Here is a 274111-nt window from a genome sequence, read left to right on the forward strand (position 1 = left end):
TGACAGTTATTAGCAGTTTGTTGTACATGTAAATGCATATAATCTGACCCTCGCTGATGAAAGTGACATGCCCATTTCGAATGACACCAAGTAGGTATAGCTGCAGGGCGAAGATCTCCAAATGGGGGTGGAATCTCCAAGAGAGGGCGGGGTTAATCTAGAAATTGGCGAGGTTACTCCAAAAGGGGCCAACTCCAAAACCTGTACCCTGTACATACAAGTGCTCCACCAAAGATTGCATCCTAGTACTAGTCCTCATCAGCAGGCTGGTGGATTAAATGAATCTCTGGGGGTTAACATCCAGAGGTTAACAGTGCCCTCAGTCCCCTTCCACCCATAAACATCCTGCCAATGTTACCTTTGAACTCCAATTCATCTCCTCACATTAAAGGATTTGCCTTCTGTACCCTCCAATTGGTTTCAAACCAATCAAGGACTCTGAAACATTAATCCTATGGAATAGAGAGGAAATGCTGCAGACCTCCCTGTTCTCATCTGAAAAGAGTTGCATAAACAGCAGAGCACTACAAAATCAATCTTTGATTTCATTTTTAAATTTATAAGTTTTATGTGTTAACATTATTTAATGCATTGAGCAAACATGAATTAACAATACTTTATTTTCATAAATTATCATTAAATACGATCTATAAATAACATAAAAAATACATTGTTCATTGTTAGTTCATGATACCTAATGCATTTACTAATGTTAACAAATTGAACCTTATTGTAAAGTGTTACTTATTTTATTTATTGGATGTCATTAGCATGGCTCTTGCATCATAGCTTAGATGGATGATGGTGGGAATTGGTAAAGGTATGATTTGGACTCATGTTGTGAATAAAGCCTTGTTGCCACATATATGGCATTGCTAAGGCCACACTTTACCAGTTGAGCTACAGCTATATTTCTGCCTTTAAACCCTCAAAAAATCTTCCCCATTCACTTCCATTGTAAGTGCCTCACTGTAACCTCTATTTAGCTTTTTTTACAGAAAAGGAGGGACAAGTCAAAATTAATTTTTGTGGTAATCAACATTATGCCAAAAATAATGTCGATTGAATGTAACTTGTATTGAACCCCTAATATTCCTTTCAGTAAATGTAATATGTGTTTGACAAAGAGATCCAAAAGCCCCACCATGCTAATTCAGTTTGAAAATGCATCATCATAGGTTGCAGTGACCACTGGGAGCATGAAGGTCGCTGGTTTAGTTTTGGAACACACCGTTGAAAAATACTATTAAAGGTCTCGGTGACAATTGCCACAGGATTTTAGGTTTCCAGTTGGCTATCTAGAAGATCTGTACAATTTTGGGCAAGGAGAACCAAAACAATGTGTAGCTTATGATCATTACAAGAATTACAGTCAGTATGAAACTAAACTGAGCTCCATCATTCATTAGACATAATAATGACATGTTCATAAACTTTGCTATTATAATTACAGCCTGTCACAGTTTTAAATACTATATTATATAGTATATGTCTTTATGATCAGAGATGTGAAGAAATGCTTGATTCCTAATGTGGATCTCACTCATCAACAGTGCCCTCAGGATGTGTGTGCTGGTGAGGGCAGTTGTACTGTAAGTGCTGGCAGCGTAATGCACGTTCAGGCTCATCCCAATAGAAAGCTGCAGGTACCTCTGCTCTGGCAGAACATTTCTATTTCCCACCGCATGTGAAACAAATCTCAGAGGTCACCAGAAAGTGAGGTATGAAACAGCAAGGTGCTTCACTAGACTGCGCACAGCTCCATCAGAAGAAAACTTTTAAAGGCAATGCCAAATTATGTTACAAACTCTTCCTGTTGGAGAACACAAAGATGAGTGATATACTAACACAAACATCATACCAAAGGCCATGCCAAAACACATGACACATCTGTCTTCACTCTTGTATGCTACTTATTTGACATTCTTTAAATGTCACATTATATCCAAACATGTGACCCTAAGAGATTTACAATGGTTTATTATCCCTCTTGCTCACACTTGTAGTCACCTTGTCAGGTTATACCACCAGGAGAGTAGGATGCAAGTGCAGTTTGGAGTTTTAATGAAGGTTAGGCAACAGTACAGTTCAAACAACAAGCAAAAATCCAGCAATGAGTACAGGCAGAGGACAGATGATTGGCAGACAGGGATAATCAGGCTAGAAGCAAACTCGTGGTCAAAAACAGGCAAGGTACATCAACAAGGAATCAGGCAGAACTATGAAGGCTTGGTAACATCTTAGACACAAGGAATAAAGCATATACCTCACAGGGAATGAATGTGACAGAGTCTATTATAAAGGGTGCAGTGATAGCTGTGGTGATAATGTGCAGGTGAGGCTGATTAGAACTCTGGTGATTGGGATCGAGGTGGTGCATGGGAAATGGAGTCCGGGGTGGCCAAATTTGGATGCTGCTGTGACTGATGGGAATCGGAGTTCATGACACACCTCAGTCCTACTGAAAGTACCAAGCTTTGACAAACTCTGATAGTGGAGATCAGGATATTTTTACACTTTTTTTCTCCAGTGACTACTTCTCAGAGTAGGTTCCTATTTGAAAGTCAGTTGCTGTATAAACACATTCCTTAAAGTCTTGGTAAAAAAATAAATAAATAAAAAATAAAACATATACACCATTAATGGCCAGGAAAAAAGATACAGTTCATTGAACAAATGTTTACCTTTGGGGCATGTTGTCACAATGGAATCTGCAATTAATTTGTATTTATTTATTTATTTATTTTTGCCATTTCAACAGTGAAAATTATTCAAACACAACACAATTAATAAAACAAATTAAAAGATAACAAATAAGAATATCACAGCATTGTTTTGGCCAGCATATAATTAATATATTGCATAAATGTATCATATTTCAAACACATGTGACTTGCCCCAATAAGAATGTGACATTTTGCCCTGACCTGACATTTCTGAAAAGTACCCCTGTCCTGAGAACAGTTTAACCTTTGGAGGGATGACCCTCACCTTAATGTATGACAATGATGGTTTTATTGTACTTACTTGTTTACTCAATATATACAGCAAAACTATGATGATATTAGAATTTGAGTTGGAGGGTATAATTCATTACAATTATTATGACATTCTGGTTTAGGGTTTTACTGTAATTTCTAACTCAACCAACTTTCTATCAACCAAACTTGGAACAGTCCTTCGGACTGTTGTTACACTGTAATTCCAATAGACTTGCATTGGCAGAATGTTTAAATAAGCCAAGAGTCTGAAACGGAATGTTCGTTATTTCAGCTGTCAAAAAAATACAAAAACACATAAGGCAGTTTATCAATCTACAACCTTCAAAAAATAAAAAATATATTATAATTAATTAATTATATATATATATAGAGAGAGAGAGAGAGAGAGAGAGAGAGAGAGAGAGAGAGAGAGAGAGAGATAGATAGATAGATATAGATATAGATATATATTTATATTTATATATATATATATATATATATATATATATATATATATATTTTTTTTTTTTTTTTTTTTTTTTTTTTTCAGACAAGGCTTTGTCAAGCCAACATCCCACAGCTTGACAAACTTTACCTATCTAGTTTAATGTAAGAGGGTTTTGAACTAGGTGTTTGAAAACAACATACAAAACCATTACTTGAGAAAACACACATTTATGTAGGCTAATTGGACTTTTGTCTCAAAACTTTAGCTACTTAGACATAGCCTTTGTGACACCTTTCCTGTGTGACAACCAGCCCCTGTCTCCCCTATACTGTTGCTATATGTTTATCACTTCCTTTTGCAGGGTTTTGGGCTTTAATATCTTGCAAACATAGTTTCCAATACTCATTGTTTACTGAACAGGAAACTTTCATAACAGTCTTACACAAACATAATGTGGAAAACACATACAAATCTTGTGCACAGCCAAACACCACCATCTTTAGTCAAAACAATGCTTACATTGAAAGCAAAAGTTAGGATGAAAGACAGCAGCTAAAATGAGAATGCCTCCGGCAAATTTACAGGGCTTTGTTTCCGCTGTGTTGCAAATTGACAGGTAGAGCAATGTTTAATAGTCAAAGATGAAGTCACACTATTGATTACACTATTTGATAGATGGACAGAATTACTCAGGAATTAACCCTGTGTTGTTAAAATGTGTTTGTTATTTTCCATTGATATTACAGTACTTGATTTATCAGTTAAACATAATGCAGTAGCTAAAAAATACACTTCTTTAGATTCAACAGTGGGTTAGTAGGAGATAGTGTGATCATCAAGTGATTTGTTCAATTTATATAAAGTAGTTTAGTGTGTTTCAACGTGTAGTGTGTTGTGCCAGAATTAACTCTCAAAAATGCACCTGGTGTGGTGAGGCAGGTTGTCATGTAGTGGTAATGTTAGTTACTACTGAAACATTTTGAAGAAATTTAGTAGTTTCGAATCCTTAATTAAGATGTTTACTGTAATAGCAACTATTTAAGATGTATCTGTTTTTACAGAAATTTTGACTAATCTATGACACAAGTTGTCTGCTTGCAAAAGACAATAAAAGTGGGATTTTCCTCCCTGATTGCTCAAATGAATGAATAAATAAATAATATTAATATATATATATATAGAGAGAGAGAGAGAGAGAGAGAGAGAGAGAGAGAGAGAGAGAGAGAGAGAGAAAATAATAGTCTTTTTTTATTACAAACCTCTAAAATAGTGGGCTTTTTCTACTGCCATGTTTATACTTTGCTCAGTCACTGAACAAAAAGTAATTTTTTGCAATCTTTCTGGGTTTGTGAGAGCTAAAAGTGTATTATTATATGTTGAGAAACTAAGACATGGTATGGTGTAACATACTGTGTGTGTGTGTGTGTGTGTGTGTGTGTGTGTTTATACTATATTGTGAGGACCAAATGTCACCAAAAGGATAGTAAAACCTGAGATCACCTACATTGTGGGGACCAGCCAGCGGTCCCCATGAGGGAAATGGCTTATTAAACATACCAAATGATGTTTTTTTGAAAATGTAAAAATGCAGAAAGGTTTCTGTGAGGGTTAGGTTTAGGGGTAGGGTTAGGGGATAGAAATTATCGTTAAATCTGTATAAAATCCAAAAAATGCATGGAAGTCTATGGAGAGTCCCCACAATGATATAAAAACAGTGTGTGTGTGTGTGTGTGTGTGTGTGTGTGCGCGCGCACGTGCGCGTGTGTGCATGTGCGTGTGCCATCACAGTGAAAATGAGGTTTATAGCAATAGTAAAATTACATGAACAGCTTTAGATCATGAATAGCAGAATTGCTACATTTAGAGAAAACTAATAAACAGAAATTCAAATAATTCATAAGGACTCTGCGGACACCGCTGCATTGAAATAAGTTAAGTCTTTTATGCTGAGCATAAAAAATTAAAGGGTCTGGTCTGTGTATACTGGATTGTTAAACTGTGTTTAAATACAGTAATTATCTTATCTGAAATTCTTAATTATCTGAAATGCTCGTGACAACAGAGAAACATACTTGGTGTCATGCAGTAGGTGAGATCTGGAAGAATTTGCATGCTACTGAAGAACCTTTCATAAAGGTCAAGTGTTATAATCCGTCACTGCAAAAAGAGGAGCTGAACTAAACAGCTGTCATTAACTTGGTTCCATCACATGACAAAGTGCACTTAGCTGCACTACATTTAGGAATATTCATCTTTGTATCCCCCTTCTCTGTTTCTCTGCAACATTATCTCAAAGATAACATCAAAGGAGCTGAAAGTCCCACAGGAAAAAAATATGTGTGTGTGTGTGTGTGTGTGTGTGTGTGTGTGCGTGTGTGTGTATTTTCCTCATGACATTGTGACATAGATTTATACAACTTACATTGTAATGACTCAACACCATAGGATATTTCGAAACTGCTTTCTAAGTGTCATATACCTGGGGAACATATATATGTAGATAATACTTAACTGTAGTGTAACCTGTCATAAATTTACTTTCCATTTCACCTTTTTCACATCTTAAATAATAAGTCAAAGAAACGTTCCCAGCTTTAGACCTTCAAACAAAACATATTATATTGTTAAACATTTTATTAAACATATATTCTATCTTATTCAGTATAACTATTGCTTTATACAAATTCACTTCCATAAAACTTTACTCAGAATCAAAGGCACAAATAATTTACTTGCATATTCAGTTCAATACATACTTTAAATAAATAAATAATAGTCTGTATATCTGGTTATTATTTTAAGGTATTCTAGTCATTATAGTACATAGTGAATTACTTTGAAATTGGATTGCTTGAAGAGTAATTTATCTTTCTAAATTCCCATGAGCAGGTGTAATTGATATATCATATTCAGAATGCAGGAAAGAAATCCTATTTGAGAAGTTAAACCAGGTGCATTCCTCTTCAAATTGATTTCTGCTCAAAAGCTTTTTGAATCGCATTATTATTTTGAGACATGATCTTGTGTAAACATTACAAATGCAATGTTACCAGTCAAACATGTTTACCATTAGAGCGTAAAGTGCAGATCTATTTATTTCACTTGAAAAAATAAAATGTTAAATACTTTTTTTAATTCATGCAGTTGTTTATTCATTCATATACATTTCAATGCTTTGTCTTTCAAATGTTCAGAAGTGAAAGGCGTTTGGGTGTTTCTCAGTAACATAATATAATGACGCCAAATGAATATATACCAATTTTTAAAACCCCCATGCAGTTTCATAAGCGTTTCGACTGGAGGCGCCAACAACACACGTGCTTGCTCTTCTGTAAGACACGACGAGCGACTTCCGTAAGTCACATTCTGTCAGCTCAGCTGTTATCGGCGCTTTCTGTTTGGAATGTTCGATGGTGACAATTCTTCAGCGCAGAGCTTTATCGTGTGTGTAATTGAGTATTGGTACTCTCAAAAAGAGTTAAATCATGTCTGATTCTGACATCAGTGCTATTCTTGAAGAGGACTCTTCAGAGTCGGGTAACTGTAGCAAAGTTTGTTGTTGTTTTAGGGTGCCTGTGGGCGCCAAACCACCGCCGTGTTCATGTCCATTTTCCGTGACCGTGGAGCCCGTGATGTTCCTATCCACGTTCTCCATAGCTCTCCAAATGCCTCTGTACACGCAGTACCTGTGGGATCGTATCAGTGAAGATGTAGGTTACAATAGAACAAAGGGAGCAGGATGCAATGCATCGACTGCCTACGACCCTCTGCAGAAGGTAACATTCACTGTACTATCAAAAACCAATGAGCTGCCAGTCATGTTCGGAACGCGCCTGCGATGGCTACAAATGTTGCATTGGCTGGTATACCTAGATTTTGAGCTAGCCAAAGTGTTAATAAAGTAACACAAGTCATTTATGTTACGAAGCGGTGATTCTCACCAAACCTGTCAAGAAAATATTCTGGTCATATTTAATCTCAAATGTATACCAAAAAATTACATCATATTTTGCATTAAGAAAATAAAACCTACATTTAGGACAATTAAGATTATTTGCATTGCAATTCTTTTCTGGACACATTTTACCCCACCATTTCTCCTTAACCCTTGTGCTGTCTTTAAAATGTTTTACCTAATTTGGTGTTCCCAGTCAAAAATGACCAGCCTGTTAAAAATTGCTTATAAGTCTCTCATTATGCTATATTATCACCAAAAATTGGATTAGATCTTTTTGTCAACTTGTTTTCTTTCAATAAGGACAGGTTTTGTATTTCTTTTTGGAATTTACTGATCGTAGGCCTCATTGACCTGAGCTTATGCACGTAATTTCTGAGTGAAAAAAGCATTATTTGTGGATAACTTTGGCAATATTAAATAAAATATGAAAAATAAAATTGTTTTTTTAATTAACCAGGACAAGTGGTCTAGTGTCATGATCAAGGATGTGATCAAGAGCCTCATTCACAGAGAACCACTTAGCCTTTGTGCTGCCACAAAGTGAATGATGAGCAAGGCCCTATGAGGATTTATATACCTTAGTTGTGGGAAAGCTTTTGTATATTAATAAACATTAGCCGCGTTTCCACTATCGGGCCAAACGTGGAAGTGCTAGTGCGTGCCAGGTAGGGTTGCAACGGTATGAGATCTTCACGGTTTGATAACCGTCTCAGAAAATATCACGGTATCACGGTATACAGTATTACACAATTATTATTATCAGTTACAATGACCCTTAAAGGAGTGAAAACAGAAGGTTTTTTTTTTTTTTTTTTTGGTTGAACAAACGCTTTATTATAATTGAAACTTGAAACCAAAAAAAAGTCTCCCTTTTGAAAATAAATAGAATAAATAAGAAAGCAAACAGAATTATAATAATAAACTGAATTATAAACATGATAAAAAAATAGCATGTAATTATAACATGTTATATAACTAAAGCATGTTAGTTTACAGGTTAGCGTAGCATGTTTAATTAACTACTAAATGAAAAATAACATCAGCTGTGTGAGCTTTTACAGTAATGTCCTATGATTATTAACAATTAACATATACTGTAGGTGTGTGACAGCGCAGCCAGACTGCTCCTGTCTGTACCTTTAACTCAGTGGTTCTCAACTTGTTTTGCTTCAGGACCCAGATTTTACATTGGAAATCAAGTGGCGACCTACCATAGTAAAAACATAACCTGTATTTAATGTATCCTGGGTCGCATTTCCTTTTATGTTGCATAGTTTTTTCATGGTTTACAAGTACAAGGACATGCATCATGTGACATTATTTTTGTTGTTGACATCAACAACAAAAGCGACAGGAAGTTTTCTCTCCCCCCCTTTTAAAAATGAAGAGCATATTTACTTATATGAGCCCATTATTATCCCATTTGTTTCCTAATTTCAAACATAATTCAAACAGAATTACATATTACACAGGAGGAAAGGCTCCTCATTACCATGGTTAGGTCAGTGTAGCTAGTCTTAAATAATAGTAATAAAAATAACAAATGATAGTATTTAATAAATAGCGCCAGAGAGAAGCGCAGATCATGATCGCGAGCTGGTTCCGTTACACCCATGCGAAAGTGCAGATGAGAAGCCTTTAGCTGATTGCAAGATTATCATTAAATCTGCCTCTGGAGTCCTAAATAGGCTATCACTTGGGCAGCCTCCAAAATATCTTCAATGGGAGAACCATGGCATTGTTTTTTTCCCTGCAAAATCAAAAGTAACAGTCAGTATCTGGTGTGACCACCAGCTGCATTAAGTACTGCAGTGCATCTCCTCCTCATGGACTGCACCAGATTTGCCAGTTCTTGCTGTGAGATGTTACCCCACTATTCAACCAAGGCACTTGCAAGTTCCCAGACATTTCTGGGGAGAATGGCCCTAGCCCTCACCCTCCAATCCAACAGGTCCCAGACGTGCTCAATGGGATTGAGATCCGGGTTCTTCGCTGGCCATGGCAGAACAATGACATTCCTGTCTTGCAGGAAATCACGCACAGTACGAGTTGTATGGCTGGTGGCGTCGTGATGCTGGAGGGTCACGTCAGGATGAGCCTGCAGGAAGGGTACCACATGAGGGTGGAGGATGTCTTCCCTGTAATGCACAGCATTGAGATTACCTGCAGTGACAACAAGCTCAGTCCGATGATGCTGTGACACACCGCCCCAGACCATGATGGACCCTACATCTCCAAATCGATCCCACTCCAGAGTACAGGCCTCGGTGTAACGCTCATACCTTCGATGATAAACGCGAGTCTGACCATTACCCCTGGTGAGACAAAACCGCGACTCATCAGTGAAGAGCACTTTTTGCCAGTCCTGTCTGGTCCAGCGAAGGTGGGTTTGTGCCCATAGGTGACATTGTTGCCAGTGATGTCTGGTAAGGACCTGTCTTACAACAGGCCTACAAGCCCTCAGTCCAGCCTCTTTCAGCCTATTGCGGACAGTCTGAGCACTGATGGAGGGATTGTGCATTCCTGGTGTAACTCGGGCAGTTGTTGTTGCCATACTGTACCTGTCCCACAGGTGTGATATTCGGATGTACCAATCCTGTGCAGGTGTTGTTACATGTGGTCTGCCACTGCAAGGACGATCAGCTGTCCTTCCTGTCTCCCTGTCTTAGGGGTTTCACATTATGGATATTGCAATTTATTGCCCTGGCCACATCTGTAGTCCTCATGCCTCCATGCAGCATGCCTAAGGCACGTTCATGCAGATGAGCAGGGACCCTGGGCATCTTTCTTTTGATGTTCTTCAGAACAGTAGAAAGGTTTCTTTAGGTCTCTTTACCTTAATTGCCTACCATCTGTAAGCTGTTAGTGTCTTAATGACTGTTCCACAGGTGCATGTTCATTAATTATTTATGGTTCATTGAACAAGCATGGAAAACTTTGTTTAAATCCTTTACAATAAAGATCTGTAAAGTTATTTGGATTTTTACAAAATTATCTTTAAAATACAGTGCCCTGTAAAAGGGATGTTTCTTTTTTTTCTGAGTTTATGTGCTCATCTAATGGATGAACATGCTCCTGTACTCCTAAATTTTTCTCTTATTTTTGATCTCACCCATTCATTTTCAATGACCGGTCATTTTTGACCGGGAACACCACAAGTATGACTTTCTACCATTTTATACAAAATAAAAGCATTTTAAAACAAACTTCCTTGTTAACCATTAAAGCACACTAGTGTGATAAATACTACAGAATGTTTTCATATTTAATATTACCACAATTATCCACAAATAATGCTTTTTTTCACTCAAAAATTAGGTGCATAAGCTCCGGTCAATGAGGCCTACGATCAGTAAGTTCCAAATAGAAATACAAAACCTGTGCTAATTCAAAGGAAACAAGTTGACAAAAAGATCTAATCCAAGTCAGAAAGTTTTAGTCCAATAGGATAACATTAACTAGCATTTTCAGGCAAAAGAATATCCTCTTCAGGTCAAAATGACTGGAAGACAGCTTGAAGGTTAACGTAACGCGTCTGGACGTTTACTTTTACTATTCCCATTTTTTCAACTATGATTCTCATTACTGTAATGCACCCGGACGTTTTATTTTTACTATTCCCATTGTTTTCAGTAATGATTCTTATAACCGTAATGCATTGGACGTTTTATTTTTACTATTCCAATTGTTTTCAGTGATGATTCTCATTACCGTAAAGCGTCCAGACATTTGACTTCTACTGTTCCCATTATTTTAAGTGTTGATTCTTATTACCGTAGTGTGTCAAACGTTTTATTTTTACTTTTCCCATTGTTTTCAGTGATGATTCTTATTACCATAATGCATTGGACGTTTTACCTTTACTTTAATATATATATGCTAGAATCACAAATAACAGACATGCCTCTTACAAAATTGTCTCCATTTGCAATGCAGAAAGGCATTTCAGGCATAGCAGAAACAGTTAAAGATGTTAAAAAGCTAAGATCCGGACAAATCCTAGTAGAATGCGCCAAGAAAAGCCATGCTGAAAACATCATGCGTGCAAATATGCTGGCAAATGTACTGATAAAGGCATTTTATCACCCATCATTGAACAGCAGCAAAGGAGTTATATGCACCAGAGAGTTACATGACATGGACGAGGCTGAAATAGCATCAGAATTAACTCAACAATGTGTAACAAATGTCAGGAGTATCACAGTAAAAAAAGAAGAACAGATAATTAAGACAGGCACTTACATTATAACCTTTTTAATAAATCCCAACCTCCGGAGAGGATCCAAATTGGATATGTGAGTGTACCGGTCAATATTTTTATTCCAAACCCACTGAGATGCTACAACTTTCAAAAATTTGGCCACGGTTCTGCTTTCTGCAAAAGAAAAGCAATCTGCTGCAACTGTGGAGAAGGACATGAACCAGGGTGTTCAAGACTGCCAAAATGTTGCAACTGTTCAGCTAATCACCCAGCCTCAACAAAAGAATGTCCGATTTGGGTAAAGGAAAAAGAAATTCTAAGAATAAAATGTGATGAAAGGATCAGCTATGTTGAAGCACAAAGAAAGGTTGAGGAGACCCCATCCTTTAACCTGAGGAAAACATATGCTTCTGTGGTGAAACCATCCATGAGCACCACTGACTGCCAGACTGTTTTGACCTGGGTGAACAGTGTGAAACCACAAAATGTCAGCAACAGAACTTCCGACCCAATCAAAAAGAAGAATCAAGGAACACAAAGTCAAATAATGACAAATCAAACCCAAGCCAAGGGAAAGATCATCAAATGAGCACAACCAGTCCTCGAGAGGGAAAAAGATACAGCAAAATACAAAAACTCAGTCAACAAAAGCGAATCAAGAAAGAAAAACACAAACTGAATGTTTAAGTCGAAGCTTGTCTCCAAAATGCAAAGGTAAAGGGCAGATACTTGTCTTACCTACTTGAAAATGAGGAATCATATAATTCAGTGGAACTGTTGAGGATTTAAGGCAAACTTTTCAGAACTGCAGCAACTAGCAGCTATTTTGAATCCCATTGCCTTCTGCCTCCAGGAAACCCATCTAACAATAGATAGACAACTGACACTGAAAAAGTATAATATCTATAACACTTTTGGCAAAAATATACAACGTCCATCTGGTGGATCAGCTATATTAGTAAGACACGACATAATCCCCAGCCACATACCAGTAAATACAAACCTGCAAGCGGTAGCTGTATGTCTAACTCTTTATAAAACCATAACTATGTGCTCTATTTATATACCCTCTGATGCCTCAGTGACAACACAAGAACTAAAAAAAAATGGTAGAACAGTTACCATCACCATACATGTTAATGGGTGACTTTAATAGCCACAGCACATTATGGGGAGGTAAACATACAAATACCAAAGGCAGAAGAATAGAGGAGTTCATATACAATAATGATTTGTGCTTACTAAATGATGGTTCAAGCACATATTTGCATCCAGGATATGGAACATACTCCGCTATTGATTTAACTTTGTGTGAACCTGAAATAATAATTGACTTTTCATGGCAAGTATGGAAGGATCTTTGTGGAAGTGATCATTACCCACTGATTATAACATCTACTGAAGAAGATATACAACAAGACACTTCTAGATGGCAATCAAAAAAAGCCAGTTGGTATAATTTCCAAAAACTTTGTTATAAGAAGTTCAACATAGACTGGCAAGAATATCAAGATCCGATTTAAAAATAAAAAAAAAAAAAACAATTCACCGATATGCCAAAAACATCAACAAAGTCATGCCATCAGAGAAACCCATGGTTCAGTGAAGACTGTAAAAAGGCTATTGCTGATCGGAAGAAGGCAGAAAGAACCTTTAATAAACATCCAACAACCAAAAAACTCATCAGATTGAAAATTTATAGAGCACATGCACGAAGAATTATTAATGAAACAAAGAGGCAGAGTTGGAAAAAATACATATCAAGTTTAATGTCACAGACATCAACAAAGAAAGTATGGGATATGATATGAAAGATGAAAAATAAGGAAGGAGGACTACAAATACAACTTATAAAAAATCAGGATACTTTATTAACATCGAAACAGGATATTGCTAATAGATAAATTCATCACTAGAAAACGGCCTTCCCAGATTTAAGGAAATATAACTAAAACAGGAACAGGAAAAACGTAATTTCTCTTCGGATAACACAGAACTGTATAATCACCCTTTTACAATGGAAGAACTTCTGAAAGCAATTAAAAACTCTAACGACACTGCAGTTACACTTGATACAATTCACTATCAGTTCCTGAAACATCTACCCCAAAATATACTATTGATCCTACTGAACGTACTCAATAGCATTTGGAAATCAGGAAAAATACCAGCTAACTGGAAACAAGCAACCGTTATACCAATTCCTAAACAGGAAAAGACCATACTGACCCAAACAGTTATCGCCCAATAGCCTTAACCAGCTGCCTATGCAAAACCATGGAACGAATGATCAATGATCGGCTGGTGTGGATTTTGGAAAAAGACCAAAAGATCAGTAAATATCAATGTGGATTTAGACGAGGGAAAAGTACTCTTGATCACCTTATAAGATTAGAGTCTTTTGTACAAGATGGTTTTATTAAAAAAAGAACATGTTATAGCAGTATTTTTGGATTTAGAAAAAGCTTATGATATTACGTGGAGGTATGGCATTCTAAAAAATGTGTACAATATGGGTTTCAGGGGATGTCTACCCATTTTTATTTCCAATTTTTTTATCTAATAGAGTTTTTCGTGTTTGAGTAAGAAACGTGCTATCTGAATTGCATGTACAAGAATCAGGAGTGCCCCAAGGAAGTATACTTTCAGTAACTCTTTTTAGCATTAAAATTAACAGGATTGTAAGTGTTATGGGGCCAAATATATTTCGTAGCCTATATGTAGATGATGTGTGCATTTGTTATAAAGGCAAAAATATGAACATAATTGAGAGACAAATACAAATATGTATAAATAAAATGTATGACTGGTACAGTGCAGATTGTGAAGTACTCTTGAGACTCTATAGGACACTTGTTCGATCAAAAATGGAATATGGGAGTGCAGTTTATGGATCTGCCAGGAAGTCATATATTAAAATGTTGGATACAGGACATCATACAGGATTGAGACTTGCACTAGGAGCATTTAGGACCTCTCCAATCCAAAGCATGTGAGAACCATCAGTATATACCAGAAGGCTGAAACTGGCCCTTAACTATGCAGTTAAACTAAAAGCTAATGAAAGTAACCCAGCATATCCTTCAGTCTTTCATCCTCAACATTCACACCTGTATGAAGCCATACCCAGGTACATCAGTTCTTTTGGAATTCACACAAAACCACACTTGGAGAACATGGACATTAATCTGGATATCCTAACATCAACACATCTGTGCCCTATACCTCCCTGGAATATTAAAAAACCAACTATCATGATGAACCTGGCTCAGTATACTAAAAAGATAAATCATCCAAACGTCTACCAGGAGAAATTCCTGGACATAAGATGCAGCTTACCATCTCATGTACCAGTGTACACAGACGGATCAAAGTCAGACAATCATGTATCTGCAGCAGTAGTGATTGGCCTAAAATGTTTTGGCAAGTGTATTCCTATACAAAGTTCAATTTTCACAGCAGAAGCTTGTGCATTATTACTAGCTTTAGAACAAATAGAAAAGGAACAACAATGTCACTTTCTAATTTGTACAGATTCTAAATCCTGCCTGCAAGCACTCGAAGCTCTGAAAACAGAACACCCTACAATTATTAGCATAATAGGAAAAGTGGACTCTTTTAAAAAAAGAAAAAAAAAAAAAGATTTCAATATTGTCTTCTGTTGGATACCAGGCCTTTATGGGATTGGCTGGTAATGAACGGGCAGATAAAGCGGCTAAGGAAGCACTTCAGTTGGACATGACAGAATGTAATATACCAGCATCTGATGTTAAACCCATATTGAATCTGTACATTCACAACAAGTGGTGAATGGAATGAATGCATATATAACAAACTACATGAAGTGAACCCAGTACTAAATCAAGGAGGTTATTATTTCCTCTTTGAAAGTAGATATGACCAGGTTGTATATACGAGATGTCGAATTGGTCACTCAAGACTCACTCATTCAAACTTATTGAAAGGGGAAGAGAAACCGGTTTGTGATCTATTTCTTGAGTGTAAAACATATTTTGATAGAATGTCCATATCTAAATGAAATTAGACAACGCTTTTATTCAGAAAATATATTGATGGACCTTTTCAAAAAGGTCTCTCCGGGACAAATTTTAGAATTCCTATCACATACTAAACTGAAAAACTCTACATAATTGTTATTACTACTACTGTTATTATTGTTATATATGTGGATTTTTGTATCAGTCAAACTATTGTAAACATTGTTTAATTTGAACACTGTCGTCTTTGCCTTGAATATAGCCATTGCTGCTGATATGGCATCAAAAATATAAATAAATGAAACTTTTACTATTCCTATTGTTTTCAGTGATGATTATCTTTACCGTAAAGCATCCGGATATTTTACTTTTACTGTTCCTATTGTTTTCAGTGATGATTTTTTTACCATAATGCATTGAATGTTTTACTTTATTCTCATGGCCGTAACTCATCCAAAAGTTTTACTTTGACTATTCCCAATGTTTTTAATGATGATTTTCATTACCGTAAAACAGTAATTTCTTTACTGTATTACAGTAAAAAATATGCTTTTGTACTTTGATTTTCTAAATTAAAGGTGCACTCAGTAACTTTTTGTTTATGTCACCTTAGACTTACACAGACACCTGGTGGCGTGGATCATGTAAACGCAACAGTTTTCAGTTACCAATGACATTGTGGAAATTCACATTTCACAGTCAGCCATGATTAATGTAATCCATGAGCGAAAGTGTTCAATAACAGGGTGGTTACTGAGATTAAGCGAGTAGTATTTGGTTACTGTCTTCATCTCATATGAGTGCTCATGATTTTATACATGTTTCAAAATTACTATTCATTTCTTTAGGAGTAAAAATTTTTTAATGAGAAAAATAATTAAGCGAAAATGAAAGGCAGTACCAAGGGAGTTCTACTACGATGTATAAATACCTTAGAATTTAAATAATCGGGGGGGAAAAAAATTCACATTGCGGTAATGAGAATATCAAAATGACCTTTTTTTTCCACATTACGTTAATGAGAATTTGGGGAATGTGTATGTCATGATGATAATGTCACAATGTAAAAAATCATAATAGCCTATAAAATGAATGTATACATTTGTATATTCAAATTATAATTTCTTATTTGTTTCTTTTGATTTTGGAGTAAAATATGAAATTTTCTTGACAGGTTTCGTGAGAGTCACCAAAGTATGTACACTTTGAGCTCTGTAACTTTTACAAAATGAATAGGCTTATGTCTGTTGTTATTTAAGGAAATATTTCTATAAAAACCAGAACTTCTTTCAAAGCTCTGGCGTTTGCTGGTTCATTCTGTTGTTTGTCTTTGCTCTCTCCCTCGTGTGTCACAAGTGGAGTCGGTGAGCGTAATCGGCGTTTCCATGGAACGCTGATCACTCCCGAGGAGATGCCGATTACGGTAATGGTTTTCTCACGCTCCACCTGTCCTCCTCTTATTGCTCTCCCTATTTCAACTCTTGTGTTTTCCCTGTACGTTTGCTGGTTTATTGTTTGCTGTACCACTCTCATTTGTCTCTTGTCTAGTTGGTTGCACAGTTTTCGATGTGGTGTTTATCTCACAGATCGCCATCGCCCTGTTGGTTGCTCTCAAGGAGGATTCCTCAAATTATCTGCCCAAGTGTCGGGGAACTTGTGTGCCTGGGCATTGCTTCGCATCACACCAACCTGCTGCGGATTTTTGCGGACTTCCACGACACAACACGAACACGCTCTGCTCACCGTCTGTGGCTTCATTATTTGAGCTCAACCAAGCTGGCGCTAGAGCGCTTTTTCTGTTCGATTAATAAAGGACTTTGTCGGGGGCCTGGGTAGCTCAGTGGAAAAAGACACTGGCTACCACACCTGGAGTTCGCTAGCTCGCTCATTCGAATCCCAGGGTGTGCTGAGTGCCTCCAGCCAGGTCTCCTAAGCAACCAAATTGGCCCGGTTACTAGGGAGGGTAGAGTCACATGGGGTAACCTCTTCGTGGTCCCTATAATGTGGTTCGTTCTCGGTGGGGTGCGTGGTGAGTTGAGCGTGGATGCCACGGTGGATGGCATCCCTGTGCCCCTGACAGAATAAAGCAGCCAGCTATGGACCCAGCGGAGGAGACCGCTATTCGTTCCGCCCTGTCTCAGCAAGGGGCTCTGCTTGGTCGACACCAAGACTAGATATCCACATCTATCCATGCCATGGAGATGATGGCGTCGCAGCTCGCTGAGCTTACGGCGCTGGTCCAGCACCTCCGCCTCCCTCCTGATCCTAGTCCGGCGCAGGAATTACCTCCTGCCCCTTCAATTGTTTCCCACGCCTCTGCGAGCAGGTCTGACATGCAAATTCTTCCCCCAGCTCCATACTCGGGTGAGGGATCTGTAAGGGCTTTTCTCTCTCGATGTTCTCTGTTTTCCTCCATGCAGCCCTCTACTTCCACCATGAAGGCTGCCTGTGTTATCACGCTCCTTTCCGGGAAGGCTGGGGAATGGGGAACGGCTATGTGGGACAACTGTCATACATGCTGCTCATCCTATGAGGCTCTTTCTATGGAGCTTCGCCAGGTTTTCGACCACACCGCTCAAGGCCGGGAGGCAGGGAGAATTTTATCTGGACTTTCCCAGGGGAACCGATCTGTTGTGGATTTTGCGATTGAGTATCGCACCCTGGCTGCCTCCTGTGACTAGAACGACCACGCTATGTGAGATTGCTTCTTGTGGGGGTTATCTGACTCCATCCAAGACAAAATATATTCCTTGGACCTACTCCCCGATTTGATGACTTGGTGGACCTGGCCATTCGGGTTGATCAGCGCCTGGCTCAATGCCGAGAACATCGGCGATGCTGCTATCCGTCTGCCTGTGCCGCTGATTCTCATCCTTTGCCTACTCCTGCTCCCGTATTTCCTGATCCCCGTCCCTACTCAGAACCCATGCAGGTGGGCAGACTGTCGCGTAGGGAGAAGCAGCGACGGCTCCTCAAGTGTTTGTTTCACTTGTGGCCAAGCTGGCCATCTCTCTGCTACCTGTCCGTTAAAAGTCCCCGCTAGCGCAACTCCCCTGGACAAAGCCCCGGACTTCGCACTCTTCTCCCAGTCCGGTTACAGAGTGGTACTAGCAGTCATGTGATCTCAGCGCCGAGGGGAATTTTATCGACATGGATTTGGATTCAAGGTGGCAGCTTCCCAGATTCCGACTGGAGGAACCCATCACAGCACACACACTCAGTGGAATGCCCTTGTCAGTCAGCACACATGCCACTAGACCTGTCACCATGGTCTTCGGTAATCATTCTGAGCAGCTGTCCTTCCTTCTCACTCGGTCTCCAGCTACCCCGGTTGTGCTGGGGCACCCGTGGTTGGTAACACATAACCCTCACATAGATTTGGCAACCAACTCTGTTTTGTCTTGGAGCTCTGTCTGTTCTTCATTGTCTTAACTCTGCTGTCTCCCCTGTCCAGTCTTATTTTTTGTTGCAGGATGAGCGTGTGTCAGGGGTCCCTCTGGAATATCACGACTTGAGAACGGTGTTCAGCCGATCCCGCACCTCGACCCTCCTGCCTCATCGCCCATACGACTGCGCTATTAAATTGCTCCCTGACACTTCTCCGCCTTGAGGACGGTTGTATTCACTCTCGGCTCCTGAGAGGGAGGCCATGAACGGGTATATTAACGATTCTTTAGCAGCCGATCTCATCTGCTCTCCCTCTTTGCCCACAGGGGCGGGGTTCTTCTTAGTGGAGAAGAAGGACGACACGCTTAGACCCTGCATAGATCATCGAGGGCTAAATGACATCACGGTTAAGAACCGTTACCCTCTGCCGTTGATGTCCTCAGCTTTTGAACTCTTGTAGGGGGCGTCCGTCTTTACAAAGTTGGCCTTATGGAACACTTACCATCTGGTTCATATTAGGAAAGGGGATGAGTGGAAGATGGCATTTAACACCCATAGGGGGCACTTCAAATACTTGGCCATGCCTTTTGGATTGGTCAACGCCCCCGCCATCTTCCAGGGGCTCATGAATGACGTGCTTCGAGACATGGTCGATCGTTTTGTTTTCGTTTACCTTGACGATATTCTGATTTTCTCCCAGAATATGCAAGACCGTGTGCACGTCAGGCAGGTTCTTCAGCAACTGCTTGTGAATCGGCTGTTTGTCAAGGGGGAGAAGTGCGTATTTCATGCACTGTCGGTTCCGTTCTTGGGGTTCATGGGTATGGACCTGGCTAAGGTTAAGGCCGTCGCTGAGTGGCCAACCCCTGATTCTCGCAAGGCTTTGCAGAGGTTGCTGGGGTTCGCTAACTTTTACCGTAGATTTATAAGAAATTATAGTCAACTTGTCACACCCCTGACGGGTCTCACCTCCACACGCATTGAATTTTGTTGGCCTCCGCAGGCTGAATCCACATTTGCAAAACTCAGAGCGGTTTTCCACTGCACCCATTTTAATTTTCCCTGACACTGCTTTACAGTTCGTTGTGGAGGTGGATGCATTGGAGGTGGGGATTGGTGCTGTTCTCTCTCAGCGTTCCCCCTCGGATAGAAAGGTGCATCCTTGTGCGTTCTTTTCGCACTGCTTAACTCCCGCTGAACGGAATTACGACGTCGGTAGCTGGGAATTACTGGCTGTCCGGTTGGCCTTGGGCGAGTGGCATCATTGGTTAGAGGGTTCGAGAATACCTTTTATGGTTTGGACTGATCACAAGAACCTAGAGTACATCCGTAGCGCCAAACGTCTTAACTCTAGGTAGGATCGCTGGGCATTATTTTTCACGTGTTTTGAGTTCACGCTCTCGTATCGTCTGGGCTCAAAATACATCAAGCCCAATTCCCTTTCTCAGTGTTTCAAAATCAAGACCTCCACCGCCCCAGCGGATACCATCCTCACTGCTCCTCGAGTGGTGGGCATGGTGTCCTGGGAGGTGGAGGCTAAAATCTGCACCACGCTACGTAACACCGCGTCTCCCACCACATGCCCAGGGGGTAAGCTGTTTGTTCCCCAATCAGTTCGAATACACATCCTTCAGTGGGGTCACTCATCCAATGTCTCCTGTCACCTAGGGACTGCTTGTACTCGAGCGCTCATTAGACAGCGTTTTTGGTGGCCATCGATTGCGCGGGACGTTTGCCAGTTAGTTGCCGCTTGCCCAGTTTGTGCGACTAATAAGACCTCCTGTAACCCTCCGGCTGGGCTCCTCCAACCGCTGTCAGTCCCTTTGAGACCCTGGTTACACATAACCATGGATTTTGGACCACCCCCCAGCTAATTTCATTCCCCTCAGTGAGGGAGACAGTGGTAGCGGTCATTAATCATGTCTTCTGTATTCATGGCCTCCCAGTGGACGTGGATTCTGACAGAGTCCCCCAGTTTGTGTCACGTTTTTAGGCAGAGTTCTGCCGACAGCTGGGGGCTACAGTGAGTTTGTCCTCTGGGTTTCATCCCCAGACTAATGGGCAAATGGAACGAGCCAACCAACAACTGGAAAAAACCCTGCGAAGGATGGCCTCCCAAAACCCTTCTTCTTGTAGTGAAATTTAGTTTGGATCGAGTATGCTCACAACTCATTGCCGTCATCATCTACGGAGTTGTCACCCACCCAAGAGCCCGATACTCAGGTCCCATCCGCTTCTTTTTACAGAGGTGCCGATGCACCTGGAAAGCCGCCAGAGAAGGTGCTCGTATTAAGAGGTCAGCGGACTGACACCGGTCTAAACCCCTGAATTACGTGTGTGGGCAGAAGGTTTGGCTGTCCTCCCTGGACATTCCACTCCATCTCCCCTCACGTAAGCTGGGCCTAAAATTGATCGGACTATTTCCCATCACCAACGTTATTAGTCTGGTGCTGGTCCATCTCAAATTACCTCCTCACCTTTGTCGCATCCATCCCGTCTTTCACGTTTCCAAAATCAAACCCGTTTTTCGTTCTAATTTGTCAGAAGTGTGCAGTTCTCGAGGTGGTGTTTACCCCACAGACCACCATTGCCCTGTTGGTTGCTCTCGAGGAGGATTCCTCTAATGATCTGCCCACGTGTCGGAGAACTTGTGTGCCTGGGTGTTGCTTCGCATCACACCAACCTGCTGCGGATCTTTCCGGACTTCCACAACACAACATGAACTGACGAACACTCTCCTTGCCCTCTGTGGCTTAATTATTTATGCTCTACCGAGCTGGCTCTGGAGCACATTTTCTGTTCAATTAATAAAGGACTTTGTCATTTATTTCCTCTGCTCTTGGGTCTTTTGTCCTCGTGCACCTGACACCTTCATAAATATTCTTAAATCAAGCTCAGGTTATTTACTAACTTGATTATTTACACAATGGAAAGAAAATTAACAAGAAGCATAACAGGATGGAACCTAACAGGATTGATACTTAGAAGATTTGAATATATTTTATTTAATAATATAATTTATTTTTTACATTTTGATTAAATTTCTGTAATTGTTTTCAGTGGGATAGAATGTTTTAAAGTGTGACAAACCAGCTAATGCCACAAAACATAACAGAATTCACAAATTCCTTTGGTAATAATTGGAGTTTAGCAATATGAAGCAATATAAGCAATATTCAAATGGAAAAATCCATATAACCACTGAAATGACAGCGACTATTATTTAATATGTTGATTATATCCTTCATCTAGGAAGTGGAGACTCTGACTGCCCACTGGAACCTCTACATCAATTTGGGTGGATTTCTAGTTGGCCTGATTTTGGTCACCCTGCTGGGCTCATGGAGTGACCGTGCAGGTCGGCGTCTGGTTCTGATCATCCCATCCTTAGGTATGGCTGTTCAGGCAGCCATATATCTGATTGTAATGTATTTAAAGCTGCCTGTCTACTGGTTCCTCATTGGACGCATTTGCAGCGGCCTCTCTGGAGACTTCAATGCCATTTTAGCTGGTTGCTTTGCTTATGTGGCCGACATCAGTGGCAGGGGCTCTCGCACCTTTCGGGTGGCAATACTAGAGGCGTGTTTGGGATTGGCTGGCATGTTTGTGAGCATCATAGGAGGGCAGTGGCGACGGGCACAAGGGTATTCATGCACACTTTGTACATTATAGCTTTTTGCAGAAAAAGCATAGTTCACCCAAAACATTGAAATTCTGTCATCATTTACTCACCCTTGTGTTGTTTCAAACTGTATTACTTTTTTGTCTTTGGAACAAAAAAGTTTTCGTCTTTGTTAGCCTCAGTCACCATTCACTTTCATTGCAGATTTTTTTTTTCTGCTTACAATGCAAGTGAATATTGACTGAAGCTGTCAGTCCCTAAAATTTTCCCTAAAATTCAACATGAGGCTGAGTAAACAATGACAGCATTTCCATTTTTGGGTGTAATATTTCTTTAACATCTCTGACATTTAAAGATACAAAATAACCTTACTATAATTTTCTCTACAGGTATATCAACCCTTTCTGGCTTGTTCTGGCCACAAATCTTGCAGCAGCCCTCTACGCATACCTCTTTGTGCCTGAATCGGTCACGCCTGACCCCGAGGCAAAACTTCTATCCACTAGGCACCATCGGGCTGTCTACCGCCTCTATAAATCTGATGCACCGCAGGGACGCAGAACTAAACTCTGGCTCTATACTCTCTGCTTCTTTTTGGTGGTGTCTGTACATTTCGGCTGCAGAGACCTTTATGTGCTCTATGAGTTGAGCTCTCCACTATGCTGGGGTCCAGAGCTGGTTGGTTATGGTTCTGCAGCCCTTCATCTGGCATATGGGACCAGCCTTATCGGGCTGAGGTCCATGCAGTGCTGCATGGAGGACTCCTGGGTGGCTCTGGTGGGTCTTGCCTCCAATTTTGCCGGCTTGATTGCGATTTCAGTCGCTAACACCACAGCTCTGATGTTCACAGGTAAAGTCTCCAGTGGTCATTTATATACAGTATATACACTGTATTGCTGTGTTAGTGTGTGGGGTTATTACACTGATTGTGGCCTGGTTAATGTTGTATTTGTGAAGGTTGAGCCCATCGCAAATATTGTTAAAGGGATAGTTCACCCCAAAATGAAAATTGTCTTTGTTTTCTCACACTCTATTTGTTCCAAACCTGTATGACTTTCATTCTTCCAAAGAACACAAAATGAGATGTTTGGTAGAATGTTAGCCTCAGTCACCATTCACTTTCATTGCATCTTTGTGCCATACAATGAAAGTGAAAACTGAGGCTAACATTCTGCCTTTTGTTTTCTATAGAAGAAAGTCATACACGGTTGGAACGACACAAGTGAGTAAATTATGACAGAAATTTCATTTTTAAGTGAACTGTTCCTTTAATTTATGAGGGTTCAGTTATGTGCATTTAAAAAGGTACAGTGTGCATATAGTTTAGCTGACACTGACATAATTTAGTGTGACCATGAGATAATATGTTAATGTTCCACCATTTAGAGTAGCTCTATAGAACAGGATAAAGGTCAGGGCACTATGTTGAACCTTTATGAAAAAACATGCAGCAAGATTGCAACTCCACACTATCCTCTAGTGGTGGCAGTAGGTAAATATGCAATTTGGAGGTGAACTGACATAACTTGAAGTTGCTTGTGTATCCATATTTGCTAGAACATACCGGATACGGCGCGAGACCCACCTTTGTGGTGGTAGCTCGTGAAATGAACAGTGGCACGCTCCTTCCCTCCGTAGTGTTAGGGTCAACTCCTTGGGCAAGTGTGATAAACCCTTGAGCCCCCCATACTTGGGTCACAATTAATACTTTTTTTTTCCTTTTTTTTTCTCTTTTGTAATTGAGCATTTCCATCTTCATATATCAAAACTGCCTACTTCTCCATAAGGACCCTGAGTAAGTAAAATCCTAGCATCCCTCTGCTACTCGTGAGTTGCGACCCATGTTGGTGGAGGAAGAGATCCTGGTTCCTGAGAAATGTGGTTTGCTGTGGCATCCACTATTTCAGCACTGTGCTTCAGCTCCAACTTCATCTAGACGGGAGATTGGAAAGGCCCAAAACAATCAATCGGCTGGTCAAGACATGCCATGGTTATACTATGAGATGTTAACAGCAGCTATCATTTTAGTATCCCCAGAAGGCGTTGGCTAAGGGTCAGTCGAGTTGATGGAACATCACCTGTTCTTTGTGCTTGAGTATATCATCCCTATATCCCTGGTGCATAATCTGCAGGATTTCCATGGCTATATGCATGCCCCTGTTGGGCTCCAAGGAGGGTGGGGAGTAGAGATGATGAATCATAATACACTTACCATGGCTACCAAACATACATCCAAAAAAAATGACCTTTAGACTGTACTTCTGAGAATCAATGTGCTTCTACATCTAACAATGAAGATTGGCCAAAATGTATCATTATTGAATCAACACTGAATCGCCCTTTCACAAGGGCATTTCAGGAATAGCTGGTACCATCAAAGAAGTGAAGAAACTGCGATCTGGACAAATTCTTGTGTAATGTTGAAAGAAGGCTAATGCGGAAAATCTTCTTCATGCCAATTTGCTCGCTGGAGTTGAGATAAAGACTTCTCCACATCCAACACTCAACTGCAGTAAAGGAGTGATTCGCATGAGAGAATTGGATGAACATAAATCGCAAGGAGTGATGTTTGTGAAAAGCATAACAATCAAAAGAGAGGACCGAACTATCAAAACTGGCACTTACATTATTACCTTAAATAAACTTCAACCCCCAGAAAGAATCAAAATCAGATATATGAGTGCTCCAGTGGATCTTAAACTGTCAGTATCTGTAAAGAAATAAATCCTCAAAGATAAAAAAAAAAATATGCAGGAAATCAGAGTGAAACTATATCAACCCCTACCCAACCCAAACAAAACTTGCATACAGAAAATCAAATTATCAACAAGAACTCTAAAAAATATGGATGTTCAAAATCAAAAGTGTCTCAGGATGGAAGTCGAAAGCAATTAAAGATGTCGAAATGAAAGCGACTAGTCATCGCAGTAGAAGCCACTCACCAAAAGGCAGAAATAGAGGAAATGTCCCTATTCTCCCAACATAAATACGGATCACACTATTGTCCAATGGAACTGCTGTGGGCTCAGAGCTAACTTTGCAGAACTGCAACCATTAGCTACAACTAACAACCCACTTGCCTTTTGTTAACAAGAAACTCATTTGTCAAATGACTCTACCCTCTCTTTTTAAAACTTTAAAAATTTTTATTCTTTTGGTCCAAACAATAGACTTGCCTCTGGGAGAACAGCTATTTTAATTTGAAATTATGTGATACACATTTGCATCACACTAATTAGCAACCTACAAGTAACAGTAGTACATCTGACCCACCAGAAGAATATAACTATGTGCTCTATATACATTCCACCGGATATGATTTTTAAGCATCAAGATCTAGACAACCTTGTGGATCAGCTTCCTCCCCCCTTCATACTCATGGGGGATTTTAACAGCCACAATACCTTGTGGGGTAGTAATCAGTGTAACAAACAAGGTAAAATAATTGAGGACTTTATCAGCAACCATGCCCTATGCCTTTTAAATGATGGGTCTCAAACATATTTACTTCCTGGACATGGAACCTATTCTACAGTTGACCTAACTATTTGCCAGCCTGAGTTACTACTAGACCATTTATGGAAAGTGTGGAATGACCTCTGTGGAAGTGATCATTTTCCACTAATTTTGACCTTCAGTGGAAGAGGAGAAGCATCAAATGGACAGAGATGGCAACTTAAGCCAACTGGTACGATTTCCAAACTTTGTTATGAAAGGTTTAATGCAGTTTCTGAGAGTGATACAGATCCTATTAAAAATTTTACCAGAATTTTAATTTCCATTGCTAACGATACCATCCCACAAACATCAGCAAATACAAAATGCAAACAACTGCCATGGTTTAATGACAACTGCAGAAAGGCTATAAAAGAACAAAAGAAAGCTGAAAGAATATTCTCCAGAAGTCCATCAACCGAAAACCTCATTAAAGTCCAAATAATTAGAGCTAAAGCACGTAGAGTAATAAATGAGGCAAAGAAACAAAGTTGGAGACAATTTGTGTCTAGTTTAACATCAAATACTCCAGTGAAATAATTCGAAGAATGAAGGGTCGGAACAGTGGATTCAAATTCAACATATTAAATACCAAGGCTCAGTGTTAACAACAAAACAAGAAATTGCAAATATTCTAGCAGAAACTTTTGAAAAGAACTCATCTATTGAGAATTGTCTTCCTGCCTTTCAAACATATCAAGCTCGGGAAGAAAAGAAAGAGGTTAACTTTTCATCTAATAATATGGAACCTTAAAATCAACTTTTCACAATAGAAGAGCTGTTACGGGCCATAATCAGATCACATGATACTGCCACTGGACCAGACAATATTCACTATCAATTTTTAAAGAATTTACCTCATACTATCCTGTCCTACTATCTTGCAATCCTTTCACCCAAATATTCATGTCTGTATGAGAGTAAACCAAGGTATATTCGACCTCCTGGATTACAAATTAAACCCCACCTAGACAACCTAAAAGCTGATTTAAGTATACTGGAACTGACACACTCTTGCAGTATTCCTCCCTGGAACCTCAAAAAACTAAAAAGAATTCTGGATTTAACAAGAAACAAAAAATCCCAAACCCATCCAAATGAATATCTACAACAACTACTATTTTTCAGAGAGATTTTTCCATCACACACTCCTATATATACAGATGGATCAAACTCTGGAGATCATGTGTCGGCTGCTTTTGCGAACAATCGGCAAAAAATTGGAATGATGATCCCCAGTCAAAACTCAATTATTTTACAGCAGAGGCCAATGCTATTATCTTGGCTCTGGATTACATTAAGACCACACAACAAAGGCATTTCTTAATAACAACAGATTCAAAATCACGTCTTCAAGCTCTTGCATCACTCAAAAATGACCATCCAGCTCTTGTATCAAACTGTCAGCTCTGGAGGCTCAGAATTTTTATATATTTGTTGGGTACCTGACCATTGTGAAATCCCAAGAAATGAACAAACAGACTCTGTGCTAAAGAAGCACTCTTGACAGATCTTAAAAAATGCTCCATACCACCTTCAGACCTCAAACCAACCATAATCTCCTACATCATCAACTGAATGGGATCAATGCACAACAAACAGACTACATGAAATCAACCCTGTAGTGGGAAAAAGACAGATATTTTTCTTGAGGAATCGCTGGGACCAGATAATTTACACCCATTGCAGAATAGGACATTACAGACTCACACATATGTTTTTAATATCAGACGAAGATCCACCATTATGCACCTCATGCCAAAGTCCACCGTCTCTGAAGCATATTTTATTAGATTGTGCTGTTATATTTCTTTTAGGAAATTATTTTACACAGCAAACACTTTTGAAGAGATTTTTAACAAAATCAACCCTGAATCAGTTTTAGAATTTTTATCAAAAATACATTTTAAAAACCTTATATAGGTTTTTAATATTGTTCCCAGAAATGCATTTTAACTTGTTTTTCGCCAAAAAATTAGCCATGGAAGCTGGCATGGTGTTAAATTACAAATTCACTCACTCACTCACTCATTTGCTAGGATATGGCCTGTGTTTCCTCTTTATGGCCTCTACACCAGTCCTGAGATCTAAACTGTCCAAGTTGGTGGACCCTTCAGAACAAGGTAAATAAGAAAAAAAAGGACAGCATTAAGACATCAATAAGTAACAATATTAAAGGGATAGTTCACCCAAAAATGAAAATTGTGTCACCATTTACTCATCCTCATGTCGTTTAAAACCTAACACAAACGCAAAAGGAGATATTAGGCATAATGTTAGGGACTGACATCCTCAGTCAACATTCACTTTCATTGAATGGTGACTGAGACTGAACATTCTGTCGAACATCTTGTGTGTTCCATGGAAAAAAAACAATATACCGGTTTGGGACATCATGAGGGTGAGTAAATGAGGACAGTATTTTCATACTTGAAATGGCCATCTGTGTTTTGTAAATTTGTTTTCCTTTGCTTTGATTTAGGGGCTCTGTTTGCTTCAGTGGCGTGTGTGGAAGGTCTGTGCTCACTAGTATCTAGTGGGGTTTTTAACTCCCTGTACCCTGCCACCTTACTCTTCATGAAAGGTTTCCCCTTCCTTTTGGGGGCCATTATCCTCCTCATTCCAGCTGGAATTATTGGGTAAGTTCCTTAAAGGGATAGTTCACCCAAAACTTTCAGTTCTCATCATTTACTCACCCTCATACCATCCCAAATGTTTATGACTTTCTTTCTTCTGCAGAACATAAACAGATTTTTAGAAGAATATTCCAGATCTGTAGGTCCATACAATGCAAGTGAATGGTGACCAGACCTTTCAAGCTCCAAAAATGAAATAAAGGCAGCCTAAAAGTAATTCATACATCTCCAGTGGTATAATATGTCTTCTGAAGCGATGCAATCGCTTTGGGTTGAGAAGCAGATCAATATTTAAATTATTTTTTGCTATAAATCTCCACTTTTACTTTCAGAATGTGAAAGTGAAAGTGGAGATTTATAATAAAAAGGACTTAATTATTGATCTGTTTCTCACCCACACCTATCATATCACTTCTAAAGACAGATTTAACCACTGGAGTCATATGGATTACTTTTATGCTGCCTTTATGTGATTTTTGGAGCTTTAAAAGTTCTTGCATTGTATGGACCAACAGAGCTGAAATATTCTTCTAAAAATCTGTTTGTTCTGCAGAAGAAAAAAAGTCATAAACATTTGGGATGGCATGAGGGTGAGTTAATGATGAGAGAATTTTCATTTTTGTGTGAACTATCGCTTTAAAATGGTTGTTCGGACTCTCAATCTATGATTGAATTAATCAAATACATTATTTAAAGTTGTCAAATTTAGACATAGACAACTAAAACTTTTTTTATTTTATTTTTTTCTACAGAAACAAAACATTTTTATGTCATATTTTTGTCTTTTATCATATAATGTATACAGGGGCTTGGGTTGCCAGGAGATGAGGAACAAAGAAGGCTCAAGACAGTGATTCTGTTTGAGCTGTGCACAACAGCAAAGACCTAGTGTCTGAAAGTCCCAGACTATGGCAGGATTTTCAGCACAGCTGGGATTTTAATTGAACAAAGCTGACTGCCATTATAGAGTCTATGCGCAATCCGCGATACCGTGCGTGTGGAAAACATTTATGTTGAACTTTTTTTTTTTTTTTTTTAAGTCAAGTCAGTTTTTTTTTTTTTTTTTTTATATAATATTTTTCAAATTATGGTCTTATTTCTTTAAATCTTTTGTTAATGTTTTAATAAGTTTTAAATTAAATGTGAAAGTGGTAAGGCACATAAACATATGAATAGTGTTCAGTTAGAATTTCCTTATTTTGAAGGGCAGTTTAATCCACTTTTAGATTATAATGGTGATGAATTGATTTTTACCATGTCAAACTCATCAGATTCAAACATCAGCAGTATTGACTGAACAATTAAGAGGAATATGGTTCCCTGTGTCGACGTTCCTATGTGAAGACTGTTTACTTGACAGCCATATTGCAAGCTCAGGGAAATTGATCACAGCCTAACCCACATGTGTCACTGGTATACCAGAGACAGTCGGTCACAGTATTGTTGAATTTAAAGTCTTCCTCATATGAAATGTTTCAGAAATGTTAAAACTGCCAAGTAAGTGAGAATTATGTGGATGTGAGTGGAGACTTTGTATTCTATCAGTATTCTAATGAAAAGAGAAACTAAAATCTAATGCTTCCTCTTAGTCTAAAAGTGTTTTTAAACAAGAATATTTTCTTCCACTGCAACACACACATTTTTGTGAATCTAATTTGGAAAATAAAGGGATCTTTTCCAAAACACATTTTATTGCTTTTTATTTTTTTTTTAAAAAGGTCTTTATACAGATTTTGTACATAAGCACTTGATCAAGTCAGATTTATACCTCCTAAACGCATTGTATTTTACTTAAGAGACCCAGACAGACATCACAAGACAGTAGGGAGCCCAAAAGCAGGATAAAGCTGAGCACAACTTGAGGTGTTAATGTTCATTAGATCTTACCTTGTGTGATTTGGGTACACCTTATTCACAGTGAAAATATACCATTAACTTAATGCATATTATTCTAGCAAATCCTAAGTCCCTAAAGCCATATTTGAAATCATGATACTATCTAATGGGATATTTTCTAATACTGTTTTGAGGTGATTTATGACCATAATGATTTACACTTGATTTGAGTTTCATGAACCGGTGTGATAAATGGAATATCTGCAGATGTGAAAACTTAGTACTTGTAGAATATGCAAACCTAACTCATAATGTAGTAAATTACTTGTAACAACCTGTGTAATAAACTGCACATACCTGAAGCCAGTCACGTAAGATCAACAGTTCACTACAATATTCAGACCTCTATATTACTTACTGCAAATCAAATCCAAAAAGGTCAAAGTTCATGTATGTTCAATGTTTCATAAGGCTTTTTCATTAATGTACATAAATGTTGAATCAATAATGCAACAAAAGCAAAGATTATCTTATTTTGTCTTGTATATAAATATTAGAGAGCAACTATGCTTATCATTAATACTATTGATAATGCAGACATCTATTAAAATTCCTGAGTCATAGAAATGGCTCCGCCTCGACCGCCGGGGGATTTCCCTCTGGAGCAGACAAGAGACGAGTCTCTCAGGCACGACTTTGACCAAGTGAGAGTAACTGATGTTCAACAGCTTGAACCTGGCACTGCGCTCTCCTACCCCTACTTTTCAATTATTAAAGACCGGTTGTATCGGGTGACGCAGGACGGCCAAACAAAAGAAAATACAACACAGTTGTTAGTTCCGAAAAGCCTTTAAATAGTTTACCAGGCGGCTCATAATATCCGATGGTGGGACATTTTGGGCAAGATAAGACACTGTACCGTCTCATGGCCCATTTATATTGGCCGCGCATTCGCGGGGATGTACACAGGTGGTGTGCTGCATGTCGCGAATGTCAGTTGGTGAATCCACCGGCCACTCCCATTAGAAAGGACGGCATGAGGACATCTCTTTGTATTAGTCTTGGTGGATTATGCAATGCGATATCCTGAAGCAGTGCCTTTGCACAACATTTCAGCATGCAGTGTTGCGGAGGCACTCTTTAAAATTATCTCCTGAGTTGGGATCCCGAAAGAGATTCTAACTGATCAGGGCACCTTGTTTATGTCACGTACACTCCATGAACTTTATGAACTACTGGGGATTAAGTCGATCCGCACCAGTGTTTACCATCCTCAGACAGATGGCCTGGTCGAGCAATTTAATTTGACCCTTAAAAATATGGTTCGTAAGTTCGTACATGAAGATTTTCGAAATTTGGGATAAGTGGCTAGAACCCCTGTTATTTGCAGTACGAGAGGTCCCACAGGCCTCCACGGGGTTTTCCCCCTTTGAATTATTTTATGGCTGCAAGCCTCGGGGCATCCTAGATGTTCTGAGGATAAATTAGGAGGAGGGACCTTCAGAGAGTAAGAATGAAATTCGATACGTTCTGGACCTGAGAGCAAAACTCCAAACATTGGGGCAACTAACACAGGAGAGTTTGCTTCAGGCCCAGGAACAGCAGTCCCGGCTGTATAATAGGGGCACTCTGCTATGGGAATTCTCACAGGGAGATAAGGACCTCATGTTATTACCCACATCAAGTTCTAAATTATTAGCCAAGTGGCAAGGGCCTTTTGAGGTCACACGGCGAGTTGGGGAAGTCGACTATGAGGTAAAATGAATGGATAGAGGTGGAGCACGGCAAATTTACCACCTGAATCTCCTAAAACCCCGGAGAGAGGTGGTACCCGTGGCTTTTGCTACGGTCGTATCAGAGAGGGCGGAGATAGGTCCGGAGGTTGAATCAAAAATTGCCCATCAAACCACCCCAGTTACCTGTGGAGGCCACCTCTCACTGTCCCAAATCAGTAAGGTTGCCAGGTTGCCATAGGAGTTTTGAGAACGTGTTTTCAGCTCTACCCGGTCGTACGAATGTCATAGAACATCACATTGAGAGGACTCCAGGAGTGGTGGTCCGCACAAGAAAAAAGTGGTCTGGGAAGAACTCACGGCCAAGCTTGATATAGGTGTGATCGAGGAGTCCCACAGTGACTGCGCCAGCCCAGTGGTTTTGGTACCGAAGTCCGACGGGTCAGTCCAGTTTTTTGTGGATTATAGAAGAGTTAACACGATGTCTAAATTTGATGCCTTCCTAATGCCTCGCATTGACGAACTGCTCGATCGGTTAGGTGCGGCTCACTTTTATTCGACACTGGATTTAACGAAGGGTTATTGGCAGATCCCCTTCCCGAGAAAAAACTACATTTTCCACTCCGTTTGGCTTACACCAATTCATTACCCTTCCGTTCAGTTTGTTTGGGGCCCCGGCTACGTTTCAACGACTCATGGACAAAATTCTCCGCCCACACGCTGCATATGCAGCTGCCTACCTGGATGATATTATTTATAGCAATGATTGGCAGTGGCATATCCAGCATCTGAGGGCCGTCCTGAGATCACTGAGACGGGTGGGACTCACAACAAATCCGAGGATGTGTGCAATTGAATGGGTGAAAGTACGGTATCTGGGTTTCCACTTGGGTCATGGACAAATGCATCCCCAAATTGATAAAACAGCAACTATTGCGCCTTGTCCGAGACCCAAGACCAAAAAGGAGGTGAGACAATTCCTGGGGTTGACTGGCTATTACCGTAGGTTTGTACCTAAATATTCGGATGTCACCAGCCTGCTGACTGATCTCATTAAAAAGGGAACACCAGACCCGGTCCAGTGGATGGAGCCGTGAATATTTCAGGTTATTTACAATTTAATGTCTATGTATGGCTACACTGAGTTGTAAATAACCAGGAATATTCTGGAATATATGATGGAAAAGCCACTTGTGTCTTCAGACATGTTACGCTTATTTTTTTTCTCCAGCTACATGCATACTGGCAAAGGAAATACTGGCCTCTGAGTGGTAAACAGGAGTGTTCTTGTTTACATGGTGGTCATTATTTGGAAGGCCTATACATATCATGCATTATGATATAAGGTTTTATAAATGGACAGATGTCTTATTTCTTATGTGGATCTTTTTTGTCTGTTTTTGCTGTTTTTTCTGGGTTCTCTAGGCTGGGGCATCCTTGAAGGAAACGCAGAATCTTTTCAATAGTGGCTTCCTGATACTCATGGGACCACCTGTGTTATTGAAAGAAGAGATTTAGATCAGTTAAACATCAGTCAACATAGAAATTAAATTAAATTTGCATACAAATTGTGAAATACAAATTGACCCAATTTCCTTTCATGAAGCACATTGAAGTTCTTTTTGTGGCTCACATCTTTTATCAAAATATAATAACCTTTTTGGCAGACGTCACAAATTGCTCTTACTTAACCTCTTCAATCAAGTGGCTCAATTCTGGTATTTTACGCACACTTCTTATGATCCATTCCATTTCCAATCAATTAACTCAAGTTTTGTTGAATACAGTGGCAAGTAAAAGTATGTGAACCCTTTGGAATTGGCTAATTTTCTGCATTAATTCATAAAATGTGATCTCATTTCATCAAAGTCACAAGTATAGACAAAGCACAATGTGCTTAAGCTAACAATACACAAGCAATTATAATTTTCATATCTTTATTGAACACATCCCATTAAACATTCACAGTGCTGTGGAAAAAGTAAGTGAACCATAGGATTTAATATCTGGTCAATCCTCCTTTGGCAGCAATAATCTCAACCAAACATTTCCGGTAGTAGCGGATTAGACCTGCACAACATTCTTAAGGAATTTTGGACCATTCTTCCTTACAGAATTGCTTCAGCTCAGCCATATTCTAATGATATCTGGTGTAAACGGCTCTCTTTAGGTCATTCCACACTAAATTAATCTAGTTATGTTTATATGCTTATAATATAGCAGCCTAATATCTATTGCCCAATATTTGCAGCTTTAGTGCTGCTGACTGAAGTTTTCAGATAGTCCCTTACCACACCCTCCAGTTTTTGCACGTTTTAGCACAATGTGAGAACTTTTTAGACAGTCCCTTACCCATCATAGGCACAATTTCCAAGGAATATCAAGGTTAATTTAATGATCTTGAATGATTTTGAGGTGACGCCATTGGACCAGCATAAATACAGGACAAACCGCACCCCGTATTTATTCAATGCTTTCATGTTGGTATGTAGTGCCCTTTTTACGCCATAGTTCTGCGTGTTCTTCACAAACAATTCAACCTTTCTTTCATTAGTCCACAAAACCATTTACCAGTAGCATTGTGGAGTGTCAAGGTAGTCTTTGGCAAATTTCTGGCATGCAGCAATGTTTTTGTTGGAAAGGAGTCCTGCCATGGACACCACAAAGGAAGCCGCCTGTTTAACATTTTCTGTATAGTAGATTCATGAACAGAAATGTTAACCAGTTCCAATGATTCCTTCAATCTTTAGCTGTCACTCTAGGGTTCTTTGCATCTCATTGAACATTCTGCAATGTGCCCTTTGAGTCTTCTTGGCTGGACAGCCACTTCTAGGGAGAGTAGCCACAGTACTATATCATCTCCATTTATAGACTATTTGTCTAAATTGGACAGATGAATATCTAAGCTCTCCAAGATAACTTTATAACCCTTTCCAACTTTATGCAAAGCAACAATTCTTGATCGTAGGTCTTCTGAAATCTCTTTTTTGTAAGGCATGGTCCACATCAGCAGATGCTTCTTGTGAATAGCAAGCTCAAAATGTTTGAGTGCTTTTTATAAGTGAAAGTAGCTATAATCCACACCTTCAATCTCGTTTCATTAATTGGATTCCAAGTTTGCCATCTGACACTAATTAGCTTTTTCTTTTTTTTTTTCATTTTTAGCCTAGGGATTCACTTTCCACAGTACTTAATGGACGTGTTCAATAAAGACATGAAAGATTATAAGTTTTTGTGTGTTGTTAGCTTAAGCACATTGTGCTTTGTCTATACTTGTGACTTTAATGAAGATCACATTTTATGAGCAATAAATGCAGAAAACCAACTAATTCCAAAATGTTCACATACTTTTCCTTGCCACTGTGTCCTGTTTCACTTTGAAATATGTGCGATAATAGAAGTTAAACTATTGGATCAGATTCTGGTGAAGATGTACAGTTTTAAATAAAGCTGGTTCCTGAGAAAGCATAAACTAGATTAGAAACAAAATAGCTATATATTGTAAAGCATAGTGTTGCTGACTTGGCACCAACATGTTTAGTCAGGCAGAGTGTTGACTCACTTAATGCCATTAAATTTGAGAATGGTGCTCATATCCTCAGGCAGAGAGGCCGGATCGGGCCAAATGAAGTTATCAGTGACAGGGATGATGTTCTTCTTTCCATTTAAAGCAGTGACAATCTCCTGCAGATAGCACAAATTAAAATGTTTAGCTTTGCATGTCAAATTAACAGTATTAATACATATAATTACATTATTAAAGGTGTTGGCAGAAGGACGTTTTTGCTTGTTTTGAGAGAAAAAATTGGATTCTCTTGAAGAGATTCAGGTAATGAACTCCATGACAGTGAATTGTCCAATCAAATTGCAGCATTTGTACAATCACCTAAACATTGATCAGAATAAAGAGGCCATTTCTAAGTGCAGCTTGATTAAGGGGATTTATGTTTCTGACCTTATGTACCCAGTCCTTCATGGCAACATCCCCCATGCATTTGTCCAGTGCATTGGCTGAAAGCACTAAGATGAAGTTGCGTGCACGCTGCACGCTCGTGATCAGCTTCTCTTCAAACCTGCCAGCCTCTAGCTTCTCCACATCGATGAAGACACTGAAACCACGTAATTGTAGATGCACCTTTAGCAGGCTGCAGAGAAAGAGAACAGATAACACTGGGTCAGGAACTTTTGTTTTCTGCATGGGTTAATGGGTTCTGCATTGGTCCACACATGCCACTGAAGCATTCAAACTCACATCTTTCACTTTAATTTAGTAAGGAATAATGTACTTTCAGCCCAGTCATTATTGCAAAATAAACCCTGACAGATTATTCAGGTACCTGACAGGCAACAGAGAGCCAAATGTACATTATCCCGCTCATTACACGGCTACTCATGACATATGAACCTAAAATGGTACCACTTTACAATAAGGTTCTATTTGTTAGCAGTAGTTAACAACACTAGGTAACATGAACAAACAATGAACAATACTTTTACAGCATTTATAGAGAGATAGTTCAAGGAAAATTCTCTCATCATTTACTCACCCTCATGTCATCCCAGTTGTGTATGACTTTCTTTCTTCTGCTGAACACAAATTAAGATTTTTAGAAGAATACCTTTGCTCTGTAGGTCCTTTCAATGCAAGTGAATGGTGACCAGATCTTTAAAGCTCCAAAAATCACAAAGGCAGCATAAAAGTAATCCATAAGACCCAAGCGATACGATAGGTGCGGGTGAGAAAGTGAAAGTGTAGATTTATAGTAAAAAAGGATTGAAATATTGATCTGTTTCTCACCTTAAGTGACTGCATTGCTTCAGAAGACATACACTGGCAGCCAAAAGTTTGGAATAATGTACAGATTTTGCTCTTATGGAAAGAAATTGTTACTTTTATTCAGCAAAGTGGCATTCAACAGATCACAATGTATAATCAGGACATTAATAACATGAAAAATTACTATTATAATTTGAAAAAAATGCTCAGAACTTAAACTACTTCAAAGAGTTCTCATCAAAAAACATCCTCCATGTGCAGCAATGACAGCTTTGCAGATCCTTGGCATTCTAGCTGTCAGTTTGTCCAGATACTCAGGTGACATTTCACCCCACGCTTCCTGTAGCACTTGCCATAGATGTGGCTGTCTTGTCGGGCACTTCTCAGGCAACTTACAGTCTAGCTGATCCAACAAATGCTCAATGGGGTTAAGATCCATAACACTCTTTTCCAATTATCTGTTGTCCAGTGTCTGTGTTTCTTTGCCCACTCTAACCTTTTCTTTTTGTTTTTCTGTTTCAAAAGTGGCTTTTTCTTTGCAATTCTTCCCATAAGGCCTGTACCCCTGAGTCTTCTCTTTACTGTTGTACATGAAACTGGTGTTGAGGGGGTAGAATTCAATGAAGATGTCAGCTGAGGACATGTGAGGCATCTATTTCTCAAACTAGAGACACTGATGTAATTATCCTTTTGTTTAGTTGTACATCTGGCCTCCCACATCTCTTTCTGTCCTTGTTAGAGCCAGTTGTCCTTTGTCTTTGAAGACTGTAGTGTACACCTTTGTATGAAATCTTAAGTTTTTTGGAAATTTCAAGCATTGTATAGCCTTCATTCATCAAAACAATGATTGACTGACCAGTTTCTAGAGAAAGCTGTTTCTTGTTTGCCATTTTGGACCTAAAATTGACCTTAAGACATGCCAGTCTATTGCATACTGTGGCAACTCAAAAACAAAGACAATATTAAGCTTCATTTAATGAACCAAGTAGCTTTGGTTTTTGTTATAATGGCAAGTGATTTTCTAGTACCATATTACCAATTTAGCATGATTACTCAAGGATAAGGTGTTGGAGTGATGGCTGCTGGAAATGGGGCCTGTCTAGATTTGATCAAAAATGACTTTTTTCAAATAGTGATGGTGATGTTTTGTACATCAGTAATGTCCTGACTATACTTTATGATCAGCTGAATGTCACTTTGATGAATTAAAGTACCAATTTCCCTCCAAAACAGCAAAATCTGTAAATTATTCCAAACTATTAGCCGTCAGTGTATATTAAACCACTGGTGTCATATGCATTACTTTTATGCTGCCTTTATGTGATTTTTGAAGCTTAAAAGTTCTGGCCACCATTCACTTGCAGAGCTGAGATATTCTTCTAAAAATCTTTGTTTGTGTTCAGCAGATGAAAGAAAGTCATACACATCTGGGATGGCATGAGGAAGATTAAATGATGAGAGAATTTGAATTCTTGGGTTTACTATCCCTTTAATATAGTAATACACTTTTAAAATCGAATGTTGTATATGTTAACATTAGTTAATGCATTATGAACTAACAATGAATAACTGTGTTTTCATTATTAACTAGCATTAACAAAGATTAATAAATGCTGTAAAAAAAAATATCGCTCATTGTTAGTTCATGATACCTAATGCATTAACTAATGTTAACAAATGAAACCTTACTGTAAAGTGTTACCCCTAAAATTCAGATTTAAAATTTTATTATGTGAGAATTCGAGACAGCGGAGGGCTATGAGACACCAGCACAATATAGGAGATTGGTTGCAAGTCCAATAAACATTTTAGCGGCCATTATACAAAAATATTTTACCATAATTGACCAATCAGAATCAAATATTTCAGTGAGCCATGTAATGATGGTTGAATGTTAGAAAGGTTTCCTGTCTGCACACAGAAACAGTTGTAGACTTTAAAATACAGTCAAGTCAGACATTCGAGTACAAATCTTTACACTGACATTAAAGTAGGACATGGGCAACCCAGTACAGGAATTATTGTAAAGTTAATTATAATATCTGGATGAAAGCCATGCCATGTGTAGTCTAACCTGGCAAGCTGTGACCCAGTGGTGCGACGGTAGCTGATGAATACATCAGGACCAGCAGGCTGGGAGTCAGTTAAGCAGGGTTTAGCAGGATGGCAGGTGGCAGAGAGAATCTTGGCACGATGGATGCCATTCTCTATGTGGCAGTCCAACTGCAGCTGTTGGTCTGTAATATGGGCGATATTTTTCCGATCAACACCTGACTGAACCAGGCCATAGGTGTACTGAAGGAATCGTGGGTCTATGTCCGCCAGTAAGTCTGCCAAGTTATTAGGGTCACATGTGGAGTAGTTGGCGTAGGTCTTCAGTACACGCAGGTCTCTTAGAAACCTACACAGAATTGCTACAGTTTACAATAATATATTGCTTAGTGAAATTGGAAAACTGTTACAATAATGTAACAAAAATCACTTGGTAACACTTTAAGGTTCCATTTGCTAACAAAATTAGTTAACATGAACTAACAATGAATGTTAATTTCAACATTTACTAATACATTTTTTAAATCAAAAGTTGTATATGTTAACATTAGTTAATACATTAAGATTAATAAATGCTGTAAAATATATATTGTTCATTGTTTGTTCTTGATACCTAATGCATTAACTAATGTAAACAAATAGAACCTTATTGTAAAGTGCTACCAATCACTTTTATGTAAATGTGTTTAAATATTTTTTTTAAATTCTGTCATTTACTCACCCTCATGTTGTTCCAAACCTGTATGACTTCTTTGAAACACAAAAAGGAGATGTATCTCACTTTCTCTCACTTTTGCAACTCTTTATTCCATACAATGAAATTGAATGGTGGCTGAGGCTAACATTCTGCCTAACATCTCTATTTGTGTTCCACAGAACAAAAGAAAGACATACGAGTTTGGAATGACACAAGGGTCAGTAAATGGTGAACTATCCATTAAAACAAAGATTTTTTTTAAACAATTGATAATACTGACCTCTTGCGAGTGAGCCCAGAATTCATGCCCAGATCATGGATCAGATCTTGTTCTGTAATAGTAAGCAGTAGATCTCCATCCACCTGCAGCTCCTGAGACACACAGTGCACAAAAACATGATCAAGTCTGTACTCAACAGCTACACTAAAAACTACACATATGCCCACAAGACTACTACTGTCAACAAACAACAAACAAGACAGAATATAGGCCTTGCCTATAACTGTATCTAATAGACCTTAGTCATCTTAGTCACCATATTTAACTTAACCTGAACGAAAACAAGGCTGTGAGGGATAAACGTACAGTCTGTTTAATAGCTTATATTGTCTGAAAGGGATAGTTAACCAAAACATGAAAATTCTGTCATCACAGAAGACAGACATATGGGTTTGGAACAACATAAGGTTAAGTAAATGATGACAGAATGGTAAACTATCCCTTTTTTTTTTTTTTAATTTGGAATGCCCAATTCCCAATGTGCTATTAAGTCCTTGTGGTCGCGTAGTGATTCGCCTCAGTCTGGGTGGCAGAGGACAAATCCCGGTTGCCTCCGCGTCTGAGACCGTCAACCCACGCATCTTATCACGTGGCTTGTTGTTTCACAACCCATGTTTTCTGTCTACTGGAAATCTTTAGAAAGTCATTTTCGTAATAATACTGAAGTAGCAGACAGCGGCAGTGGGACTGAGTAAGGGAAATATGGTATTATACCCGGCACCTTTATCTTGTTCAGCAGGAAATGGGAGCTGTGTACAAACCTGAAACTGATCACTGAATGCACTGAAGCCAATCTGCTGCAGCCAGGTCTGTACCTCTCCACTCTTCCAGTTGGGTACAGATGAAAGGATACGACGCGGGACATCCTCGCCCATCATCGTGAGGGCCCGCTTAGCCAGAGAGCAAACTGTGCCATTACTGGAGTACATGACAATTCTCTTAAGACTCTGAACAGCCCCAATCTCCTGAAATATCTGAGTACAAAAATCCAGGAAAAAAATATACAGACTGAATATAAAATTGAAATTCGAGAGAAAGTTCACCCCAAAATTACAATTCTATAACTTTAACTCAACCTCATATCATTACAAACCCATTTGACTTTCTTTCTTCCATAGAACGCAAAAGGAGAAATGTTGAGGAAAGTACTGGCCACTCTTTTCCATATAAGGAAAGTGAATGGATACCTATGCCGTCGAGCACCAAAATGACAAAAATAGCACCAGAAAAGTTTCATAAAAGTAGTCCATGCGAATCATGCACTATATTCCAAGTGCTGAGGAGCTAAAATTGTATTCATCTGTAACATTTTACAATAAGGTTCCATTCATTAACATTAGTTAATGCATTAGGTATCATGAACTAACAGTTAACAATATATTTTTTACAGGCTTTATTTAATTTTTGTTAATGTTAGTTCATAAAAATTACAATTGTTTATTGTTAGTTCATGTTAGTTCATAGTGCATTAACTAATGTTAACATCTACAACTTTCGATTTAAACATGTGTTACTATAAACTGAAATTAACATGAACCAAGATTAATAAATGCTGTAAAAGTATTTTTCATTGTTAGTTCACATTAACAAATGTTAACTAATGTTAACAAATTAACCTTATTGTAAAGTGTTACCAATTTGTTCTTTCATTAAAAGTGACGAGTACTTTCTTTTACATTTCTCGTTTTGTGTTCCACAGAAGAAAGAAGGTCATACAGGTTTGGAACAACATGAAAGTGAGTAAATGATGAAAGAATTTTTTTTTTTTTTTTAATGAACTACTCCTGCAATTCATCTATATGGAACTAGATCTGTACAATTGCCATGTCCTTACATGCTGTCTTTGAAGTGAACTGAATATAGTGTTTGCCTGACCTTGGTATTACGTTGACGGGATTTTATACTAGTCTCCACGCACAGGTAGAATGCTGCAATGCATTTCCCCTCGAGCCGTGTGCCATCCAGCAGAGGCAGCAAGTGTTGCAGATCTGCAGCTGTGCGGCCCTGCATACTGTCTGCGCTATCCAAAAGGTTGCGTGCAAACTCATCAGGGTCTAACGAGGCGATGAAGGGCTCCACCAGCTCCAGCGTGCCAGACTTCACCACCTCTTTCTCAATCTCCCTGTTAGCTGCCAGCACAGCCACAGCCAGACAGGCATAGAAACGGATCAGTTCGTCCTCTTTGGAGAAAGCCAGAGGGAACAGCCAATCGGCCGCCTGTTTTTCGATCATCAGCCTTTGACACTGATGCCCACCATACATAGCGCAGTTAGCCAGTGCCACAGCGCAGTGGCGTAGTACAGTTGGGTCTGTTCCACGGCACCAATACAGCAGAGCATCCAGTGCTCCGTGAGTGATGAGCTGGGCAGATGTCTCCTCTGTGTGTTTAAACATGTGCTCGAGGATACCCGACACGCTTCGTGCCAGCTGGGCATCCTCCTGCTCACGGGTGAGGTTCAGTATGACACCGAGTCCCATGCGTGCCACATAGTCCCTGCAGAGAATTACAAAGAGAAGCATTTAAAATAGCAATTGGGATATGTGTAGATGCTTATAAAACAAACATAATACAGTAGCCCCAAAATTTATTTTGGACACTTAAGCCACATTTAAAATTGATGGATTTAATTTATATTAGACAGGAAAATGTCAAACCAAGGAGCATCTTACTGCTGAGCAACTGGTCCCATGGTCATTTTTAGTGGATGTATGAAGTCAGTGCCTAATTCATGCAGGTACCCCAGCAAAGTAAGCACAAGAGTGGTTCATAACATGTTCAAGTATTGTTTGACAACCAGAAAGTGTACTATTTCAAAACAAAACCAAACATTTATTTTGTGAAATATTTTCAAAATTGTGATTGTGCAGAATTTATTATAAATGCCAGTTTGTTTGATATTTTGTATTCTAATGCAATGCAGTTCAGATACATTTAAAGTGTCACTAAAGTGTTCTTTTTGGGACACTGTACATAAGGGTGTTTCTTCCATTTCTGCCAATTTCATGTCCCAGGGTTTATTTTTTTACTAAAACGAACCGATTTCTACTTTGTGTTATATGAAGGTCTCATTAAAACTGTCATTTGAAACTCTTTACCAGGCCATCATTTATTTTGTTACTTTTCAAACACTTTGTATGTACAGATTTAACTCTTTTAGCCTTGTCCCAGACCCAGACTTTCAATATTAGACTGAAAATCCATTATTTAAAAAAAAAAAAAAAAAAAAAATATATATATATATATATATATATATATATATATATATATATATATATATATATATATATATTACATGTTTAAAACTATGATAATCTAAACAAACCATTTAAATATTTACTGTGAGAAAATGATTTCTTAAAAAATCACTGGATTTCTTTCCAAAATTACGACAGTCCCACAGTTGTGGTGTCATTTCCACCCCACCAAACAATTTTGACCCTTTTTTTTTTTTAAGGTAGTGTACTAAAGTGCCAGTAAAATGAATGGTTGAAATTAAATATGAGACGAGTGATTTTAAGAAAACAAAGAAAATTCAAAGTAAATATCCCTTGTGAGCGGAGTATTATTATTATTTATAATACAAATATTATTTTATTGTCTGTATTCAGGAAACATAAAATGTTAGCTATGAAATTAGCCTTAGCAAGACTTTTACAAATTTCAAAAACGCTAAAAATGTAATTTCCAAACGCTTTCTAAAAGTCACAGTGCTAAAAGTGCACAAAGTTAAAGCTGAAGTATGCAATTTCTGCACTAGTGCCACCCAATGAAATTGCAAAAATAAACAATGTTTTCGAAACAGCTTTTTGAATACCTGCCGTTGGTCAAACAAAGAGATAGTCCCGCCTCCAACTCACGTCATTGGTTGAGTAATTTTTGGTGGGCGGAGTCTAAACAGGTCTCTCAAAACAAACAGGATTTTTCAAAGCGCAACAGGGACACTTTGTTTACAGGTTTTAAGAAAATTAACCTTAAAATGGCTTACTTCTAGTTGTCTCTGCATATTAAGCTGGGAAAGGATAACCACGTGAAAAGGTTACATACTTCAGCTTTAAATAGCGTACTTCATTACTAAGGACAAGCTGTTCCTTACCTGTTTTCTGAGACCAAAATCTGCTCAAGGAGCTTGGCAGACTCATAGGTAATTTCTACAGCAGGTGTCTGAAGCAACTGCAAGAGTAACTCTAGACCTCCATCCAACCGGATTCTGATGCAGATCTCCTCTGCGACCTGTCGGCCCACCGTGGGAAGCACCCAAGCCTCTTCAACCAGCTGGAAAGTTTCGGCAATGGCCCGGCGGGTCTCATCCAGATCTCCAGTATCTTTAGAAGACTTTAGTGTTTTGATTGCGGAGCGCAGCGCAGGGAGAGAGCCGTCCAACACGATCTGGACGTCGGTGCTGATGCCTGGAGAGACGGCCTTAGGGTCAGAGACCGTCCTCCGGGGGTGCAACCGACTGACATATTCAGGAACCGAGAGTCTTTCTGAGCTAAACATGGAGAAATAACGGCAGATCTTGCTGAGGTAAAAGACAATGGATAAAAACATCTACCAGCTGTTTCTTAAAGAAACAGGTGCTGCAGTGTCCTTGTGAGGATTATTTTATTGAGCACACAACAACAGTTCTGGCGTTTCTTTGTATTTTTTATTCCTTTGCTTCAAATATGACAAAGAAACAATTATAGGCCTGTTGTTTCCTTATATTTACGGTTAAACGACATTAACCGGTTGTGTTGCTGTGCACCGCCGTCAGCGAATTAGGTTTTGGCAGACAAAGACAAATATTTCCAGTTTCCTTTTGTCACCCTCGGAGAGATTTTGGGTGAAGCCCGCGAAAGCGTAGGTAAAGCGATGTTTGTTGAGCAATATGACGCCTTTATATTAGTAAATATTAGTAAATAAATGGCAAATTTCCTGATAAATGCATCGCATCCTCAAGCATCCTCGCCTTCTGATAGAAGACCCGCCCAGTGAATCACTGACTCACCCTCAGCATCACAGTGGTACTTGAGTTTACTGCTTAGCTCCCTCTGGTGGTGTAAGATGATAATGCAACATGTCACCTTGTATGAAAAATTTTAATCTGCAAAAATACAATTGACAGTAAAAAATAAAAATTAAGAGTTATAAATACTACAATATAAGTTATCTTAATTTGGTATTAGTCTCCAGTGACAAACTGTGATGTAATGTAATTAACATATTAGATTGCATAATATATATTAGGGTACAACAGGCCTAAAGGCACATCTTAAAGGAAAATTTGCTTTTTTTCTGGTTTGAAAGTATACACATTTATTTGTATTGAATTATTGAAGTTATGCAACATTATAAAAATTTTGTAAAAAGAAATAAAAATGGAAGGCTGTTTTGATTAAAATTCATTTTCTTACAAAAAGATGGCAAGGGAGCCTTTTTACCCACAACGCAGGGTAAAAGGGCCTCACATTTGGGGTAAAAGGTGCCCAGGGGGTTTACATTTACATTTACATTTATTCATTTGGCAGACGCTTTTATCCAAAGCAACTTACAAAAGAGGAATACATTTTAAGCGAATCATCTTAAGGAGACAGTGGTACGAAAAGTGCCATATTACAAAGTTTCACTAGCATCAGAATAGTAGTATTCAAGGATTTACAATTATCACAGTTAGTGATATTATGTAAATACAGTAACAATGGTTATAGGACAAAATTTGTCAACTTAGGCAAAAACATCTGAGACAGCAAGATGCTCTTTTGAGTAACAAATGAAGACAATGTGTATTTAAAACTAGAGGTAGACCAATATATTGATTAATCAGTGCCGATATTTTTATTTTATTTTTTTATTTTTATTTTTTTTACTATCAGTTATCTGCAAAAATCTATGTAGATAGTTGCCGATAGTTTTTTCAAAATATGAGTCCCCGGTGTGCTTCAGGCTTTATACTTAAAAGTCCCACGTTATGCACCAAATATTCATTTTTTTCTGGTTATTCTTGGATTTGGTTGAACAAAAAAAAAAAACTGCATCTGGGATTGTATTCATTTTGGACTCTTTGTATATAGTAAATACAATAACATACACTACCGGTCAAAAGTTTTGAAACACTTGACTGAAATGATTCTCATGATCTTAAAAATCTTTTGATCTGAAGGTGTATCCTTAAATGATTGAAATTAGTTTTGTAGACAAAAATATATTTGTGCCACCATATTAATTTATTTCATTATAAATCTAAAATGTAATTAAAAAAAAAAAAGTATTTGAAATGGGCCAATAAGTGCCCAACATAGATGGGAACTCCTTCAATACTGTTTAAAAAGCATCCCAGGGTGATACCTCAAGAATTTGGTTGAGAAAATGTCAAGAGTACATGTCTGAAAATTCTAGGTAAAGGGTGACTACTTTGAAGATGCTAAAATATAACACAGTTTTGATTTATTTTGGATTTTGTTTAGTCACAACATAATTCCCATAGTTCCATTTATCTTATTCCATAGTTTTAATGACTTTAATATTATTCTAAAATGTGGAAAAAATTATAATAAAGAATGAGTAAGTGTTTCAAAACTTTTGACCGGTAGTGTATAAAGATAGTAAATCCATAGAAAGAAAGAATATATATATATATATATATATATATATATATATATATATATATATATATATATTATATTTTTTTTTACATTTTATATATATATTTTTACATTTTATATATTGATTTAAAAAAATATCTGTCGATTAATGGTTTAGCTGCCTTTCCCACCACCTTAGTTATCAGTATCGGCAAAATCCACTATCGGTCAGCCTCTATTCAAAACAACCACTTCACAAAAGTGTTAACAATTTCCCGTTAATTTCAATCGCATTTGGCATTTCATAACATCTCAAGTGTCTATAAACAAATTAATCTCCATTGTGATTGGATCAGTCAATGTGAGCCCACTTTGTACATTTTTCATAACAAATCTATTCGCCCCACTTAAAAAAACAATGTGTTTTATGGGGGCCTTTAGCCCCTGCAACAGAGGGAGTTTTACCCCAAAGACCATCCTTTCACTTATTCACTTGGACATTTATTAAAAAACCTTTGATTTAATCACCTTAAACAAATCTGAAAATGACAAATAAGTATTTTGTCAAAAATAAATGTGATAATTTAAGGGATTTACATTAGCATCATACATTTTCAACATTATTAAATATTAGATCAAATGACCTCATAATCAAACTTTAGACATTGTACACAATGATCTCATGGATCAGGAATATTTTGCACTATATAGTGACAAACGGGTGTTAAGGAAAGTACTGTAGTAGTTTTTGTTGCTGCTTAGTGTTTTGTGAGAAAATAAAATCTAAAATTTAGCCCCGTTGTACCCTATGTATTTGAAATATTGCCTAAAACTGTTTGTTTAACAGTTTTAACAATAACTTTATTCATTGTATTTTGGCAAAGAAGTATGGTTACCATTGGTATATAATATTTGTAATGGAGGCAACACATTAGAAAAGGATGAAAAAACTTATAACAAATGTGAAACATTACCGCACTGTGTACAATAAGTAAGGAATAATATATATAATACAGGCAGCATACATAAATCAATTAAATAAGGACAGTGAGTGATAAAGAATGGTCACATTTGAGGGCAGGAAAGTTGTTTCAGTTGGTGTTCTTATCCTACGTGTTTATGAATCTGTTAATAATTAACTTTTCACAGAGGTCAACAGGATTATTTGTGACAAGAGCTCTTACGCAATGCACTTCCATATGAGCCTGAAAAAGAATGTCTTGTTGGACTTTGTATACAGAATACACTCACTGAGCACTCACTTATTCATGCGATAATCTAATCAGCCAATCATGTGGCAGCAGTGCAATGTATAAAATAATATACGGGTCAGGAGCTAATGAGTTAATGTTCACATCAACCATCAGAATGGGGGGGAAATTGTGATCGCAGTGATTTCGACCGTGGTGTGATTGTTAGTGCCAGATGGGCTAGTTTGAGTATTTCTGCGAATGGGCTACAACAGCAGAAGACCGTGTCAGGCACTTTATTAGGACCATAGTGTTGATAATAAAGAGTTTAGTGAGGGTATATCCTACACTTTGAAAGTTGTAAACAAGTGTTATTTGTTGTTTAATACTTTTACATTGATCACCCAGATGTGCAATACTACATTGGTGAAATTAGGGATTGCTATAACTTTACTGTCATTTAAATGTGTGGCATAGTATTTATTACCACAGAAAAATAATTTACACTCATCCCTCCTTTTCTTAAAAACAAAAAAAAAAAAAGCAAAAATAGAGGTTACAATGAGGCACTTACAATGGACATGAATGATGCCAAATTTTGGAGGGTTTAAAGGCAGAAATGTTAAACTTATCATTTTATAAAAGCACTTACATTAATTCTTCTATTAAAACTCATGTATTATTTGAGCTGTAGAGTTGTTTAAATCGTCGTTTTTACAGTCGTTTTCAGGTTTACAGTATTACGTGGTCATGGCAACCAAGATTTGATCACACTAAAATCATGTTAACACACATATTGTTTACGTCTTGTGGCTATACTTTTGAAACAGTGAGTATTAGCATTTACGGATTGGCCCCATCACTTCCACTGTAAGTGCCTCACTGGAACCTTGATTTTTTTAAAGAAAAGGAGGGACAAGTCAAAATACATTTTTTGTGGTAATCAACATTATGCCACAAATGCTGTTGATTGAGCTTACAGTTGAAGTCAGAAGTTTACATACACTTAGGTTGAAGTCATTAAAACTAATTTTTTAACAACTCTACAGATTTCATATTGGCAGACTATAGTTTTGGCAAGTCGGTTAGGACATCGACTTTGTGCATGACAAGAGTAATTGTTTACAGACAGATCGTTTCAATTTTAATTGACTATATCACAATTCAAGTGGGTCAGAAGTTTACATACACTAAGTTAACTGTGCCTTTAAGCAGCTTGGAAAATTCCAGAAAATTATGTCAAGCCTTTAGGCAATTAGCTTCTGATAGGCTAATTGGAGTCAACTGAAGGTGTACCTGTGGATATAGTTTAAGGCCTACCTTCAAACAGAGTGCCTCTTTGCTTGACATCATGGGGAAATCAAAAGAAATCAGCCAAGACCTCAGAAAACAAATAAAAAAAAATTAATAAATAAATTGTGGACTTCCACAATTCTGGTTCATCCTTGCGAGCAATTTCCAAACATCTAAAGGTACCACGTTCATCTGTACAAACAATAGTACGCAAGTATAAACACCATGGGACCACGCACGAAGGAGACGCATTCTGTCTCCTAGAGATGAACGTAGTTTGGTGTGAAAAGTGAAAATCAATCCCAGAACAACAGCAAAGTGCCTTGTGAAGATGCTGGAGGAAACAGGTAGACAAGTAACTATATCCACAAATAGCCACTGTTCCAAAACGGCCATAAAAAAGCCAGACTACAGTTTGCAAGTGCACATGGGGACAAAGATCTTACTTTTTGGAGAAATTTCCTCTGGTCTGATGAAACAAAATGGAACTTTTTGGCCATAATGACCATCGTTATGTTTGGAGAAAAAAGGGTGAGGCTTGCAAGCTGAAGAACACCATCCCAACCGTGAAGTATGGGGATGGCAGCAGCATGTTGTGGGGGTGCTTTGCTGCATGAGGGACTGGTGCACTTCACAAGATAGATGGCATCATGTGGAAGGAAAATTATGTGGATATATTGAAGCAACATCGCAAGACATAAGCCATGAAGTTAAAGCTCGGTCGAAAATGGGTCTCCCATGACCCCAAGCATACCTCCAAAGTTGTGGCAAAATGGCTTAAGGACAACAAAGTCAAGGTATTGGAGTGGCCATCACAAAGCCCTGACCTCAGTCAGATAGAAAATTGTGGGCAGAACTGAAAAAGCATGTTCGAGCAAGGAGGCCTACAAACTTGACTCAGTTACACCAGTTCTGTTTGGAGGAATGGGCCAATATTTCAGCAACTTATTTTGAGAAGCTTGTGGAAGGCTACCCAAAACGTTTGACCCAAGTTAAACAATTTAAAGGCAATGCTACCAAATACTAACAAAGTGTATGTAAACTTCTGACCCACTGGGAATGTGATGAAAGAAATAAAAGCTGAAATAAATCATTCTCTCTACTATTATTCTGATATTTCACATTCTTAAAATAAAGTAGTGATCCTAACTGCCCTAAGACAGGGAATGTTTCCTTCGATTGAAATACATTGAATTTACATTGAAAAACTGAGTTTAAATGTATTTGGCTAAAGTGTATGTAAACTTCTGTCTACAGCTGTAACTTGTATTGAACCCAGAATATTTCTTTAATATTTATTTTACCATTGCGCTGTATAATAATTCACCAGTCCTATTTTAAAAGACGAAAGACAGTTCACATTTTAACATTGCATACAAGTTAAAGTAAACAAGAGAGGGTGAGTGACCTCTGATTCTGTTGATCTACTGATCTCTCTGTGGGCTACCTCAGCCTGGTGGTCTCAGTTTTTCAGTCAGATTCTCTCAGACACACCAGGATGAGGCTTATTCTGCTGCTAGGACTTCTTACCTTCACATATGCGGCTGAAGGTAAGAATATACATCTTAACATTTCAGATTAATAATGCTTTCGATAATGTTTCCATGCTTAGCCTACAGTCAAACTGGTTTAATCTCAAGAATGTGGGATTAGAGGAAAATTTTGAAAGATATATATATATATATATATATATATATATATATATATATATATATATATATATATAATAACATATATTTCTGTATCCTCTTCCTTCTGTCAGAGTCTTGTATTGAGCGGTGTGAAAATGGTTTCGACGCCACCAAGAACTGTCAGTGTGACTCCATGTGTACTTACTACAAGAGCTGTTGCAAAGACTATGAGTCCACTTGTCATATTATAAGTAAGTTTATTTTACCCAGGTTTAAGATTTGTGCAGATTATAGTCTGATGTAGGATAAAGAGCCCATTTTCAAACAAACTTCAGTTATGAGGTGCTAGAAATCTGCTAGAAATGTCATAAAAGCCAGTAAAACCTGTCAAGAAAAACTTGTATTATTCAATGACCAAAACAGGTGATTGAGAAACTGTTCTTGTTATTGACTCACAGCTCGTGGAGACACCTTTCCCTTTTATCCTGAAGATGATGAAGAGGAATCAAACAGCACAGAGGAGTCAATCAGATCCAGATCACAGCACAACATGGTGACCCCATCTCCTGCAACCTTTGCAGAAATATTAAGCCTATTAACTACAACTACGCAAGTCTTGGACTCAAAGCCAGATGATAAGACAAAACCAGTGATTGCCACTGCTGCCACTCCAACTTCACCTTTTGGATTAACCTCCATTAAGACTTTAAGCCCAACCACAACTGAAAGCACAACCATAACTGAAGACCCCACACCAACAAAGGCTAAAGACCCTGATGCTGAAGTCTGCAGTGGTAGACCCTTTGACTCCTTCATGCAGCTTAAAAATGGCTCTATTTACGCCTTCAGGGGTAAGTGGGTTACAGCAAACAAATCTATAACAGTTAACAATTATTATTTATTATACAGAGTATACGTTGACTTTGGTTAATATAAAAGAATACAAATTTACAAAAGGCAGATAGAAGACTAAAGTAAAATCTGTGTATAATAACAGGCCAAAGATATTAAATAATAATGAAGACAATACAATAAAAAGTACAGCTACTAGAATCTTATGATGGTTTAATATTAACTCTTAACTACTGTTGCTGTACCTATATTGACTTAATTTGTTTGAATTTGATTCACCTGAATGTTGTGTGAATGTCTGTCCCCAGGAGAATATTTTTTTGAGCTTGATGAGAAATCAGTTTTGCCCGGGTACCCAAAGCTCATCCAAGACATCTGGGGAATTAAAGGTCCAATAGATGCTGCTTTCACTCGCATAAACTGCCAAGGAAAGACTTACATCTTTAAAGTATGGAAGACCTCACACTTAAAGGGATAGTTCACCCAAAAATGACAATTCTGTCATTATTTACTCACCCTCATGATGTTCCAAACCTGAATGTTAGGCAAATATCAGTCACCATTCACTTTCATTGGATTAAAAAAATAATAATAATTTTCATACAATGAATGTGAATGCTGACTAAGGTTGTCAGTCCCTAATCTTCTGCCTAACATCTTTTGTGTTCCATGGAAGAAATAAAGTAATATGGGGTTTGGAATGACATGAGAGTGAGTAAATGATGACAATTTTCTTTTTTGGGTGAACTAACTTTTTAAATTTAACAATTCAAACCACTGAGAATATAAAGTATTTGTTTATTTATGAAATTCAAGAAATGTATCTCTGTACTACAGGCAATGGAATAAACAGTTGCATCAGCAATCTGAAATAATGAGTTTACTATATTATATTATTGCCAGGGTAATAAATACTGGAGGTTTGATGATGGTGTACTAGATGAGGACTTCCCACGAAATATTTCTGTAGGATTTGAGAAGATACCAGACAATCTGGATGCTGCCTTTGCCATTCCTGCTCATAGCCACCATGGGAAAGAGAGGGTTTATTTTTTTAAAGGTCAGGCCTTACTTTAATTAATTAATTTAATTGAAATTTAAAGTAATTGCTTGTGTCACTCACTTTATTATTATTATTATTTTTAATAATAATAATTATTACTCTTATTCTTATTAAACACTATCTATATAATGTTTTAATGTATTCTTATTTTTTATCTTTATTATTATAACCTGTTTAATTTATTTAGTATTTATTATTTTTATTGATAGTTAATTCAATAAAAAAAAATATATATATATATATTATTTTTTTTTTTTTTTTTTTTTTTTTACTTGAAATTTTACTGTTTAACTGTTTCTAGGAGACCAATATTACCAGTATGAGTTCAGGCACCAGCCATCGCATAGGGAGTGCATTCAATTGTCATTGAGATCTCCTTCAGCACTCTTCAGAAGATACACTAACATTTATTATGACAGATGGTTTGAACACTTCAACCAGCTCTTCGGTGGAGGTAATTCTTTTTTAGAGCATGCTTTGAATACTATGTAACTAAGAAAGCTTTTGTAATACAACCTCAAATGCTTTTGTCCAGCCCTAAATCATCATGGTGACCATCGCTTCATCAACAAAGACTGGATTGGCATCAAATCTCCTGTGGATGCAGTGCTGGCTGGCAGACTTTACGTCACTCCAAGATCGCCCAGCAGGAGGCGCCAGGACAGGCGGGATTACCGGCGGGATTGGGACCAGCAGTGGGACCAACATCATAGGCAGCAATGGGATCAACAATGGGGCTCCAGACGCAGACAGAATAGATCTCCATACTGGGAGAGTATGGCTGAGAGGGGCATCAGTATTGGACAGGAGTTCAATCAGCGGTTTGACCAGGACAGGTGGAGAGACCAGGACAGACACAGAGACTATTATCTTAGGAGGAATGATGATGATTATGACTACAGGTACAACCCTTCCGAAGACATAGCCTATGACATACTGCGCAGGAGCCAGCCCTTACAAAGTGTCTACTTCTTCCAAGGAGGTACTTCACATATACTTTTCACAGCTCTAGAATTTTTGATTGCTATGTTATACTCAAATCTCAATCTTTCTTCTTGCAGATCATTATTATCGAGTAGATCTGCGAACCAAGCGAGTTGACTATGCAAACCCTCCATACCCGAGACCTATTGGCAAATACTGGCTTGGCTGCAAAGACACACCAGGGGCAGAAAAAAGATGAGTCTGACTGCAAAAGACTGGCATTTATTAGTATTTATCATGTGAGAAAAATAAGATGAGTGTTTGTGCGCTCTAAGAAAAGGCATTAGCATGATCACAGCCATGCTGATATTTTTTCATTTCTTTTTTTTTTTTTTCACTGTGCAGTTTATATTGAGTATGTTATCAGGAAATGAACACATATTTAATGGATGGACCAAAGAGATCCATTTGGATGGCCACATGATCTACACGGTCCAATTTGAAATCAAGGACTGTGTTTGTTTTTACCTCAGGACCAGGTCAATGTTACAGATAACCAGCACAATCAATGGGGACAAAGTTCAGCTTGTAACCTATATTCCTGATTGTTGCATTGATTAGTTCTCTGTGGTCACCATGTTATTCCATAAATACAGAATTTGAAATAGGCCTATACAGATGTAGGGACATTGAGAATTCATTTTTATTGAGAACTTGCCTGAAGCAACTGAATTGTGTTCTGTACTGAGGGTTACAAATGAAGGCAAACTGCACAGGCTACAGCCATAATTTTACATCTTTTACTGAGGAACAATAATGCATTTAATAATCAGTAATTCTTTTTCATGTGTTAATTCGTCTTTCCTTTTCAAAGCACATCATATAAAAGGTGCTTTAAAAATAACAATTCCCTTTAATTTATTTAACTTTTCGGGCTTGCGCACATCAAATTACATTAATGTTTACTTTATAATTCTCTCATCATTTGCCTCATGCATCCCAGATGTGTTTGATTTTCTTCTGTGGAACACGTTTTGGTTTTTAGAAGAATATTTAAGCTCTGTAGGTCCGTACAATGCAAATGAATGGGTGCCAAGATTTTGATGTTCCAAAAAGCAGCATAAAATTAATCCATAAGACTCCAGTGGTTAAATCCATATTTTCAGAAGCGATATAAGTGAGATATTATAACAGTTCAATATTTAAGTAAATTTTTGCTAGAAATTATTCTCCCTGCCCAATAGGGGGCATATGCATGAAGAATGTGAATCGCCAAAAACACAAGAAGAATGTGAAAGTTAAAGTTAATAGTAAAAATTGACTAAAACATTGATCTGTTTCTCACCCACACCTATCAAATCACTTCTGAAGACATTGATTTAACCACTGGAGTCATATGGATTACTTTTATGCTGACCTATGTGATTTTTGGAGCTTCAAAATGTTGGCACCCATTTCTCTTGCATTGTATGGACCAAAAGAGCTGTGAAATTCTTCTAAAATTCTTAATTTGTGTTCTGCTGAAGAAAGAAAGTCTAAACATCCAGGATGGCATGAGAGTAAATGATGTGAGAATATTCATTTTTGGGTGAACTATTCCTTTAAGTAGGTATAGCTGCAGGCCGGAAATCTCCAGAGGGGTTGTGGTTACTCCAAAAGGGGGTTGCGCCAACTCCAAAAGGGGGCGTCACTTCAACTGACGGTTGAGGTTAGGGGCTCCCTATATATTTAAAACCCCGCCCCTTTTTGGAGAACTGCCTGCAGCTATATCCTTCTCAAGTATCTTGCCCTGTGTGAGGGCGGGGTTTTGGAAAGAGTGTCTAATTCATTGGCTGGGATCCCTTGCACAGCATCCCTTGGTCCAGTACTTTGGCAGCAGAAATAACTGCCTTTACAGAAAACCTTTCTCACTCAAATTGAAACTCACTGATGTTGATTCAGCAACATGCCTTTATAACTTTATAATTTCTTTTGAAATTTATTAACAGAAATTTCTTGAAGTCGAAAGTGTTGGTTTTACCTCGCATCTTCAGCACAGTAAAATGGTGTTTCTTAACTGCTTTGCTGTCAACAATGTCCTAATACATTTCCTGTGTATGTTTTGGCATGATTCGTCTGTTCATTGTGGTTGATTGCTCTCTCCAAAGAAAATGTGGCACCTAATTGAATATATCCACATGACCCCATATTACAAGTAATCGCTGTCATGCTGCAAAGAACTGCACTGTACTGATGTATGTAAGAACTAATCCAAGAGAAAGAGATGGCAAATACCAAGAAATGCAATTACACAGGAACGCATTAGGAGAACCAGGAAGTACTGTATCTGTTCATCATGTTATTTTTAGGATATACACCGTAATAATTCCCTTCAATGCCATTTTAGGGCAAAATTTAGCTAGAATATTTAGAAGAAACTTTAAAATGTAATGCTTTTAAAGGAAAACGTTAAAGGAAATTTCTTTATCAAATTATAAAATAACAATTTAATGGGAACCATAATGGGAATATATAAACAAAATAATCCCTACAATGCTTGTCTCTGAGATTCAGGGACTATGTATGTATTATGAATGTTTTACATAAACGTTCTCATAATTTGGCTCAGTTTCTGCTTGTTCAACAACTGTCTCATTGATAATAATCTCTGAGGAGGTGGAAACACCATCTGACAGAGCCACGGTCTCATATGCATGCTCTGCTGGACTGTCTGGCTGACTAAAAGTTTCTGCATCTTGTTCCACCAATGATCTTTGCACATCGCTCTCTGGAACACTCTTTAAAATGAAGGACAGGGGCCTCTTGGGGGTGCTTTTCTCCTGGGGAATGTCTGTTGCCCCAACTGTACAGGGGGAGCTGAGGGAGTTGTGTTTCCTGCGACTAGGTTTTCTCATGATCACTTCCGCATGGCCTGACCCAGTAGCTTGCTCCCACGCACTGGCCCGTGCTCCCAGTTTTCTCCTTGGAGGCTTGACAATTGCCTGCCCCCTACCTTTGGGCTGGGCGGTCTCCTCTCTCTGTCTTTGGAGGCTGCTCAGTCTTCGCAGCATTGCCTGGACAGGTCCCTGAGAGCTGGACTCTTGTTTAGCCATCTTTGTGGTCTTACCCACAGTCACATATACAGTCATCAGTTTCTCTGCATCTAAATCCGTCTCTTGGCCCCCATCAGAGGAGCTCTGTAACTGTGTGTTCTTACTGGTGTTTGAAAGGGTGTGAAGTCTCCCACCTGGAACAGTGAGGTGAGTCCTTATTGGACCAGAACTATATTTTTCTGAGGCTTGAGGTGTTGCAGTGGTAGCTTCTTGATCCTCACAGGAGGCATTCTCCCCTTTGTTTTTCTCTTCCTTTTCAGCTTCTACCTCGCTATGGTTCCCCTGTCCTCCTTGCAAGGCGGAGAGCATCAGAATACCCCAGGTTTTGGGTTTCCGGATAGAGCCGGGCAGATCTTGGGTTGAGCTGTGGCGTTCTTTAGGGCTGAACTTTGTGCCCTCGGCAAAGGAGACAGAAGGGCGCTTGGATTTGGCAATGCTGGAGGTACGGGGGATGCCAAAAGCTTGTGACATGTCCTCACTGCTGAAGGTTGATGGGTCAGGGAAGAAGTTACACTTAGAGTTCAGCTCCTGGAGCTCTCCGCCAGTCACAGTGAGGACATCTGTGAGAGGAGAAGCAGAGAAGAACATTTTGGTTGATTTTTCGTAGTTTTATAGAGACTTAACACTTCTATTGTGTTCCGGTCAAAACTGACCGATTAACTTCTTCTTTTCTTTTTTCGGAAAACAAAATTTCAATTTCTAGTTGAAATAAAATTCCATTACTTTGTTCACACAGGGCATCTGAACACAACATTTTTTTAGATAATTTTAATAACATTTTAATGGTTTTATTTCACTTTGTTACACTTGTGTTCCCGGTCTAAAGTGACTGGCCATTGGGAATTAATGGATTAGAAATATTAAGTGTTCAGGAGCATCCCAATCATTTAGATGAGCACATACAGGATGTGGATGTGTGCTTGCACACACACAACACACATGTGTGTTGAGCACCCATTTGTGCATCTTCTTTCAATGTAGACTCAGAGGAATATTTCCAAATCTACTTATCATATTATGTTGTGTTTGGGATCGTTTGAATCTGGATTGTCAGCTGAAAGTTACCATATGTCATTATCTTTGTTATAGGTACGTTTCAGTAAAGTAATAAGGAAAAACTTGACAAAAATGCACTAATGTTTATATTTGTGTGTGTCAGTGGGAATTTCATACATTAAAACTCATTGCAGTTTGGCCTCTTAGTGAAACAAATTTGCTCATTGCATTTTACTAATTGAGACCTTCTTAATGATATATAAAACTCTCATCTTTTTATGTTTTTACCAACTCTGAATATAACTTATGATAGCAAATATGCTAATTAAGACAGTTTGTACACAAATTAAAAAGCATTATTTAAGAATATATAGGATCAGCTATATATGCATTGTAAAGTCCCGATTCTGAGCTTTAAAATTACACCTTAATTTATTTAGATCAAGCAAATTAATGACTTTGTCTCGGTAGTTTCTCCAGAAATTCCCAAGGAGAAACAAAAATAGAAACAAATAAAATAATTGTTTTTATATGAAGATGGGGCTATATAGAAAGCAGAGCTCTAAAACTACTTTATTATGGATAACATAGCACAGATAAGTTGGTCCTTGCAGAAATTGACAAGAAATGTTTGAGTTCATATTTAAATCTCTGACATTTGTTTGCAGACTTATGGTATCTTGGCAAATCTGAGCAAAGTTTTTGATATTGTTAAGATCTCTTCTCAAACTCTGGAAGAAACAGATGTGTGACTAGGGTCTTTTTCTCACAAGAAAAATCTCCATTTAATCTCATTGCTGTCTAGGAGAAACAATTAAGATGTTAAAGAGATCTCATTTGTGATTTGTGTTTACTTTGGGAACTTAACAAAGACAACCAAGTAGAATAACCAAGGCAAAAACCTAATTACAGCTGTGGCTCCACAAGATGGAACACAATAGTAAAAAGAGGAATGACAGAATGAGAAAGATAAAGAGGAAGGTGAAGTATAGATGTAAAGTATTTTACCTTCCCTAGGAGGTTCACAATAGACAGCCTCTCCTTCATCATCTGTTTCAAATGAATCAGTCACCCAGCAAGAGGAAGGCTGCTCAATGAAGCTGTGGTTAAATGTGAGCTCAGGATCATGATGAGAGACTGGAGACACAAAAGAGAACATTGTCACCCCATTTCTTTAAGTCCATTCAACAAAACACTATGTAACCTTTATATGTGTCTGAGTGACAGTTTCATTCAGTAGAGATGCTGAATGGTTATGCATACAGAACAAATAAACATGTCACCTGTAACTCTGGGTAGACCAGACGACCAAAGGGTATTACATGGCATGGCTGAACCCATGTTGGCCAGTACAGTATAAACATGATGCTTCATGCGTACTGCAGGGCTTCCATCTCCAACCACCACTCTGGAGGACAAGTTTTTGCTAAGGTGAGTTCATTTACTGTTTATTAAAGTCACAGGTCCAACAAAACATATAGAAATGTTTATTTCATCACCTCAGTGATACACAATGACACACACACACACACACACACAAATTGGGGTGGAATCTCCAAAAGAGGGCAGGGTTACTCCAAAAGGGGGTTGCACCAACTGCAAGGGGGCATCACTTCCACACATGGATAGGGTTGGTGAAAGAGTTAGGTTATAGGCTCCCTATATCTTTGCTGGCAGTTTGAAGCTCCTGTTCCTTCTCAGAGCTCTGCCTGCAGCTATATCCTTCTCGAAACTTTTGCTTTTACATGATGCTTCTTCCACACCACTAGGTGTCAGTGTAAGTCCCATACAACTGCCATATCTGATAGCACAACAAAAACAAAACAATACTGAGTGCACCTTTAAAATGAGGAACACATACCCTTCCTTTCTTTCAACTGGACCTCCGCAACAGTAGCAGCATAACAACAGGGCAAGAATTAAAATAAACAGGGGAACCAAAAGCCCTACTAAGAGACCTGCTCTACTACCTAGTAGACAAACACACATACAGAAAAATTATTATGGAGAATGAGGACAGCAGCTGTATTAACCACATGTAGTGTCTGCACACATACTGTTTGGGCAGGCCCCTGTTGTTGGATGGCAGGCGATATTCCCACAGTCACAAATGGAAGAGCAGTTAACACCATACAAGTGGCCAGGACATGTGCTGTTACAGCTACAACAGAGATTGAATTATAATTAACATTCTTTTAAATAAAAGGCTAGAAAGGCACTCATTTTAAACCCACACAAAATCACAAACAACCTATAAATAGCACTGTACCCTTACCTCTCACCCTGGAAGCCAGGGAGACAAATGCAACTTCCTGTCACATGATCACAGACGCCTTGATAGCATGTTTTACACAGGAAGTGACAGCCATCTCCGTAAGTGCCATCTGTACAAGTTATTTCACATCTGCAGGGAGGGAGAGGCCCAAAATAAAGTTGGATAAAAATAATGGGACGTCACTAGCACAAGCACATTTTTCAAGCAGAACATTTAAAAAAAATATGTTTGTTAGGTTCCAAATGATAAACCAATATAGCGTTCAAAAAGAGCTATATTTGGTTGTGAAACATAAGTGTATCATGTCCATAGTTAATGTGATGAACTACACCTGTGGTTACTCTGCCAGAGTATCTGTGTGAACTTTAGGGGAACTGACTTAAGCACATCCACTATTTAAATGATTCCAAAAATGGCTAGAAAAGTGAAGTTATGGTCTATTTTATAATCCAATGCAATGAAATTCATACATTTTTAAGTGTGGCTTAAGTGTCCAAACACTTTCTGGTTTCACTGTAGTTTGCCACAGTGTATAAGACAACAGGCTGATCCTTTCACGCAATTGACAACAACAACCACTAGCTGGATCCCAACAGATCTGTACCTTGGTCCAGTCCAGCCAGGGTCACAATGTAAGCACGCTCCAGTTTCCGGGTCACACAGGTCCTTGTTTCTGCAAAGTGGGCAAACCTCCTGGCAATGGTGGCCATAATAACCATCTGGACAGCGCTGATCACAATGAGTGCCATTCCACCCTGGTGCACAGGCATCACACAGGCCGTCCTGTATAGAGCAAGGTCTGCCTCCCTCACAGTGTCCACAGCTACAATTACACACACACGTACACATACATGTGTATTTGAAAACACAAAAATTAAGGATGGGCCAAAAAAGATGGAATACTCAGGTTCCATAATTAAAGCTCCACAAAAAAAATCAAGTACTGAATGTCAATAAAGTTGGAATTACACAAATCATAGTTTCCTAACACTTTCAAATCATTGTTTAAGTTGCACTAAGTCATAAGAAGGTTTTGCATATGAAGAAATAAGTAATACTTAAAAATGGTGTATTCTCAGATGAGCTAAAGATTCCAGTCATATAAGTGGCCTAAAAAAAAGCAATTTTATTGTACAGGAACGATTCTCAATCATCCAAATACTACTCACTTTATCCCAGTAACCCTCCTATTATCACATGCTTTCAGTTGTAAAATAAGTTAATCAATGGTGACAAATAGATCTTTCAGGAATTTCTACAATCGCATCAATAACCAAAAACGTTTGTGTGATGCCGCATCCACACCAACAGGTGTCAGTATATAATCCAAGACCACTGGTGTATTCCTGCTTAAAAATCAGCAAAACATCAACAAAAATGGCTTGGTGCACGTTAAAAACTGAACAAATATATTCAAATTAATGGTGCGTTCGCATCATGTTGAAATTACTATAATTATGTGATGACAACTCAGAGATTCTATTTGGAACTGGCATTGTTGTTAATGACAGTCAAATATTTCATCATTACATTATTCTCCACTACTGTATATGTTCTTCAATGTTGGGTAAGTTATTCAAAAAAGTAATCCACTACAAATTACTTTTGTAATAATTGCCATCAGATTACTTTACTAATCGCATTACTGATTACTTTTAAGAATTTAAGAAATAAGAATTTAAAATGTAATGTGTTACACTACTTTTTTACTTAAAAGTAATCAGATTACACCCAGCACTTAAGTTCTAACAACAATGTTTAAGAACAAAGAAAGTGCACCAGATAACACTATATATTATAAAATGTAATATCAAACAGAAATATGTGTAAACTACCTTTAAAGCTAGAGTATGCAGTATATACCAGAAGCATTTTTTGTTATACTGATTGAAAGTCTCTTTGCATCCTGACAGCAATTAATAAATCAAGTGCTCTGATACAAAAAAATAAATAAAATCCATTATATGTGGCAGTCACAGGCCTGTAAAAGGCCCGTCCAATCGTTACACTTGGCCCGAATGCAATGATTGGATGGCCTACCTGCCTGTCTAACTATGTACCTGCCTACCTCTGCGCACTCTGCCCATGCACTCAATGGTGTGAGTTGGGGGCGGGACTATCTGAACAACTGCAGGCAAGGGGTTTATTCAGAAAGCTGTTTTAAAAACAACGTTTATTTTTGCATATTCCAGCTTTAATTGTCGAGGCCACTGCCATTTTGAATCTTTTTACATGACGTCACAAATGTCAAGTTGGAGCTTTTGTAGAACTCAGAGGTCACAACTTGTAATTACAACTTTTACGAAGACATTAGCACTTTTTCCATGTTGGAATCTCGTAATTACGGTTAATCTGACATGACATAAACGGACCATCACATTGCCCTTCCTTGCACTTCCCTAATATTTACCTCTTCTTACAGCCACTCCCGTACTTCCCACTGCTGCATGGCTCGTTGCAGAAAGGGCCCTTGTAACCCGGGTGGCACAAACAGACTCCAGTTAGCGGGTCACATTCGGCATGTTTTAAATTACAATTGCAACGGCGGTCGCAGGTTGGACCCCACCAGCCAAGCAGACACTGACAGGCCCCTGTGTGCTGATGGCAAGGAGACAAATAGCAGTTGCAACGTAAGCTGCACTTTTGACCCCAGAAACCCTCATTACAAAAGCAGCGGCCTGTGGCTTGGTCACAGGTGGATGTGCCAGGATAGCACTGGCAGGCCTTGGAACAAGTGGACGTCCACCATCCCTCCTCACAAGTGCAGTTGCCAAAGACCGGGTCACATTTTCCATGGCGTCCACATTTGCAGCTGTTTTGGCAAAGGTTGCCCCAGTGGCTAGGCAGACATGAGCACTCACCTGTGGCTGGGTCACAAACACCACCAGGGTGGCAGGGGCAGAGCTCACGGCAATCAGGCCCCCAAAATTCAGGAGGGCAACCTGCAAAAAAAAAAAACAAACAAACAAAAAAAACAAACAAAAAAAAAATGTAATTTCATGCATTATAACCCAATGAACAAACTAAAATCACAACAATTGCAAACATTCCTGTGATGTAATGAATTTGAACACACAACTTTTTACAAAAGAAAAATGCATCCAGTTTTGTTTTAACAGATTTTGGGTGCATTTAAGTCTAGCCTAAAGATAAAACTGTAACACTTTACAATAAGGTTGTATTTGTTACCATCATTTAACGCAATGGTTCACATGAACTAAAAATTAACAATACTTTTACAACATTTATTAACTTGTTTATTGTTCATTTCTACATATACTAATAGTTTTTTTTTTTAAAGTGGTTTGCATTAGCATTAGTTACTGTAATATGAACAAACAGTGAACAATAGTATTTTGATAAATTAACCAAGATTAATGCTGTAAAAATTCACTGTTCATAGTTGGGTGTTTCTTCAACTTCCGGCACTTTCAGCACTGTGAACTTCTAGAACGTAAAATCTCGTCAAAATATTTTTCACACTCTCACTTTTTTATTTTTATTATTATTTGTAACAATGTCCAACAGTGTGTGTACATGCATCACAGGAGATTTATGTCATTTCTGAAAGTCATAAAAATGTCCACATCTCAAATTTTGTATTGTATTTAATAGAATTCCGTTGTGGAAAAGTATATTTAATATAATTTAAAGGGGACCTATTATGCAAAATTCACTTTTACATGGTGTTTGAACATAAATGTGAGTCGGCAGTGTGTGTAACCACAACCACCCTACAATGTTAAAAGTCCACCCACTCCTCTTTCTTATATGTCTATTAATCAAAAACAGTGTCTCAAAATGACTGGTTTTCGTATCCGCTCTATTCACGGAAACCAGAGCTATGTTGTTATAGCTTGGTTGCACATGACGTCACGTCACTGTGTTGCTATGACTTGAAATATAGATGGAGGGCAGGAAGTGATTTTCTACATAAGAAGCACTATCACAAACTCAAAATGCCTATGTTTTGCGTCGTTTACGGTTGCTCATACATATATGGCTGGACTCCGTTATTTACGGTGTCAGTCATATTGGTTCTGATTTGTTGTTGCTATAGTATCCGAAGCACGAGCTGTAAAGGCACAGCCCTCTTCCGGGAAGGGGGCGGGGAGCAGCAGCTCATTTGCATTTAAAGAGACACACACAACAGCGTGTTTTTGAGTCCTCCTAAAAAGAGGCATTTACAACATGGTATAATAAATGATACGTGGAGTATTTTGAGCTGAAACTTCACAGACATTCTGGGGACACTTGAGACTTATATTACATCTTGTAAAAAGGGGCATAATAGGTCTCCTTTAAAAATGGTTTTAAATAAAATATTTCCGACTCCTTTTTCTTGCTAAAGTTAATTTCATAGCTTACATTCTCTGTTTCCTAAATACACAGTTAAATCATATTTTCACACTTTTCACATAATTTGGTAAAATTACATCTTGATTGGAAATGATGCCTAATATGAAGTGATTTGTACTTTTTTTTTTTTTTTTTTCTCCAAACATCACTTGTCTCATATTTAATCTCAAGCATTCTCTTTACTGAAACTTTTGTCGACTTGTTAACAAGTAACTTTTGGCGGGGAGAAAAGAAGAAGAAGAAAAGAAAAAAAAACTTTATAAGGGGCAAAATTGTTTGGTGTGGTGGAAATGATGCCACAACTGTACATTACACACATTACATTTTGAAATAGCTTTGTTTAGATCATCATAGTTTTAAAAAAGAAAATAAATTGTATTTTATAAGGCTTTAACAATAACATCTTTGAAAAGTACCAAAATAAATGATGAAGGCCTGGTAAAATGTTTAAAAGTCTGTTTAATGTGTCCTTCAAATAAAAAAATTAAAAAAATAAAAAGTTGCAATATTTTAGTTTAAATTAAAAATCAACCCCTGGGAAACGAAATTGCCTTTTAAAATTGTTAGTTCATGATACCTAATGCATTAACTAATGCTATTGAATAGAACATATATTTTGAAGTCACAAGAGCACAAAATGGCTAAAGTAGAGGGCTTGAATCTAGAAACCTGTTTTCCCAGTGATATACTTACGGGTTTTGCACTGGTACCCATAAAATCCAGCTTTGCAACGACAAAGTCCTGGGTAAACACACACTTCATCCTGTAGACAGGCTCTGTCCCCCTCACAGAGTGCTGAGAAAACAGTCAAGAGACCACATCATAAATGATACCTGAAATCACAGATAAAATCATAGGAAAACCACACAAAACTGCTGACATCTACAGACTTATAGGAAACTGTGCCATCAATAAAACATTTGTATTAAACTACCTCTACAGCAATGACATCAATACTCACGAACAGTGCATTCATCACCGTGCAGTTCCCATCCAGAACAACATGTGGGAGAATTCCTGTTAAGGAAATACAGTATTCATTAAATACAGTGGGCTCCAAAAGTGTGAGACCACTAGTGAAAATGCTAATTTGTATTTTACAAAAAAAAAAAAAAAAAATAGCTAAACAATTTGACTGAACAGTTTAATTACAGACATATTATATATTTAACATAAACATATATTATATGTAATATGTACAAGTTATACACATATTACATTATGAGAACATTATATTAAAAACATACTGAATCTACAAAAAGAAATTAGATGTACTGAGAATATGACAGAAGACATAAACAAGCATTCTTAACATTAAAAGTACCTGGTATTGAGGCAGACGTTCTTCCCTGTTGGAGAGAGTTTCTGAGCTGAGCACAGACCACACATAAGCATCAGTCCAAATAAGGTCAGAAAGGTGTCCATACCCTTTAGTCTCAGTATCAAGGAAGGGAACCGGACCACCAACCAAAACCAGACCCCTTATCCCCACCACAGGACCAGTACAGTACTTCTGGAACAGAACAGACCCAGTTCTACTGTCTTTCTCTCTAGTCCCTATCTTAGGAAGTCTGTAGAAAATGGGCTTTCCAATTCCCTTTGTTTCCTCTGCAAGTTTCCTGAGGAAGAAAAGGCAGCTTCCTCTAATTCAATAAGCCACTGGTTGTTTAAAGACAAAAATCAAGGCCCAGAATTATAGGGGAGGAGTGGGGTATTTTCAATGGCGAGTGTGTGTTTGTGTGTCCATATCTCAACACCAATTACTTGCTCTCTCTGTCTCTCCTTCATACACAGACACACTAATATGAATTTTAAAAAATAGCATACATGTTATCTTTAAGTGGCCTTTTTTTAGAACACAAAGTAAAATCACAGGTCAAAAATTACTCTTGCAAACTGGACAATAACACCTCAAGTATTTATTTAGTCTTAAAGAACTTTTTGGTTACAAATGTTCTTACAAAAATAAAATGCACTATTAAAAATTCAATATGACAGTCATTCACTTTCAATTCAGCTATACAGGGCAGGTTGCAAAGGTCCAAAGATTAATATTATGGATGAGTCACAGACAGATAAGAAGTATGGAATTACTTTTCACTGACTTAAAAACATACGGGCACCCATTATCACTAATTTCCTCTGGAGGAAACACAGACTTCCTTTCTATCAGGGAACACCTAAAGACTCATACATGTACTCCAAGTGGACCTAAAGCATAAAGACACAGTAAATCCATCTCTCTGGACAACTCAAATCAGAATACTTAGTTTACAGTTACAGTAAGTGCACTGGCACCACAGCTGACAACCAGACAAATGGCTGAGGGGGGCAAAGTGCTGGCTCATTAAACAGATAGAGCAGATGATAAACACTTAATTTACTCTTAAAGCATTACATTCTTTTTCCAAAGTATTTATTACTTTTTAAAATCATGTCAACATGAGTTTGCATGAACAAGTGGAAACAGCACTCCGCAGCGCTGACATTGATTAATATATTCAAATGTTTGATACAAATAATTTAGTGACCAACTAAATAGTTAAAATCAGAATTATACACATGGGCATGCTCAATAAAAAATGTTAAAAAAAATACAATGTCGAAGTAGGGACAGCTGTTTTATAAGAAAAAAGTATTGGAGGAATACTAATACAAAATACTCCAATGCCCCCTTGTGACATAAAAGGGTCACTGTGATTATCGCTTTTATGACGGAAACGCATATCAGTATCTTTGGTTAAAATCCATATTAAATATACTCTCTATAAAAAAATAACAGCTTAAATTCTCTGTAGCTTAAGAGCAAATTATAAACAAGTGTACCTAGACATTTGTGGTCTATAATGTACTACTGCCAGGTGCATTACGATTATCAAAACACCGTAGATCACACCAATGTTTTTAAGTTCTAACAGTGTGCAGTCTTTCAAGGTGAAGTGTCATTTCAATGCCACTGGTTGCACGAATCAAAATAGCAAAAATAAGGATAGTTTCCAGACAGGTTTCTCAAACAATCCTACCACCTTTCCCCGTCTTCCGTTATTTAGAAAACTAGTCAATTCCCCACTAAACAGCTTATTACAGATAGTCCCGTCCCAAATGCACACCATTGGATAACCAGAAGTTGTTAGGACTGCTCAAAAAAACAGAGCAATGTTTTGAACGCAAACAAAAGCCACTCTTTGGGGCAGGCAACATACAAAAGGCTTACTTATTGTTGACTCTGCACATTAAACTGGTATAGTAGAAAATATTTAACACAAAAAATCCACACTTCACCATATATAAAAAGTAACATGTACTATGTGACTGACAGTCCAATATTAACTCAAAAAAGCCTAGTGCTAATTGATTTTTTAAGTGTGTAAAAATGACTGCACAGGAAACAACCATTACAACACTGTGTTTGTAAAACCCATTACACTAAGAAATGAAATTCTCTCAATACATTCTTCAGCCCATTCCCTAGTTTAAAACCTAAGACCCATTTACACCTGATACACCTGGTATATTAAGATGCATTTCGGGTGATCGGCTCACAAGTGGTCAGCGCTAAATACAGGTCTAAACGGGGTCGAAAACGTTTTGTGATTGGATCACAAAAACCACATACAAAGCTTGTCAAAAACACATGTGACCACATTGCATTTGTGGTGTAAACGCTAATCTGTCCAGAATGCAACCCGGACAGCAGCGAAGTGCCACCCCTCACCTGTCAATCAACCGCTGAGCTAAAACAAGAGTTTAAACTTTGCTGGTTACAAGTGGCTTTAAAAGGAAATAATCGTCTGATCAGAAAAATGTAAAAAGCGGATACATACACAATCACAAGAACTTTACGGATCTTCTTCAGTGTGTCTGATATCAACATGCAGTGACACAGATGACAAGCACACATTTGAAGATCAGGTTAATACAGGAAATCGTCTAAAATAATGTATAATTCCACTTGAAATGTTGCATTTGTGCTTAGATTAAATTTCAGATGCATCTGGGATTTATTATCATGCAGTTACACACCGGCATAGTGATTGATGTCGTCATGAAATCAGAGTCCCTCCCCCTTCGAATCCGAACACAAGCGGTCACTGGAGACGCATTTATGCGACCAGGTGTAAATAGCGATGTGTCTCGCCTGACCACGTGATCGGATCACCCGAGACGCATCTTAATACCAGGTCTAAATTAGGTCTAAATGTAAGATCCAGAACATATTTTAAAATCTCCATTCTTTTTTTCCAACCAGGGTCAAAAAATGAATCAGGACTCACAGCAAAAATGACCATGGTCATTTGGTAAAAACGCCCCTGAAAATCAACTCTAGGGGGCAAATGTTTCCCCATAATAAAAAGTTCATTTTTGATGCTGTCTCCAACAAAGACAAGCAGCCTCTGGTGAGTGAGAATGAGTGATAGGTGGGCTGGTTCTCATGAGGAGTGGAGGGTTTGTGTCTTCTCTTCTGGACTGATGATTTCCCATGTGGAGCTGGATGCGGGAAAGCCAGAGGCCTGGGAACCAGAGCTCTTAGTAATACTGGAGAGCGTCAGAAAGCCAAATCTAAAGGGTTGAGAAGAGGAGATACGACAGCTTTGAAATCTCTGATAGAAGAATGAAAGAGAGGGATTTCCTTTGAGCATAGAGTTTAGAGCTAGACAGTTTTTACTGTCAGCAGATTTAGTTATATGAAATGAGGTTATTCACTAAAAACAGTAAACAAACAAAGGGCAAGGTTACTAAGCTACAGTCCAGAGCTAAATGGAATTAAGAGGCTTAATGTTTTCCCAAGAACATGTAGTACCATTATACCGGTGTATCAGACTTGATGTTAAATAACATACATAATGTAGAGATTCTCTTTATAATAGTCTCTTTATTAAAAATGTGGGGTATTTCATGTTTTTCTTGCTAAGATTGTCAAATGCACATAAAAGGAATAATCCTCAGTATGTCTATTAACATACCATGTACAGGTGCAGTTTAAGGAGACTATACAGCACAACCTGCCCCCCAAGGAAAACTGCAAAAAATATTTTGTCAGATAACCTAAAAAATTTTTTTCATGTGGTAATGTTTAAATCGTTAACTGTTTTTTTCCAAGTCAAAACTATTATTTAATATCACAGAATCAAGCTGACTACATTAGGTTACTTAAAAGTAATTTTTCATATCAGGTAGAATTTGCTCTGTAAAGAAAGTGTGCAATTTTTGCATCATTAGCGACACCAAATGGAATTGCAAAAATTACTTTTTTCAAACAAGTTTCCCAAACACACCTGTCTGCAATTGGTTAGCAAACAGGTATACCCCCCCCAAACTCAAGCCATTGGCTAAGGCACTGTTGCTATGATGAGCTGCTCAACTAAACAGGAATGAGAAGCACCTCAGAACAACAGTGTTTACACTTTTCAGGATGGCTTACTTATAGTTGCTCAAAAACAACTTTCGCACAAAATCTTTTACACTCAATGTATTTATTGTACTTCGGATTGGTGGCTTAGCCTGTAGCCCTAATTCTGTTAAAATCCATTTTATTGAAGTAGGTTAGTTGTATTTAAGTAGGTAGCTGTACTAAAGTAAATTACTGCTGAAAGTCTGTACTGAAGTAGCATGAATGCAGCACTCACAGGTTTCTGATGCGGGACTCTTGGGGCCTGTTGTCAGTGCTGTCAGTGTCATTGTCTTCATTTACATTCCTTTCAAACAGTGGACCATCGGTCTCATCTCTGTAACACAATGAACACCCAGTTAAACACAAAGGTGATCACAAAGACAGTGAACTACCAAGACAGATAACTGCAACTCACGTGCTACATTCGCTAACAGGTATGCCAAGCATTTTAGACTTGATGACGGTCCTCTGTTTCTTTATTGCCGAGCGTACAGCATCGAGTAAGAAACCTGGGCATCTCTCGTCATTCAGGATTTCCCTACGGAACACACAGAAATGTGAAAAGTTAAGATTTCTGATATAAATGGTTAGAGTGCTTCATAAACATCTGTATAACCTGTCTCACCTTTGGTAATAGGCAAGCTCCTCTTTCACCAGAAACAGATTGGCCTTCAACTCATTCCTCTCAAAAATCATATCCCGTACTTCCTGCTTGGTAAAACACGGCCGATTTGGATCCTTCAAGTCAATGATCATCTTATCTGTGAGGTCAATGGCTGAACTAGTCTGAAGGAGGCAAAGGTGGAATTACATGAGTATGTGAGTCAAACACCATAAATGTCTGACACAGTTTTCTGAGCATAGTAGACGATCTGTTATTTCACAATCACATATGCAAAATTCCCCCATGGTTTCCCATTCCCCTCCATAGTGATTACATTGCATTTTATCATTTGAAAAATGAAAATATTTGAGAAGTGGTCTAGTTTAGTGCATTAAAAATACCCGTTTTGCACACTTAGGGTTGCTTTTTTGTGTCCGTCTAAGCTGTTTTTCCTACGTAAACCTGCACTAGACAGATATCTTTGACCGCTGTACCACTTCTCACTGTCTGTTTGCGCTTTGCACATCTAGATTATTTTAGCCCAAGAATGTGTTCAGCCTCAAAAGCCTCTTAAAGGGAAAGTTCACCCAAAAATGAAAATTCTCTCATCATTTACTCACCCTCATGCTATCCCAGATGTGTAAGACTTTCTTTTTTCTGCTGAAAACAAACAAAGATTTTTAGAATAATATCTCAGCTCTGCAGTCCTCACAATGCAACTGAATGGGTACCAAGCTCCAAAATGCACATAGAGGCAGCATAAAAGTAATCTGTACGACTCCAGTGGTTAAATCCATATCTTCAAAAGCGATATGATGGGTGTGGGTGAGAAACAGATCAATATTTATATTGATATAAGTCTTTTTTTCCTATAAATTCTCCTCCCAGCCCAGTAGGTGGCAATATGCACAAAGAATGTGAAAATGAAAGTAAAAGTGGAGACTGATGGTAAAAAAAAAAAGGACTTAAATATTGGAAATATGGATTTAATCACTGGAGTCATATGGATTACTTTTATGCTGCCTTGATGCCCTTTTGCTTAAAAATTTTAGTACCCATTCACTTGAATTGAGAGGACCTACGAAGCTGAAATATTCTTCTAAAAATCTTTGTTTGTGTTCAGCAGGAGAAAGAAAGTCACACACATGGGAGAGAACTTTCATTTTTGGGTGAACTATCCATTTAATCTTTTTATTCTTCATTACTAAAAGCTTATTTTATTAACTGCTGCATTCGAATAATTTTTCTTAATTAAGGTAATTGAAAATGAATATTCATCAAAAGTCAAATAGGTTCTAAAAGGTTTAAATGTCAGAATTTAATAAAAATAAAAAAAAAGCCCTAAATGTTTCCAACCTGAAAGGGAGCTGTGTACAGTCATTTCCTTTCCACTACAGTGAGGGCATACATGACCTATATATTCATCATCCAACCAAACAATGCAGAAGTTAGCCCCTGTGCTACATTCCAATACTTTAACCACCCAAGAGGAACATTCAAGCTTCTGTCTAATTATGCCTATGGGAAGTGCACATACACATGCAAATAGCATGACAACATAACCACAGATAGAGTTAATGTGACTAACCATGTTAGCAGAAGTGTGCATGTTGGCTTTCTCCAGCTGTGAGGTCAGGCACGCTATCTCCTTCTGTTTCTCACACAGGTCAGCCTCCAGGTCAGCCCTCCTTTCCACTGCGCTTTTCAGCTGAGTCTGTAAGATGTTCTGCTTGTGCCTGAGCTCTGTATTTATTTTCATCAGCCGGTCTTGCTGCTCTTGGAGCTGTAGAACAAAATGTAAACATAGCTCAAGGAATGACCTTTCACTTTCATTGTATTGCTGAAAACAGCGTTTGAAAAGGCATGAATATAAGTGACGACAGAATTTGAATTTTTACCTTTTAAGGTAAATGATGATTATTTTAAAAGGACCACTATGTGGTCTGACCAGTTTCATTATCAAGGCAAGGCAACCACAAAATATAAAAAGGGAAAGTATGTAGTACTACTGTCAGGTTTTAACGATGTAGTAGCTACAAACCACAGTGATATGCCTCGTGCACACTGCAATTCAAGAGCGATATACTGTTGGCTGCAACTGCTGACGTGTCTTTGTACTGCACTTGTTTGTTTTGCCCCAGGTGCAGTGTGTTTAAATTCAACAAAGAAAACCTTGATGTTGCAAAAAGTTAAATCTAGAAACTGATTGGAGTGAAGACTATAGATACAGTCTGCGATATATCATATACTGGGGCTGTAGTTTAGCACCGAGAAATATAAAAAAAAAAACAGGTAACCATGGTTACCTTCGGCATTTCTACAGGGAAAATTAAGAGAAATATTCAATAGATTTGCCTATTTTTAGAAAGAAAACACTTCTTAAAGTTTAGTGCGGCAAAACCTCTAAAACAGATTTTTGTATACAATCAATTCAGCGAAAAGATGATCAGAGAGGTCTGTTTAATTGTACAACTAAACATGTGTGAATGGATAACTATGGTAACCAGGATTTGTTTTCCACCAGAGGTGGGTGGAGCCTCCCTTTACCATCTATCTATAAGAAATAGACTGGTTTTTGCCCAGACATATTCTCTCTAAGGCATGGTGATTTTGGTCTTTGACTGCACTAATCCTTATCATTGAAATGTACTTGAGTCAAGTGTAAAACCACCAAGTAAGTTGTCACTCTCCACAATTAACTCCCGGGTTCAAACCAAAAAGAGGGTGACTCATGAACTGGAGAGGTCCTCGAAATGTTAAAGGGGTCATATGTCATGAGAAATAAATATGTTCTTGATATTTTGACATATACACCATTGAGCCAAAATATTATGACCACCTGCCTAATATGTTGTTGGTCCTCCACATGCCGCCAAAACAGTGCTGACTCACCAAGGCATAGACTCTACAAGTCCCCTGAAGGTGTCCTATGGTATCTGGCACCAAGACATTAGCATCAGATCCTTCAAGTCCTGTAAGTTGCAAGGTGGAGCTGCTGTGGATCGGACTTGTTGTTCTAGCACATCTTACAGATGCTCAGTCGGATTGAGATCTGGGGAATTTGGAGGCCAGGGCGAAACCTTCCCAAACAATGTGTGCAGTGTGACAGGGCACATTACCCTGCTGAAAGAGGCCACTGCCATCAGGGAATACCATTGCCATGAAGGGGTGTACCTGGTCTGCAACAATGTTTAGGTAAGTGGTACGTATCAAATTGACATCCACATGAATGGCCGGACACAGGGTTTCCCAGCAGAACATTGCCCAGAGCATCACACTCCCTCGTCTTCCCACAGTGCATCCTGGTGCCATCACCAGGTGATTACCTGCTTCCCCAGGTAAACGGCGCACACGTACACACCTGCCCACGTGATGTAAAAGAAAACAGGACTCATCGGACCAGACGACCTTCTTCCACTGATCCAAGGTCCAGTTCCGACGCTCGCGTGCCCATTGTAGGCGCTTTTGACGGTGGACAGGGGACATCATGGGCACTTTGAACGGTCTGCAGCTACATAGCCCCATATGCAGCAGGGCGCGATGCACTGTGAGTTGACACATTCCTCCCATAACAATCATTAAAATTTTCTGTGACTTGTGCCACAATAGACCTTCTGACGATTAAGACAAGATGGGATAGCCTTCATTGCCCTCGCGCATCGATGGGCCTTGGGCACCCAACATCCTGTCGCCGGTTTGTGGTTTGTCCCTCAACGGACCACTGTCGGTAGGTACTCACCACTGCTGACCGGGAGCACTCCACAAGCCTTGCCGTCTCAGAGATGCTCTGACCCAGTCGTCTGGCCATAACAATTTGTTCCTTGTCAAAGTCACTCAGGTCTTTACTCCTGCCCACTTCTCCTGAATTCAACACAACTACGAGAACCCTGCAAAAATGACTCATTTGGAAATTGGCCTCATAGTGACATAGGAAGGGGGTTCAATTGAACAGTCCCCGCCTCCACAACATATTTAATTGTCGCGTGGTTACCCAACACTGGAAGTGGTACTATTGTTACTGTAGTTTGCTTTTAACCAATGATAAGACTCAGATGTGGAGTAAGGTCCCCAGACATTGTTTTGTTCCTGGTTGTGGAAAAACTGCATCTATGCATAGCTTTCTGAAGGATCCAAACATTAGGAATGTGGACTAACCTTTGTTCGGTACATTTCTCTATGGATTCTATTGAGAACTATTATGATTCAGACTTTGGAAAATAAATTATACTGAAAGATGGAGCAGTGACAACTATATTCACATGGCAGTAATGCTGGTAAATAACAAATTTAATACTACTATTTTATATGTCTGTCTTTGATTGATATGCAAGGAATTGTATAGTCAGTCGTTTTTAATCGCAAATACCCAGTCAGTACTCCAATGTGGAGTGAATCGTGTTTATTATGGTTACTTACCAAAGAAACACATTATTGCTCACAAAATATTTATTTGACATTAAATGATTTGTATTATGTAAGAATGCAGAGCAAAACGAACGACAATGATGCAGTATGCGCTTGTAAGACTGCCAAGGCTTTGTGTTAGCCAAGACATCCTCTATTTTCACCGCAATTAATGCATTTGCATGCCCATTGTCCCGATTCGATCAAGGGAGATTCTCTCCACTGGTAGACCCGCGAATCGATCGAGGGGGAATTGACCCCACTGGATGAACAATCCTGTATTTGCCAACAGGGGAAGTGTATTGAAGTGGTGAGACGAGAAAGGAAAACCCGAGGGTCGACCGTCACATAACTCTATCTACAGCTGGATACAGATTTATTAACCCTTCACATTCACAGCATGTGTTAGTCTGGACTATTTTCATTGTTTATAAAGCATTCGTTTATCATCACCAAATCTGGTATGCCTAATAGTACAAGTATTGAGAAGCAACAGTGTGCCGACACTGTTTTCGACTATTTCAGTGGAACAACTGTTGTAATTTGATTGTGTGCTTCACATAAATTGGGACATATAGTGATCAACGACTGCCTGGACTGAGTGCTTTTAAGTGATTTTGTCAGACACCTGCACGTTTTTATTCTCACATTCTTGAAAAAAAAAAAAAACAGTTCCACACATGTAATGGCAGGGAGCGTTTGCTCTGCAAAGATGGTAGTTATAACAGTGGGCATGCCTTAAAGTAGAAGTACACAGAAACAAGAGTTTCAGGGTGTGTTCACACTTGTAGTTCGGTTCTCTTGGTCCGGACCAAAAAAGAAAATGTTACATTTAGTCCTGGTTCGCTTAGCGTTCACACTGGCATTTTTAACACCGAACCTAAAGATACAAAACAAAAGGCATCAAGAAAAAGTCACAACCTGATTGGACAGCTTTCATGACGTATATTTTGCGACAGAACTTGCCGAACATCCAAAACAATGCTGGCTGCTGGGCTAAATGCGCTCGTTGGATTTATATATATATTTATGGTGGTATTTTTACCAGCTGAGAACAAACGAAGAGCTAATAAAATGTGTAAAGGAGTCAAAACAGCACCAGGTATTACTCCGTTGCACACACAAACGAAGATATGCTGCAAGGACGGCTGACGGCGGTTCCGACGCCTGTTCCGAACTATAATGGGCAACATAGCTCCTATGATGAGAAGAACCAGGTATGCTTGAGGTCAGTATTAGGCAAATTACTTCCTGTTTTTGGTCCTTTTAGACGTCTTTGGTCCATGTTGCGTTCATATATCAATCGAACCGCACCAGAGTTCGTATGGAAGCGGACTGAGACCCACTATTCAGGCGGTCTCGGTCCACTTGTTTGGTGCGCACCAAGGTTCGGATGGCAGCGTTCACACTTGTTCAAATGAACCGCACTAACAGAGCAATCACACCAGAGTTCATTTTAATCGAACCAAACCTGCCAAGTATGAACACACCCTCAGATAGAGGGCCAAAGACAGGGTAGAAAAAGGTAATGTAATATTACATTATGACTGTTTTGTGCAAAAAAGTTGGCTAGTGAGCCTCAAGGAAGAAAAATAAAAAGCATGACATGACCCTTTTAAGCGAGATTCATACCGCTTCAACTTCTTTGGACATGGTAGAAATCTCCTGAACTTTCGCTCGCAACTCATCGCGCTGCTTATCCACCACTTCCTTCAACTTGAGCATCACCTCTCTTTCCTGACGCTGTGTGCGATCTAGTAAAGAGATTTAAAGAAAGATATGGGCACATTACAAAACACTGACAAAAAGTATATATATAAGTATGTGTACTAGGTCAAATTGAAATTAAATTGGAGGTGATCTGAATAGGGTTTAATAAACACATTCCTGCGATATAAAAACATTGAACCTGTTTAAAATATAAGCAATTCCCAGCAAAGATCTTTTCCTCTTTAATCTAAGGATAGTAATCACATATCTTTTCTGAGGTCTCATGACTAACTTTCTAAGGCGCAAGTAATTACATTTTGGACTTTTACTGTACACAACTTAGAAGTACATTAATTGACGCTACAAGGTAAGCCTGGTTCTAATATTTCTGATACTACATTTTTGTGTAACCTCAAACTATGTGATGAATAAACCAAGGTAGCTACCTCGTAGCTCTATTTTACATACAAACTGGGACTCTCCATTATTCTGTTTGGATTCAAATCAGTTCATGATACAAAAATAATACAGCAATCTGTTGTTTTGGTTTCTATTCCAAGAGTGTAATTACACTTTAATTAACGAGGCATTGCAATTCTACTATATTTAGGTGCTGCCAGTGTCATTTTACCTTCTTTGGAGTGTGTGCATTGCAGGCGGTCCAGAAGCTCCTGGTTCACTTCCTTGAGTTGAAGCACCTGAGCCTGCAACCCATCTACAGTCTCCTTTAATTTCTGCTCTTTCTGATACCAGTCCTGCAACAAAACAAAACAGAGTCACCACAACAATCCATTCAAACCACAAACAAACAGATGGAGTGACACTGACCACTGTCACCCTGACATTACACCAGCTTCAAAAGCAGATAATAACAATTCCCAAATCACAAAAGAACACAATAGCTCTGAAGTCATTTATACATTAACATCAACAGGCCCATACACGTTTTTACAAAACGGATAGTTCTGCTCCTGGATGCTGATTGGTCAACAGCTGTGCTTTATTCATGATTAAGCACAGCTCTGACTTCTTCACAGAATTTCTAGTTGTATCACTCCACAGCAACCATAGTGGACAGTTATTCTTGTTGCCTAGCAACATTTTGTTTACCGTTTACAGCCAGGGACTATATTTTCTGGCGGAAGGATGGCATTTAATGATTTTACTTGCAAAATACAATATTTTTATGAACACTTGTGTCCTTAAAAGTTTTATTATGTGGTGACCATTTTATTAAAGCAATAAGGCACTCAAGGCTGTGCCATATTGTGAATATAGTCTCGGTGGAAGGATGTAGTTAGGCACGAGTATATTCACAATGTCCATCTTTTTCCCTAAACACAGAAGTGTTCCACAATTCTCCTGTTTTCAATTTCCGGTCTCCAGTGTTTTAACCCGCATCTATATATATTCTTAGCAAGTAAAGTATAACATTTGTAGAAACTGTCAAAAAACACGTGGTTCTATAATGCTGATACTTCACAGAGTCGAGATGACTGTTTTCTTTACTTTTTTTTTTTTTTTTACAGCACCTCACCCGAGTATGTAGATGAACTGAACCAATGGTCCAAGGTTAGTTATGTTGATATCATTAACTACTTTGAGTTATGACAGCTAACAACTGCACAAGTTGAGCGTAAAATTCATTTCTACTTAAAATAGCACTTAAATGGTTGTTGTTCTCCCTCTGGATCACTCGTTTCGTTTAGTTTTACATTGCGTCTAGAGACCAGAAAAATAAAACAGGCAATAAGGCACAACAGTCTGTCTCCGGAAGTGAAAATCCCATTCATTTATCCCATAGACTAATTGATTTTCAAAAATAACTTATAAACCTTTAAAGGCAGACCTACCATGGGTTACGAGGTTGTTCAGCGATGGTATGCTTCTGTCGAAGATATCCGTCTGCGTTATTTCAACTTTCAACTCCCTTCACCCTTAAACTACTTATATATTTGTACATATCGAAATATTTTGCAATAAACAAAATATATTGTTTCTATACTTATAATAAACAACCTAAATTCAATCGTTTTATATATTCCCATCATTTTTTTATTCAATGACATCATTCACAACCCTTCATAGGATTGTAATCCTTGCCCTCATGAAAGACGTAAGCACCTTGTACCTTTGTCAGATTTTCAAATATCTTTTTACCCCAAAACAAAGTTTGTGATGTTGTGATTCACCTCGGAGCTGGTTGGTTTGGTTCATGGCTTACAACTTTATGAAGGATTTTATGAACCCAGATGGCTGAAAAAGTGGGCAGGCACTGTTGCATTATTACTTAATTTTAGAACAGATAGTTCCGATCCTGGATGCTGATTGGTTAACAGCTGTGCTTTATTCATGATAAAGCACAGCTCTGACCTCTTCACGGAACTTCTATTTGTATCACTCTGCAGCAACCATAGCTGACAGTTATTCTTGTTGCCTAACAATGCCCTTCAGCCGTGACTATATTCCCAATATAGCACGCCCTCTCATGCCTTATTGCTTAAATAAATGGATGGAACATGATGTTCTTTTAGCTTGACACCACGTCGCAGCTCACCTGCGTGACGCAACGGTCAAAAACGTATGTCTAGCTCATGGTTAACAATTGAAAAGCAGCGCGGACTGACTAAATAACGTGTTCGGTGTTAACGTCCCCTAACACGGCTGACATGTCAGTTTTCGTGCTCTTACCAGACTCTCTGCGCTGACGCTAGTCTCATCGCAATCCTTCACATGTCGTTTCTTCTGCTGTTGTACCTGTAGCGTCTCAAAGGCCTTCAATAGTTCCTCTTCTTTACATTTATGAGCTTGATTTCTCGCCGCGAAACTCTCCAAGAGCTCCAACACTTTCACTATGTGAGACACCAAACCCTCCACACTCGCCTTTCCGTAGCTGTCGATGAGTTTCTCCACTTCTGATCCCACCACTTTAGCGATTTCATACACATCGTCCACTGTCATAGATAAAAACGTCATTTGGAAACATGAATTTGTTTTGATTGTATCGTTTTGGTTTTGCTCGACGGCTATCTCGCAAGTCTCCATATTGCACTTAGAAATGGACTTGTAATAAAAAGCGACAATCGAAAGTCCTGTTGTCGGTTGTCTAGATTTGTTCAGTTGCAGTTCAGCATAAACGCGTATCTTTTTGAGTTTCGCTTTGAAACACATGCATTTTCGCTCCAGGTTGTTTTATAACTGCATTCAGAAAAGGGACGCGATAATTTTGTTGATACGCTCCAATAAACTAAGAGAGTTATAAAGGTGACACATCCATTCAGCGTTAAGAATTGCATGTCCTAACTTGAAGATAACACCCACAGAACCAACACGTGGAAGAATTATGCCCGGATATGTTTGCATAGTGTTCTTTTACACAAAATAGTGGTACATGAATTACAGCCCAGTGTATGTTTGCCATAGTTCCCTCCTCTTCTGGCTAATGCAACCCGAGAGCTTTAATGCAGCACGTGTTCAGAACTGACCTGCTCGGTGGACTGGAACATATGCATGCAGATTGGCTTTGCTCTGAAGGCATATGGTGTTCTTCGCTTTTAAATATAGCAGCTTCCTTAAGAGATGGTTCACACAAAAATGAACTGTCCCTATCACCATTTAATTTCGTTGTACAGAAAAGAATGACAATGAAACTGATTGATGAGCAGGGACTGCAGAATGAACATTCTGCTAAATATCTCCTTTTGTGTTCCATGCAAGAAACTAAGTCATTTGGGTTGGAACAACATTCTTGGCTGAACTATCCCTTTAAAAGGAATATTCCAGGTGCAATACAAATTAAGCTCAATCGACAGCTATGGTGGTATAATGTTGATTACCACAAAATTATTTTGGACTCCTCCCTGCTTTTCTTAAAAAAAAAAAAGAAAAGAAAAAGCAGCAGCAAAAATTTAGGTTACAGTGAGACACTTGCAATGGAAGTGAATGGGGCCAATTCTTGAAAGGGTTTTAAAAAGGCAGAGATGTGAAGCTTATAATTTTATAAAAGCACTTGCATTAATTCTTCTGTTAAAACTTGTACACTATTTGACCTCTAAAATTGTTTAAATCATAATTTCTGTGGGATTACAAGGTTTACCACGTTACATCATCATGGCAATGAAACTGCAAAATTGCATTGGATATAACTTCATACAGAAAAGGTTAGTATGCGATTCTATCACACTAAAATCATGCTAACACCCATATAGTTTGTCTTGTGGCTATACTTTTGAAACAGTATTTTAATGTTTACAGATTGGCCCCATTTACTTCCATTATCAGTGTCTCAAATGTAACCCAGATTTGTACTTTTTCTCTTTTTTTTTTTTTTTTAAAGGGGAGAGAATTTAATTTTGTGGTATTCAGCATTGTGCCACAAATGCTGTTGATTTAGCTTAACTTGTATTGAACTTGGAATACTCCTGTAAATTTGTCGCACCGGCAATTTAATTTTACAAAACCAAAAGAAATGACGATGAGATTAACCGTAAACTCTTATAAAAATGGTACACTTTATTTAAACCCAAACTACAGTGTGCATATCAGATGCACAACATAGCTACAGGGTACAGACAAATTACTTCAGATTTATTAAAAAACACAATGTACTACAAATGATGATTATGAAAAATGGAACATATATTTTTAAATGGTAATTCAGTTTCTCACATCTAGACAGAAAGCAGCACAAAATACGCTTTCAGCAATGTGCATAATCCAACTCAATACCAAGCAAGTACAATAAAGGTTTAACATGCTCAGAGTTTCTAAGAGTTTACATTACTGCAAACTGTATGAAAGAACACAGTACAAAAGCATCAAGCTTTAGCCTGTTAGGTGCTTATACAAATATCAATAGTCCCAGTCTGTGCTACTATGCGTACATATCCTCACGGTCAGCATTGTAGATTTCACCCTCCTGCAGAGAAGCAAAGTTGAGGAAGTGAGATGGTCTGTGGACTTCATGGTAGAACTCTTTCGGGTTGGCCAGCTGTAGGTCGTACTTCATGTTGGGATCATGACGGACACCTAGAATGATGAGGGAAGTGTAAGAAAAGCACATTTTGTCAAACACAAGAAATGTCAACTGATAGGGTCATTGCAACCAATTATGTATAATCATTTGAGGTGTATTATTAACTGGAAACATTAGGCTGTGCTCACCCATGAAGTTGTAGTTCCAGGAGACCTGGCCAGGCACCATGAAGAATCCCAAGAAACGGTCAGACAAGAGCATCTGGACTCTCTCGTAGTGAGAGGGCAAGTAACCCTTGGGGTTATTACCCTTATCTGTGTTTTGCCTTCCCCATTCGTATCCACTGGGTGTTAGCTTGTAAGCAGTCAGCGTGCAGGAACCAGGAGTGAAACTAGATAAGCAATCAAAACGTTTATAACAAATGACATTACTAAAGCCAGTCTTATAATGTGCATAACTCATAACTGGACAATTACATGGATGTTTAAGTGAGCAAATAACAAAAGCAAAGATAAACATGTTTGTGTTCGATTTGTACCTGCAAGTGATGATGATAGTCTTCTCGCCATCCCAGGATGGGTTGTCTGCCATGACCTTAGCGTGGGTGGTGACATCCTGCGGAGACAGCTGGGGTGATTCATTAGGCTGTGTATGGATCCATCCAAGTGGCTCCATTTCCTAAACAAGATAGGAGATGGGATACAAACTGTTTACAGTTGGGAAGATGGAGACTGCTGACAAAAAAAAAAAAAAAAAAAAGTATATAACAAGGGCTATCATATCGATTACAAATTTTCACTGAATAAGATGACATGCCAATAAATTAAACAAATTAATTTCAATTAACTGCATATCAATATTCAATATTAAACTCCTAAAAATATAACACCTTTGCGATGTCATGAATCATGAATACGGCTTCATGATTGCTGTAGCAAAGTGGATAGCCAGTCTACCGGCATATTAATATTGTGTAGGATGAGAGTTTCAAATATTTAATGTGCATTGCAATAGATACACAAGCTATGTGGATAATAGTTCTTCAAATAGTCAAACTCTCACTTACACGTTGAGAAACATTTAATGTTACTTGAATCAATGATATTTCAGTGCATTTCTATCTTTATACTGTGGAAGGCTGTGTTTGTAAAATGTTAATAAAGCATTTTTGTTACATATTGTTTTGTTTTCTTCCCTCAAAGCATGCATTTTGACAGGAATAAAAGTACATATAAAATTTCAGCACTTTCAAAATTAATTTTAAATCGCAATTAACTATGAAAAAGTATTCGATTAATCGTGATTAAAAAAAATTATCCACTGACAGCACTACTAAATAGTTATAAATAATTTAAATATTCATATTGAAATATATTGCATTATTGTGTCAGATGAGTAAAGCATGTGAACTTTTAGGGTGCCCTGACTGCCCCCTGCTGACGAGGCTTGTAAAAACATGAAGTTAGATATACTTCAAACTTGTATTGCTCCGATGGTAGGAAAAGATGTACTTTTATTACAGAATTTATGTACAGGTCAAGGAGCATGATTAATTGCGTTACATTTTTAAACGCATAATTTTTTTTAGAATTAATGGCACTACATTAACACGTTGACAGGTCCATGGGGGGGCACTATATTGCGAAATAACTTTGTTAAAGTACCCCGAATACATAAGTCAGGTATATATGGTATCACATGAAAGCTTAGAATCTGAACTTTAAATGGGATGCCAGCAATTTTGCATTAATGTTACATAAAATAACAAAATAAGGGCTGAAATCATTGTCGCAAATAAGCGCCATCTAGAGGAAATATGGTAGAAATGAATATGAATGTAAAAGTACTTCACATAGCACTTAAATCAACCCTATATAAAACAAGCCCTCATTGTATATTGTATAGGAATGAATGCATATAAAATTGTTATAAAATACAGACCTTCAAGTACTCGTGTTGAGGCAGCTGGTTGGGCAGGTGAACAGTCTGATGTGTACCCCACTGTGGCACCATCACTATGCAGCGAATCTCCTTTACCTGAGGGTTATCTGGAGGGCTGGTTCCATATAGATACCCTGCAATCTACAGTAATGAAAAAATATAGATGTAAACAAAACATGCAATCAGAAATACGAGGGGAAAAAAAGTCCATAAGCTAACATTCATTAATCAAGTTAAAATGTCACCTGGGCACGCAGATCTGAGATGCAGATGAACTTCTTCAGAACGTTCTTGGGAAGGATGTAAGTATAGCCAGTTTCTTTGATGTCATCCGATGACACATAGATGTGGTTGGTACGCAAGTGCAAGTTGGCAGCAGAGATTGCCCTGTGAGATCATGATAAGTTAAACCAGTCTATCTGTTTAACTAAAAAGATTAGAAACATGGAAGGTATTCGTGAGAAAATCTTGGATAGTGTTCCATACCTAACTCTCCATTCAGTTTTGGAGGAGAAGGTCTGTGTCTCGTAATTGCTGGTGGTCGAGGTGATAATCTCATCTCCATGCTTGTTGACCGTGCGAGTCTGTGTGGCTGTTAATTGAGACTGTTCCTTGGTCTGCTTCTCAATCTCAGCGATCTGCTGCCTCTGCTGGGACGGAGCAGAGATCTCCATACCCAGAATGATGTCCCTGATCTCAGACTGGGTCAAAGATGCAACATTCACACTGAGGAGGGAGGGAAAAAGTCATGATCCAATGTGTTAGCACAAATATAACACCAATATATTTGTTTTATGTGCAGTTGAAGTCAGCATTTGTTCAGCACTCACTTGTTCTTCTTGCCATAGTCAGCGAGGATAAGATCTTTGAGCTGCACCTCTACTTTGATCCACTCCTCGTCGGTCAGAGTGGGCCAGATGTGGTGGGGCTCGGTGATAGTGGTCTTGTCAGGCTTCAGGATAACTTTGGCACGGTCATTGTTGACATGAAGTGCTCGCAGGATTAGGATCAAACGAGAGAACGCCTAGGCAACAAAAATACATACTACTATGAGAATTCCTAGTAATGAATAGTATGACCTTCAGAAACTTCTACTGGTTTAACTGTAATTGTTGATCAAAATCATGGAATAAGAGCTATATTTACAGTGTAAGAAGAGATTGTCTTCAGCCAGTCATCATACAGATTGAACAGGACCATCTGAGGCTCTGTGGCTTTCAGAATGAGGTCCCCAAACTTCTCCACCTTTAGACATGCCTGGAAGGGCAGCTGTAGCTCAGAGCCCTTGATGACAATGTTGGGGAAGTCCAACAAGTGCACCTGAGAAAATAGGGGAACTATTGGTCAACACACCCTTGATTTAAAGGTGAAGTATGTAACTTTATGTCAAAATACGTTCTACTATCCCAGTTTATTGTTAATTGAAAACTAAAAGCAAGCATTCATGGGTTCACCTCCCTCAAAACTTTAAACACTAAGCCTCCCAGGCACTATCAAAACTTTTTTGAAAATGTATTTTTATATTTTGAGCAGCCTTCACGGCTCCACCCATCCCTTTCTAGCGGAGTTTGGGGTGTAACTACTGGGAAATGAAAAATCATGGCAGACTTATACAGAGGAAAATAAATTTTGCATCGTCAACTGATGTTAAAGCCAAAATTCAAGACTTGCTAAAAGACAGAGAACACAAACACCACCAGTGATGAGATCGCTCTGGCAAACGGGAGCACCAAGAACAAACTCGCACAATAGATATTAGTGTTACTCCACACTGTATTTGCCTTTCACAGTGTTAGTTTGTGTTTCTAACCTCAAGAGGATCCAACATGCCCTTCCTGGTCACAATAATCTGCTTGGGCTGCTCTTCAACAGGCAGTGATCGGATAAGGGCAGCCACTTCTTCAGCAGTCTTCCACTTGGCCAGCTACAAAAACAAAGAAAATGAGCAACTCAGGAAAACAAAACAAAAAAAAAGTCACATGTGTGCTTCATGCAGACCACTGACTAAAGCAAAAAGGAAATGCACTGAGAGAAATACAATACAGAGTGACAGACTGACCTGTCCGAGACGCTTCTGTCCTGCCCATACAGATGTGTGAATGATCTTAAGGAAAAGCTGTCCAGTTCTGGGGTTGAAAATGAAAATGGCTCCGTTGATTGGTTTGGTCGTCAAGTTCCCTTCAAAGGTCTAAAACAGGGACAAGATTAACCAATAAAAAAATTATTACACTGTTTCATATCAAATCCTTTGAAGATTGTGATATGAAGTCCCAGAGGGTCATGTGGATGATGTTGCATTCACTTGCCTTGTGGATGGTGACTCTGTACACATTGGTGTCATCCACAAACCAGATGATTTGGTTAGAGAAAAGCTCTCCATAGTTCTGAGAAGATAGGTAAGGCTCAGTGGGCTCTGAAGAGTAGAGCTGCAGACCCTTGCGGATTCGCTCTCTCAGCACATACAGAGCAGGGTTGGCCTTCATTATCTTCGCCATAGCCTGCTGGATCAAGGGCTTGGCTCCAGGGAACCAGTTGCCATAGGCACTACAAAGAAGGAACAGACAAAATCAATTAGATGACCATATCAATGTGCAGAGCAAAGATCTCACCTGTTTTTGGATGTGTAACCAATGCTGTGCTTATCTCTGTAATGTTTACAAAGTAAACAAAAGATTTATGAGTAATAGTCACTTACATAACATGATATAAAACACTGACCTGTGCAGGTTGTATGCCAGATCAATAGCAATCAGGACCCCAGTGGGTGATGGGTAAATACTCATGTTGTCAGTGGTGTAGTCCAAGAACTTGGCCCTGGCATATCTCTCAATGTCATGGGAGTCATAGTCACCCCATCTGAGCTGAATATCAATCCAGTACTTCTGTGTTGTGGTGCTGTCCATAACATCCCTGTAGAAGGCAGCCAAAGAAAGAAATATTTAAAATACAATATACATTAACCATTTGAGACATTTTAATTTTCCATTTGTGTCAGGAGTAATTAAGTCATGTGAATAAACATTATATAAATCAAGAGAATTTAGTTTCTTGATATTGTAAGGACTGATGTGCTTGTTAAGCTTAGTCACACTTACTTGGAGTCTGCTAGAAGCGAGGGACGCGAGACGTTCCACTTGTAGGAGGCAAACAACAGAATGTCAGCACAGGAGGAATTCATCTTGTATGACTTCCTGGGATGGATTGTCTCTTTCTGGACAGTTTCGATCTCCAGAGCATCCAGCTCTTGGTCAAACACCTACATAGAGCAAACAGAAGCTTCCTGATTAGTCTAATGAGTAACAAAAACAGTAATGCTTTAGTGTGGAATAGTCTGTTAAATATCAGGCATGTACAACTTAAGCCATTAAAAGGACATATTCTTACCTGACAGAGATCCATGACGATGCTCTCATGAATCTTTTGCCACAAGTGAGCTCTGAAGATCTGGATCAAAGAGATCTTGAGGGTTGGAATTTTACCATGCATGAAGATTCCAGTGAGGTCCAACTGCACTTGGAAACCCACATAGACCTAAAAGGTCAAAAACAAGAGAGTGAGTTTTAAGAAATCACTGAATTTATATATTCAGTCTAAAACACTAGCTGGGTGTCCATCCAAATTTTTGGCTTTAAGTGCATTTTTAAAAATTAGACAAAAGTAAATGTGAATCATCTACTAGGTTATGTAAATTATCTTGACGGAGCCTGCTTTGTCATAATGGAGCAGCTGCATGATCTCCTTGCTTTGGGGAGAGTTGCATTTGCGGTATTGGAGCAAATGACCATTGTTTTATTAAATGCAGCAGAATTAGTTTAGATCTCATATGAGTGCTGAAATGGCTGCTATGCCCAAAAACCACCAGCCTCCATATATCTGTGAGTGCCCGCACTCAAAACTGTCCTGATGGATTGCGAGGACCTACTTTAACCTTTTTGCACGTTTGTTTCTCCTGTACTGATGGATCCTCCAACATGAGTTATTTAATGCGTGCTGTAATTAAAAAAAAATCTTCTTACACTTCACAGCAGATGCACTGGAGGACAGATTATATCAAAGCAGGAGAAACTGAAGGTCATATTATATATTATCAAATATATAATGTGTTCTTTAGATGTTTGTAATGAATAATTATGATAGATAAGATGCGATCGTGAACGCGCTTGCCGGCTATGTGTGCGCCATATTGTTTACATGCCATGCGTGATGGGATTGTGAGTCATCATAGAAGAATAGAAGGTTCTAAAAACCTAACCTTTTCACTTTCCCAGCACCGGAAGTGGTTAGAATGAGTGACGGATGGAATAGGAGACGGCTTGAATGGATTGACTAGTTTGTATATTCTTTGTTTTACGTCAGAAAACATGGCTGCAACGCTGCATTAACAGTGCGCTCCGACGGTAACAGATTTAAACTTTTATTTAGTGATTGTTTGAATGTTTGTAACATAAAAAAATAAAGATATTGTGATTTTGAAAAGACTATTTAAGCAGCTGATTCATTATGACAACTGCTTTAGTCCCCCTTTTGCGTTTCCATTCAGGTGTTCTTGAGCACAAATTTAAAATTCCCATAAAAATAGTTGGATGGAAACCCAGTAAATGGCTTCAGGGATTCAGACGAACATTGGCTCTGTTGATAGTAGGAGACCACCACAAAGTGAATCGTCGGTTAGGAATCTGGTTCAGACCAGATCTCTGAGCATTGGTGAGTTTCTTCCATTTCATGGACTCCTCGAAACCACTGGCCTTCTCCCTATGGAAGACAAAAACATTGAGAACCCAAATCCAGTGAATCACCATAGTATGAAGATAAAAGAACAAAGCTTAACTGAACTGAATTTACATGCTATACAATTCTCAAGTTTATTAAGACTGCATTCAAAATGTAGGTTTAACTTCACTACACTGATGAGCACTGAAAGGGATTACCAGAAAAGACCTTCCCAGGTGGGGAAGTAGGTTCCCTTGAACAATGTATGCTCAAGAATGCCCTCCACTCCTCCAAGTGCCTGGATCATGTCTGTACGATAATTGTTCAGATTCCACAGTTTTCCATCATGCCTTTGGTGGGTCCACCAGAATGGATTTTGCTTCAGCACCTGAAAACACACTCCAAAGCTTTAAACACAACACACAGATGCATCTGAAAAATCCCTAGCATTGCTTTAACACTCATTCTTGTACCAGAGGAAAACATTCTTCTTTACCTGGTACTGCTTGAAGTCTGTTCTGACTCTCCAGCCTTTGTCATAGGCAAGAGTGTGTCTGTCCTTCTGAAAGAGTGTGTTTATACGTGGAATACCTCTGTCCCAGGAGTCTTCCAGATCCTCCAGTGTCAAACGCCTAAATATGATCACAACTTCATTTATTAGACTGAACGTATCAACACCTGCAAGATTTAGGTTTGGCTGAGAGAACAGTACCTGTTCTGGGCAATGGCCTCTTGTCTCTTGAGTGCATATTCGGCCCAAACTCTCTGGGAATCAATGAACTCACTCTCCCAAGGCTGGATGTAACGGTACAGATTAGGAATGAGCTGATCCTCCTCATGACTCATACCAGAACGGAAATGAGTGATGCCCACATCAGTCTGTTTCGACCATCTTAAGTAGACACAGAAAAACTTTGAGGCATCCACAACATCATCTTAATTTCATGCAGTTTTGTAAAGTTGGGTTGGAACTGACAAATACGGTAGTGAACATTCCAAAAGTAATTTACCTCAGGTCAGACTGTGGGATCAGTACATGTCCCATGGAAAGCATCCCCAGTCCTCCTAGCTCCTTTGGGGTGTAAAATACCACAGGAGGGAAACGGCTGGGCATTTTGGAGTTCAGCCCAATCTTGATACGGGTTTGGATCTTATTCTCACACTTCACCAACAGATCCAGGAGCTCCTGCGTGTTGACCACAGCTTCACGGAAGTAGGTCATCAGACCAATCAGAGCAGTGTTCCACTTGTTCACAATCTGAGGAAGTTTGAACACACAAATATAGGTAATGAGGTAGACAAATAACAGAGATAAAGGTATTACCTGACAGTACTACCGTTTATTATTATTATTACTACTGCTTATTATTATTTTAAGTTTGTTCTGGAAGTGCTGAGATTCATGGTGCATACCTTGGTGAAGGTGGTGGAGCCAGAGGCCATCAAAATCTGTCGTACTCTGTTGTGGAACCTCTGCATAGATTCATCATCTACACGAAGGAAACACTGTGCTGTTCTTTCCTTTGTTACCTGATAATCAATATACATATACAATTATCCACTGGCCATCCCTAACCCAGATTTGCAAACAGTATCATTCACCATTATTTCATACACTTGTTTACCTCATTCTGCAAATTCCAGACGCCATCTTTGTGAGTAAACTCCTCATAGCTGGTGCGGCACTTGGGCAGGATGCGACACTCAAAGCCGCACATGTTGAAAAGCAGATTGGGGTTGTCCTTGCTGTAGACTGACACAAAGCTGTTCTCCCACTGAACTGTGGTTACAGAACGAGGGAGGCGATTCTTGATGTCCCAGAACACAGCACGGCCCCTGGGAGATTTAAAAGAAACTCAGTTAGACAATGTAAATTTCAGTCTATGATCCATTAAGGGGTTCAAGAAGAGTAAATGCCAAGAAGGCTTACAAGTTCACATCATGTTTCATCAGTCTCATCCTAGCATCTCTGGGCCAGCATTTTTTATTGTTGTAGCCCACAATGTTCTCGTTGTTGGGGTCCGGGTGCTCAGTCAGATACCTCTGGATCAGATCTCTAGCCTCATCAGCCGAGAACCTGTAGTTAAAGAGGAACCATAAGATAAAACTTCTGCTAGTGTAGCCTTTAGTCAGAACATTTAAATAATCTCTGTCATCTCATCTGACCTGAAGAAAATGTGAATACGGTCTATGTATCTGCAGTACAGGCGGATGGGATGGGCACTCTCAGTGACTGTGTCCTGGAAGCTGAGGAAGTCATTGGGCATCTGAGGAGGTCCAGCCATTTCACTGGCTCTTTGCAGACCCAGCACCAGCAAGTCCATCACCAGCCCATAGTACTGCACGACGAAAGAAGCAAACTGCAGCCCCCGGATAATACCGTACGAGTTGGTGTGGTTCATGTCCTATTAGGAGAATACAAAGAAAGCTAAAATCAAACAGAGAAATTACAGAAGATTTCAAATAAATAAGACTACTTTGACATTTTCAAATCCTTAGAGAGGGAAAAAGTTTGCAATGGACTCTTTATGTGTGCAGGAAACAGACCTTATAGTTGATGACAACGTTGTTTTTGGCTGTCATGTAATCAGCAATATTGTGATCCACTATGAGACGCAGAAGTCTGTTCAGTAGTGTCAAGTCTATCTTCTCGTACATCTTCTCATAGCGAGACTCCAGCATGACGTTACACTCGCCTTCTGCTGTCTCCCACACATCCTGCAGGTTGTTGATACCTGGATGGAACAATTAAATGCTTGTAAAAAAAGACAACTGAAGATGTATTTATACTAAGCAATGAACACGAACCACTAAACCGAAATGGCGATCCCTTCATTAACTGTTTTTAGAAAACAATAATTATATTACAGTTTAAAGCCCTTATCAAGCCAACCAATAGAAGGCAGTACGAGTTCCCATCTCACCTTGGCACCATTTGTACACCAGCAGAGGTGGAGGCTCTGTGTCAGCTGGTTTGATCCATGGTGGGAAAAGTCTGCGCTTGTCTGCCTCATACCACAGGTACTGATCCAGGTAGGCATCTGTGATCTTCTCCAGAGGTTCAACATCATAAACCGGCACCAGGTGACTGTAAAGGTCCATGAACTCAATACCCACCTACAGAGGAAAGCACATCTTTAGATGCAAGCTAGGACTAGCAACAGGCTAAGAAGGACTTTGTGGTTATATGAAGTGCACTGAAATGGTACATGTGCGCTAACCTCTTTGAAGGCTCTCTGAGTGAGGAGGTGACGTTTGATTCTAGACAAAGCCTCGTGAGGGTTATCATAGGCCTGCTCAATCAGACCCAACTCCTCACGCTGTGACTGGTTCAGCCTTGACTTCACACTAGATACAGCAGAAAGGAAAGCAAGATGACAATTTATATAAATGTAATCAAACTCAGTACTTTACAATCTGCTTTATAGTGATATAATAATGATGTCAGAAGCAGGAAGTTCTGGTCTAACCTGTAAGCCTCCTTGAGTCTCTCCAGAGCCAAGATGAGCAGTTTAGTGTCATGTTTGTATGAGAGAGGAGGGAATGGAATTGGAGAGAACCGACGACTCTCCAGCCAGTGCACTGTGGTGGTGTAGATGGCCACGGCCTCTTCAGCAGTGATGTAAGGCCCATCCTACAAGATAAAAGCGAACATCACCCTTCACTGTGTTCTTTCACGGAAACATTAACGTGTTCAAAGCCATTAATGACTTCTTGTTATTATGTTCCCCAAGAAATGTACCTTCAGGTAATTGTGCTGCCTCTCCTGCTCTGCCTTCAGGTAGAGTCGAGTGAGACGTCCAAGGTTCTTCTTGCACACAGTCTTATCCACAGTGGCTCCTCGCCTGATTCTCTCACGGTTGTAGTGAGCTGTGTTGGTCCACCAGTCAGCTTTGGCCTTCACATAGCGAAGGATCATGTTCTCAATAGGGGTTGGGAGTCCTGGAACCTGCAAAGACAAAAAAAAAAATTATACCTTAATAAAATTGTATCTTTTTTCTTTTTCTCAGCGCATGCTAACTAGAAGTAACTGTAATATAAAATAAATGGGCAGCATGCATGCAAGAAAGTTGTACCTTCCAAGGGATGTTGGCCTTCCAGCACCTCCATGACTCGCTGAGGTGCTGCAGGATTGTTCTGGCCTTGTTCTGCTTAATACCCTCAGGCATCATATCCAGGATGTCGTGCATCACAGCAGCTCTCAGCTCCAGATCAAAGTGAGATTCCACACGCTGTTTGGTCACAGTCTTGGCAACACCCTTAGAGTGTCGACCTAAAGGGTATCAAGCACTGATTTTACTACATTGCTCTTTTAACATTCTTCTACATATTTTTAAAAATAAACCAAAAACCAATATTTTACCCTCAAACTGCCTAGCCAGAAGGTTGCCGAGCCACCGCTCCAGAAGAGGGGTGATGCCTCTCATGAAGAACAGCCAGACTCTCCATCCAGGAGCCCAGAACCCACAGCCTGGACCTTTTCCAACTGGGCCCTATAAAAATACCAGCCATCTTAGATGCAAGGGATAGCACCAATCCTAACAAAGTTACAGACAATACCAATTCACTTGGAGTGACATAATTGGTGCCACTGAGTAAAGGCATTTTTGACAGTATTCGGTAAAACGGTATATCACGGTAATTAACATGCATGATATTGTTATCGTGGGCACTTAAAATACTGTTAATAATTCTAGATAACCTTTTAGTCAAATTGTTTAGAAGTTTCTGATCGCACATAAGTTTTTTCCACATTAACGTATCAAGATTCACAACACTGCGTGCGTGTATGCGGTACAAATGAAACATGCGGACTGTGATGTAAACAAAAGCAACGTGGACGAGAAACCTGACTGGAGGAGGAACGCAGCCGAACCTTTATCCATCTTCTAAATGTGTCAAGTCCAGGGTTTGAAATTAACACCTGCCAAATGCAGGTAAAATAAAATTGCAGTGGCGGGTAGCTCCATCATTCTTAGCAGCCAGGGTTTTTCCTGCATTGAAAATTAATGAATGTTGGGCGACTCTAAGCCACTGCTGAAGCAAATTTAATGGTATTGATGCCTCTCATAACTTATATCTATGCGGGACGAATGAAATGTGCTTTTGCGTGAACCGCTGCAATGCACATCATGCCGAGTGTCCACTGGCGAAGCAAGCATTTTCAATTCATTCCGATGGGAGCCGAGCGTCAAGCTCGTGAGGTGGATTTTCATCAGAATGAACAGTAGACACGTACAGTCAGTGTGCTCCAGGGATAAGATAGCCAGAGCTCTGGGACAACGCAGAGCGAAACTTGCATGATTCATTTGGGCTTTACGTACACATATCATGGTGGCTGACAGAGACCATAAAACTTAAGTGACCCATTTTAATTTTACAGAGAACACTTTAGTATAAAGCTTTATATGAAGGAAGTCGAACCCCTCAAACTGCTAGACAGCCCTTTTATTATAAACAGCACTGATAAGGTAAAAAGGAAACAAATAATACACATGATCAGTTTTTAAAATACAAATCATCATCCTTACTAAAAAATTTTTTTTTGCTACTGCAGTAGCACTAACAGGTAACTTGTATAGGTTCATATTTAATCTTTTCGTTAATCTATTAGACTTTACAACTTTTACAGTTGTAATAAAAGGTTTCTAAATGTGTTTAGGCCATTAGGTTTTTAAAGAAAACAAAAACAAAAATACTATAATTTTTTTTTTTTTTTTTTTTTAGAAAAGACTATCAGCATAACCTAACCACAGTAATGTGGAGTCATCCATGGTGTATGTGGTAATGGCCTTATTACAAATGCAACTGATAAACAAATGGCAGAACATTGGTAAACTCTTTATGGACAAAACATTGACAGATTTTTTCTCCTGTTCTAATGGTCCATGACATAGATATTCTAAAGGTGACTTAAATCATTAGGCTTGTGTCCTGCTAAACTAATATCGTTCTCGTTCAAATAGGTCCAAAAAATGCAAGCAGTTACAGTCTCCAGTTACCTTTATCACTTTTTGTGAGGTGGGGGATTTTGGCTAGAGAAAATGTTGAGTGGCTAGTGACATTGGAAATTACTAGCCACAGTGGTCAGTGAGCCAAAAAGTTAATTTCAAACCCAGGTCAAGTCAGAAGTGTGGAAGTATTTGGGTTACATAAAAATGCAGAGGTATTATTGTTTGGAGATGGCTTCCATTCGTGCAAAACATGCGGCAGAAAAGGGGCAGCAAAACACAGCAACACCTTCAACATGTTCACTCATCTGCGAGACAGGCAAGTTGTGACAGTTCTGCTAGTTTTTTAAACGTTCAGGGTTCTTTTCAAAGTTATTTGTTATCTGTTAATTTAAAAGGTCAGGTTGGTTTTGAAAAAGTAATTAAACTTGTTATTAAGAGAACAACAATAAAGTTTATCGTTCAACCCATTTTTGTAATGTAATTCAATACCATAATAATAATGTATACCAGGGTTGCTGCAGAGTTTTTAAAATCAAATTTAAGACTTTAAGACCTTTTTCAAGACCTGAACAAATAAAATTAATACAGCATCCCAATACCAAAACAAACCCACATAATCTGAAAATAAATCATGTATCACAGACTTTTACTTAAACAGGCAGGGACACACATTCAACATGGCCTTAACATTACTTATCAGTAAAACAGGGTAGGATATATGCAAGTTTAAAATACTCAAGACATGTTTTCCACATATATATCACATTAAAATTGGTTTATGTACCATTATATAAATAGATACAAATTAGAGGTCGACCGATATTGATTTTGCTGATTGTATAATGTGTTAAAAGAAAGCCAGTTAATATGCCAATAGTTTTTTTTTTAAATTGGCAGCGTATATGAAATGTTCTTAGTCTTTTCTTCCAGTGATGTGGAGGGCCAGACAGAGGCTACAAGTGTCCAAATTTAATTAAATTCCAGATGCACTTTATGGTTGGGGGGGGGGGGGCAGATTTGATTCATAGCATGGAGCTTTTAACTTTAAAAGGCACTTTAACTTTGAAATACACCGGAGACTCTTATTTTGAAATGTTTGCTCTTCACTGCTTCCAGCTGCTCATTCAAACAAATAAAGGATATGAAATGTGCACTCTTACAATAATCTACAATGTATTACAGTATAAACAATTAAAAGTAAACATTGACATATTTCATCAACACTATATTATCATCATCAACAGCTGATCTTTAGTGATAGTTTGTCAAATTTCCGATATGGCCCAACGATTGCTGGAAACACTCACAAGCTCCCACGTGTTCAGAGAAAATACAACAGTGCCACATTTTCACTTTGAAGATTGCAGCGCATGCATTTATTTAATTAAATCTTATTCTTTAAAAGTTTGATAATCACATTAGGTCATATCACGATTCCTGTCTATCCGCCCCCACATTTAAGACATCTTTAAATAAAAATTAAGACTTTTATTGTATCATTTAAGATATGCAAGACTTTATGACACAAAATTTTGGAAAACTGAATTTAAGACATTTTAAGACTTAAGAATCCACGGGAACCCTGTATACCAGTGATTCTCATATGGTTTTGCTTCGGGACCCAGATTTTACATTGGAAGTCAAGTGGCGACCCACTATAGTAAAAACGTAACCTGTATTTAATGTATCCTGGGTCACATTTCCTTTTATGTTGCATAGTTTTGTTCATGGTTTTCAAGTACAAGGGCATGCATCAAGAGGCATTATTTTTCATGTAAACAACAAAAGCGACAGGAAGTTTTCTTCCCCCCTTTTAAAAAATGAGCATATTTATTTATAGGCCATGAGCCCATTATAATCCCGTTTGTTTCCTAATTTCAACCAACATTCAAACAGAACATACATATTACACAAGAGGAAAGGCTCCTCATTACCATGGTTAGGTCTATGTACCTAGTCTTAAATAATATTAATAATAATAATAATAATAACAATAACAACAACATATTGATGAAAAAAATACAAGCTGAAACACATTTTGAAACTAACTACAACTGCAAATGTTGATATAAAAATGAGGTCTAATAGATTCTAAATATAGCTTATTTCATATGAAACTATAATAAAAAAAAATCAAAATAGAACAGTTACTTTTACTCTTGTAAAATCGTGAAAATTAGTAAAGGTGATGTGTAATGATTTTTTTTTTTTTTTTTTTTTAGCGCATAGCAGTGTTGCTCTTTTCCTCAGTGCTGTTTGGCATGTTAGGGCTGCCTGTTTGATGGGTTTGACTTGATTTTCTCGGTAACACTTTAAACTAGAAAAGTCTCACTAAAATTAAAATGGGTCACAGCAGTTTTGATGTCTGCGCAGCACAATACTGAGGGAAGCCCGGTTGTTGCGCATGCACATCAGAGAGCAGAGTAGATCATTAGCACGAGCTGGTACCGTTACACTCGCGCGAAAGCTTTAATCGCACCGCGAAAATATCGCAGTGCAGATGAGAAGCCTTTAACTGAATGCGAGATTATCATTAAATCACTTCAGTAAACATTATCATTAAATAATCTCTATCACTTGGGCGGCCACCAAAAAATCTTCAGTGGGAGAACCATGGCATTGTTCTTTCCCTGCTGTCCGCAACCCAGTCCGAATAGACCTGCGACCCACCAGTTGAGAAACACTGCTGTATACTGTGATGAAAGCTTCAGCAATTATCGTGATGTGAAAATTTTATACCATCATTTTATACCATCACATGCTTAATTGAATACTCACTGTGTTGAAGCGGTAGTAAATGAGATGCTTTAGGTCTTTGCACATTCTGATCTGCCTCATGAGCTTGTACTTGTAGCGGTACATGCCAGTCAGTTGACCCACATGGGCGAAGATGTACTGCAACCCATCTGACAGCTACAGTACAGAGACAAAAGAAGTCAAGCTTTAGGCAAAGGGCAATATATGCAGAATTAAGTTAATATGTGCTAGACTTATGTATATATTGTACCTGGAAAGCATCAACATTTCCAAGCCTGTACTGCACATGACTGTCCACCACAAGCTTGCTCAAACGCAGAACCTCACGACACAAGTGGAACGCATTCCCGAATCTGGACTTTTTACGCTCTTTAGTTGTGAGTGTCTTGACAGGCTTCAAATTGAAATTGTAGTCCAAGTGGAGATAGTTGAGGTTCTTTCTGTGAATCAGCAGATTCAGCATGTTGTAGCCCTGCCGGCACACCTGAAGGCCAACCTCCACCCAGTCCAGCTTTGTAGATTGGAAGAATTTGGTGGCCTTGAAGGAGCGGAACAGGTATCTAAAGATGATAGGAAAAATACAAAATACACCCATTGTTAGACGCATCAACACTAGGTATAGACCGATATATCGGCCAGGCTGATTAATCGGCCGATATTTGGCCATTTTATGATTCTCAGCATAGGCCGACAACAGCGTTCGCATGGCCTTTTAACAGAAGTGTTAAATTCCCATTGTATCAGTTACAAAATCTATCAATAGATTTGTCAATGGATAGTCAACACTTTGTTTTCAAATTTAAGCAAATTTGAGTAAATAATGCTTAAGTGTTTGCTTCACTTTAGAAATTGTGTACATCTGATTTGCTGTTGGCAAATCAGTTTATAACTGTAGTAGGTCTATCTGCATTTTTATCGGCCATTCTGCTCTCTAGATATCGGTATCGGCCATTGAAAAACCATATCGGTCGACTACTAATCAACATTTTTCTGAGACAAAGAATTTGTGTAGAACATGTTCTAGAATAAGTCATTTATGCTTACCTCTTTTTCTGTGCTTTAGGAGGTCTGTGTTTCAGAGCGTTTAGCACATAGTACTTCAGAAGCTTCTGGTATGACACTCGCACCTTCACAGGCTGGCCTGCAGGACAGTGCTCACGGTACCTAAGGACATTATAAATATATAAATAAAAGGATCCCACATGAGTGACGTAGTCAAATGGCATGTATACTGTTCTATGCTAACCAGTTTTTGATGAGAGGGACATCAATGGCTCGTCTGGTCCTTCCTGAACGGAGATTAAATGGACGAGGTGCCCACAACAATGCAATTCCATTAGCTGTGTTGTCAGTGTAGAGGGGCGTCTCCTTTAAGAATGGCTCTACGTATTCAGGCAGTTCAAATTCTTCATCATCATCTGGCAATGGCTCTTGGCTCTGTGAAGAAAAACTCAGAATTAACATGTGTGGGAAGAAATTTGTGAGATGGAAAATAAAGCAGTTTACACAGTTACTGACTTTAACAGAGTGCCTGTGAGAGATGGGATTGATCAGTGGGTCGAAGTAAAAGGCAGGCAGATCAGGATCCTCAGTCTTGATGAACACCACGTTGGGTGTGTGGTACCTGTACAGGAGTCAAAAATGACTGGCTTAACAAAAGAAGTACTTCTGCACAATTATATACACTAAGGCATAACGTCCTGTACCAGTTGAGGTGCACATGATGTGGCAGGTTATTGTACAGGTAAGGGAATGCAATTTTGTATTCTGTCCTGATTGGCTGTCTGATGATGATCTTGTTGATGTCATTGAACTCATTCCAGTCTTCATCCCTGTAAATAAAAGTTACATATGTTATACTTCTGCAGTAAAGAAAAAGTAATGACTGATTAAGCAACAGGCTGAACTACTGAAATGAGGGAGATGGCACATACTGAAGGTTAATGTCTCTGACAAGGGGCTCAAATTTGGGACCCCCGGGAATGGCCATGTTCAAAGCCTTGGAGGTGAAGAAAGCCTTCAAGTCAAACAAGTAAAAGTAGTTGCCATCCACCAAATCGGTCAGCAGCTGGTTGGCCAATCGATACAGTGTGGACATCATTGGCAATGTGAACTGCCAGCGTCTGTATGTGGTCCCATTCACATATCTGTGGAAGAAAAAAAACATAATCATGAGCAATCGGATGGACATGGATTGAACATTTTCATAAACTTCATCAGCACTCACTTGGTGGTGTCCTTCAGGGGCTGATGCTCATAGAACCAGTCTGCCACAGAGGAGTCTTCCTCTGGATCCAGCTCCATCTGGATTGCCTCCAGGGGCTCCACATCCAGAATGTTGTCTGCATAATCCAGTGGAGGCTCTTCATCATCAAATGGAGGGAAACGCATGCGTTTGAAGTGCCGTCTGTCTCTCTTCTCACGACGCATCATGATCCACATTGCACTGGTCAAAACAGAAAGACTTGTTTAATCTCTGCTCTAAATGCACAAAGGACATCAGATAACATTATCATACTTGTAATTTTCAGGGCCTAGCGATGTGAGCAAATATCACAACTTACCCCCACTGTGCAATGTATACTGGCTCAATAACCCATGGGATTTCGTTTACGAAAGAAATGGCGCCTGTGATGTGGTAGAGTACAGGAACGTCTCTGATCTGCTCCCAGGGCATGGGCATGTTCTCCAGCAGTTTGAGCACTGCATGTGGCATATATTTCAGGGCTCTGCAGACAGGGAGCAACAGATACAGATTCTACTCACATAACTTACATATAACAATCAATTGCAATAGCACAAAACTAATGAATAGACTGCCAAGGTAATGTGATTGAAAATGTGCTTACCCAAGGTAGACCCTCTTGTCATGACGAAATTTCCTGTTGGTCATGTCACCATGATCTCTGATGATTTTGCGAACATGCTCAGGCGGCATGTCCTCTTTCTGGGCATCCACAAAGCCAAATTTCCTCTTCTCCGAGTAGCGTTTTGCCTGCAGTTGCTGCCATTTCCGAGCTGCAAGAGAGGCAATGTTACCCAAGCAAAAGCAAAACATTATATGCACAATGCAACATTGAAAAGTCATATGAACACACCTTTCTCTTGAAGCTTTTCCTCTGTCATGTAATCTGGTATCTGAGTAGCAACAGGAGGTGGTGGAGGAACACCTGGAGGCATTGTCCCAGGAACACCTCTGTAGGTGAATGCAGCTGCCATGGCAGCGTCTACAGGGCAGGAATGACAATGGAAAACACAAAATTACACAAGGCAAATTATAAACAAAAATACCTGTAGATGATCAATACACCAACCTGATTAATACATGGAACTAATAAGAACCACAACAGCTACTAAGTTGAAATCAGATTTGAAATTTGTGGCTATTAAAAAAAAAATCAACATATCTAAAATGCAAACGGTCTGGACAACAAATTCAATGTCTAAATCTCATGAAGACAATTTACTGGCTCTAACTTGGCTATGGCGTCTGAATGATTTTTATCATCGCACGTAAATGATCCATACGCTTTTTATTTCGAAAAAGAAATAAACAAACCTTAAACTCCCGCCAGGTACGTTTTTAGATATTCCGCAGCTTATGCAAGCAAATAATCACGAATCTCAGCTTTGAAGTTATCATCTTGATTCTTCAGATTCAACACAGCAGTACGTATCACTTTAGCTTAGCTTACCTCATTTAATACAACTAGCTAACTCTTTCCGTAAACAAACATTACCAGAGATAAAATTGTGACTTTTATAAAGAGAAAATGAAACCTGCAATGGCTAGCATGACAGAAATACATCTTACTGTGTTTTAAAGCAGCTTCTCTTCAGTGAATGTTGTTCTTTGTTGGTTTTTTGCTCTGCAGAATGTCGCACCGTGCACGTTGTGCGTAGAGTCTTTCTATTCACGGATAAGTTTTACGTATCTTCCGGATACTTTCTCAACGGAAGTGAGATATAGTTACGACACCTAGCGTAAGAAAATGCGTAGGGCCAAGCTTCCGGAAATGACACCGGATTTGAAAAGCATTCTTCGTTTTATCCTTTTCCAATTTTTTTTTAATTTTTATTAAATGTTCATAACAACAATACAACAGGCCAGGGTCCTTTATAAATATTTCAGTCCAAGTTGAGTACCAAGTTTTCTGAAAGTTCAATAGACTCAAAATATATTTTCATTTCATGTTTGAATCTCAAAAGGAGCAGTTTGCTTTTGGATGATTTGCTTTTATGGATATGGTATTTTTCTCACAGAAAAATAAGGTTTATGATAAATGCATTATTTTTTTTTTTTTTTTTTTCCACATTCGTGAAAAGCAAATATGACAACGTATATACAAAATTGGGATTGACGTAACACTGAATGAAATCAAGAATGTCCTATCAAAATGTCACTGTAGAGGTAAATGGAAGGACGTTTCAGGCTTCTTTAAGAGAAAATATCAATTTGAGTTAATATTATTTTTAAGTCTTTTGAGGGAGCACTTATCTGGGTAGAATCTGTGAGTTAAATGTTATTTCTTACACTTTGTTAGTTACAAAATATTTGTGAGGTAAAGATAGGGTTGCCACCCGTCCCGTTTTTAAAGATGAAAAGATACGGGATTTGTCCCGTAATTTAAGTTGGTGAGATGGCGTCACGGCGAAATCGTTCAAGATCGTTAATTTAATCTTTATATTTGTTATAAATGATGCCTTATACTGGTAAGGGACCGTCTAAAAAGTCCACACATTGTGCTAAAACGTTCTAATACTTTCGCGGGTGTAGCTCTGATTTTCTTATTATTTTTTGAATTAGAAGAAAAGCTCTGTTTACCTGCAAATGTTTTACAAAACCCTTTGAAAAGCATAAGTACTCCTTAAGTACTTTTTTCAACTTCTGTTGTGTTTTAAACTATTCCATGACCATGGCTGTAGAATTGAACGTTATAAAATGCAATAATATATATTTTTATGCTTTTAGGTTAGTTTTTTCAGTTACTTTTTATCTATTTCCTTTTATTATTATTATTATTATTATTATTATTATTAATTAAAATGGTAAAATAGTTTGAATGTGTTGCAGTTTTGTTTATTAAAAAAAGATTTATGTTATTTAAAATCATATTAATCTATATTGTAACATGCATACAAATATTGACTAAATATAGTTCAAAATTCATGACAAAGAACAAGTACTAAGGATTAATCTGAAATTACTTCAAGTAATTCAGATCTGTAAAAGCCTAATATGCATAAACTATCAAGTAAAAAAGATCAACAAATAGATTAATGTAATGAGAAAAAAGATAAATGTAATGCCATAGAATGCGACATTCCTATAGCTATGAGATCAATGAGGCCGAACAATTTGATTAATTTTACTTATAGTATTATACATTCATTTAGCAATAAATTATTATTATTGTTATTATTATTATTATTGCATATCAGCACTAGATGCATAAAACAATCCGTCCAGCAGGTGGTACAGTAGGCGAATACGTTGAGAGATAATCCTGAATGAGGCTGCTATGAAAGCGCCTTTGTACAGTATGTATTATGTGTATTATACGACAATATAAATAGTCCAAAAATCCCATCATAAAAGCTCAATCCTTATTACCATACAACACATCTATGTGTGAGTTTAAAGGCCCAAATGGATGTTCCAATTGTCCTTTAAACTTTAACAAGGCCATTTGAGGGGAAAAATGGAGAGGACAAAAAATAAAAAATAAAAAGCATTCATATTTATTCATTGTACGGAGAGATTCATTTGTGTGAATACTACAGTACAGAAGAAGCAGGTAAGAATGCACAGTAAAGCAGAGGAAATAGTATGTCACTGAAATATTTGATGCTTCCTCTTTTAAGCTAAATTAGTCGTTGCCACTTATGATATATCAAGACAACCATTCTAAACTGGCCTCATACATAAGTACTGCAGTACTGTTTACCATATCATGAACGCTTATGGTTTATCCCATCATCTTTGCTCTACCCTTCACCCAGTCTCACCTACCACACCCCAAAGCCCACCAAATCCATGATTTCCCTCCCTCACAAACAGGATGCCATTACTCCACTGTTCAAAGCATTACAATCCAACCATAAAGTTTATCAACAAACCTGTCTGGTACTGCAGTTTATATATATATATATATATATATATATATATATATATATATATATATATATATATATATATATATATATATATATATATCGCCTTATATCTTTGATTGTGAACAAATTTTCAAGATATATATACTTGTATCCCTTAGGTTGAAAGTACTGTATATTCTTATATATAGGATATGCTATTCAGAGAAACTTCTATAAGCAAGAAACAGGGAGGAAATACACCCAGCATTACACATCTTGTAAAGATACACTATCTTTGTTTGATAGGTGATTTTTCATCCAGTTTGTCTTTCCTGTTTGCTTTTCTACTAACCATCTGTTGTTTATTATGATCACAGCATACTTTATGCAAGCAAGACAAAGTACAATATGCTGACAGACAGTCATGTCCAGTTTTGGGTAAATTACTCAAAATAATCCACTACAAATGACTAATTACTTCTCTAAAAATGTAATCAGATTACTGATTACTTAATCTAAAAGAAATCACATTACAAATTATTTTACTTTTAAAGGTGCACTCAGTAATTTTTTCCTCTTTAAAAAAGTTTAACTCCTTAAGACATGATAATAATGATTTTTATTTTATTTTAAAATGTATATAGTTATATTTCTTACCACTATTGTTGTCAGTGACGCTTATGATTATTATTTATGATAATATTTATGACTTCTGAAATTGAATGTTAACTGTTATATTGCATTTTTAAGCATATTATTTTCATGTTTAATAAAGTATATGTTATCCCTCATTACTGAATCCTCGCTTTATGTTTTTAGTTTACCATGTTATTGTGTGCATACATAGACATACTATTTTAGTATTGCGGTTCATTTGCATTATCAGCTGAGGCTGTACAATATAAAATACAAACAATAGTCTATTGTACTACACTAAGTAGTACAATACAAATATTAATAGTAGATAAAACACTTGAAAAATTATATTAAAATATACTGGTAGTGATTGAGTCCCCGGTTCTTTATGTAAAAGCGCTTTGAGTGTAGTGTCAGAAAAGCACTATAAGTGTAAAATTCATTCATTCAAAATATGTGAATAGGAGTGTTGTATATCCTCATCAAAGCAAGTAATATTTCAGTTTTGAATGTTTAATCATGTAACAACATATCAACATCAAAATAGCACGTTATGGCTCAGACTCTGAATATCTCCAGTCATGATCACACACAGACGATGTCCAGGTAAGCTCAAATCATGAGATTCATCCACCAGAAGAGAAGTGCCGAAACACGAATCACTTTAAGAGTTCTTCCGCAAATTGCTTGCAATTTTAAATCTCAACCACAGATGTCGCTAGAGAGCACAAAGTTACGTAGTGCAGCTTTAGGGGCCATTTACACAACAACGTTTTCAACTAAAAACGGAAAACTGTTTATGCTTTTTGGCTGTTCGTTTACACCACAACGGCGTTTTGGGGCCTGAAAACACAAACTTTTGAAAACGGGTATATTTTCCAGATAATTCAGAGTATCTTTTAAGGAATTTATGACTGTGATTGATGCTATACCTTTTGAACTTATTGAATTATTAAAATATAACATTGTTTCAAGACCAAATATTGACTTTACTGTTAAGTTGGAAGGTATAAGTATTACAGATATAAAACAACAACAACAACAACAACAAAAACTATCTTAGGAAAATCTATCAAAATTGTGCAGCTCAGCCAAAAGTTTTTGGAATGCACAATTTCAAAATATTAATTAGGAAGAAACCTTTAAAATTACAAGACGATATTGTGTGACCAGTAAGATTCGTGAGGTCTCGTTTAAGATTATTCACAGAATTTACCCTGTTAAACAAGTTATTGCAAGATTTAGGGAAGATATTGATTTAAAATGTGCTTTTTGTAACATTGAAATTGAAAGCATTGTACACCTCTTTTTTGACGGTATCTATACAAAAATGGTCTGGTGTGATTTAGAATATTTTATTAAGATGAATACGGGTATTGATATGCATTTAAGGAAAGAGGATGTTTTGTTTTGATAGTAAAATTGAAGATAAAGCATGGTATATTATAAATGTATTGTTGATTTATGGAAAAAAAATATATATATTCATAAATGTAAATGGTCGTCACAGAAATAAAATTTCACACACTTCAAAATAGAAGTATTACTTTAATATGTTAACAGGAGTTAAAAAAAAACAGTAAAGCGCTAAAGAGTATTAACTTTTATAAAGCCTTGAATATTCCCTTTTGAATCTTAATATTATATGCAATGTATATTGTATAATATATAGCTTTTGAATTCTTTATATCGTCGATATACCTTTTTGTAAGTTTTTTCTTCTTTTAGTTTATTTCTTATGCTTTCAGTTGGTTTGACTGTCATGTTATATTGATTAAAGCAATAAAAATATAAATAAAAAAAAAGCTTATGTGCGCAGTTGCATAGTGTTTCTTTACAAAGTGACATCGCCAACTACTGGCCTGACATGTATAATACAGCATTTTTAGTCGTTTTCGCAGATCCGTGTGAACGGGGATCATTTTGACAACGTTGTCATCTGTACGCGAAACTTTTCAAAAACGCAAAGGAAAACTTTTCCATTTTTATTACATTGTTGTCGTGTAAACATGCCCTTAATCTCAATAACCATCCTGTTATTTGACACTTTCATCCATTGATTACAGCAATCATTGGCTGGCTGTGAATACTAAATTTCTTCAATGGCATCTGAAACTGAAAACTATTGATTTTAAATGATGCTGCATCCAAGCCGCTAGGTGTCAGTGTAAGTCCAAGATTGCACAAAGACAAAAGTTACTGAGTGCACCTTTAAGTTACTTTCTGAAAAACATTTCTTAGAAAAGTTTTTGGTTTTCCTCAGATTCAAAATGTCTATATTTCCTCTTCATTTATTGTTGCACACCCTTCGGCTGTCACAGAAACGCTAACAGACATACATATGAATTCATATTTGAAAGGTATTATACAGTACATATTACTTTAGCACAAGCAATGTACTTAAAAGTAAATACTTTAATTGAAAGTCAGTAACTGTAATCTGATTATGAATATTTAAAATGTAATGCATTGCATTACCTTTTTGACTAAAAAGTCATTAGATTACAATAATGAATTTGTTATCGGATACACCCAACAGTGGTCAACCCAAATTTAGACCATGTTGTGCCATGGGATGCCAGTACCACTCTTTCCTGCTGATGCCCAGAATTTATGAATGTCTCAGTTAATGTCTAATATCAGGGGATGTTTTGCTGTGTCATTTCCCCTCAAACAAGCTATACTTTTCAGACACATCCAGCACTGACAATCACATATTGCTATTTCAAAGCACTGGCAATGCCCAGTATTAGACACACAATGCCTTATGTGTAATTGTGCATACAGATTTATTCATAAAAGGAGCACACACCAATTAAACAGTGTCTCAGTGGTACTGGGCGACCTCAAAGGTGTGGCAGTACGTCAAAAATCCATAAAGACACCATGTAATAATACCATTTAATATTTAATGTTTTCTTCTTTTTCACAGTTATTAAAACTTAATTTAACAAAAGTAAGAAGAGGTAACCTATAAGTATCACGACTCTTAAACACAACCATTGTATGCTCTATGCCCACCTAACCTAACAAAAGAATTATTCCTTCCTTTAAAGGGATAGTTCACACCAAAATTAAAATTCTGTCATCATTTACTCACCCTCATGCCATCCCAGATGTGTATGACTTTCTTTCTTCTGCAGAACACAAACAAAGATTTTTAGAAGAATATCTCAGCTCTGTAGGTCCAATGCAATTGAATGGTGACCAGATCTTTGAAGCTCCAAAAATCACATAAAGGCCACATAAAAGTAATCCATAAGACTCTTGTGAAGTGATATGATCATTGTTGGTGAGAAATAGATTAATATTTAAGTCCTTTTTTTATATATACCATAAATCTCCACTTTTACTTTCAAAATGTGAAAGAATGTGAAGGTGAAAGTACAGATTTGTAGTAAAAAAAGACTTAAATATTGATCTGTTTCTCACCCACAACTATCATATCGCTTATGAAGATATTAATTTAACCACTAGAGTCGTATGGATTACTTTTATGCTGTCTTTATGTGCATTTTGGTACTTCAAAGTTTTAGTTACCATTCACTTGCATTGTATGGACCTACAGAGCTGAAATATTCTTCAAAAAATCTTTGTTTGTGTTCTGCAGAAGAGAGAAAGTCATACACATCTGGGATGGCATGAAGGTGAGTAAATGATGACAGAATTTTCATTTTTGGATAATCTATCCCTTGCCATTAGCAAAGGAAAAGTCACTCTTTTTTTAGACATGTGAGAGTATGTGGCAAAAATGTGCATCTGCTTCTTGTATGTACAGGGGAAATGGAGCGGGCTCCTCCGGTATTTACCCTGGGAATGTCGAAGACAGGATGCTAGAAGCCTGAAGGAAGCCCTGACGGCAAACTCTCTCAGACCTTTGAGCAGCTCAGCAACTGGGAACATCAATTATAGTGCATGTCTGGCTGTTGGAAGAGACTTGGACATCTCTCACATATCTATATAAACTCGCATTGACTCTCTGTCCTGCAACAGGTAATTCTAAAACACTCTGCCTGTTTTGCATTGGCTTTCTCTATTTACATCTAGCTGTGTATGAATTTTTTCTTATCCCTCTTTCTCTTCAATCCAAAAGGGCAGAAGCACCGGTGAGGGTTGAAGCAACCCTCATGCAGAGTGGCTGTTTGTGAGGAAGGGCACTATACACAGTCAAAGAGACGTTGGGACACACAGGCAACATGATGGAGCTGAAGATCCAGCTGATACCTACTGGAGAAATCATACTGTCTCCGGGGAAAAATGGAGAGTTTTACTGCCAAAGCTGCAACAAGGTAAGAACAGACCCTGTTTTGAATATCTGCTACTTCTTCAGAGTATCAGTAGTGTATAAAAACTAACTAGCACTCAGCTGCACCAATTGGCCTTGTCTTAACAAATTTCTTATTGTGATAGTCACGATATGTTGTGCTTAACAGAGTATGATGAAGTTTTGCATGCCCTTTAACTAAGGTTCATTAGAATTTTCCATGCTGTAAGCAAGATCTTGATTGTAAGCACATGGTAGCATATAATAAAAATAAAAGCAACCATTGCAAGTTATAGTGTAATGAAGGGTTCTTTAAGGATTATTTAATGACAGCAAGATTCTGCCTGATGAATGAATATCAGAACTCAGAAATGAACGAGAAAGCGGTCATAATACATATTTATTGCGATGGAATACATAGTCAATCTAAAAATATTTAACATTTCATTGTTACAGCTTGTGATCTGATTTTGAGGGATGGGTCTGTGTAATAATAATGATATAATCCAAGGAATGTGGGGTGTTCACTAAAACATGTCCAAGTATAGGTCAAATTGCCATTTTCTTTGATTGTAGTTTGAATGTTTCTTATTGGTGGCATAAATGTTTTATAGCCTTGTTGGTGAAAAGGAAAACAGTTGGCAGACTATCAGTCACAACTCTTTAATTCAGCTATGCTCTATGCTGCTGTCTTTCTTTCTTTTTGTGTTTGAAAACAGTTGTCCATGATTTGTCTTGTTTTGTTTGAAGAACTCTGCCACTTCATGGTTCAAGTAATCTTAACAAGTGTAATGCTGGAATCTAGCCGATAAGAATCTGTTTTGCGTATACTTTGTTAACCAAAGAACACATTTTAAAGACAGGGAATAATTACATTAATGCCTCATTTAAGGGTTAGTTCACCAATAATAATAATAATATTAATACAAATAAATGAATAAATTCTGTTGTCATGTTTCAAACCCAGTGCAATGAAAGTGAATGGTAGCTGAGGTTTTCAGACCCTAACATTCTGCCTTAAATTTCCTCATGGTAAACTATCCCTTGATTTTGCATATAGTCATGTAAATCAATCAATAGTTTGACTGGTTGCTGGACTTGAAATAGAGCATATGTATAATCACGCATTCATTTAGGATGCTAGTTCGAGAACCTCAGATGGAATGGAATGCTGCTTGGATGAGGAAATGACACAAAATTCCGGAACAGCACACTTTTCCTACTTTTCTGCCAAGGTCATGTCACCCTTGATGAGTGTGTGTGTATATGTGTGTGCGTGAGAGGGAAAGTGAGGGGGAGGAATGTTAATAAGAAAGAGTAAGCGCTGTACTACACTTAAATCACTGATAAAACCATAAACAATAGCCGTAATGCCCATTTCCACCCAACCGGTGACAGAAGATAATAGACACACCCATTAGAACAGCCTGTCTGTCCAACATGGCCTTGTCAACAGGATACAACCTTTCCTCCCTTTTATGCTGAAAGGTACAAATATGTTTAATGTTGGTTGGGGCTTTGCTGGTCCAAAGCATACAAGAGCACAAGAGTAGAATCGATCACTCCACCCTCTGGCTACAGTGCTACACTGCACTTTAATGGATTATCAAGGGCTGAGGTCACCTTGACAGGGGGGATTTAGTTTCAGCAGTGTTTATTGATACAATGGAATGTTTAGGCATGGGTGTCTTTTCACAGGGCATGCCTTACAAAGTGTGTGGACTGAAATAATGTTCAGAATAAGTAACTCTCCCTCAAATCAAATGGACACATTTAACTGTCTACTAAAGTGATAGTTCACATAAATATGAAAAATCAGTCATCATATACCAACCCTCATGTTGTTCCAAACCCCTATGACTTGCTTCCAAGTATGATTTTGCTTAAGGCCCCCATATGCTCAGAAAACGCCCTATGAATCAGGGACTAAAAATGGTTCAAGGAACGAAAACAATGCATTTTTAGCAGAATGTAACTGAAACAAAGTGATTTTCAATTGTTCTGGAGTGAAAACGTTATTTTTAAATGCTGGAATCCGGATATAACTGGTTAATTTTGTTCTGATAATTTTTTAATGAAACTAAATGCCAAAGGGTTTATCAAAGTATACTGTATTTTTGGAACTACTCTCCATGTTGCCTGAAAAAATTAAACGTGCTTTGAACCTGAAGGAAACTGCTGTATCACACATTTCTTTGAATAATTGTCCGTTGTGGATGTCGTATTCTGTAAATGAAGACCTTTTTAACAACTATGTTTTAACGGGTGGGCAAGGAGGAGGCGTGAACTGGCAGAACAGTCAACATAACTTTAATCAAACAGAACATCAAACTGAAAACACAGCAACATATACACACACACAGAACGGCCGCGTGTGTCTCTCCCTCTCGAACTGGCACCCCCGGCTCACTTTATCCCCCATTCGGCTGATTAGGTGACTCAGTGCCGGCTGTGCACCCTCACGGCCCGGCCACACCCTCTTCCTCGTCACACTCCTCCACCACCCGATTCAGGCCAGGGAAACCTCTGGTATGATGTACTCCTCTCCCCTCCCTTCCTGGAGGGGAAATGTTGCCCTTTTGGCCATCCTTCTGCCGACATGTCTTCCCTGCTGGAGCCCTGGGAGAGACAAGGGGAAGGAAAGAGGAGAGGGAAAGAGCAAGGGAGAGAGAGAGAGAGAGAGAGAGAGAGAGAGAGAGAGAGAAAAAACCTTGCTCGCCGATCCCTGAACACACTGTCGCTAGTCCTCAGCTACTCCTCCGCACTCTGGCGGACGACAGCTGCTCCTCCCCTGGCAGATGGCAGCGAGTCCTCCGACCTCTGGCAGACGGAACGGCTCCTCCCCTTCCTTGCGGATGGCAGCGGTTCCTTTGACTTCTGGCGGCCGGCAGCGACTCCTCCCCTGGCGGACAGCATTAGCCATTAAAGTTATTTTGACTGTTCTGCCGGTTCCCGCCTTCTCCTTGCCCATCCTTTACCTGTTACATTGGTGCCGAAACGCAGGAAGGAGGAGGGATGCACTGTCGTGGAGTCCTCGCTACTGCCATCTGCCCAAAGGGGCAGCCGCGGCCGTCTGCCGGAGGATGGAGGAGTCGCTGCCGTCTGCCAGGGGTTGAGGGGCTCCCTACTGGCTGCTAAAACACGGAGGGGCATTCCATCCACCAGGGGTCGGAGGACTTGCTCCGGTCCGCCCAGGGAGTAGCAGCTCTCATCCGCCAGAGGGTGGAGGAGTGATCGAGGACCAGGCGACGGCATGTTTGGGAACCGGCGAGCAAATTTTTTTCTCTCTCCTCTCTCTCTCTCACATTAGCTTTGCCTTGCCCTTTCCCTCTCTTTTTTGTTTTTGTTTTTCCCTCCCCTTGCCCCCCTCCCCAGCTCTAGAGAGGTGGGGAAAAAGAAAGGTGGGGGGGGGGGATATACATCATGCCGGGGGTTCCCCGGCCTGAGACAAAGGAGGGAGGAGTGTGACGAGGAGGAGGGCGGGACCAGGCCATGACTACGCACGCCTGGCCCCCAATCGGGCTAATCAGCCGAGGAGTGGGATAAGTGCAGCGGTATGCGACAGTTGAGAGAGAGAGAGCCACACTCAGCTGTGGTGTGTGTGTTTGTGTTGTGTGTCTTTTTAAGTTTACATTAAATATTACTTTGACTGTTCAACTGGTTCCCGCCTCCTCCTTTCCCATTTTAACCCTGTTACAGGTGCCAACGGAGAAATCCGTACCGAAAATGGTTTGTAATCATGCCATGCCGAACCGTGCTCAATAGGAAATGCTACTGGAACCATTGCTCACCGTGCTCAGAACCATTTGACCCGATGATGAAAAAGTGACTTTAGTCAAAGTAACTATTCACTTTTTTCCATACAATGAAAGTGAATAGTGACTGAGGCTAATATTTTGCCTGACATCTCCTTTTGTGTTTCACGTAAGAAAAAAGCCATACATTGGTAACACTTTAAGGTTCAAATAGTTAATGCATTTGGTATCATGAAGTAACAATGAACAATATTTTTTTCCAACATTTATTTATCTTAGTCAATGTTCATTTAAAATGTAAAGCTGTTCATTGTTAGTTCATGTTGGTTCATAATGCACTGACTAATGTTAACATATACAACATTTAATTTAAAAAAATTATTAGTGCATACAGAAGATTAAAAAGTGCTGTGAAAGTGTTGTCCATAATGTAGTTAACTAATGTTAATGGATACAACCTTTTTGTAAAGTGTTTCCCATACAGTCTTGCACCAAAACAAGTTTGAGTAAATGATGACAGAATTAAATTTTGGGGTGAACCATCCCTTTAATGACAATCAAATTAGGATCAGAGAAGTAAAATTTGAGAGAATGGTTAATTTGGCCAAAATGATGCCAGCTGTAAACCTTTAAAGTTGATCATAGCAGATTTACATTAAATACTGCAATGATTTATAAATTTGCATGTCGTTGGACTACATTCATTCATGGTGCTGCTGTCTCCTGAGAGGATTAGGGCTGAAGTGTAATACCTACTTAACTGTCAGTAGAGAGCGATGTAACGTCGACATACTTTCGAGAAACGCCTACTTTATTTAAAACACCACAGGCAAGATTATTAATTTTCAAAATTCAAAATCTTGAAATTATACTTAAATTACACACACACACACACACACACATAATCGAATTTGTTTTTGTTTTGAATAAGCACTTGCTTCTTTCTGTGGGGACGGTAAGCTGTACTTTGTGCTTTTAGAAAGTAAACATTACTGAATTAAAAAATATAGGATACTGTTTAGCAAAATGACCGTTTTATTTGCAAAAAACTCTCATATTTTCATTGTAACAATGAAGCCAAAGTTCAAGAAATACATGTTGTTTTATTGGTCGTGGGATGGGAACTTCCTGGTACAATCTTTCTGTCGTGAGAGTGAGAAGAGAGAGGGAGGTAATATTTCTAACATTTGCCTCAACCCATTACTAAGTACATGTCTCATGGTACTCATCCTAGATTAGAGCATTACTATTTTTTTATTTGAGACCTACAGTACTAATACTTTCATTGTGTCCACTTAGAATTTAGTGGGTGAGCGACTGTAATTGTGAACACTTTCAGATTTTTCAGTGTTATACGGTGTTAAGGGGCGGTGTGGTCAAGACGGGAGATAAAGATCCAGATTACAGCTCGAGACAGACGTTTAAGAACTGCTACAGAGCTTCTCTTGAATGCATGCAGTATTACAGTGAGCGACCGGCGAGAATTCACTTTTACTTTTTGGACGTAGCGGGATTTGTAGTCGGCTTGCTTTAATCAAGGTAAGTGTTTGTCTTATCGCGTCATTCATTCAGTTTTAGAACTAAAGCACATCAACGCCAGTTTACTCTTTATGACGCACGAGTTTAGAACTCACACGTGTGAGTATCAACGTACTGACTGTCTGTTCGGAAATGTTTCTTTAAGATTGTTTTTTCTTTCACGTCAGTTGAGGATATATTGTTCTTGGAACAGCGGCGGTGTCTCAGAACTTTGTGAGCTGCCGACCTAGACAGCATTTTGGGCATTAGGCACGTTTCGGCTCACTCGTTTTTAATACAGTAACTGACTGTCCTGTATATTTGATAAACTACTTTTCACTTGCACTCAAAGATATCACCTCTATTATTTTACTCCTTGTTATTCACAGATAAAACTGCCCTGACTGTTACAGAGCTTCACTCAAATGCATGAGGGTTATACAAACCCCCATCTCCAAAGCTTATAGAACTGCATTGAGCTCCATTTGTTAGGGAGTAATTTGAGTGACATTTTTTTTTCAAGTCCACTCAAATAGAATGGCAGGGGGAGATGAAGGAGACCAGCTGTTAATTATTATCTGTCATACAAAACTAACCTCCCTATTATCTACTTTAACAGAGATTCCACATCACATGCTGAGCATTTACCATTTAGAAAATATGTATGTTTTAACCATTTGTAAGAGGATGTTGCTTTCACCTGTATTTGTTTGAACTGAACAGCACTGCTGACATCTTATGGTCGTTGGCAGGTCATGTCCTCAATTGTCCTTCCTCACATTCCTTTTATGTGTATGTGACATACCTGTCATGTTTCCATGTGTTGCAAAACTTAACGAAGGTGCGCCTGTCAAATGAAATGGATTGCTGGCAAGTGGAGGCTGCAAATCTATTTAATTGTGCATCAGTGCATGGAGTTGTGGTTTAACCACTGTAACAATTAAGCTGAAAGTTGATTAGGATTCTACACAAAGGCAGATCTCCCTCTGTGAATGATGCTATAAACAGCCAAGAGTTATTTGTGCAGTATGTTTTAAAATGCTGTTGCCATTCCATATTACAAAGTTCTTTCTTGTTTAGAAATAAATTCCTGTGAAACTGATTAACTCAGGCTTGTAATTGAGACATGGTGACAGTCTGACAGAGCTTTAGCTGTGTCAAAGGGAAATACTTGGGATAGAGCTTTGGAAAGAGTGTATTTTGAGAGCAATGGGAAGCTGGTTTTTGGTTTGAAGCAGAGAGACTTTGGACTTTAACTATTTTCCAGCTGTCCCAGGACAGTTAAGTTTCAGCTGAACCCTACATCTGTCAGCAGTGAGCCTTGAAAGTGTATGTGTGTGCAGTTTCGATCTAGTAAGGAAATATACACACTTAGCTTTAGACAAAAGAAACCATTGCAGTATCAACTGTTGTGACTTCTTGTTTAGTCTGTTTCTTTATTTTCCAATTACTCTCTGTTCGTCATCTGTTTATGGTGATAAGATATGAGATTGCTGCTGAATATTTGGTTTTAGGGTTCAGAGTAGGAGGGCTGCTGGCATTTGTGGCTGTGTAAACCCAGCCCTTCCCTCAATGGTGGTCTGTCAACCAGCCAGCTGTCAACGGGTCCCAGAGAGATGTCAGAGGGGATACACCTGTGTCTGTAAAGTTCAGAACAGGAAGTTCTCATGGCCAGCCAACCACTTAGGTAAATGAGCCTCTATGTTGCTTTTGAATCAGAATGAGCTTTATTGCCAAGTATGCTTACACATACAAGAAATTTGTCTTGGTGACAGGAGCTTCCAGTACACAAAAATACAAAAACAGCAACAAGACTTTTAAAAAATTATTACAACTGAATAACATATAGATAAATATTGAAAAGAAAAAAGTATATATAGAATACACAATAGACAATATATACATACATATATATATATATACACACACACACAAACATACACATATACATACATATACATATATACACACATATATACACACACACATACGTAGTGCATGGCATAGTTTTGGCATAGAAATGAACTATGGATACATTTTATGTTAATGAACTAACATTAATTTAATGCCAACATGAAATTTACACTATTTACACATCTTACTTATCTTGATACACTTTCCTGGTCTTATTGTGAATGATTCACAACTTTATTTTTCAGCTGATTTTACCAGCCACTCTTATTCTTCAACCCCCACCCTTCAAAGCATCTGTCATATACAGACCACATTTCAAAATCCAATCAGTTCTCTTTTGAATTGGTTGATGAAATTTATAAAAGTTGATAAAAATCAATTTTAGCATTTATTTTTTATAATTGAATATCCAGTTTCACGCGGATAAAGCCCACATCATATTACGTCTTCAACTCAACATCATACATCACTTAATTTAATTCTGTGGTTTGGAATGTTTGCGTACAGAGGAACAGATAGATCAGTGGGGTGTACGAGTTGTGTTAGCCTTTATATTGTTTACAGTACGAACAGCAAAACATCTTTTAAGTGTGAGAAAGAGGTAAGTTGAAGGTGGAAGGGCACATAGGCTAAAAAAGAGATTCTCAGAATGTGTAAGTAAATGTCTTTATGCCCTGTGGTTAGTCATGAGCTCATTGTAGGATCTGCAGTTTTTCTTAATTTAGCTGTGGCTTTTCCACTTCAAATTTCCCATAGAGGGCCCTGCCCTTGGACTCCATTCTGCTCCATATCAGGGAAAAACTGCAAAGCCAGGCTGACGAATTTTAGCTATACAGCTCTTAAACTTTATTGCCTGGATTTAATGGTATTTATAATCTCCCTTACAAAGAGTGCTGTGGCAGTGCCAGTGATGGTAACAGACGGTAAAACCATTGTTTTTTGTCGGCACTAGAATGGAAAAGTGACATGTTTGTTTATCAGCGTTAGGGCTTTCACGGTTGTGAAATTTGGCTGACGATTAATTGTCAAACAAATAATTCTGATTATGATGATTCATTTTCTGTTTTAGGGCTCTCATTATTATGAAGATTATTATGATTAATTGTCCATTTTAGAGCTTTCACAATTATGATGATTAATTGTCATACAGATTGTCATGCTTTTGTAACAGGTGTGTGCTTCATAAACCTTAAGAAGTCATTTATTCATATTTAACTTTTACGTGATTTCCTTTAAGGCTTTAAAAACTTATGAATGGCATTAAAAATAATATTTAAAATATCCAGCCAACCTGAACAGCTATTATATTATATTTTAGTGATGCACCGAAATGCATTTTTTACCGAAACACCAAAACCGAAATTAAAGTTTTCATTTAGCCGAAAACCAAAAATAAAGTTTGGGTAATTACTGATTGATCATTTATGTGGCAATGTGTTTAAATTAATTTAGTCAATGAATTTTGCTTCTGAGCTTATCAATGAGAAAATTACAAAAAGAAAAATACAGTACAATGGTGAAAAGTGGAGTTTTATTTCTGAACACTGTGCACTTCATAACAGTTTTAATTATTTAGGCCTCAAATATCAAATAAAACTCAGTACATAAAAAATAGATATACAGTACTGTGCAAAAGTCTTAGGCACATAAGATGTTTCACAAAAACTTTTATCTTAAGATAGTTATGTATATCTTCAGTTTTAGTGTGTCAATAGGAAATATACATTTTGGACTCCCAAACATTAATTTTGGAAATAGAATAGATTAGAATAGAACAACAGGGAGCCCTATAACAGATAGCATGGCCCCCACAGACCCCTTACTGAACATCGAGTCAGTCTGGGATTAAATGAAGATATAGAAGCAATTGAGAGAGCCTAAATAGATAGAACTGTTGCGAATTCTCCAAGAAGCTAAGAACCTCCTATCTGCCAACAACCAAGAAAAACTGTGTCCAGGAGTACCTAGGAGAATTGGTGCTGAAGGCAAAGGTTGTCACACCAAATATTGATTTAGCTTTTTTTTATGTTTATTGGACTTTGCATTACATTAATTGATGAATGAAAACTATTTGTGGCTATGCAACATTTTTCACCAGTGCCTAAAACTTTTGCACAGTACTGCGTTTCTCTATTTTAAAACAAATTTAATTTGATAAAATAAATTTGCCTTTCTTTTTATGTTCTATGAATGTCTTTCCACTTCCTTGTGAAAAAAGAATACATTGATAATATTTGAAGGCCTTACAAAACAAAACAAAAAGCTCAGTTGGTAAACTCATAGGTATCACTGGCCTTTTAGGTAGCCTAATAACTCAATGTACTACTTCTTCAGGAAAAGTGGCAGGTTCTTCTTCAGAAACATTAACTTCTCTGCTTTCTCACAGGAGAGGCGGTTCCTTTTCTCATCAATGACATGAGATGCTGCACTAAACAGTCTCTCACTGACTACGCTTGTGCTGGGGGCAGACAAATATCTGCATGCCATCCGTGCCAAGTGTGGGAAGCAGCCTTGATTTGCACTCCAAAACGCAAGAGCGCTATCGCTTCTGGGGATGGGGGGGGTTCTGCAATATAACAATCAAATTGTTGCGCGGTAGCACTCGGAGTCAGTCTGGTATTTGGGTTGCTCTCTTTTATGATCTCGTAGAACATGTCGTACAGCATTGGTGGTGTGCGCACCTCATCCATTGTATGGGCCTTTTTGAACATTGGAGAAGTCTCTGTGTTGTGTGCACCGTATCCATTATCCTCAGCCGGCAGTCCACTGAGTCCCATGTCTTTGGTCTCCATCAAATCAATTTCAGATTTGATCATTTTGTGTGCCCGCTGCTTTATACCAGAATCAAAGTAATGATCTTTGTATTGCGGATCAAGTAAGGGTAGTGATACAGTACAAGGGTTCGGATTCTGACTGATTAAATCGCCTGCTGACAGCCTCCAAGAGTTGTTTTGGTCGTTTGGCAACGAGCCGCCTCTCGATATTTAGCCAAACAATTTTTACATATTGCTACTTTAGCATCCTTTTTGCTCCCGGTGTAGTACATCAACACTGCAGACATGTTTACCTGTTGTAGCTTAACCACGTTGTGTGCACGAAATGGGAGGAGACGCTGACACTGTCAAAATGTGTCATCGGAGAAGCGCTAATTAAACGTCACAGTTTCGGTCAATGGTTTCGGCCCTCCAAAACTATTTCGGCCGAAACTTTTTTATTTTTTATTTTTTTTTTTTTTTTTTGCAGTTTCGGCCGAATATTCTCAGTTGCTGAAATTTCGGTGCAACCCTATTATATTTATTTGGGCAATAGATAAGTATTTATATCCAAAATTCTTCACTTTCATACATTACTTTAAGGCTGTCCGATTAAAACCACAAGCCCTAATTTCACATGAGCTTCTGTGTTTCTTCATTCTTTCATCCTGTCTATCATTCTATCAGTGCTCCTCTGTCACTTCGTGTCATTAACACTGCATGTATGAACCCACAATGACAAATAACATTTGCCATTACATGATTGTTAAATTAAAGTAAAACCAGAGCATTTCGCATTCAATAAAATGCTCGTTTGTACTTTGCTGGAGTTTGGCGCGAATCTCTGCAGATGGCGCGTGCATCACAACACTTCAAGTCCGGTTCTGAAGTGGTTAATCTTCATGCAATCTTCAGGAGCTGCACTCAGTGCTGTCCGTGGTGTGGCTCAATGTGATGGTCAAAGTTCAATTGAATGAGACACTCAAACGTGCTGTTCATTCCCTTATTTGGACAGTTAAACGTGATTGGAATTTAAAGTGCATAATTGTTTTGATCAAATAACCATGATCAGATGATTATTTAATAATCGCGACAGGCCTAATCAAACATTTACTCTCATTCTCATAGATTGCATTTGACATTGCCAATCCTGTTTTCCAGCTCATAGGGTTGTCACGATACTGAAATCTCTGTATTCGGTACCAATATCAGTAAAATTTCACAATTCTCAATACCAATTTCAATACAACAAAAAAATAGGTAATATGAATGTGGTGAGCAGGGCGGAGCCGAGCCTGGAAGATAAGTGCAGAGCAAGGCCTGGAAGATAAGTGGCGGATGACTTTCGCCTGCGTGCCGCACCGGTCTCGCGTTCCAGCGAGTGGTGGCGGGAGTACTTAGGGAGAGGAGAAAGCGGCAGATGGGAGAGAGAGAGATGTGTGAAGCTGTTTGTGTTTTTGTGTTTAAGTTTATTAAAAACATTACTTTGATGCTTCGTCCGATGCCCACCTCCTCCTTTCCATTGAACCCTGTTACAGTGGTATTGAACACAATCCTTTAAAAGTGTGGGGCGCACCTCCCCAGGGGGTGCTAGAGCATGTCAGGGGAGGCTCGGAGAGTGGCAAAAAGTTTTATTAAATAATTAATGTGTAAATGTGTAATCTTTGTTTAAAATCTGTGAAGATTCTCTGATATTTTTCAAGCCCGCCAATAGAGCAGACGTGATGTATTATTCTGTAATTATAATGGAGCGGTTTCTGAGACCACCAAATTCGAATCCTTCAGTTTCATGGACAAACCCAAAAGACGACGATACAATGAGCAGTATTTAAGTTCTGGACAGGATCCCTACCAGCTCGCACTTGTTTGTGCTGACTGTGTTGTTTGGGTGTTTAATATCCCCAGTTTGCTCACTGACACACAAGCATACACAGACTACTGATTAACCTGATGGTGTTAGATATTTTTTAATCCATCTGGAATCCTTTCACTCAGACTCATTCTTTGTCCTGATTGACAAGGGCATACACTGGGGCTGGAGTTGAGGGATTAAAATTTGAGGCTGTGCTTTCATGCCTTTTTCCAGAGGTTCCCTTTGGAAAAGTGCACAGAGATTAGATTACAGTGGTGATTTTATCTCTGTTCTGGCTTCCTGGAGTCATTGGAAGATCTGATAATGGCTTCACATTTAATGGAATTGTGTATGTATGTAATGGTTTGGATATGTGTTTTAGTTGACCAGTTTGGGATTTTCAATGGCTGATGGTGATACCGATATATTGACCAGTTTCACGTGACTTCACTGTATGAACGTGCTGCCTTGTTTGTGACCAAAACTTCATATACCTTCACTGTGCTGTGGGATGTGACAAAAGTTGGCAAAATTTGTTTCTATTTACAAATCTTGAAAAGATGATACTGCTGTTTACTTACCATAGCCAAAATGTAATGTTTCTTTCAATAAAGCTTTATCTCTTAAGTGACACTGCTTTATTTTGCCACAGTCAAGCAGTGATGAAGGGGGAAAGCAGGGATATAAAGACACTTTTGGGTCTTTGCTCATAAAATCAGACATGTCTGTTATCTGTACACATGTCAGTTATATTTATAACATCATCAATTTGGATACAAAAAAAAAATAAATGGAAATGCACATAGGATGATGCTAATTCATAACACCAAGAATGTATAAAAGGTATACCATAATTGTAACACATTGTAATAAATAAAAAAGCACTATAATGTGAATATATACAGTTGAAGTCAGATTTTACATACACTTAGGTTGAAGTCTTTAAAATGCCACTCCACAGATTTAATATAAGCAAACTATAGTTTGGCAAGTTGTTTAGGACATCTACTTTGTTTATGACATGAGTAACTTGTAAGTAATAATTGTTTACAGACAAATTGTTTCACTTTTAATTGACTATACCACAATTCCAGTGGGTCAGAAGTTTACATACACTAAGTTAACTGTGCCTTTAAGCAGCTTGGAAAATTCCAGAAAATTATGTCAAGCCTTTAGGCAATTAGCCAATTAGCTTCTGATAGGCTAATCAGAGTCAATTGGAGGTGTACCTGTGGATGTATTTTAAGGCCTACCTTCAAACTCAGTGCCTCTTTGCTTGACATCATGAGAAAATCAAAAGAAATCAGCCAAGACCTCAGAAAAATCATTGTGGACCTCCACAAGTCTGGTTCATCCTTAGGAGCAATTTCCAAATGCCTAAAGGTACCAAGTTTATATGTACAAACAATAGTACGCAAGTATAAACACCATAAGACCACATAGCCATCATACCGCTCAGGAAGGAGACATATTCTGTCTCCTAGAGATGAACGTAGTTTAGTGCGAAAAGTGCAAATCAATCCCAGAACAACAGCAAAGGACCTTATGAAGATGCTGGAGGAAACAGGTAAACAAGTATCTATATCCACAGTAAAATGAGTCTTATATCGACATAACCTGAAAGGCTGCTCACCAAGGAAGAATCCACTGCTCCAAAACCACCATAAAAAAGCCAGACTGCAGTTTGCAAGTGCACATGAGGACAAAAATTTAACTTTTTGTAGAAATGTCCACTGGTCTAATGAAACAAAAATTTAACTGTTTGTCCATAATGACCATCGTAATGTTTGGAGGAAAAAGGGTGAGGCTTGCAAGCCGAAGAACACCATCCCAACCGTGAAGCATGGGGGTGGCAGCATCATGTTGTGGGGGTGCTTTGCTGCAGGAGGGACTGATGCACTTCACAAAATAGATGGCATCATGAGGAAGGAAAATTATATGGATATATTGAAGCAATATCTCAAGACATCAGCCAGGAAGTTAAAGGTCGGTCACAAATGGGTCTTCCAAATAGACAATGACCCCAAGCATACCTCCAAAGTTGTGGCAAAATGGCTTAAGGACAGCAAAGTCAATGTATTGGAGTGGCCATCGCTAAGCCCTGAGCTCAATCCGATAGAAAATTTGTGGGCAGAACTGAAAAAAAATGTGCAAGCAAGGAAACCAACAAACCTGACTCAGTTACACCAGTTCTGTCTGGACGAATGGGGCAGAATTCCAGCAACTTATTTTGAGAAGCTTGTGGAAGGCTACCCAAAACGTTTGACCCAAGTTAAACAATTTAAAAGCAATTCTACCAAATACTAACAAAGTGTATGTAAACTTCTGACCCACTGCGAATGTGATGAAAGAAATAAAAGCTGAAATAAATCATTCTCTCTACTATTATTCTGATATTTCACATTCTTAAAATGAAGTAGTGATCCTAACTGACCTAAGACAGGGAATGTTTACTATGATTAAATATCAGGAATTGTGAAAAACAGAGTTTAAATGTATTTGGCTAAGGTGTATGTAATTTTCTGACTTCAACTGTGTATATATATCACAAAATTTAATTCAACACAAAATGTTTTCAAATATTGATAAGGCTGTCTGTACATTTTGAAACTGGCAATTAAGCAGAATGACTTCTGTTAGTTGGCCAAGCAGGCTGTTATCGACTGATGGCTCTCAAAATTGCCAAATGTTGACATATTAGCCACTAAATAAGACATCCATAACTAGTTATACTTGTAAGTGCAGAAAAGTGGTTTATTATTCATTCTGATTTATTATATTCCAGCTCACCTGCTCCACAGTCATGAACAAGGTGCGTGCTACGTAGAGTCACATTACCTCCCAGTGTTCCTTTCTAAACCCTGGTGACCTATGTGGCCTTTGCACACCATAGACAGAACCATAATGCCCTTAAAGCATGAGAACGAAAACCAGTCTTGGTGCTACCCTTGTTCTGAACCCATGTATGCTGCAGATCTGTACCCATATGGTCATGGTACCATCCTTCACAAGTACACAACCTGTTAGCTGCTCGGGATAAATCAAAACTGAGTTCAGTGGTCTTTATCAAAGACCTTTGAAGTGAGCTGACTTTTACAGACTCTCCCTTCACTTCTTACAATCACTTATTGAGAACTTGAAGGCATGGGTTAACCTTTAACCAGTGAGATTAGTCATGCAATCCAGGCCAGGTGTGGCCTTGCACCCAGACCACAGAAATGAAACAGAGGGAGGAATATACATATTCTGCCTGAATATGAAGAGTCGTTGACCATTGTTGATTAATGTATTGTCTATAGTGGAGGTGAATGGAAAATCAATGTTTGTGGATACATAAAGAAGTATAGAGTTCACCAATGTTAACACGATTATAAAGGAATAGATGGCAGCATCTATCCAGTTTTGCTGCTTACAACTAGTAGTTGACCTTACTCTTGTTATCTTGGCTCAAGCATTGGGCAGTCTCTGCTAAAATGCCACTTTACCTCAGATATACTGCTGTGTAATGCTTGGCCCTGTGTTATGATGTAGTATTGTGACAATAATCTCAAATACCAAAAACCTGATCTTTTGACTTACATCAGTGTCCTTTGTGGAAAGTACTACATGGCCCATATGGAAGCAACTCTATGAAAAGACAACTATGTGCATTAGTTCCTCAACTTATTATTATTTCCTTAAACTACTGTGAATTAGCTATAGGTCTTAAGTTTTTGACTTGAATTCATTCATGTATAACAACTGCACAAGAAACCATATATTCTGGTAGATGGATTTTACTTGGTTAAGAAAAAGAGCGAGTTGTTATTTCCAGTCATTGTAGATGTATGCTCACAGTATTTGCTGTGGCATAGAATTAGTATCATAAAAGGTAGAGGTCGACCGATATATCGGATTTATCGATTAATCGGGGCCGATAGTTGCATTTTTTAATTATTGTCTATCTGAAAAAATCAGCTCCGATAGTATCCGATAGTTATTTTTGGTTTCATTTCTCTGTGGCCGGCACTGGAGGATTCTACAGTCTGAACTCCTTGGTTCAACAATGTAATGGCGCCACGCGGAGTTTGTTGTGCAATGTGGCTAGGCTATTTATAGAGATGGATGCTTCAAAAGCGGGTTTGAAACATCAACAGAGAAAATCCAAGGTATGTATACAATACACATTATTATTATTATTATTGTCATGGTACAATAAATCAGTCATTTAAGACAACTAAATTTGGTTTGATAATTAATTTGTTTATAACTAATCGCTTCACGGGAGAACTGCATTGCTGACAAGGTGGAGAGGACGCAAACATTAGAGCTTACTTTAGCTGTTTGAATGGTTAGAACAAAGTCAGAGATTGAAACTGCTTAACTTAATATGCTATTTTGAATGAAAAAGTCACTTATGAATTTGTGCAGATCTGTTGAGTTTTTTTTTGTTTTTTTTTCTCGGGGTTTAGAGGCGTCCTATATTTTCTAGTCAGGTTATAAACATGAGCGCTCCAAAGTGAATTTATAAGTTAATCATCAGTAGTAAATCAACCATTAATGCCAACCTTATATGAATATACTGCCTGAGTTTTTGCTTTTGCTCGGCCGTTTGCTTGCGTCAGAAGACCAAGTGCTAGCGAATTGTGTTGCATGAATGTGATGCGCACAGGCACAGTTAGTATAGTTTATTTATAGTTTAATATATACCATACCATTCTAAACTTATATTTAAAAAGACAAGACTTGAGTTGATTTTATTTCTATTCCTTTTTCTCTCTCCCTTTCTTGTATTGTATCATTCATATATTTAATATGACAATAAAATAAAAAATGATAAATATTGTCTGTTGTGATGAAGCATACATGTACTGTAATATTTTAATTAATATTTCCATTAATTTCAGATGACAAAGTCTCTGAAGAAGGTACCAGTGTGGGAGAAGTGTATACAGTACTGCCACTGAAAGTGATACTTACTGAAGTTCAGCATTATTTTACATTGAGTGTAATGTTTTTATTCATATTTTACATTTTAAAAACTATCAGCCGATTAATCCGCTATCGGCCTGCTTTCCCACCTTAGTTACCTGTATCGGCAAAACCCACTATCAGTTGACCTCTGAAATAAGGTATCATAATAGTGTCATAATTGTATCATAGAATTTGCTTTAAAAAAAAATAATAATAAAAAAATCTTTATTAACATTGTCCACTTTGCACATTTCCTTTTTTCTTGACACTAAATGTCAGCCAAAATGGCCATAGAAGTTCTTATGTTCAAGTGAAAGCATACTGGCATAGTAAACCTTCACACAGGTCAAAAGAATGTCTTTTTGTGAAATAACATGGGGGGAAAACATGTTTAGGAAGGTCATTTGATGTGGGTGATAGAAGCAGAGATAAGGAAAGAGTGTGCAAAACTGAGTCCTGGCATGTTTCAGTACGATTAGATTTAACACCTCATACCTTTACTACACCTCATTAAAACAAGTCATTTCCTAGCTCGCAGTTGTTTTCAGGCTTGGAGTGACTCTGTTATTAAAAGACATTCAGTCATAAGCTCCCCCTGACAATGAAGAGTCTTTATGTATTTTATTTCAGTGGAGGAGATTGGATGATCTGTATGATGCCATTACAACTTGATTTGATGAAATAGATATTAGTCTAAAGAATTGAGCAGTTGCAATTGTTCTGCCACTCACTATGTTCTGTTGAGTGTCTATGCATGTTCTTATTGAGTCAGCATTAATACGGCTGAAGGGCTTTGTCCTTTTGCCCTTTCCTAAGGGTATCTCACAATTATGGCTGCTATGTGTGGAATGAATGGGTGTGGTGGCTTTCTGGTCCCTGTGCATGACATTGTTATGGTTGCTACAGCATTTGGTCAAGCCAAATTGTCTGTTTGTGTGCAGTGTTAATGATGTCCACACTGATACATTGTTTACCTCACCCCATGACTTGCATTTGAGCCATGCAGGATAATGAAATGATGGTGTCATGCTCAGTCAAAGCTGAGATGCTGCAATAGGATGTTGTTAAAATACTGTCTTGGCCATAGACAGTGTTGTCCTTAGGGAGAGAAAGATTTTCACAATTAATTTCCAAGCAGTTTGCTTCATCGTGTGACTTTGGTTCCCTTCAACAAAATGTGGATTTCAAGAAGCATTTTATCCCACAGCTTCATAGAGCTGCATCACAGTACAGCATTACAACATTTAGCTGCAATTGTGGCTCTGCCTCTGAATCTCAGCATTTCATTACATCTTTCTAACAGTGGATTTAATCTTTGTTCTCCTCTCACTGGTAAACAATCTGTTGGTCTCCAAAGGCTTGTGATGGTCTTTGGCTCCAACAATGTAAGCAGAGTGGGGTTGAGAGATCTGTTCCACTTATAATGACTGACTGTTTAAGACACGTTGCTGTTCCTTAGAGTGGGACAATTCGAGGTGAGAGGGGCAAATGTAGGCCGTCGGCCTCTGAAATCTTCTACTGTTCTTTGTGTTTTGAGAAACTGTCCAATTGTTGCTGATCCCAGACCCCTGAAAAAAAGCAATGCAAACAGAAAGGTCCATCACGGGTGTTTTGGCAGCATCTTTAAGGATTTTATGCAGTCCATTTCCAGTGGATGTGGTGTTGACAATTAAATATCAACATCTCTAATTGACCACTGACAGCTCAACAGTCTTGAGTTTTCAGTAGAGGAAGAGATCTCTGTTATTTGTCACTGTGCAGTGGGCCTTGTGTTTCACCAACACGTACTCAAGGCTAAGGGCGCCTACACACAAAAGTTTGCGCTCTGTCATAAGCCACTTTTCCACTATCGGGCCTAACGGTTTTTGTTGTGGAGCCATGCCATTCCATGACATGTTAGCATGGCTATAGTTTCTTTTTCCACTGTTTTGAATTCACTGACTGAACAAATGACAAATCGTGAGTCGCAACTTCACTACAGGTGGTTCAACCTGAATGGTTCTCCATTCTAAGTACAGTTAGCTAATCATGCCGAGAAATCCAGGCCGGGAATGCTTTTGAAGTCGCACTGTATTGAACCGTGCTCAAGTGGAAATGATACTGGAAACATTACTCAACATGCTCAGAACCATTTGGCCTGATGGTGTAAAAATACTTATAAAGAACTGCGGGTGCAGTTATCTTTTGGAAATCCAATTGGCTATATTCCTGCTTGATTTCAAATTGACCCGGCTCTTTCCACACCGTTAAAATGCTTCTTAAGCATTCCACTCCGTCAAACACTCCATCAGAGCTTGCTCTAGTGTGTTGGTGCCAGAAGTTATAAACATAGCTTGTTGGAGGCCAGAGAAGGAAAGAGGGAGGGAGGAGATAGCAGTGTCATCATTGTTCCATCCTCCATTCGCTCAGCATTGGACAGAGACAGGAACCCTTGTGGGAACCCTCTGTCCCATGCTCAAACATAACCTGCCCTTATAAGGCATTGTGGGTATTCTAAGCTCAGGGAGGAGGAGACTGAGACATCAGCATTGCCAACCCAGCTGCTGGATCTGAAAGCAATGGGAGATCCACTGGCCTTAGGTAGAGGTGCTGTACTGTACCATGCTCCTAGTCCAGTCCTGTAAAAAGGAGGGCTGGTTGGGAGTTGGCCCCAGGCTTCTGGATGAGTTGGATATTTGGAACGAGTACAGTCTTGTCTGCTTATACGTCAGTGCAACTTCTTTTTCAACAGAAGTGAGAAAAAAACTGGGTACTAGTATGTGGTAATGCTTGCTTTTTTACTCCACAACTCCCTCTTCACCTGTTGGCTGTTACCAGAGTGGGCATGACCAAACTCATTTCCACCCACTAGGGTGTTGCTCCACACACTAGAGCTTGAAAAGAGAGCTGGAATAGTGTGATTGTTTTTTTTTTACTGCAGATTTCTTCCCTCTTACATCAACCCACCTCTGTTGGAGAGCATTGGTGGATAGGAAAGGAGTATTTCTCCTTGGATCTCTTTAAGAAAATTGTCCAGAGCACTGCCTGTAAAAAAAGGGGGCAAACTAACTTTGTGGAAAACATGTATGCCTGTATACATCATCAAAGAACTCTAGATCCAAGGGTTTCCCTAATTATTTGAGTGATTACTGTGCCATGGACTTGAGCCTGGTTTTGATGTTGTGATTTGGAGAGGAACCTTCTTTCTGTTCCAGTAAACACATTATTTCAGAACCTAGCAGACCCCACTATAAAGGATAGGTTATACTTAATTTTTCCACTTGCTATTGTCTCGCACACGGTCAAGCACTTTTAAAATATACTCTTTTCACCGCAAGCCCATATGGACATGTTCAGTGCATGCGCACTACAACTGCTTTGTGATACTCTATTAGCATATTCAACAGCAAGTGCATGTGCTTACCATGCGGCAGCGCCAAAACGTTCAGTTTTCCATGTGACTGTATATCCTGTACAAATTGCAAATTACGCATATTTTATCATCAGCACAATATGCACAGACAGTCCGCATGCAGCTAGGAGTTTTGCATACTCTGCAAGTACATGTATGGAAATCCTTCTTTGTACTCAAGTTCAATTTTATGTTTTGTTGCATTCAGAAATGTATCAGACGACAATTCATAACGCGAGTAGATGTTGCATTCTCAGTGCTGCCACAAGGGGCACAATAGTGAACATTTGCATAAACTGATTTCTTTTACACACAGTTTTCACTTTTTCTCGTCACCTACTCTCATGGCGGTGCAACAGTTTGGAGCGAAGTTATTTAAAGTTTGTTAAACTATCGTCCACATTTTTGATGCTAGCCACCTGAATAACAGCACATCCGATTTAATTGTACAATAATTTGAAAGTAACTCTATCACCTTCTTGAGAACTGAGGTTTGTTGCCACCACAGTAACTCAGGATGTCATGTGAAGTATATTCAACAGGTCTGTGCATTGGTCAAGCATTCACGTCAGCGTTTGCATACTTGCATAGAGTATGTTTCTAGCCAAAGTCCTCTGAAAATATGTTCTAATCAATGGGCGCAAACAGACACTAACACTACCATGTGAGGTGCTGTATGACTCAAAAAGCCCAGAGATGAGAAGGGCTGAGAGGAAACGACAGAGGGAGAAAGAATGAAGCAGTGAGAAATGATGATCTGAGTGTGTTTTACACTCAGTCAACATACAACTTCCTGACTTACACGTTGCCACAGTGACCTTGTTTAGTTATATCACAACAAAGAGTTTTATCCACTGATTACTACATTGCAGTGAGACAGCGATAAGTTTCCCTTCTCATTATATCACTTATTCTCAGCTTTGCTGTTCCCAGTTCTGTGCTGACTGTTTAACACCCACATACATTGCGTTCTTCTGTTCTGACGTCACAGCACTCACACTCTCTTTCCTGTTTTTTTTCTCACTCCATCATAGACCTCCCTCATGTAATCCCTTTCAAACATGTCTCATTGATGTCCCATAAGTCCCTTCTTAGTTTATTTTCTCTGTACCTCACTACCTCCCTCTACAGGTCTTATAAATGTGATCGTAACAAGAAATCATTCCATTCTCTATTCTTTTTCTCACCTTTCCTGCTCTCTCATTTTTATCCTCTCCCTGTGATATGCATGTGGGCTTTTCCCGTATCAGGCTTTTCTCACCACTCCCATAGCTCAAGGCCCTGACACATAAGTAAACAAAGAAAGATTTATTGTCATTTTGTTGTATTTTCTGCGACCAAATTCCCAGGAAGTGTCTTAAAGGAATAATTCACCTAGAAAAGAAGATTCAGTCATTGCTCATGCAAATGTTGTTCCAAACCTGTATGACTTTATTTCTTCTGTGAAACACAAAAGGAGGAAATTTTTTATAATGTAGGCTGCTGGTCACTTTGTTTCATGCAATTGCAGTGAATCGGAACTGTAGCTTTGAATCCTCAATAAGAGTGCAAAGGCACCATAAAAGTATCATAAATGTGGTCAGAGAGTCAGTCAGTGAATAACATCTTAAATTTTGGTCTGTTTATCACACAAAGCTATTGTATGGCTTCAAAAGACTTGGAATGTAGGGCACAAGTCATATGGATAACTTTTATGGTGCTTTTGCATCCTTTTTAGAAGCATGAAAACACAAAGCCCCATTAATTATAATTGCTTTGAAACGAGCAGTGAGTACATTATTGAAATTGTCTTCTTTTGTGCAGTAGAAAGAAAATCATACAGTCCAAAGGCTGAATAAATCATAACCTTTTTTTTTTATTTATTTTTTTATTTTGGGTGAACTGTTCCTTTTAAGTCATAAGCAAAGGGAGAAAGTGAAAGAAAAATACACAACAAAAGTAAAACAGCCTGCTTTATGTTATTAAAGGTGCAGAGTTTATGATTTTTTTCTGCTGTTAGAAGTGCTGAATTAGTTGTCAGCGAGAACACAGAGGAAGTGTTTTGCAAGCTCTAAACTCCTCCAGTTAGAACCAACCAGAACTGGGTTTCGAAGTTCATTCATCAAGCTTTGGAGATCCTCTGTCTATACATTTAAATCCTCATCCCTGGCCAGTGGATTCATTTTGCTGTTAGAGTGACCCACCACACAGTTTATAGCTTTGATCTTCTGCCTCAGTGTATGATCCTCCGTGCGACTCGGAGTTTCTACAAATAGACCTGTCCTGGTGTGAGAGTATAAATAGGCTTGTAACAGAGTAGGCGGAGAGAAGGAGGGAGGGGCAGAGAGAGAAGAAAGAAGGACAGAAGGGGAGGGTTTGAGTGTGTACAAAGACAAAACATTTTCATAATTCTCATCAAACACAATTTGAATTAAAATGCCTCTCACCTACATCATTTGCATTGAGGAGGATCAAATTCCAAATAAACTCATGTGGACGGAAGAAATGATTGTGGTCAGGAACAAAAGGGATTGAAAATTGATTTGTTTGTGCATGGCTTAATTAACTTTTCCAGACTATTGACAAGAGATCCAGAAGAGTACATAGAGGAGTCCAGTGACTGAACTATGACTCACCACTGTGTGGCCGTCAGAGGGAGGAGAGTAGAAAAGTCAACCATGGAGCGCATGTACTGAACAGCATGCACTGATGTCTCCTATAGAGGCTTTAAAAGCTTAATTATTTCAAACTGAAAAAAGTGTAGTTGTTCAAGGAAGTTTTAATATTGAAAGTCTTATCTGAAAGTTAAAAAAAAGTTTTAAAAGCCATTAGGTGTAAAGGTTATTTAGACCTTGGGTAGTTTAAATACTATGGCAGTTTTAATAGAGATTTCAGATTTGAAAGCCATGTGGTTGCAGAGGTGTTGCTAGGAAGTTGCTGAGGTGTTCTGGGTTATTGCTAGGGCATTGCTAATCAGTTGCTAAGGTGTTCTGAGTGGTTGCTTGGGCATTGCTAAATGGTTTCAAGTCAAGTTAAGTCATTTTTATTTGTATATCTTTTCACAACACTCATCATTTTAAAAAGCTGTAATATGTCTTCGAATCATAATAGTACGTTTTAATAAATTTGTAAAAAAAATTAATAAATAATTACATGATTGTAAATTGTGCCTTAAAATAAGTAATATAAATATAATTATTTTATATTTAGACCCCCGGTGAGCAAGCTTAAGGCGGCAAGGAACACAAAACTTCATAATGTTGGTTAATGGAGAAAAATAACCTTGGGGGAAACCATGCTTACTGTGGGGGCAAGTTCCCCTCTGGCTAAACATCATGAATATAATGCCAATATTAGTTATTTATTTGTAGTAAAGTCAAGATTTAAAATGAGTAAACTAAGTAAGTGTTAGGGGCCAACGTTTAATCAAAAAGCTTTTGTATTAACTGTAAGATTAATGACTAAAGTCTTTATAGAATTTACATTCTTATTTAACTGCGGAAGTGCAAACAGATGCATTGTCCTTTGTTATTTGGCTGATGAAGGCTGCAATTAATTTATTATCTGTGTATTCCATTTTAAGAGTGTAGTCCATCCTTTGACCAAGGTGATGCAGGCAGAGGTCAGTAAGGTGCACTGCAGTTCGACTGTAAGCTTGTGGCAGATTCATTTACGCTTCAATAGACAGTTCACATGGTGTTACACTTGCACTCATTCCTACTACTCCAGACTCAAGCTTCATAATAACAGTGAAATACCACATTGTTTATATTCAGTACAGTTATATGTAGAGTAGCAATATTCACAGATAATAGAGCTGCATGATTAATCGTTAAAAGATCGCGATCTCGATTCAGACACCCACATGATCTCATTTCTATACGACAATGATTCCAGTGGCATGCATTTGTAAAGCGGTCGAATTTAAATTCGAAATTCACTTCAAGACGCATTTTTAAATGGTGATTAACTTTATATGGCATCTGCAAAACACAGTGTTCCTGCATGAGATGCTGAATAAACTAAAACGCAATGGTTCACCACAGTGCTTTACAAACTGTAGGGTGCAGCCACAATAAGCTAGGAGTGTGACATAATCTCTGTTCAGTTCAATATTTTAATAGCCACTGATGCTACAAAAATACCGGCATTACCAAGATCTGACTAAATTCGTTACCCGTGCGCTGTTTACTTACAGCCGGCTGCTTTCAAATGCTCACATGCATGTTTCTGCCTGTGCACTTGTGTTTTGTGATGAATGCAGCGCTCCTGCACAAGACTCTGCCCAGCTTTTAATCAAAATACACCTCTTTAGGTGATATTAAAAACACAGCAGTTAATGTATAAGCAGATGGGACAAATTCTTAAAATGCTGGATTTGTGTGATGTCTAAATGTATATAAGCTGCATGATGTCTGTTATAGTCATTCTGGCATTCTTACTGCATCAAATCAGTATTAATGGGATCTAATAATCACACATTAAAGAGTGTCAAATATTTAAGTACTTTCATTTGTATTAAATTACCTTTTTTATATTATTTTTTAATGTTTAATTGCTACTGTTGCTGAAAAACTTTTTACTCTGTTCTCTATTTAATTACTGGCTCTTGAATAATTCCTTTACAAGCTTGAAGCAAGTATTATAAGAGAAACACTGAAAGGCCTCATTGTTTTAATTTAAATTGTTAATATTTATATATAAAAAAAAAAAAAAAGGTTTTGAAAAATAACAGTTTTATTGCTTATTTGCTTACAAGTGCAATACCAAGTTAACATAAAACTGTTAATGAAGCTTTTTTCTGCTCATTTTGCTTTTTACTTAGCATGTGAGAAACAGGTTAAAGTTACAGTTAGTTTTTTAACAGGATTATTATAATTATAAATGATTTTTTTTTTTGCAATAATCACAAGATGCTGTTTGGTTTATAATGTATTTGTTGCGTCCTCTTGTGGATTTAGGACATTTTAAATGTATATATTTGATTAACTTTACTGCATTTTTGTATAAATTGAAGCAGAGAACATTTTGTTAGAACCTCTAGTAAATTATATGTTACTTTGTTTAATACCCTTATGTCCAGGTTTTGAAAAATCACTGAAATATTTTTTTTTCTTCAGAATCGTGAGAGAATCATTATCTTTATTCTAAGCAAAAAAAAAAAAAAAAAAATGTGGTTCTCAATTTATCCAGAATCGTGCAGCTCTAACAGATAGCAGTGGTATTCGGCTGAACATGGTGGTGAAGCAGCTCAGACTATGAGCCCAGGCCAGGGGATGTTCAAACAGACGGAACACAACATATTGGAACCGAATGCGAGAATCTCGAGACACACATTTCCAAGTTGAACATCTTTTCTGACAAAGCATTTAAACAACTCATTGCTTAATCTGAGAAATGTGTATAAGAGAGCAAGACACAATGACCAAAGACCTCCACCAACTGTAATGGGCTGTTCACTGAACACTTTTGCAACCATCCATTTGTTATTCTATGTAAACTTGCGCTAGACAAACGTCTTTGTTTCACTTTGTTTTTGTTTATTCAGCGTCTCGTGCAGGAGCACTGTTTTTTAGATGATGTGTCTAATTAAAAAGAACTTTAAAAGCATATTGAAACACCTGCTTTCTGTTAAACTGTATTTGTTGCACTATGTCTAGCCTTTTTTTTTTTTAGCACAAGAATGTGGTCGATCTGAGGTCATTGTATTACAGTGAGGATAAAAAAAATTGAATTGAAATCAGATGTGTTTCTGATTTGTTTATACGTTTCTATTGGCTGAAGATGAAGATATTAATTTGCTTTCTCACGTCACTAGCTTTAAATATGCAACTTAGCTGGCTAACGAATGCACAAATGTGACCAGCTGGATATAAACTAATGCAAATAGATGGTAATAGATGGTAACAATCGTGATATTTAAACATTTGAGTAGGACTTGAGTGTATTTTTGTCACATTGTTCTAACCGCTTGAGATTAGCTTTAATGTTAGTGTCCTCTCAGCCTTGTCGGCAAACATACTGCTGTTCTCTACTAATGCAGCATCTTGTCAACAAATGAATTATTTATAATGATATGACGAATGGGTAGTGTACTGTATACATACTTTTTCATTGTTAATGTTTTAAATCCGCATCTGAACTGTTCCGCTCCATGCAGAGTGTAGTCTCACGTGTCAAAACAAACACCACAAGGCAACAATGACGTTTTTATTTCACCTCTAGAGGCCGCTCTCATACTGTGTAATGACAGCGGACCCTTCCCAGCCGCTCCAGCACTGGACGCAATGGGGAAAAACTATTGGTGTTGATTTTTGCCGATAACCGATAGTTCCAGAAATATGTTATCAGTGATGATTAATCTGCAAAACCGATATATCGGTCGACTTCTAGTCTTTAGTCTAGATTTAAATTGAGAGTGTCAGAGTCCCGAACCAACTTCAGAAGACTATTCTATAGTTTAGGAGCCAAATAGGAAAAGGATATACCTCCTTTTGTGGATTTTGATATTCTAGGTATTATTAACAGGTCAGAATTTTGCGATCTTTTTTGGGGGGGGGGATTTTTTCCCCTTTTTCACCCAATTTGGAATGCCCAATTCCCAGTGCGCTTTTAAGTCCTTGTGGTCGCGTAGTGATTCGCCTCAATCCGGGTGGTGGAGGATGAATCTCAGTTGCCTCTGCGTCTGAGACCATCAACCCGCGCATCTTATCATGTGGCTTGTTGAGTGCGTTGCCACGGAGACATAGCGCATGTGGAGGCTTCATACCATCCACCGCGGCATCCGCGCTCATCTCGCCACATGCCCCACTGAGAACGAACCACATTATAGCGACCACGAGGAGGTTACCCCATGTGAATCTACCCTCCCTAGCAACCGGGCCAATTTGGTTGCTTAGGAGACCTGGCTGGAGTCACTCAGCATGCCCTGGGATTCTAACTAGTGAACTCCAGTGGTGGTAGCCAGCGTCTTTTACCACTGAACTACCCAGGCCCTGAAATTTGCGAGCTTAATGAACGTGGTGGAATATTGGGTGATAGAAGGTCACATACTGTAAGTACTGTGGAGCTAGACCATTCAAAGCTTTGTAAGTAGTTAGAAGTATTTTAAAATGAATACGAAATTTAACAGGTAGCCAATGTAGCGATGCTAAGATTGGGCTGATATGATCATATTTCTTGATTCTAGTCAGCACTCTAGCTGCTGCATTTTGAAATAACTGAAGTTATTTATGGAACCTGCAGGACATCCTCCCAGTAATGCATTACAACAATGTAGTCTTGAGGTCATGAACGCGTGAATTATTTTTTTGGAATTAAACACAGAGAGCATGTGTCGTAACTTAGCGATATTTCTTAGATGGAAAAATGCTGTTCTACAAACATTGGAAATGTGGTTTTCAAAGGACAGATTGCTATCAAATATAACACCTAAGTTCTTCACTGTATAAGACGACGTGAAAGTACATTCATTGAATTACATCCATCGAGTGAAATTATATTTTAGCATCTTATTTTTAGAGGTTTTTGGTCCAATAATTAGTACCTCTGTCGGAATTGAGCAGAAGGAAATTTCTAACCATCCAATCTTTGAAATCATTGATACACTCTGCTAACTTTGAGAATTGTGAATTTTTGTCGGGTTTTGAGGAAATATAAAGTTAGGTATCATCGTCATAACAGTGAAAACTAATTCCACAGTTCATGATAATGTCTCCCAGGGGAAGCATATATAAGGAGAAAAGGAGAGGCCCTGAAACTGATCCTTGTAGCACTCCATACTAAACTTTAGTTTGATCTGACAATTCCTCGTTTACACAGACGCCCTAAGGATAATGAGGAGTTAATAATATTAAGAAGAGTTTCTGATATTACAGGAAACACCTCTTTTAATAGCTTGATTAATATTGAATCTAACATAAATGTTGTTGATTTTGATAAGTTTGTTTAGCTCTTCCTGTCCTTTGACAACAAAGGATTGAAGTTGCTCTTGGGGAATAATATGAGACACTGTCTTCAGAGGTGCTATTGCAGATGGTTGCATAATTCCGCTTTTGTTTCTGATGATTTCAATTTTATAATTAAAGAAATTAATAGTCTTTACTACTGTGCTGTGATCGAATATCTGGTTCAGTCAAAGCTTTATTCCTTACAAATTCATCCACAGTACTGAATAAACACCTAGGATTATTGTGGTTATTTTCTATGAGTTTGCTAAAATATGCAGACCTGGCAGCTTGTAGAGCCTTTCTGTAGCTAGAGACATTATCATTCCATGCAAAAGACCTCTTATTTTGTACTCTTCCACTTGCGCTCCATTTTTCGAACTGCACTCTTGAGAACATGAGTGTGTTCATTGTACCACGGTGCAGGGCTTTTCTCTTTAATTTTCTTTAATCGAAGGGGGGGGGCGACACTATCAAGAGTCCTAGAGAAGACTTTATATTTTCTGTGATTACATAAAGTTCTTCTAAATCTTTTGGTTTACTGAGTATTTGAGACAAATCTGGAAGGTTATTAGTGAAGCTATCTTTAGTGGTTGAAAGAATAGTTCTACCTGATCGATAACACGGCGTCAATTGAGTGACTTTTGCTGAGTGCAGCATTCAAGTAGGGTGGCCAGACAGCCCGTTTTTTTCCCGGGACAGTCCTGTATTTAAGCACTTTTTCTAGTGTCCCGACTTATTCTGAATAATTTGTGTTTTGTCCCGTATTTCCCCTCTCCAAAATGTCTCTAACAGCCCCTCCTCGACCTTTCAGGTGAGGCTTATATTTATAACAATAACCTTGGGGAGTAGACTCATTTAAACTAATATATTCATCCGGCATATGCCAGGTTTCAGTCAAACAGAGCAAATCTAAACTGTTATCTGTAATAATTTCATTTACAATTAGTGCTTTGGATGAAAGTGATCTAATGTTTAGTAGCCCTACCTTTTATATGATGTTTTTCTTTAATGTTTTTTTTTTTTTTTTTTTTTTAAGTTTGATATCAGTCAAATTTTTTCTAAATGACTTAGTGAGGGTTTTGTGTTTGGTACTTCGGGGAACAGACACAGTCTCTATATGATATCTAGGTGATACAGTCTCAATGTGGTGTAGTTTATGTGACCTGTGTGATGTCTCAAGGCAGCTAGCAGATGCTCGGAGTAGCCAGTTTGTCTGCTTCCTGACCTGGGCCCCAGTTAGTCAAACAATATCACTTGTAAGAATATGAGCCAAATTACTAGAAAGGAGAGCAGCACCTTCCCTGGAGGGATGGAGTTCGTCTCTCTTTAGCAGGTCAGGTCTACCCCAAAACTCGTCCAGATGTCTATAAGTCCTATGCTATTCTGCGTATTTTGTTTTTTTTAAGTTCACACACCTCTTTAACATTATCTTTAGTGATCTCTGACTGACAAAGCCGAACATCGTTAGTGCCGACATGAATAACAATCTTAGAAAATCTACGTTTAGCATTCGCCAGCACTTGTAAATCTGATTTGATGTCAGATGCTCTTTCACTCGAAATGCATTTTACTATGGTGGCTGGAGTCTCTATTTCCATGTTCCTTACAATAGAATCACCTATAACCAGAGCTGAGTGGGTAGAATCTATTGGAAATCCTAACAGGAACAGGAGAGTAGTATCACTTTGCCCTACGAGTATGCTGCCAAGACGTCATCCAAATGCCCTGCTGCAGGGACTCTACAGCCGGTACCAAAGTGTGTGTGTTGCTCGCTGTACTAACCGCATCTGAAACTATATCTACAGGCTTCTCTTTCTCACTGACCTCTACTAGTGTTCGGATGCGTTTTTCTAACACAGGATTTTCAAAGGTGTTTTGGGTTGCTGCATGTGAAAAATCTGGAGTTCTAGCAAACTAGCCCAAAATTTGCCACTTATTATTTTCACATGCAAATGAGCTTGTGATTCACCGCAGTTTTTTGCCAGAAGTTTGCAGCTCTTCACTGGTAGTGGCGAACCTGCAGCAAACCTTTGGCAACAAGGGACAGTTTGCTGCAAGTTTGCCGCAAAGCTCAGTTGCATATGAAAATGATCAGTGGCGAATTTGCGGGAAGTTTGTGGCAAATTTGCCAGGAACTCTTGATTTTTGTAAGGGAAGATGTTGCTAAGCTACTCTTGGGGTTGGTAGAGAGTTGATAGATACAGATTGATAAAGCCTTTGTATGTGTTTACATTTGAACTGTTTGACTGTTTACATCACAAGCATGTTTTTGGTGGTTGCTAGGTTGTTGCTAGATAATTGCTTATTGGTTGCTAAGGTAGGCTATTCTGAATGGTTGGCATTGCTAAATGGTTGCTAAGGTCTTTTAAGTGATTCCTGTTAGACAGTTGCTAGAAGGTTGCTAAGCTAAGATTTTCAAAACAGTAGTATTATCGTTAAAAAAAATTAAACTTGTTCGCTAACTGAAATAGAATTAAAAACTCATATGATTGGAAAAAACTGAAACTAAACAAATAATTTGTAATAACTCTAAAATTTGAGTTTTTTTTCTTCTTTTTTTTCAGATTAACAATTTTTAGTGATTCTCATATATATACAGAGAATCAATCTTAACCCCTACTATTACCCCTCCCAATCACCAACCCTACCTTGGCCCCAACAACATCCCAGTGTTCACAAATTATAAAGACACACACACAAAAAAATAAAATAAATAAATAAACAAATAATAAAAATAATCACCCATCCATAAATGAGATATACCCACCCCATTTCTCCACGAACCCATTGTACTTCCCCATTCTACTGAAGGACCCCTCCTCAAAGGCCGCCACACTTCCCATCTCCGAGCACCACTCCAGCTGACCTCCAACTCAATAATACAGTTAAACTGTTTGACAGATGGAGTTTTACAACACAAGCATTCAGTGTAGGTGTAGGGGGGATTTTTGGGGGATTTGTAATAATTTACTACAGGAAAAGTGTAATGGAAGTCTGATCGGTTTGAAACATAAAGAAATACAAAGTCAAAATAGGCTAAAATAACTGCACCAAGGTAGGTGGATGTACCTTCAAATTTGGAGTAGATTCAGTCAGAAGATTTCATTGAAAGTCTATGAGATTTTAGGCCTGTTTAATAGTTCACTATGGGAAAACCGTAAGTCTGTTTGTCTCAAGACACAACTTAAAGATGTGGTAGTAAGTTCCAATATGTCCCAATAGCCTACAGTCTTTCTATATGTACATTCTCACCAGCAAAGTACTTTACTTTAGTGCATAGTTTAAGTATGTGAATTGGAAGGCAGCACATAAGACGATTCTGCATATTAAGTTTCAGACAGAGGAAGTGAAGGAAAGGGGATTTAAATTGGCCAACATGAGAACAAATGGGGTGAGAATACGACAGGCATGCATGCAGGGAAAAAACCCAGAGTTTCCATTAGTAATTTCCCACGGATGTAATTTGACCATTCTAAGGACCAGAACCCCTCACATAACAAACAAAACTTCTTAGTATTTGTTTCTGCACCAGATGGTCATGTGAGGATGTGCGTGTCCTACTCTTCCAGTGACCTGTAGGGTGACTTTGAGTCCACAGAGTCTGGTACACTCAGACTGATTGTTGTAAGCCTCTTTTACCTGTATTTATTTAACAGCAGCAGGGTTCAGGATACTCTTAAAGGAAAAAAAATAAATAAATTGTCATCATTAACTCACCCTCATTTTGTTCCAAAACTCTACGATTTCTTTCATGGAACACAAAAGGAGATTTTGTAGAATGTCCAAGAAAATGTCCTGTCTGTTCTGTTCATCTTTTTTTTTTTTTTTTTTTTCACTGTTTCACTGTCATGTTTGGCTCCGTTCTATAGCCATGTACAAGGCTGTCAAATTGAAATTGAGTTCAACAAATATTCGAAGATAAGAATGCACATTTGAATGCTAAAATGAGCCTTCGAATTTTGGATGTGTGCCAAGCACTGATGACAACTTACATTCTTAGGATAAAACAGAATGTGGGTGTCTCAAGCCACTTTTTAAAGGTTGAATTTCCTTTTTTATTAACACAGTGTCTAAACAAATGCATCATTACTGTGAGAGACAATGAAAAACAGCGAGATACGATGCAACAGTCAAACATATCCGCCCAGCGCATGCTTGCATAGAAAAAGAGGTATGTGTTCGGAGTGAAGTGTCCCCAGAGGTGGAGGTCTTTGGCAGTTGTGTCTTGACTGTGCCTTGTTCTCTTATCAGCGTCACACTGCATGAGCATTAACCACGTACATACAACTGTATTTAATGAAAAGCACTGTGGTACCACCAGTATTATGGAGCTTGAGTGCGTTGTAGTAACATGGCCTGGTATAGGCTACTGTACAACACTAAGTTAACATAGAACAGTCTATTAAAGTGTTTTTTTCATTTAACTTTTTACTTAATATTTGAGAATACAAAATGGCTTAATCTTTTCTTGACTTAAGACTTTATCATTAAACACATTTGTTAACAGCCAAATATGTTGTTACAATAAACAATCGCTATAATGCGGTGCTGATTGGTTTATATAGTTTTTTTTGCGCCCTCTTTTGGACGTAGGAGACAATGTCGAAATCAGATTTGTCCCCCTACCTGAAATAATGTCTTAAAAATTTGAATATAATTCAAATTTTGGTAATATTTCAGTGTAAATTTAGAAATTAGTTTCTCAGCCCTGTTGACAGCCCTAATGTAAAAAGGTGGGGCACTAACACTTGTCATTATTGCCAGAGATCAAAGGACAGCAATAAGACAGGTTTTAAAAGATGGATATGATATGATCAAAGAGACCGGACAATGGGATGATTTCAAACAGTTGTTTGTTTATCCCGTTTCATAGACAACCATTGTAATCTATTGACCACAGCTGCTCGTCAAAATTAAAAGTTTAGTGTACACACAATGATAGAAGTGCGTGTGCAAAATTATCTGAGATCAGTAAAGTTGAAGTTAGTTTTGTAGACAAATATAAACTGTGCCTACTTATTAATTTCTTTACAAAGCAATGTTTTTTTTTTTTTTTTTTCAAATGGATTAGTTGGACTAATAGTAAAGGGAAATATACATCTGAACACTAGAGGGAACAGAGTTGTAATTTATGCAAAGGGTGGCTACTTTGAAGAAGCTAAAATATATGAGTTTTTATTTGTTTATTGTTATTGTTCATTTTTTTGTCACTGCATTATTCCCATACTTCTGTTTGTGTTATTTAATAGTTTTAATGACTTTACTATTATTCTAAAATGTGGAAAACAGTAATATTAAGGAAGAAGTAGGCATGTCCAAACTTTTGACTGGTAGTGTGTAGTGCTCGGCTCAGTATAGAGCTGTAACCTGTTCTTACATGTTGGTACTGTAATGTCAATGTTCACACAGAGAGAGAGAGAGAGAGAGAGACTAGCTCGCACCATCTGGAAAATATTAGGCTACTCAGATTCCAGCAGGCGTGGTCTCTATGTTGGCCGAAGTGGGAGGAGCTTGCAAGTGTGAGAGATTGATTGATAGGAGAGACAGAAAGAGGCTAGGATTTATTAGCATTAATTGGTGCAACAAACTCACACCGTGTCTCAATTGCAACTTTAACACGACACTGCTGCTCTCCTGTATTATGGAAAGCCTTAAAATCGTGTAAGAGGGCAGTCTGTTTCATAGATGTCAGCCTTACAGCTTCTCTATGCAGAATTATGTCATTTGGATGAGCATAGGTAGTGACCTTGCATTGTACATTGGCATTGTACGTCATGAATTTGGAAGATGGTTTTATCCAACGTGACTTGAAGTGCATTCACGGTTTACATTTATTAGTATGTTTGTTCCCTGGCTATCGAACCCATGACCTTGGCATTGCTGCTATTGCACCAGTTGAGCTACAGGTACCTTGGTTAGAGGGATAGTTCACCCAAAAATGAAAGTTCTGTTATAATTTTCTCACCCTCATGTTGTTCCAAACCTGCATGACTGAAAAGATTAGCAGAATGGCCTCAGTCACCATTCATTTTCAGGTGAGTTATTGATGCCAGAAATTTCATTTTTGGATGTACTATCCCTTTAAGATTTACCTGTGTGCTGTCTTTGGATGTAACAGGTGGTGTGTTGTGTTTATCTTGGGTGGAGTGGAGAAAGTGAGGTGTGTCTTTAGACATATTAACCCTTTACCTGATATCGGAAGGCTTAACCATGCTCTCTCTCTCTCGCTCGCTCGCTCGCTCGCACTCTGTATGTAGGCATTTGCAGCCATTATTTCAAAACATCTTGTTGATAATTAGCAGAGATCCTTCATAAGTCTCTGGGCCCTCCAACACTTCCTCAGCTGTAAAAATACATCAGTTTTAGTTTTGGTCTTCTTGTTCTTTCTATCTGTTCTATCTCTGTTTCTATAGGTGTTTATAAACCAAAGCAAATAGCTTTAAATCAGACCTATAGCTAAAGCTGTACGTTAAAATGATATGCCTATGACATCAGGCTGTAAATTCAAAGTATACCTCCATAATTACATGCGAATGTGACCTGTGTGTGCACTGCAAAGTGCACTTGGCCTCATTTTTCTATCTCTTGCAACTGAGCCAAGTTTTAGCATATCAGTCTTGCCTCCTTGACTGTTCCCTATTTGAGATCTGCCTCAAATCTGCTTCAGCATGCATTAGGGCGGGTGGGGGGGGAAAATGGGAGTGGACCAAGGCAGGAAGAGAAGGAAAATTCACTTGGCAAAATCAATAGCTGCATTTCATCATTTCATCCAACACTTAATGCTAGTTAAGTAGATTTCCAAAGATCCAAATACCAAATCCTTGAGTCCTGGAGTCTGTCAGCATGAGACGGCATGTTTTTATTGGTTTTACCTTACATTTTGATGGTCGTTTCCAGATATGTGTTTCTTTTGTCTTTAAAGGGATAGTTCACTCAAAGGTGAAAATTGTCAGTTTACTCACCTTCATGTTGTTCCAAACCTGTATGACTTAATTTCTTCTGTGAAACACAAAAGATGATGTTAGGCAGTATGTAAGTTGGTCTCAGTTACCTTTTACTGCATCTTTTTTCCATACAATGAAAGTGGCGACTGAAGCTAACATCTGTCTAACATCTCCTTTTGTGTTCCATGGAAGAACTAGCCCTTTATTATTTTTAAACAGCCAAAGGCTGGTTTATAAGGACAGGTGCATAGGGCTACTACAGGGGGCCCAATTTTTAGCTTTCACTGTAAATCCCTTTGCAGGAGGACAGAGCGAACAAGCCGAGGGAAGCAGAGAGGGGGAGTGTGTCACTTTTCAGAAGGACTGACTCGTTCCTCCATAGGCAGCAAGGGGGAGATTGAGAGAGAGAGAGAGAAAGAAAGAAAGAAACGCAAAGAAGGAGAGGAAAGTTAAAGCTGAAGAAATGGCAGCTGGGACGCTCCCACACATGGAGCAGAAGTTAAAATAACAAATGCGGCGCACTTTTTCAAACGAGAGCCGTTGTTTTGGAAATATAAATCATTTATATAGTTACAGCAACATTCTGGGAAGAACGCAAAGATGAAGTATCGAGCCATGGTAAGAACCACAGCACGTTCCATACTAAACAAAACCAGCTGGGACAATTCTGCTGTGTCAGTATGGGGCTTACAGAAAGTGAAATATATGTGGTTGTAGTGCAAAGCCATGCAAGGGGGAGGGGTCTGATTGTTGATATATTTTTGCGTTTAGATTATGTAATGACTGGCTAACATGATTTGAATGCAAGTGAACATATCACATGGAATACATACATTAATGGTTGACCAATAACTAGAGATACCAAACACTAGAGAGCAATATGACTGGTTGCTATATGTAAAAGCAGAAATTTATCAGCATTATCAATTGACTGGGCTGTTGTAAATTTTGAAACTGATACAAGGAAGAGTTAACACTTTTGACAAGCAGGCACCGATATTGGTCAATTTATTGCTCTGGTCGATTTGTAAGAGATAATCTAAAGTCAGCTGGTCATTACCACAAAAATAAATGACACAGAGCAGAGGGGTTTCACACTGAAGGATTTATTGTGTGATAATGACTGGCTGACTGTAGTTTTTACAGCGTATTACCAAATAAATAATAACATTTTTCATGAAATATTGATTTGAGAAACAGTCTCCAGAAACAGCTGAATTCATCCTCCGGTTTGCTTCAGAGTTTTGTAAGGTGTTTGTTGTGAAAATGACTTTCTGACCAGATTACATGCTTCATTACATATTTTGCTGCAGTTTCCCAGTAAACTGTCCAGCGAAGGGTGCTAAAAGTGAGTGAAATGGTGTAGTAATCAGATAAGGTTTTTAAGATGAATATTAAATGGAGGTTTTAATGAGTAAAACATACCTCCCTAACTTAGAACTTGAACCTAAACCTAACCAAAAAGCAAATGAGAGGTAAACAAAACTGACATCCTTACCCTAAACCAACACCTAAACCTACTCAGTAGTGCCAAAAAAAGCAAATGCGACATGAAAAGCACATTTTCTTAAGGAACCACGTCATTTCGTGTCACTTCTATGACACTTTTGTCTCACGTGTCAGCTAGCATGCCTGGCTGGGCTCGAGCCACAGTCCTCCAAGTTCAAATTCCAACACTCTATGAGGTGAGCTACCGTACAATTTAATCATGTTGCAGTAAGTGTGTTAATGTAGGTGGGTCTGTAATGCAAGTGTTAAAGTGTATTGTTTTTCAAATGATGCGTTATAGTAAAAGTGTTTAGATTGCATAACATGATAGCAGTTTATGAGTAATAGTGTGAAATATAAAGGTTTATAAAGTCATAATCAGCCATTGTAGTTGTGATTTGTGTGAAAGTGAATAAAACGAACAGTTGTTGTAGAGCCTCTAGTGTTCATTTCACCAGGAAATTACGACAAAATGTAGAACACGGCATGTAAAACTGAGTTTGCACAGTTTAGTTAAAGTAACGTTCATTTTATGAGACTAGGTTGAATAAATAAATGGACAAGAAATACTGATTTGAGTTCATATTATTTTCTTAGTTTATTCGTAAAAATCGCAGAGTTATACAAGTAGAAAAGATGACTTTCAAGCTCTTTAAACAAGTAATTAAAGGAATAGTTCGCCCCCCAGAATTTTAATTCTGTCATAATTTGCTCAACCTCATGTTGTTTTTAAACCTGTATGATTCTTTTTTCTTTTTTTAATCCATTTTTTCATTACAGTAACAATGGAAAGAGCCTCACTTTAAAGCTTAAAAAAAGACCCAAAAGTATCATGAAAGTAGTCAATGCGACTCATGCATCATACTCCATGTCTTCTGAAGGCATTTGTTAGATTCTTGTGAGAAACAAACTGAATTTGAAATAATTTTTCAGTGAAAATATTTGCATCTTTTGCACGTTCATGTGCGCCATGAGAGAAGCTCGTTCACAGTGGCATGCATGTTCACGTGAAAACTTACATTGTTTTTAGCACCATTTGTGTTTTGCATAAGAAAGAAAGTCAAACAGGTTTGGAACAACATGAGGGTTAATAAATTATGACTGAATTTTAATTTTGGGGTGAACTATTCCTTTAACATTTACCTTTTTTTGATTCAACATAGCCAATTCTTTCATCTAATTTTAAGCCGCCACCAAAAATTGTTTCAAACGAAGCCAATGCAGCATCAACTTTTTGCAACGTTTTTGAAATGTAACTTGTAGACAAGCAGAGTGATATAAACAGAGAAGCGCCAGTGAAGTACTGTTAAAGTACATATCATATAAAATTATGTATGAGTGGATTAGAAGTTTGTTGATCTTCTCAGCCTCTTTTAGGTCGGACAGACTGACTGTTAGTATCTGTTTATGCACTAGTGCCATCTCACAGTTAAGCAATCACTGGCTTAGACCCAGCAGTCACTGTTAAATTCCTGGCTAAAAAGAGAGTAAGAGTGAGAGAGTGTCAATGAAACTACTACATTTCTTCCTGTCTGTGTCATCCTCAACCTTCTTCTGATAGTCAACAGTAACTTCAACAACAAGCACACAACAAGAACCTTAGTGTTCGAGTTTTGAATTGTGGTGTTGTCTCAGACCTTTCACTCATTCAAAGCTGTCATACCATGTTATGCTACGGCTGTCATTTGCTGAGCATAATTTAACATTCAAATAAATGCACCTCATGTCAGTAGTAGTTTAGACAAGATTGTGTTTCATAGCTTTGGGAAACATTTGAACATAAGCAAATAACTTCTGATGTTTGATGAATATGTGACATCAGATTTCAGAGCTAAGAGGAATTGCAGCATACCTTCACGTGCCACAGTGCGGTTTCACCCGAGATTCCACAGAGTAGCTATAGAGCAAAACTTCTCACAGGAAGATACAGATCTCAGGCAGAGGTAATGAAGTTTACACAGTGACACACTGCTCTGAACGGTGAGGAGACGTGACATACTTGCAACCACAGAGATAAGGACAACTGTAACTATGCAATACCAGTCAAAGTTTTGGACACACTTGATTGAATTTATGTTTCTCATGGTCTTAAAAATCTTTTAATCTAAAGCCTAATGTCTGACTGTTGAATTTAGTTTTGTAGAAAAAGTGTGCCTCGTATATTTGTTCACAAAGCAAAAATGTAAATTATTAGGTGTTCAGGCACAAAGTGCTGAAACGCTATTGTAATTGTAAGGATTTTTATTATTATTATTATTATTATTATTATTCTGCCCTAAAACTGATTGTGCAGACCAAACCATAAGGCCTAGAGACTTAGTAGTACTCCGGCTGGCTATATATGCCAATGAAGGGTGTTAAAGTGAACAAAACAAAGGTCAAGAAACAAAATTCTTTTTTCCATGTGATTCCTTGGGTAATTGTGAATCAAATCGTTTTTGTCAAATTTTAGCTCCACCCTCTAGATTTTCAACAATTTTAGACTTTTTACTAAACCTACTTTTTCAAACTGTTTGGCTGATATGAACCAAACCAGTGCAGAAAGATTCCCAATATCAATAATTATCGAAAAAATTTGAACTTTTAATTAATCATTGTAACAGTATACCAAAATGTAATATGTGGGTGTGGCCACTTTTGCGAATGGGATATTTTTACAAAATTTAAGATTAGAGCCCAACCGATATGGGATTTTTGAGACCGATACCGATTTTAGAGGGGGAAAATTCAGTTGATATTATTACCGATATGGTGGCTGATATAGTTAATTTTTGAGCTATGAAAACAGACCTTTTCTATGTGGATTTTTCACCGATATGACTATGCAAAGGTACTCAGAAGGCTGCTTTCTTAAACAAATATTTTTATCAAAGAATATTTGACAATTATTGTACATTGTCAACAAATTCTAGAAATGAACACTGAGAAAATAAAGAATAAATAAAAATAAAATAAATAGCTAAATAAACATCAGTATTAATGTTTAGTATTAGTCAAATGCTGACCATTAAAATAAAGAATAAATAAAAATAAAATAAATAGCTAAATAAACATCAGTATTACTGTTTAGTATCAGTCAAAAGCTGACTATATTAATCCTGCCGAGTCCAGATAAACAGCGGCAGCGGTGTTACACCGTATTCTGCGGTACAAGTTCAGGGGAAACTTTCAACGGTGGAAAACCAGACTTTTAAATATTACATTTTGTAAATGCAACGCCTGGAATTGTTCGGTTGAAGGGAGTACCAAACTATGAATCCTGAACAAAACAGTTTGGTGAATACATGTTTACTCATTAGCTTCCACTCAGCTGACAACAATGAAAGTAGCTACGTGATTAGCTAGATAGCTATAAGCTCGTTGTCACGGAGAGTAAAAGATTGACATGGTTTTTTTTACTTTACAGCATTTGTGTTTCACCAACAATGTAATAATATAGCGTGAAATCAACACTCAACAGACACAATTCACCACCGCACCGTTGTCTGCTGAGCTGCAAAAAGATGCTCTGATGCTTACCTTTCAATCTGCTACATTACTTACTGCACTGACAAATTTTAGCTGGCTAACATAGCAAACAATGGCAAAGATAAACATGAGTGACATGGTTGTCAGGGACAGGGTTAATGTTATATTAGTAATATTGAAAAGGGAAAATGATGGGGTCATTGTTTAATAACTTTCCAGTATGTATTTCACAAACTAGATAGCAACTTACCGAGAAGAGACCACTGAAGAGCCACCGTCAGCTCAGCTCTGTAAACAATGGAGTCTGAGCGCGATCTGCTGGACAAACTACGCTATGACACCAATTCTAAAGCATTGTTTTCTGCATTATATGTTCTGGAAAAAAGTTTTCACATCGGCGCATATCGGTAAAATATACGCTGATACCGATATATCAGTGAAAGGCTAATATCGGCCGACAATATCGGCATAAGATACTTATGTAGGAGGTCAAGCCGAGGACATGTGAAAAAAAACTGCAAGGCTATACCAAGTGACTAACGTAAAAATGGCTCTAACTATGGAACCATTGGTCCGATCGGCTTGAAATTTTGCATGCAGTGTCATTGTCCAAGGTGCTGTCAGGGTCTATGAGGACAGTAGCATATCTTGAAAAACATGGCCATCGACCGATCAAATTTCAGCAGCTATTAGACAGGGTTAAATAAAAGGCAGATCGTAACAAAACATGATAGGCCTATTTGTCTCTTGTTCCAAGAGCGTTGTGCAAAATGTAAAAAATAAAAAATGGCCACTGGGAGGCGCTATCGTGTTTTACATGCGTGCAATTGGTTGTACACTCACTGAGCACTTTATTAGGAACACTTTACTGCTCGAACCAGTCTGGCCATTCTCCGTTGACCTCTCTCATCAACAAGGCATTTCTGCCCACAAAACTGTTGCTCACTAGATGTTTTTTGTTTTTGGCACCATTCTGAGTAAACTCTTGTGTGTAAAAATCCCTGAAGATCAGCAGTTACAGAAACACTCAAACCAGCCCGTCTGGCACCAACAATCATGTCATGATTGAAATCACTGGGATTCTATTTTTCCCCATTCTGATGGTTGATGTGTACATTAACTGAAGCTCCTGACCCATATCTGCATGATTTTATGCATTGCACTGCTGCCACATGATTGGGTGATTAGATAATCGCATAAATAAGTAGGTAAACAGGTGTTCCTAATAAAGTGCTCAATAAGTGTATGTTTCACACAGACATACATTATTAATATCATATTACAACATTGCCTCAAGAACCAATAGTTCTATTTAAAATAGTTAATATTTTAGATTATTTAAAAAACACACTTTTTCGAACAAGTCCTAAGTCGTTCATCCGATCTGAACCAAAGTAGTGCAGAGAGATTCTCTAGAGTCTCATTATCAATAATTATAAAAAAAAAAAAAACATTTTGATTCATTGTCACAACAATACGCCAAAATGTACAAAGTGGGTGTGGCCACTTTTACTTTAAAAGTTATAACTCTTGAAAGGAATGAGATATATTCTCCAAATTTCTGACACTTGTTTAGGAGGCCAGTCTGAGGACACACACAAAAAAATTGCACACCTCTGCCTCTTGGCGATAACATAGTTTTGATGACTACTATTATTCAAAGATGTGGAAATTAGTAATCATAAAAAATTGTTAGGTGTGTTAAAACATTTGGTAGTGTACATCTCATTACAGAAGCTAGCTTTGTGACCTTTAGGCACAATGATGACTGGACAGAAAACACTGTAATAATAAATCTGTATTGTTCTTTATAAGAGAGCACTGCTGAGTCCAGTAGTTGTCCTGACTCGTGCTCTTCAAATGCCCTCTGGACATGAATGCCTTCCATTGTATGGAAGCTGGAATGAAGGATAGTTGGTCACTTCATATCTTCTCCTAGTCAAAAAGTGTGTGACAAAGTTTGTTTATGAGTTTAGCATGTGGAGGGGTGGGTACACCAGAGCATATGACTCTTCACCTGTTTAGGCAGAGCTAGTCACACCTGTCTGTCAACTTTCCCCCTGGAGCCTGACACCCACCAGCTGACTTTCCAAACCAACACAGCCCCTTGAACACAAGGAAAGCCATCAGCTCAGCAGTCCAGAGTAAATTACAATGCTACCCATGGAATTTCTCGCCATATGAGAAGCAGTAATTAAAGGAGCATTGTAAGGCATCTTCTTATGAAGGTTTATTGATAAAAGTGGTTTAGTGAAAAGATGATATGATATGGAAAGCACGCAGTAAGGTCTCTGCCAACATTTTGGCTTTGAAACTTTATTCTTTTTCCACTTTGCACAGAGTTTTCTTCACCCTTTAGGGGCCGTTTGCACCAAACACATTTTTGCATCAGTCTGCTGTGTTTTTTAAAATTGTTTTTCTGTGTAAAAATATTCTAGATGGACACTTTTGACCATTTGCGCTGCTTCTTGCTGTTTTTTCAGCATCTCGTTTTTTAGACGTCGTGTCAAGTTAAAAGCACTTTAACTTTAAAAAAATAAATAAATTCTGAGACACCTGCATAGTGTTCTGTTGGTTGGGCTGTGTCCCAATGCATTACAACGTCAATTTTATGACCATCAACAACTTTTTTATTGTCAACATGAAAAACGGGAAAATTTGCTTACAGATATATTAAAATAGATGAACATGTTCTAAAAAGCACACTTTGGAGAAGTGCTAAAATTACCCCCCTCCTCCCCTGACCATCTGCAGTAATCTAAACTGCAGGCGTTAGACCTTTTTACATTTATCTTTACAAAAAACAAATGAAGAAAACCAGAGAAACCCAACGAGAAATCCTTACATGTGTTATCATTGATGTTTAAGGTTGTGGGAACCCTCTTTGATGGTTATGCTCCTATCCTCAGTTTTAATCGAGCCACTCTGTCCATCTCCACCACTGGAACTTTCCTGCTGGAGAACAGAAGAGAAGTGAAAGGTAACAAGTGAGCCAGATGACTCAGTCAGGATGGAAATAGTTGGTAACCTCAAAAAGCTCAAAATCATAAGCAAGCAGTTAAGATTGGTTTTTCTTTTCCACCATTTTCCCCATTCCTGGCGAGAAAGGGAGGAGCACAATACTTTCCTCTATATATCTAGGAATGTGCCCTTTATTCACTGCATTCATTACTTATGGAAAAATGCATGATACTTACTCCTCTTGTTTGTCAACTTACAGTTATATTGGGAGTTGTTAATATTCTGTTCTTGGTTTGCAAAAAAATACAAAATTACACTTTTGGCTGTATTATAATTCCCTTAAATCCAAATTAAAGGAATATCAGGGTTCAATACAAGATCAATCTACAACATTTTCAAAAAGGCAATAATCTGGGTAACAGTGAGGCACTTACAATAAAAGTACATGGGGCCAATCCATAAACATTTACTGTAAATACTCCCTGTTTCTAAAGAATAGACACTGGATGTAAGCAATATATATGTTAGCATGGTTTTAGTGTGATAAAATGTGAAAAGTTTTTATTACAACTTCGTTGCCATGACAACGTAATGTTGTAAACCTTAGAACGACCGTAAAAATTACAACAAATTTACAGGTCAAATAATACACAATTTTTAACAGCAGAATTAATGTAAGTGCTTTTATAACATTTTAAGTTTCACCTCTCTGCCTTTTAAACTTTCCAAAAATGGGCCCCATTTACTTCCATTTATATAAGTGCCTTACTGTAACCTTGATTTGTACTGTTTTAAAGAAAAGGATGGACGAGACGAAATTATGTTTCGTGGTAATCAACATTATGCCACAAATGCTGCCTATTGAGCTTAACTTGTATTAACGCTGAAATAATAGAGCTTTAAATAGAGTGTTTGATCTGTTCGTTCACTCTTTTAAAAATCAATCTTTGTATCGTAGCTCTGGTCCCTATATGTCTGCTTCCAAAGATTGCTTGTGTCGTTTTGCAATGTGAGAAGTGCTTACAAAGACAGCCTGACTCAGCAGATCTCTAATAGAACTCTGCCCACACAAATCAGTAGGATTTTGGAAGGTCAAGCAAAAGGCAATTATTGTTCAATTCTTTCCAATTCATTTGCAAGCAGATGCCTCTCCCTTCTTAATATTTACAAGCTTTTCAGAGAAGGTCAGTGAAATGAAATTTGCCTTTGGTCCTTTCTAGAGCCTTTCAGTCCTTTGCTTTCATAGCAGGATTTGGAAAAAGTGAGCACATGGCAAAGGTGTGTAGTTTGCCATATAGACCAGCATGCATGGGAAAGGGGACCAGGGTGGGAGCAGGAAATCAAATCCATATAGCCCCCAGAAGAACAATGCCATAATGGAGCCGGTTTGTGGAGAAAGTAGCTTAGGAAGGAGCCTTTGTGGGAAAAGGGTCTCCTTTCCGGATATTGCGCATTTATTGTTTTAGATGTCTGGTTCAGAAGGCTGTGGTCTGCAAATGAGTAGCGCCTTTTACCTACACAAAGAGGCACCAAATCACTTTCCCGTGCTTCAGATTCACTGTTATTTTTTGCACTCTAATCTCTATCTTGGCTCGTACTTTTCTAATACAGCTGAAACTTTCTATTGCACCACTTTTCATGTTACGGTCTCCTTAAGATAATTCGCTTATGTTGTATCCTTCCTCATTTTGTAAGTTGCTTTGGGTAAAAGCATCTGCTAAATTAATACATTTAATTGACTTTCGGTGGCTCAATGGGTTTCTTGGTGATGTTCAAATAACGCTGGCTAACAAGGACACAGAATGTTCAGAGGACTCCTTGTTAGTGAGTAGACGCCATATGTGTCTCAAATGAAAACGAAACTGTGAGGGATTGAAGCCTGTTCAACATGTTGAACAGTTGTGTACTTGGGAGCCGATCATTCAGTAGACAAAACATTGACAAACGTCTTTCTGCAAATTTTTAGTTGACAAAGTTCTGGAAAACATCTTTAACAGACTCATTTTTGTTTACGTCATCTACTATGGTGTAATGAGTATTAATGCACAGAAATGTTGACAAAGTTAAAACAAATCTGTATTGTAAAAGTGTTGTCTCAGTGTTAGTGGTTCAGTGGAAATTATCTGTCAAGGGTTTAACACACACTATATTTGAGTTAGCTAACAAATGTCATGGTCTGTCTGCCTAGTCTGCAAATTTTGTTTTGAATATGACACCATCACTGGTGTTTACTGTCAATTTTGTGTCACTGCTACTATTATGGAATGTGGGACTGACTGTCAGCACTCTTATTTGCAAGTGATCAGATCGAATGTGGTGTTCACGACAAGTGAAAAATGAAGGCAGCCCGCTTTTTGTTATTTTCTCTGAGCACCCCAGTTCATGAAAGTGGTGGTCGCATGCAGATCCTAGGAACATTTGGTGACAGCAAATTTTGAGTGCAGCTTGCTAAGGCAAGAATAATTATTATTGCTCATACTTAAGGCTCTGATATACTTCAGGAGACGTTCTTCTTCGTTCAGGGTAAATAGAAGTTCTAAACAGTCGAGCAACAGTATACTGTTTTCAAACAATAAAAGAGAATACAGACAAAAGAATGGTGATAGAGGCATATCTTACTTTAGAAAGATGTGTGAATGGCTTTCGCTGCAGATGGCACATGAGTGAATGGGCACTTGAGAGTATTTGAGTAGATTTGATTCCTTGTAGACTAATTAAACAAAAAAATCACATGGCATAGTCTTGGAAAATGTCTTTATGCAAACAATCGTACAGATGTAGGTAAATTTGCACCAGCTAGTTAATAATAGCATGCAGGTGCTGATGTTGAATACTGACTGAAAAACAAAGTAGTAGGTGGAGTTTCAGGTCAAGCCTACCAATGGCGTCGAGAAGGTGTTTAGCAGCTGGTTAAGTTTTCCTAAATGTTCGCCCAGGCGAGCTGTTACGAACCATCGAAATGAATGCAAAAACGAATGCTTTTTTGTCAGATTTTGTTCTAAATGACATCATACCTGTTTGTTCTTCGATTTCATATGAAGTATATCTGGGCCTTTTAAGGGATAGTTCACCCAAAAATGAAAATTCTATCATCATTTACTCACCGTCATGCCATTCTAGATGTGTTTCTTCTGCTGAACACAAACAAAAATTTTTAGAAGAATATTTCAGCTCTGTAGGTCCATACAATGCAAGTGAATTGGTACCAAAATTTTGAAGCTCCAAAAGCACAAAAGCAGCATAAAAGTAATCCATATGACTCCAGTGGTTAAATCCATATCTTCAGAAGCGATATGATAGGTGTGGGTGAGAAACAGATCAATATTTATTTCCTTTTTTACTATTAATTCTCCTCCGTGCCCAGTGGATGGCGGTATGCACAAAGAATACAAATTTGCCAAAAGCAAAAGAAGAAAAATGTGAAAGTAAAAGTTTAAATTGGAGATTGATATTAAAAAAAGGACTTAAATATTGATCTGTTTCTCACCCACACCTATCATATCGCTTCTGAAGATATGGATTTAACCACTGGAGTCATATGGATGGCTGCCTTTGTGCTTTTGGAGCTTCAAAATTTTGGTCACCATTCACTTGCATTGCGATATTCTTCTAAAAATCTTTGTGTTCAGCAGAAGAAAGTCATACACATCTTGGATGGGATGAGGGTGAGTAAAGGATGAGAGAATTTTCATTTTTCGGTGAACTATTACTTAAAGATGATAAAACTGGTAAAAAAAAAAAAAATAAAAAAAACCCCCATAGACGAGAGGTCAGGAACCTTTTTTCACTAATGAGCCAATTTTAAAATTTTTGGTTGATGCATTTTTTTCGAAAGAGCCATAACACAAACAAATAATTTACTATTTTCAAAAACAAAGTTTTTCAGTAAAATAAAATGTTTATATTGGCCATAGACTACTCAAAAACACAAAAACAAACAAATATAGGTAACAGGTAACAAGTTGGAATATGGAATTGAGTACACATGTTTGTGCGGGTCTCCCTAAAATTACTTTTTATATTTACAATTGTTCATGAAAAATGTAATTTCCCTTTTGGGTTGGGCGATATGTAAAAAATATTTTAACGATAATCAGCTTTAAAATATCGCAATATCCGATTATATGGTCAACCCCTTCTGCCAAGGGTCGGTGAATATTTTGCTTTATTGATTTTGTTTTAAAAATTAAATTTATTGAAACACGAAAAACAAAGACATTTCTAAATTCAATTTGCACTATAAACAAAATGAAAAAAATAAAAATAAATTAAAATAACTAAGTGATTAAAAAATATTATATATAACCACCTCCCCAAATCCAAACATTTACTGTCTCCAACAGCCCCATTTGCCATCACGCAAGCATCCGTCAACGACACCAAGTGAAAAATGAGGCCTGCTAACAGCCTACAAATTAAGAACTAAAGACAATTATAAATGTAAAGATAATTATAATAATCATCATAATAAATAAGCCTAATAAATTCCCTTGTGTTCCCACAAAATGCTGCCAAATGTGTGTTCTTATCGAATGTGTTTGTATTGTGTTTTGGTTATACAGTTAATGCTGCCTAAAGAAAAGAAAATAGAACTCAATTTTAGGTTCAAGGTGAATGTGTCTTATATCACTTTATGATTTAATCACTTTCGTCTTTGTTTCTTTAATACAAAGATACCTGTATATATTACTGAACCTGCAGAGTTGCGTTCACAATGTGTAAGAGCGAACTGCTCCTTGGAAATAAAGCAAACTAAACTCACAGCACCTCACGAGATGATCGGAGATCATTTGCAGCATTCTCATAGACTACATTATTCTTGCAAACAGTTTTCAGTCGAATGAATCAGAGAAAAAGGAGTGATAACTCTTTACACATGCTTGTTCCACGAGACAGGGTCCCGTTGCACGCCTCTGAACAAACAGCGAATCAGACAAAAGCATTGACGGGTTTTCTGTTGTCTGTTCTTAAAAATATAATAAAGTGGGTTTCTTCAAGTGCGTGTCTTTGTGACTAACAGCATTTCTTGTCATGTGCCACTCCGAGACGTCTTACAGGTCAAAATTACTTGTGCATGAAATACCTGCATTTGAACGAGGAGCTTGCGAACTGGATTGAGCCTTGTCGCATTTGGCGGGTGCCGGGAGCTATTTCACACCCTGGGCACACATAAATAACGAACGTTCATAAAATCGCTCGTAGAAAATGCTCTTAACAGCAAAGATCAATAGTTATTGGGAAACGAGGCCCAGAACTCTATGAATGTGCGTGTCTTGGAGAAACACTTTCATTGCACTCATGAACAGCAGGGCTTACTGCGCACCAGCGGTTTTCTTTCGTCTGTTCCTCAAAATATAATCGCACGTTTCGTCAAACACGCGTCTTTGTGTCTAAATTCTTGTAATATATCACTCTGAGAAGTCTTACAGGTCGCCTTTCACAGTGGCTAGTACATCAGCAAAATACTCTGCATGAAAAATCCGCATTTGGCGGGTGTTCATTTCAAACCTTGTTCACCAGGAGTAGGCTGTACGACAAATTCAGAAGAAAGGAAATCAAAACAGTGCCATTGACTTTAAGCTTTGCAGTCGCACCCACACTTTCTGCAGGAAAATTATCTCTAGAAAGTTTTTAACAATCATATGTTGGTGAATGGTGAGACACCAGGCGAGCCACTTGATTTGTAAAGAAGAACCACTTGTGGCTCACGAGCCATAGGTTCCTGACCCCTGCCATAGACCTATATCACTAAATGTGATGTGATATGTATAAATCGGATTCCATGTGGTTGTTTGCTGTATAGATTGCATAACACCAACACAAAAATGTAATGGATATGCAAAATAGAATCAGAGCCAAATGGAACAAGAGAGTTAGACTCCAGTGTTAGACCTTTAGAGTTGTCTTTGCAGCTCTGTCAGTGCAGTCAGCCAGCTGACGGATCGGGAATGAAGTCACTTCCTGGCACTACACTTGCTGACTGTTCCCACTCGCCCGTTATGTTTTCATTTCTCCTTGTTTTTCTTGCAGTTAGTCCTCCTCTCTCGGTCCTCTGTTCTGCGTCTGAGTTTCTTCTCTGTTGTACTTGTTGTACATCACCTTAATTAAAGTGCTTGCTCAGGTGTGCTGCATCTCTCTCTCTTTCTGTCTCTGTCTCTTACCCTCCAGGGGAGGGCACTTCTGTGTCAATAGCAAAACAACAGCCGTGGCAGCTGGTGCATTCACACAATGTGTCTGTGTGTGTATTTCAATGCATAATCACGCATTTGTTCATCAGAGAGTGTGTGTGTGTGTGTGTGTGTGTGTGTGTGAGTGTGTTAGTTTGTGGGTGTGAGAGGGTATCTAGATATTTCTGTTCAAGTGAGGAAGCATCACCCATTGTCCTGTATGATCAGGATTCCAGACACATCAGATGACAAGTGATTTTGATGTCCTGCTAGATCTTAGTACATTTTCGTGCCCTACTTGTTTATGCATATAGAGCATCTCTGAAATAGGATCAGTGGCTGAGGTCGTTTTGACAACATGGATTTGTCTAACATTGGGGATCTAATGCGGAAAACCCAAGCCTCCATTCTGGAGAAGGGTTTGGTCTTTAAAAATGCTGATGTGGTGAAGGATGTGAGTATGATCGTGTTTCTGTTTTACCTGCACACTTGAGTTTGGTGGAGATCTTGATAGGTTATCATTGATGTACTCAGAGATTTTGCTGTGAAAATTGATAGATTATAACTTCTTGTTTTATTTTAAAAGTTATGCAATCTATCTAATGACAGAAAACACACAGCTGTGGCACTTGAAAAACATATTGTGGTGGTGTGATTTAGTGATAGATGATATATTGGCCAGGCCAATTAATCGGACGATATTTGGCCATTTTGCGATTATCTGCAATATTGCATAAAATATTTGTTTGTTACACTGAAAAATTTGTGCACATCTGATTTGCTGTTGTTAAGTTGTATTATGTTTATCAGCATTTATATCGGCCATTGGCCATCCTGCTCTCTAGATATCGGCATCAGCCATTGAAAAACCCATATTGGTTGACCACTAGTGTGATGGTATCAGTTGGTAATTCCATGGTACTTTGATAAATTATACTAAATGATTACCATATTCACATATGATGGTATACCATGGTGCATGTCCAAAAAACTTAGTATAACCATTGTAGATCACCAAAAACATGGTAATACTATGGTACTATGGTAGGTTATTTGCTTGAGACTAATCAATTATATGAGAAGATGGTGTTGTACCATGGTACAGTGATGGTGTCAGATGGCAGTACCATTGTAACTTTTATATATACCATGGTACTGAAAGACTACCATATTCATATGACATGGTATGTGTATGGTACTTCAAATAATACCATGGTATTATCATGTTTTATGTTCAAAAAACAAGGTAATATAATACTACATTTGTATAGAGTTAATTTGCTTTACACTTCATCAGTTACGTGTAATATGGTGTCATCATCTTGTTCTTAACATTAAGCAATATGTATAATTGCAACATAATTGCGATATTTTTCAGTGAGAAAATAGTGCTTTAAAATCCAAACATTCTATCTCAGAGCAAGCAGTCCTTATCAAACATGAACTGTTTACAACAAGCTAAACTCAGTGCGGATATGAAATGGGAGGGGCAGTGATGGAGTGTTGTTTTGAGTTTATTCTCAAGTCTCTCAGAGGGCCTTGACATTCTGTGTGTATTGCAGTGTTGATATATCACTTTACACTGCTGTGCATCTGGAGGCTGTAGGTGTGAGTCTATATCTCACTTCTGGTTCTCTCTCAGGCTGTGGGCAGTGACGGAATCCGGGTGACGATGGAGAGCGCCCTGACTGCCAGGGACCGGGTGGGTGTACAGGACTTCGTCCTGCTGGAGAACCATACCAGCGAGGTGGCGTTCATCGAAAACCTCCGCAAACGCTTCAAGGAGAACCTAATTTATGTAAGAGCTGCTGATCTTATGTTTTAAGATGTTTTCAACCCTCTATTGGCCTACACGATGTTCCCTCTGGGTCACAAACCCATTATCAACACTTCACAAGCACATGATGCATACAAGATGGCAGTAAAATTTTGAATAAACTATATATAGTTCTATATATTTATTTTTTTTCCCAGTCACTAGTGCACACCCTGCTCTGGTGAACTGCCCTCAAAATTAATTATTTTTTTTATTAAAATTTATTTTTGAAAATATTCACATTTGTTAGTTAGTAAACTTTATTTTAGTTATATAAATTATTAGTATGTTGTGAGTAATTGCTTAAATGTGTGTGCTGCCTGGAGGCAACATTGTGTGAATATGGATGCAGTGAATGCAGCGTTTATAGAGAATATTGCTGTTATCATAATTTGTTTTATTTTATTTTTTATTGTCCATTATTAAATATCTAGAAGTTAATCTTATGAGCCCATTCTATTTGTTTCTGTCATCCAGCAGTTTGGTTTTTATATTCTGAGATATTGTTACAAGGAAAGTCCTTAATTTCTTTCGACTAGGGCACAATACATAAGTTTCCCCAAAATATTATTTTTTACAATTCTTTTTTTTTTTGTAGTTAGTGATTGACTGATATTGGTTTCTTAATGGCTAAATTACATGAACATAACATTTCTGAAAAAATGTATTTAAAATAATCTTTACTACAAATTTCACACAAAGACTTTAACTTTGCGAAACCTCGCATATATATCGTCAACTACTTATTTTATTTATTTATTTTTCAAAAAAGCATAAACATTTTTAACATTGCTTCTACAATGCATGCAATAAGGGGTTAATATTTGTTTTTGTACTGTTTGTCACCTTAAAATTGATATGAATGTAATTGCTGTGTGTCTTTTTATCTCTCTCACAGACATACATTGGATCAGTGCTGGTGTCAGTGAACCCCTACAAAGATCTGGAGATCTACACTAAGCAGCACATGGAGCGATACAGGGGCGTCAATTTCTATGAGGTTTCACCTCACATGTAAGCAATCACCAAGTCATAGTTACCCACTATTCTGTATCAGAGGTCTAACAACTATGTGAGATTGTTGAGTGACATGAACTGAAGTTTTGCAGCAATTGTATCATTCAGTGACGCTTATCAGTCAGCTTCCGGTCTGCTGGGATAGAAAGGCAGCGGGGTAGAGGTGATGTGAAATTTTAGGCTGATGGCTTTACACCGCTGTACCACGGTTCTCATCTCACACTGATAGCAGACTTGTAAATGTGATAAGCATTGTCTCTGCTCTCATACAGGCTGAAATAACACAGAGCCTCTCTGGTGTCACCCTACTCTTTCCTCGTGAAAATGATTGGCAACTCCGTTCTCACTTTGGGCTTTTCCACTGTTTGTGCAACAGTGGTACTCCCACCTAATAGTACTTTTAAGCTCTGCAAAAGGAATGTGTTATTTTAAAACTGCGAGTAAGGGTTGTATTTTAATGATTAATTAAATGTGTTTTTGACAGGAAGTAATAATAATAATAAATATAATTGAATTGAATTTAATTACTTGAAATATTTTAATTACTTTAGTATATTAATTGCTTTAAATAATGTGTTTTTTTTATAAGAGTTAATGTAATATGTTATTAATATTATTTTATTTTAATTAAATACCTACAATTTAATGGAATTAAAATACAAAATAATGAAAAACATTATTATTTAATTGCTTAATATATGTAATTAGTATTTTATCTGTAAAAACAGTCAGTCAATTTATTAATTTTTTCATTGTTTAATGACTAATTTAATTTAAATACATAATCTTTGATAAAATTATTAGATTATTATAGGAAATGTATAATATGTATACTACTACTACTACTACTACTACTACTACTAATAATAATAATAATAAATTATATACATACTTGAAATTTTTTCATTACTTTAGTATTGCTTATTTAATTAATATTTTATTTTTAATATAATATCTTAATTATTGACATTTTTAATTATTATAATGTAATTTATTGATTAATCACATGAATCATGTATTTAAAATATACTATTGAATTAATTAACTTAAAATACAAAATAAATTAAAATTCATTTATATTTAATCTGTAAAATTATTTAATATTACATTTTTTTTAAATGGTCAATGACTGTATTTAATTTCCTTACAATACATAATCTTGCTTTCTTAAAATTATTCAAATAATTTGTTAATTGTATATTGTTAAAATACATGATTAAGCTGTATTGGTATGTACATATTCTTTGTACAGTTATGCCGTGGGTGATAATTCGTACCGCTCCATGCGTACCGAGAGACGGGACCAGTGTATCCTGATCTCGGGTGAGAGTGGTGCTGGCAAGACTGAAGCCTCCAAGAAGGTTCTGCAGTATTACGCTTTCACCTGCCCTGCCAATGAGCATGTGCAGAGCATAAAAGATCGCCTGCTACAATCCAACCCAGTGCTGGAGGTAAACATGTACACAACAAACCTAATCCAACATGTCTTCTTCCTAACCTTCATATGCCAACCTACTGTGGGCTGTAATTGTTGCCCTGGACTGCTGTAACAACAAAAAACGCTCCACATTACTATCAGCAATGCCAAGGAAAAGAACAGAGGTTATTCTGAGCAGTGTGCAGTTGTGGTTTTAGTATAAACCTCTCTGGTAACTTTATATGGCATGGTTATTATCTGTGTGATAAGATTGGGGCATATGAAGGACATCTAAAAACAGAATGGCCAACGGAAGCTGTACAGACTGCCAGATGTTTTGCAGATGTGGTGCTTCCCTGTAATCTAGCAGTGTATGTGCATGTCTAGTAGTGTGTGTGTAATCGGCATTTGTGTACATGATAAAGCTTGTTTGTCTGTATGAAACCCTTTTCCACATCATTCTCTATTTTCCCTTTACCAATTCTTCTCTCAGGCCTTTGGAAATGCGAAAACTTTACGAAATGACAATTCCAGCCGCTTTGGAAAATACATGGACATTCAGTTTGACTTTAAGGTGAGTTTTACCTTGGGTTAAGTTGGTAATTGAAATGAAATACTTTGGGAAGTTGAAATGTACTGTGTTGTGACATGCTATCCTCGATATAAAACGTAATCATAATTTTAGAGGGGGCCTGGGTAGCTCAGCGAGTATTGACACTGACTACCACCCCTGGAGTCACGAGTTTGAATCCAGGGCGTGCTGAGTGACTCCAGCCAGGTCTCCTAAGCAACCAAATTGGCCTGGTCGCTAGGGAGGGTAGAGTCACGTGGGGTAACCTCATCGTGGTTGCTATAATGTGTGGTTCTCACTCTCTGTGGGGCGCGTGGTGAGTTGTATGTGGATGCCGCAGAGAATAGCGTGGGCCTCTGCACGCGCTACGTCTCCGCGGTAACGCGCTCAACAAGCCATGTGATAAGATGCACGGATTGACGGTCTCAGACGCAGAGGCAACTGAGATTCGTCCTCCGCCACATGGATTGAGGCGAGTCACTACACCACCACGAGGACTTAGAGCACATTGGGAATTGGGCATTCCAAATTGGAATGTAAATTCGAATTTGAAATCTTAATGTTGCTAAAAAAAGATTGTTCATGTGGCACACTTATGCATCAGCTTCACAGTAGCTACCCAAGTTATCAAGCGTCAAGCAAAGCTCATGTCTTAATTGTTGTGGTTCACCAACAATAATGTGTTTCTGTTGATACACTTTTACCCCTACAATGCTCTTCTTGGGTTGGGTATTTTGCCGCATCCACCTGTGTGTGTGTGTGGGTGTGTGGGTGTGTGCGTGCGTGTGCGTGAAAAATATGCATGCTTGCACGTGCTCAGAAACCCGTTATTATCCCCTCTGCTTCTCGCTCCGGGTGTCCCCGTTGGCAGGGTGCTCCGGTGGGCGGTCACATCCTGAACTACCTGCTGGAGAAATCACGCGTGGTGCACCAAAGCCACGGCGAGAGAAACTTCCATATCTTCTATCAGCTGATCGAGGGAGGAGAGGAAGACCTGCTGAGGAGACTGGGCCTGGAGAGGAACGCCCAACAGTATCAGTATCTTGTGAAGGTGAGAGATAGACCTCACACATTTGTTATGGTTGAAGATGATGTCTGAAAAGAAATTAAATGAAAGCTGTTCATTTAAGAGAAAAAATTGTGCATTCTTACGTGTTGAGATGTGGTGCTTATATGGGAGATGCAGGTTTGAATTTGGTCTGCATCATTTTCCAGTCCCTTTCCCCCTCTCTCCTCCATATCATTTTCTCTCATCAAATCATAAAAATAAAAGAAACAAAAAATAAAAAAATCTATTAAGAGTAGGGCTGCCCATTTTAACGCATTAATTTAGTGTGATTAATTATGTTTAAAAAGTAGGTAATTAATCATGCCCCCCTGACCAGTACGTAAATTCCATGAATTCATGTTTTTACAAGCCACGTCAACAGAAGGCAGTCAGTGCAGACTTTTTGAAAAAAAGTTTCAAACTACATTTACAATAAACTACAATAAAATTGGCTATAACTAAGAAAAGGTTGAGTGATTTTATCTTACTAATATCATGTTAACATGCATATTGTTTATGTATTGTGGCTTATTTTAATGTTTACGGATGGGCCCCCATTCACTTCCATTGTTAATGCCTCACTGGAACCCAGATTTTTCTTTTATTAAAAATAAGGAGGGGCAAGACAAAATTAATTTTTGTGGTAATCAATTTTATGCCACAAATGCTGTCGATTGAGCTTAACTTATATTTAACCTGGAATATTCCTTTAACTTGAGACACTGTAAAAAATCCAACTTCAATTTTGTCAGATAAACTCAATTTCAAAAGTTGATTGAACTATCTAATGTCAAAAAAAAGGGAGTTTACTCAAAACAATTAAGTCAACTTTTATCCCATTTAAGACAGAGCATCTTACATTTTTAAACAATGAGCACATACAATATCAAGTTTGGTGGTGAAGGTAAAGCATTCAGGCTTTTGAGCATGCACAGTTTGATCACGGACCCTCCAACAACCCAGGAAATATGTGGGAATTTAAATCTTTGATTTCAACTTATATCTTTAAGGATGCTATCCGTTTGTTAAAGTCATAGAAAGGTCTTCCAAATAATGGGTCAAAATCTGTGGGAACCTTGTATGGCTGAGCACCATGAACTTAAATTTGTTGCGTCTGCTGCTGAGCATACCCACTAGAGAAGCATACCCACAATCCCCTGCGCTTGAATTTAAGTGTGTGTGGTCAGTGTGCCGACTTATGAGGACATATAAATAATTAGTAAATAATCTGTTTTGAATTAATAGATGTTTTAGCACATCATGTGTTTTTAATTATGTTTTGCTGTTAAAAGTTGTTTTGTTTAAAGTCACCATCAGGGTGAGTAGTGTTTGCTTTTGATGAAGTTTCTTTATTATGGAGTTGACTTAACTTCTAAAAGTTTGAAGTACTTGTAATCTACACCACCTTTTAAATTAGACCAACTATTTGGTCTCTTGGTGGGGCTGATACATGATCTTATGTTGAAATGTAGATTTGCTTTTAAAATAATATTTTTTACATAAATTTCAAGAATATTGAAAATGATGGTCAGCTATACTTAAAAATGCTAGTTTATTGAACTTAATAATCATTGATATTTTTGAGTTTGCTGAATTTATTGTATTAAGTTCATGGAACTTACAATCCAACTTGAATGGTTAAGTTGGTTAAACTAATTTGCCTAAAGTTAAGTTAACTCAAAAATGCTATAAGTTTACTCAGCTTTTTATTTTTTTACAGTGCACAGTGTTCCAAAAGCAGCATTTATGATGCTAAAGACCATTAAGATGCATATGTACACAGACCAACAATTAAAATAATTTACCAAAAATTTTTTTTTTAATATTATTTAAAAAATAATTATTTAAATATAATTTATATATTTTATATATATATTATAAATTTTTTAAATAATTTAAATATTAAAAATATTAATATGTAAATAATTTGAATTATTATATAAATTTGCAAATCTTTTATTTGGAGCCTTTTTTAGTAAATATTGATATACCTTTATGTGATCAGTTCTGATTAACTAATTGCCGTGTCATGTAATTAATTAAATGTCAATGTGAAATGCTGTTTTCAACCCACTTCCAAGTGAAACAGGTTATTCAACAAGAAAAAAACGTATTGATTTTATCTAACAGGAATTGATTGGATCATAAAAAGTGGGTCAAGTGGTTGGAGGGGAGTGGTTGAAAAGTAAGTGATTTGTGACATAAGGCCGAAAAGGAAAGCAAGTTATTTCATTTTGATGAAAGAATACGTAGACAAACATTTTGTATTTATTTATTTTTGCTTGGAATAACATGCACAAGAAGACCAGGAATCTGTACCATAAGTAGTTAAGTTCAACACATACGTACATTCATGGTAGACTTGTGGGGAAATGGCCATTTTTGATATACACTTGTCCACAAATATGCAGGAATCTCCTTTTGTCTCTTCCTTGCACTCCCCTGGTGTTTAATTGAGGAAGTCAGGTGGATACCCTCCTCACTTGGTTTTCTCTCTTCTGCTGAGTGAGCCTATGTGTGTTTGTGTGTGTTTTTTAGGGTAACTGTCCCAAAGTGAGCTCCATAAATGACCGCAATGACTGGAAAGTGGTGAGGAAAGCCCTGAGTGTCATTGGCTTCACCGATGATGAAGTGGAGGTACGAGCATACAACCAGTCACCATACGCAAGCACTATATAGAATGAATTAATGTTCTTCTGTAAGAAACAGAAAGAGAAAGTTCTTTGTCTATATCTGGGTACAGAGCCAGAGCACGTCTGTGCATTGTTTCTGTGTTGTTTTCATTTGATCATTTGTTTTCATGACAACCCAAAAGAGATGCTGATTGCTGCCTCTTGAACCATCATTAGTTAAAGCTAAAGTGAGTAATTATTTAAATGTTAAAATAATTTTTACTATCCCAGCTTAACATGCAGAGACAACTATAAGGAAGCCATTTGTTGGTGGATTTCTGGGAAAAGTGTAAACACTGTGGCTCTGTGCTATCAAAATTTTGCTCTGTTTGTTGAGCATCACAACCAGCCCATCACAGCAACATTGGCTCTACCAGTGGCAAGAGTTTGGGCTGGGACTATCTGTTAGGATGACCATTTACATTTATTCATTTGGCAGACGCTTTTATCCAAAGCGACTTACAGTGTACTTATTACAGGGACAATCCCCTGCAGCAGCCTGGAGTTAAGTGCCTTGCTCAAGGACACAATGGTGGTGGCTGTGGGGATCGAACCAGCAACCGTCTGATTACCAGTTATGTGCTTTAGCCCACTACGCCACCACCACTTCACTTTTTCATTGACCATTGGAAGATAGGGGGAGTGTTTGGGAAAACCTGCTGGAAAACAATCATTATTTTCGCAATTCAGTTTGGTGACACTAGTGGCTCAGATATACAGATTACCTCTAGATATGCAAAGTCTAACATGCAGATTGTATTAAATATACTTGTTTTCTTTCCTCGCAGTCACACCCATTCCTTTTTTCTTTCTCTGCAGGAGCTTTTGAACATTATTGCCAGTGTACTACACTTGGGGAATGTCCAGTACGGAGGAGAGGACAGTGGCAGTTCCTACATCACTACAGAAACACAGATTAAATACTTAGCCAGGGTATGAGGCAGTTTATTTATATCATAAGCTTATGGTTACATGTGCACAACCTCTACGTTTAAACCTACAATGAAACAATGTGTTACCTTTTCTTTAAATGTGTTAAAGATATTTTTGTGATGTTATTTTATGTGTGTTTTGTGTGTATTTGTAATTTTGCAGTTGTTAGGTGTGGACGGCTGTGTTCTGAAAGAGGCTCTAACACATAAAAAAATCACTGCCAAAGGAGAAGAGGTACATTTCCCATTATTATTAATACATATTTATTAGTGTTGTTTGCTAACACAAGCATTGCTATTATTATATTCCTTTTCAGCAAACCCCTATTCCTAGTATTAAACTTAGGCATGTTACTCGTCCCACATCACTTGTGTTTTAGACATAAATTAAACCTCAAATGCCATTACTTTTCAGTGCAATTAGACTTTTGAATTTTGCCTGGTGAACTATAAAAGTAGTGAAAAAATCCTATAGTCTTACATTAAAGGAGGGACCCAAGCTATATCTAGGGAGGACATCCTTGAAAATGTTTTTAACTAAGTAAGTCCAGAATCAGTTTTTAAAATTGATTTTAAAACCTAGATTTTTAGTTGTTCACCTATTATTAAATTTTTACCTGGATTTTGCCATGAAAATTGCCATAGAAACTGGCATAGCGCTAAAAAACAAACAAACTATATACAAGGGACCAGAATATAGAAACTTGGAAGTGGGCTCTTTTAACTTGGACCTGTATGTGGCCCTACTAACAACATAACAACATGGTAAAAGCCACTACCATCCACAACACCTTTGCATCGTGGTGACGAGTTTAGCAAAAAAAAAAAAATGTTGTAAGCTGAATATTTTTTCAGTTTCACAAAGGATGGGTTGAAAAGTTTTTTTTATGTTTCCAATTTTTCCACTGTCTGTGTTTGTTACAGCTAATGAGCCCCTTGAATCAAGAGCAGGCCGCCGCAGCACGAGATGCCTTATCTAAAGCCATATACGGACGTACTTTTACTTGGCTTGTCAACAAAATTAATGACTCTCTGGCCTTGAAGGTATGGTGGCAGACTAATTCTGTTGTTTGATGCACTATTAGACCCATGGATTTGCAAATTCTCTGATAGAGGCAGTGTGCTAAATGTAAATATTTGGTGCCCCCATGTGGAGAAGCCTTTTAAATGACACCACTGATTACTTCAGTTTTCCAAAGGGTGTTAATGTTATGCTGTTATAGTTTGTGTATGTTTAGTCTAAACTGCATGCCACAGCTAATGTTGAACATTTCTGTGGTTTTAAATTCATACAGGATGATTCATTCAACAGTAAAAATGCCTCAGTAATCGGTCTGTTGGACATCTATGGTTTTGAGGTCTTTCAGAACAACAGGTAGAGTATATTTTTTATGTTTCGTTTGGGTTTTTGGTTTAATACAGATAATATAATTCCATTGGCAATATAATATTGCAGCTATAATGTCTTTATTATCTTGTTTAACCTTGAAACTAAAATACATTACATTTGATATTTTTTCTTCTTTCCTATCTATCTGTCTGTCTCTTTCTATTTATTTATCTATCTGTATGTCTGTCTGTCTGTCTCTCTCTCTCTCTGTCTGTCTTTTTATCTATCTGTCTGTCTTTTTATCTATCTGTCTGTCTGTCTGTTTTTCTGTTGATTTATATATCTGTATGTCTGTCTATCCGTCTATCCATCTGTCTCTGTCTTTCTATCTTCTATCTATCTGTCTGTCTCTTTCTATTTATTTATCTATCTGTATGTCTGTCTTTCTGTCTCTGTCTCTCTGTCTGTCTCTCTCTCTGTCTGTCTTTTTATCTATCTGTCTGTCTGTTGTCGGTCGGTCTGTCTGTGTTTATCCATCTATCTCTCTCTGTCTATCTATTCATCCATCTGTCTCTCTGTCTGTCTGTCTATCTCTCTGTCTGTCTATCCATCCATCCATCTCTCTCACTGTCTGTCTATCGCTCTGTCTTTTTGTCTGTCTGTTTTCTGTCTGACTGTCTGTCTTTCTATTGATTTATCTATCTGTATGTCTATCTGTCTATCCATCTGTCTCTGTCTTTCTGTCTTCTATCTGTCTGTCTGTCTATCTATTTATCGTATCTCTGTCTGTCTGTCTATCTATCTAGTTTCGAGCAGTTTTGTATCAACTATTGTAATGAAAAGCTGCAGCAGCTCTTCATTGAACTGACTCTGAAGTCAGAGCAGGATGAGTATGAAGCCGAGGGAATCACAGTAAGAATTTCCCCTCACACACACATACACATACATACATCTCAGCATGTGTGACTCATATGTGGGGTGGTGGAATGGGGTCTTACCCACAGCTCAAAGGGCACATTATATGTAAACATGTGTTGTGGGCTTTGTTTTATGCAGTTAGTATGGTAATTCTGGCCTCTGACAATACCAATAAAACATTGTGACACTGACACTATTAAAACCTGTTTGTGGCCATGATATGTGGGTGAGCTGGGAATGCACTTGATTTTGGATTCCTTGAATTTTTATAGCAAAAATACCAGTACAAATCTTAAATGTTTTCCATTTATTTCAAATGCAGTAATATTAATGCGCACTGTATTTTTGTTCTCCAGTGGGAGCCTGTGCAATATTTTAACAACAAAATCATTTGTGATCTTGTGGAGGAGAAGTTCAAAGGAATAATTTCAATCTTGGTGAGAATGCTGTCTTATAACTTTTATCAGCAGCTTCATAGTCCAGTATAAACTTCTTAGACCTAAAATTGCTCCTCTCTCTCTGCAGGATGAGGAGTGTCTGCGACCTGGAGATGCCAGTGACATCACCTTCCTGGAGAAGCTGGAGAACTCTGTCGGTGGCCACGCCCACTTCATAACGTCAGTCACACCACTTTCCCTTTGGCTTTGTTCAGACATGCAGAAAAAATATAGCAAACATTATTTTGTATCTGACTCAAATTCACTTTTGTAGTCTGAACAGCAAAAAAAAACAAAAAACACATGAAATCCGATGTTAACAAACCAGATCCAAACCACATCCATATGTGGTTCAAAATCCATGTGTCAATCTAATCTATCTCAGTCTGAATGGTCAGATCGGATGTCAAGTATTTTTTTCATCATTCAGGACGCAATGCATATGTAACATACAAAGGGTGCTATATTGTCCAGAACTGTGTCCAAATAGACTCTTATTTTGCTTATTCTTTTTTTATTTAGCAGACTATGTGACATTCACTTAATGAATTGGAAATTAGTTAATTAATCAGCAGTTTTAGACACTATGCCATGATAAACATGAGCAGTGGCCAAACTTCTGGTTTTCCATCCTCTTTTCTGACACTTACATCATTAGTATAGTAATCAGTGTAGATACACCATATATTGGCTACGCTGTCTGAAAAATGTTATCAGATTTCATCACTTGACAGTGCAGAAACTCAGTCCTAAAGATCGAATTTGAAACCAAATCAGATTTGTGTTAATGAAGCCTTAAGAAAACATGTTTATTTATGATTCAGACTAACGATTATTATTTGTAAATCAAATCCTGAGCACATTAAAAGCAATACGTATGATATTTATGCACATATATCTGCACTATATTACAGTCACAAGCTGGCTGATGGAAAAACCCGCAAAGTGATGGGTCGTGAAGAATTCAGGCTGCTTCACTACGCAGGAGAAGTCAACTACAATGTGAACGGTGAGTTATTGGTTAGAGGGCAGGGGAAAAATTAAGAAATGGAGAGAGCGAGGCAGTTTTTGAACAAGAGCAGGCTTTGATGCCCACAGATGTTTCCCAGGCTGAGCGCTGACTGATGTCATTGTGTATTTTCCAATTTCTAGGCTTCCTGGACAAGAACAATGATCTCCTTTTCAGAAACCTGAAGGAGGTGAGGGTGTAGGCCCAGAAAAAAATTATATATAATAAAAAGAATAAACCACCTCTTTGTTAAAATTTCAAACTTTCATCTTAGTAGCCTGAATCTGTTTCAGTCTGAATGAACATGTATGTATGTGTCTGTATGTACAGGTGATGTGTATGTCCGAAAATAAAATCCTCACTCAGTGTTTTGACCGGGAAGAGCTTACAGACAAGAAGCGCCCTGAAACGGTAAAGCCCTGTTGCTTTTTTATCCTCAGTGTTTCACATTATATGACCACAATATACACTAGCATTGGGAAATCTTCATTTTAGTGAGTCAGTTCTTTCAAAACAGTTTGTGTCAAAGAACTGAATCAAAAAACTGATTCACTGATGAATTTGAGTCCCAAAAGTCTCTCAAAAGTGTCCCTGTGCTACAGTTTCTGCCTACATTTTGTAGTAACATAAAGGGCTGGGCGATATGGCAAAATATTATCACAATATTTTTTTTCATAGCATTCGATATCGATATTTATCACAATATACATTGTATACCATTAATGGAAGATAATGCATTCCAATTGTTTATTAGAGGTCAAGAATGAATCTAAATACAACTTGTTTGTTAAAGAAAATTGCGGACATGAACGCGCTATGGATCGTGAAAAATCGTTTAACTAAACAGTACATTAGTAAACTGCAATGTTGTTGATGTCGGCGTTACTGTTGTGATCAGTCGATAGCTGTATAGCATTGTCAGTGCGGTCTTTCTCTGTACACAACGATATGATATTAGCAGGCTTCCAAGCCTCATTTCTGGTTTACATTACAGCAGGGCTAGGTAGCCTTTAGCCATTTAATACTTCTTTACCGGCTGATTTCATGACTGTGATTCAGTTAGCTAGTTGTGTATAAAGCTGGCTTCACACTAGCAGACTCAAAACAATTCAAGGGTTTTGACCGAGGGTGTCACACATGCAGACTGTTTTGCTGAGATATCGCTCTCTTCAGTCACAGGGTTGGGAGGGTTACTTTTGAAAAGTATTCCACTACAGATTACAGAATACATGCTGTAAAATTTAATTTGTAATGTATTCCGTAAGATTACAGAAGGTCAGTAATATAATCTAAATACTTTTTACTTGTTTTGGCTATAAACAAGTTAATAACAAGTAAAAAAGAATCTGCCAGTACAGTAAGACAAAATACACTTATATTAAAAATACTTTATCTGAAAAAGGCCTTATGCATAATCTTATGCAGTGTTGCTTCTAAAGCAAGAAAAAGCCAACTGATCCGATTTTTAGATATTTTTACAGAAAAACAATACAAAAAAATTCTCATCAAGAATAACATTTTTGCCCTTATATCAAAGGTCTTACAAGAGAAAGAAAAATTATGATCTAACTTGGACTTTCTTGATATTATCATGCCTGGTAACAAGTGCATGTAAAATGGCTAGAAATAGCATTTTAGCTTAGCACAAAGCTAAATGTTCATATTACAATTTACATAAGGTTTATTTCTATTTCTGCTGCTCCAAACTTACTTCAAATTTACTTCTCTGTCTGCTCGTACGAATGTAATACATATTAAGAAAGTGTTTCACCGCTGTTTAAACACTCCTCGTATCACATCATTTATATGTATAAATATTTTTCAACTGAATCGACTAAATATTAAATGAAACAAATATAATACAATAAAATGCAAAGTAATCTCTTTAGTAATAAAAATACTTTTTGAATGTAACTATTCTGATTACCAATGATTTAAATTGTAACTGTAGTGGAATAGTTACTAATATTTTGTATTTTAAATATGTAATCCCGTTACATGTATTCCGTTACTCCCCAACCCTGATGACACACTCGCTGATTAAAAATGTTTGAGGGGTAACACACATAATGACTCACCGTAACTACCTCTCTCTGATCCCTGTCACGTGGAGCTTGCCAAAATAACAACGTGAGTAAAATTGCAATTGCAATAGAGTTATATGGGGCATTTTCAGACCTGTAGCTTGCTTGCTTTGTTCCGAAACAGGGGCTAAAATAGTTACAATGTTGCATTTTCTTCATGGTTCGGTTGGCTTTTATTTTAAAACGCACCAAAACTGTCAAATGTCCAACATTGTAATTTTTATCTGTCATTTTGCTTTTGCATTATTTTTGCATTGAATAGTACCTATTGTCATGGTCACGGAGCTCTTACAGTGTACACTTGCACACTCATACACGCAGAAAGAGTGAAGCCACGTTTTATGTCAAAAAGTTGCTGAAGCTGTCCTACCTGTGTCTGCTCTGCTGCTATCTAAAAGAGAGACACAATCGTGAAGGCCTTGCGAAAGTGCGTGATTGTGTATTTAATCCCATCGAGGCGCGTATGTCCATATACATCTTTCAGTGAGTAAAAATACATTTTGTTCAATAAAAACAGACTGTTGTGACTGCTTTCTCATGTAATTTTATTGTAGGAAAAAAGGCAGGAAAACTGCTTGGTGACAGAATCACTATGGATTTCAATCAGCGTTTGTGAAGATATGCAGCCGAGTTTGATAAAAAAAAAAAAATTCAGATCCTGTCAGTCCTTCAGTAAAAGAAGAAGCGCATTGGTCACTTGAGGAGAACACAAGACCCAGCCTTAGTGACAGAATTAATTTTTCAAACAAAATGGATGTGTGTTTTCAGTGCTTGAAGCCATTAACTCAGCAGGGAGTCCCGACGGTCAAATGATTAACACCTGAAAATCATTGGAAAAATCAGCTAGTGAGACACTGGCTTAACTTTGCCCAACTGCTTGCGTTTTTAGCAACACACACCTGATCGTCTTGATGCAGAATGTAGGTGAAAAATCAAAAAATTTTCAAAAGTTTATCATCGATATAGATTTTTCTTTTCAATCGCCCAGCACTTTTTATTTCGATCGCCCAGCCCTAGTAACATACAGTACATTATTAGTTGAAGGTGAAGTGTGTATTTTCTTCGTCACTAGCGCCACCAAAAGGAGTTATACAAATAACATGTTTTTAAACAGGTTTCCCAAATACTCTTCCCATCTTCCATTGGTCGATCAAGCTTATTTACACACATTTGTGCTTTTTTTATGGTCCCTACATGTCAAACACAGCAAATATTTACTCCCATACAAAGCAGGGACATGTCGTCCATATAAGCAAGGCAAGCAGTGCTTACCTAACAAGGGTGAAAAGAAAAATGACACTATGAAATATTTTAATATCATTGTTAATATAAACTACTGTTTTCGTTCAAATTCATCATCTTTCATCTCAGTTCTGCAGCACAGACAGTTATTAATGTATTAGTTTTGGCACCACCCTCAGGTATATGCACTTTGTTATACTTTCTCTGATTCAAAGCATTGTTTACCGCCCTTTTATTCAACACTGTATGTTCATTCAAATTGAATCTCACCAGCTACTACAAATGGCCAAGGTAAGCATGCTTACCAAAATGAGTTAGCCAATCAGATGCTCCTTCCTTCAGGCATGCTATCTGATAGGCTAGATTTTAGTTTTGTGTCAACACGTTCAAGTTCATGTAAATAATGCGTTAAGCACCAAAATGGATATCGGCAGTGTAAGCATCGATGACCTACGTGGATTTGGCAAAGTTAATTTCTATTAAAAATCAAGAAAGAGAGGCTATCGAAACTTCAACAAGCGGGCGACTTTTACAACAAAGTGACGGACATCAATCAGCGTTTGTGATGATATGCAGCTGAGTTTGATTAAAAAAAAAAAAAAGTTCAGATCCTGTCAGTTCTTCAGTAAAAGAAGCAGCGCATTGGTCACTTGAGGAGTGTTTCAGTCCAGTAGTTCTGAACTGTGGAAGTGACATGTCTTTTTTAAAATTATTGTATTTTTTTATGTCAAAACAAGCTCTTCTGGCACTATGGTTCATTGTGTGATTTAATGGACATAAACATGCTCGGCTCAATATATGACAATCTTTAATTTGTGTGATATGAGCAATATTACTGTCCTGAATTTAAAACAATTTGGAATGCAATTCGCAACTGTGACATAATTGTTTCCATTGACCGGTGGGTTCTAAGGCAACAATTTATGTCTATAACATTTCCGCGACATTACACTCACCAGAAAAATGTGTTTTGGTCACTGCGTTTAATAATGTGTATTAAATATCTTTGATGCTTGCCCAGTCCCTAACCCTAACCCATGGCACATGCCTGATGCAAAGTTCTTTCTTACAGTTGAGTGATTTATGAACAGTTTGTGAATCATCTTGACCAAATCGTCCAATTTAGATCCAATTCAAAATGACTATTCATTTGTGAATCAGGCATCTAAATTCCACATTCATAGCATACTTATACAGAAACTTGGCCTCTGTCTTTGAGAATCTCTGCTTGTCACCCACACTGTTAGGCATGCCCTGACACTGTGGTACCACCATCACTCCGTGTGACTGCGTAAAACCTTGGCCCTCCTCCCCAATGCCCACTCTAGAGAACCCCATTGGCTGAGTGTGGGTGGGCTGCTTTTGTTTAGTTGTTTGCCTGCATTGTTGACCACTGGCTTCTCCCACATTGTCACTGCCTGGCTGGACCTGCACACTGGAACTTGTGTTCTTGCTTCTTTCTCACTGCCTGTCTCTTTTTCACGTTCCTCGATCCATTGGCATGCTGTGACCAGGCAGCGACGCAGTTCAAGAACAGTCTTGCGAAGTTGATGGAAATCCTGATGTCTAAAGAGCCGTCTTACGTGCGCTGCATCAAACCTAATGATGCCAAACAAGCAGGTTTGTGAGCTCTTTTCATCACTTGTTGTGTTTATCTTAACCTTAGAAATGATTTTTCTTACTGTGTGAGCTCCTTCCTTTTAACCATTTCCTTAAAAAAAAACAGCTGTGGCAGTACCATGGTACAGTCGTTTTATCAGATGGTAATACCATGGTACTGAATGATTACCACATTCATACTGTATACCATGGTATTTATTTAGTACTCCAAGGTACATAAAAATCATGGTATTACGATGAAAACATGGTAATGCCATGATACTTTTTGGCAATGTTTTCAATCTGTTGTTTTTTTTATTTTTATAAAACACATAAAAAAAAAAACAACATAAAGTGACCCAAAGTGCTGTACAACTCTAGAACTTTACAGCCATGGGTAGAAATAAAGGAAAATAGAAAGAAACAAACAGAATACATTTTTTGTTAACATTCTAAAAGTATTGGAATTACATTTTTGACACCTTTAATTAAATAAATTATTTTAAAAATAGTCTTGAGTCTATTTGAGTTCCATATGGTTCCATTGTTCACACTGCAGTCATTCGTTCTGATTCTCTCTTACTTCATCAACTCCTTTGTTTTTCCCTTTCTTTTGTTAATTAATATGATGGGGTGAAATAACTGTTTGCTTACTGTTCTTGGTTATGTACAACATTGTGTACATATGTGATTTGACAGAACCCATAAAACTGAAAGGTATATATCTTATATACAGTACTGTGCAAAAGCCTTAGGCACATAAGATGCTTTACAAAAACGTTCATCTAAAGATGGTTATTTTGCTTTAGTGTGTCAATAGGAAATATACATTTTGGACTCCCAAACAATCACTATATCTATACCCCTCTCTCCACAGGACGTTTTGATGAAGTCCTCATCAGGCACCAAGTAAAATATCTTGGTCTGATGGAGAACCTTCGAGTGAGGAGAGCTGGCTTTGCATACAGGCGTCGCTATGAGACCTTTCTGCAGAGGTCAGTTTATCATTGCATTTGGACATGCCTCCATTCCAGGATGATCTTAACTGGTTTTAGATGGGCAATTTTGGTCTGTTACTGGCACAAGTTGGTATTGCCGCAAGGATACCGAGCTTGGCCAGTGTAGCCATACTTCAAAATCAGCATGAAAATGCCTAAAACATACCTTATACTGGTAAACGGCAATAATTTTTTAAAGTTGCTTAAGATGGTCACCAGCTGTTTCAGCAGGGCTCACACTAAAATTTGCTTATGTTTGTAAACTCTGGTGTATTTCATAGTTTCTAATCCTCTTTTGAAAGCTCAGCACTTCCGGTGGATTTCAGTGGTAAACAAGGTCAAAGGGAACAAGCATTATGTGGAAAAAACACATATTTCTTTTAACTTGAAATGTGGTTAATTGTTTTGTGTTACACTGGTATTTTTCTGATTCAGGTATAAATCCCTGTGTCCGGAAACCTGGCCAAATTGGGATGGTCGTCTGGTCGATGGAGTGTCCACGCTCGTCAAGCACCTCGGCTACAAACCTGAGGAGTACAAACTCGGCCGGTTGGTTAAACAAAAAAATGCACATCAAATTTTGTGTTTTGACTTTGTATGCTATCAAAAAAGATGGAGATGACTTCTCATTTTATTTTTTAAAGGACCAAAATCTTCATCCGTTTCCCCAAAACCTTGTTTGCTACCGAAGACGCACTTGAAGTCCGAAAACACAGCCTTGGTAAAAATATTTTGATACATATCTTACTGTACTGGATGGATCTACCGTCCACCTCCTAACTCTAACCTCTACAAATGCTTCCTCATGAACTTGCAGCTACCAAACTGCAGTCATCCTGGAAGGGCTACAGTCAAAAAACGAAATACAGGAAAAAGCGACAATCGGGTAAGGTTTGAAAATGTGATGTTTTTAATTAAAAAAAAAAGAAATCTTGAACTTTGATACTTGAGGCTGTTTATGTCATTTTTCAACAGCTATCCTGATCCAAGCCTGGTGGAAAGGTATTCTGGCCCGCAGGCAAGCAAAGCGCAGGAGAGAGGCTGCTGACACCATCCGCAGGTCTGTGTGCATGATATGACTAGTACAATAAGCAGTAGAGTAAAACATGTGATCTAAAACTAGAGTTTGAGAGATGTTACGCTCATTGTAGCTTTTGTTTTTGGGGGCTGCCTGTGGCATGATTATTAAAGTTTTGAATTTAGCTTTTTTGTTTTTTTATTTTAGTTTTAGTGGTTTACGGCTGCCAAAGTTTGTTTTGACCGGTGTCATGTAAATATGTCTTTTCCGATGCATTGCGATCTTCATTTGAATGATCTCAATATTGATTATTTGATCCCAAGATCGATCTTTTACTCTGTGTGCAGCCCTCTACCATAATGAGGGGAAATCACTTGCATTTGCAACCAAATTTTGCAACTAAAAATGCATATTTTTGGCAACTGGCTGGTAAATGTTTCGATTCCACTCACCAGTGATTGTGTAGTATAGTGGTGGGAGTATGAAGCAGCGAGATCCTTTCATTGCATGTTGAGAGTAAAAGTTGTTCTGTGTAAAGACAACATCCATGCAACCCATTTGTCATTGAATAATGTCTCTTTTAATGCCCTTTCTGTTCTCTACAGTCAGTTGTTGGTCAAAAACAAAACAAAAAAACTTTTAAAGGTAAAGCCATTCGAGTCTCTCTCATCAACGTGCTCATTTTCAGATGCTCTTTACAGAAATGCTGGATTTCTTAGAGACAGTACCGGTTTTTAGCACTTGTTCAACAAATCAATGTAGATACTTGTAAATAGTACATTTATGCAGTTAAACAATAAAGATGTAACAAAATATAATATTTGCAATATAATGTCATATTTATTGATTGAATACATGGATTTGTTCATTTTTAAAAAGCTGTCAAAGTGTGACCAAAATGATGGAAAAAAAAATTCTTAATGTACCTAGTTAGAAGGTCCCCTGTATAATTAACAGCATTAGCTGGGAGAGAATTTCTTTCAAATGTAAGCAAAGGGGACGTTATAACTGAAATATACCCATATGAATCGACATCGAATCGAATCTAGAGCTTATGAATCTGAATCGAATCGGGAAATCTGTATCAATACGTAGAGGACGTTGTTCCGACCAGAACTGTACGAATCTATCCGAATCAGAAACCATGGATCAGTAGCGATGTTCGCGCGGCACTTAATGTGCGGACCTCCGCTTTTAATTCCGGGAACGTGGAGGAGCAGAAACAAGCCAGTTATGCCCTCCGAAAAACAGAACCGCAAAACGCCAGTACAGGAGTAAGATTGAAGGACAGTTTAACACCACCAACTCTAGAAGCATGTGGCAGGGAATTAACATCATCACGGACTTTAAAGGGAATAAAAACTCCGCCATGAACACCGCTGCCTCTCTACCGGATGAGCTAAATACTTTTAATGCTCATTTCGAGGGAAATAACACCGCCCTCGCGGAGAGAGCTCTCGCAGCTGAAGCTACAGAGGTTAGTTCACTCTCCGTCTCTGTAGCGGATGTAACCCGATCCTTCCGACGGGTGAATATCCGCAAAGCCGCGGGCCCAGACGGCATTCCGGGCCGCGTCATCGGAGCGTGTGCGAACCAGCTGGTTGGTGTTTTTACGGACATTTTCAACCTTTCCCTCTCTTTGTCTGTAGTCCCCACATGCTTTAAAACATCCACCATTGTGCCTGTTCCAAAACAATCAAAAATAACGTGTTTAAATGACTGCCGTCCTGTTGCTCTGACCCCCATCATCAGCAAATGTTTTGAGAGACTAATCAGAGATTACATCTGCTCTGTATTGCCACTCTCTCTCTTGACCCGCTGCAGTTTGCTTACCGCAACAACCGCTCCACTGATGATGCCATTGCATCTACAATACACACTGCTCTCTCCCACCTGGAAAAAAGGAACACTTATGTGAGAATGCTGTTTGTAGACTACAGCTCAGCATTCAACACCATAGTGCCCTCCAAGCTAGATGAGAAACTCCGGGCTCTGGGCTTAAACAGCTCGCTGTGCAGCTGGATCCTGGACTTCCTGTCAAGCAGACGCCAGGTGGTTAGAATAGGCAGCAACATCTCCTCATCACTGACCCTCAACACTGGAGCCCCGCAGGGCTGTGTTCTCAGCCCACTCTTGTATTCCCTGTACACACATGACTGTGTGGCAACACATAGCTCCAGTGCCATCATTAAGTTTGCTGATGACATGACGGTGGTAGGTCTGATCACTGACAATGATGAAACAGCCTACAGAGAGGAGGTGCACACTCTGACACACTGGTGTCAGGAGCACAACCTCTCCCTCAACGTCAGTAAGACAAAGGAGCTTGTGGTGGACTTCAGAAGAAAAGACAGAGAACACAGTCCCATCACCATCAATGGAGCACCAGTGGAGAGAGTCAGCAGCTTCAAGTTCCTGGGTGTCCACATCACTGAGGAACTCACATGGTCCATCCACACTGAAGTCGTTGTGAAGAAGGCTCTTCAGCGCCTCTTCTTCCTGAGACGGCTGAGGAAGTTTGGAATGAACCGCCACATCCTCACACGGTTCTACACCTGCACTGTGGAGAGCATCCTGACTGGCTGTATCTCCGCCCGGTACGGCAATAGCACCGCCCACAACCGCAAAGCACTGCAAAGGGTGGTGTGAACTGCCAGACACATCATCGGAGGTGAGCTTCCCTCGCTCCAGGAAATATATACAAGGCGGTGTGTGAAAAAAGCTCGGAGGATCATCAGAGACTCCAGCCACTCGAGCCATGGGTTGTTCTCACTGCTACCATCAGGTAGGCGGTATCGCAGCATCAGGACCCGCACCAGCCAACTCCATGATAGCTTCTTCCCCCAAGCAATCAGACTTTTGAACTCTTGATCTCCCACGATCAAAATACATCAGCACTGCACTTTATTACTCTTACTCTTATATCTCACACATAAGAGTCATAAATTATATTATTATTATTATATTATGTTCTCTCTTAACAACTGACTATCAACCGACAGCCTGAATGTCAATACAGTACAATATTGTACATTCTATATATATATATATATATACTTTATATATTTTTTTATTTTTCATTTTTTATTGAATAATGTGTATCTATATTGTGTGTATTGTATACTGTACAGTGTATGTTATTATTTGTATATTGTTGAGTGTAATTATGTGTATATCAGATGTTTAAATTGTGCTGTGTTAATTTGATGTTATTGTAAATTGGTATATGTCTCATCACTGTCACGACTGCTATGTTGATCGGAACTGCACCCAAGAATTTCACACACCATTGCACTTGTGTATATGGCTGTGTGACAATAAAGTGATTTGATTTGATTTGATTTGAATACCCAGAAGTAATGTCTAATGTTGTTAATTTCCACAGGGTCGTCTAATGTTATTGCTTGTGGCAATTTCATGCTTGATAAAGGCGGACTGTAAAGGTTTCACATGTTAGAACTTGCTGTGTATCTTAAACTAAAATAAATTTGTTTTAGTTTTGTAGTCAGAAGTTTAGTTTCAGTTTTTAACGGTTTTGTCAGTTTTTTTTTTTTTTTTTTTAATTATAAAAAAACATTTCATTTCGTTTTCGTTAACGATAATAACACTGATCTGTGGACACCGTTACAGGTTCATCAAAGGCTTCATCTACCGTCACCAGCCTCGTTGCCCGGAGAATGAGTATTTCCTGGACTATGTTCGTTACTCGTTCCTGATGAAATTGCACAGGAGCCTACCCAAAACAGTCCTGGATAAGAGTTGGCCAACACCCCCTCCAGCCCTCACTGAGGTAAGACATCATTCATGAATCAGTCATACAATGAGGAGAACTGTTCAACTTGAACTAAGAAATTTTGCCTTTTACATACAGGCTTCAGAGCAACTCCGCAAGTTGTGCATGCAGAACATGGTGTGGAAGTACTGCAAGAATATCAACCCAGAATGGAAGCATCAGGTGTCACATTTAACAAAGTTATTGATGCAGTATGTAATTTCTGTGCCATTAGCAGCATCAAACCAAATTGGCAAAAATATTGATGAAAAATAATTCAAACAGGTTTTACAAACACTCCCCTCCTCTTCCATTGTTCGGTAGAATCAGTAGTCCTGCCCCAAACACACACCATCAGTAGAGCCAATATTGCTTAACCTGATTGCTATTCCTTTTGTTGCCACTAGTGTTGCAAAAATTGCACACTGCACCCTTTAATGAACTTCACCAGTAAATTTGATTGATTTACAGTCTTTTCATAATCACTATTCACTTAATGAATTAAAAATGAATTATTGTCTGTTATTGCAGCTGGAGCAGAAAATGGTTGCAAGTGAAGTCTTTAAGGACAAGAAAGATAACTACCCACAAAGTGTACCAAAGCTGTTTGTGGACACAAGGCTTAGTGAGTTTTTTAGTCTCCTGTTTTTAGACTGACTTTCGGTTGCCATGTACATTCTGATTGTTTCCTGTGTATGTGTGTACAGATGGGGAGGACATCAACCCTAAAGTGATACAGGCTCTGGGTAATGAGAAGATGAAGGTGGGCTGAGTTCTGTGCTGACTTTGTTAAGAAATTGCATTTTGTAGATTTCTGTAATGTGTAAGACTGTGCAGGATTCTCCATCAAATTCTGCTTGGCAGTATAATTGAGTCTGGAGCTAACTTCAGACTAGAACGGGTATACAAAATGTTTCTGACCCAGGACCCCCAATTTAAAAGAGCAATGCTGTAATATTTGAATTATATCTTCTTTAACATTACAAACACTAGCATTATTAAATTATATAAGGCTTGTCAGATTATTAGGTAATGTTCATATACAAGATAGTTTAAAATGTCATGAAAAGTTTTAAAGATGATTCTATATACAGTATGTTACATATCTTCTCTGAGGTGCCAGCTGTTCCTTAATGGACCCTTGGTTGGAAACCCTAGGTCCAGCACTAGCCACTACTGTTAAAACTGCGTAACTCCTTTCATCAATCTAGAATCCAGAAATCTGTCATTTTAGGCTGACTATGTGGTATTATTCCAATTTTATTACTCACTCTATATGGAGTCTATATGGTGGAAGTAGCAGTTTCATACTAACATACTTCATTTGTGTGGCATCTATGCTTTCGGACTGTGTGAAGTTTGTCGATGTGTTAGTGTAATCTAAACCTCCTCTGTTGCTCCTCACAGTATGCTGTTCCAGTGACAAAGTATGACAGGAACGGATACAAAGCTCGCAACCGACAGCTCTTGCTCATGGCCAACAGTGCAATCATTGTGGAGGAGGCCAAGCTGAAACAGCAAATTGACTACAGCACACTGAAAGGTGAGGAGGAATGTTGGAAAGAGCTACTGATTCTTAGAAACAAAGTGTCAAAAAAAAATTGTGACACAATAACCACTTCTGCTTTATCTGTAGGGATTTCGGTCAGCTCTCTGAGTGATGGGATATTTGTTCTCCATGTTGCTTCTGAAGACAATAAGCAGAAAGTGAGTGTTAAGATCAGTTCGGTTATTGATTAAACTTTGTCACATATTCAAAGGCAGAGCATTTCCCTTAGCACTATACTGATTGCTTTTAACCCATAGAATGCATATGCAACTTCACTCCCTTAAAATGCAAATGTGGGTCAAAAGAAATTCCCAGGTGAAATCTTGATGCTTATTCTAAAACTACTTATTTTTTCAAGGAAACTTAACTGTAATGTTAATAAATAATGTACATTTTTAAATGGTAATTAAAAAATTAAACCTTTTACTTCTGAAGAGTTTTACACACATTGAAAATGGAGTAGGAGTTTTGGGTGAATTCTGGCAGTTTCCATGTTTGGTGGTAACATGAAATGTTTCAACAACTCTACCCACACAAACACACATAAGTACAATGGGATCCATTTATTATTATTTTTTTTAATGTGTCAAATGACAACCTTATGTACTCTGTATTGCTATGGTACTCTTTATAGCTATACTTGTTATTCATAGTGTTAAAATGTATTGAATAAAGAGAAGTTGCAGGTTTAAACACACTAAGATGTGGTCCAGGAGCTATTACTATTGTGTCCTTGCCATGAACTAGGCATCTAACCTCAGGTTGCTCCATGGAGACTGTCCTTGTAATAGTTATATTGTCATGCACTTTGATTAAAAGCATCAGCTGAATGACAACTTGTTATACTTGCATACCATACATAAATATGAACATGAACATGGTATTTAGTATTTATTTAACATATGGAAAATGAAAACAGTCAATGTATTACAAGTGTAATACCAGTGTTGAATGCGTTAAATACAATAGTAAACACATATTAGTCAGATAGGACCCACATACGCATTCTAGGAGTAGTGATGCAAACTCTTAAAAAAATATTTAACTGAATTTTTTAAAAGTGTGATCAAAGGACGCCTTAATTGAGGAATACCTGGTGTGTCAGTTGAAAAACCATTTTATGTAAAAGTTAAAGTCAAAAAGTAGACGTGACTATTTTTGGCCCATATATGCATTTTAGGGTTAAAGTGAATATGTGAATTTTATTGTTTTTTTACAGGGTGATGTGGTGCTTCAGAATGATCATGTCATCGAGACGTTAACCAAAGTGGCTATTTGTGCTGACAAGATCAACAGCATTAACATTAACCAGGGAAGGTGGGTTGCAGGTGCAAAATTACCAATTTGCCACCATGATGGTACTAAATACAAATATGTGCTTGTACCTGTGAACCACCGTAATAATAACACGCACACAGTGTAACTAATATACTTTTATGGCAGTCTTTTTCTAAATCCCAGAACTCTATTTATTTCATTATTAGTATAATAGCACTATATGTACATTGTACAGATGCACTAATAGATAACTTTTGCTCTCTGTATCCTGGACAGTATAAAGTTCAATGTGGCACAAGGCAAAGAAGGGATCATAGATTTTACATCTGGTTCAGAGCTGGTGGTAGCCAAAGCTAAGAATGGACACCTTTCTGTGGTGAGTACAATCCATCCATCCATCCATCCATCCCTCCCTCCCCATATTTACTACTCCATCCATCCCCATATTTACTCCATTCATCCATCCATCTCCATATTTACTACTTTTGTTGGTGGTGTATTTATATTGCATGCTGAGGAAGTAAATTGAAGAAGATATTTATTACAATTATTTCAAGGAGAGAACAAATTAAGAGTTTCAGAACAAGAATAACCTAGAGTATTTTATTTTTTAGACTGCCCCTCGCCTCAACACAAGATGATGGACAAGCCATGACCAAGCACTTCATGTGTTCTCACAGGATCTTCCTGATATGTTCCTTAGTTCATCAATCACATGACAACAGGCGGAGCTTCTCTCTGCCAATCAGACGCTCGCCAGCTGCTCCAAAGGCCTCCTACTTTCAAACTTATTTATGTTTTTGGGAAATAATACTGTTATGAATATTATGATTTTATATTTTGAAGCCAAGAAATAACAATGTATATGTGCATTTTTCCTGCACTCTGTCTCTATCTAGCTTATTTGGGGAATATTGATTAGATTGTTAGAGAAGGTGACCTCAGCCGTGATAACAAGGAAAATCAGGGTTCATAATGAGTAGTTATTAGCTTTGGTTATATTTACGTTCACCCATGATTACTTTTTTAGGGATTCAGCGATACAAACCTACTCAACTTACAATACACTTTTACGTTGATTGAATTAGTGTAATTATAATGAGTAATAATTCTTTCATAACTCAATTATAAAGTTCATAGGAAAGGTATCATTTACATTTTGTTGCATAGAGATAGTATTTGTATAAGTCTGTTCCACACTAGCTGTGCCACATAATTTTGCTTACCAGCCTAATAAGTAATTCATATTGGTTGTTGTGTTAAGAGGAAAGAAAAATGAGGCTGAAATTTTAGAGAATGTATTCCAAGTGCATTGAGGGTGCGTGTAATGTACGAAGAGGTTCTTTGAAAAGACCTTAATGGAAAAAGTAAGTGCTCTGCATCTAGTCATAGTTGTTATGCTAGTGAAACAACTCCATCTGTTTACACTGTGATTCATTCATCATTTATTACCCTGTAAAAAGGCTGCAATTTGATAAACTAATACAGAGAGTTAAATAGGGGTAGCAAGCAAAGATGGAGATACATAGATCGGCAAAAATCTCTTTGCTAAATCCCAAATCTGTGCCTCAAAATGTTGATGTTTTTTTAGATTACATTTGGGAGTATCTTTGATACTCCATGATAAGAAAAGTGTTTGCAATTCCTGTAGATATTGGAAAAAATTCAGTAATGGACAAAAGGTTTGACTTTGAGAATGGTCTTTCCTTTATACACTAGAGGTGAATTACTCAGGCTTTGTCCTCCTAATACACTGGACACAATAATGCTGGTGTCTTGCATTAGCAATGCTTTAACCTCGTAGCAAAGCAGAAAGTCTTTCAAAATTAGTCAACTACTGAGAGACGTTGATAGCCTAATAGTAGGTGAAGTTGTGTTATCTACAGTCTGTTTATTTCTCTGAGACAGGTTTGTGTATATGTAGATAAAAGGTATCAAAGCACTACTCTATTACTGTTCACAAAATGTAAATGTTATTTTAGCAGCAGAAGTGAAAATTTGGCGCACCCTTTTCTTGCACTATAGGATTATTCAGACACCTAAAACCTGTTCACAGCACAATTATTTAATGTTGCCTTGATGTCATTATGGTCAAAGGAGAATGTTCAGCTAAACACTGAGCATGTGCCTACCATAGCTAGTGTCATTGCTGAGATAATTAGTTTTAAACAAAAAAAAAAACCCTGTAAGAGTACACTTTAAATGCTGTTGTACGCATAAGTGTAATGTATTTAGAACAAATATATATTTTGACATTTATTTAAAACAATAACCCAGTTCTGTCCATACAAACTATTGGCCCACCAGTTTCTTTCTGCATTGAGATGTGAGTCACACTTTGTGATTTTGTTTTATACTATTTGTGTAATGTAAGTACCTGGAAGGAATCTGTCATTTTGAATGAAAGCAAACTGACAATGTATCCGAGCAAATTAAAGCTGATTAAAAGCATGGACATCTCAGCTCTATATTTGTCTTGCATGCTACTGATAATGGGCATCTGTGCATTACTGATAGTGTCTCACGTCACATCTTATTTCTCTTTATTATTTATCTTTCTAATATATAGTGCCCTGCTGGAAAAAAAAAAAAGTAAATCAGCCTAAGATGGTTTTGCTTGTTTATGCTGGTCTACCAGCTAACAGGCCAGGCTGAGAGACCAGCTAAAACCAGGAATATTCCATGTTCAATTTAAATTAAGCTCAACCGACAGCATTTGTGACATAATATAGATCACCACAAAAATTAATTTCGACTTGTGCTTTTTCTTTAACCTAAAGGTTTTTGTTTCCTATGGGATAAAAACATTTAAGAGGCTGGGGAGAGGAGCATTGAGTGATTCTGTCAAAATGTTGTGAAAAATATTGAAAAGAGGGTCCCTGCAAATACTGAGGACATGCGACTTTGAATATAAAGCCTGGCATCAATTCACAATCTTTATCTAAAAGTAAAAAGGCAGCATTTTTTGAGAAGGCATCTGACCTCGAGGATAACGCTCTATCAATGTTATTTTCATGATTTCTACAAGCTTTAAAACAGAAAATAAAAGCCATATTTTAGAAGCATGGAAATATATTATATGGGCCCTAATGTGTTGACAAGTAGCAATTCATTCATTAGGCACTGCAATGGAAGTGAATGAGGCCAGTCCGTAAACGATGAAATACTCACTTTTTTTTAAAAGTATATTCACAAGACATAATATGCATGTCAACATGATTTTAGAGTGATGAAATTGCTTACCTTTTCTGCGTAAAGTTATATTCAATTTTTCAACTTTGTTGCCATAACGATGTAACACTGTAAACCCTGTATTCCTACAAATAACAAATTTAAACAACTTAACAGCTCAAATATTACACAAGTTTTAACAGGAACTCGTGCTTTTGTAAAATTATAAGTATCACATTACTGCCTTTAAATCCTCCATAATTTTGCCCCATTCACTTCCATTGTAAGTGCCTTCTGCTGCTGCTGCTTTTTTTTTTAGAGAATTACATAGAGAATGCTCAAATCTAGCTGCAGCAATATTATTATCTAATAAATACTTTTTTACGAAATCTGTAAAAGTAGGCATTTTATGTTGTTGCCATGCACAAGCTGGTATTCCATGACTGAAATGCAAATATAGATTTATTTCTGCCCTGCTGTAGGAAGAAAATTGTTATATAGATACACACACACACAGGTGCATCTCAATAAATTAGAATGTCGTGGAAAAGTTCATTTATTTCAGTAATTCAACTCAAATTGTGAAACTCGTGTATTAAATAAATTCAGTGCACACAGACTGAAGTAGTTTAAGTCTTTGGTTCTTTTAATTGTGATGATTTTGGCTCACATTTAACAAAAACCCACCAATTCACCATCTCAAAATTAGAATACATCATAAGACCAATAAAAAAAAAAACATTTTTAGTGAATTGTTGGCCTTCTGGAAAGTATGTTCATTTACTGTATATGTACTCTATACTTGGTAGGGGCTCCTTTTGCTTTAATTACTGCCTCAATTTGGCGTGGCATGGAAGTGATCAGTTTGTGGCACTGCTGAGGTGGTATGGAAGCCCAGGTTTCTTTGACAGTGGCCTTCAGCTCATCTGCATTTTTTGGTCTCTTGTTTCTCATTTTCCTCTTGACAATACCCCATAGATTCTCTATGGGGTTCAGGTCTGGTGAGTTTGCTGGCCAGTCAAGCACACCAACACCATGGTCATTTAACCAACTTTTGGTGCTTTTGGCAGTGTGGGCAGGTGCCAAATCCTGCTGGAAAATGAAATCAGCATCTTTAAAAAGCTAGTCAGCAGAAGGAAGCATGAAGTGCTCCAAAATGTCTTGGTAAACGGGTGCAGTGACCAACACCAGCGGATGACATTGCACCCCAAATCATCACAGACTGTGGAAACTTAACACTGGACTTCAAGCAACTTGGGCTATGAGCTTCTCCACCCTTCCTCCAGACTCTAGGACCTTGGTTTCCAAATGAAATACAAAACTTGCTCTCATCTGAAAAGAGGATTTTGGACCACTGGGCAACAGTCCAGTTCTTCTTCTCCTTAGCCCAGGTAAGACGCCTCTGACGTTGTCTGTAGTTCAGGAGTGGCTTAACAAGAGGAATATGACAACTGTGGCCAAATTCCTTGACACGTCTGTGTGTGGTGGCTCTTGATGCCTTGACCCCAGCCTCAGTCCATTCCTTGTGAAGTTCACCCAAATTCTTGAATCGATTTTGCTTGACAATCCTCATAAGGCTGCGGTTCTCTCGGTTGGTTGTGCATCTTTTTCTTCCACACTTTTTCCTTCCACTCAACTTTCTGTTAACATGCTTGGATACAGCACTCTGTGAACAGCCAGCTTCTTTGGCAATGAATGTTTGTGGCTTACCCTCCTTGTGAAGGGTGTCAATTATTGTCTTCTGGACAACTGTCAGATCAGCAGTCTTCCCCATGATTGTGTAGCCAAGTGAACTAAACTGAGAGACCATTTTGAAGGCCCAGGAAACCTTTGCAGGTGTTTTGAGTTGATTAGCTGATTGGCATGTCACCATATTCTAATTTTTTTGAGATAGTGAATTGGTGGGTTTTTGTTAAATGTGAGCCAAAATCATCACAATTAAAAGAACCAAAGACTTAAACTACTTCAGTCTGTGTGCATTGAATTTATTTAATACACGAGTTTCACAATTTGAGTTGAATTACTGAAATAAATGAACTTTTCCACGACATTCTAATTTAATGAGATGCACCTGTATATATATATAACAGCTTAAAGGAATATTCCAGGTTCAATACAATTTAAGCTCAATTGAAAGAATTAGTGGCATAATGTTGACAAAAATTTACTTCGACTCATCCCTCCTTTTCTTAAAAAAAAACAAAAACATTAATAAATAAAATATTCCCAGAGTTTAGTAGCATAAGTTTTTATTTAAATGCATTGTTTTCTCTTTAAACTGCGCAAATTATGGTAACTCCACGTCAGCATTTCACGACAGGAACTAGAAATGCCCCGCCCCTTATTGAAACGGAAAATATGATTGGTTAGAAAATGTCCAACCGCGTCTAAAACGAACGTTCTGATTGGTAGCTCAGCTAAGTCGAACTGTCGTATTACGCCTGTGCCCCTACACTACTGAAAATAAGTATGAGGGATTTCAAGTACTGTAATGTGTAGAGTGGAACCAATAGAAACCAACCAGAATTACAATAAAGAAGGAACTTCAGAGAAGGGTGAGCCTGGCAGTGGGCGGATCACTTATATTCTTCTCTTGCCCAACTATGTCAGGTGACTTAGAAGAGAGCGCATAGAATATCATTTTTCGTCGTATTTTTAAACACCCAACATGTGTTGTTTTTTTATTAGTTTAATGGAATACATGTTTACTATATTTTGTACACGTAATCAATAGAGTTTCTGATTTGTTAAGATATCCATTATGTTTATAATACAGACGGCGTATAGAATCGCAATGGGTAGTTTCACTTTCGCTGGCAGTCAGTGAGAGGTGTATATGGTCGTTCAGACCGAACGCGTTCTTGCGCCAAAAAAAAAAAAAAAGGTAGACGCAAAGCATGTAACTGAACGGAGGTGTCTCGAGGCGGTTTTTAACGTTTGACGTTCTTTTTAACTTGACACCACTGATCTATAATATAGAATCTGTGCTTGACACGGCGTTCTACACGAGACGAGGTCCGTCAAGCCCGTGTTTACATTGTTTTCGTCCCCTGAAACTGATGGCTGTTACTCTGTAAGTTCATTTATTATTACGTTATTGTTTATGTAACGATTATTCCGGTTCTTGTTTATCACCGATAACATATTAGATATAGAAGAAACGTTGTAAAGTTCTCAGCGTTTGCGCAGTGATGGCTGTTGGGTCATGTAACGTAGAGATTCAAGAGCGGCGCGTAGAGCTCATTGAGAACTACAGCGAACATCTGACGCGCCTTCTTGACGTCCTGTTTCACGTGGGTGCAGTGACCGAGGAAGACCTCAGTCTCATTAGAGGTTCATCTCTCAAAGGTGAGAGAGAGTGTATGCGAGTTCTTCTAGATGTGCTGAATGGAAGAGGTGAAGAATCATGCAGGGCGTTCCTCTACTTGCTTCCAAGTGTTCAGGAAGGAACAGCCTCAGCAGCAAAACCAGAACAGAACAACAGGCAGGACCACCTGAAAAAGCATAAGGACATCCTGGCCAGACAGCACTGTGTTGTGGACTATCTAAGCATCAGAGGTCAGAATTCAGGGCAGACTGAGATTGGATGCTTGACGGATATTACATTCTCAAGACAGAATGGCTATGCATTGCCATCTCAGTGCCGACATGAGTCCTCAAGAGTTGGCGATGCTTTCAGGGCACGGGGGGATGAGATCTGTGTTTTCAGCGACGTGTTTGAGAATCTGCTGTCAAACCAAACGAGTGGGGTGAATATGCTGTCTGGAGTTGCTGGTAGTGGGAAAACAACAGTTGTGAGACGGCTGGTACGAGTGTGGGCTGCTGATACCAACTCGTCCAAGATTGTCCTATCGCTGTCATTTCGTGAGTTAAACCTCATAACTCAGGAGCAAAGCTTGCAAGAGCTCTTGACGGATCACTACAGCCACTTGAAACCCATTCTGACCGATTTATTGACCTCAAACCCAGCACAGTTTTTACTCATATTAGACGGACTTGATGAATTCTGCTACCATCTTAATTTCGAACATACTCCCAAGTGCTCAGATCCTGAGCGAAAGCAGCCTATACAAGCCATTGTGGTGAATTTGATCAAGGGGAATCTGCTTCCAGGTGTGTCCATATTCCTCACCTCCCGGCCACATGCGATCTCCAAAGTGCCTCCTCTGCTGATCAGTCAGTTTTACAGTCTGCTGGGCTTCTCTGTAGCTCAGCAGAAGCAGTACTTTGAGCAGAACTGTGGTTCTCCTGAAGCTGCTGCTGCAGTATGGGCCTCGGTATCATCCCATAAACCCCTCCTCCTTATGTGCCACATTCCTGCATTCTGTTGGATTGTGTCCACAGCTTTGCATGATGGTGGCTCCTGCCTTTGTCTTGACACTGTAAGTGCCAGGCCAGGAAAAAGAGTATTATGCAATGAGGAAGCCAAGAGACCAAACCCTTCACTGGGACCTGAGGAGTTAACAAACACCATATTTTCCCAGGATACCTCAAAACCAGTCACGATCACCGAGATCTACTGTTGCTTCGTCAAATCCATCTTGCTGTTCCATGTGCAAGGGCGTACAGAGGGTTCCCATCTCACCAGGCTCCAGCTTTTACCTTGCGTCCTTGGCGAAATGCAGCCTTTTCTCAAAAGCCTGGGGGCCATGGCCTTCAAAGGCCTGCTGGAGAGACGGTTCATCTTTGACATCTCTGATTTGAACTCCTTTAATTTGGGTAGCACTAAGCTCTCACAGGTATTCCTCATAGAGATTTTTAAAGAGGATCGAGCCTCACTTACCTTTGAACAGGGCTTCCATTTCATACACACCAGTGTGCAAGAGTTCCTGGCTGCCCTGTACTATGTTTTTCAGTCGCTCTCAGGATCAGATCCATTTTCAGGCCTCAAACCACCCACAGGCCACTATCTCCGGTTTGTGTGTAAGCAAATGGTGTCAGCTGTTAATAAGTTAGGCAGACCACACCGTCTCTTCCGCAGACGCATAAAGAAGGCGCTTCGTTGTGGGGAACGACATCAGTCTGGACACATGGATCTGTTCTGCAGGTGCATTTTCAATCAGTATTCAGGTTAATTTGTCAACCTATCAAAAACATGTATGGGTCTTATATCACACCAAAAACAACAGAAAGACATGTGAAAGTATATTTTGCTTTAAAAATTAAGTCTGTTTTTAGGACTTTTAAGATTTTTGCATTGTGACATTATTTCCATGACAATTAACCATTTTCCCCCATTCATATTATTGTAATATGAAAAAAAAAAAGTAAAGAATTTATTTGGTAGTATTATACTGCCTTTAAGTGGATTTAAATAAAACAATTATCGTATAACAGTATGTAACATTTCGGGAAAGGAGGCAGCGGGAACCTGATCAACATTCAGCAAGACTTTAATTATAACTTAATGTCAAACTGAACTGGAACATAATAACAAACGTCAACGACACACACACACACACACACAGCTCCGCGTTACTCTCTCTCTCTCTCTCTCTCTCTCTCTGGCATCCCTGACTCCACCTCTTATCTCTCTCCCACTGATTGAGCTACTCAGCGCCATACATGCACCCTCACGGCCCGGCCACGCCCTCCTTCTCGTCACACGGTAATTTTGACTATAATACAGTAAAACACATTATATTACAGTAATGATATTAACCACTGAGAATAATGGGAATTACAACAACAAAAACTAAAATCTATGCATTATGATAATTAATTTTAATTATATTTATTTATCACACATTTGCACATATACAGTGAAATTCTTTTTTTTCACATATCCCAGCTAAGCTGGGGTCAGAGTGCAGGGTCAGCCATGATACAGCACCCCTGGAGCAGATAGGGTCAAGGGCCCAACAGTGGCATCTTGGCAGTGCTGGGGCTTGAACCCCTGACCTTCTGATCAGTAACCTAGAGCCTTAACTGCTGAGCTACCACAGGTCACAATGCAAAAGAATCATTATTGTCCTGAAAATAGGCTTAAGTTTCCGTAACGGGTAAAGATGGGCAAGGAGGAGGCGGGAACAGGCAGAAGAGTCAATGTAAACATTAATGACATAAACTCAACTTAAAACAACATAAAACACATAGACACACACACAGCAGCCGCGTGTCTCTCTCTCTCGAAATGGCGTCTCCGGCTCCCCTTTATCTCTCTCTCCCGCTGATTAGTTGACCCAGCGCCGGCCGTGCACCCTCACGGGCCGGCCACACCCTCCTCCTCGTCACACTCCTCCCCCACCCAGATTCAGGCCGGGGCGCAATCTGGACTAGCCTACTCCCTCCCGGGTTTCGGCACCAGTGTAACGGGTAAAGGATGGGCAAGGAGGAGGCGGGAACTGGCAGAACAGTCAACGTAAACTTTAATGACATAAATTCAACTTAAAACAACATAAAACACAGACGCACACACACACAGCGGTCACGTGAGTCTCCCTCTCTCTCTCTCTCTCTCTCTCTCTCTCTGGAACTGGCGTCTCCGGCTCCCTTTTATCTATCTCTCCTGCTGATTTTTGACTCAGCACCTTCACGGCCCGGTCACGCCCTCCTCCTCATCACAGTTTCTTTATGCCAAATTTTATTTCTTTTGATTTTAGGCTGAAATGTGACCTGGACATGTTTTCATGAGATTCACCCATTCACATTGTCAGTTTTTAAAGGAATATTCCGGGTTTAGTACAAGTTAAGCTCAATTGACAGTATTTGTGGCATAATGTTGATTACCACAGAACATATTTTTTACTCGTCCCTTGTTTATTTAAAAAAGCAAAAATCACAGTAAGAAACTTGCATTGAAAGTGAATGGGGTCAATCCATAAACTATTTTTTTTTTCTCTCCCCTTCTCCCCCCAATTTGAAATGCCCAACTCCCAATGCACTCTAAGTCCTTGAGGTGGTGTAGTGACTCATCTCAATCCAGGTGGCAGAGGACAAATCTCAGTTGCCTTGTGTCTGAGACCGTCAATCCATGCATCTTATCACGTAGCTTGTTGAGCACATTACTGCAGAGACCTAGCATGTGTGGAGGCTTCATGCTATTCTCTGCGGCATCCACGCACAACTCACCATGCACCCCACTGAGAGTGAGAACCACATTATGGCGGCCATGAGGAGGTTAACCCAACATTACTCTATACCCACCCTAGCAACCGGGCCAACTGGTTGCTTAGGAAGTCTGACTGGAGTCACATCCAGGAGGATTTGAACTTGCGACTCCAGGTGTGGTAGTCAGCATCTTTACTTGCTGAGCTACTCAGGCCCCCAAATCAATCCATAAACATTCAAATACACACTGTTTTAAAAGTACAGCCACAAAACATAAACATTATACATGCTAACATGATTTTAGTGTGATAAAATCGCATACAGTGTTTACCAGTGTTATGTATGGTTATATATTTTTTATATAACTTTACACAGGTATGTTTAGTAAGCGATTTTATCACACTAAAATCATTTTGACATGTATGATGTTTACATCTTGGGCTATACTTTTGAAACAATATGTATTTTATTGTTTATGGACTTGGCCCCATTCACTTCCATTGTAAGTGCCTCACTTTAACCACAATTTTCGGCTTTTTTTATTTTTTATAAATGTGGGATAAGTTAAAATTTCAACATCATGCCATAAATGCTGTTGGCTGAGCTCAACTTGTACTCAGTGTTTGATAGTAATGGAAAACATGTAATCTGGATTACATGATCAGATCCCAAAAATCTTGTACTTTTAATTAGACTAAATTACATTTTAAAATACTTAAAATCAGATCACAGTTACTTATTTATGGATTACATTTTGTCACCATAGTTTAGGTTGAAGAAGGTAAGGAGTTATTATGATTAACATTGTTAATATTATTATTTGTATTGTATTTTTTACATTTTGATGTGTAGAAGGCGATCTAACAATGTAAAATTATTAAACCCTGCTGATGTATAGCTGTGTAATACTATGTCTACATCATATCCAAGTGACCTTCACTAATTATTCATTCTGGAAATCTGGAAAAAAAACAAATTTCAAACCTGGAAAAAAATAATTCCTAATCCTCTTCTACTGTACATAAGAATAATTTACACTATCTTTTTCTGCCATCTTGGACAAAAATATCAGTTCATATGTGTTTTTGTATTTCATGGCCCTTTAAGTGCCCTTTTTCACTCTGTAACGTACAAATAGAGAGTAAAACACAAAAAATCATTAAAGTAAAAACTCAATTAACAGCATTTGTGGAAAAATAGTATTTACCACAAAAATTAATTTTGACTTGTCCATTTGTTTTCTTAAAAAAAAAAAAGCAAAAATCTGGGTTATAGTGAGACACTTACAGTGAAAGTGAAGGGGGCCATTTCACTTTCATTGTAAGTGCCTCACTGTAAATTAAATTTTTGCTTTTTTTAAAGAAAAGGAGAGACGAGTCAAAGTCATTTTTTGGGGTAATCAACATTATTCCACAAATGCTGTCGATTGAGCTTGACTTGTACTGAACCTGAAATATTCCTTTAAGTACGTTTTCTTAAAAGCATTTAAGCAACATTATGTCAAAATGGCATAGATTATGGTACTGAAATGCATGTGACATAAAAACAAGAGTTAGGTCAGAGGTAATCTAAAAATTATTAGAATAGATTACGCAAAAAATATAATCCAAGAGATTACATTACTGATTGAAATTTTAGCCATGTAACTTGTAATTAGTAACGGATTACATTTCACAAGTAATCTACCCAGCTTTGCTTGTACTACACCCGGAACATTCCTTTAAAGGGGTCATGAAGTGCTATTATCCAATGATAATGTTATATGTTTTTTTCACCAAAACAGTCACAATTTAATAATATATGATAATTTTCCACCCTGCTTTTGGTGCTCTGTCTGTTTGACGCTTGGTTTTGGCCCAAGTGCCTCCTTAAAACTTCAACGTAATGCCCACTGTTATGATTAGCTAACATCATGCAGCCCCTCAAATTCAGCATACTCAGTCGGAAGAGAATGAACCTCAACATTATAAAACAAAATTGCAGGGTTTCGGGTTTACATAACGCACATCCAACACATTGCATCTTAATATATTTAAACTGTTCATCTCAAGCACAACTGTTAACACTCAGCAACATAAACTATCAAACAGTCATGACATTTGAAATATTCATGAATGGAGTGGTTCACTTAAGATTTTGAAGTGTTTTTAACTGCCCCCTCCTTTAATAACAGTTCCTTTGCAAAGCTTGAATCGTATTATGACTGTTCACAAGCAATCCATGCTAATATGAGCCGAAAAACAAACACATCATAGTCCAAAGAACAGTGAAATTACGCACACATACTGAAGGCGCACTGAGGTGCACATCGCCGGAGACACACCAAAAGGGTCAAACACTTCCACTGTCCATCGTCAAAGACGTCCTATGTTTACATACACCAACAGTTAAAAATAGCGTAGATGGGCGTAAGAACGCATCCATGACAGTGGCAGAAGCTGAATGAGAGAATTGCTTCTCCCTTTCAGAGCTGTAACTTGACACTGTGTCTTTTAAAAGTGGCGAGATACATGGCAGCAGTCAAAGAGTCTGTGTAGTTCATGTTTATATACAAAATGCTATGTTAGAAATAGTTAGCCACAGAAGGCCTGCTCTCTTGACCTGAACTGGGTGCCAGCGGGCGGGGCCAAGGGTGCGATGACGCATGTTGTGGGATGTGTAAATACAAATGAGCAATGTGTCGTGACGTTACGAACAGACAGATTTCAAAATGAGAAGTTTCAGCAGGGTGGCAACTATAAATGCTCTTTTTAGACTGGGGAGGAAGTTTTGAGTTCTGAAATTTACAGTATGTTTTATAGTACAGTTACTTCTTATATGTCTAAATCTCAAGGAAAATTTGATTATCCATTTCATGATCCCTTTAATGCTTGATTATATCAATAATTAAAATTTTGTTTCCCCATTTCCTAACTCACCTGTAATGTATGCTCATACGCAGGTTTGTATGCGGCCTGTTGGTTCCTAGAACACGGCAAATCTTAAATGGATTTTTCCCTGATGGGCCTCGGACACATCTTTCACCTGTCACACCCTCTCCAGCTCCAACTCCTCCTTTCCTCCTCCGTCTGTTACATTCCCAGCTCCATAGCTCCACCCTCAGCCCAGAGAGGCAGGTCAATGTGTGTCACTGTCTTTATGAGGCCCAAGACCCTGGTTTATCACAACGGCTACAGGGCTGGATGAAAGTCCTTTCACAGCAGACCTCAGATCAGTCTGGCTCTGTGAACTGGAGCGAGCTGGCTTTCCTATTACAGCTGAGCCCAGACCTGCAGTTTCTAAATCTGGATGCACAGGGACTCAATGCTGACGGGCTCCGCAGGCTCCTGCCAGTTCTTCCTCTCTTCTCAACACTCAGGTACTTTTAACACTTTTGAGTGACCAGTCCCTTTAAATAACAAATGTAGTTTGTGATATTTACTGTATTGTCTTTGTGAAAAGCGTGGGACAGAATCCTATTGGACCAGAGGGGGCGGCTGTGTTATCCCTTGCTCTGCAAAACCCAGACTGTTGCATTCAGAGGCTGTGGTAGGTTACCATAAAACATTGCTAAAAGAAAGGTTGCAAAGAATAATCATGCTGAAAGCGAGAACTTTTGACTATATACAGTATGTTTAACACAGGGTGGTCGCAACAGGGCTTGGCTGTGAGGGCCTGAAGATTCTTGCAGAAGCATTGAAAGAAAATCATACTGTGACTGATCTCAGGTGACCAATGAGAAAACAGATGTAATATGTACACATATACACTCACTGAGCACTTAATTAGGAACACTATGGTCCAATAAATTTCCTGACGTGGTCTTCTGCTGTTGTAGCCCATCTGCCTTAGGTTCGACAAGTTGTGCATTATTTTTTTGGTGATCAATTTTTTATTTGTTTTTTTCAGCAACACAGAGTCAATTAACAAATGTTTCAGAAAATTCCTTAATAGAGCGGAGGAAAAATTCTCAAGAGATGGAGAGAGATGGGCCTGTCATGGGAGATTCATCCTAAGTGGACTTACACAGGACACTTTCGTGTGCCTGTCTGGATTGAAATGTTTTTCTACATTTCTACAGACGTCTTTAACCGCTTGATACATATCTCGGACCACTTTTAAAAGATGCAGTGTCAAATTACAACTCTGAAGAGAAGCTCTCTGTCATTCAGCTGAGCACAAACGCGTCATGGAGGCGTTATAGCCACCTGCGCTATTTTTAGTTTGGCGCTTAGACCAAAAGTGAGCGTTCCAGACAGAGGGCCAAAAACAGGGTGGAAAATGATCATTTATCACTAAACACACTTACATTATCAGTGGACCTCAGGGAAGATAATAAAACTATAAAAAAAAGAGCATTTCATGACCCCTTTAAATGTGGATACATGGAGGATTTGGTTTTCAGAGCGTCAGGCACCCCCTGCAGGAATAAATCTCACAAGACAGTCAGTGGCTGACCACGTGCAATTTCGGTCTGTAGGTCTGTTATCCACACAAAACTTTCGTATGAATTTAGAAAACACGTAATATATCACAGGAGTCATATGTGGAGTCAATGTAGATGTTAAAGGCGTCAATAGAAATGATCAGTTGTTTTTCGTGGTGAGGAAATTAGATTCAGATTCAGCTACTTCAGATGAGCAGGTAAGAATTTTTATTTTCTGAAAGGGTAAATTTTTTTCTAAAACATTCACCCTAATGCTTTTTCTGAATGTTTGATATGATACAGTGTATAAATATTTAAGAGTACACATTGAGGGGGCCTGGGTAGCTCAGCGAGTATTGACGCTGACTACCACCCCTGGAGTCGTGAGTTCGAATCCAGGGCTTGCTGAGTGACTCCAGCCAGGTCTCAGATGGTAATCTAACTGTCAAAAACTCCCACCATGGCATCCCTACATTGAATATACTTTTTTATTTATCTTTGCATTATTTTGAACTGTTATTATGCATTGTGTAATGTGTTATAATGATTAAAAGCCCCCCTCCCAAATCAATGTCGTACATTTAAATTATGTGGGGGGAGCCACCTCTGAGCAATTAATTTTTTAGCAGCTGTTAATCCCGCCAACCATATCTTTCTTTGTTTTTCGATTAATCCTAATTTAGGATCATCATTTAGCAATAAAGCAGCTGGCTCAACAGATATTTCTTTTCCGACCATGTTAGACAGAATAGATGCAATCCTTTCCCAAAAATTATAAACCTTCTCACATTCCCACACCATATCAAGAAAAGTTCCTACTTTTGATAAGCACACAGATTACAATAGGGGTTAGAAATGATTTTGGTGAGAAAATGCTTCTGTGGCATCCAATATAATCTTTGACAGAATTTAAAATGAATTAATTGGTGACTTTTTTTCACCACAGAAAATGTTATCCCATACAGCATCCCAATCGACTGTGTCAATAGATAACTCTTTTTCCCAGAGTATATAAAATGATAGTTGCTTTTGTGTAGCTTCTAGGAGACGAGGATACATAGCTGACACTAACCCATTTTGTGGAGAATTAGAGATCAAACTATAAACTGGATGCGCTGTTCCCCATGGGACACTTTTCTCTGAGGGCTGAACGTAATTGTAAGAACAACAAAAAAGGGTTGATGCAGGTATGTTTAAAGACATAACTATGCTTTGGAAACTCAGCATCCCACTCAAATCCCATATGTCTGCAAGTGTTTTGATTCCTTGCATTGACTACTGTTCCAATATGAATGGTTTTAAACCACATTTTATATGACAAAGGGGAAGATGCCATTTGCTTTCACATTTTAATATTTTTTCTACTGCTCTAAAAGTAATGATGATATTTGTTACAATAGGGCCAAATGATAGCTTACAATATTTCAAAAAGAGTCCAGAGAAGAGTTCATTCTGCAGCCTGACTGGTGTAACAAAAGCTTCTTCTATTTCTCTGCAAGATGTGGAGACAGAAGGGTCAAGCCAACACTTTACCACACACATCTGGCAAGCTTTTTGATGTAGCTCAAAATTAGGAAGTGAAAGATCCCCTTCTATTTTGGGTCACTGCAAAGTAGCCAGCTTCATCTTTGGTTGCCTACCATTCCAAAGGAATTTACAAATTAACGAGTCAAGCCTTTTCCACCACTTAAAAGAGGAGGTGGTAGAGGGATCATTGCATTAGGGAAATTGAGCCGTGGCAGTATATTCATCTTAACAATCGTGATTCTAGATTGTAATGAGCTGGAAATTACACTCCATTTATCAGTATCCTTCTTAAGTTTCTGAAAGATGTTTTCATAATTTGTATGAACAATATTCTATAAAGAAGTTTGTATATCAATCCCCAGAAATGTTATTTGACTTTTAATTGGAATAAGAGATGATATATGAGTTTCTAGGGCTTCTTTGTTCAAAGGTTAGAGAGATGACTTATTCCAGATAATCCTATAGCCAGAGAATTTCCCAAACTCATTAAATACATCTAGTGTGTCTTGCATTGATCCGATATCTGAAAAACAGATCTTACTAAAAAACAATAAAATGCCATCTACATAAAGAGATATTGCATGTTGAGTTCCCTGAACTGAAATAGAGCAGATGTGGTCTTGTCTTATTTTTTGAGCCAAAAGTTCAAGGGACAATGCAAATAACATGGGTGAAAGGGGGCATCCTTGTTTAGCCTGTCAAAGGCGTTATCTGCATCCAAAGATACAACTTTGCACTCAAACGGCATATGTTATCCACAGCTAGGCGTTGAGCCATAAAACCAGATTGGTCACTATGAACTAGTTTACATATGTATTTTTCGAGACACAAGGCTAAAACTCTGGCATATAGCTTCAAATCTTAATTTATTAATGAAATTGGTCTAAAATTTGAACATTTAGTATGATCCTTATCTTTTTTTGGGGTATTAAAGAAATTAGAGCAGTGTTCATATGCTTTTCAAAATAACCCCTCACAGTTGCCATATTTATGGCTGTATGTAAAATAGGCCCTATGTAGGAGCCATAATAGACTGGGTCACTAGAGGGCAATGAACACTGGTGGTGGGATTGGTACTGCAGAGCAAGTCACCTGTTCAAATCACATGATAAGGGCATCAGCTCGGAGTTATTATGGGGACAGGTGTAGCTGTTGCCATGTAACCAGGTAGCCACTGATTTGTTTGTTTCCTTCAGTAATATTTTATTGCGATGGACAATACTCTTTTTTTTTTTTTGTTGTAAGCACAAGATCTTTATTAAATGGGACTCCGAACTCGTGAATGAATGCAAAGATGAGTGTTGTGAAAAAATGAATGATGATTCCCAAACTGCATATGATGTTGCTGATGTGATTAAAGTAACTGCTGTGCCTGATCATGCTGCTATTGAAGGAAACAATGTGGTTGAACCAGAGAAAAGAATGAAAAAAATGACTGACAAGACTGTTTCATTGTTCATGGAAAATTTGCAAAGGAAATGCAATTCTAAACTCAGTCAAGTCAATAAAATCAAACGAAAGGTTAATTATCTTCTTTATGGAATAATTACAAAGGAAACAGTTTTTTGATGTGCAAAGATGTCACGTTTGACGGAATAAGCCAGGGCGCCCTCTACTCGATGCGGTGGAGGTGGGATTTGAGTGGAGCGGTGCAATTTGGATCAGACGACAGGTTTTTTTGCAAGAGACGTGAAACATGGGGTGAACACGACTGAGGAAAGTAGGACTTTCTTTAAGACTAACTGCAACTGGACTAATGATCTTAAGGATAGGAAAAGGACCTATAAATCTGGGTCCCAGCTTACGAGAGGGGAGTCAGAGAGGGATGTCCTTTGAGGACAACCAGACCTTCTGCCCACAGACGTAAGCCGGGTTTAGACCGGTGACGGTCCACTGCCCTCTTGACGCGAGCGCCAATTCAGAGGAGGGCTTCTCTGGCTATCCACCAAGTGTGGCGGCACCGCTGGATGAAAGCGTGAGCGGACGGAATCTGCGTGTCGGGTTCTTGGGCAGGGAACAGAGGGGGTTGGTAACCTAGGCAAACACTGTAAGAGTGATACCCCATAGACGACAACAAGGAATTGTAAGCATACTCGACCCAGACTAAGAAAGTGCTCCAAGAAGACGGATTACGGGAGGCGACGCAGCGCAGGGTCTTTTCAATCTCTTGATTCGCCCACTCCACTTGCCCATTAGTCTGGGGATGGAACCTAGAGGACAGACTTACCGTAGCCCCCAGCTGTTGGCACATTTCTTCCCAAAACCGAGACACAAATTAGGGTCCCCTGTCAGAAACCACATCGACCGGGAGGCCATGAATGCGGAAGATGTGATTAATGACTTCAACCGCTGTCTCCCTCGCTGATGGTAATTTGGGGAGGGAAATAAAATGAGCTGCCTTCGAGAACTGGTCCACCACAGTCATGACGACCTAATTGCCATGGGATGGGGGGAGACCGGTGACAAAATCCATGGCAATATGGGACCAAGGTTTTGAAGGGACTGACAACGGTTGGAGGAGCCCAGTCGGGGGCTGACAGGAAGTCTTGTTGGTGGCGCAAATGTGACAAGCAGAGATGAACCGGCGAACGTCCTGCGCTAACAACAGCCACCAGAATCGCAGTCTAATGAGCATCTGGGTTCGAGCGGCCCCTGGGTGACAGGCGACATTGGATGATTGGCCCCATTGGAGAACGTTAGTCCGGGCTTACCGCAGAATGTATAACAGTACCTCAGAACCTTCTAACCAGTGGCACCACTCCCCCAAGGCCAATCTGACAGCCAACAATTCTTTATTACCGACCTCATAATTCCGTTCAGCTGGGGAGAGGCGGTGCGAGAAAAAGGCACACGTGTGAACCTTTCTGTCCAAGGAGGAGCGCTGAGACAGAACAGCTCCGTCACCGAACTCTGACGCATCTACCTCCACCACGAACTGCCATGAAGTGTCGGGAGTGTTAAGGATAGGAGCGGTGGTAAACGTTTTCTTTAATTTAGAGAACACAGCTTCCGCCCGCGGAGAACAGAGAAACCTTTCCACGGTCTTGCGGAAATCTGGGGTCGGCCAATCGGAAACCGCTTTGACTTTATCTTTGAACATGTCCAGTCAGATATCCCTCTGCTTCACATCTTTGGGACGAATGATCAAAAACCCAGCTAAGCTCCTCCGAGTAGGCTTTGATTGAAGAGATGCAGGGGCATTTATTGTCCAACATCGCCGTGCCCCACTCGCTGGCCCTTCCGGTCAGGAGACAAATGCTACTTTGGAAGACTCTGAAGGGAAAGCGAAGGACTGCAGAGAGAAATGTACTGAACATTGGGAGAGGAATGCACGGAATGCACCAGCCTCACCAGAGAAAGGAGGAGGGTGGTTGGAGCAGGGCGAAGCTGGGCGGTGCCACAGGAGCTGGCGCTGGTGTGGAGGGTTCAGCAGCAGGATGCGTGTCCAGGGGTGAGTGGAGCTGTTGAAGCTGGGAAGTAAACTCCGTTAGTTGGGATGCCAACATCTCAATGGCGCAGTTGGAGGTGGAGATCTGGTCCTGCTTATGACCCAAGAATATTCCCTGCTGAGAGAGCGCAGCTCGAATGTCAGAGTCCCGACTACAGCGGGGCGATGGAGAGTGTGTTCGTAGACTTGTGTGCATCGTGGTAGTGTGGAGAGCCCAGTCAATGTGGGGCGAAAACCAATGAGGTAACCTCAGGAGAAGGAACAGCGATATCAGAGCAACCAACTGGTAACCAATTCGAAAAACACGAAAAAGGACCGACTAGGGCAGAGAGAGAGTGAAGTGAGTAACTCAACACACAACAACAATCTAGCAAATAACACAAAACTGAGTGAGGCATATATAGGCAGAAGGCAAATCACAATCTTGCTCACAGAAAGTGGAATAATCAGTGTCACCGTGGAAACGATCAGCGTTCACATGGCGACGCTGATTCTGCAAGCCGAGCGACACCTGACACACATAAACGTAAACACAGGGGGAACAACCCGCAGACTCACCGACCATGACAAAAGGTATTTAAAGAGTTTTGATGAACTGTGTAAAGATGTCATTGAAATCCATAATTCATTGCTAGAAATGCCAATGCTACAGGCAGAGTATGAAAAACTAAAAAGATGGCTCTCATACAAAATGAAGGGAAATTAGTTTATCACATACAGTTTTCAAACAATTGTTATCAGATGCTGGAGTTTTACATGATTTTGAAGATGAAGATGGCATGTCTGTAACAAACACTGATATAAAGCCTAATGACAGTGTGTCCAATGTCTCACAAAATCCAAACTCAAAGCACTTTCTCTCTCTGGTTCCAAAGCCAGTAGCACTATGTCTGCTCATCTCAAATCTAAAGCTGAAAAGGCAGCTCTCTTGCAATCTGCTGCAGCCTTAAAGAAATTGCATGCTGTATATCATCGAAATACTTGAACCTTAAGGAACTTTCACAACAAAGCGCAGTCTCTCAGCAAGATGATTCTCACTTACCAGTTGTACATCCTAAGGAGAAGTGGAGCTTATCAATACAAGCACATGCTTCAAAACCCTGCAATCCTCCATCTGTTGTAAAGCAGCAAATTCCAACTTTACACAGATCTAAAAATAATTTAGATGGTAACATTCTCACCCAACAAGTGTTGCTTCCTCAAAATACCTCTTTAGTTCCCATTCAACAGCCTAATCTACATGACATTGTACAACAGCAAAACAACATTACAGCTCCAAATACGTCAGCAGCAGGCTTTGATTTCTCTTCCACCTTGTGTTATATCAGAGTTTGATAGAGACCCATTGCAGTATGGCTCTTCATAAAAGATTTTGAACAAGCTATTGAAAAGAAAGCCACTGACAAACAAGAATGCCTTTACTATCTTGAACATATACCAGAGGACAGCCTAAAGAACTTGTCCGTAGCTGTCACAATATGAGAGCTGATCAAGGATATGATAGAGCAAAGAATTTGCTGATGGAGAACTTTGGTAGTGAAATTAAAGTTACAACGGTATATATAGAAAAGGCCATGAGCAGGCCTATGATAAAGCCTGAAGATGTGGATGCTTTACAGACTTTTTCAATATTTCTAAGAAGCTGTTGTAATGTAATGGAAGATTTACAGCATGTGGAAGACATGAATGTTCCATCTTACCTCCTACTCATGTGTGATGAAGTTGCCATACAAGTTTAGGGAGAAATGGAGGACTGCTTCCTGCGAGCGACAGGAGCGTCATGGCAGCAGGACCATGTTTCCAGACATGGTGAGCTTTATTTAGCGGCAGGTAAAGATTCTCTCTGATCCTCTGTTTGGGGGTCTACAGAATGGTCAATCTTCAGGCTCTTCTTTCTGTGTGAAACCTAAATCCGCCAATAAAGATTCTGCTACTGTTGCAGCTGTCCACACTGTGCAGCAGACTACATATACAGGACATATTCCACAGAAAGTCAACATGGAAACATGTGGTGACTGTAGTGGATGCCATTCATGGGAAGGATGTTCGCATCTAAAAAACATGACACACAGGGAAAAATTGAATATCCTCAAAGAAAATGGATTCTGCTTTGGATGCTTAAAGACTGGACATTTAAGCAAAAAGATGATTAATGGTAAAAGACCATTAACATGTGACGTTTGCAATCAGAGGCATCCCACCTTGCTTCATATTGAAGCTAAAGCCAAATCATTGTAATTATCAGTGAAAAATGCTCTTGTTAACCTGCAAGCTTGTGGCCAAACTGTGGCTGGGAATGAGGATTGTGTGCTGTCTATAATTCCTGTAAAATTCAAGGCAGAATCAGGTAGAAAGATTGTAAATACATATGCGTTTTTGGATCCTGGATGTTCCGCCAGTTTCTGTACAGAACATCTCATGAAAAGACTGAATCTTTCAGGAACAAGAAGCAACATTCTGCTCCGTACTCTGGGCTAGGAGAAGTCTGTGGATACATTTATGCCCGAAGGTCTTCAAATTTCAGGCTTGGATTCACAAGATTTTATGAACTTACCAGAGCTGTATACTCAAAAGTCAATGTCCGTGAGTAAGAATAACATTCTCATTCAGAATGACTTGAAAGGATGGTCATATTTGGAGGGTAAATAAAATTCCCAGTATTAAGGCAGACATTGAGCTATTGATTGGCACCAGTGCATCAATTCTTATGGAACCTTGGGAAATCATTAACAGCCAAGGAGGAGGATTCTATGCTGTGAAGACCCTATTGGGGTGGGTCCTAAATGGGCCACTTTGAGGTGGTAATAATGGCTGTCCTGTAGTCACTACAAATAGGATATCAGTTTCTAGGCTGGAAGATCTATTGATTGCCCAGTATAACCATGATTTCAATGAGAAGGGGCCAGAAGATGACGTGAGAATGTCCAGAGATGATCGACAATTTCTTGAAATAATGGAAAACTTAATCCAGTTCAAAGATGGTCATTATTTTATAGACCTACCCTTTAAGTCTCCTGATGTTGTCATGCCAAATAATCACAGCATTGCAGAACAGTATATCTTGAGTTTGCAGAGGAAATTTAAGAGGAACAGAGAATAGCAGCAAGAGTATACATCTTTCCTTTCTGAAGTTATTGACAAGGGATATGCACAGGTGGTACCCTCTTGTCAGTTGAATCGATCGGATGATAAGGTTTGGTATATACCACATCATGGTGTATATCACCCTAAGAAGAGAACACTTAGAGTAGTGTTTGATTGTGGTGCAGTGTATAAAGGTACCTCCCTAAATTGTCAGCTGTTACAGGATCCTTACGTCATCAATTCTTTGTTGGGAGTCCTCACAAGGTTTAGACAGGTGCCTGTTGCTGTGATAGCGGATTTGCAAGCCATGTTTCATCAAGTGAAGGTGTCTTAGAAGCATGTAGATTTTCTTCGCTTTTTGTGGTTTCCTAATGGTGATGTGACACAAGATCCTGTGGAGTATAGGATGAAGGTTCACTTGTTTGGACAGTGTCCTCACCAAGCTGTGCTAACTATGCCTTGAGAAAGATTGCACAGGACCAACATGCCCACTTTGATTCTAGTGTTTTGAACACCATTCTTTATAACTCCTATATGGATGATTGTTTAACATCTCTACTTACCGAGGCTGAAGCAACCCATATGGTTCAGAATCTCATTGTTGCTTGTGCCAAGGGAGGATTTCATTTGTCAAAGTGGATGAGTAATAGTCCTTCTGTTATGTCTAACATTCAAGAAGAACATCGATCAAAGGTGACCAAGGAGCTCGACTTGTATATAAATGATCTGTCAGTGGAAAGAGTGCTTGGTTTGCACTGATGTACAGAAGCAGACACATTCATTTTTAGGTTATCCAGGAGTACCCTCACACAAGACGTGGCATGTTGTCTGTGATCAGTTCCATCTATGGCCCTTTGGGTTTCTTTGCACCATTTACTTTGTCTGTGTAATGGGTGTTACAGTAAATGTGCAAATACTATGTTGGTTGTGATGACAATATCCCTCAATTCTTCTCTAAACAATGGTCAAATTGGCTGGCTAACTTACACCGCATAGCAGCACTGAACATCGATCGCTGCATAAATCCAAAGGACTTTGTACTATCTGCACATGCACAGTTGCACCATTTCTCAGATGCCAGTTAGTATGGATATGGGTCGGTGTCATACTTGAGGTTGGTGAACAACATAAAAAAGGTTAGTGTTGCACTTATGCTGGGAAATTCCAGAGTGCCCCACTGAAGCAGACAACAATTCAAAGGCTCGAGCTTACAGCTGCCGTTCTGGTTGTTCGAGTGGATAAAATGCTCAAAAAAAAGTTGCAGATTTGTTTGGATTCATCAGTGTTTTGGACAGATAGCATGACCATTTTGAGATATATCCAAAATGAAACCAAACAGTTCCATGTATTTGTGGTGAACAGAGTAGCTGTTATAAGGGATGCGACAGATGTTGTGCAGTGGAGGCACATAAAGACAAGTTTGAATCCAGCTGATGAGGCATCCAGAGTCCTGAAGAGTTTCTGGCATGTAAGAGATGGCTGAAGGGACCAGATTTTCTCTTAAATGTGGAAGAAGTGTGGCCTAGGTCCAATGTGGATCAGATTTCCATACCTTTCGATGACCCTGAGATTAAAAAGGACCTCATTGTAGGGGGGGCCTGGGTAGCTCAGTGGTAATAGACGCTGGCTACCACCCCTGGAAGCAAGCCACGTGATAAGATGCGCGGGTTGATGGTCTCAGACGCAGAGGCAACTGGGATTCATCCTCCGCCACCCGGATTGAGGCGAATCACTACGTGACCATGAGGACTTAAAAGCACTCTGGGAATTGGGCATTCCAAATTGGGTGAAAAAGGGGACCCCCCCCCCCCAAAAAAAGGACCTCATTGTAAATGTCTTTACATGTCAGGTCTCAGAGAATGCTACCAATCTGTTTTTAAATTACTACATCTGCATTTAAATATTTATGGCTCCTTTATTAGTAAATAACATAATTGTTGGTTCACACTATCACAATTATGGGGCCGGTATGTAGGAGCTATAATAGACTTGGCCACTACAGAGAATTGAACACTAGTGGTGGGATTGGTACTACAGAGCAAGTCACCTGTTCATGTCACATGATAAGGGCATCAGCAGGGAGGAATTAGGGGGACAGGTAGTGGGAGTATACGATTCTTACCATAGCCGTAGCCACGTAACCAGGTAGTCACAGATTTGTTTGTTTCCTTCAGTAATATTTTATTGCGATGGACAATATTTTTTTATTTATGTAAGCACAAGATCTTTATTAAATTGGACTCCGAACCGAAAGAGAGATCATTTTGTGGACATTGTTTATTTTGCCATGTGTAAGGAACACCTCTACCCACCTGTACTTAGAGACTTATAGGAAAGCCTCTACTCTCTAATATTTCCCAAAAGTGTAACAATAACTCTGGTGGAATTCCGTCTGGTCCTGGGGTTTTGCCTTTTTTAACAGTTCTTAACACTGAAAATTTGTGCATTCTGAGATGCTATTCTGCTCACTACAATTGTACAGAATGGTTATCTGAGTTACCGTAGCCTTTCTGTCAGCTCAAACCAGTATGGACATTCTCCATTGACCTCTGTCATCAACAAGGCATTTTCATTCACAGAACTGCCACTCACTGGATGTTTTTTTTTTTTTACTCCCCTTTTATCCCCAATTTGGAATGCCCAATTCCCAATGCGCTCTAAGTCCTTGTGGTGGCGTATTGACTCGCCTCAATCTGGGTGACGGAGGACGAATCTCAGTTGCCTCCAAATCTGAGACCGTCAATCTGCGCATCTTATCACATGGCTTGTTGAGCGCGTTACCGCGGAGACCTAACGCGTGTGGAGGCTCACACAATTCTCCGCGGCATCCACGCACAATTTACCACATGCCCCACCAAGAGCGAGAACCACATTATAGCGACCATGAGGAGGTTAACCCAATGTGTCTCTACCCACCCTAGCAACCGGGCCAACTGGTTGCTTAGGAAGCCTGGCTGGAGTCACTCAGCATGCCCTGGATTCGTACTTGCGACTCCAGGTGTGGTAGTCAGCGTCTTTACTTGCTGAGCTACCCAGGCCCCCACTCACTGGATGTTTTTTGTTTTTGACTGATGTGAATATTAACTGAAGCTCCTGACCTGTATCTGCATGATTTTATGCATTGCACTGCTGCCACATGATTGGCTGATTAGATAATCACATGAATAAGTAGGTGTACTGGTGTTCCTAATAAAGTGCTCAGTAAGTATATATTGCCATGTCATGTTGTATCGTGTTGTTTTCTGTAACGTAAAATTTCATTGTCTCAGCAGAATGGCCATCAATAAAATTGGAGATGTTGGAGCAGGATGTCTTGCAGAATTGTTGAGGACAAATCGCACTTTGACAGATATCAGGTCAAGGAGACTTGTATTTAGCTTTAATGTCTCTAATGTCAAGTCTATTTAAGGAAAATGTACAATCAGCTAGTCGTTATCTCAAAATAAACCCTGACAGCATGATAAGGCTGATATGTACATTATGCTTCATATTAAATATTCATTTGAGTTGAAATTATTTTTTTATTATGCTATGAGAGATGTGACACTAGCATAGCTGCAGGTGCATCTCAATAAATTAGAATGTCGTGGAAAAGTTCATTTATTTCAGTAATTCAACTCAAATTGTGAAACTCGTGTATTAAATAAATTAAATGCACACAGACTGAAGTATTTTAAGTCTTTGGTTCTTTTAATTGTGATGATTTTAGCTCACATTTAACAAAAACCCACCAATTCACTATCTCAACAAATTAGAATACATCATAAGACCAATAAAAAAAACATTTTTAGTGAATTGTTGGCCTTCTGGAAAGTATGTTCATTTACTGTATATGTACTCAATACTTGGTAGGGGCTCCTTTTGCTTTAATTACTGCCTCAATTCGGCGTGGCATGGAGGTGATCAGTTTGTGGCACTGCTGAGGTGGTATGGAAGCCCAGGTTTCTTTGACAGTGGCCTTCAGCTCATCTGCATTTTTTGGTCTCTTGTTTCTCATTTTCCTCTTGACAGTACCCCATAGATTCTCTATGGGGTTCAGGTCTGGTGAGTTTGCTGGCCAGTCAAGCACACCAACACCATGGTCATTTAACCAACTTTTGGTGCTTCTGGCAGTGTGGGCAGGTGCCAAATCCTGCTGGAAAATGAAATCAGCATCTTTAAAAAGCTGGTCAGCAGAAGGAAGCATGAAGTGCTCCAAAATGTCTTGGTAAACGGGTGCAGTGACTTTGGTTTTCAAAAAACACAATGGACCAACATCAGCAGATGACATTGCACCCCAAATCATCACAGACTGTGGAAACTTAACACTGGACTTCAAGCAACTTGGGCTATGAGTTTCTCCACCCTTCCTCCAGACTCTAGGACCTTGGTTTCCAAATGAAATACAAAACTTGCTCTCATCTGAAAAGAGGACTTTGGACCACTGGGCAACAGTCCAGTTCTTCTTCTCCTTAGCCCAGGTAAGACGCCTCTGACGTTGTCTGTGGTTCAGGAGTGGCTTAACAAGAGGAATATGACAGCTGTAGCCAAATTCCTTGACACGTCTGTGTGTGGTGGCTCTTGATGCCTTGACCCCAGCCTCAGTCCATTCCTTGTGAAGTTCACCCAAATTCTTGAATCGATTTTGCTTGACAATCCTCATAAGGCTGCGGTTCTCTCGGTTGTGCATCTTTTTCTTCCACACTTTTTCCTTCCACTCAACTTTCTGTTAACATGCTTGGATACAGCACTCTGTGAACAGCCAGCTTCTTTGGCAATGAATGTTTGTGGCTTACCCTCCTTGTGAAGGGTGTCAATGATTGTCTTCTGGACAACTGTCTGATCAGCAGTCTTCCCCATGATTGTGTAGCCTAGTGAACCAAACTGAGAGACCATTTTGAAGGCTCAGGAAACCTTTGCAGGTGTTTTGAGTTGATTAGCTGATTGGCATGTCACCATATTCTAATTTTTTGAGATAGTAAATTGGTGGGTTTTTGTTAAATGTGAGCCAAAATCATCACAATTAAAAGAACCAAAGACTTAAACTACTTCAGTCTATGTGCATTGAATTTATTTAATACACGAGTTTCACAATTTGAGTTGAATTACTGAAATAAATGAACTTTTCCATGACATTCTAATTTATTGAGATGCACCTGTATGTAGATTTCCTAGGTCACCTGGGATATTTGACTGCAGAATGTGGTGATTGACCAATCAGAATCAAGTATTCCAGAGAGCCATGCAATACATTTCTTAGTGGTTCATATTAATCACTGAATAACAATAAAAAAAAATGTAGCTTCTCTCTAGCAATCTGTTTGTCCCTGTTCAGTATGTTTTAACATTGTGATTCTACAGACTCCGTGACAACCTGGTGACAGACAAAGGAGCCGATCTCCTCATGGCGGCCCTCAAAGAGAACACTACATTACAGTACCTGTGGTATGATTCATATAGGTCTCCTTCATTTCAGTTAACCTATACATAATTGAGTACATGATTGTGTGCCATTTTTTGTCTTTATTCATCATAGGATGTTCGACAACAAGTTATCTAAAGATGGTGTCAAGAAGCTGAGAGAATTTGCAAAGAGCAGACCTAATCTTGACATTAAAGTTTGTGAATGATCCAAAACCAACAAACCAGTGAGGAATATTAAGGATCATGCTTTCATTAACTGGTACAGCGTTCAATCATACTTGATTGGTACAGTTCCACATTGATATCTGCATATTTTTAATGGACGCATTCAGAGGCTGAGTTCGGAATGGCATACTACCATACTAATCTTACTATTTCTGCCATATCTATATGTACTGTATGTCCAAACTCAAAACCACTCAGGTAACTATTGCCCTTTACTGGATTTTATTGGGGAATTTGCTAGTTTTTGTATGCTACATTCATACCACTGGAATATATCAATAGTAATGTACTAACAACTGTCCACAATAATTCAGGCAGTGGTATTTCCTGCACTTTATACGTTTTAGACAGTTTGACTACTTTTCAAAGAGACAGGATTGCTATTATTTAATCTGTGAAAGATGAAATGCTTTCTTTTGTATTAGCAAATCTGTTACAGGCTTTTCCTAAAACTCACACAGCAGAATTTGACTGAAGCTTATATAATGTATGTTACATTTTATTGCTTCTTTTTTATATTCTTGCCTTATTTCTCTATTCTGCTCTAGTTTTTCTGTATAGTTTGCTAGTGCCACAGTCAATCTCTGCTGCAGTATATGTTTTATTGCCCATTTTTGTGGGCTCTTTTACAGGCAGAGCTCAGGGCTCCACTTTGCATCTTGACTTTGCATGCTTCTTAAACAGAAGTAGAAAATGTAAGTGTAAAATACACAAAGGCAAAGGGTCATAAGTTATACTTTGGTTAGTCGATGATTTTTAAGCAGACAAGCAATCAAAGGAAAGAAAATAAATCACTATAATATCCAGTTTTGGGAGGGTTACTTTTAAAATGTATTCCACTACAGATTACAGAATATATGCTGTATAATGTCATTTGTAATGTATTCTGTTAGATTACTCAATGTCAGTAATGTAATCTGTAATCTGTAATACTTTGGATTACCTTTTCAGCACTGGCAGATTTTTTCACGTTTTCACTATGATAAGTTAGTAAAAAAAAAATATACACTTGTATATACACTTATACAAAATACACTTAAAAATACATATAAAAAAGCCTAAATATCTTATGCTGAATCTTGTTTTAACAATTTTTTTATGTATTTTTTTTTTACATGAAAACAATTAAAAATGCTCATCAAGAATAAGCATTTTGCTGTATATCTTTGCCCTAATATCAAAGGTCTTACTAGAGAATATATATATATATATATATATATATATATATATATATATATATATATATATATATATATATATATATGTATGTATGATTAAACGTGGATTTTCTTTCCTCTGTCTGATCATATGAATGTAACTCATTATAAGAAAGTGTTCCACCACTGTTCCTCGGGTTGCAACATTAATAGATAAATGTTTTCCAACTGAATAACTAAATATTAAATTAAACAAATGACAATAAAATGCAAAGTAATCTCTTCAGTAATCAAAATACTTTTAGAATGTAACTGTATTCTAATTACCAATGATTTAAATTGTAACTGTAGTGGAATACAATTACTTATATTTTGTATTTAAAATTTGTAATCCTATTACATTTATTCCGTTATTCCCCAACCCTAATTGCCTAATATCAGTAATTAACCTCAAAAAAATCACAATAAGTGTTGTGACTGTTTAAATAACAGAAAATGTTTCATTATTAGCACAGCCTTTTCTGAAAAGTAGTTTTTCTTTATGCATTATTAAGGTGTTGCTTTACATTACGCCAGTTGAACTAATATCAGTGTCTAAGTGTTTGAAACATGGTATGCCTCAGGCCCCGCTCCGCCCAATCACGAGGCTGACCCACCATAACAGCACAGAATAAGCCATGCATTGTTTTAATATGTATTTATATATATATATATATATATATATATATATATATATATATTTTATTATTTAACAATGCTTAGGTGCAACTGTTATTATTATACATCATTTAAACAAGATGTACAAATAGATGTTCAATAAACAGTTCAATACATTCTCCAGATTCCAGTGCGTTATGGTAACAAGGTCTGTGCTATGTCATCTCTCCTCAATTCAGGCTATATTGCTGCAGGCATGTGATTCTTTGTACTGCAGACACATACTTCCTTGAGGGGGTCTACCGTACACGTTTATTCTTACATGTGTGTCTGATATACTGCCATGTGGTGTAGTAGTACTCGAGACAATATTTGTATGGTCTTGTCATGGACTCTTGAGCATTTGGACTCGGGTTTGATTCGGACTCGAACAAGTGTGGACTCGGACTTTCCCCCAAGACCAGTCGAGTCCCTTCAAAAAAATATACCATGAGCGCATCGACTTATCTGACAAACATTTCTCTGACTGTCAATATCAGTTCAACTTCAACTGTGAATAAGGGGCCGTTCACACCAAACTCGTTTTTGTGTCCATCGATGCTGTTTTTCAGTTGTTTTTCTATGTAAACGTGTGCTAATTTTATGTTTTTGACCATTGCACCGCGTATCATTTTAAATTATTTTGTCAATTAAAAAGAACTTTAACGACCTCTAAACTAAATCTTTAACAAATGCTTTAGTTATTGCATGAATGTTACACATACTGAAGAAAATGTAGAAAATACTTCTCTTAATCTCATCATAATTGAATGGTTTGGCGTTGTTTTTACACAAACTTATGTATCGCGCCCCAAGATGTCCTGATCGTGCAGAAATGCTTACATAAAATGAATGGAATATAATAGTGCAATTGAGGAAATTGTAAACAATTTGAAAGTAAAGTTTTAGATTCACTTTCTGTGAAAACAGAATGTGATCTTTAATACATTATTACTGTTTTTGTTTTGTTTTGTTTTTAGGTCCATTTTACTTATAGTACAGTAATACTTTATTGTTAATAGCAGACGTGTTTACTTGACTTATGGAATAATAAATGTACCCATAGGCACCTTGCACCTTAATTTGAAATGTTTTTAAAAAGAATATCTCAGCTCTATAGGTCCATATGTAACCGGTCCTGCTTGACCCGCTCCAAGAGGGCTTCGACGTTTCTGGCATGAGAGGCGGGCGCTCTAACAAGGAGGCTAAAGACTACAGCCTCTTGCATCAGTCGCTAATGCACCACTTGAGGCTAGGGATGTGAGGTTTACACACACTGCACAGCACGTACCAGTGGAATGGTGACCAAAACTTTGAATCTCTAAAATACACAAAGTTAGCATAAATGTAATCCATTTGACTCCAGTGGTTTAATCCAAGTCTTAAGTGATCTAATTGATTTTGGGTGAGAACAGACCAAAATATGACTTCTTTTTCACTGTGTATCTTGCCATTGTGGTCTCTAGGCAAGACCATGATTTCAAGCTCGATTACACCTCCTAGTGCTTGACGCATGCACAGAGTGCGATATGGCGCTAGGAAGTGTAATCAAGCTTGAAATCATGATCGTCAGGGAGACTGCTGATGCTAAGATTTATTGTGAAAAAGGAGTTATATTATGGTCTATTCTTATCCAAAACCGATTAGATTGTTTAAGAGGACTTGGATTAAACCACTGGAGTCTTATGGATTAATTTTATGCTGCCTTTATGAGCGTTTTGGAGCTTCAGTGTTTTGGTTACCATTTACTTGTGTTGTATGGAAAGAGCTGAGATATTCTAAAAATAGTTTGTGTTCTGCAGAAGAAAAAGTCATACACATCTGGGCTGGCATGAAAGTGAGTAAATAATGAAGAAAAAAAATCATTTTTCGGTGAACTATCCCTTTAAGAGTCTCAGACTCTGTCTTTTCGTCTGTGATGAACTAGTCTCGACTACAATGCTGCCATGTTCATCTAGAAGTCTCAAAAGTTTTTTACATGTATTACGTAGATTGTATTGGTGCATTAAAAAAACTAAAAAAAGAAGCAGCATACACTCCATTATATAAACAGAGGACGGAAAGCATCACATAAAACGTGCTGGAGCGCACAACATATTTTCCATGGGCTCCTGGGGAATATTTGATAACAGTAAACCCGCTGTAAGTGCTTCCCACGGTGAAATTGAACTGCAGTTGCTCATTTATACCACCAGATGCCGACGCGATGTTTTGAGACTGACGGCTCCTTTGTTCAGTTTAGTGATTTGTACCAAAGAAGAGAAACAACTGAATGCCCAACAACTGATAAATCGCCTTGGCAATTTGCTTACTCTGTATTTAATAATACTACATTTAATATTAGCAATTAAATTGTTCCTACATTGTCAATGACCTTTGATAAACAGACTGTTACAGCTGACTTCAGAAATTTGAAAGGAGCGTTAATCTGATACAGAGAGACCAATAAATGACTGATGTTATTTCTCCTTAGCAAAACCATGTGAAATGAGACATTGTTGGCAATTACATTTAGCCTACCATATGTCATATATGTTTAGTACAATTGTCTGCCTGAGTTTTTGCAATAGTGCTATTGGTGTTTCTCAATCTTAGTTTGACCTTTATTATCAGAGATGTTGAAATCATGAAGTGTGTGAGTAAGATTGCCTTTGTTTTGAATAAGTCAGGAAACGAATGAAACGGTAAAATGGTAGTAGCAGGATAATAACAGCATAAACCCTAGTAAACTGAAGATGAGGTTTCAATCCTATGCTCTGCGAAATGTCTTTGCACTGACTGGGGTAAATATGTCAATTTATATATATATATATATATATATATATATATATATATATATATATATATATATATATATATATATATATATATATTCTCAGAACGGCTCTCTGATTGGCTGTTCTCATCTCTAGCTCAGGAATCAGCCAATGGGGAAGTTCGCTTGTTTGTGTGAAGCAAGCGGTGCAAATATAAAATCGGGAATAAGAGATGGTAGAAAATAAATTGAGGAACATACAAATCAAAGAGGAAAATCGGCATCAGAAGGTGTTTTATACCCTTTTTTTTCCTACTCTCAGAAAGCCGAAGCGAAGATTTGGTGAAGGTCTCTGGTACTGTAAGTATGACTCATTATAAGGATGCTCTGCTGTAAGTTTACCTGTTATTGCTGTTCTTGTTTTACTTAATGTAAGCAATGATGAGGAAGCAATAATTACTTTTTGTAATAATTTGACATACGAGGAGATGTTTTAAAAATTAGGATTGGGCTATTGGTTTAATTCTGCACTGAATATTCTTGAGCACGCGCACGACTTAAACAGATTTCGATTATAATTATTATTTACTGTATTTCTTCATTTAAATGCATGCTTTGGAGATATGAACTGTTGTGCGGAGTATGAGCTTTATGTCGCAACTTTGTTCAGTGTCTGTACTGTAAACAGATCTGTAACAATATGACAGTACAAGATGAGCTTCGACAAAAAGACACATATGTGAAGGTAATATATCTAATTTATCGTATCAAATATAACCTTTTATCGGATCGGACCATTGTTTTGGCAGTATTATGTGAAATAACTGCCTGTACTTCAGCTCTCTTTATATGAAGCATTGTTTACTATGACCTCATTCACAATGCGAGTAGTTATATAGTCTAATGTAGAACAATAATGCGAAGCATAAAACCAACGCATGTTATTCAGCTTCTCTTGTGAACAACAGTATGCATGAGGAAGGAGGAATGGGGAGAGGGGTATACATGTACACTCACAGGCGGAGGCACTGATGATGCCTGTCCAGTTTAGACCAGTTTTAGGTCTGCCCATTTTCCGCAGGATACAGGATAATTAGCACATTAGACGAACGCATGCAAATGTAGGAAAGACAATTCAACAAATAAAACCCAGAGTGTATTTTTATCTATGACTGAATATATTTGAGAAGCGCGTGTGCATTAAATATGTGGTATAATACAATATATGAAAGATTTCTTAATCCATAATTTATAATATATGTCGTTTATGGAAAACAGACATAATCTAATCGTATATTGTGACGCAATGTCACTTCCCCTGTGTTCAAAAATAATTTGCACAAAGATATCATCATTGCACAAAGCGATCGACTCGCGCCGCACTGGTTCGAACCGGCTGGATCTTGGTCTCACGTGAAGCTGCGCTCTGAATCCGTTTACAGGGCAGCCAATGAGTGGAGACGGGAACATTCTACAGCCAATCGGACGATAGTGAGGCGGGGTTAGAGGAGGGCAAATGGGCGGGGTTTCAGTCAACAACATGCTCTTTTTGGAACTCAGCTGTTTTTTGTTTATGAACTGTTTTGAAGCTTAGCGAGGCAAAGGAACTCGATTAAAATGATGTTGGGCAAGAGTTGCGGTTAAATTAATCAGTCAGCAAATAAACGTTTACCATATGCTGTGGACAAACAGCGTTTGTTGAATGATTGGCATAATATAAAATAAATAAAATATCTCAAATGCAATATTGTATATGTATGTATACGTGTATATGCAATGTGTATTCATAATGTAATACTATTATATAGTATTCATTGTTAAATAACAAATGTTCTCCTCCGTTCTCTTCTCTATGGCTATTTTTACAGGACTGGCCAAAGTTTAAGGGGATTTCCTCTGTATTCCCAGTAGCATCTGTAACATCATTAGCCATGGCTCCATCATTGGCCACAGCCTTCTCCAGGCGTTGGTGGATGGCAGTTACTGCGGTTATTGAAAACCTGCTGTTCTCTGCCGTGCTGCTCGGATGGGGCTCATTGCTCATTATGCTGAAATCAGAGGGCTTTTACTCCTACCTCTGCAGAGAGCCAGGTAAGGAGGGATGCAAATGGGTACACAGGTTGTGTTTACAGAATCTTTATAAAGGAAATAAATGCATTATATATGCCAGATTGTACGCTGCCAATAATTATTCGAGGACATAAAAAAAATCTTATATGGGCAGCATTCATATTGAACTTAGGTATTGAAAATGCACTCAATTGCTGACACTGCTAATAATGGTTTGTTTACACTTTGTTCACATAGAACCCAGCTTTTAATTGCGAGATGTTTGGCAACTCGAATCAAATTAAATCATGATTAAACATGCCCTTAATGTATCTTGGTATGCAGTTCCCAGTAGACTCTTTGACAATTGATTTGCCCCAATCAAAACTGCAAAGCTCTTCTTTCGCAACAGAGGCTGCACTCTTTTACCTCAAAAAGTGTCACAGCTGTTAGATGTTATAATCACTTCACCGATTAGCCATTGCATGGGTGAGTGTGATATAATACACACCATTTAAACAAACAAACAAACATTTTTGGAGTCTGGCACCCATCACAGGCCTAGTGGAGGAATCCAGTCTTGAACATCAGTCACTGCGAGACAGAGTTAGTGCACCTTATTTGGAAGCCCTCTTGCCTTGTGTTGCCAATAGCAATTACAAACACCATCTAAAAGCTTGCTTGGCAAGAGTTTAGATCTGTTTATTAAAGCAACCTGTATCCATTATCCATATATAACATAATTATATACTGATGCACATACATTATAGTCATGCATATACATTGATAAGTGGTTATGTATGAAGTAGTGATGCAAAGATGTATCGGCTGCCGATATTTATTGGCCAATTATTGACCAAATTTAAACCATCGGCATATCAGTTATAAGCATGAAAATGCAGATATGAAAATCAATGGTTTATTTATAATTAATTGGTAACACGCTTTGTAAAAACTTGGTGAATTCAAATACACAATCCAGAAATAATAATAGCCATAATATGTGGAGGGGTTTGCACTTCTAAGAACATGTAATATTTAATTTGTGTACTTTTTTGTTCCCACATTAATGTGGAAAAACAGGATGTGACAGTTGTGAAGCACTTAACCTATACACCAAAACATGATGAGGGAAACCATCTAAAACGCTTTGAAACCTGCAGATTTTGACTTTGAGTTCTGAGACATCAGTATTATATCCTTTAATGCTGAATGATTGATTGAATTAAGATTGAATTCGCAATCTGACCTTGCGTGATTACTAAGCCTTAAAAGGCTGCATTTTAAAACAGAGCTGTTCAGCTTGTAGTCCAAAAAATGAAGAGAATTTGCCATGGGTTTCCTCAGGATTTTCCTATGGGTTTTTTTTTTAACTTATGTGTAAAATAAGGTCTGTGGTAAACATTACTTGATGATACTTGGACATTTTGTTCTACAACATAAATTACACACAGTCATACCTCAAGCGTGAATTTTTAAGAAATATTGAATTACATACTGTTACCTAATATTCATGAATTAGGCTGCTAAGTTTTATAATGTGTCCCCCACACAGATATATCCTTCTTTTGAGTGGAGTTAATCCACTTCCACTGAAGTGCTCCAGCAATCCTGTGCATTCACACATCCCTTCTCTCTCGTCTAAGCTGTTGTCGGCATCTCGTTCAGAGTCTGTGTTCTAGTTTCCAGACAGCGGGCCTCATATTTTCTGATGACAGAAGGATGTGGCTCAAGCGTTTGCTCAGTGCAAATATGAGATTAGAGTACCATTTCCTCACCTCTTGTCCTACTTATTTCCCCTGGACTCAGCTTTCAACCTCACATTATCAACTGGCTGGTTCTCTGTAATCAGCAGGCATGAGGAAACATCAACCAGTCAACCAGGAACATGCTTGTTTGGCTAAATGCTTCAGCTCAGAACATCTGACATTCTTAGTTCATGACGTTTCTGTGCCTCATCAGTCTTGAGTTGAATTGACTTTCCATTCTTTTTTCACTTCTCCATATTTCAAAGCAGATGGGAAACCAGGCTTGTGCTATATCTGGTTTTTGCTATCTCTGATAAGATCTAGTGGAACAATGTGTTCTGAAACAAAGATCCTTTCTCATTTCAAGAGACACAGGGATAATTGGATTCAATAGAAAGCTACCTTCTGCAGCAATTCAGTAATGCTGCTAAGGCAAGCATCATCATTATTATTATTGGGCATTGTTTTAAACCCATAAACTCTAAATATTAGGTGGCTTATAGAAATCCTTATACTTGCACTGATTGAAGAAGGGACCCAAGCCATTCACGAAACATTCTTAAGAATAAAATGATTCTTAACTACTATTTTCTTTTTTTAACTTAAGAGAAAAGTTAACAATAATTTGTATTACCGAAAAAACTTCTGAGGAATGTTCTAATCTTTTTTCTTAAACTGTCAACATAGCTAGACCTTCTTATGAACTTATTAGAATTTATACTTAAGAAGATTTTTGAGAATCCGGCCTCAGAATATCATAGAAACTTGGTGGTGGGCTCTTTTGACATGGGCTAGGAAGTAACCACTTTACCACCCAGAAAAACCTAAAAACAACTTAGCAATACCCTAGCAACCACCTAGAACTCCCTAGCAACTGCATAGCAAGCAACATGCTTAAAACCTATCATCCTGGTGACATTTTTGGTTTTGCATGGGCAAAACTATACAGAAAATGTGAAAATATAGTTGTATGAAAAAAAGGAAAAACCTTCATTTTTTAAATAATTCTGTGACCTGACTGGAGCAGTCCTTGAAACTGGTCTGTATGCTCCATTTATTGACTCAGGGCAGTTCCTCCATTACTCAGCAAAACATCTAAAGCCCAGCAGCCATCTGCTTTTAATAATCTATTGATGGGCTCTAATCCATTTCTTCTGGTCTTCAATCACCTCAGGTCAGATCTGCTCTACAAACTCAACTCATACTTTTGTTTACTGATCATATTTGAACAAAAACAAAACCCTTACACAAAGGCTCTCTGTCTCTTGCCCACCCTGTTATGGTCATAACTGCTTCCTTCATATGCCTCAGCCCCAACCCCCATCTCACCAGCTCAGAACAAGTTATTCAAGAACATTTTCAAAGCTGTTGACTGAATTCTTTCATGTTTCAAAAGAACTCTTGGAAAACAACTTTCTTGAATCTTCAAATATCAAGTAGGAAACTTGTTACTCAGCCAAAGTGTCATCATCCCTGATCAAAACAACCAGTTGGCCCAGGTGAAATGTTAGCTAGCTGCCCTTCTTGGAGAAAAAACCTTTAACCAGCTTGAGCTGGTTTACTAGTCTTAACTAGTCTAGCTGGTTTCCTAGTCTTGCCAAGCTGGTTTAAGCTGGTCTACAAAGTCTTCCTACCTGGCCAACTGGCAAGTGCCTGACCCCTTCAAAAACCAGCAAAACAGACCAGGATAGGAGACCAACAAAGACCATTAAACCAACTTAGGTTGGTTTAAGCTGCTTTTTTCAGCTGCTCGTAATTATGGTCTTATAGGAAGGTGTTGATATTAGGAGGCTGAACATTTGGGGGTCTGATAGACTCTGGCTATTTCTGCTAGTTGTTTACTGTATCTGGGTGACTTTTATTTGAACCTTTGCCCATCCTCCTGGCTGCTCTCTCTTGGAGAAAGAACTTGTGGTGGCCAGTCTTTCTCACAAAGCTGTTTCCTGTTTCACTGCCTGGAGTGTCATAACTGTTTTCCTTGATGTCAGATACCTAAGTAGTCCATGGTGTTTTACATGTAAAAGTGTGACATCCAGCGATGTTCATATACATAATGTAGACATGTGCATATTATTCTACAGTTCAAAAAAATCCCTAAATAACATAAATGATAAGTGGACACTTTGACATTCTTCTGTTGCTTTGTACCTTGCAGCACAATTGCTTTTGATTCTGTGTGGCCTAGATCATGTTTATAAACCTGGTCAGATTATGACTATATTTGGGTTTCAACTCCCTTTAAACCTCCAGGTAACAGTACAGGGCAGAATGTGTCTGAGAATGGCAATGGTACGACAACGAACCCCTCAGGTCAGGAGGAGGAAGAGGAGTTCCTTCAGATGAATGGCTGGGTCATTTGTAAAGAGCAAGATGAGATGCTGAACCTGGCCTTCACCATCGGCTCCTTCCTACTCAGTGCCATCACACTGCCCCTCGGCATCATAATGGACAAGTACGGCCCACGCAAATTACGGCTGCTTGGAAGGTAGGAAGTGTCTTATGAATACACTACACACAAAATGTACTCAAGTCTTAATGTAGAATACATGATGCATCATAAAAGTAATGTAAAATCATCTCTTTGTAGTGCCTCCTTTGCCCTCTCCTGCATCCTGATTGCAAATGGAGCCAGCGACCCTAGAAGTATGTATACACATCCACCATAGTCCACCCTTACTGTTAATACTGGCCTGAGCTTGATTTAATTGACCTTAATGTCTGTTTCTTTCGCAGATCTCTCCATCCTGATCTTCTTCGCCCTGGCACTGAATGGGTTCGGAGGCATGTGCATGACCTTCACCTCGCTCACAGTAAGTGCTCCTGTCTTACTTGCATCACAGTCCTGAATTCAAATTTGCTGTGGGTGGAAGGCTCTATGGGTGGCCTCGCCAATCTTTTGTGCAAGGGCTATAGCACAATCTCATATGTTGGCCACATGCCACTGAACTCAATGTAGGTTTATAATGTAGCGCCGTTCTGCTCCAAAAGTAGCTGCATCATTATTTATTTATTGTCAAATAACCATTTTTCTAAGCTGGATTCCCAGGAGTGCCAGCAGCCCACAAGGGCATACTAGGAATCGCCGGGTATTGATAGAGATGTGATTGTCTTTTTACCAATAATTTACTAATAATTTCTTCCTATGTTCATTAATCATTGTTCAATAATTTAAACAGTAGTTTTGTTCCAAAACCTAGTGAGCTGCCTACCTAAACAGCATTTTAAGACATCTTAGACGCATGCCTAACACAAAAGCTGTGCCAAAATGTAGACAGCATAATGATAAGTTTTTCTTTTCCAATTAAATGTCTTAAAATATACAGTACATTTTTTTATAAAAATATACTAATTAAATAGACTAACTTAAATAGTTAATATACTTATATTCATACATTTCTTATTATAAGAATTCTAATTATACAAACCGCAATTCCAAAAAAGTTAGTACAGTGTGCAAAAAAACAAAAAACAAAACAGAAATCAATGATTTTCAAATTCTAGGGCCCTATGAAATCCATTTCATTTTTTTCAAAATGTCGTTAAATTTTTTCCAAATTCCGTGTTTTCAATTTTATTTTCTCTGAATTCCAGGTTTTAAAGTTTAATTGCATTTTAACATCAAAAAAGCAGTCTAATCAAATTAATTCATATAATTTTAATCAAATGAAAACAGAACAATTACTTTTCAACATACCATTGCATTATTTTATATAAGAGCATCTATACTGATCCTCACATCACAATCCAAAACCAAGTTTTTTTTAAAATCTTATTATTATTATTATTATTTTATTATTAATATTTGGTCATATACAGTGCTGCACAGTAGAGCATCACAGTATTAATGAAACTCTAATGAAAGTTTCAGTGATGAAACTCTTGTTTGAGATATTGCTTAAATATAATGTAATTATTATTGATATATTATTATTATCATTATTACTACATTGAATATTACATTTTACTATACAGAAGTAATATATTCCTGTTGCATTTTTTTTTCAATTTCACGTGTTTAGTTATATTAAGCTTTTATTTTGCCGTTTTGCCGAAAAAAACTGATGTTTTTGACGGCTTCAATTCTTACCTCCGGAGAAGCAGTTTGCTAATGTGCTTATTAAACTACAAAATGCTATGATTTAATTATATAAATATATAGTCTGCATGTGTTACACGCTTCACAGTGAATAAAGTGCTCTTCTCTTTGTAATATACATTAATACTTTTTGAGCTGCATTCATTTAAAAACAGTACAAAGGAAAGATAATTATTTTAAATAATTCACTTTATTAGATATTCTTATATTCATCAATATAAGCAATGACAAAAATTCTAATTATACAAACCTCAAGTTCAGAAAAAGTTTGTACAGTCTGTAATATGTAAAAAAAATAAAAAAAATAAAAAATAAATAAAAAAAAAGAGAGAAAGAAATCAATGAATAACAAATGCTTTCTGACCTTTATTCATTTGAAAACAGTACAAAGACAAGATAATTCATGTTTTAATTGATTAATTTGATTGGGTTTTTCTTAAAGGTGCACTCAGTAACTTTTGTCTTTGTGTCATCTTGGACTTACACTGACACCTAGCGGCTTGGATGCAGCATAAATTAAAAATCAATAGTTTTCAGTTTCAGATGTCATTGTAGAAATTTAGTATTCACAGTCAGCCATGATTACTTTAATCAGTGAGTGAAAGTGTCAAATAACTGGATGGTTACTGAGATTAAGCGAGTAGTATTTGGCTTGTCATGTGATTTGAACATGGCTGCCCCCATGTGCGGACCCTCTCCATGTAGAATAAAACAGCTTTTATAAGGTTACTGATATGACTGGAGTCTTCATTTTAATTTGAGTGGTCATGATTTCCTACATATATTAAAAAATTTACAATGAATGTCTTTAGGAGTTAACATTTTGTAATGAGGAAAGAATTACTGAGTGCACCTTTAATTATGTACACTTTATTAATTAAATTGTTTGTACATTGACTGTTATACCCATTATTTGTGCGTGCTATACATTTTTATACTTATTAGAATATTACATTGTTACATTTGCAACATGCTAACATCAAACTCTATTGGAATCAGTATTAGTCAAGTCTTCTATGCGCCTCACATGAGGAGTGCTATTTGTGTGATGTGCAGAGTTGCTGCATATGTAGAGCATTCCAAAATCAGTCACTTGTGAGGTTCCATTTCAGTTAGAATGCTACCTTAGAAGGCTGCCTATCTAGGCTGTATACTGCAGGCAGCTCACTAGGTTTTAGTACAGAGCTATTGTATTTCTCTCTGCATATTATTACAATATTAGTTGTAAAGGCATTCATCAAAGGAGTTCATTGGGTTCATATTGTGAAACCTTTTTATCTGTAGATTTTAAAAGAGAACAGACGATTGACGTAAACAGGAAGTTGTGCTCATTTTCATCTGAAGGGTGGTTGTCTCTTATTTCTGCACCCACTCTGAGGTCACATTAAGCCTCGCTGGGGTCCCCAGAGTTCATTTCTAACGGCACAACCATCACCACAACCAGTTCCTCAGCTTGTGTTGTTGTTTTTCTATCTCAGGTTCATGTGCAACCGTTGCAACACGTCTCAGCATGTCTGGGTAATCCTGGGTGCACTAGCTCCATCTGTTAAACAAACTAAAGAGAAAGAGATAGGAAAAGAGTGGGAAAGAGAGAACTGGCATGCATGAGTGCTCTGTGGAAGAGTACAGACTGTTCAGCTGTTATGTTCTTATAACCTTTTCCCAGCTGTCTATAACTGTGTGTTTTACACTGCTGTGAGAGGTTTGAACTTGGGGTTCATATTTTAGTTCTTTCTGTCTGGCATCTGTTGTTTGGGTGCATCAATCAACAGCTTTGTAAATTTAGCTGTTATTAGATTTGTTAGTGGTGCATGCTAGGGCATTTGAACATAGGGGTTTGTTGAAAATAGCTAACACTTAAGTACTAAACTTCTGGGTGTAATTTATTTAATACTGTTTGGCTATGAACAATACCTCAAATGCAGCTTGTTGAGTAGATGTGTGCTGTTTCTTTCCTATAGGTATAGGAATCGTTAGGAATTTAACGATAAGGGTTCTGATTCCTCTCAACGATACCGTTTCCTTAACGGTTCCATTAACGATTCTTACTTCTGAGGAAGAAATATTTGGATAAAAGAAATTGAATTCTTATTGAATTTACCGCCATCAGCAGCGTGTTCAAATGATGAGATCATTTCAGATTTCATCAGAGCAGATAAATCAAATCGCAGATAAATTTAATACAATTCTTCCAGTAAGGCGTGTTTACACAGACTTTATAATGACTTTTTAAAGACATTTTAGAGGCATAAATGCAATCCAATATTTAGTCATAATATAACTATATATTAAATAAAAAATTTTGTACAAAAATGTGCTTACATATTCTACTGAATTAAACAAAACTCACTAAAAAGAACCAGCTCAGAGTCATTCGTTCAGGAACCACATTACACTTGTCGCATTGTATGTTTTACGCTGTAGATAAAAAAAGGCTCATTCATTCGAGAATTAGACTACGCCGAATGCGCTGTGTGTTTCATGCTGTAGATTCTGTAATGGGGCAGCGCTGCCACTGAATAGCGCAGCAGGAAACACTGTCAGTATTTTAGTATGGTGTTCACATCGCTAAAAAAAAAATGCACGTTCAAGAACCATTAACAGAAACGAAAGTTATGAAAATCATACGTCTCCGATTAAGATCTGGTTCTTGACTTCTAACCCACATTTTTTAAGCTATCAGACTTGCGATTTTGCCTAAAACTGATGAAAAAATTGCATATCTCACATTGAAGTAGGCACCCAATCCATGTCTAGAGACCAAAATATTACAGAGACTTGATGGTGGACTTTGCCTAGTAAGCTATCACCTAGCAACCACCCAGAACACCCTAGTAAATACATAGCAACACCCTGGCAACCACCCACAACACCGTAGCATTGTGGCAGCAAGTTTTGCAGGAACAAAAACCACTTATGTTTTCTTTAAAAAATTAAAAAATGTAGTTTATAGACTTTAGGATTTAAACTTTACCGAACACCAGAAAAGAAAATGTATTTTGTATTCCATAGATAAACAAGTGTCACATTTTAAAAACACACCCTAGGAGGTTATTGATATGGCATTGAAACTGGCAAATTGCCATCAGCTTCTTCCTGTCTTTTTTTCTCTCGTACTCTGTCTTTGTCTGCATTCTCAGCAGTTTATGGACCAGCTGCAATAAGTGAGAGCTTCAGAGCTCGTGTTTCCTCCCAACACATCTCTAATATTTTCCCAGTAAACTGACTCAGCTCTCTGGCTAATGGCTGGACTGTCCCCAACCCCCCTCCTCCACCAGCCTCCCAATGATTCATTGTCTGACCTCAATCCCTCATCTGCCCATTCCTTCTGCTCTTTTCCTTTTCCTTTTTTAGCTCTACCTCTTTCTCTCTGTCTGTCATCCAACTAGTTCTGTGGCTAGCAATCATCTCCATAAATCTTTCCGAATGCAATCCCATCCCTCCCACTTTCTTACAAACAGAAGCAAACATTAAGCACATAAACAAATACAGCAGTGTCATCACATAGGATAGAAGGCCAAATACGATCTCTTTAATATTTTGTTTCACCTAGACAGCAATGAGATTAAGAAGAGAGAAAACGGTCACTCACATCTACTGATTGTCATATTTTTCTCCAGAAAAAAATACCAGAGTGGTCTCTTCTAGAGTTTCAGAAGAGATCTCAACAATGTCTCACATTGTGTTCAGATTTGCAAAGATGTCAAAGTCTGCAATCAAAAGTCTTTGCTGTCAATGTGAACTCAGACATTTCTCAAATCCTCTGAGCTATACACTTTCTGACATCCTAATATGTTTTTATTTTATTTTTCCATTTGTGCTTTCATCCCATTCTTTAGGATGCTTGAATCATGTGAAGAAGAGAATAGAAAATCTGATTATCATGGCAGAGAAAGAGTTTGGACTTAAAGGAATATTCCGGATTCAAACATGTTAAGCCCAATCAACAGCATTTGTGGCATAATGTTGATTACCAAAAAAAATCATTTAAACTTGTCCCTCCTTTGAAAAAAAAAAAAAAAAAAGCAAAAATCTGGGTTACGGTGAGGCACTTACAATGGAAGTGAATGGGGCCAATTCGTAAACATTAAAATACTCACTGTTTCAAAAATATAGCAACAAGATGTAAACAATATGCGTTTCACTATGATTTTAGTGTGATAAAATGGCTTACCAACGTTTTCTATGAAAAATTATATACAATTTTATTTAAACAACTTTACAGCTCAAATAATACAGGAGTTTTAACAGAATGATCAGTGGCGGGTTTACGATTTCTGAGGCCTCAACCAACCAACCCGGGGCCCCATTTCAAAAAATGTTGCTAAAAAAATTACAAAATGTATTTTAAATCATAATTTTAAATTCTTCCTATCAGCCACTTTAGCCAAGTACATTCAAAATGTTTAATGAAATAAAAATCTAGTTAAAGATAATTAATCCATGTTTTCCAGTTTTTCTACAATATAGTGATAAAAAAAAATCAATTTTTACCTACATATATGTTTACAAAACACTTTTGTGTGTGTGTGAACAGGGTGTGCAAAACCTACTACTTCACCCAGTAACATTTTGAAATTCAGTTGTTACAGTATATATTATTATTATTATAACCCAACAATTATTTATTGTTGTCCAGATTGTCAATATAGTATGATACAGTATTAGTATTATTACTTCGAGGATTTGTGTATACAATAATAATAATATAGTTCTGTCTCGTTTACTTTCACCTGGAACTTATATTCTAATATATTCTGCAGTGTATTGTTCATGTTGCAAAAGGCTGTATTTTATGTAGGCTAAGCATTGTAATCAACATTCGTTACAGTATTGTAACAGTAAACATACAAGACACGGCAGCCCCTCAGCACACTAGAGCATAAGAAAAAACAAAACAAAATTAACAACAAAAACATTGCCCTTTATCAAGCGCTGAAACTTTGCATGGTGCAGAATAATCTGGAATAATATTAAAAATTGTAACAGTCACCTCTTTGCAGACTGAACTTGTTTAGAACGTTAAATCTTTGTGAAACCTGCGCTCAAAACAATCTAGACGCAGCGCAAGGAATGAAACAGAACGCAGGTGTCTCGACACGTGTTTTTGAAACCTGAAGTTATTTTTAACTTGACACTGTGTCTAAAAATGTGCCGGCCTTGCATGAGACACTGAAGAAACAGTGAGACGTGGTACAGCAGTCAAGGATGTTAGTCCAATGCGTTTACTTAGAAAAACAATGGGAAAACAGAGTAGACGCACGCAAAACACGTTCAGTGTGAACGGCCCCTCATCCTTTTGCACGTATCTGAATGAGTGAGCACGCGTGGGCGAAACAAGTTCAGAAGGCCTGTATATTTTTTTCATAAATTACAAACCCGAACTCAAAGTCATACTGACCCGAACCCGGCGGCTTCGTGAACCGCTCTGAGACCGCAGACAACAGTGTATTCGTGTGTGTACCCAGAACAACATGTCACCCCTCAAGTGATGTTTGCAGTGCTTTCCTACTCGGGCCGGGGGGCCCCCGACATCCGGGGCCCCACGCAGTTGCGTGGTTTGCGTGGTGGTTAAAACCGCTACTGAGAATAATTAATGTAAGTGCCTCACTGTAACCTTGATTCTTGCTTTTTTTCTTAAGACAAATAGGGACAGTCAAAATGTATTGTTTGGTAATCAACATTAAGCCACAGATGCTGTCGATTAAGCTTAACTTGTATTGAACCTGGAATATTCCTTTAATTAAACATTACTAGCCTATAATAACTCAGTAAACAGACATGTCATGTTTATCAGGGAGATGCTTTTCCTGCCATTCAAACCAAGTCAAGTTTTGAAGGTCATTTTGGTGTATTCCGTCAGAGTCTGGCTCAAAGGGGTGTGCTAGTTTTTATTTTATAACTAAACATCCAAGCACCCCAAAGCTACATAGCCAATTAAATTTAGAACAAATAATTATAGAGGAGGTGTTAAATAGCATGAATATACTGATAGGCAATAGCTATCCCAGTCATTACCTTGACTCTATGTCAGGATGTGGCCAGCCATTACTAGCTTTCACCGACTTGCCTTGAATAGTGTCTTTCATTTCTCTCTCCCTATGTTCATTTCCTCTTTATCTTTGTCGTGTTTTTGTAGTAGCATTTATGACGAGCCACTTTATCTCCCCTTCCCCCATTCCGTTTACAATGACTCACCGTCCTTCCTCATAAGAGAGCTGGAAAAAGGATTTGACAGCTTTCTGTGGTCATATGTTGCACAAACAGGGATGAATAAGCAACAAATTCATATTGAGGATTGGTATGATTCTTCATTAAAGCCTTCATTGATTTGTTTGCCCAAAAACCCCCACATATAAATCAGTTTTGACTGGTGTTTTTGGGAGAGCATTGCACAGCAGCTGAATTTCCTTTGTATCGCAAATCAATCAAGGATTACAGACAGTAACTTTAGTGGACATTGATCCCAAACGAAATCTCAAGCTTCTGTGCAGCTCAAGACCAAAAATAGCTCACATTTTAAACATTCTTACAATTTAAAGCCATTTCTCACAATCCTATGCATCCAGTAGAAACACGCCCAAGGGAGATACCGAAATATTTACATTAGCTGTTATGTACAGTATGTGCCTCACAGACGCCATCAGATAAGACTAAAGGGTTATTCAATTGTATTCTTTTCATTTCAGTTAAACTGTAAAGCGCTTTTCCAAATATTGTTCTACGGCATCTTTTCAAAAGATAATGCAACACATTGTACACATGCGTGGACGTTGTCTTTGGGAGAAACGTCAACAAAACGACATCTGATAAGAAATCAAATTAAATTTTACATTGAAACCTATTTGAGTCAAAACTTTAGTGTCTCTAGATTTTTTTGCTTTTCTTTTTTTTCTCCCCTTTTCACCCCAATTTGGAATGCCCAATTCCCAATGCGCTCTAAGTCCTCGTGGTGACGTAGTGACTCGCCTCAATCCGGGTGGCAGAGGACGAATCTCAGTTGCCTCCGTGTCTGAGACCGTCAATCCACGCATCTTATCACATGGCTTGTTGAGCGCGTTACCGCGGAGACCTAGCGCGTGTGGAGGCTTCACGCTATTCTCTGTGGCATCCACGCACAACTCACCACACGCCTCCCCGAGAGCAAGAACCACATTATAGCGACCACGAGGAGGTTATTCGAGTCAGGATTTGAACTGGTGACTCCAGGTGTGGTAGTCAGCGTCTATACTTCCTGAGCTACCCAGGCCCCTGATTAACCCTGATATGCCATTTTTACAATTTGAGCGATTTATTATGAAACGCTATGCTGCTAAACACAGTGTACACTAATGTGTACAACAGCACAAGGTGTTTATTAGAAATCCTATATTATTACTGTGCATTTAAAAAAAAAAAAAAGATTTTCAGAGGCTTTAAATTGAGTTAGGATGAAAATATGGTGCATTTTGAACTGTTCTGAGACCAGTGCAGACAGACAGCACACTTGAGGTTAAGTAATTCACTACATAGGGAGCAAGGGAGCATCTTATAGTTTTCCTTTGAAGCCAAATTCATTAAATCCAAACTTCCTAGCAAAAGTTCAGTTTCAGGCTGTAGATGATGTTTGAACCACTGAACATGGTTGGCAGACATGGGACAATGGGACAAATCAGTACTTAGATTCAGAATTTATAATGTATAATTTTATTTTAACATAGTTGGCAGTGATTGGACGATGCTGCCTATTGCTTGTATCAGAATTAATTATGCTAATTTCTGATTGGTAAAATGCTTCAGCACTGCGTTATTTTTTTTCCAACCCGTATTCCGGCAACTCCCGCGAATGATATATTTAGACGTCAAATGATTGGAGGAAAGTTGTCTATACGTCACCAGCTTGACGACACCTTCTGATTGGATGGTTATCGATTCTATAACTTCTGACACTTCGTCGTTCCGACAGTAGAAAACCTATTTGTGTTTTTCTTTTTATTTAAAGTAATTGGCTGAATATACTGGAAAGAAAATAGTTAGTTACATGTGACATATCACTTTGTCCTGAACAATAATGAGTGAAATGAATCACATTTTTTTTTTTTTTTTTTTTTTTGCCTGGCACAAATCTTCATTTGTGTGCTGCAGAAGAAGTCATACACAACTGGGATGGCATGAGGGTGAGGAAATGATGAGAGAGTTCTCATTTTTGGGTGAACTATCCCTTTGTTCTAATAGTTAATTTGAAATATTATTCGTTTTAATAAACATGTAATTTAAATGACTTTTAATGTCTTGATATTAAGTTTGCTACACAAACACACATCTTGATAATTTAAGTTTAAACACTCTACCTATAGTTAAACATTCTAAATTATTAAAAACTAATTGCATAATTAATTAATGATAAGAAGTTAAATAAAAGAAGTGACAAATTATGTTACATATCGTATATTGAGCTGTATGGAATATACTGTATAGTGAATAGGTCTATCAGTTGAACAGGACAGAAGAGAGTAAACACGCATTCATACACTGGAAGCTGCGATGTTACATCGCCCCCATTATAATATTAATCGATAAAGCTGTAAACAACTTATTTAAATGCATGTAATACTTTTGTCTACTGTTAACCATTTAATATTCGCACTGAACTTTGAACTTAGTGGCTGTTTGTTTTTCTGCAACTTATTCGATATGATGTCCCTCTGTTTACTATGGTTACTAAGGCTATACGAACGACTTCTCAACTGCCCAATCGCAGACCGCTTGTAAGTAGTTCTTAGTAGCCAATCCGAACACAGGAGGCGGGATTTACCAGAATACTGGTGGGGGGAAAAATAACGCTTCAGCGCTTGCTATCACTTGTTTGTTTGACAGTGCAAAGAGAACATTGAGAATTTGTTCCCAAAGTAGACAAAAACATTGTGACGTAAGTCAAATCAAGTCAAATGATTTTTATTTGTATAGTTTGTTTTTTATTTGTGCTTTTCCCAATACACATTGTTCCAAAACAGCTTTATAGAAAATCAGCTGTGATGTTTGTAACGTCTCGAAAATATGACTAACCAACACCCCTAAAAACATTTTTTTTTATTAATTGTATTTAATTTAATTTTAAAATGTAATTTAATTTACTGGAAACATAAACAATTTGATGTAATAAATCTGACATTCTACAGCTTGGTATTATTTAACATTTCACAACTTAGTCACGCTGTCCACATATGTTGCCATAAATTTTCAGGAAAAGTATTTGCTCTAGAATTTCTTTCTTTTTTTTTTTTTTTTTTTGGCATATTTATTAGGTGCTACTGGTTACAAATCAAAAAGGGAAATGGAAAATGCACACAGCAGTCATGCTCGGGTCTCAGGTGGATACATATTTATGCAATCAAATTCCCTCAATACCTAAAAGTTAATCTGGTTTAAAATAATATATTTGATAGGTTTAACCCAAAATGAATTTCAGATAGCTATGCCAATGTAATTCATGTCAGGTAAAGCTTGAGACCTTGCCTTGTGTATCTGTTTATGTTTTTAATACCATCAGTGGGTCTCTATAGAGAATAATTGTGTGTTCTCTCTGTTCCAGTGACCGTGAATTTAGGACTGTTGTTATTTCTTAGTGGATTCCCCTGGTCTTATCAACTCAGATATTGTCAAAGAGGTGGATTTTGTCCAGGCAATATCACTTGCCTCTGAGGCAATCAGTTTTGTTATCACCGCTGGTCAAGTTCATTGTAGCACAAGCAGAACAAGGAAGGTGCTGGCATTATAATGTAATAGTATATGATGTGTGTAATGTCAGTAAAAGAGCCTTTGTTGCTGTGTCTCTGTCTATGAGATCACATGACCACCTGTGTCTGGTGATCTGTCTGACTAAGCAGAAGAACCCAGTGTTGTTGAAACTGTGAACTTCACATGTTACTCAACTCCCTGAAAAAGCCATTACTCTCTGTCTGACAGGCCCATCGTGGAGCTGTGTTCTGCTGCTGGCCCTGATCCACAGTCCATTAGCCAAAGCTGTTCTTACACAGCCTCTTGAGCCACAGGCACAATCCCGCCTTGGGACTGTTGGTTGTGTGAGAGAGTTATTGTAAGTTTTATCTGGGATGTTTTGGCTCTGGGATGACCTTTGCTCTAATTAGAGGCAGTGAATGATGTCTGGGTTGGGCTCCAAGGGAGAGCCTTCCTTCATTTCTGCCTCTAACCAGCGTTTGGACTGTGAAGTATGTGGGAAGTGGATGATGTCCAGAGAGTTCTTGGAAAATCTGTGTTGATGTTGAACTGCGAGCTCTGGAGGAAATGTGATATGAAGATGCTGTCAACTGTCGTAGCATAAATTAAGGATTTTTTCGCAGAGGAAGAAGGAAAATACCTAGAAAATACTAAATAGGCTACAGTATGTACTGGAAAAATGTCACACCCTTTTTCCAGTGTCAGGAAAAAAAAGGTGCCAAATGGTTGATAAATAACGATGTTGTAACGATTCGAAGGAAGTCATAAGAGCAGGATCTAGGTGCAGCTAAAGAAGTTAATAAAGAAATAAATTAAAAGTACAAAAATAACATGGAAAACTCTGGAACAAGGCTGAACTAAGAAATAAAACAAACAAACAAACGAACGAACGAACGAACGAACCATCCACAATGGGAACTGGTACATACAAACAGGAGAGAAAAACACAACAACTCACAAAGACTGGGTAGAAATCAAGGCATTATATACACAGGGGGAAATGAGGAAATTAAACACAGGTGAGAACAATAGGGAACAGCTGGCAGTGATGAGGGCAGGGAATTATGGGAAGTGTAGTCCGGGGGAAACAGATAACGGGCAAAACACAAGGCAAAGCAACAGTGAATCATGATGAATGTATATAAAATAAAATAAAACTACTTTTGGACAGTTGACTTGTCCTGTTGTGTGACATGCTATACTCCTTAAACTATTTTAAACAGCATTTTTATGACCATATTTATTGAGAGACTTCATTGAATATTTGTACTTTAAAAATGAAAAAGATTATTTAAAATGAACTACTAAAGGCAATTAGTTGATTTAAAATGCTAAAAAACAAGATGTGACCAGTCACAGCACTTAAACATGCACTTTCCCTTATGCATTTATATACATTTTAATGGTAAGACTTTACAATAAGGTTGTATTTGTTAAGTTAATTACATTTAGTTAACATGAACTAACAAGGAACAGTACTTTACAACATTTATTATTCTTGGTAAAATTATGTTTTACCAATTATCGTCTTTTTTTTTTAAAAAAAAGCACAATTCTGGGTTACAGTGAGGCACTTACAATGGAAGTGAATGGGGCCAATCCGTAAACATTAAAATACTCACTGTTTCAAAGGTATAGCCACAACACGTAAACACTATGCGTGTTAACATGATTTCAGTGTGATAAAATCATTAACCAACCTTTTCTGTGTAAAGTTATAGCCAATTTTACAACTTCGTTGCCATGATGACATACAGTAATGTCACCAAACCCTAAAACCTTAAAATGACTGTAAAAATAATGATTTAAACAACTTTACAGTTCAAATAATACACAAGTTTTAACAGAAGAATTAATGTAAGAGGTTTTATAAAATTATAAGCTTCACATTTTCGCCTATAAACCCTCCAAAAAATCAGCCCCATTCACTTCCATTGTAAGTGCCTCACTGTAACTTCGGTTTTTTATTTTTTTTAAAGAAAAGGAGGGACAAGTCAAAATAATTTTTTGTAGTAATCAACATTATGCCACAAATACTGTAGATTGAGCTTAATTTGTATTGAATCCGGAATATTCCTTTAATTTAAACATAAACAACTTTAAAATGTTACAAAATGTATTAGTGAATGTTAACATTAGTAAATGGGTTATTAACTTACATGAACTAAGAATGAACAATAGTATAATTATAAATGAACATTCACCAATATTAATAAATGCTGTTAAATATAATTGCTCATTCTTAGTTCATAATGCATTTAATGAATATTAATGAATAGAACCTTATTGTAAAGTGGTACGAATTTAATAGATAATGGACATCTATTGTTCTCTATTGACCATAAGGAATAATCTCTCTCTCTCTCCTTCTTATTTTTTGTCTTTCTAATAATCTCTGCTGTTCTGAACATGGTGTTCTCGTCCTTCTGTTGTATTTTCTCTGTGACTTCTGACAGTTATTTACCCTGACAGTACAGCCCGTGCTCTACTCCTCTGCCTCGCTAAAAGGAAATGGCATTATGCAAGCTTTCTCCAGTGCCCCTCACACTTTCTCTCACTGCTAAAAATATTCATGGCATGCAGTTGCCTTTTCATATGATGTGCCCCTACCTACATGTTGCTCCCTCCAGGGAATATCACAGTAACTAAAGTAATGTTTACTTTCATACCCCTCTCTATATCTGACATGTTTTGTCACAGTTAAAACCTGTTCTGTCCTGATACAGGATATCTGTTTTTTGCTAGAAATTTGGCTAGAAAATACTAATCCAACTGTGTTGGGAGTAATCCAATTACAAAGTAATTAGTTACTTTAATCGAATTATTTTATATATAAAAAAAGGTATGTAATGCATTACATTTAAAAACATTTTATCATATTACAGTTATTGTCTTTCAATTAATTTAATTACTTCTTAGTACATTACAGGTTTATGCTTATTTCTGACATATTATTTATGTAGAATACATGAATTATGGCCTGTAACACTGTGTCCTAACCAGCCACAACACATGACGAGTGACAGGGCTTTCTATTTTTGAAATGGTTTCTATTTCTGTGACATCATGCTGGTCAACGCAGTCAACAAATAGGTCTAAAATTATTCTTATTGCGGTATACAAAGCTGGTATCTCATTAGCTGGTTCAGAACAACTTGATTTTGGCTGAGGGTGTCACACACCTACCAAATGTTATGCTTGAGATCTCATTCTCTTTAGCCGGAGCTTTGTTACACACACACACACACACACACACACACACACTGGTTCAGAATGATAATAAGGAGACATCCCAGCTCATTCCAACTTTCTCTCTGCTTCCCTGTTACGTGGAGCTCAGCGAAATAACAACGGGAGTACCACGTGAACATAAATAATCGTAACAGACTGAAGAAGGATTCGATTCATAAAGTAACTTTGACCTGTGTATGTGTGTGATTGTGTATTTATCTCCTCGGGACAATGAACAAGAAACAATATTTTGAATTTGTTGAGCGGAAAAGTGTTATAAAGTAATAAGTAATGTGATTACTTTTTCAATGAAGTAATTAATAATGTAATCTGATTACAGTCTTAGATAAATAATTAGTAATTTGTAGTGGATTGCTATTTTTAAGTAACTTACCCAACACTTCTTATCCAGTAATCATGAACGACTGGAATATGTCAGGGATAAGTAAAGTCATTGCAATTCACTGGTCAAAAAAACGTGGAAGCCCTTTATACAGTAATATTTTTGATAATGTGCTGAGGTTTTCTGATATCCCTTGTCTGTCTCTTTCTCAGCTTCCCAGCATGTTTGGTGATCTTCGTTCGACGTTCATTGCACTCATGATTGGCTCATACGCCTCATCTGCCGTCACATTCCCAGGGATAAAGGTAGCTCAACCCCAGGTTGGACTCATTTTTCGGCCTAGGTTAAATCACTGGATAATGATGACTTTTGACTGTTTTTCAGGTGATTTACGACCTCGGTGTTGCCTTCATCACTATCCTTCTGGTGTGGGCTGGCTGTGCCGGCCTGGTCTTTATCAACTGCTTCTTTAACTGGCCCCTCGAGCCCTTCCCAGGACCTGAGGACATGGATTACACGTATGTAATTCAGTCTGTATATTCAGTTAAACCTGAGACTTTTTGGTCAGTGAGACCAAAGACGTTGTGTTGCTCTGACATCTGTCGGTTACTAAATACTGAGAACTTGCATCATTGTCATAAATATATATTAGAGTACAATACCATTTATTTGGTTTGCTGTATTCATTTATTTAAGGTTCTGTTATGATGCATCTCAACCTTCACTTATTGTCTGTGCTTTTCTCTTTACCAGTGTGAAGATCAAGTTCAGCTGGCTGGGCTTTGACCATAAGATCACAGGCAAACAGTTCTACAGGCAGGTGACCACCGTTGGTCGGAGACTGAGTGTAGGTAATTCCATGAAAAACCATCCGAAACAGATGGCCACCCAGGAGGGCAATAAACTTTGCCTTTCCACCCTTGATCTGGAGGTCCAGTGCAAGCCTGAAGAGAATGGTGAGTGTCTTTTCTACACCGAACATATACTATCATGGACCTTATAGATTTTTCCATACAATATGAAGTCACATATTTATATTGTAGACAAAATATTTGCAAAACAAATGGAAGATCCTGCAACAATTATTGCAGATCTTCAAATTGATATATTTTCCTTTGTGCATTTGCCTGCTGCAATAATGAAACTGCTTCTCTCACCTAAATCTTGCTGTTAGAAGTTTACCCAAAAAGAAACTTCTGCCATTATTTAAAGTGACTGTATCACTTCTGAAGACTTGGAATGTATGTTTCTATGTGTGTGCAAACGTTGTTTTTTTTATTTTATTTTTTTATCTAGATCTTGTTGTTTATAAATAGTGCTAATTGTTTCATATGAAAAACAGGTTAAAAAGTTTAAAGTTGAATTTAAATTCAAAATTTCATGTAATCGATTACTCATTTTTTATGTTAGACTACTCTATTACAAAATTACTTGAAATACCCATCCCTAGTTTAAAGAAATCTGTAATGCTGATTAATTGTTTATTATGACAGAAGGATGTTGGTTATTGGATTACCATAAATCATTGATAATTTCCATTGTTTTTATGCAAAGTCATTGCTCTTCAGATTCAAGTGACTTATGTAATCCTGCTTTCATGCATATTTTAGAACAAACTGGACAGAACAGAGAGAGAGAGACTTAACTCTTGCCAGTGTACAACTTCTTCCCCCTCACTGCACACCCTAAGCATCCAGACATGCAAGGAATATGCAATCAGACAGGGAGTGTGTTAATGAACGGTTCTCAGTAAATCCCTTTTAATGTGCATGGGGATCCCTTCATCAGCCCAAGCCAGCAGGGATGCCCAGTTTCTGACATCTGGAGTTTGCCAAACCACATTGTTTTTGGGCTTGTCCAATAGAAGCTGTAGGGTTACTGAGTCCATACCTGCTCTGTGTGGTAGCTCACACATGCTGTTTGCACTTTGCTTCTACTAACCCAAATCTGTGCAGTGCAATTATTCCAAATTCAACTCAAACATGTCAGAATATCATGTCAGGGCCCTCGCTTGCCACTGGAACTTCTTTAGGATTCTGTAAACCTCAGCGGGGATCTTGATTGGGCTCTTTTGTAGCAAGCGGACCATGCAATCGATTCGGACCGCATTCCTGGAAGTACTGCCGGATATCCGGGGCTAAAACTGGCAGGGGCAGGGGAAGGTGGCAAAGAAGAGGGCAGATAGAGGGCCAGCTTTAGAGACACAGCTGGAGATGAAGAAAGAGAGACTGATGCTGATCCTTTCTAACTATCATCCATAGTGCACTAATGCCTTTATCACACCATGTTTCCATTACAGCAGTCAATTACTGTCAGCCTTATTGCTGCCACACTGGAGTGTTTGTGCACTCTAATTTTAATGTCAAGCAATGCCAATGGCTCTTAGAGGAATAATGAGGTAGTTTGTTTGTGTGTGCATGTGCTTCAGAGCAGATCAGGTGCATTCCAAATTCCTAAAGTACCAGGTAATAAACATAGTGTACAGCTGTGATGGCCACCATAAACGCCTTCCAGTGCTGGCAGGTGGACAGCAGTGTGCATTAACAGCACCAGAATTAGTGGATCATTAACAAACCCTGACCCTCGGCCTCTGAGTTTCTATGGCAAGCATTGACACGTTGCCTGGACATCCAAGCACCTGTAGGATTATTTTCCATTCGAACTTTTTCCATTCGAATTATTTTCCATTCGAAGCTCAAACAAACAGAGCATTGTTTTGATTATACCACAGAACCACGGTTTTTACAATTTTTGGAGGGGAAGCAACTTACAAAATGGCTTACTAATAGTTGTCTTTGCATATTGAGCTGGAATAGGAGAAGATATTCTAAAAATGTACACACTTCACCTTTAAATCACTGCAAAAATGCACAATACTGTTGGAGGACTTAAAGCAGATGTTTAACTTAAAGTGTTGCCACTTACACCCATCCAATCACAGTGCACATTGTTGAAATATAACTAAGAAGCTAATTAAATTCACCAATTGGTTCACCCATATTTTTTGAAACCCCACCCAAATTGCAGATTCTCCCTATGCCCATGATCCAGATCACTTTCTTGCATAAAAAATGTTTTTTTTGTTTTTTTTTTATGTGTTTGCAGCCCAGTCCTTCATGCAGAGCATCTTCAGCCCCATATTCATGCTTAGCCTCATCACAATGTGTGTGACTCAGCTCAGACTCATCTTCTACATGGGAGCCATGAACAATATTCTGGAGTCCCTTGCTGATGGAGACCTAAACAAAGGTGTGTATTTTCTGTATATATGGGTGTGTGTGGTGTACACATACTCTACCAAACAGGAAGCTTAATTCTACAGGCCACTACCTTAAACATAGAGTATACTGCACTGTGTCTATTGCTCTGATGTGTCTGCTTGTCACCTATAGAATAGAGCGCAATAGTAGGTTTCTGGAACTAAACATCCCATTTATTTTTTCCATAAAGAAATGCATGAGCTCAGAGATTAAGTGATGATATCAGTGTGATTTAAAATTATAAAAAAATTAGTGTTATCATTTGATTATGTTTTTAATTGCAATTAATCACATAATTTTTCGTAGTTATTCGCGATTAATCAAAAATTGTGAAAGTGCTGAAATTGTATTTTATTTATATATATATATATATATATATATATATATATATATATATATATACACACACACACACACACCAATCAGCCACAACATAAAAACCACCTGTCTAATATTGTGTAGGTCCCCCTCGTGCTGCCAAAACAGTGCCAACCCGCATCTCAGAATAGCATTCTGAGATGCTATTTTTCTCACCGCAATTGTACAGAGCGGTTATCTGAGTTACTGTAGACTTTGTCAGTTTGAACCAGTCTGTTGACCTCTCTCATCAACAAGGCATTTCCATCCACAGAACTGCCACTCACTGGATGTTTTTTGTTTTTGGCACCATTCGGAGTAAATTGTAGAGACTGTTGTGCGTGAAAATCCCAGGAGATCAGTAGTTACAGAAATATACAAACCAGCCTTTCTGGTACCAACAATCATGCCACACTCCAAATCACTGAGGTCACATTTTTTCCTCATTTTGATGGTTGATGTGAACATTAACTGAAGCTCCTGACCCATATCTGCATAATTTTATGCACTGCACTGCTGCCACACGATTGGCTGATTAGATAATCGCATGGATGTTTGTTGGTGCCAAACGGGCAATATGCCCAATTCCCATTACTTAGTAGGTCCTCATGGTGGCATGGTTACTCACCTCAATCCGGGTGGTGGAGGACAAGTCTCAGTTGCCTCCACTTCTGAGACAGTCAATCTACGCATCTTATAATGTGGCTCGCTGTGCATGACACCGCGGAGACTCACAGGATGTGGAGGCTCATGCTACTCTCCGTGATCCACGCACAACTTACCACGCGCCCCATTGAGAGCGAGAACCCCTAATCGCGACCACGAGGAGGTTACCCCATGTGACTCTACCCTTCCTAGCAACCGGGCCAATTTGGTTGCTTAGGAGACCTGGCTGGAGTCACTCAGCACGCCCTGGATTCAAACTCGTGACTCCAGGGGTGATAGTCAGCGTCAATACTTGCTGAGCTACCCAGGCCCCAGGCAGGTGGTTTTAATGTTGTGGCTGATCAGTGTATTCTTCTTATCTTGTCAAAATGCTTTAATTTCCTTTTTTAGGAAAGAAAACAAAACAATATGTAACAATATAATGCTTTATTAACATTTTCCAAATAAAGCGTTCCACAGTATAAAGATAGAAATGCACTAAAACTGCACTAATTCAAGTAACATTAAATGTTTCTCAAAGTTTAAGTGGGAGGTTGACTAATTGAAATAACTAGTCCCCCCATACAATGAATATTCATTGCAATTGGCATTATATCTCGTAAACTCTCATCCTCCACAATATTAATCACCTAGCAAACTGTGGCTATTCACTTTGCTACAACAATCGTGAAGCCACATTCAAGCGCTGCTTTAATCTCCACATGAAAAGCAGTGCAACAACGTCTCATTCTGAGTTTTCTGAGTTTTTTATGTGTTAAACTTTTTAAATTAATCACATACGTTAATGCATTAATTTTGACAGCCCTAATATATATAAAAAATAATATATGAAACAAATATATCAATTTATATACTGTATAAAAAGTTTTAATTTGTCAAAATACTGGTGAAGAACTACTCTTCTCATAATCCTGAAGAGAGATTTACCAATCAGAGAAGTCGTTGTTACCATGGAACTAGAAACCATGGACTACAGCGACTGCCCACCCCAATGATTATGATTTCAAACTACTTATTTGTATTAATCAGAATATTTTGCAATAAACTTAAAGTATATTGTTTTTATACTTAAATAGTCATTGACTATACATCAATCATTTTATATTGTAATGATTCCATTACGTCATTCACAATGCTTCATGGGGTGAGTAGTTCGTTGTCTCATACAGTAAAGTAGTTTAAATACACAGTCTTGTACATTTGTCTTGTTTTCTGATTTGTGTCAAATTGAAGTTTTAGCTCATCTCTGAGCTTGTTGGACGTGTTCATGCTTCAGAAGTCTTTATTTAACAATATTTTGAAATTCCGATGGGAAAAAGAATGGGAAAACACTTCTAGGACCAAGGAAGCTGAAAAAGTGGCCGGTCACTATTACTCTGTATTCCTCTGACAGCTTGCTTTATAATGGCTCTCTATGATGCCACATGCAGTGATTGACTGCCTAACAATCAATCATAGTTTTTTAACATCTACTCAGATGGGCACAGCAGGTTGATGTTGCTAATTCCTTGCTGTCTGTCTCCTGTTCTTTGTTTGCACTCTTTCGTGCTGCTTGGTGTCTTTTTCAGTGGAGAGGATGGAAATGGGTAAGACTGCAGGCAAAATTAGATGCATTCTTGATTCACCCCTACCATGTATTCCCCTCTTTCCCCTCCACCACCACCGCTTCCACCTTCATTTGACATTGATTCATTTTGTCATGTAAAAGCATGAAGCAAAACCTAGGTGCTTAGAGATTGGCATGATGCATCTAAGTCAGTACACAGCATCGTATCCTTCATATCCTACTCTGGTTGGGAACTTGTCAAACAATGTTAATACTCAATTTTATCTCTCCTTCTCTCTCAGTGAGCACATACACATCTATCTTTGGGGTTCTGCAGTTGCTCTGTCTCATGACGGCCCCCGTGATTGGTTACATCATGGACTGGAGGCTTAAAGAGTGCGAGGACGAAAATGAGAAAGAAGTCGCAATGTGAGTTTCATGATGTGCTTTCTGCTTCTGAACCCTCCTGTTCTGCTGCTATTGACGTTACTTTTTAATGTTTTGGGTTACAGAGACCCCAATAATGTACGTCAAAAAATAATAAAAGTTATTTCGCCCAAAAATGAAAATTGGCAAGTCGTTCCAAACAGGAATGACTTTGTTGTTAGGGAATAACAGCCTCAATCATCATTCACTTTCATTGTGTGGAAAAAATATTCGATGAAAGTAAATGGTTACTGAGACTAACATTCTGCCAAACATCTTTTATGTTTCATAGGAGAAAGTCATATGGGTTTTGAACAACAAGAGGATGAGTAAATGTAATTTTCTGAGCAAACTTCCACTTTAAGTATGTTTTTTTCAGCTATTAAAGTGGCTTGAGTTCTCTCTGACCTCAAACAGAACAAGTGGTCTAATCCATCATTTTAGCATTGATTACCGCCAAACAACTTGCCCCATAATTATTATTTGATTACCAGCTTAATGTGGCATTACTCCTACGTAATGCACTCTTGGCTATTTCTTAGGGATCCTGGTCATCCAAAGAAACGTGACAAGCAGATCCAGAAAATTAGCAACGCCACCCGTGCGTTTATCTTCACTAACTTGTTGCTGGTCGGATTTGGGATGACCTGCCTGGTGCCAAACCTTCATCTACAGGTAACTAATAAGTGCAAAACCATCTGTCCCACTGCAGAACAATAGTCTACCTAATGGGAGAGGAAATGGTGCAGAGCTACTCACTTTACTGCAGCCATTGCACTGTGATGTTGTGCACTTGTGCAATAGCGCAGCAGTGCCCCTTAGTGGCAGCATTGATTACAACCTTATTTCAAAGGCAGGATTAAAAGGAGATATTTCACCATAAAAACAGGCATGACTTTCTTTTTTTTCCATGGAACACAAAAGATGTTAAGCACAATGTTAGCCTCAGTCACCATTCACTTTCATTGTATGGAAAAACAATGCAATGAAAGTGAATGGTGACTGAGACTAACATTCTGTTTAACATCACCTTTTGTGTTCCGACAAAAAAAAAAAAAGTAATATGGGATTGGAACAACATAAGGGTGACTAAACGATGACAGTTTTTTTGTTTTTTTTTTTGGATGAACTATCCCTTTAACATTAACCTAGCTAGTAATTGTCTATTCATTACAAATAATGTCTAAAAAAAAAAAAGAAAAGTATGTTATGCCTTTGGAAAAAATTGCCTAACATTGTAATCTCAAACTAATTTCTTGTTTTCCTCCTAGATTTTGTCCTTTGTGTTGCATACTATTGTAAGAGGCTTCATCCACTCTGCAGTTGGCGGTTTGTATGCTGCTGTGTGAGTATAATTTCTCTGTTTTTGGATTTTATTATTGTGTTTTGAGTATTGCTTGATGTTGTTTGTCTATCATGTTAAAAAAATATATGTTTCTCATATGCAGGTACCCATCATCTCAGTTCGGTAGTCTGACAGGAATGCAGTCTCTCATTAGCGCACTTTTTGCATTGCTGCAGCAGCCTCTCTTCATGGCCATGATGGGCCCACTGGAGGGAGATCCACTTTGGGTGGGTACACAACACACACATACACTCTCTAGTCCTATGTAAGGCAACATTATTCTGTGTGTATCTAAACATTTAAAGGTATAGTTCACCTAGAAATGGAAAGTCTGTCATTATTTACGCACCCTTATGTCACTCCAAACCTGTGTGACTTCTTTATTCCATGGAACACAAAAGGCAGAATGTTAGGGACTATCATCCTAAGTCACAATTCACTTTCATTGCAACTGCAATGGTAACTGAGGTTGTCAGTCCCGAACTTTCTGCTTGACATCTCCTTCCATGTTCCACAGAAGAAAGAAAGTCATATGGGTTTGGAACAAGTAAATTATGACAGAATTTTCATTTTTGGGTGAACTATACTTTTAAAATGTTTACTTCGGTCTACCCAATCTTTAATATTTGGTTACTTCAATGCATAATATTAATTATTACAACCCATTTACTATATTTGGAGTCTTTTGAAGCCATTTGATCACTTTATGCGTGAAACAGATTGAAATTGAAGTCGTTATTCACTGGAAATACTGGCGTCATCTTATATTCAAACTTGCCATCTCCTATGCAGGTAAATGTGGGGTTACTGGTCCTGACCATGCTGGGCTTCTGCCTACCATGCTATCTTCTGTGCTACGGCAGGCAGCTGCGCAGACAGAAGAAGGAGCGTGAGGACGACCCCAAGATCTATTTTCAGATCAACAACAGCACCAACCCCGAGGCCTTTGTCTGACTCTAAACACACATATAACAGCAGCCAGAGAGAGAGAGAGAGAGAGAGAGAGAGAGAGAGAGAGAGAGAGAGAGAGAGCAGGAGGAAGGAGGGAAAATGTGTGAGAGGACTGCAGGCCACAAGACAAGTGATAATACCTCCCTGTTCCCTCCATCAGTCTGCACCTGCACTCAAACACTGATGAATTACTACACACACAAAACACATATGATCAACAGTCCATTCTGTGACACACAAAGAGGCACAATTACAGCCAAAGCAACTGAGAGAGTTTCACCATGTGCCACACAAACACACGTTTACATACTCCCTAGACAAGTGGACTGAATGAACACTGTGAAAGACAAGTCTCAGAGCTAAAGGCCACATCCTCTGCTCTCACCCTCTCTTCTCTAATACGGAAGGCCATACACCCAAAAAATGATGCACTTGTTCTGGAAATAGACAAGGGCAACATCTAGACTTTATGTATTGCCTGACAAGAAAGAAGAGAAAGGCACACTCTGTCCTTCCCTCGTTTCCTGTGTTTAGTTTTTTTTTAGCATTTCACATTATGGCGATATGAAAGGCGAAGCATTCAAAGTCAGTGAAATTCTCTCAGGTTTGAGGCAGTCTGACAATGCTTCCTCAACAGAGTATTAAATGTGTATCACTAGTGTTTAGCCAGTAATCAAGCTTGTTTTCAAACGCAACCTAGGCCAAAACACTTTCCTCATTGTTAGTTAGGTAGCAAAATGGACTGATTTTAAATCAGTATGAAGACTTTACATATCTCAAGCCCGCAAAGCTCATGAAATTCGTTGTCGTCTTATTTTTCATCTGTCAGACAAAAGACATGGACCCTCCTTTCCCAGTTGGCCCTGACTTGTGGTTGTTAAAACCAACTTAAAGCATAAATATTCTGCACATTATCTGTCCCAGTTGTGCCCTCTGCAATTAGAGACAAGTGGCTATCATTGTCTCCTCTGGGCTGTTAATTAAAATGGACAGATGCAAAAACCCAAAGGGCAGATTTGACTTTTTAATCTCATATATGCCAGCATGCTATGGACAGCATGAGCATGAAACTGTAGTTTTTTCTGGACTGGGCTGATTTTAAAAGATTTTCAGTCCATAGCAATTGAGACAATTCTGAAGAGAGATATGTGCTATTTTTTGCTTTGGCATGTACATTCATCAAGGGAAAGATGATCTAAACTGGCATTTCTCAAACTTGGTTACATTTTGTACTTGTGGGTCTAAAATAATTTTACGGTTTAGGACTGGATATATGTGGATTAGCTTCACATTCAGATCAAGAGTGACTGATCTTCACCAGCAATACTATTCCACACTGATCATACAGTTAATCTGAAGGTCCGTTACCTATACTACTTACCCATACAATACTACTGGTTGGTCTTCACTTTCCTTGTATGACTCGTTTGTTTTGACTTTGAATTATTCAGGGTGTTTCGCTTTTCAAGTAATAATAATAATTCATATCAGGTGTATCTACCTGCAATATGATCCCTTCAAGCTTTGCTCTGTCACTTGATTAAGTTATATGCATTGAAGGGTACAAATCGAGATGCGGTGTAAAGTATACACAGTATACTCTGTAAAGAGATTAGGGTAAATGAAAGATGTTATACCTTTAATATCTTGCACTACAGTAAAAAAGGTCTCATTACAGAGGTGCTTATGTTAGCCATTACAGAGTATATGCATACTGTTTCAGCATTACAGTAAACATTTTAGCCATAAAATAAGCCAAGAAATAAGACTATTTAACTGAGGTGCTTAAAAAACAAACAACAAACAAAAAACAGGAATAGAACTGTTTTCTATTTGGGTCAAGTAGTGGCTGTTTAGTTACTCCTACACAGACACACCTTGAGGTGACAAGAACTTGAATTTAATGCACAACCATAAAAAGGGAGATTTTTGAGACATGCTTGATGACAATCCCTTTGGAAAACACTCATTCTTGTAGCTACTAATTGTTATTTGCAAGCCAGTATTGTATAGCTCAGCAAAATATTTCTCTGCAAAGATTGATTGGAAGAGGTTGAAGTCACGTCCTCCTTTTAACAGTATTTATTTCACAATATAATGTACAACCTTAGAGTACCTGAAAAGACCATTCTGGCACCTTTTAATCTAACCTGTTTCATATGCCCATAGTTTCAAGTTGTTAGAAGTGCAGGATTCTTTAATAGTGGATTGAATGTGTTGTCCATAAATGTGATCAGATTTTTATGGCCGACCCTTTGTTACTGAAGAACGGGTCAGATCCACCCAACACCATCCACTTTTTGTCTGTCACACTTCATGTGAATATTTAATTGGAGCTGAGGCTAGATGTGTGTCCTTGATGGACTGCATTTGCTTGAACATGCCTAGACAGTGCAAGTGAATACCACTCCAATGCAGTACTGTACTAAGCGTAATGAATGTGAGGGTAAAAACATTTGCTCTCAGAACGAGAAGTAGCACTTTTTTCACTGCCATACCTTAAATGTTCATTCTTTTCCCAATACAGTAAGTCAAATGTTTCTTTGGTTTTATATATTGATTTTTGATCGAATTGCCCATACATAGAGATGTTATAGGTAGGCTGTAGGTGAAAAGTGGAAAAGATTGTCTGTAACACCAATGTTTTCTCTCTGTATTGTATTGTATCTTTTAGTGCATTCATTTTTTTTTTCATTTTCTTTTTGTAGGTTGTTTTTCTGTTATATGTACAGTATGTGTACATTGTTTTTCTATTTTTCTTTTTTTGTGGGTGTTTATATACTGTATTTGGCTTTTGGGTTACTTCATTATATCATTAATATGGCAAATTATGACTTTTGGAATTATTGTCCCAACAAAATATCAGATATATGAAAAATACATAAAAACTGAGATTAATTTGTAATAAATGTTTGTGCATTTCTGGTGTATATGAAAATAGCTGAAAATACGCTTTATAAATCAAGAAGATGTCCCATGAATTTATTTTAGCAAAATATTGCCTGCTTTGAATATAGAATGCAGTAAAAACTGTACAGCAGATGGCAGTGTGACTTCTATTGATGGGGATTTGGATTCATCCTACTCGATTCTTTTAAATCAGTTTACCAAAAACAGTCGTTCACTGACCATTTCTGCAAATTACTCCAATAGGTAGTGACAAATCAGCATCTATGATATATTTTGAGAGAATCATTGGACCATTAAAAACACAGAGTTGCTCATGATCTAAACTTTTTTCAAGCTATACAAAAAGGTACTAATACTAGTCCTATACTAAACATAGCTGAGTTATACTCCGCTATTGTCAGTCTTTACATGCTTCAAACTAGAGCTCATTGGCTTCAAAAGTGAGACTTAAAAGGATAGTTCACCCAAAAATGAAAATTATCTCATTATTTACTCACCCTCATGCCATCCCTGATGTGTATGACTTTCTTTCTTCAGCAGAACACAGATTAAGTTTTTTAGAAGAATATTTCAGCTCTGAAGGTCCTCACAATGCAAGTGAATGGTGGCCAAAATGTTGAAGCTCTTAAAGGCAGCATAAAAGTAATCTATAAGACTCCAGTGGTTAAATCCATGTCTTCAGAAGCGATATGATAGGAGTGGGTGAGAAACAGATCAATATTTAAGTCTGTTTTTACCATACATTTTCCTACCTGCCCAGTAGGTGGTGATATGCACGAAACCACCAAAAACAAAAGAAGAATGTAAAAGTGAAAGTGGAGAGTGATAGTAAAAAAGGACTTAAATATTGATCTGTTTCTCCCCCACACTTATCACTTTTAAAGATATGAATTTAACCACTGGAGTCTTATGAATTACTTTAATGCTGCTTTAATGTGCTTTTGGAGCTTCAACATTTTGGCTACCATTCACATGCATTGTATGGACCTACAGAGCTGAAATATTCTTCTAAAAATCTTTGTGTTCAGCAGAAGAAAGTCATATACATCTTGGATGGCATGAGGGTGAGTAAATGATGAGAGAATTTTCCTTTTTGGGTGAAATAATCCTTTAAGTGAACAAGCAGGGCCGTAGCTAATGGGGTGAAAGGTGCCCAGATAGTCTGAGATGTCTAAGATCGTTTCATCTGTAAAGCATCACAATGTAATTAACATCTGCTAAACATCTTAAAAAGATCAGATTTACAAACATTCTAAATCATAAACATATCAAAGACAATCTGATGAATGTCTCACTGATATCCGAAACATACTTATTGATATAAGTCTTGTAGACATATTGCTTATTAGCAAACAACATAAAAAATAAGTCTTCCAGATGTAAACACACACATCAAATAGACGACTGGGTGATGTATGTGGCTATCAGGGTGGTAATGATTCTAGGGGCCCACTGGTCCAAGGGGGCCTTCAACAAATTATAAACTATAATTTAATATGAAAGTGGCCCAGACCAATAATAAAAACAAGCAAGTATAACACCCACTACCCCCACCCCCAATATTTATACCATGATCAATGGAAACATGTAAATTCTTCACACTGTAACTCCCCCCATTTCTGTAATTTGCAGAAACTGGCACTGAATGAATCAGTGAATGAATCAGAACAAATCTTTTTGGTGAAAAGATTCCCCAGCAAACACAGAACGTTCCCCCAACGTATGCATTTGGTTCCCCTTTGGTTATTTTTTGGGGGAACCAATTCCTAACGTTCTAGAAACGTTAACTTTGGCTCTATTTTTTTATATATATATAAAATATGAAGGAATGTCCCAGAACATTGCAGGGAGGTTTCATGTGACAACCTAAAAAAACGTGTACACAACAAAAAAAGTGACAAAAAGACACTGGGATGACTTCAGCAGCAGATAATGTTTTGTCTGGAAAGTCAGGTCTGGTTGAGGACGGGCTTTAGATTCAAATTCAAAAACATCCTCACACTCAAAACTTTTCTGTTAAGCTCCAAAATCTAAAAATAGCTGAACAAGAACATCGACCTGGCATCACCATGGACACATTTTGTCACATTGTACGCCTTAGTTAAGTTTCTATTGTCCAGTGAAGTGTTTATGTGAGTTAAATATTAGGGCTGGGAATCGATTCCTCGAATCTGAGGCGTTGGGAATCGAGAATCGACTCGAAACGTTGGAATCGACTCCATAGCTGGAGTTTTACATTTTTACATACACGTTATAAAATATATATATTTAAAATGCTATGAAATAAACCAGTACAACAACCTGGATTTCTGGAGGTGTATTTTATTCAGTGTACAAAAGCTATTGGACAGTTACTGTACATTCTAATGTAAATCTCTTTCTAAACAAGAACTCGTGAGTGGAAACAGACAATTTCAGTGTAGGTAAAATGGTGCTTTTAAGATTGTTTTCGGTAGTTCTTGGAAATACAGGCGCATCTACTCAAACTACCCTCAAATTTATCTCATGGGATTGAAGCATCGCGCTTTGGTATGTGCATACAGGCCCTGATTTAATTTTAGAATGGACCTATTAATAGTAAATGTCATTCTTATTATAAATAGTGCAAATAACGTTTAGTAGTGAGCTGTTTATTATGAGATTTAACATTACCTCCCGTTTTATTTTGTTTTTTGTTTTTTTCGAAATCGAAAAAGGATAAAAAAATAAAATAATTATATATATATATATATATATATATATATATATATATATATATATATATAATTATTATATATATATATATATATATATATATATATATATATATATGAGTCTGGAATCGATTCCGAAACCAGAAATCGGAATCGGAGTTGATTCACAAATTTCTGGAATCGAACAGCCCTGTTAAATATCAGGTCAGGGTGTGGCGACAAAAAAACAGGCTGATATTGAAATTGCGTACTATCATACTACTCATACTATTTCTGGCACTGACACATATAGCAGAAGTAGTAAGAGTAGTATGGGTAGTATGGGTAGTATGTCATCGTGTTCTAAGTGTCTCACTCTTGACCAATCAGATTAGCTCCAGCCCCAGTTTCCGTGCCAGTGGGTGTGGTTGCCGTGACGACGCGGCGCTCCTGTTGACACCTTTCAGGAAGTGAATTTAAAGAAATGAGAAATCCAGGAACTCGAACTGTTACCAGTTGCGGCGGGCAGGACCGAAGAGAATATAGTCTTTAAACTTTTTGAATGTTGGACACGCAGAAACGAAGGAGATAACATGTTAATAAAGGAATTGTAAGTAATATTATATACACGTATAAACTTTTGTGGTCTCAGAGGAGTGAAATGGCTTGAACTTGACTCTGGAAAGCGTGTTTGGTAACTTTCGCTGGCTGCTGACTAATAAAGTGGATTTATGTTGATTTTCACGAATTAATAAAGTATAGACGTTGTTGTTTCAATGCGGTTTGTAAATTTGGCGCCAATCAGTTTAGCAATTACACGTCTTAGATTCTATGTAAGTAGTCTTTGATAAAATCTATAGTCCTGTCAGATTAGAGTCCCAACGATTTAATTATTTTGATTCTAAAATTAGCAAATAATGCTTAACTTTTATTTTCTTATAACAAAACTGTTTAAAAACTGTAGGTAATATGTAAAGTGATTGTCACATGCTGCTGTCCTGCCGGTCACGCGTTAAATGCACCGGTTGACAGTTCATATACTAGTGCACTTTGAAATGTATAGACTGTAAAGTAATTATGCAGTCTAGAAAGGGTATATACATGCATTATACAATGTCCTTTAATTGTATTATATCAATAATATTCACACAACAAGCTCACTGCGCTGTAAAATTCCTATAAAATGTCAATGAAAAGACATTACAGTCACAATGACATCATTACGGTGATAATGACATTGTGATGCCATCAGTGTTGGGTAAATTACCAAAAAAAGTAATCCACTACAGATTACTAACTTTTTCTCAAATTATAATCTGATTACTTTACGGAAAGCTTCATTGAAAAGGTAATCAGATTACTAATTACTTTTAAGTTACTTTCTAAAACTTACTTTCACATTTTTTTTGTTTTCCTGCTCAACAAATTCAAAATAATTTTCTCTCTAATTTTAAAAAATAAAAATCTATTTTCTCCTTGTTCATTGTCGCACACAGTTTACCTGTCACAGAAATGCAAACAGATGTACATATGAACATAAATGAATTCCCATTTTAACTATTACCCATAAATAATATATTTTTAGAAATATTTGTAAGAATGTACTGAAAAGTAATTCATTTTATTGAAAGTCAGTAACTGTAATCTGATTACAAGAATTTAAAGTGTAATGTGTTACACTACTTTTGGTGTCTAAAAAGTAATTTGTTACAGTAACTAAATACTTTGTAATCCAATTACACTCATTACTGGAAGCCATTACTGTCACAATGACATATGATACTAAAATATATATATATATATAATATATTTATTTATTGATGCAAGCTGAGTATATATTTATGTTCAGATCTATTTTAATTCTAAAAGATTAGAATACACTTATTCAATAGGGTTAGACCATAATGTATTGTGTATGCTTATAGGTTAACATTTGTTAATAAACCTGATTCCTCAGCCATATATAACTCATTTAAAACCTCCTCATGCAGTAAAACTCCTTGTCTTAGAAACTAGGTTACGTAAAATGGCTATTAGTGTTTTGAGACACAGGTCAAGTTGCTGCATCAAGTAACAATGTTTATTAGCTTGAATGCCCTATTATTTATAGGATATTATACATGAATCACATTGTTTTTATACAGTATTGACAGGACTTGTTGTCACTCCTATTATACGAAGTTGTCAAAGCAATTTAAAAATGTGGTCAACTGAATGAGAACCATTTAAAGGTTACCACACATTTTTGCTGACTATGTGATTAATATTTGGCCTTTCTCCACTGTCTTTTAGCCGAATTGTCCTGCCCATTTCTGTTGAGGAGGTAAGTTCTGTTGAGTAAGGAGTAAGTTTTGTTTGTCTTTTGTTCAGCTCTCACAGGTGCTTCTTTTATGTTCTTCAAAATATGCTTCTAAATCAGTGTTGCATTCGTTCACTACTTACAACCCGGTCGTACTTTGAATAAACACCGCACAGCTTCTTGTGATGGGCGGGACAGTTTATGACATACAGTTGAAGTCAGAAGTTGACATACACCTTACCAAATACATTTAAACTCAGTTTTTCACAATTCCTGACATTTAATTGTAGAAAGCATTCCCTGATTTAGGTCTGTTAGGATTACTACTTCATTTTAAGAATGTGAAATATCAGAATAATAGTAGAGAGAATGATTTATATTCAGCTTTCATTTCTTGCATCACATTCCCAGTGGGTCAGAAGTTTACATACAATTTGTTAGTATTTGGTAGCATTGCCTTTAAATTGTTTAACTTAGGTCAAACTTTTTGGGTAGCCTTCCCCAAGCTTCTCACAATAAGTTGCTGGAATTTTGGCCCGTTCCTCCAGACAGAACTGGTGTAACTGAGTCAGGTTTGTAGGCCTCCTTGTTTGCACATGCTTTTTCAGTTCTGCTCACAAATTTTCTATCGCATTGAGGTCAGGGCTTTGTGATGGCCACTCCAATACCTTGACTTTGTTGTCCTTAAGCCATTTTGCCACAACTTTGGAGGTATGTTTTGGGGTCATTGTCCATTTGGAAGACCCATTTGCAACCGAGCTTTAACTTCATGGCTGATGTCTTGAAATATTTCTTCAATATATCTGCATCATTTTCCTTCCTCATGATGCCATCTATTTTGTGAAGTGCCCCAGTCCCTCCTGCAGCAAAGCACCCCCACAACATTATGCTGCCACCCCATGCTTCACGGTTGGGATGTGTTCTTCGGCTTGCAAGCCTCACCCTTTTTCCTCCAAACATTACGATGGTCATTATGGCCAAAAAGTTCCATTTTTGTTTCATCAGACCAGAGGACATTTCTCCAAAAAGTAAGATCTTTGTCCCCATGTGCACTTGCAAACTGTAGTCTGGCTTGTTTATGGAGGTTTTGGAGCACTGGCTTCTTCCTTGCTAAGGTTATGTCAATATAGGACTCGTTCTACTGTGGCTAAAGATACTTGCTTTCCTGTTTCCTCCAGCATCTTCACAAGGTCCTTTGCTGTTGTTCTGGGATTGATTTGCACTTTTCACTTTAAACTACGTTCATCTGAGTGGCATGATGGCTGCATGGTTCCATGGTGTTTATACGTGCGTACTATTGTTTGTACAGATGAATGTGGTACCTTCAGGCATTTTGAAATTGCTCCCAAGGATGAACCAGATTTGTGGAGGTCCACAATTTTTTTTCTGAGGTCTTGGCTGATTTCTTTTGATTTTCCCATGATATCAAGCAAGAGGCACTGAGTTTGAAGATAGGCATTAAAATACATCCACAGGTATCCCTCCAATTCAGTACACCTCCTATCAGAAGCTAATTGGCTAATTGTTTAAAGGCTTGACATCATTTTCTGGAATTTTCCATGCTGCTTAAAGGCACAGTTAACATAGTGTATGTACATTTCTGACCCACTGGAATTGTTATATAGTCAATTAAAAGTAAAACACTCTGTAAACAATTGTTGGAAAACTTACTCGTGTCATGCACAAAGTAGATGTCCTAAACGACTCACCAAACTATAGTTTACTAATATTAAATCTGTGGAATGGTTAAAAAAATTGTTTTAATTACTTAAACCTAAGTGTATGTAAACTTCTGAGTTCAACTGTATGTACATAGGCATTCAGATTGATGAATTGAAACAAACAAACTAAAGTTTGTGGGAATGCAGCCCAGCTCTACTCAGCAGCATGCCTTTATATAGCATTGAAGGGCAGATTATAACTAATTGTAACCCAATGCTGAGCATATCAGACTTTATCAAGTGTACCATCTCTGCTCCAGCTTACCAAGCAAAGGTTGAATTTGTAATAGCTTTCATCTCTGGCCCTCCCTGTTGCCGCTATCTTTGTTGTATCTATGGTGCTTGTAAAAGAAATCAATGAAGATGCTCTTGTCTAAACAGCAGTGAGAACTCATACAGGTTTGGCATGTGTAATTGCACTCCATTCTATTTACCTACACAAACAGCTGTGTAATATGCGCAAGACTGATGGAGGATTGATCTACCCAACCAACTGAAATGGGAATGTCCCAGGGGATGTTATATTGTGGAAGTTGGTTTTTGCAGGCATACACTGGCCTGGTTAACACTGGGGGGCAGGGGCTCCTGGGAGCTGATGACCCATTTCTGTCTAGGTGTTATTGGTTGACACCACTTTTACTGCTCTAAAGGCAATAGAGTGCAAGTGTTGGATTCCAGAAGTAAAAATCCCATTCATTTTTTCCATAGACAAAATTATTTTTTAACAATATCTTATAAACCTTTAAAGACAGACCTAGAGTGAGCTCAGAGTTTGTTCATGGTTGGTATATACTTCTGTTGAAGCCATCAGTCTACGTTATTTCAACTTAATTTCTAAAAAAAAAAAAAAAATCACATTTAATGGAGGAACTACACTACCCATGATCCTGAAGAGAAGGATCCACCAATCGGAGAATCGCAGCCAACGAAGTGTGTCAAACAAGCTCTGCAGTGACCACTCACATCTGTGACGCACTGAATGGCGCAAATTAATTTGTTTCCCTACATTCTCAAACAACATATATACACTACCAGTCAAAAGTTTTGAAACACTTACTCATTCTTTAATATCATTTTTTTTCTTCATATTTTAGAATAATAGTAAAGTCATCAAAACTATGGAATAACATAAATGGAACTATGGGAATTATGTTGTGACTAAACAAAATCCAAAATAAAGTAGTTATATTTTAGCATCTTCAAAGTAGTCACCCTTTGCCTAGAATTTACAGACATGTACTCTTGACATTTTCTCAACCAACTTCTTGAGGTATCACCCTGGGATGCTTTTTAAACAGTATTGAAGGAGTTCCCATCTATGTTGGGCACTTATTGTCTGCTTTTCTTTATTATTTGGTCCAAGTCATCAATTTCAAAAACTTGTTTTTAATTAAATTTTAGATTTATAATAAAATAAATTAATATGGTGGCACAATTATATTTTTGTCTGCAAAACTAATTTCAAACATTTAAGCATATGCCTTCAGATCAATTTGGAATGCCCAATTCCCAATGTGCTTTTAAGTCCTCGTGGTCGCGTAGTGATTCGCCTCAGTCTGGGTGGCGGAGGACGAATCCCAGTTGCCGTCAACCCGCGCATCTTATCACGTGGCAACCACGCTCGACTCCCCACGCGCCCCACCGAGAACGAACCACATTATAGCAACCACGAGGAGGTTACCCCATGTGACTTTACCCTCCCTAGCAACCGGACCAATTTGGTTGCTTAGGAGACCTGGCTGGAGTCACTCAGCACGCCCTGGGATTTGAACTAGCGAACTCCAGAGGTGGTAGCCAGCATCTTTACCACTGAGCTACCCAGTTGGGAGGAGATGTAAACTTTCAACATGGCGGAAGAGAGTACGGTTTCTGTTGTGAATGAGAGTTTTTGTACATTTTTCTAAATACAGCTAATTGTTAGGGCCAGTTTCAGTCATATTCATGTATGTATATCAGCAACCATTTGATGCATGTTGTAAATTTTTACACCGATAAAATAGCTTGTATTTGACCAAAATTCCATTATCGTCAGCAAGCTAACTGAGAAATATGTATTATGGTGTTAAAATAAAAGTTCCTCAAGTAAAATGTATGACTGAACCTGCATTGTTCATGTTTCCTGTTCTTTCTGACAACAAAGCACTTGAACGCGACATACTCGTAATTACCACTTCAGAAGTGGGAAGTAGGATAATTCCAATACCACATGAAGGCAGCATAAGTACACAGTCTTGTACCTTTGTCCAATTTTAAATATCACATCTTTTTGAAGCAAGTTTGTTTACTTGGCGGCCATCTTTGCAAGCTGTCTGTTGTCTAGTCATGCAAGGACAGCACCTGTCTTCTTGACAGTGTAATGTAAGTTAACCAAAAAAAGTACTTTTCTACATATTGGCCCTTCAGCTGTCACAGAAATGCAAACTGATGTACATATGAATATAATTTATGTTTACATAAATAATATTAGTTTAGGAATATGTGTAACACAAGTAATGTATGTACTTTAAAGTAATGAACATAATTGTGATTCAGTAACTGTTATCCAATTAAAATGATTTAAATGTAATGTTACACTACTTTTTGTACAAAAAGTAATTACAGTAATCAATTATTTTGTAATCAGATTACACTCAACACTGCTTTTTGAATGGGGAAAGACAAAAATCTCAAACTGTTTGCCAAGGTCATATTTCTTTTAACCCCTTAAACTCTGGTGCTCTTTTGGTCTGCCGTCTGCAATTTTTCACACTCCAATTTAAAAGCTCACCATTTACACATACTTTGGACTAATTGCAAAAAAATTGGTCTCATTTTTGACAGAACCCCCCAAATAAAAAAGACTCCAATTATTCATAAATAATATTGTATGTGTTTATAACCTTATGATAAACAGACGTCTGTCTTTTTTCTTCTTTTTTTCTTTCTTTTTTATCCTAAATTTGTAACATGTAATTCTGGTTCTGTTCGCTCTACCTCACTTTGAAAAGTCTCATTTCATTCCACTAGATGGCAGCAAGCACTAGAAAAAAATTATATTTTCTCTATCACATTCCATCACAATATACAGATCTGAAATTCAGGTGGTGCTATAACGCATTTTAGTCTTCGCAGATGTGCTCATCCATAGACAGTCAGTCTAATTTTCTGTTCATGCACCAACCTTTTGTTTCATTGGATATCTCGGCCTCTAAGTGGACTAGAAGCTCAATCTAGGTGTCATTAGAAAGCTGCGATCCTGAGGGGGCCTGGGTAGCTCAGTGGTAAAATACGCTGGCTACCACCCCTGGAGTTCGCTAGCTCGCTAGTTCAAATCCCAGGGCGTGCTGAGTGACTCCAGCCAGGTCTCCTAAACAACTAAATTGGCCCGGTTGCTAGGGAGGGTAGAGTCACATGGGGTAAACTCCTCGTGGTCGCTATAATATGGTTCGTTCTCGGTGGGGCACGTGGTGAGTTGGGCGTGGTTGCCACGGTGGGTGGCGTGAAGCTATGTCTCCGTGGCAACGCGCTCAACAAGCCATGTGATAAGATGCGCGGGTTGACAGTCTCAGACGCGGAGGCAACTGGGATTCGTCCTCCGCCACCCGGACTGAGGCAAATCACTACGCGACCACGAGGACTTAAAAGCACATTGGGAATTGGGCATTCCAAATTGGGAGAAAAAGGGGAAAAATCCCCCCCCCCCCCCCCAAAAAAAAGAAAGCTGCGATCCTCCCCTTTGCATTGATATAACATATTTTATGATCAATAGTCGATAGCCGATGATCTGTTTAGCATGCTTTTCCTGCGGGACTGCATATTTTGTTCTGGACATCTAAGATATAACATTGGATTATTCTCACATGCAAGCTCATAGAAAAGTAAACAGTGGCTCATTTTTTAGGGAACTGCCTAAGGTAAACACAGATATAAAGTTTTTAGTTATTTGGGGCTTACTGCAGCAGTGATCGCCGCATAAAAGATGTTTGTTTTTGATATCTTACAAATTTCATATTTTACTATACAAAATTAACTCTAAATTCCTGAGAATGAGAGCTTTCATTTCAAATATGACTTGTCCATTTAGGAGCTCTATAAAGGACTTTTATTTTGAAATAAAGACTTCTACCCCATTACATGTAGGGGGCGTTAATTTTCAACGCAAATGTTTTGAGGCCTTGTTTTGTTATTTTAAGTAACATAAATGCAGAAATGATGGTTATCTCTGAAAAGTTCAGATTCTAAGCTTAGTTTTCCTCACTTTTCTATCACCAGATTAAAGGGGTTGAACACTTCCTCTGTAACTGTTTGTTTAAGGCAGGCCAGCCTATATATGGCTATTGATCTGTGTGGTTTTTCTTCTACCAGCAGTACACTCTTCTACCAGCAGTACACTCAGCCTTGGTGTGCAAATGTAAAAAGAATACATTCACTGTCATTATGTTTTTGTTTGTCATGACAACCTCTTTATTCTAGCATGTTAGTCTGCACATTTGCATATGGTCAAGTAAAGTCAACATTATTGTATTCTTTCAACCGCAGTATCAGGTGGGCCAACTGTACTCAGTAGCAGAAGCTAGTAAGAATGAGACTGGAGGTGGAGAAGGGGTGGAGGTCCTGAAAAACGAGCCCTACGAGAAGGATGATGGAGAGAAGGGACAGTATACACACAAGATCTACCACTTGCAGAGGCAAAATTATTCATGCAAATACTGTACATACAACATGCATTTGGCTTAATAGATATGATCATTTCAGATAAATTTTCTCTCTGGGCTTCTTACATTTTCGCTCTTTCTGTCTCATGCAGTAAAGTTCCGACATTTGTACGGTTGCTGGCCCCATCATCTGCCATGAGGATCCACGAGAAAGCCTGGAATGCCTTCCCATACTGTCGCACAGGTACTGCCTGCCGCAGTAGTACTGTTTACCTGAATATAACGTACACATGCATCAGTCACATGTATAAAGTACAATCAGTTTGTTAAATACAGAACTCATAGGAAAGCTGAAACTCAAAACTATGTAATTGTTCTTTTCCATGTGTTGTCTGCATCTTCATTCATCATTCCAGTTCTTACGGTGAGTCTATGTGACTATTATGTATAACTTTGTGAGACTGCTGTCATCAGAATCACCATTACTATTACTCATACTTGGAGTTAGGGATTTGAAGTTAAACTTTTGCACATTGTTTGTAGGAATGGGCATTTAGAGTAATTCTGTACTGGAGTACACTAACACACACAAAAATTAATCGATTACTTGAAATTTTGAATTCAAGTTCAACCTTCAACTTTTAAACCTGTTTTTCTTATAAAAAAAATTGCACTGTGCATAAACAACAAGATCTAGATTCAAAAATGAAAAATAATAATAGTAATAATTCACTCACACATAGAAACATGCATTCCAAGTCTTCTGAAGTGATACAATCACTTTAAATAATGGCAGAATTTTCTTTTTGGGAAAACAAATGGCAAGATTTAGGTGAGAGAGGCAGTTTCATTGTTGCAAAGGCACTGAGGAAAATAAAATTGCTTTGTTTCAAATTTTGTTTCAAAATCAAATTGTTTTTACTAGTTGAATATTTAAAGCTGAACAAGTAGTCGATTGATCGATTACTTGTGCACATCCCTAATTGTTTGTGCTATGTACATTAATAATACCTCAAATCATGCGGCTTGTTAAGGAGAGTGTGCTATTACAGATGTTTTTGCATAAGGGGCCATTCTGACCAAACCCATTCTTGTGCTAAGAAAGCTAGATACAGCGCAACAAATGGAACAGAACGCAAGTGTTTCGAGGCACGTTTTTAAAAGGTGAAGTTCTTTTAACTTGCTGCTCCTGTGGAAAATGCTGAAAAAAAACGCCACACAACGGTCAAAGGCAAAAAGGCATGTTTGTATAGAAAAACAATTTGAAAAACAGCACAGTCGGAGTGTGAATGGCCCCGTAATCTAGTGCGATTTAAAATCATTATGAAAAATCCTGGAATTAAATTTTTGTACAGTCCAAGTTACAATTAACTGTACAAGTAACATCTGTTGTGTGTGTGTTTTCCTGTCTCATAGAATGAGTACATGAAGGACAATTTTCTAGTCATGATTGAAACGTGGCACAAGCCTGACCTCGGTGAACAGGAAAATGTGAGTAGCCAGCTGATATAATGTCATTACACTAGGATTAACCATGATAATGTAGGAATTTACTGCACTGTGATATGCAAAAAACAATATGTTTTGATTTACAAGAACTGAAAAGAATCTCTTAAACAATGTTTATTTTTTCTGTTTGTTTGTTTTTAAGGTTCATAAACTTGACCCAGAACAGTGGAAGAAGGTAGAGGTAGTAAACATTGACATTGCTGACAGGTCTCAAGTGGATACTAAAGTAAGAAAAATTGAGGTTTTACTTTAGATGTGTCACAAAGACATTTAGGCATCAGATTTATGTTTGAGACCCACTGACACTTTTGACCCACTTTTGAACTTCCTTAACAGGACTACAAACCAGATGAAGACCCAGCCACATTTAAATCACAGAAGACTGAAAGAGGGCCATTAGGACCTGACTGGAAGGTTGTATGGTTTGTTTTACTGTTTGTTCTAGTAGATTTATAGCTAAATTTTTGTAGTCTTGGAGATGATTGTTGACAGTTTGTGTCTGTGTGTTGCAGAAAGAGCTTCCTCAGAAGACAGACTGCCCTCATATGTGTGCCTATAAACTCGTTACTGTCAAATTCAAGTGGTTTGGCTTGCAGAACAAGGTGGAAGGATTCATCCAGAAGGTATAAAACTATCTGATATATTCCATGCTGTGTTCAGTTTTTCTCAATTTTGTGTCAAAAGAGTGTCTGTGATAATGCACAGAGGAGTGGTGTAGCAAGAAAAACTGTTAGTGTTTGTTTGTGCAGCTGTTTCAGTGGCACTGAATTAATGGTTATATTTGTAATGTTGATTTAAAAAAAAAAAAAAAAAGACATCCAAGTGACTCATGATACATTGTTTGTTTTTTACTTCAGCAAGAGAAGCGACTGTTTACCAACTTCCACAGGCAGCTCTTCTGCTGGTTAGACAAATGGATCGAGCTGACAATGGAGGACATTCGTCGTATGGAAGAGGAGACACAGAAAGAACTTGATAATGTGAGTTATTTTAGCACTTTTAGTACTTTAGTCATTTTAATACTTTTTTAATATTCGTTTTTTTTAAATTAAGTTACATGTAGAGTCATCAAACATTGGCAGCAGTGTTTACTATAGGTAGACCGATATATTGGTTTTACCGATTAATCAGTGCCGATAGTTACTTTTTGGAACTATTGGTTATCGACAAATATTTACGGCAATAGCTGCTTATAGTTTGTTTTTTTAAATCATTATTGTTCCTCTGTGTTCTTCTGTGGCTGGCACTACAGGATTCTGTACTGTTAGAACAGCTAGGTTCAACAGTATAACAGCAGCCTCTAGAGGTGAAATAAATACAATCACAGAGACCTTGTGGGGATTTACTATATCTAAATATGCCATCATTGACAATATTCATCCATAATTGTATCCTCACTTCAATGCATATTTTGTTATTTTGATTAGATAATCAAGTGTTCTAAATTAAAGAGACAGCATGTAAAGAAAAATGCGACTTTATAGAACTGTGCCCCATCAACACATACACTCAGAAATACTCAAACCAGCCTCCCTGGCACCAACAATCATGCCATGGTCAAAATCACTGAGATCACATTTATTCCCCATTCTGATGGTTGATGTGAACATTAACTGAAGCTCCTGACCCGTATCTGCATGATTTTATGCACTGCACTGCTGTCACATAATTGACCGATTAGATAATTACATGAATAAGTAGGTGTACAGGTGTTCTTTTTTCCGATATAATATTTTTTTTTTATTGATTCGTACATATAACAATGAAAAACAAAACCTATATATACACTGAATCAACATTTAACCCCGTCTATTACCCCTCCTCAATCACCAACCCCACCCTGACCCCCAACGAACATGCCTGTGGTCACATGAAAATATACACACACACAAAAAAGGCAAAAAAATATATATAATAATCATACACATTTAAAACTATACTTCTCTCTCCACAGCCCCTCCCTGAGAGTCCTCCAAAAATGCCATATAACTGCCCCATTTCCCATCAAACAAATCCCAGATCCCCAGCCTTCTGCATGACACCTCCTCGAAAGCTGCCACCCTCCCCATCTCCGCACACCACTCCCAAAACGAGGGCGATCCAGCTGACTTTCATCCCCTTCAAATAATCTGTCTACCTAACATAACACTAGTCAGAACCCAATTTTTTATGTATTTATCCCCTATATTAATGACCGCCCCATCGCCTAAAATACAGAGTCGGGGGCAAAATGAAATTTGAGTGCCCAATACTTCACACATAAAACTCTGAACCTTCAACCAAAATTCTTGGATCTTAACACACCACCAAAAAACATGGGTTGTGTCTCCATCTTCTGATTGGCATCACCAGCAGGTGGGTGTGTCTTTAAGACCAAGCCTATACAATCTAGAGGGGGTCCAATAAAATCTATGTAAAATCTTGAATTGCATAAGGCTCAACAACAACATGAACCCACTGATGCATTTACTCATGTTTATGAATAGAACCAGATACAGTGAAAAGAAAATAAGATATAAATTTTTTTATATTAAAATGAAGTGAAATGACCCATAGATGTGTTAATGTTGAAAGTTATTCAAAATATCGAATGTGTTTTTTCAACTTTTGAGGGAATAATGTCCCAAAATCCACGTATGTGAGCATGTTTATCAGCACGCTGACGCACAAAATTTTTTTTTTTAAAGTGGCACATCAAACAAAACTAAAAAAACGCTACTGTTCACACCCAAACAGGTTTCAATGAAAAAACTTAGAGGTTTCTTACCAGAGGCACTTTCTGTTGCCTCTGCACCCGTAGAAGCGCTTCACGGAAATCAGCGTTTTGTTGTGTCATGTGACTCAGTGCGCATTGAGTTTTTATTTATTCTGGACTCTTGTATTGTACGTCTATGCTTGTGCCCGTCATAGTAAGAGAAGGCTAAGAATTTTTTTCATTACAATTTTATAATTCGATTTTAAAACTATTGGCCGATTAATCGTGTTATCATATTGGCAAAATCCCCTATCGGTCGACCTCTGGTATTTACCATAATCGGTTATGCAGAGGTTTATGCAGTAAAAATCCTGGTTAATGATACTAATACATTTAAGTCAGAGTAGACACCATTTTTAATTTGATGTACGAAAATGAGGCTGTGAGGGACAGAAATACAATTCATTCTGTGGGCCTCATTCATAAAACGCGTGCAAAACGAATTAGTGTAAATTGTTCGTAAAACTTTTCTTAGTCTGTTGTTGCATTGCTTTATAAACGATTTATGAAAAATATTGTGCTGGTGTTTCATGAATGAGGCCCAATATGTCATACTGTTACACACCTGGGTTGTTGTCCCACAGTTGTTTTCATTGTGAAATTGAATATAGCATCTACGCATCTAACATCTATGAAGGAGGTTGTACAATGTGAGGTGGAAAAATCTGAAATTCTCTTTATTTGTTTCTCTTTCTTTCTCTCCTTTCTTTTGTTTTATCTTTATACCCATAGATGCGAGAAAAGGATCCAGTAAAAGGCATGTCTGCTGCGGATGAATAAGGTATGCGAATAAGGAGTACAGCTGTGGTGATCATTTTTATTACATGTGGGAGGAATAATTCCTGAGCAATGCTTCTCTCACAAGTGATGTCCCAATAGCCCTGCCCACTCAACACTGGCCAATTGACTCAATTCATTATTCAAATGTCCTTTTTTGTGTGATTGAAGAATTCTGCTTATTAGATGTGTGCATATGCAATGGGGAATATTCTAAACTGTAGTAAACAATGTGTATCTCTGTATTAATCTTTATTAACAATTTTTATTGATTCCATTCATAAGATAAACAAACACAACATAAAATATGGAATCAATTATATACATTAAACACCTCCCCCCGAAAATCCCCACCCGACACAAACACGCACTACAGTGGTCACCAACAATTAGAACATAGGGGACCTGGGTAGCTCAGTGGTAAAATACGCTGGCTACCACCCCTGGAGTTCGAATCCCAGGGTGTGCTGTGTGACTCCAACCAGGTCTCCTAAACAACCAAATTGGCCTGGTTGCTAGGGTGGGTAAAGTCACATGGGGTAACCTCCTCGTGGTCGCTATAATGTGGTTTGTTCTCGGTGGGGCGCGTGGTGAGTTGAGCGTGTATGCCGCGGTGGATGGCGTGAAGCCTCCACACGCACTATGTCTCTGTGGCAACGCGCTCAAGTCACATGATAAGATGCGCGGGTTGATGGTCTCAGACGCGGAGGCGACTGGGATTCATCCTCCACCACCCGGATTGAGGCGAGTCACTACGCGACCACGAGGATTTAAAAACACACTGGGAATTGGGCATTCCAAATTGGGAGAAAAAAAACCAAAAAACAATTAAAAGTATTAATTAAATTGATAAAATATGTTTATCAATTAAAACATAAAAAAAAGTATACTTTCGAACAACAAGAATACACATCTAAACTAGAAATCCCTCTCCACTGCCCTCCCCAAGATCCCTCCAAAAAAGCCAAATGTCCAACAAATCCCATTTTCCCAGCCTTCTAAAAATCACCTCCTCAAATGCTGCCACCCTGCACCACTCTCGAAACGAGGGTGCCCCAGCCGAATTCCATCCCCTGAGGATAATTTGTCTGCCGATCATAACTCCAGCTAGGACACAACTTTTTAAATGACTATCCCCAATATTACTTAGATACAGAGTCTGGGGCAAAATCGTGTGTCCAATACTTCACACATAAAGCTCCGAACCCTCAGCCAAAACTCCTGGATCGTAACACTTGGGTTGTGTCCCCCGTTTTATGATTGGCATCACCAGCAGGTGGGTGTGTCTTTAAGACCAAGCCTATATAATCTAGAGGGGTTCCAATAGACTTGATGTAAAATCTTAAATTGCATCAGACGCACCCTTGCATCTCTAGATGTAGATTTGATGTTTTTTAGAATCCAAGCCCACACTCCCTCCTCCAATACCAAGTTTAAATCTTTCTCCCATAATCTCTTGATAGAAGTTAAAGCTCCATTTCCCCAGACTCTAAATTAACAGGGAGTAATACACTGATGCCTCATGACTTTTTCCAAAAGCAGTAATCACCACTTCCAGAGTATCTGCCGCTTTAGGGGGGTGTATGCTACTCCCAAAAATAGTACAGAGCAGGTGGCGCAGCTGTAAATACCTAAAGAACTGAGATCTGGGAATCCCAAAATATTGAACCAAATTTTCAAAGGATCTCAACACTCCACTCTCATATAGGTCACCGAGTATATTAACCTCCCTCACAATCCACTCTGACCAGCAGAAAGGGGACTTATCAATACATAATTTTGGGTTCAGCCATATGCTCGAGGCAACATTTAAATAAATGTCCGAATTAAACACTCTGGACACTTTTGTCCATACCGCGTGCAAAACGAGATAACGGGGTGTAACTTAACTTCTCCGGTTAGTTTAATAGAAAGGCTTTGCAATGGCAAAATAGGGGCAAGAACTTCCTGTTCAATACAAAACGAGGGAGGGGCTCTCTCAGATGGAAGCGACCAACAAGCCAAATGTCTGAGACCGAATGCATAATAATAATAATAATAAAACAAAATCTTGGGTAGGCCTAGCCCATCTTTGTCAATCGGCCTATGTAACTTATTGAAATGTAATCTGGGATGCTTACCATTCCAAATGAAGGACTTCACTATGCTATCAAATTGCTTGAAATAAGAGAGGGGGACATCTACAGGGAGAGATTGTAGCAGGTAGTTGAATTTTGGAATACAATTCATTTTAATAACATTAACCTTCCCAATCATCGATAAATGTAATGAAGCCCACCTGCCCACATCGCTCGGAAACCTTTTTATTAAGGGGTCAATATTAACTCTAACTAAATCACACAAATTTGCTGGGAATAAAATGTCCAAACACTTAATGCCTTGTTTGGGCCACTGGAAGGCACCCGGCTGAAAAGCCGTTACTGGGCAGTACTCTGTCAGAGCCAAAGCTTCGTATTTAGACCAATTGACTTTGTATCCTGAGAACTTTGTGGAGGCAAGGCATAGGTCTAATGGGGTCGGAGACGAATAATAAAATATCATCTGTGTAAAGCAAAAGCTTGTGCGCCATACCTCCCGCTACCACTCCTGGAAAATCATCCTCCTTTCTTATCGCGGCTGCTAATGGTTCCAGGACAAGACGGAACAATAATGGGGAAAGAGGGCAACCCTGCCTGGTGCCCCTATCTAGAGTAAAATAATCTGAAATTAATCCATTTGTTTGTACCGCTGCTACCGGGTGTCTATAAAGTAACTTAATCCATCCAATAAAAGTATTCCCAAACTCGTATATTTCCAAAATCTTAAAAAGATAATCCCATTCTACCATATCAAACGCCTTTTCAGCATCAAGTGAGATGGCAGCGACTGGAGTCTGTATTAATCTTAACATTTCTTTCTCAATCTTTTTTGTCTTCCTTGTATTTTAGATGCTGTCTAAACAGCAGCAGTATTGGAAAGAGTCATTGCAGTGTAATGGGCTGCGCTCTCTCTCTCCTCAAGCTTCACTCCAGTATAGGTTCTTTGTTCTCCACACCTGTACCCAGGAGGTCTGGCAACACAATGCTAAACCTCAGAGGTGTTTCTTACACTAATATTTTCTTCAGCCCACTGTGTTTCCATGTCTGCTAGCTTTTATTTTAAAAGTGTCTCCATAAATACGTGTTTACCTATTTTCTGTCATTTTGCCTTTTGTTAAAAAAGCTGAAGAACATCAGCACTTACTTGCTTTGAATATACCCTCACTACTTGTATCACCAGCATGTTAACATGTTTACATGTTTCTCTATCAGGCGTTTCCACTCTTGGAATGTATACGTTTTAAAATTTGTACAAAATGAAACTACCTTTTATGAGACATAACCAAAAGTTTATCGTATTAGAGGGTTACATCTCAGTCACACTTTTCTCAGGACTTTTTGTAAATTTGAAAGGACTGAATCTTAATAGTGTGATATTAGCAGGTTTACGATAATCAAATAAACCATGTTTACAATAATATATATGGGAGTTCAATAACATTTTGGGTAAAAGTCATATTGAAGATGTGTTAGTATGTTTTGAGCTATATCATATGAGGCTTAATCATGAACTGAATGGTTTAAACGGTATTTTGCATGTTCTGTTCTACTTTGTCCTTTGGAATAATAAACACACTGTGTGTTTACTGAATTTGGATACATTGTAAAACTCGTTTCTTAAATATGAATCATGATTTTAAATGGATGGTATTAAAAATAATTTATATTATTATTGGCAGGAGTGTTATTTTTTTATTTTTTTATTTGCCAGTCTGGTGGGTGAGGATACTTGTTTTACAAAGAGCATTTTTTGTCATAAAGCCACATGATGGATCACTATACTTTTTGTTTTTCAAAGTAACTGTTTGTTGCTTAATTATAGCAAAGTACATTTTTAGCTACTGTTCAACAGAGTAAATTGTTACTTTTACTATATCAAGTAGCTTGTTTTATATATGATGTACAGTAGCTAACAATTTACTTAGCTATATAAAAAGTAGTATAAAATAAAAGTAAGTTTTATATCAAAGTAACTTGCTTATTACTTTTATATACAGTTGAAGTCAGACGTTTACATATGCTTAGATTAAAGTCATTAAACCTCATTTTTAAACCACTCCACAGATTTCATATTGGCAGACTATAGTTTTGGAAGTCATTTAGGACATCTACTTTGTGCATGACACGAGTACGTTCCAACATTTTTTTACAGACAGATTGTTTCACTTTTAATTGACTATATCACAATTCTAGTGGTTCAGAAGTTTATAAACACTAAGTTAACTGTGCCTTTAAGCAGCTTGGAAAATTCCAGAAAATGATGTCAAGCCTGCTTCTGATAGGCTAATTTACCTGTGGATGTATTTTAAGGCCTACCTTCAAACTCAGTGCCTCTTTGCTTGACATCATGGGAAAATCAAAAGAAATCAGCCAAGACCTCAGAAAGAAAATTGTGGACCTCCACAAGTCTGGTTCATCCTTGGGAGCAATTTCCAAATGCCTGATGGTGCCATGTTCATCTGTATAAACAATAGTACGCAAGTATAAACACCATGGGACCACGTAGCCATCATGCTGCTCAGGAAGGAGACGCATTCTGTCTCCTAGAGATGAATGTAGTTTAAAGCAAAAAGTGCAAATCAATCCCAGAACAACAGCAAAGGATCTTGTGAAGATACTGGAGGAAACAGATAGACAAGTATCTATATCCACAGTAAAACAAGTCCTATATCGACATAACCTGAAAGACTGCTCAGCAAGGAAGAAGCCAGTGCTCCAAAACCACCATAAAAAAGCCAGACTACAGTTTGCAAGTGCACATGGGGACAAAGATCTTACTTTTTGGAGAAATGTCCTCTGGTGATGAAACAAAAATTGAACTATTTGGACATAATGACCATCGTTAGGTTTGAAGGAAAAAGGCTGAGGCTTGCAAGCCGAAGAACACCATCCCAACCGTGAAGCATAGGGGTGGCAGCATAATGTTGTGGGGGTGCTTTGCTGCAGGAGGGACTGGTGCACTTCACAAAATAGATGGCATCATGGGGAAGGAAATTTATGTGGATATATTGAAGCAACATCTCAAGACATCAGCCAGGAAGTTAAAGCTCTGTCACAAATGGGTCTTCCAAATGGACAATGACCCCAAGCATACCTCCAAAGTTGTGGCAAAATGGCTGAAGGAGAACAAAGTCAAGGTATTGCAGTGGCCATCACAAAGCCCTGACCTCAATCTGATAGAAAATGTGCGGACAGAACTGAAAAAGCTTGTGCGAGCAAGGAGGCCTACAAACCTGACTCAGTTACACCAGTTCTGTTTGGAGGAATGGGCCACAATTCCAGCAACTTATTGTGAGAAGCTTGTTTAAGGCTACTCAAAACTTTTGAACCAAGGTAAACAATTTAAAGGCAATGCTACCCACTGGGAATATGATGAAATATATAAAAGCTGAAATAAATCACTCTCTCTACTATTATTCTGACATTTCACATTCACTTAAAATAGTGATCCTAACTGACCTAAGACAAGGAATGTTTTCTATGATTAAATGTCAGGAATTGTGCAAAACTGAGTTTAAATGTATTTGGCTAAGGTGCATGTAAACTTCTGACTTCAGCTGTATCAAATATATGCAGATATACAACTTTATAAACACCATATGCTGAGATATAAAAAGTAACAAACAAGTTACTTCAATATATGTAAAAGAAACTAACAAGTTACTTTTGTAAATAAAATGTAACTAGCAAGTTACTTTGATGTATAAAAAAGAAACAAATTACTAACAATTTACTTTGATAAATAAAATTTACTACGACATAATAAAATTCTCATTTGAGGGATGACCTTTATTCTAAGATAAGGGTCACAAAGACCCAGATGAAAAAGCCAAATACAATGGATATTTTGCTCTTCTGCAATAATTTCACTGATTAAACTTCCAAAACAAAGAACGGTCCACAGAAGACAATTTTAGTTTCATTTATTACAAATATACAGCCTATGAGTCTTTATTACGATTTAAAATGGTTTTCACTTTTAATTTAGTTTTCTTTCTTTACAGGTAAACTTTGCTTAACAAATTTCGCCTATCAGCTGATCTCTCATATAAAAAGTAACTAATACTGATATTTTACAGGATAGTTTCTTTATACTGTATATATCCGTGGTGTATGTGATAAAAGATGACACTGACACCATCAGTCATTCAACATGATCTGTGTAAATTGTGTTAGAAGGAACTTGTTACTTTCTCTTTGATTTACTGTATATAAAAAATTAGCAAGTTACTTTGATATTTGCTTGAAGTTACTTGCAAGTGTATATCAAAGTAACTTGCTAGTTAATTTTAAATATCAAAGAAATTTGGTAGTTACTTTATATATAGGAAAATTAATTATTAGCTATGTATATATAGCCAATATTGTGGTGTATGTGATTGAACATGACACTGACACAGTCGCTCAACATGATCTGTGTAGTATGGTGTTCAACTCTTTACTGAACTTGTGTTGGAACCACATTCAATACTATTACACATGAAACCACAAAGGGTCAGACTTTCACCATAGAAAACAGCTATGGCAACCAATTGTACATACATCCATTACAATATCAAAGTAAATTATTAGTAACTTTATATATAAAAGTAACTTAGTAAGTAAGTAACTTTTTTCTATCAAAGGAACTTGCTAGTTTCTTATATATCAAAGTAACTTTGTAAGTAAATTTTAGTGTGCTATCCACTGCAGTCAACAAAGGGACATACCAAGCTTATAAACTATAAACCAGTGCTTTAACACACTGAGCCACTCAGTTGAAATGCCCACTGAGTGGCAAAGAGGCTTCCTGAGGTTAGAGTCAGCACACAAGTGTGGGTTATCTTTTGAACTATAGGTAGTGCTGTCACGAAACTGCTTAGGTATCATCAGGACATGATTTCGATTTCATGATGAATATACATTTTCTTTAAAACTCAACAATGTATTTAAAAGAAATATCTGTTTTTTATCAAATTCAGTATGGTGGAGAGACAATATAGCTGATATGGGGAAAATTTTGTATAGTTGAAATCTTCATGATCCACAGACATCAACCACATAATTTCAGGACACGGTTTAAAAGTTACGGGCCAAAATAGCAATTGTTCACATCTTTTGACCCATAGGTGGTGCTGTTGAGAAACTCTGCATGTGCCCTCAGATCATGGTGCTGATGAAGCCTACCAAGTTTCCTTTTGATAGGACAGTGTTCCCAAGATACAGCCTCAAACCCATTTTCACGGCCACCTCGTTAACTATGATTTTGTGTAACTTTTCAACAAAGGCGAAAATAAAAATTCGTATTTATTCAATCTGTACTTACAAAAAGTACTTTTATATTGTTAGCTTCTGTATAACAAAATCAATTGTTACTTTTAATAAATCAAAGTAAATTGTAATTTTTTATATCAAAGTAACTTGCTAATTACTTTTTAAATTTCAAAGAGAGACAGACATATTTATTTGTCTTTATACACACCATAAGCTGATATATAAAAAGCAACTAATATTAATATTTTACAGTATAGTTACTTTAGTAACACTTTACAATAAGGTTCCATTCGTTAACATTAGTTAATGCACTGGGTATCATAACCTACATTTAGACATATATATTTTACAGTGTTTATTAATCTTTGCTAATGTTAGTTTACAGAAAAACTATTGTTCATTGTTAGTTCTTGTAAATGTACTGTATAGTGCAATAACTAATGTAACATTATTTTAACAACATTTTTAATAAAAAAAATTAACACTAACAAGGATTAATAAATGCTGTAAATGTATTGTTTATTGTAAGTTCATGTTAACTATTGTAGTTAACTAATGTTAACAAATTGAACCTTATTGTAAAGTGTTCAGTTTAAATAGATCAAAGTAAACTGTTAGTAACATGTTAGTTACTTTTTATATATCAAAATAACTTGCTAGTTACTTTTGTATATCGAAGTAACGTGATAGTGACTTTTATATTGCAAAGTAAATTGTTAGTTACTTTACAAAGTATTTTGTTACTTTTAATACAGCAAGGTCATTGTTTTTTAATATATAAAATTAGCTAGTTTCTTTTATATATCAAATTAACACACTACTCACTTTTATATATTAAAATAACACTAGTTACTTTTTATAAATCAAACTTGCTAGTTTCTTTTATATATCAAAGTAACATGATAGTTACTTTTAATATTTTACATAACTTACCATTTACTTTTTTTTTAAAGGATCTTGCTAGTTACTTTTCATTCTCAAAGTAACTTGCTAGTTACTTAATATATTGCAAAGTATATTTTTAGCTACTGTACAACAGAGTAAATTGTTACTTTTACTATATCAAGTAATTTGTTTATAAATGCTGTACAGTAGCTAACAATTTACTTCGCTATATAAAAAGAAGTATAAAATAAAAACAAGTTTGATATCAAAGTAACTTGCTAATTACTTTTTATATATCAAATAAAGGCAGATATATAACTTTATAAACACCATAAGCTGATATAAAAGAAACAAGTTACTTTTGTAAATAAAAGGTAACTAGC

The 274111-nt window shown here is 38.0% G+C and overlaps 10 protein-coding genes across 17 annotated transcripts; 6 read left to right on the plus strand and 4 right to left on the minus strand.

Annotated features, from left to right (window-relative positions):
• Window positions 1-6553: 6553 nt before the first annotated feature.
• slc46a1 (solute carrier family 46 member 1) lies at window positions 6554-30413 on the plus strand. 2 transcript variants are annotated; one of them, XM_051665029.1, is made up of 6 exons: window positions 6563-7205; window positions 22226-22617; window positions 22985-23445; window positions 28130-28213; window positions 28573-28729; window positions 29532-30413. In XM_051665029.1, exons 1-6 carry the CDS (start codon window positions 6915-6917, stop codon window positions 29578-29580), a joined length of 1434 nt encoding a protein of 477 aa, XP_051520989.1. In that variant the 5' UTR covers window positions 6563-6914; the 3' UTR covers window positions 29581-30413. The 2 variants fall into 2 exon arrangements, with proteins under 2 accessions (XP_051520990.1, XP_051520989.1); XM_051665030.1 differs by lacking the exon at window positions 29532-30413 and having other exon boundaries at window positions 6554-7205; window positions 28573-28733.
• sarm1 (sterile alpha and TIR motif containing 1) lies at window positions 29915-45551 on the minus strand. Its single transcript, XM_051665026.1, has 8 exons — window positions 44196-45551; window positions 41977-42595; window positions 40863-41075; window positions 40102-40193; window positions 39147-39473; window positions 36251-36440; window positions 35858-35979; window positions 29915-33787 (listed from the first exon to the last, which is right to left on the minus strand). Exons 1-8 carry the CDS (start codon window positions 44648-44650, stop codon window positions 33664-33666), a joined length of 2142 nt encoding a protein of 713 aa, XP_051520986.1. The 5' UTR covers window positions 44651-45551; the 3' UTR covers window positions 29915-33663.
• Window positions 45552-50560: 5009 nt separating this feature from the next.
• On the plus strand, window positions 50561-56217 carry vtna (vitronectin a). The gene is made up of 8 exons (XM_051665524.1): window positions 50561-50695; window positions 50908-51027; window positions 51235-51627; window positions 51937-52076; window positions 52532-52688; window positions 52993-53145; window positions 53227-53673; window positions 53753-56217. The coding sequence occupies exons 1-8, from the start codon at window positions 50644-50646 to the stop codon at window positions 53872-53874; spliced, it is 1584 nt and encodes a 527-aa protein (XP_051521484.1). The 5' UTR covers window positions 50561-50643; the 3' UTR covers window positions 53875-56217.
• scarf1 (scavenger receptor class F, member 1) lies at window positions 56087-65889 on the minus strand. Its single transcript, XM_051665523.1, has 11 exons — window positions 65662-65889; window positions 65299-65354; window positions 65031-65132; window positions 62389-62920; window positions 60583-60801; window positions 59979-60107; window positions 59761-59864; window positions 59565-59673; window positions 58987-59111; window positions 58712-58840; window positions 56087-57267 (listed from the first exon to the last, which is right to left on the minus strand). The coding sequence occupies exons 1-11, from the start codon at window positions 65760-65762 to the stop codon at window positions 56183-56185; spliced, it is 2691 nt and encodes an 896-aa protein (XP_051521483.1). The 5' UTR covers window positions 65763-65889; the 3' UTR covers window positions 56087-56182.
• Window positions 65890-66322: 433 nt separating this feature from the next.
• rilp (Rab interacting lysosomal protein) lies at window positions 66323-79843 on the minus strand. Of its 2 annotated transcripts, none has more exons than XM_051665902.1 (8): window positions 79139-79843; window positions 77079-77202; window positions 76370-76491; window positions 71922-72116; window positions 70355-70515; window positions 70145-70267; window positions 69965-70063; window positions 66323-68897 (listed from the first exon to the last, which is right to left on the minus strand). In XM_051665902.1, the coding sequence occupies exons 1-8, from the start codon at window positions 79616-79618 to the stop codon at window positions 68768-68770; spliced, it is 1434 nt and encodes a 477-aa protein (XP_051521862.1). In that variant the 5' UTR covers window positions 79619-79843; the 3' UTR covers window positions 66323-68767. The 2 variants fall into 2 exon arrangements, with proteins under 2 accessions (XP_051521862.1, XP_051521863.1); XM_051665903.1 differs by lacking the exon at window positions 79139-79843 and adding an exon at window positions 78301-79084.
• A 1096-nt stretch (window positions 79844-80939) lies between these two features.
• On the minus strand, window positions 80940-100696 carry prpf8 (pre-mRNA processing factor 8). Its single transcript, XM_051665433.1, has 42 exons — window positions 100599-100696; window positions 99883-100011; window positions 99634-99802; window positions 99349-99513; window positions 99012-99230; window positions 98719-98931; window positions 98491-98616; window positions 98303-98408; window positions 98031-98221; window positions 97829-97948; window positions 97035-97344; window positions 96806-96940; window positions 92437-92566; window positions 92150-92346; window positions 91816-92022; window positions 91544-91707; window positions 91295-91421; window positions 90998-91190; window positions 90621-90808; window positions 90240-90478; window positions 90004-90150; window positions 89699-89909; window positions 89487-89603; window positions 89084-89331; window positions 88786-88965; window positions 88570-88705; window positions 88292-88461; window positions 87986-88115; window positions 86748-86894; window positions 86459-86619; window positions 86082-86273; window positions 85670-85907; window positions 85423-85551; window positions 85174-85287; window positions 84510-84683; window positions 84194-84387; window positions 83850-84089; window positions 83609-83750; window positions 83364-83504; window positions 81961-82100; window positions 81611-81813; window positions 80940-81475 (listed from the first exon to the last, which is right to left on the minus strand). The coding sequence occupies exons 2-42, from the start codon at window positions 100001-100003 to the stop codon at window positions 81321-81323; spliced, it is 7029 nt and encodes a 2342-aa protein (XP_051521393.1). The 5' UTR covers window positions 100004-100011; window positions 100599-100696; the 3' UTR covers window positions 80940-81320.
• A 6657-nt stretch (window positions 100697-107353) lies between these two features.
• myo1cb (myosin Ic, paralog b) lies at window positions 107354-186030 on the plus strand. Of its 4 annotated transcripts, XM_051665160.1 has the most exons (33): window positions 107354-107509; window positions 107610-107805; window positions 158515-158670; window positions 159587-159702; window positions 160958-161156; window positions 161616-161696; window positions 162565-162744; window positions 165280-165378; window positions 166233-166346; window positions 166509-166580; window positions 167270-167389; window positions 167641-167720; window positions 168482-168587; window positions 168950-169030; window positions 169119-169210; window positions 169945-170039; window positions 170183-170229; window positions 170370-170450; window positions 174880-174985; window positions 175842-175959; window positions 176398-176511; window positions 176607-176683; window positions 176780-176848; window positions 176938-177022; window positions 180611-180770; window positions 180852-180935; window positions 181284-181377; window positions 181460-181515; window positions 182160-182295; window positions 182389-182459; window positions 183521-183618; window positions 183856-183955; window positions 184194-186030. In XM_051665160.1, the coding sequence occupies exons 2-33, from the start codon at window positions 107713-107715 to the stop codon at window positions 184218-184220; spliced, it is 3207 nt and encodes a 1068-aa protein (XP_051521120.1). In that variant the 5' UTR covers window positions 107354-107509; window positions 107610-107712; the 3' UTR covers window positions 184221-186030. The 4 variants fall into 4 exon arrangements, with proteins under 4 accessions (XP_051521120.1, XP_051521122.1, XP_051521121.1 ...); XM_051665162.1 differs by lacking the exons at window positions 107354-107509; window positions 107610-107805 and adding an exon at window positions 112719-113074; XM_051665161.1 differs by lacking the exons at window positions 107354-107509; window positions 107610-107805 and adding an exon at window positions 143225-143406.
• Window positions 186031-189367: 3337 nt separating this feature from the next.
• On the plus strand, window positions 189368-213089 carry si:dkey-118k5.3 (protein NLRC3). Of its 2 annotated transcripts, none has more exons than XM_051665163.1 (7): window positions 189368-191797; window positions 196742-197158; window positions 197242-197328; window positions 197424-197507; window positions 209534-209620; window positions 211605-211688; window positions 211780-213089. In XM_051665163.1, the coding sequence occupies exons 1-7, from the start codon at window positions 189942-189944 to the stop codon at window positions 211871-211873; spliced, it is 2709 nt and encodes a 902-aa protein (XP_051521123.1). In that variant the 5' UTR covers window positions 189368-189941; the 3' UTR covers window positions 211874-213089. The 2 variants fall into 2 exon arrangements, with proteins under 2 accessions (XP_051521123.1, XP_051521124.1); XM_051665164.1 differs by having other exon boundaries at window positions 209537-209620.
• A 3579-nt stretch (window positions 213090-216668) lies between these two features.
• On the plus strand, window positions 216669-249066 carry slc43a2a (solute carrier family 43 member 2a). 2 transcript variants are annotated; one of them, XM_051665457.1, is made up of 15 exons: window positions 216669-216860; window positions 218369-218591; window positions 222548-222782; window positions 222885-222940; window positions 223031-223107; window positions 237897-237989; window positions 238069-238202; window positions 238438-238640; window positions 240790-240933; window positions 243536-243553; window positions 243816-243942; window positions 244482-244614; window positions 245211-245284; window positions 245388-245511; window positions 246077-249066. In XM_051665457.1, exons 2-15 carry the CDS (start codon window positions 218432-218434, stop codon window positions 246236-246238), a joined length of 1740 nt encoding a protein of 579 aa, XP_051521417.1. In that variant the 5' UTR covers window positions 216669-216860; window positions 218369-218431; the 3' UTR covers window positions 246239-249066. The 2 variants fall into 2 exon arrangements, with proteins under 2 accessions (XP_051521417.1, XP_051521419.1); XM_051665459.1 differs by lacking the exon at window positions 243536-243553 and having other exon boundaries at window positions 216672-216860.
• Window positions 249067-252291: 3225 nt separating this feature from the next.
• On the plus strand, window positions 252292-269262 carry pitpnaa (phosphatidylinositol transfer protein, alpha a). Its single transcript, XM_051665551.1, has 12 exons — window positions 252292-252427; window positions 254110-254140; window positions 260356-260504; window positions 260624-260715; window positions 260888-260895; window positions 261888-261962; window positions 262123-262206; window positions 262317-262394; window positions 262493-262603; window positions 262838-262960; window positions 265468-265516; window positions 268440-269262. Exons 1-11 carry the CDS (start codon window positions 252411-252413, stop codon window positions 265513-265515), a joined length of 816 nt encoding a protein of 271 aa, XP_051521511.1. The 5' UTR covers window positions 252292-252410; the 3' UTR covers window position 265516; window positions 268440-269262.
• The last annotated feature ends 4849 nt before the right edge of the window (window positions 269263-274111 follow it).

Source organism: Myxocyprinus asiaticus, chromosome 31 (genome assembly GCF_019703515.2).
Source record: "Myxocyprinus asiaticus isolate MX2 ecotype Aquarium Trade chromosome 31, UBuf_Myxa_2, whole genome shotgun sequence".
Classification (NCBI taxonomy): Eukaryota; Metazoa; Chordata; class Actinopteri; order Cypriniformes; family Catostomidae; genus Myxocyprinus; species Myxocyprinus asiaticus.

What these genes read in the sequence shown, in the direction of transcription:
- myo1cb (XM_051665159.1), top strand. Translation starts at nt 157,231, where the DNA reads ATGGATTTGTCTAACATTGGGGATCTAATGCGGAAAACCCAAGCCTCC. An exon ending in ACCCAGAATGGAAGCATCAG is followed by an intron (nt 180,936 to 181,283) that starts GTGTCACATTTA and finishes CTGTTATTGCAG; the next exon opens with CTGGAGCAGAAAATGGTTGC. An exon ending in ATTAACATTAACCAGGGAAG is followed by an intron (nt 183,619 to 183,855) that starts GTGGGTTGCAGG and finishes TATCCTGGACAG; the next exon opens with TATAAAGTTCAATGTGGCAC.
- prpf8 (XM_051665433.1), bottom strand. Translation starts at nt 100,003, where the DNA reads ATGGCAGCTGCATTCACCTACAGAGGTGTTCCTGGGACAATGCCTCCA. An exon ending in CTACTATCAACAGAGCCAAT is followed by an intron (nt 86,895 to 87,985) that starts GTTCGTCTGAAT and finishes TTGACCTTTTAG; the next exon opens with GTCTATGTGGGTTTCCAAGT. An exon ending in TCTCAGATCTGCGTGCCCAG is followed by an intron (nt 83,505 to 83,608) that starts GTGACATTTTAA and finishes TCATTACTGTAG; the next exon opens with ATTGCAGGGTATCTATATGG.
- scarf1 (XM_051665523.1), bottom strand. Translation starts at nt 65,762, where the DNA reads ATGGACACCTTTCTGACCTTATTTGGACTGATGCTTATGTGTGGTCTG. An exon ending in CGGTGATGAATGCACTGTTC is followed by an intron (nt 65,133 to 65,298) that starts GTGAGTATTGAT and finishes CTGTTTTCTCAG; the next exon opens with CACTCTGTGAGGGGGACAGA. An exon ending in CCTGGCTGGACTGGACCAAG is followed by an intron (nt 60,108 to 60,582) that starts GTACAGATCTGT and finishes CCCTCCCTGCAG; the next exon opens with ATGTGAAATAACTTGTACAG.
- sarm1 (XM_051665026.1), bottom strand. Translation starts at nt 44,650, where the DNA reads ATGTTTTTATCCATTGTCTTTTACCTCAGCAAGATCTGCCGTTATTTC. An exon ending in ACTGGGTCACAGCTTGCCAG is followed by an intron (nt 36,441 to 39,146) that starts GTTAGACTACAC and finishes CTTTCTCTGCAG; the next exon opens with CCTGCTAAAGGTGCATCTAC. An exon ending in CTCAAATTTAATGGCATTAA is followed by an intron (nt 33,788 to 35,857) that starts GTGAGTCAACAC and finishes TCAATAACACAG; the next exon opens with GTGGTCCCATGAGTATCAGG.
- rilp (XM_051665902.1), bottom strand. Translation starts at nt 79,618, where the DNA reads ATGTGTTTCAAAGCGAAACTCAAAAAGATACGCGTTTATGCTGAACTG. An exon ending in GCGTCAGCGCAGAGAGTCTG is followed by an intron (nt 77,203 to 79,138) that starts GTAAGAGCACGA and finishes GTTTTGTTGCAG; the next exon opens with GACTGGTATCAGAAAGAGCA. An exon ending in ATGCACACACTCCAAAGAAG is followed by an intron (nt 76,492 to 77,078) that starts GTAAAATGACAC and finishes TCTCTTTACTAG; the next exon opens with ATCGCACACAGCGTCAGGAA.
- slc46a1 (XM_051665029.1), top strand. Translation starts at nt 6,915, where the DNA reads ATGTCTGATTCTGACATCAGTGCTATTCTTGAAGAGGACTCTTCAGAG. An exon ending in CCTACGACCCTCTGCAGAAG is followed by an intron (nt 7,206 to 22,225) that starts GTAACATTCACT and finishes TCCTTCATCTAG; the next exon opens with GAAGTGGAGACTCTGACTGC. An exon ending in CACAGCTCTGATGTTCACAG is followed by an intron (nt 23,446 to 28,129) that starts GTAAAGTCTCCA and finishes CTCATTTGCTAG; the next exon opens with GATATGGCCTGTGTTTCCTC.
- si:dkey-118k5.3 (XM_051665163.1), top strand. Translation starts at nt 189,942, where the DNA reads ATGGCTGTTGGGTCATGTAACGTAGAGATTCAAGAGCGGCGCGTAGAG. An exon ending in CCTCTCTTCTCAACACTCAG is followed by an intron (nt 197,159 to 197,241) that starts GTACTTTTAACA and finishes CTTTGTGAAAAG; the next exon opens with CGTGGGACAGAATCCTATTG. An exon ending in TGTTGCATTCAGAGGCTGTG is followed by an intron (nt 197,329 to 197,423) that starts GTAGGTTACCAT and finishes TGTTTAACACAG; the next exon opens with GGTGGTCGCAACAGGGCTTG.
- slc43a2a (XM_051665457.1), top strand. Translation starts at nt 218,432, where the DNA reads ATGGCTCCATCATTGGCCACAGCCTTCTCCAGGCGTTGGTGGATGGCA. An exon ending in TGACCTTCACCTCGCTCACA is followed by an intron (nt 223,108 to 237,896) that starts GTAAGTGCTCCT and finishes TCTCTTTCTCAG; the next exon opens with CTTCCCAGCATGTTTGGTGA. An exon ending in GGCGGTTTGTATGCTGCTGT is followed by an intron (nt 245,285 to 245,387) that starts GTGAGTATAATT and finishes TCTCATATGCAG; the next exon opens with GTACCCATCATCTCAGTTCG.
- vtna (XM_051665524.1), top strand. Translation starts at nt 50,644, where the DNA reads ATGAGGCTTATTCTGCTGCTAGGACTTCTTACCTTCACATATGCGGCT. An exon ending in CTTCACATATGCGGCTGAAG is followed by an intron (nt 50,696 to 50,907) that starts GTAAGAATATAC and finishes TCCTTCTGTCAG; the next exon opens with AGTCTTGTATTGAGCGGTGT. An exon ending in CAACCAGCTCTTCGGTGGAG is followed by an intron (nt 53,146 to 53,226) that starts GTAATTCTTTTT and finishes GCTTTTGTCCAG; the next exon opens with CCCTAAATCATCATGGTGAC.
- pitpnaa (XM_051665551.1), top strand. An exon ending in TGCCCATTTCTGTTGAGGAG is followed by an intron (nt 254,141 to 260,355) that starts GTAAGTTCTGTT and finishes TTTCAACCGCAG; the next exon opens with TATCAGGTGGGCCAACTGTA. An exon ending in GGTCTCAAGTGGATACTAAA is followed by an intron (nt 262,207 to 262,316) that starts GTAAGAAAAATT and finishes CTTCCTTAACAG; the next exon opens with GACTACAAACCAGATGAAGA.